The sequence below is a fragment of the Dermacentor andersoni genome, chromosome 4 (genome assembly GCF_023375885.2).
Source record: "Dermacentor andersoni chromosome 4, qqDerAnde1_hic_scaffold, whole genome shotgun sequence".
NCBI classification, from domain to species: domain Eukaryota; kingdom Metazoa; phylum Arthropoda; class Arachnida; order Ixodida; family Ixodidae; genus Dermacentor; species Dermacentor andersoni.
The window spans coordinates 113,955,565-114,243,922 of NC_092817.1; the positions used below are offsets into that span (position 1 = coordinate 113,955,565).

The following is a 288,358-nucleotide window of genomic DNA, read 5'->3' on the forward strand; positions in this document are numbered from 1 at the left end:
ATCCTTGCCCTGCAGGAACCCTCCAACCCACTTACCCTTCCTGGCTATACTCCTATTCTGCCCACATCCCCCCTACCCTCCCGGGTAGCGTTTCTAGTTAGTCGCTCAATCACCACCATCTCCCATACCCTACCGATTCAAGACATTGATCACCTTCTAATTGAGCTTGTGCCGCAACACGCTCGAGCGAACAGTCTCTTCATCCTAAATGTATATAGCCACCCAAAGTGCCTACAAAGCAACTTCGAACGCCTCTTTACACTTGCGAAGCGCATAGCAAACAAGTGCCCCTTACTCGTCGTAGGAGACTTTAATGCCCCGCATACGGCCTGGGGTTACCCACATGACACACCGAAAGGCCGTCGTGTGTGGTTAGCAGCGCAACAAGCCGGTCTCTCTCTACTTACCGACCCTACCTCTCCTACACGCACGGGAACCAGCGTCTGTAGAGACACTACGCCAGACCTTACGTTCGCACATCGCCTCCCTCACGCCACATGGTGCAACACACAAGACAATTTGGGTGTTGACCATTGCATCATCGAAATCCTCTTAAACATTCAACTACCCCGCAGACCTCCCAGAGGCTCCACTTTCACGAAGTGGGACTCTTTCCGATCATATAGAGCAGCCCGCACCTCCGCCCCCATCAAGGACATCACCGAATGGACCAAACAACTACAAAGTGATGTCCGACTCGTAACTCGTCCCCTATGGGAGGACTACCCCAGCGACACAGTTGACTCCCACCTCCTACATTTATGGGAAGCTAAAGCAAGCCTAGAACGACGCTGGCAAAGGCAGCGTTGGAACCGGACACTTAGACGCCGCCTCACCCGTCTCAACAAAGAGATAGAGACACACGCAGCGACTCTTTCACGACAAAACTGGGAGTCACTATGCAACAAGCTAGATGGCAATATGAGTTTACCTCAGACTTGGAACCTCTTTAGACACTTAATAGACTCCACACAGTCTAAGACTACACAAAGACACAACCTCAACAAACTCATACATACTTCCGATACACCTCCAATGGAACTCCTCCAAGAACTTCGAAATCTGTACTTCCCCACACACCCTCCTTTAACACACACCGACTATGCAGGCCCCCCTAACGACTTCCTCGACCAACCCATTACAGAAGCAGAAGTTCAGGCTGAACTCCAGAGACTTAACACGTGCTCAACCCCCGGTCCGGACGGGGTACATAACAAGGCACTCCGGAATCTCGACGCTGAATCCATTGCGGCCCTTACCGAATACTTTAACGGGTGCTGGCAAAAGGGCACCCTCCCATCGCAATGGAAAGAGGCCAAAGTCGTCTTCATACCTAAACCCGGGAAACCTCTGCTCACCTCTAACCTCAGACCCATCTCTCTGACATCTTCGGTGGGCAAACTGATGGAACACGTACTCCAGACCAGGCTCTGCCGTTACCTAGAAAGCAATGATCTGATGCCCACCTGCATGTTTGGATTTCGTCCTGGACTTTCCACACAGGACGTCTTCCTACAGCTAAAACATCACATTCTAGATTCCCAAACCAACGACACCAAAGCTATTCTAGGTGTGGATCTTACTAAGGCATTTGACAACGTTACACACTCTGCTATCCTACAAAACCTTACAACCTTGGGAGTCGGAGCCAGGATGTACAACTACATCCGAGACTTCCTCAGCCACCGCACAGCCACACTTACTTTCGGTGACCACAGCCTCCCAGGTATCACACTCGGGGCACGAGGTACGCCCCAGGGAGCCGTCCTTTCCCCTATATTATTCAATATAGCACTCCTTCACCTACCCCAACAACTAGCTCAAATCCCTGACATCCATTTTAGCCTCTACGCCGACGACATCACTGTCTGGACAAACCGAGGCAGTAACGCCGAAATAGAACAACACCTACAATTGGCACTAACCACCATCGACACATATGTACGAGAGCGTGGCCTGACCTGCTCCCCATCAAAATCGGAGCTCTTTCTATACCGCCACAAGCAACACGATTCAGTCGTTCCTCCCATCACCCTTACGCTCGGTACTCACCCCATCCCACTAGTATCAAAAATCCGAGTGCTAGGGCTAGTTATCCACTCTCATGGCGCGCACGGAGAAGTCATAAAAACTCTCCAAACACACGCTCAACAGACCACCCGACTGATTCGCCGCATAGCGAACCGCCGGGCTGGCTTACGCGAGGAAAACACGCTTCGCCTCACCCAGGCTTACATAATAAGCCGCACCGCATATGCTCTTCCTTACCTACCCCTTCGACAGAAGGAGAGAGATCGAGTAAACGCGCTCCTACGGAGTTGCACGAAAGCAGCTCTACGCCTTCCTCCCAGCACATCCAATGACCGACTCCTCAAACTCGGTGTCCACAACACCTTTGAGGAACTCAGAGAAGCTACCTTTACGGCACAAATATCCCGTCTGTCTAACTCAGAGCCTGGCCGCACTCTGTTATCCCAATTAAGCCTAACCCCAATTACACATCCTGCCGAGAGGGTCCCCCTTTCTCCTATCCTCCGCTCTAACCTGAACATACCCCCTGTCCCCAAGAACATGAACCCTGAGCGAGACGGGAACCGCCGAATAGCAAGGGCTCGGGCCCTCCACAAACAGTATGGCGAGGACCATGAGGTGGTCTACGTGGACGCAGCGGAATATACGTCAGGCTCCCGTATGGCCCTGGCGGTAGCCGACAATCGAGCAAAGCTTCTAACCTCCATTTCAATCATCACCAATTCCACCACAGAGGCAGAAGAGGCAGCCATCGCGCTTGCTCTCATCTCTTCATCTGCCACCAAAGTTGTCACTGACTCCAAATCCGCCATTCTCAACTATGCCAATGGCTACATATCCCGCACCGCTGCGCGCTTACTACGCTTCTGGCAGCCCCGGCGCCGCATAACCCTAATCTGGACGCCAGCACATGCTGGCCTCCCCGGCAACGAGGAGGCTCACTCCTTCGCCCGAGGTCTCACATTCCGGGCAGTGGGAGCCGAGCCCCCTCTACGGGCCGGGGAGTGCCTGCTCTCCTTCCGTGATATTCTCTCGTACTACCGGGACAAACGAAGGGAATACACACCCCCAGCCCCATCCCTCACCATAGAGCAGGCCTCACACTGGCGTCGACTACAAACTCGGACTGCTCCATACCCCATACTACTACATGCCAGATACCCAGACCAATTCCCCTCAACATGCAAACTTTGCGGCAAACCAGGAGACTTCCTGCACACCCTCCTCACATGCCCCACCTTCCCTCATCCCCCATCACCTGCCGTGGCGGTGTCTTACTGGGAGACTCTTCTGACCTGCACTTCCGCTCAAGACCAGTGCCGGATCATCTCCAGTGCAATAAGAAGGATTGCGCTTCAAGGACTCTCCTTCGCTTTTTAAGGGTGCCCCCTCATAGTAAGGGAGCACTCAAGTGCCATGTAGGGGGCTTCGCCCCCACCATTCATATCATTGGCAATAAATGTTTCTACCACCACCTGCTGGGTCAGTCGAATCTCGAGCGATGGAATTGGCCGCCTCGTTACCAGGATGGGCCGCGTGAGCGGGCACCCAGATGATTTGGATGGGGCGAGAGGGAACGGTATCGGAACGCAAGATTCCGATGGCCGGGTGTGCCACCCGTCCAACCGCGTAGTTGTAGACAGCAGGTTTAGAGTCGCTGAAGATGTACTTCGCGGAGGTTTGCGTGATGGCAAGGGCAATAGCTGCCTCCTCGGCCTCGACAGAGGTAGAAGTGTAGACTGAGGCAGTAAGAGTGGGTCGGAGAGAATTGTCAGTGACGGCAAGGGCATGTGCTGGGTAGCGGCGGTACGGGGCAGCATCTACGTAAGCCACGGCGGCCTGCCGTTCGTACTGACGCCAGAGCGCAGAGGCTCGCGCTGCTCTACGGGAGGGGTGGTGTTCGGGATGCATATTTTTAGGGAGGGGATTAACGGTTAGGAGGGGGAAGACATGGGAAGGGATAGGCAGTGATGTGGGAAGAGGAATAAGAGGGGAGAGATTAAGGGTGGAGAGAAGTGCGCGACCCGGGCGGGTGCGGGAGAGACGGAGGAGCTGGGCCGTGCGATGGGTTTTCCGTCAGCTCCGTCAGGGAGTTGTGGACACCCATCGACAGTAACCGAGCCGTCGACGTAGATGTGGGAAGGGACAGGGCTGATTTATATGCGTGGCGAATGAGGCTGTTGACTTTGTCTTCCTCGGTACGAGAAAGGTAGAGATACGGAAGAGAATAAATGAAGCGCCTGAGAACAAAGGCCTGGACCAGGCGGCGGAGGTCGTGTTCGCGCATGCCGTGGTGGCGGTTTGCAATGCGGCGTATGAGGCGGACAGAGTGGTGTACAGTGTTTGTGAGTCGAGTGATGAGGGTGGTGTGCTTGCCATTGGACTGAAGAAAGAGTCCGAGGATGCGGAGGGTAGAGACGAGAGGAATGGGTGTGCCGTCAAGGTAGACGGTGAGTGGAGAAGGCGACAGGGGGGCCATCCGCCCAGGCCGAAGGAGCAAAAGCTCCGATTTGGTCGGGGAGCAGCTCAACCCGATGGCCCGGGCGTGAGCTGCTACCGTGTCCACACCTGCCTGTAGAGCGGTCTCCATGTCGCCAAGATTGCCGGTGGTCACCCAGAGGGTGATGTCATCGGCGTAGAAAGCATGAGACAGAACTGGGATAGCTCGTAAAGCACGTGCCAGCGGGAAGAGGGTGATGTTGAACAGAAGAGGGGACAAGACAGAGCCTTGGGGGGTACCCTTGTTGCCAAGGGAGAAGGAAGGAGAAGAAAGTGGGCCGTGTGAGATTTCGGCTGTGCGGTGGGCGAGGAACGCAGTGACGTAAGCATGGACACGGGGTCCGACATGGAGGGAGGAGAGAGCGTCCAGGATGGCGGTGTGGTGTACATTGTCGAATGCTTTAGACAGACAGACAGAAAAACTTTATTCATAGCCAGTGAGTTTGGACTCCTCTGGGTCCCTGGACCACCGCACGGTCCCGCACTACGTCGAAACGTTCATGCTCCTTTTGTTCATGACGTCGGCAGCCCGAGCCACCGCAGTAACCTGCGATGTCGGGTCCGTCGACGAGAGCAGGACCTCCCAGTCCTCCCAGCTTGAGATGGCGGGCTGTCCCTGCGGGGGAGGATCGGCAGGACAGCCAAAAAGGATGTGGGAGAGTGTGGCGTGAGGGTCTCCGCATAGGGAGCATGTAGGGGAGATGCCACAGTAGTGGGATAGCAGCTGAGGGGATGGGAGAGAGCGGGTCTGGAGGCGTCTCCAGAGGATCTGTTGGGAGTGCGTCAGGGAGGGGTGGGGAGGAGGGTAAGTCCGACGGTCCAAACGGGGTATTTGCGTGAGCTCTGCAAAGCTGTGTACCCGCTCCCTCGAGAAACCCGGATCGAGGCTGTCCTGAGCCCGGCAAATTAAACCTCGGGCCAATTTATCGGCAGCCTCGTTTCCGGGGTTCCCAGAGTGAGCCGGCACCCACCGGAGCTCAACCCTGCGTGGTAAATTCTGGGTGGGGATGTTCAACAAATTCCAGGCAGGGCTGTGAATTCTGCCTCTGGCAAAGTTGGACAAAGCTGTCTTTGAATCGCTAAAGATGTATTCAGCATCCGAAAGGGCAAGGGCTAAGGCGATGGCGGTCTCCTCTGCTTCCTCAGGTGTAGAGCCCGAGGGAAGATGGTGAGTTAGGGGTCGGGGTAAGGTTGGGTTGTAAGCAACTGCTACAGCTTCATGCGTTGTACATGCGGCGTCCACCCAGATGGCTTTCTCGACTTGTCCGTAATACTTGTGGAGGGCATTTGCGCGAGCTACGCGGCGAGAAATGTGATATTGGGGATGGACGTTTCGTGGAAGGAGTTTCACTACAAGGGGTGTATGAATGTGTCGAGGAATGGCTATAAGGGTTGACTGATTAGCGGGTATGTTGATGCGAAGGGAGGCGAGGATATGGCGGCCAGTGGCGCTCGCGGCAAGTCTTAAATACTGCGTCTGAAGGTGCGCCTCAACTAGTTCAGGAAGCGTGTTATGCATGCCTAGTGCAAGGAGTTTGGCTGTGCTAGTGCTGCGAGGCAGGTTGAGGGCTGCCTTAGTTGCAAGGCGGATCATGGCGTTCACGCGCTCGGTTTCCGTGCAGTTCAGCTTGAGATATGGAGTGGCGTACAGAATGCGGCTAAGCGTAAAAGCATGTACAACTTTCATGTTGTCTGCTTCGTCTAAACCCTTGTGCAGGGAAGATACGCGGCGTAGAAGCTGCAACACTGATTGCGTGGAGGCCTTCAGTGTTTTAAGGGTATGGTCATTGCGTCCGGAATCCTGCAGGTAGAGGCCAAGGATGCGCAGGGTGGGAGTGATGGGGATAGGGGATCCTTGTAAAGTGATTTGGATGGGTGAGTTAGCGGCAGATTTTGGTCTAATTAGGAGGAGCGCGGACTTAGAGGGGGAACATTCGAGTCCGATAGATGATACGTGAGCGGAGATCGTGTCGACTGCTAATTGTAGAGTTTCCTCAATTTCCCCGTCTGAGCCATGAGTGGTCCATGCGGTAATATCATCAGCGTACAGAGTATGTTTTAGGTGTGGGATGAAGTTGAGCTTCTGGGCTAAGGGGATGAGAGCAATGTTAAATAAAAGGGGGGAGAGGACCGCGCCTTGCGGGGTTCCAAATTCACCGAGTGTATAAGAGGGTGTGCTGAGCTGATCAATGTGCAAGGAGGCAGTGCGGCCAGAGAGGAAGGCGCGAACGTAGTTGTAGGTCTTAGGGCCTACCTGTAGTTCCTGCAGTTCCCGTAAGATGGCAGCGTGTCGAATTCTGTCAAATGCCTTAATGAGGTCAACCGCCAGGATGGCTTTAGTAAGATGGGGGATGGTATCATCAAGCACATCGTGCGTAATTTGAAGTAGGGCATCCTGCGCAGATAGATGCGCACGAAAGCCGACCATACTGTGGGGGAAAAGGTGATTTTCTTCCATGTACGTTGTCAGTCGGGCAAGGATTATGTGCTCAAAGGTCTTGCCGAGGCAAGATGTAAGAGAAATGGGGCGGATGTTCTCGAGGGTGATGGGCTTGTGAGGTTTTGGGATAAATATAATTTTTCCATGCTTCCAGGAGGCAGGGAGGGTACCTGCCTCCCAGCACTCGTTAAAGTAGGTAACGAGGTTAGATATGGAGGCATCATCAAGATTTCGGATGGCAGCATTCGTAATTTGATCTTCCCCGGGTGTGGTATTGCGCAATTTCAATAGGGCTGCGCGAAATTCAGATTCTGTAATAGGAGCGTCAAGCTGTGGTTGGGGTGAGCCCGTGTACTCGGGATGTTTGCAAGGAGGACCTGGGGTGGTATAGGTGCATTTCACCTGCGCGAGGAAGGCGTCGGTGTCCTGCCGATGATTATGAGTGAGGCGGTGAATGCTAAGACGCGTCTGAGTTTTAGATTGCGTGGGATCGAGCATATGGCGTAACAGGTGCCAAGCACGGGTTGTGGAGAGATTGCCTCGGAGGCCGTCACAAACCTGAGCCCAGTTAGCTTTGCAAAGAGCGGCACTATGTTGTTCTATTTGGGATTGAAGCTGGGTGAGTTTGAGTTTTAGTTTCCTGTTGTGCTTTTGAGTTCTCCACCTTCGCGTTATGTTCTCTTGAGCTTCAAGAAGGTGGGCGAGCTTACTGTCGATAACGGGGGTGTCTGGGGTAGTATCGAGCGTTTGGGTATGTTGGCGAATGTCTTTCTGTAACTGAGTAGTCCAGGTGTCTAGGTCGAAGGGGCCCTGTGCTGGCTGCGCTTGCCTAAATTTACGGAGCTGATCCCAATTAGTGTGCCTAGCGGTAAATTTGCGCTGAGGTCGGCGATAGTTCACCGCTATGCGAATCAGGTGGTGGTCGCTGCCTAGTGTGGCTTGCGTTCTTTCCCACTGTAGGTGAGCCAAGTTTCTACCAAGCGTGAGGTCTGGGCTAGTATCGGCAGTAACACTGTTACCAACCCGCGTAGGTAGGCTAAAATCATTAAAGATGGTCAGGTGAAGTAATAGCGTATTATTGTATAAAACTGTGCCTCTGTGGTTGGTGCGTCGATAGCCCCAGTCCACGTGAGCGCAGTTAAAGTCACCGGCAACCAGTAGGGGGTTTGATCCGGCCATTTGGGTTACGGATTTGAGGAGTGGAGCAAGTAGGTGAATCGGCTGTCGTGGGAGAAGATAGCAGTTAAGCATGAACAGGGGAGATTGTGCAGGGGTGTGGGGTAAAATTTCGATGAAGGTGTGAGCAATAGGGGAGGTAACGTCGTGCTCCGCGTAATGCAAGGTGTTACAGACGTATGTAACCACCCGAGGAAGATCAGTGGAGTCAGAGGGGATAACAGCGTATCCTGGCAGTTGCCTGCAAACATTGGCATCCTGGATAGCGATAATGTCTGGTGGGGACAAAGAATTGGCGATAATCTGCTGCAGAGGGTCGCGCTTTCGCCGAAAGCCCCTACAATTCCATTGAATAATTTGTAAGGAATTACGGTGCCTCGGAGGAGCCATGTTGAAGGGTGGCGGGGCGAAGGAGGAGTGCAGAAGGCGGGACTGCGGGAGGAGAGGCCGCTGACAGTCCAGATATAAGGTTAGCTAAACGTTCCTCAACCTTGGCCATGATGCTAGATATGACCCTATCTATTATACCGGTAATGGTAGCTTCAATCATAGTCTGGCACTGTGCAGTGACCTGCGCAGTAATGCGCTCTGTGAACTTGGATTCTAGGTTTTGGGCGAGGTCCTGAAATTTGGCTTCCAGGTCTATAGGTTGGACTGGGTTCTCATCAGGCCTCCTCTTTTTCTGAGGAGGTTGGTCGGACGGGTTGGATGAGGAAGATGGGGATGGTGGAGTGGGGGGTAGAGCAGGGGTGGAGGTAGAGAGGGCTGCCTTGAGCTGCCTTACCTCATCCCGCAGAGCCTTCACGGCCGAGTCCTGGGAAGTCATGATATTCGTCTTGGCAACCTTGGAAGCCCATGTAGAGGTAGACGGGAGGGTCGTGCTAAGCGGGGGAAAGTCCTTCTTGGTAGGGAACTTTGACTTCTGGGGCGGTGGGCTAAGTCGTTCGGTGGCGGTATTTCTTGCCTTGCACGAGCCGGTGCCCGTGAGGTGCTGCCCCCCACAGAGAATGCAGATCGGGATGCAGGAGGGAACATCTTGCAGCTCATGCTTGTCCCCGCACCGCGGGCAGAGACCACTCTTGGGGTGGGGGCACACGTCGTGTCTGTGGCCCGGTCGACGACAGTTTGTGCACGCGTCTGGACTTTCCTTGTACGCCGTGCATCTATGCACTACACTCATGTAGCGTATGGTGTGAGGGACTGGGCCATGCGCAAATGTAATCAATATGGAAAGGGTCCTACCCATTCTGCGGGCTGCGATGATATCAGCTTCCGGGTTGCGAGTCTGGAGGTCTTGTAGCATCTCTTCCGGTGTTTCCGCCCAGTAGGCTTGCGAGATGACTCCGCGCGCAGCAGCGGGCGGCGGTGCGATGTAGGCGGCGACGGGGTAACTGGTTTCTTGAAGGATCACTTCCTTGATTTGGACGAGGTGAAGGGCCGTTGACTCGTGAGGTGTAGCGACCGTGAAGGTGTTATTCGTCGGGTGAATCCGGAGGTGAAACTCTCCTAGGTCCCGGTCAGCGGCGGTGACTCGCAGAGCTTTCATGAGTGGCTGCGCCATGGCTCCGTTCAAAGCGAGGCCTCCTCTTGGTCGGAAGACTACCCTTATAGTGCCGGGAGGGAGTGAAGCAAGTTGCTTACTTCGCAATGCGATTGCGTGCGTCACGCGCAGCTGTTGTTGTTGAGCACGGTATGTCGGCTTGAAGGTCGCAGGGGCAGTGTCGGCCGGAGCGCCGACAGCGGGCGCGGCAGGCTTATCTCGAACAGGGGCTGCATGAGGAGGCACAACCAGCGTTTCCGGGCTTGGCTTGCCTCCCTTGTACGCGCGGAGTATCGTGGTCCACTCACTGGGTCTGAACGTTGTCGGGTCGAGGTCTTCGCCCTGCGATTGCACCTCCATGGCTGTTGGGGGTGGGTGCGCTACCAGTGATTGGCCTAGCCTCTAGCGAGGCAAGACCCAGTGCGGCGGCTGACCAGGAGCAGACTTTCCGACATCGATACGGTCCAAAAAAGTTCGGATGTAGGTTTAGCGGTCGGCAGCGGCGCAAACGGAGGGGATTCGTGCGTATTCCGTGGTGACTGGCACACACAGCGCACGGCACCTCGGGAGGCCCGGGCGGGGGGCGACGGGCAAAGCTCGCGCCTCGGGAGGCCCGGGCAGGGGGCGACGGCCAAAGCTCACGTCGGATCGGTTCGGAGTGCGCGCCGACGGCACGTACGTTCTCTTCGGGCAGATTTCGGGGTCCGGAGAGCGCCAACGGCACGTCCGCTCACTTCGGGTGGCTGTGGTCGAGTCCTGCTTTAGTAAGGTCCAGCGCCAGGATAGCTCGAGTGCGTTTGTGGTGGGAGGGGTGTAGGACATCCTCGGAAAGTTGGAGCATGACATCCTGGGTGGACAGCTGGGGACGAAAACCGAACATGGAGTCCGGATAAAAGTCATGATCATTCAGATAGGTTTGGAGGCGGGCCAGGATGACATGCTCGAACAGCTTGCCGAGACAGGAGGTGAGAGAGATGGGGCGGAAGTGTTCGAGGGCAATAGGTTTGCCGGGTTTGGGGATGAATGAGACGCGTGCATGGGTCCAGGAGGATGGAAGAGTGCCAGCATGACAATGTGTATTGAGGAGATCAGTAAGGGCTTCGAGGGAGGGGGTGTCTAGGTTGCGGAGTACCTTGTTAGTGATGCGGTCTGCCCCCGGGGCCGAGGTGGTGCGGAGTGTGAGTAGCGCCGCACGAACCTCGCCCACGGAGATGTCCGCCTCAAGGTCAGGGTTTGGGGAGCCGGAGTAGGTGGGAAGCGGAGTAGGTAGGTCGGTGCAGAGGTAGTGGTCCCGGAGGGCCTCCAGGAAGTCAGTATCGGTGAGTGGGGAGGAATGAAGGAGATGGGAGATATCCTTGCGCTGGGAAGCTTTAGTGTGTGTAGGGTCTAGCAGCACCCTGAGAAGCGACCACGTGTCGCGGAGGCCCAGGTTGCCTGCCATGCGGTCGCAGGTCTGGCCCCACTGTTGTCTAACGAGAGAGGCGCAGTGCTCCTCCATGTCCAACGCGAGTCGGGCCAAACGGAGGCGCAGGCGGCGATTGTATTTCTGAGCCTGCCACCGGCGGTGGACAGCGTGATAGGCCTCCCAAAGGTGCAGCAGACGGCTGTCTGCCGTAGTGGAGTGTGGTGCTGTAGGGAGTGTGGATGTGGCAGTGTGGACGTCCGTCAAAAGGGTCTCGGTCCAGGCAGAGAGATCGGTGAGAGGAGCAGAGGAGGAAGTAGAGAGACGAGTGGAGCGAAAGCGGTCCCAGTCGACTATCTGGGTGAGACGAGTAGAGGCGCGAGCAAGGGAGGGGAGTGGGAAAGTTGTACAGAGGACGTAGTGATCGCTACCGAGGAAGACCCCTGTATTAGTCCAGGTCGGATTGGCGACATTTTTGACGAGGGTAAGGTCCGGATTGGTGCCTCGTTGAACACTAGATCCAATCCTGGTGGTGCAAGCGAAGTCATTAAGGACCGAAAGGCACTCGTTGTGGATGAAAGTCCAGAGTGAGTGGCCTTTGCGAGTGTTCTGGAGGTAGCCCCAGCTGGTATGTGGGGCATTGAAGTCGCCAAGAACGACCAGGGCATTGCGGCCAGCGCAGGAGAGCGCTCGGCGGAGGACGAGGAGGAGAGGAGCTGAAGGGGCTTTGGGAGGACTGTACACATTGAGAACAAAGAGGCTTGTCTCAGTGCGACGGCGAGGAAGGATTTCAAGGAGGAGATGGGCACAGTCCGAAACGTCCAACTGGTGCTGCACGGCAGCAAGGTTTCGCTGCACCAGTGTGGCAACGTTTGGGTGGGCTTCAGAAGAAGGATGGAAGGAGGTGTAGTCGCGCAGTTTCACGGGAGTTAGGGGTTCCTGGAGTGCTAGGACGGAGAGGAGAGTGTCGGGAGGGATGTTCTGGAGGTGGAGCTGCAGGGTGTTCCGCTTGCTGCGGAACCCCCGACAGTTCCACTGCCAGAAATTAAGGCGCGTGGGGTGTCTGGCCATGATGGATGGCGGAGTCCCCCGACAGAGTTGGGGTAGGTGCTGGGGTGAGTGGGGCAGGGAGCGACAGGTGTGCGACGGTGGCCTCAGTGGCGCTTTGGCGGGTCTCTAAGGCCGCGACCCTGGTGTCTAGGGCGGTAAGGTGGGATTCGATGGCCGCCACACGGGTGTCGATACTGGCGACGCGCTCCTCAAGTCGCGCAAAGCGGGCCATGACGCGCTTCTCAAACGCCTCCAAGAAGGAGGTTGTTTGGCGAATCACGTCACGCTCGGGCGCGACGGGGTCGGAGGAAGATGATCGGCGTTTGAGCGGGGGACTGCGGTTTGGAGAGGAGGCGCGCGATGATGCAGCCGAGGCCGTATTCATCGGCTCCACAGCTAGCGACGGCGGCTGTGGAGGTGCGGGAGCTGGGGAAGTAGGAGGAGGAGCGGGGGAGGACAGACGCACTAGCGCGGCCTGCAGCTGGCGCGACAGCTCCTGAATTTGGAGCTGCTGGGCAGCGATAGTGGCCTCGAGGGCCGCGGTTTGGGGGTCCGACGTGGGAGGCTGCGGTTTCCAGCTTACCGGTGATGTGGTGGTGGTGGCGGGGGCGGTGGACGCCTCGGACCTAGGCAGAGGCGGGAAGGAGACGGAGCGGTGGCGGCTGGCAGACTGGGCACCACGGGAGACAGAGTGGTGGCGGGGACGGGAAGGCCGGGGGGTCTTGAGGATGGGCACGGTGGGTGGCGCTGGTGGGGGAGGCTGGTGCTTGGAGGTGGCCGGGGGCGATGACGGGCCGTTCCGCTCGAACCGGAGCCCGCACGAGCGCGAGCCCGTGACGTGGGCTCCCTTGCACAGGATGCAGCAGGGGACGCTGTCCGGGGTCTCGACTGGCTTGTGGGCCTGGCCGCAGCGGTGACAGAGGGCGGACTTGGGCTTTGTGCAGACATCCGCTCGGTGGCCAGGAGCCCAGCAGTTCGTGCAGGCCTCGGCTCTCGGGCGGAACGGGTGGCAGCGGTAGACCCCGCAGTTGAAGACGATGGTGGAGGGAAGAGTAGAAGTGCCGACGAAGGTGATGAGGATGGATTGGGAGCGCCCCATCTGGCGTGCGTCAGCGATGGCGTAGGGGGTGTTCACGTTCATTGACTGGAGGTCTTGGACGATCTCGTCCTGGGTTTGGGAGTCCACTGCATTGTGTATGATACCGCGGAGGGCGTTGTCGGGTGCGGCCATGTAGGCACGCAGGGGGTAAGATATGGCACCCAGGCGGAGTTCCGAGACTCGGAGGTAGAGGCGAGCGCGCGGCTCAGATGGGGTGCTGACAGTAAGGGAGTTGTTGTACGGATTTATCCGTACACGGTCGGCGGTGCGTGCGCTGGCGTAGTCGATGGTCGCACGAGTGCAAAGGGTTTGGAGCAGGGCTCCGTTAGTGGTTGTGCGGAGGTCAAGCCCTCCTCCCGGTCTGTAGACGATCTTGAAGTCCTCCGCTGGGAGGCGAGGTAGGGGAGCGTGACGACGGAGAGTGGTAGTGCAGGCAGTCTTGGATGGTGGCGAGGCAGGCGGTGGCGAGACGACGGGCTGGTGGGCCGCGGCTGCACGGCGTGCTTTCACGGCACGGACCCAGCGTGAGTCAGCTTCAAGCTCGGCAGGGCTGATGGAGGTGTCTGCGACTTGATATTCCATGTCGGCGTGTGAGCTGTATCGACGTAGGCGGCGAAATCGGGCGGCGTCGACAGGAGGCGTTGCGCGGAACGCAGCTCCCGCGTAGGCAGAGTCCGATTCAAAAAGGTGGTCGGTGGGAAACGGCGAGAAGGCCGCTTCCCATATGACTCCCGACGATAGCGGCCCGGGCAAGGGCAGTCGGTGAAGGTCGCGTAGTCTCGGTGGTTACGGAGCGCGCTGACGACACGTCCGTTCACCTCGGCTGACTCGGAAATTCTCAGCCTGCTCCTCGCTTTCCCTTTCGTGTTCACTGTGTATATGTGTTCAAAACAAATAATAATAAAATACAACTGGTCACGTACTTTCCTATATCGTCGCAACGCTATATGAGCAACGGCTATACATTAGGCTGCTTTTCTGTGAGGAAAGTTAGTTGCGAGTGATGGCCATTTCATTCTCGCCTTCATTCCGTGGTTGCACTATAATGTAATTTAAAAAAGATGAAAAAGTAAAGAAACCTTGTCACCACCAGAATACGATACTTCATCCTATTTATAACAAGTCCAAAACTTTACCTTTATGCCACACCGGAATATGGTCATTTGTCAGTAATTTGCCATGTCAATACCCGGGCGCCGTTTCAGTCGGTGCTTAAGTGTTTCGCACCGACATAGGCGATTTCACGCCAAATATCTCAGACATCCCGCTCGACCCTCTCAAATTCTATTTCAAAACATTGTGGTCAATCATTTGGATGCACTATTTGCACTCGTTGACTATTTTTGCAAGTTAAAAAAAAAAATCTGCCTCTTAGAGTGATTAGAATGTGGCCTTGATGGACGAAACCTATAGCTACGAAAATACACTCGTAAAAATAGAATACGATGCGGAGCGATTTAAAAAGTTGCTGGTTGCTAGATTGGCACTTTCTTATTCCCTCCCATTGGCGGCCGCTACGTTGTCTCACAATGTGCTTTGTGGTGAAGCAATGCGTCGATTCCGCGTCAATTTTTTACTATACTTACAAAATTCTGCAACTGTTAAAAGCACAATACAATTGCATCGTGTGGCTGTATATAGTTGGCAATAAATTTGTCGAAAAAGTATTTGTCGAAAAAAATGCGTTGAAAAAAGAAGATGAAGAGGGGTAAACATTGAAAAAAATGTGAAATGCCTCATCTTCAGTCACATGTAGATTAGTGACGCAGCATAAGTGAAAATGCATGCTTGAATTAATTTGGAAGGGCGTGCAAAAGGGATTTATTTCCGATAATATAATCGGGGAAGTTGGTATGTAGATGCCCTTTCATCCCTCAAATAAAGCTTACGCCTCTGTGATAAAAAAAAAAGCAGTTGGTCGTATTGAATAGCATGCCTTCAAACACGCCCAAGCACATTAACTGGGATATCCCTCTTCCTTCTGTCACGTTTTCCTACAACTCTGCCGTTCAATGCTCGACCGGATACAGCCTTTCTTTATCTCGTCCGTATGAGGAATCCTAATTCAGTGTTTGCCATTGCTTTCTTCTCTTCTGCCCCGTTTAGCAGGGCGTCCCATCCAGAAGAGCTTATTTCGCGAGTCGACAACTGCAGTTGTGTAACCCACGACAACGCGGACGCCTTCCAGGCAAATGGAAAACTGCGCTTTGACAAGAAACTACCTGTGGTATTGTTCCGCCCAAGCGACGCAGTTCTTTTATGGACCCCCATTCGAACCCGTGGCTTCTGTGAGAAGTTCCTACATCGCTACATCTGCCCCTTACACACTTCATAGAACAAAGGTCTGCTGTGAATTACCGCATTGCGCCGGTCCATCTGTGGATGACCACCGTCACTGCAAGACTAAGATTGTCCACGGGACCCACCTCAAGCCGTTTACTCATCGTTCACTTCTTCTTTGACCTGCAGCCTGGTTGGGCGATCCAAGAGGCGGGGAAAGATTGTGAGCGCTTTTATCACATCTAATCATTGCCACCTGCTTATAATCATCATCATCCCAGACTTTCTTCAGGCTGGGACTAGCTGCCACTTCGCCTAATAAACGCATTCGGTCTAGTTTTGTCCCTTATATATATATATAACGGCGGTAATCACGAATGGATCACCTGTGCGATGCGAACGATGTGCACATTAGGTCTTCCCACACGCATTCGCTTTTTCCAGCACCAATAGGTTTAACTGGTTTAAATCTGGTTTAACTCAATTTTCACAAAACATGTTCAGGATGTAAAAATTGATAATTTTCGGATTTAACCCAAAAACAAAGAACCAAGTCTATGCATGAGTTGCTATCGTCTGTTAAAAGCAAGCGAATCCTGTATTTTTAACAAGTGTCAGGCAATGAAGAAAGAAAGAAACGACCAACATCAGACTGTTGTGCTGTAAGTCAGGCATTCGACCCCAGCGTCGATCACGCATTTCTTTTCATAGATGAGGTCCGAAACGATGCGAGACATGAACCTAACTATTGTTAGGTTCCGGTCTCGCATCGTATACCTGCCTATTGCAAGGTGATGTCTCGCATTAAATCACACTTTCTCAAATTATTGAAACGGCACTGCCCATACTGAATAAGGGGAAGAACCTCCCGAGCCCATGAGTGTCGTTGTCTATATACGAAATGGATGGAACGGGCGGGATCTTTATTTTTACATTCCTGCGGCTTCCAAATGCGCTGGTAAGTTCTCGCCGCGACGTCCTTTTGCCATTCTGCAATTTAGTCCACGAGCTGCAAGCCAGGGTAGCCACGTGTGATCCAGCCAACCGCATGGCTTCAGCTGTTATGCAGCACGGTATTAGCGCGGCCTGTTAGCTGTGACCCCCTCATCTCCATTATGCCCCTCTACCGTCGCTTATGACAGAAAACCGCCGCGGAATAAAGGGCAGACAAAAGAGAAATCACCCCACATTTGCTTATACTTATCATCACGTGCACTCTCCGCCATCAGTGCACATGCATTTGCGTGCGGAGGCGAAAGCGGGAGGGCTGCGACGGGGAAAAGAGCGGGGGGAGGGGGGAGTGGCTGAGCAGCTTAGTTGAAACCAGATAGCATACGCGTAATGTTATTCGCTCAATGTGCATACGTTTCCCGTGCCCATCGCTAAGCTTGCTCGCGAGTCGGGCCGGGGAACCGTCACTTTTGGCGGCAGGAACCTACAGGAACCCACGCTGCCCTGCCTTGGCCAGCAGGAATGCGTTTGAGTCCGCGTGATACCTTGCGCGTTCTCTGTTGCTCGGCTTTCTGTTTCCCGTCTTCGCAAAGCATGCCTGCGTGACCATCCGAGTTCTTCAAGCGTCCCTGTGCGGAAACTCCGCTTCAAACTTACTGCATTCTTAGCTGCCATTATGGTATGTGGTGGCGGGGTAAGGGGGCGATTTAATGTTTCATGTCGCCAGGGAGCTCTTCACCACTCATCTTCTGCTAAATGGTGCTTGGAATAGTTAGCCTAAAAAACTTCAAAGGGAAGGTTTGGTGGGAAATTAGGTGTTAACATAAGAAAGGTGCGGAATAAGAAATACCGTTCATGGTATGTTACTTACAGTGCGTGCCAAAATGCTGATGTGTTGCTGTGCTCAAAAGTGACTGTTCTATAGTTAAAACACGGGGAAGGCTGGAGATGAAAATTCAAAGCGATGAGCTAAACGAGAACAAGGTGAAAGCGGGAGTGGACTTGTCTTTTTCAAGGTGTTTTTATAGTTAGTTTTTTGTCCACAAATGACTCGACGATGAACACAAGTGCGAAGAAAAAGTTCAACTTGATTTCTTTACAACTCTTAGTCGCTGTCGTCGCTGTCGTCGCTGTCGGAGTCCAGCTCGAGTAACCAGCCGTGTAGCTCGGTCTGTGCACCTGGACCCGTTGACACGTTTTGTGCGATCGAGCAGCAGTACTGGTGGCATTTATTCGAAGAACTTACTTACCGCTAAAGAATACAGAGCAGAAAAATACTCGTTTTTACTTTCACACTAAGTCATATTGTTCCATAGTCAACAGTTTGTAACTATAATGAACTGTATATAATGTAATGTTCCGAGTATCACAGATATGTCATAATTCATGTCGGCTTGCTCAAGTTTAACCTGGTGGAGAAGACGAAATCAAGGGCCTTCGTTTCACATTCTCTGTCAGGTGCCAGTCGCAGTTCTTACGTATGCACTATAGACTCACTGGGTCCTTCAATGCAAAATGGCACCGTTCGAGCGTTTAACCTTGGATGTGTGCGTGTAGCGTGGGTAGTGTGCGGATGTGTGTATAGGTGAGCGGCCACACAAGGGTAACAGATAGTGGCCTTCCAGTGATGCCTGACACTATAACACAAGATTCGAAAAAAGCTGCATAGCATGCTACGTATGACTGTACGTTTCTTAGAGAGGCGGAGAAACGATACCTTCCCTCTTTCCTCGCGGACATGGAACATATTTAATGTGTTGCACAGCTTTCATCATCCATCGATCGATCTCCCGATCTATAGATGAGTCAATCAATAAATTAATCAAACGAACCCAGGAACAACCCTAACGTATGAGGGTTCACCCCCTCACCCCGCATGCATACATTAAAAACCAAATCCGAATATCCGAATAAAGGTGACAATTACGTAAATAACAACTATGAAAAGACGAGTGTACGCAAAACAATGCGCAAGGTAAGCACGAAAGAAAAAGAAGGAGAACGACAGCTGAACAATGTATGAAACTATAAATTAAGGGAAAACTTTTTTTAATTTGGGCAAAATAAACACAAGGTTTGCCCGCAAGGCAAGACAAAAGGAGGGCGTAAGCCTCCTGACTACGGCCTTACCCCGCTGTCGCAGCAGAAGCAGCAGTTTAAAAGTATCAGTACTCATAAAATTAAGTACAACAACAATAGAAGAGAAAACATCAAAACTATTCACAGCAGAATTTTTAAACACACAGAAAAGTACCAGCTGTTTGCAAAATAGGCAGTAAATAAATCAATATAACACTTCAAAAAGAAGAAGAAAAACATTCTGTTACAGGCATTAGAAGTATGAAACAACAACGCGAAGCTCGGAAAAGAACAACAGCAGTGGATTATGAAAAATATTGAGATCATGAAAACAAGCGTTATAAAGAGTCAGTATTATGTGGACAGTTCAGTGTTGGTGAGAACAGGCAGCAATAAGGAAAAGTCTGTTTTCTGGTTATCCAGCGCGGAATACTAAATATGATACAAGCTCGGAGCTAAGGGCAGGTGAGGGTACTGTGAAGGAGTTTGAATAGAAACTGAAGGTCAGCGCAATTACGTCGACAGCGAAGTAAGGGCAATGACAATAATCCAACAGTGCTAGAACAAGCTCCAGTCTCCGTGTTAGCAAAGCGCTGATAATGCCATTCCATATGACCAACACGTATTCGAGTTGTGGAAGACAGATTGTTGTGTGCAACTTGCGGAAAGGTGCAGTATAGAATTAAATTCCCTCGATTATCTGCAAACAGAGCCCACAGAGCACATACCTCACATTGCGACACGTTTAGCGTGAGTAGAAAAGTGCAAGGTTGTATGAAACGTGCACCGAGATCATTGATGTCACAGACTTTGCACAATGGCACATATTATATCTAGACAATACGGAAAAGAAATGCTAGCTGTTCAGCGAGTGAAAGTTATGACTGCGGTCCGATCGGCATTCAAGTTGAAGTTCTTATCTATGCACCATTTGGAAAAAAGAGAGCAGGTCAGACAGTCTGGTGTGACAGTGATCAACAGTATCAATTTCCTTTAAAATCTTGATGCCCTTGGCATATAGATAGAAAGAATGATTCTGAATAGGCAGAAAAAGCGTAATTAATAATAAATAGAAAAGCAGTGGCCCGAATATGCATTCTTGAGGAACGACGCTAGATACCATGTAGCAAGACGTATGGACATTAAACGTGAAGGTAACATTATCTATCCATAAGATGACTGTGCAAGAGGGTAACAACTTACGAGTCAACACCGAGGTGCTTAAACTTGACCAGAAGCAGTGAATGGCTGACTACATCAAAAACATTGCTAAGGTAAGAAACAGTAAGTGGTGTCAACGTGTTTTCCCTGACGTACCGGCGACGATATGGATGGATGGATGGATTACAAAACTTTATTAAGAGTCCTGAGATACGTGATTATCGCGAAGCGGGCCACTCCCGCGTTGGGACGGGCAGGCCGAGTCTGGCCGCCACATCGCATAAAGATGTGCATTATGCATAAACTTTCTTTTCGGAGAAGTTGGTGCGATTTCGAAAACATGATTTTAGGGTGCTAAAGAGACGCAAGCAAGGAAGAAACATATGTCGCTCTGTGTGTTTCTCCCTTGCGTGCGTCTCGCTGGCGCTCTAAAATCATGCGTAATAAATCTGACGAAATTTGTGATAGTGGAGCTACCAGAGAGAAATTCATTGCTGATTCGGGACCAGTGAGTTATTCACTGTAAATGACAATATGCTGTAAAGAGCCAGCTCAAATATCTTAGACGTGGCACTGAGAAGAGAAATCGGATGATAATTCGATACATCGGTTTTACAGCTACACTTGAATGCAGGAAATAACACGAGCAGTTTTCCACATGTCAGGGAAAGTGGAAGTAGTCGAAGAGTTATTAAACAAAAATGTCAATATTGAGGCAAATATACTGCCATAGGAGGAAAAGAGATAAGAAGGCAGGGAGGTTAACCAGAATCATGTCCGGTTGGCTACCCTACACCGGGGGAAAGGGAAAGGGGGAAAACAAAGATAACAGGGAGAGAGAGGAGGGAAGGAAAGAAGGAAATTGCGGCGAGTTCGCTGACGCGTGTGGTCTTACAGAAAATGCATTAAGTCACAGATGGTCGCACAAACCCGTCGTCCTTAAGAAACACAAAAGCGCCTTCACCGCTTTATGGGCCGACGGGCGATGGAGGCGGTGTTCCAGCAGCACTTGCACAGAAAGCGGCCGATTGTCCAGTTTTTGAAAAGCTTTCGCAAGTTCTTGTCTCTCAGGGGTGTATCGTGGACAATGGCACAGCAGGTGGTCGATGTTTTCTTCCGTGCCACAGACCTCGCATGCTCCACTGTCAGTCACTCCAGTTAATGTAGAGTAGGTCTTTGTGAAGGCAACTCCTAACCAAAGGCGACAGAGAAGCGTAGCTTCACGTCGAGGAAGTCCGAGTGGAGGTCGGAGTTGCAGGGAGGGGTTTAGTCGATGCAGTCGCGTAAGTCGTAAGTTTGGCGAGTTCCAATCGGTCAGTGTGAGACTGCGTGCCAGGTGTCTAAGCTGCCTTGCAGCGTCAGTCCTCGAAAGCGGAATTGGAACGCTGTGTTCTTCTTGATGTGCTGTGCGAGCAGCGTTATCGGCAGAATCATTGCCACTGATTCCACAATGGCCAGGTACCCATTGAAAAACGACCTCGTGACCTTTTTGTTCGACATGATGGTTAAGTTTCGCGATTTCGTATGTCAGTTGGTCATGGCATCCGTGTCGGAGAACTGACTGCGTGCACTGTAATGCCGGTTTTGAATCACAGAACACAGCCCATTTTCTAGCTCTTTCAGATTCAATGAATTCCAGCGCTCGACGCAGGGCCGTTAGTTCTGCCGCCGTTGAGGTCGTGACATGCGATGTCTTGAAGCGCAGTGTCATTCCTCGCGTTGGTATCACCACGGCACCACCGGAACTGCACGACGTAGTTCATCCATCGGTATAGATGTGCACGTGGTTGCTGTACTTTTCATGCAAAAGAAGTAAGGTCAACTGTTTTAGAGCAGAGGCCGGTAGATCTGTCTTCTTCTGTAGTCCTGGAATCATTAGATGTACTTGTGGACGGCTCAAACACCACGGAGGAAACGCTGGCTTGGCCGCAGGTGCGTATACTGAAGTAAACGACGCACGATGTGCACTGACAATGCCGCTAAATGTCGAGCAGGGCCTTGCAGCAGTGAGGCTCGCCAAGTGGTGGGAAGGGGTCCTAGCATAATGCCTGAGGTGCATGCGCATTGTCTCAACGGTAATGTGCGTCGTGATTGGGTAATCCTGCGCAAGGGCAATGGTTTCAGCCGTTGATGCACTGCGTGGTAAGCCAAGACATATCTTAAGGGCTTGGGCTTGAATACTCTGTATCGTACGCAGGTTAGACTTGCAGGTGTTGGATATTGCAGGCAGGCTGTATCGCAGGAATCCAACGAACAACGCCATGTACAACTGTAACATAGCGTGTACAGATACTCCCCAACTTTTTCCTGCAAGGAACCTGAACAGGTGACAGATAGCAGTCAGCCGCTTTTTCACGTAATTGACGTGCGGAGTCCAAGACAGGTCTCTGTCAATTACGACTCCCAAGAATCTGTGACTTCTGCTGTATGGTATAAGTTGTCCGTTAATAGATACGCCGTAACCAGACATTGGCTTCCTCGTGAATGCCACCATTGCGCACTTTCCGCACGAAATTTCAAGTCCTTGTTCACGAAGGTAGCAAGATGTCATTGTGGCAGCCTTCTGAAGCCGAGCGCGAAGCTGAAGTCGTGTCACACTTGATGTCCAAATGCAGATGTCGTCCGCACAGATAGAAAGTCGTACGGTGCTTGGCAGGTTGTCAACTAATCCACAGAGGGTGAGATTGAAAAGAGTCGGGCTAAGCACTCCGCCTTGAGGGACTCCTCGGCTACCGTAATGCTCGGATGTCGGGCCATTTTCTGTGTCTACTTAGAATGGTCTCCTCTGTAAGTAGCTGCACACCCACATATACATCTTACCACCAAGTCAGACGGCTTCTAACGTGCTAAGGATGGCTTCATGGGTGACATTATCATAAGCCCCTTTAACGTCTAGAAACAGAGCAGCAGATAGTCGCTTACAGGCCTTTTGGTGTTGCACAAATGTTATCAAGTCAACAACGTTGTCTGTTGACGAACGACCGCGTCTGAATCCGGCCATAGCATCTGGGTAGATTTCATAGTACTCTAAGTACCATTCTAGACGTGTTAAAATCATTCTTTCCATTGTTTTTCCGACACAGCTGGCAAGTGCTATCGGACGGTATGAGGAAATGTCCAAAGGCGACTTGCCAGCTTTCAGAAGTGGAATGAGGCGAGTTGACTTCCATTCTTGCGGAACCGTACCCGTCTGCCAGGAGTCGTTGTACAGGAGCAAGAGTGCCTTCCGAGCTTGGTCTCCTAGCTTACACAGGGCACGGTATGTAATGCCGTCAGGTCCTGGCGCTGAAGAACGCCTGCACAAAGCCAGCGCAGCTTCTAGTTCTTCCATAGAAAAAGGGCATTCCATGCGGGGATCGCGTGAGAACTGTGGGTGGTCGAGCGTTCCCGTACCCGTGCCATCGGAATTTGCTTCGCCAGCAATCTTTCTGCAGAAAGATTCAGCGACATCAATATCTCTACATTGTAGATGGAGTGCCAGAGATTTAAACGGGTGGCGCTGACCAAAGGTTGTGTGAAGGCCACGAACAGTCCTCCATATAAGCGACAAAGGTTTTCGCGGATCCAGGGACTCGCAAAAGGATACCCATTGTCGCAAAGCCAGCTTGTTCATGTGACGCTGTATTTTCTTTTGTGTTCGTCTAGCCAATCTCAAATCATAATTGGACTTCGTGCGCCTATATCTTCGGTCCGCACGACGGCGAATTGCTCGAAGTTTCGCTAGCTCGATGTCGAAATCGGTGCGAGAAGAACTCTTCGAAAGCAAATGCGTGGTTGTATGTATGGCATCCTTTACCGCGCCCTGTAGGTTATAGGAGGTGCCGTCACGACAACAGTCTTCCATTATTATTTTGTATTTAGGCCAATCGGTGCACTGTACGGTTCTGGAGGACTTGAAGCTAGTCAAACCTTCGATCTTCAAGTAGGTTGGGATGTGGTCGCTACCCCGCATTTCTAAATCCGAAAACCAGTGCACTCTTCTCGAAAGCGAACGTGAAACGAACGTAAGGTCCAAGCAGCTACTATACGCTGATCCACGCAGAAAAGTAGGGCTTCCATCGTTTGACAGGCAAAATTCGAGTTCATAGGCAAAGGACACCAACGTTCTGCCTCTAGAGTTCACTTTGGAGCTTCCCCATAGGTAATGGTGGGCGTTAAAGTCACCAGTGAGCACCCACGGCTGTGGAGTCGATGTCAAAATTCCCCGTAAGCGCTCACAATCCAGACGGCTTGTTGGAGATAAATAGGCTCCAAGAATTGTGAACGTGAGCTTTTTCTTCTTCACCGTTAAGCAAACGTATTGATTTGCTTCGTCAGGAGGCACTGTGTGATGTACATAAGTCAAGTCACGGCGTATAAACACAACAACCTTGCTGCACTCTCCGTGGGCAGAGGACATAAGGCACTCATACCCGGACAGTCTGATGGGAGCTGATAGGTTGGGTTCGCAAATCACGATAATGGGGAATTGTTGCGTAAATACAAACTGTCTGAAGTCGGACATGCGTGACTTAAGCCCTCTGGCGTTCCACTGAAAGACAGATGCATTCTTGGCCTCCTCTTGAAACGACGGCAATTTTCGGGCCGTGGTTTTACCCTACAGCCGCAAGCACCGGACTCAAGGTGTCCAGCACCTGCAATGCGCTCTGTGCAGACGGGGTTTTCATGGTGCTCAGTAGAATACGCATGGCGTCCATAAGTGATTTTAGCATCAATATGACTTGGCGATCCTCAGTCGTCGTCGCATCCTCGGTTCGTGAGGTCATTGAGGGCGGCGCAATTTGATGTGACTCCGATGCAGGTTGTGCTCGTGGAAGTGTTGGCCACTCTTCAGGAGGTGCGAGTCTTGCCCCTTTCTTCGTTTTCGCAGTGTCTGTCTTTGTGGAAGTCGGCGTTGATACGGTAGCCGCTTTGCCGGAAGATGATGGTGTATATCTTTCAGTAGATGTTACTCTTCGTGATGCTCTTCGATGGCGATGTCGTCGTCACCTGAGAGTAGCGGCAGCCTCTCTGTGTGTTGAATGGTCCCGTACCATACGTTTGAGCACTGCTCGCTCGTTCCTCACCCGCGGGCAATCATTGGATGAGGCCTCATGAGTACCATGGCAGTTAGGACACTTCAACACAGTTGCGCGGCAGGCATCTGCTGAATGAGATTCAGCGCACCGTGGGCACACGAGTTTATTCCTACAGACACCTTTTACGTGTCCCATCTTGCAGCATTTGTAGCACTGCAGGGGCTTCGGTACGTATGGGCGGACTGGATGGTGGACGTGGCCAACTTTGACGTGTGAGGGAAGGCTGTCGCCCTCAAACCACAGCTTCAGGCAACGTGTGTTGCCAAGTCTTGTGATGTGCGCGATAAGAGTGCCTTCTGTAGTTGGCTTTATTAATATAGGTAAGTCGTCGGTTGGTATAGAAATATCGACATCATAAATGACGCCGACAGTGCCATTGCAGCCTGTAGGTATGATGGATCGCACTTGTATTTTGTCGATCTCCGTTACGTGCCGTAGGCTTTGCAGTGCACTACGGTGTAGAACATCTACTGCTAGGACATTCTTCCGTGAGTTTATTCTCACGTCCTTTATCTCGTTTGGCGCGATTCCTTCATGAAACGCAGAAAGGACTTGCCTGTTTAGGAGTCGCAGATTGGACACTGGGTCCACAGGCATGAAGAGCATGGTGTACGGCCAGCGCTGTGGTGTTGTCTTCACGGTGGAGACACTTGGCGACGATGACCTCCGTAGCAGCCTTCTTTTTGTGGTTCGGCTCATGACAAGTGTGAAATCGTCGTCCGACGAGTCGACGCTGTCCGAGTACAACTCGGTTGCCTCGCTGTCCGTGTCACTTGACGCATTTCCACGTTTCCTGGACGCGACACCACGTGATGGCTTGACTCCAGGAAGGTCTTCGAGGGCTTCTTCATCCATTGCCGCAACAAGGGAGCGGCAGCTCCAAGAGTTTGGAAATAAACAAAGCGAGACAAAGGTACAAGCGTTCTATGATAGAAACACTTCGTCGTCGTCCCGCCAGCCAGCATATACTGCCATAAACTTTTATAATTGCGAAGGGGATGCCACTAAGGCTGCAGGATGCCGAAAACTTCAAGAGCTTAAGGCATTCGCTGATGAGCTTTTCATAAAACACAACACTAGATACAGGAATCGTCGTCTGCTGCTTACTGACACCAGTGATGAAACCTGAAGTTTTAGATAAAGATGGGAAGTAACCAGCAAATAGTCTGCTTGGACTTCTACTCCGTTCGAGCCGAGCAGGCGACAACACACTGCAAATTTACTAGAACGCTTGAGGATATACTTCCAAAATTCCGCCGGGTAGTCGAAGGCGCTCTTTTCCAAGAATGCAGTATTTGAGTCGTGATCCTGCTTATAGAGGCATTTGCAGAGAGCCTCGAAAGAGCGGAATATTTGTCTCCACTCATTAGGTGCAGAGCTTCTAGATTTTCGGTGCGCGTGACCTTTATGCTTTAGGACAACTATAAATTCAGATGAGAAGCAATGGGAATAGTTATAGCGTTCATGTCTGTACTGGGGAATGTATTTGCGCTTACTGCGCAAAGCAAGCTCCGTAAACTGATGTACTTGGCAATCAACATTGATTTGATCTGTGACCCGTTACCAATCGGTGGCGGATAAGAAATTATATAAACTAACAAAATAATAACCCATCAATCAGTTTTTTTAACGTACCCAAGAACAACCTGGTGGCCTTCGTGCTTGCGCACGTGGCGAATGGTGTACCATACATACACAGATATACATATATAGACAAACAAACAGGAATAAAATTATGTTGTATCCCACGCACTGTGGGAATCGATGTAAGCGAAGCTTTCTCTGCTCGTTGAGTCGATTGACGATATTTGGCAGTGATGTTTACGGCAAATGTTTGAGTTGTTGAGCATCTAGGGCAATACGGGAGTGGCGAGTGGAGGTTAAACGTCAACTTGCATGCACCACTTGCGTTTGTCGACGCAGTACACATAACACACTGCGTAACGTGTTTGCTTCAGGCGTTGTTGTGCGCCATTGTTCACAGCCTGCGAGATAAGCACTCACTGCCTGACACAACTCATCGCATTGTGGCCCCCCAGAAGTGTTAAACTTCAAATAAATTATGAGGGGTTACCTGCCAAAGCCACAATCTTATTATGAGGCACGTGGCAGCGGGAGACTCGGCACTAATCTCCACCACCTTTAATACTTTAACGCACAGTTACATTGTAGTACACGAGCATATTTCCATTTCCTCCCTGTCACGGCTTGTCATCCGTTCGCCGTCGGCGCGAAGTCATCGACGGGGTATACAAGCCGGTTGGTCGTTACGTACTCAAGCAAACACAGCGAAGGAGCCGAAGTCGTGAGAAAGGGAGGAAAAAAAATAATCGGATCCCACGCAATGTGGAAATTGATGGAAGCTAAGCTTTTTGTGCTGTTTGCTTTGGTTGACGATAATTAGCCACGATGGTGACGGCGAATGTTTAATTTCTTCAACGTTTTGTCAACACCAGAATGCTGATTTGTCGTTAAACGTTACCTTACGTGCACCACTGCTGTTGGTCTGCGTAGCACACAAAACACAAAGAGAGAGGTGTTTGCTTGATGCTTTGTTGTGTGCCACATTTATTAACCTTTGAAAGGGTTGAGCATTCTCATTGCTTTACATGGCACATCGCATCGTGGCAGAAGCATTAAACTGGAATTGGATTATTGGGCTGTACGTGCCAAAACCACAATAGGATTATGAGGCAGGCCGTTGTGCTGCACTCCGAATTAATTTTGGCAGCGTGGTGTTCTCTAACGTGTCCCTAAATCAATGTGCACGAGACAGACAGACAGACAGACAGACAGACAGACAGACAAGAAACTTTATTTAGTCCTAAGGGACTACGTTGTCGTAGTTGCGGGCCGCACCCGCGCCGGAGGGTGGAAGACCGTGAGCGTTTTTTTCTTTGCCATTGTGCACATTCGACGCGGTGCGGTGCAAACGAGTTCCTCGCGCATATTTTCTTCTCTGACACGCTCCTGCCATGTATGCGCGTAGTGCGCGCCGATGGACGCGCCACTGGTGGCGGCCTTGCGCAGAACACTCGGGAAAGGGGCTAGCCGCGCGCCGTAGTTTTCTACATCGTTGTTCATGCTTCTCTGTCTTATTGGCGTTTTCAGAGCAAAATAAGCAACACCTTTCGCATGTGTGGGGTGGCCAAAGCTTCAAGGAATGTCGAAGAAGAATTGTTGCACGGTAGGGGGCGCAAATACCCGCAAAAACGTGCCGGTGATACGGTTCTAATCATTCCCCGCAAACTTTCATCAGCGCGAGCAACGGTAACAATGGATGGCATGCGGTTCGAAGGCATTTCGCTAAAGTTCTGAATGTCATTTGCCGCTTCTACCATGTGCCGCTTGCGCTAGTTAGGCAGCACGAGTGCACGATCGCATTTTGTTGTATTTTAAAGCTGCTGAATCTTGCAAGAAATGGAATTTTTTTAATTTATTCACATTACCCCTAAGGGCCCTCACATGAGTGTACTACATAGGGGGGGGGGGGGGGCACAAACATGACGTTGGTTGGTTTATCCGGTAAATCATTGCACCCGCTGTCACGCACTTCATGTTTTTGGATCTATTTTATGCGTGGCTTCGCGTATGTTGAACTGTTGCTAGTTGCTTCATGCATAACTGTTGTTGTTGTTGTTTTGTTTTTTTGAGGTGCGAAGTTTTCACTCTGCCTCGTTTGTAAAGGGTCTAAATCACGCTGTCTTATCGGAATCATACCAAGCAAGTGTTTCTGTAGCAGCTTTATTCTTTTCGCCTGAGAGCATGTCAGATATTGCAGTTTTTGGGAAATGTGTTCAGAAAATAGGTAGTTCCGGGCAAGAATTGCTAATAGTTGCTGCACATGGTATTTTTATTCCATTTTTGCTGAAAAGTTCGCGTCACATTTGGAAATCATCACACCTCGATGCTGTCTGAGCAGACTTACCACGCTGGGTGATTTGTTTGTTTCATAACATAGAGGGGTGGGAGGGTCCTTTTTGAATGTTATGCTTACGCCGCAGAGGACTAAACCCGGCGTTGCCGCCAGCGCTCAGCTACTTTCACTAGCGCTGCTCTGCCTTTAAGTATATCATGTGGCATCTCTCTCTAGTAACATTAAAAAAAAACTACTGAACCGTTCGTCAGAGTTTAGCTTTCTACGTTTCCAAGCAGCTCTCTTGGGGAAATTAAAATTGCAGGAACTGAAGTGGGAACGGCAGCACATCGGCGTATGCAGCAGAAATGCATCGGCGGTACAGCGCTAACACGCGCTCTTATTAACCCGTGCGTTTGGTGACTTCGTTGACTAGTGTGCGCGTTTCTATTAATAAACTCGCGATTACTCATCTTGAGACGACTTTGACTGCGCTTATTCGGCGATGCCACATGTATTCATCGGCAGAAAGATCACAACGGTGCGCGCAGCCATGCATCGTACCGTGCGGATTTGTTTGAGATATAAGTCTGCACTAATGATGGGTGCCTATTATTGAGGTATAGAAACAGCATTACGGCATGGGTAGAATAAAAAAATGATCGAGACATCGCATTACTCAACAAAATTTAGCGGCTAGTTAACATGACCTCCACTTCATGTAAATGGGGTTCATGACATTTGTCTGCGGGACGCACTTGACGCGTATGTGGACCGGGTTGTCCCAAACACCGGTAACATCATGTTGATGCCCTCTGCCACGGAGGCCAGCGTCTTCCCTACAGCTGTCACCCCAGAAGAAGCAGTTTGGCACCCGAACAAAGGAGAAATCGCAGCCACGACCTTCAGCCATCCTTCCTGTAAAGGGTTGTCGACTACTACTGCTCCCGAGCGTACTGTTGGAAGAGCCTGCTAGGTGGCTATCAATGTCACTTCTATTGGCGCTCGACGCGGTGTGCCGGACAGAAGCAGCCACAGCACCAGCAGCAGCAGCACCAGCAGCAGCAGCAGTGGGAAAGTCGAAGAAGAAGGCAAAGAAAGCTTCGCTTTAAAAATATTTATCGACTGACAACGATACATAAATTAAAAGAAACACAAGAACACTAACACACATGTACTTAATATAGATCCACGATGAAGACAAAAGAAATACAACAATTAACAGCGGATGTAAGAACTAACACTACTGAAAAATACATTTAACAGAGCTCCACTAAAACAGGATTCAAAAGAAAACAAATGATGGCATACGTATGTCCGGGCAGCAGCAGCAGCAAGTTCATAAACCATTAAGTCGACGGCAGTACTTCCCCGACGAATGCTGGCAAGCCGATCTTATTGCGGTGGATGTGATTGCTCTGCTGAGTTTCCCGGGAGTCTAGGTCTGACGTATTCCCTCGAACAGGTTGAGCTAACTTGAGGAGAACTATCGTGAGCGTCGTTGCAGACGTTTCGTCTCTTACGTCAACTGGTCACTCGGAGTGTCGGGGAACGGCAGATATTGGTGACGATCCAATCAAGTTCACCCAATTGTATCACGGCTCCTGCCAAGGGCTTGGCCGCTCTCCTTTTAATTAGGGGCGAGGGAACGGGTGAATCCTCCCTGCTGTTAGAGGTGGCGCAATTGCATTGCACTACACAGACACGCACGCAGAGCCTTGAGTCCGTGGCGGGCCTGTAGTGTCCGTTCACAAACACAGAAGAAATGACGGCAGCCGGCCATACGGCGCCAAAGCCTCTGACACTGTAAGCAATTCATGGACACGGGATCGCAAAGACACACCAAATATTTCGGTGTATTGGCACCCCTGCCGTATTAGCGAGCTTCTGAATGCAGGCGCGGGGCAGAGAATACACAGGGGTTCCTACAAAAAGCCGTCGGGGCGTCACGGTCGCGCCATCAACAGAAAAAGAATAATCTCTAAACCCGCCTTCAACTTTTTCGGTCGCTTGCCCGGGTGGCCGGCAATGCCCACCTTGCTCGCCGGTTCCTATTGGCACGACCTTTCGGTGCCCGTTGATTGGTGCTTCACCGACTCGAATAATGCCGCACCGGGACAGTCCCGGTCAAAATGCGGCCGCGGCAGTGTGGATTGTAGCTTAGCAACGTCATCGCCAAAAGCTACTGCAGCGGGTACAGAAGTGTTGATTTGATGGGCAGCCGCGCCCGCGTATAGTGTCTTCTAGACGTGCTTTAATGCGGCTTTGCGTCTGCGCAGCCTGTGTCAGTTGTCCGCTTGACAAATTTGCGTGGTGTCTGTTTTTCAGAAATAGCACAATTGTGCCGTATATCATACGTTGAATTTGAATTGAACTGCTAGCGTGTATAGTAGGAGCGTTTTCTTACGTGGTCTTTTCCACCTTCCGCCCTCCCCCCATGTATGTGAGCGGCGAGAGAAGAGTGGCACGGCTGTTCCCTCGTTTCATGACTGCGTCGGTTCCACCCATTCTCTGCCTCCTCTCCCTACCTCCTTTCCACAATTCTATCTACCTACCCCCTGGACTGTAGCGCGTTAGTAAAAAGGTACGCTCTGCACTTTCTGCAATGCATTTGCGGGGGCGGGTGGAGGGGGGCCACGAGTAATTACACCATTCTAGAGGGTATTGTGGCGACGCCCAGGGTGCTCTATAGGGCGTCGTGGCGACTTGATGGAGAGATCCAAACGAGTTTCTCGCGTCGACGTTGCGCTCTACCGCACTCCTGCCATGTGTACACGCGCTTTTAACCACCCCTCGACACAGTGTGCGAGACAACAACAGCAGCAGCAGCTCTAGCAGTGGAAAAGTCGAAGAAAGAGGCAAAGAAAGTTTTGCATTAAAAGTGGGCATTCTATGTAATTTCTGTTTACAATAAATAACATACATAATATAACACAACATAACATATCACACCAAAATATAGCATAACATAACATAGCATAACAGCATAACAAACTATAACATATAACATACAAAAACATTGTTTGAGATTTCGGGAAATCTGAACACAAAGTACTTGGTAACCGTAACATGGAGCGACGACGACAGATACACACCACCAAACAGGAATAAAGAGTAAACATGACATACACCAATGGCCCACAATATAGCATACAAAAAGAACATTGACATTTCCGGAAATAGATCATGAAATAGATTCGAGCGCTGCTCGAAAAATGAACAGTTGTATTTGGGGCATGTCAGTTTTGTGTGAGTGCTCGTTGCAAGCCCACAGAAATCTGGCCTTAGGATTGTTTGAGACGCCAGAAGTAGACAGATGGAAAGATCTAGTCACCCTAGTTAACTTTCGCGGAATCTTTATACCAACGTTATCCAATATTTTTATACTATCAATGAGACAATTTGCAACCTCGAACAAGAATGTTAAGTCAGCTTTCGTGCGACTGCGGTCCAGGTCTTCTAGACCGAGTGAGAACTGACAACGTCCAAGCCGGCCTGCCTGAAGCACCGATATATATCTATAGAGGCAAATATTCACTGAACTCTGTCTATTCGATCTTTGTTAGACCAGCAAGTACTGTTCCAAGCGACAGTGGCATATTCCAACAGCGGTTGGCCGAGACATTTGTACAGCGTGAGAAATACAGCTGCATCTCTGGATTCGACTTGCTGTGCGCCGGGTGTACAGGCCGCGCTTAACGGTGCATTGTATGTGGAGCGAGAAGGGGAGCTTGGAATCAAGGATGATTCCATGGTCAGTAACTTCGCACTCCAGAGGGAGTGCTCCTAAGGAAATAAATAGTCGCTGTGATGCATTATTATGTGCTCCAGAAGCAATGTAGCAAAATGTGGCATCTGCTGTAAATAGTGTAAGTGACGGACCAGCAGTGTTAGATAATCAGGCGCTAAAAACTAAACGTTCTAAAAAAACTAAAAAGACGTGTTAACATTGCATGGCTCAGTGCCAAGTCCCATGTTTACCTGATAACCTTTCATGTACAGTATAAATATTATCCATTTTTGGTATAAAAAGTGACGTTCTAGGAGAGTACGTTGCCAATTGACAACAATCAGGCGGTTTCTGGAACCCAAAAATCGCCTTCTGCTATGTCTGGAACCCATAGCAGAAGGGCGGGCACAGCATAGTGACACTATATGCCCCCATGCCTAGGAAAAATTAACTTCATTATGTGTCTAGCCATAACAGCCACACGTCACGAAGGAATCCGCTGGGCCCCTGCGCGACAGTTGCTTTCGTGTCCGTGTCAGAAACAAGGAATGCAATGAACATCCAACCTTTGACTCAGAGTTCTTCCTTCTGTCTCGGTCAAGGCCCACGGTTCATGCGCGCCGTTCGTAGAGCAACGCAAATAGGTCCTATAGTGTAAAGAAAAGATGTGATAACATCGGTCAATGAAATACTTCGTGTATTGCCTGAAATTAATTCTTCCTTTTGGACTTGTCAGATTTATTTTGATGCCAAAATAATGAATTCTGTAAGATACTATTGAGAGAGAGAGCGAGAGATTTCTTACGAGAGAAAAGCTGAGAGGTCGTCCTGAATCAATGAGCTGACCTGCCACTCGGCATTAGGGGAAGGACAAAGGGTATAGAAAGACATAATAAAGAAGACGTTGATTATTAGGATAAAGATGGTGGTGAAAAAGCTGCACTGTCCAAGGTTCCTCAAAGTCTCTTGCACAGTCCGCTCTCATGCAAAAATTTTCTGAGGCCCTTCAAACTATTAGGCTGATGACGAGGGTCAGGTGAAGGTCCCAACAGAACCTTTTCAGTCAGTGGCACGTGCAACAACGAATTTCGACAAGATGTTTGTTAGCTATTTTCTCTGTACGTCAAATCGCGGGCAGATGCACAAGAGGTCTTCGGTCGTCTCAGAAATACCGCATTCCTCACAATTCGGACTGTCTGCCCTGCCGATGAGACGCAGGTAGCGCCGGGTGAAGGCCACACCTAATCGTAATCTCTGAAGCAAGCTTGCATTGAACCTTTTCATGGTGGGTGGTATCCGTGCTTTCATCTCTGGGTCGAGTTCGTGAAGGTGGCGATGACCTGGTGAAGCCCAATATACTGCGATATTATCGCGCAGAAGTCTGTACACTGGGGCACTGCCCGGTCGTGAAAATGGGATAAACAGCTCGTTTTCACGTAAGCCACAGTGTCACAGAATCCACTGAAGCCTTATGCAATGGCAAGCTCTTAGGGCGACATCGTGTGATTCGATCACCTCTTGAGTAAGGAAATCGTAAGGTCCTATCCTAAGTGCAGGGTCGATCACTTGGAGTTCCGCATTGGAGTCGCAAAATATAGTTCAAATCTGACGTGGCTCCATTGAGATATAACCAATTGCCTCCGGAATGGCAACAATCTCTGCGGCCGTTGGTGCAGTTTGGTACGGGAGATGGAAGTGCCTGCATGTATAATGAAAAGGCATTTGATTCAGTAGACATACGAGCAGTCATAGAGGCATTATGCAATCAAGAAGTACAGGAGGCATACGTGAATATCTTGGAGAAATATCTACAAAGATTCCGCAACTATCTTGATTCTCCACAAGTACAAGCCTATCAAGAAGGGGGACAGACAAGGACACCCAATCTCCCCAATGCTTGGAAGAAGTATTCAGCTATTAAACTTGGAGGGTTTAGGAGTGAGGATCAAGGGCAAATATCTCAGCAACCTTCACTTTGCAGATGGCATTGCCCTGTTCAGCAACACTGGGGACGAATTACAACTGATGATTTAGCGCCTTAACAGAGAAAGTGTAAGAGTGGGGTTTAGGATTAACGTGCAGAAGACAAAGATAATGTTCAATAGCCTGGCAAGGGAACAACACAGCACCACAGTAGCACCGGAGCATAGGTAGCAACCCAGCAGCAGCAGCAGCTATGGTCCGCGAAGTCCGGAATTGATCGCTTATAGGAAACTCCACTCAACTAAAAATAAATAAATAAATAAATCAACGTATCCAAAGTATAAGATCAAAGCTGGGTTTCCCTGAACAACATCCGGATGCCCATAAGGCCACTGTCGCACGGATATGTTTTTAGCGCGTCAACGCCAACTAGCGCTTTTTTAGAATGACGCGTACGTCGTGTCACGTATAGTAAGAAGTTGCTTGCAAAACGGAGAGCGTTAGAGTATCTCCCAATCAACCCTAGTACGTGGCAGCTAGCGCCTTGAGAGACTTCACCGCATTTGGTATCGACCCCATTCCCCAGTCCTCCCCTTGTAGCGACCAGGGGTACGCAGAGGCTGTGCGAGTTATAATATATACAACGTAAGTGGCACCACGCTACACTAAAAATATAGGGGTACCAGGCAGCGCTTCCGCAGAATGCTCAGACAGCTTTGCGCGTTTCACGCGTTTGCTATTTATGGAAGTTCAGAAGAAGGATAGAAACGTGAAATGATGTCTAGTGGTGGAACAAGGAATGTAGCTTTAAGCCAACGTTTCGACAGTGTGACTTATCTTCGTCAGGGCCTGGCTAAGACAAGTCCTCTGGTCGAAATGGGGGCTTAAAGCGACATTCCTTGCTTCCCTGCTCCTCGTCATACGCTATTTATGGAATTTAGCATGGCGCGCTAATACTAGCAAAGATGGTTTAGCGGGGTAAACATGGTGGCACTTTGGAGGCAAGAGCCGCCCGCTACGGATTTATGAAGCCGTCGTCCTATTGTTCGGCCCATTTGTTTTCAATATGCTTCTATTTGCGTTACATTTGCGTCCTGATGATTCGGCAGCAATGTACTAGTGACAAATGGGTGCTGTTTCGGGAATCACTCCTCGATTTTTTCAGCGCTTTAGGTACGCCATGGCTTCCAAAACATTGCAGCAGGAGCGGCAGGCCAAGCGCGTAGCGCGATGTCGGGCCATAGAATACGAATGTTTGCTCGTATTACAGATGGCGCCTCAAACTAAGTTATCGTAATTCACCGAAAAGCAAAGTGTCATCGTAAACGTTGCCCTGCATGATAATACGGGTACAGCCTTGAATTATACATTGACATTTCAGGTGCATTCGGCTTATTTGCGCTTTCTGTTTGTTTCTGTTTATTTGCGCCTTCTTTTGTTTACGTGCTCCTGTGGGAGCACGTAAACAAAACAAGAATAGGAAAAAAAATGGCTGTGGCTTAGCTAAGGTTAAGCCCAGGATGCGAAGCATACTAGCCTTTATTTTAGTTGTTGAACCACTGTTTAGCCTGGTGAACTGCTGTTGTTTGGCTATATTTGGTTCGGCTAGACGAAGAAACAACTCATGCGTTACTCTGCTTCGCCTTCAAGAGTGGAACGCGACAGCGTTCCCGTCGACCCGCCAAGGGGTGTAAGACAATGGGCTACGGCGCAGCGACTGCGCGCCCCGCATTGGACGCGGTGAGCGTCGAGCAACGCAGCGTTCGGCGCGGCAACGAAATGTGCGCCTGAGCAAGCGACGCACGCCTGAGCCTTAGAAACAGCTGGTTTCTAAGGCAACACCGCATTCACTAGAGGCGCTTTTGTACCGCTTTGAAGCATCGTACTCGTGGCTCAGTGGTAGCGTCTCCGTCTCACACTCCGGACACCCTGGTTCGATTCCCACCCAGCCCATCTTGCAAGTGTTGAGCCAAAGCCACCTACAAGCAAGCGCAGCTGCTTATATACCGCCGTGTCGCCGCGAGTTGGAGCCCCGTTTTTCCTCTGTCGTGACGTCACGGTGTCACGTGGTCAGCCTTGAAGGCGACGCCGCGAGCGACGGCGCGAGTTGGAGCCCCGTTTCTCCTCTGTCGTGACGTCACGGTGTCACGTGGTATGGCATGGGGTCATTGAAGGCGACACCGCCGCGCCTGAGGAACTGGGTTGAGCTCTAGTAATATGCTTCGCATGAAAACATATTTCTCATACCTAGCATGCCAGTCCATAGTAAGAACCTACGTGCCAGGAGATTAAATCCACGGGCTTTGTTGAGATAGGAGGAGGATAAAATACTATATTGACTGTAGAGTTACCCCACGAACGCGCGGCGCATGATGCCAATGTGTATCATGCGTGTTGAAGAGAGATACGCTTGGCCGAGGTTCCCCCTTTCCTTGCTCTCCCGAATGCCATGAGATCGCATCCCCACATCTGCAGATGGCTATGCGGCTGCAAGCCTAAGCTAAAAAGATAACAAGAATGCGTGGCGCTGGACAAGTTGGCATTGGATATTGTAGTTTGAAACGGCGCGAAAAACATAGGACTGAGACTCACACACACTAGAGAGCTCTTGCGTTGTGTGTCCCTCGTTTCTCCCGCTCTTTCCACTTCAAGATAAAAATAGTACTGCCTGCGAACGTCAGAACGATTGCGCTAATTGGTTCTGCGTGATTGCTCGTCCGAAGCCATGCTGAGTACCTTTTGAGCTGCTTGCAAGCACTTTAGCTGCCGTAATGAATTGTGCCTTACTTACATAAATTTGTTAGTCAGGTTCCACTACCAGCTCCCGTGAACGTGCCACTCTAGACGGATACGATTGGCGTAGGAAATGTAGGAAACACACCTCACGCAACGTACTGTAACGTCGGACGCATTCAGAAAGAAGCGTATCACCTCGTTGAGACGAGTGTCCGGTAGGAGACGCTTGTTGTCTGGCAACGGCGAGTACGTGTATTTGTTCATGCGCCTCTGTCAATAAATTCGTCCTTCAGCATCACCTCCTTCATTTTATTTCTCTTCATAGGTGAAACAGAACTTTGGATGCGCAAATGCGGACTAAAAAACTGTTTTTCTTTTTATTCATATTTTATTGGAAATGTAACAGTACCGATGGCCCCTCTCTTGTCCATACCTTAGGGTGTGTTTAAAGGACCAAGCTGCAAAGACGGCTCAGCATCTGACTGCGTACATACACACTTGTAGTTCTCTTGCGGGATGGTTCCTGCGCCTCATACAGCACGTCTGTTGAGCTCCTTGTTTATTTCTTTTCTCTGCATTTTTTTTTCGGTCGCGATGTTTATTTCATCAAGCCTTGACCTTGTCTCCGACTGTGCTTTCCCACAAAACCGCAAAAGAGAGGCTGAAACCACAAACTCGCTGCGCACAAGGGCGAGAGAAAGTGCAGCACTTCTCGACCGCTGCCCGAAACCGCGTATGTATGTATGTATGGTCAGGGACGGCACGAAACAGCGCAGATGCACACACAGACGGTGTGACTGGCCGCCGCCGCCGATAGACGGCGAGCAGCGCCGCCTGAAAGACGACGCCGCCGCCCCCGGGCGCCGCAGATGGCGTACGTAAACCCGACCCCGACACGGACCCCCCCCCTACCCCCCCCCTACCAACCCCCCACGCCTGCCAGCCCCCGGCTGACAAAACCAAGAAGTAAATACTACACAGAGCGGGGCAGAGAGAAGGGGGCGAGGTTATAGCGTGTCTACGCGGCAACTCGCCCATCTGCCCCCACCACCACGACGCAAACCCCAGGGCGCCCCGAAAATCTCTCCACCCCTGGGCCCAGAATGGGGCCGCCCCTGCCGCCGCTTTGCTGCTGCTGCCGGGCGCGTTCCCACGGCGCCCCCGACGTTCGCCGAGCAACGGACGGACGGCGGCGAGGCAGCCGAGGGGTCGGACAGCGAGCCCCAAGCTACGTGCAGTGCGCCCCTCCCCCCCTTCTCTTCAATGCTCTTCGCTCTTCCGGGGCTCCCCGGCCCCCAGTGCGTCTCGTTATCTTTCTTTCTTTCTTGCAACCGGGGCCACCCCACCGTGTATTCACTTCTGGGCTGTACGCGCACGCGGCCCATGTTTTGACCCCTGCTCGACCAACCGAACCCCTCCACCACCCACCTACAACCCCGGCGCATTTGAAAGGCCCCGGGTTTGACGCCCTCCGCCATCAGCCGGCTCTATCTCTCTTTCTCCGGGCTCAGCGGCTCCCCTTCAACCCCGGCCACGGGGTTCGGGGCCCCCACCGTACCCCGCCACAGTGTGACTCATATGCGTCTGGCGACGGGTCCGGGCTCAGCCCAGCCCAACCACGAGGTCTGCGTGGAGCACGCACTGTGGAATTTTCACGCGTGATGTGGCTCGCCATAACGTGCGTGCCAAAGCGTATTCGCGGACAGGTTCGTCGTGTTTCTGTTGCATCACGGCGTAGATCGGGGTTCTCACCGCTTCACGGAGACAACTTGCTCGAGCGACCAATCGAAAACAAAACAATGTATAGCGTTGTCCTGGAATATCAGCGCTGTTGGTAGTATTGACAGATTTACCGAGTATGAAGAACTAGCTGCAATATAAAAAAAATACTAAAAACTACGACGGCTGTCACCACTTCAACGACTGATCGGAAACAGATATTTAGGCTCGGTGCAGATACCAAGAGGCTATAGATATAGCCACAAAATTGCCCAAACTATGCGCTGAGTGTGCAAGTCATGCAATTAGCTCCAATATTAGCGAGCTGAGGATCACTTCAAGTCACAGGTAGTTTTATTGTGCGATTAAATGTATTTCATTCGTGACTGGAACCTAGAGGTTGTACGCGCATGTTAATCTATAGGGTGGTAGTCAGAAACACATGATCCATTGCAGAGCAACCCTCTAACTCAAAGAGTAAATGTTCTTTAACTCAAAGAGTAAATGTTCTTCCAAGTTAACATTTTACTAATACTTTATTTAAGACTGATAAGTTTCACTGGTGTTAAAATCAACTAATGTGTAGCAGTGTAATGAAGTCACAAAAATTGGTGTATATCTTAAAGGCTACAAAGTGAGCCGGCTTGAAGCAAGCTGTCTGTGTATCATGGAAAGAACATGGTTAGACAATTCAGCCCGGCCCCTTGATTTAATCACGTAGGCTCCCATGCAATGACACACAGTCACAGAACTTCATGCTTCTAGATATGAAAGGTGGACATAAGTCACGTAACACGTGCCATTCCACATTACTTCGACGTAGTACTTTATCCCAAAATGTAGCATACGGCTGAAATACGGTATAACTTGTCAGCCACAGCAGAACTAAGAGTCGTGAGTCAGCATAACGTACGATCTTTTAGCGTTCAATAACAGAAGACGTAATTTCACTGTGTTGTTCTTGTGGTGCTGAACACTTTCTTCCAATAGGCAAGAAATAGGCGGTGACTCCTCGGTTCGCGATTTTACATTGTCATATGCAAACTATACTGACGTGGATGCACAGTGTTAGACGTATTAGCCGCGATGTCACAAGACATACCGCTACATACCGAGTGACTATAGTTGAAAGGACCTAAAGTGAATCAGGCAATCGGTTAAACATTATTTGTCATTCGGTTAAGAGATCAGCGTTTCGCTTTCGTGAATTTTTGATAAGTTTCGCTTTCGTGATTTCTTAATGAGCTTGAAGGCATACATTTGTTTCAGGGGAAATGTTTAGGCACCGTTTGTTGTTTCACTGCCTAATTCCGTAAAGCACAGATCCGGCACATTTGCACGTGTAATACAGGCTGGGCCATGTAGGACAGCGTTTCACTATATGAGTGCTGTCCTGTGGGTGTGCAAGTCGGCGAGACAGCAGCAGGAGCAGCACCCAGCAGCACCCACGGTAAGCAACAACACGTTTGCTTTAAAAGGCACAGAGATTGTCAGTATGCTGTTGCGCCAAACATGCTGGGGCACTGACTTTGCAGGCTTCTTCTTCGGCCATAGAAGGAAGAATGCCGAAGAAAGTGATTGTCAGTGATTAATGATGATTTTGGTAATCGCCCTGACTGTTGTGGTTGCGAGGTGGATAAGACTGGTGTACATTTTAGTTAATGCAGAATATAAATGGCCTGTAAATCGGAAATTAAGCAGCACGTCATTGAATCTGATCAACTTTACTTTCATTCATTTGGTGCAATAACGTCGATTGCTAAAATAAGCAAAGGGGAGAGATGAGGGCTCGTCCATTGAGCCATCCTGGTCGTTCCGTAAAGCATCCGTTCAGTCGAAGTCGCGCGGAGGGAGTTAGAAGTGGACAACGGAGAAGCCCTTCTTCTGGTGGTTCGCTTTCCTCTTTTTGCAGCGCGCGGAGTTGGTGAGGGCAAGCACAAGCATATATCCAAGAGGGTGGACCAATGATTACAGTTCACAATATACTGGCAGAGTCATTTAATCACTGGTAAGAGAGTTAGGCGAATCAAAGAGCCAGTGAAGTCTGGCGACTTGTGACGTCGCTTTGTGCACACCATGTCTAAACAAGAGCGCGACCCACAAACGAAAGAGTGTAATCTATTCATGTTGGAACTCAGCTGCGTCGTCCGCCATTATTATTTGACCGAATGTGGCACAGAAGTGAGGACCTAACCTTCGGTGAGAAGTGCGGTTCTGTTCTGGATTCCTGCATGTCTGCAGGGCCTGGCTGCTCAGTTCGCCACAGCCAGCTTCGAAAAAGAAGGAAAAGGTTCAGCAGTCAGCCATCCCAACAGGCACACTCACGCAGGGGCACCATATTAAACAAGAAAACACGGCCTCGTGCGGCGATCGGAATTTCATTACGGTATGTACAACAGAGAATGCCAAGCGACGCGAATGTCCACGAAAAACAAAGGCGTCATATTTTTTTGCTGTTACATAGACAGCTTCGTACCGCCATTCTTCGAGCACCGCACGAATACGTGTGAGTCACGTGGTGCATCTCCTTACATGCAAAACATGATGGAAGCCTGCTTACAGCAATAGGCATTCCGTCGATGAATGAAGGACACGGAGGTAGCCGTCTCATTTTTCTTGTCCTTCCTCGATACGATACGTCAGCATTTATATGTAACACGCGAAACGACCAGGCTTGAACAATACCCTCTCCTGTCACGCTAATGCGATTCCCCTTGGCGTATTAGCGCCGTTTACACTAGGATGTCTTGATGCGCGCGCTTTCTGATTTTGGGTGAGGATAACTGCGATAACAGATTCTAAGGAGGAACGCGTCCACTGAATCACGTGGCGAAGAGCGCGCATGTATTGGCACGTATCACCGAGTGAACAAAGCGGCGTGCGTAAGCAAGGTCGGGGAAATCAATGGCCGACTTGTTATTCAGAGACGAGATGGATGGTTCACGATTTACAAGAACGGCAATGCTCATATCATCACCAATGATCAGGGGACCTAATTACCACCGTTTCCCTTTGTACTGCGATTACACGAACTCGGTGCCATTAGTTGCTGCGTTGTGAGCTGTAGAAAGCTCGCGACACGAAAAAGAAACTAAAGCGGAAAGGAACCTCTCCCCCCGACTGCTGCCCTTCACCGCCGGTATCTCCCTCGGCCGCCAGCCCACCGCGCCGCGTGTGTCATTCGCGGGTGCGAGGGCCGCGATCGCTATTAACGCAGGCACCGGGGCCTCCCCCACCTCCACGAACCCCGCAAAAGCTACAAGGCCGACCGAGGGGACAGCCGCACGCGTGCTTCGGCAGCTCTTGGCTGGCATCCCTGCCGCTGGCTGGACTACGTCCGCGGGCCCACAGCTGCCGGCCGTGACGAGGAAGGCTCTTCTCTGTCGTGTACACAACCGTCGCGCGTATCGCTAGATAGGACGAGAAGCAACTGGGCGCCGGGCGCTGATTCTCACCACGCGCGCAATGCGTGTGCGCCTCGCCACTCGGGCTTGATTCACCGTCCTCCCCGATGCCGGGGAGAGAAAGCGGGGGTGCGCGGCGAAGTCGCGGGGGGCAGGGTAGGGGGGGGGGGGTGGAAGGAGGGGGGCCGAAAGAATGGGTGAAAAGAGGAAGGGGAGTATCCCCAGCCCCTGGGCTGCTTCCCCCCACCACTTTACCACGCCACCGTCGCCGCGGGCCCCGCGTGCAGGCAGGAAGAGGGGTGATATCGCCCCCCCCCCTCCTCACCCGCTGTCGTTGGGGTGGTGCTATGGACGGGGGGAGCCCCCATTCTAGTCAGCCTCGTGTGGTGTGCCCGTCCACCAATGAACGCGCGCCCGGACGCGACTCGGCTCTTTCTGAAAACCGGGGCCAGCCGCCGGCCCCAGACAGCAACCGCCGTCGCGCGTAGCAGCCAGCTGCCGGCAGCCGCAGGACCCTTTTTTTTCAGGAGCCTGCCATCGGGCGCGCCACGAACATCGTTGTCTGACCGAACGACCCAGTGGAATATAGTGGGAACTCCGGCATCCAGAGGATATAATTCTGAAGAGATCGCGCGTTCTACGCTTCTGGTGAGTCGCCTTTCTTTACTTGCGACTGTCAAATATGCTTAACGCGTAGCGGACATTTATTTGCTGATTTCTCTATTCGCTTCCAAATGATGTCCGTACGCCGACTGAAACCGCCAGCTGGCAACAAGTTGCCGGCTGACATAGTGCGGGGCGAAAGCGTTATGCTTAGTTGACCACGTGGTCGCAATCGCACGTCGATGATAATGCGTGACCTTTTGCAAATGAAGCAGCGTGGCCTTGACGGATTGCTAAATACGCGGCAAGGAGTGACAGCCACTTTCGCAAACTGTCTCGAATTTCGAGTACCCTGTTATGATTCGCTTACCACATGTTTCTCCGAAAGGGTATAGGTTCCTGGTGGTTTTACTTCGAACTAGCTGGTGATGTGGACATACCAAGCCGAGGTATACGTATAGCTCGTGACCGAGCTCAGCGCGCGCAAGTGACAAGAACAGTTGCGCCACCACGCACTACAGTTCACACCTACACAGGAAAGTGTGCCGTTAACGAAGCGAGTCCTGTGTAGATTGTAGTCTCGCGATGCCGCGTTCATCGAGTTTCTGATTTGAATTCCGCGAATGCAAGCAGTTTAAGCCGTGCGCGTAGCCCATTCAGAGGGTGACAGTAGCGCGCAAGAAATTGGATGTCACGTAAGCGATAGCGCGTTCGTATAAAGCTGAAGCGCACCTACCCGACATCACTTTCGAGAATGACAGCTGTCACTTCTTTGCGCGCAAACGCCCACGCTGGTAACGAAACGAACGCGCGAGTTTCCCGTCATTGTGCAAGTCCTCGCCCGCGTGATTGCTCGTATCTCAAGTCCCACCCTGGCTCCCGCTTTCCCTACTTGCAGCGCAAAAGTGACGAGACACGAAGTCGGAGGCAATTACGCCGCCGCCGGGACTGCTGCCAAGCACCCGCACCTCAACCTCTTCTTGCACGACCGCGGCCATGGACTGTTCCATACGAGCGAGCATCTGGACGCGCCAAGAGACGACGCTGCTCCTGGACCTGTGGGAGCAGGAAACGCGCCGCCAGAACCTGGACGGCACCGCGCGCAACTACAAGGTCCACCAGCGCATCTCGCAGGTGCTCATGGCCAAGGGCTACTGCCGCACGGCCATGCAGGTGCGCGAGCGCCTCAAGCGGCTGCGACGCGAGTTCCGTGAGTCCCGCCACTGCGAGTATTACGACAGGGTCGCGGCCATCATGGCCTTCACCAGAGCGGCGGCGGCCGCCGCCAACCGCGCTGACCTGGCAGGGGTGCACGACGGTGCCATCGACGCGAACTCCAACGCTGCGTCTCCCAGCGACCACCGCCACCTGCTGGGAGGCGCCTGCGACGACGACGACATGGGTGAGCACGAAGCGCAAAACGCACGTTCGTGAGGACCATCCGATGTGACGTACAATGCACTGTGAACACGTAGAAAGCTGCCACTCGGTTTCTAGGTTTATCGAAGGCACTCTCTCTAATCACTATCCAGCGTGGTCTGCTACACTGCTACCGTCACTGTGGACCTCTTTGATTATCGGTTCCTGACAGTCCCGGATTGCCCCAGGCAGTACTTTCAGCCAATGAGCATTGCGTACGCAGCGTCTCGGTCAATCCAAGCAATCAGGGCTGTCAGGTACGGATAATCAAGAGGTCACCTGCTGCACGGCATCTGGAAATCGTCAGCGCACCTTCGTGACTTGCGCCGTCAATAATGTCTGCGGGCGCTGGAAATATGGCTGTTTAGCAAGCATGCGAGTGATAAAGGTAGTATATGGACTTCTACTTCGTCCATGTGGCTTGAAATGGCTTTCTGAATATGTATATTTTTTTTGCCACATTTAACAAAACGTTGCGCTACAAATGCGACAACTCGTAATCAGTATGCGTGGACGCGAAAGCTTATTGCCTGCAGGCGTTTAGAAATAAGTCATTATTTAGAAATTCAGAAACACGAAGCGTAGTAAATAATGCCGCAAGAACCTTTGCAGCCACACGCACAAATATTAGACAAATCCATGTTCTACCAAGCATTCCCGCGGCAGTCGAGCGACTCGAAGCGCCAGAGTTTTCTCTCAGTGTCGTACTTCTTGTACATCGACACACCGTGTCCGTTATGGTGCCTACGGTACGGAATATAGAAATAGCGGCAGGTGCGCAGGCGCTGACTTAAAAGGCAAACATACACGGACGCTTGCCGGCGCGCAAAAGCTCGCGCCCGCGTGCCTACGCATGCGCACGTGGTGTGGGACAGATCGTACACGCCGAAGCGTGGAGCGAGCACAGATATCTTCTCCAAACAAATACCGGTGCTTTGTTGGCCTCGTAAAATTACGAAACGATGTCTATCGAGGCGAAAGTATTGAGCAAAGTGAGCCAAGCTTGCAAGGAATTTTGAAACTAGCGCCAGGTAAGCTGTGTCACACTTCCGCTAAAAATGAACTGTTTTTCTGCTTTCTTTAACAAAACACCTTGTTCTTAGGGGTGTTGGACTACTGAAATTGCTGAATTGAACATGTATCTTCGAGAAAAATGCCCTTCAAACTTCTAATATTTTATCGTTCCTTAACGGACTGAAATATAATGCATGCGCGGCATCTGTTTGGTGAAAAAATAATCGGGGCTCCTTACATTGCATTGTTTGACGCATGCATGTAATGTTATTATCTACAGTACGAAGGGCCAACCGATGAGCTGTTGAATGAGAACCCACCGCTAGCACTTATCTTGTCGCAGCATGACAATGACAGTAATAAAACACGTCACCGCATGCTGTTAGTGTTGTGTTCAATAGAAAGTGTGGCACTACAACCCGCACACCACCTGCGACTAAAAGAACTTCTATGGTGTTAGGCTGCTGAGTACGAGGTCGCGGGATCGAATACCGGCCACGGCGGCCGCATTTAGATGGGGGCGAAATGCGAAAACACCCGTGTACTTAGATTTAGGTGCACGTTAAAGAGCCCCCGGTGGTCGAAATTTCCGGAGTCCCCTACTACGGCGTGCCTCATAATCAGAAAGTGCTTCTGGCACGTAAAACCCCATAATTTTTTTTAAAGAACTTGTCACTAAATAGTGACGCCTTTTTTTGTTGCAGTTGACAGCATGAAGGCTGACGACTATTCGCAAACCACGTCGGAGAACGAAGCAGGTATGTTAACCCCGAATTTGTTGTTTATTAGCCGCAAGCAAATGGGAAAGCAGGGTATACATACCCATTTAAGAGCGGTTACATAGCTACCCATAAGTGCTCAGAAACTTGCAGATGTACCGCATGTTGTACGACATGATGTACCAGCTGTACCACATGTAAACATGTTGTGAACTTACAAAATCGTAAACAAGAAAGAAAAGTTACAACCACGTGAAGCAACCCATATTGAACCCCGTTTAGTAAGAGATGATGTCTCTTGTGAACTAAACATTCTACTCGGCGCGTAACACATCATTCTAGTACTCCCAGCGCCAAACGCTCCATGTACGTAGAGTTCGTAAGAATCAGCCAATTACATGAATTAGCTTGCTGCCTACATGAAAAGCCGTGAGGGCTGTCAAAGCACTTAGGCTCGGCGCGGTATGACCATCGACTAAGTATACTTGCTTTGGAAACATTATGTGGCTTAGCTTATCAGGAAAATGGACTATAGCTGTCGATAGTATTGCGGGCTGTCCATGAAAAGATGAGTACTCCACCGAGCCATTGGATTTGTCACAGCCGGCGCAGTTGGAGGTCGTCTTCTCTCTCACGTGGTGAAAATTGCATGAATGCGTCTTGTGTAAATATTTATGCCATGGCACGAACAGCCACCGTTTTCGTGGTGATTTACTCTAAGCAATATACTCCCTACTTAGCGCATGCAGCAAATTTTCTTGTGCAGCATAGCTCACTTAAAGGTGTCTAGCGACGCCAATATATTTATCACGAGTTCCTACCACTTCACTTGTAAAGATATTATGGTAAATTATGTGTGCATTATGAGAGAAAAACACGGAAAGAATGCTCGAATGAAATATTAGTGTGAGCCACGGTGGCCTATTGCACATGTAAGCATGCAAACGTAATCGCTCTTACCGATAGAAGCTTGCTATTGTAGGAAGCGTAAAAGTAAGCGGTGATTGTCGACGTCAACTTTCAGTGCCAGATTTTTCCGAGGGCTTGCCGTTGCTCCTCAACCTTTGCTCATTGAAAAGAAAGCATGGAACTTAATTTAACAGCGGCAACAAAATACTCAAGCAACTTTCTTCGGCTTTAATGTCGAAGAAAGACCCGAATCAACAACATTACTGAAAATTTGTGACTTCACCTAGCTGTGGTAAGAAGTTATGGTTTGGGCGCGCGAGATATTTCGAAAGCGAGGTTTATGTTTTCAGCAAAGCTTGGCATTCCACCATAATTTCTATACTGAGTGCGAGAACACGACAGGGACAGGACGTGAACAAGCGCCCGGTTGTAGGTCGTACAGACCACGCTGTCTTTTTACTGTTCCAAGTGCAGGGATCGCATATTTCCTTTTGTTTTTAGTTCAAACTTTCGTCAGGTTGCGTCTTTCTCCTTCGCCAAACTATTGCAAAGATGATTCCCAAGCGAGAAGCAGTACATGCGTAGATTCACTTAGTGATTCCCAAAAGAGTTCCTTTAATTCTGCCGTGCGCCGTTCAAAAGTGTAGCCTTGCGTTGGCAAAAGCTTATTTCCCAACCCAAATAAACCTGCAGACTACCAGGACAGCAGGAACGGTAACTTGGTCATCGATGGAAGCGTTGGTACCACCAATGGCACTGCCAACGGCACCTCCAACGGCCCGGCCAACTGCACCGCCAATGGTACTGGTCCCAGTCACGAAGCCGAGTCCCTACTGCTACAGCGCCGGACGGTGCAATTGCTCTCAGCACTGGTCGAGGTACAGCGGCGATCGCAGAAGTCCACTGTCTGCTACCAACGCCAGATGCTGCAGCACATGGGCACCTTGTCCAGTGCCATGCAGACCGTGGCAGGAGCCCTGGCGCGAGCTTGCCTCTACATGCCACCGGGAGAGAGGGCGGATGGCGCCTGCAGCCCCAGCTACGCGGCCGGCCTGCTGGAGCACGACGACCTGGTCGAGTCCCGGGATGCCGACACGCCTTCTCCACGGAACTACATCAAGCACGAGCCAAGCGACTAAGATGGAAATTTATTAGCGTCTCCCAGCTAACGTTAGCGAAGCCTGAAGTTTCAAAAAGGAAAACGAAACTGACAATATGTTTACAGTTATGAGACCCATATGGTGTTTGGTCCTGTCATCTTTCGCCATCGAGCGAGATAATTTTTGTGTACTTGGCTAATTCCTTCAAAATAATTACTAAACAAGCAACAGTTTCGCTAACTGGTAAATGTAGTATAGTGACTTTGTGGCGAACTTCAAGTGACGCAGAACTGGCGTAAAACCTGGGTTTCTTTCGCTTTTTTCAAAGGAAGTTCAAGTGCCTGAACACAGCGGCAAGTTGGTACGAGTGTTATGGCCGGCGGTAGCTGAACGCGAAGAGTGTTCAACAGCTTATTACCAAAGAAGGACGAAGTGCCCACCGTGCCAGTACAAATGTAAAAAGTTTGGAACAGTGAAGTCAATTGCCCTTACACCGAAATCTTTGAATAATAAGAGCCAGTACATGCCGAATGAGCATGCTAGTCGGAGGCTAAGAGCGCACAATGCTAGTCTCAAGTCTTGCAGCTGTGATGTCCATGGGACCAACGTAAGTCAATACACAATGCAGGAAATGCAGTGCGTAGATTTCCTTTGGAGCAAATGCTCACTGGCCGAGAAAGCGTTCTACACATTTCCTTTGACGCGTGCTGAACATTGTGCTCTGCTTTGTATGTATGTGTGTGTGTCTTGTTTTAGATGCTTGATTTTTCCTATTGTTGCCTGGCAGCAGTAATTACATCTCAGCCACAACTTCCTATGTCAAATACTGTAAAGGATTTGGAGTTTACAAGTATTTTTGTATGCCAAAGATATTTTTTCTACACGTTAATGCGCAGGATGCCGTTAAATTTTAACTGCCGTGGTACTAACTCCCAACCATTTCTTGCTGTCTGAATGCCGTTCAAGATGCGGGCCACAAAGACTGCTCATATTCGGCTGTATGCTAACTCGGAAAGCCGGTAAATCACGGCGGTTACTAGACGTGTCTGCGCTAGCCTCTGTTCATCACCCATGCAGAATGTCCATATGAAAAAAAAAAAAAAAACACTTGTATGTACTTCATCGAATGCTTAAGTATTTTTCAATAAAAAATGTTTGAACGAAGTCGGGATTTTGTAACTGCTCCTTAACGAGTCTCTCCCAGGCATCTCGTTCGTGGATACTCCGTTTCTCAGTACAGAAAGTTCTGTTCTGTGTTTCTATTCTTGTGTTTTCTTGCACCTTCTTTATTAACTCTTCATGAGCGACTGTCCCTGCGTTAGCCTTGCGCTGTGTCGCTGATACCGATATGCACGACGCATCTGTAACAAACTCCTCATCTTGAACTCCTTCCTAGCCTTCCGTATTCATTCTCTATGCTAATTCTGTCTCATCACACGTTGCACTGACCCCGTGGGAGGCACCAGGAGCTTCAAATTTCGAGTACTATTCATAGCGTACCCAGGGCCATGAAAGGTAAGCGGGAGGTAATCTTAGCCTTTCACTGAGGCAATAGGGTTCCAAAAAGGTGATCCTGAGTTTTGTATAACCTCCTTATTAGCCCGGAGCGCGACCTACAGGGGCGCTGCGAGCGGTGCTCGCCTGATATCGGAGCCAGTACATCGTGTCTTTCGTCTACTGCAGCCCTGAAATTGTGACGCCTGCCACAGATGAAGCTGTTACAAAATACTACTGGATGAACTTTATTTGCCCGTAAATAACTAACAAGCACGCACCGTCTCGCCGAGCAGCGTAGTTGCCATGACACACGTGTCACGTGCCCTGCTGGAAACTGCGTCACTGCGTCGTAATTTTAAACATTCCTCCTGCGTCTTAACGCGCGCTGTTTGCAGTCAATAAAAATCACAGCCATTCTTTTGCGCATGTGGCTGAGAGCGACGGACAATAGCGTAATCGTAGCTCATTTCTAACACTGCTGAAAGTGCACAAGATTATACGAGAATTCCCGTGACTGACTGGTGCCGAGCCGGCTGAACTGACGAAGAGCATCATGCAAAAATGGCGGCCACTATACATTGACATTCGCTGGCGTTGCTTGTTTTCTAATTAGCGCTTGATAACGTTGTGTTCAGGCCAGCGCCACCATGCTGTACTTTCACAATTTCTGACCACTAATTAGAATATGTAATTTCTGTTGCTGCATAGTTTGTCAATCATAAGACCAGCTAAGATGTACATTTGGGCATCTTGAAGCAGGATATCAAAAGTTTCTTTAACTGCAAAGCCAAAGCTCCCACTAATTTCCCAACCACTTTAGCTGGTGAACACCACTTAAGAGACACTAAAGGTTACTATGAAGTCAAGTTAAAGTGATAAAGCAATGCTCTAGAACGTCTAAGGCGTCAATATAATCGCGAACAGAGCTTTAGCAACCGTGAAATTGAGGTAAATGCATGACACGATTTGAGGCCCCCCAGCGACATTCCGGTACTAGCCCGATGACGAAGGCACTCCTCTTCATAATTTATGTCACTGTTACTCAACTGCTCGTATTAAAAAAATCATTGCGTTAGATTCTAACACGGAAGAAAATGCTACTTGTCTACTTCTATTTGATTCTAAGAAAACATAACATTTCGACGTTACCCTTGAGTAGTATGGATAGTCGAAAGGTTTCGTTTTCGCTCGACTCTGCGCGCTTGACTCTGCGCCGCGCGCGCTTTGGCGTTTCAGTTGTTTCGTTATCGCATCGTGTTGTGCTGGTTCTGCTGGCTCGCGAAACTTGCATTTGGAACAAGCAGCGAGAATGCCACGTCCATGTGATGTCATGGGATGCGCGAACGGTCCGCGGAACTTGGCCAAGGGCAGTTGCAGCGGCGAATCCAATGTCACTTATCCCTGTGTGCCAACGAGTGAACGTCTCCTTTCGAAGTGGTTAAGTGCCGTACCTCTGCCATAGCGCGCTGGTAAAGAGCTGAAAAATCGCATAGCGTGCTCGCTGCACTTTCGTCAAGAGGATTGCGAGTTCAACGCCGACTTACTGAAGTCGTGTGGAGTGCCTTTCAAAGCAAAGCTTTCCCGTAGCGCTGTTCCGTCGGTCTTGCCTGCATTCTCGGAAGCGCAAGAACAACTGCAGGTCGAAGACGGGGCGGTGAGTTCGGCATTTGGTTTTCAGGAAGGAAAAGCTACAAATGTGCGAATATGTGCAGCCATGACATACAGTTGCCGTCGTAGTAGTACGCAACGACGCCGGCAGCGCGAGCCCTCAGCAGCAGGTCACGTTCATCAATGCTTAAATCGCTGAAGTCGAGCCCAGCATCGCGAGCGAATGTGTCGTTGTCAGCGTCGTTCATTGCAACGAGCGTTGAAGTTGGCGTCATAAAATAAAGAACCAGCTTATCGTCGCGCGCTTTCCCTTCCGCTAGCCACCATAGTTCCGCTTTCACGCTGCTGTCGGCTCTGTCTTGGCTCTGTTTCTGACCACGCGCTTGCGTTTTGCGCAGAAAAGCCGTAGCGCCGTCTGCGGGCGCCGATTTACTCACCGACTGCGCAACGCCACAATGAGACCATGTCGTCACCACTCCTCAATCGGGCGGCGGGCCATTTGAACTGCACTAGAGGTACGCGGACGCTTCAGAACGCATTTTCTCTTAAAATAAGTCTCTCCTTCTCATGAAACAAGTGTTTCGAGGTTTCTGGGACGGTATTTCAACAGTCTACGTTGACTTAATATTAACCTTTAGTGTCCCTTTAACGCTGGAAAATGCCATCTCCACGGGTTTCTAGTTGAAGGTGTAATTTCAACTGAAAACTGGCTTAGGTGGATTCTCTTTTTAGCTGGAAACTGCCAATTCCAGCTACTTCCTGGTGGCTGTAAAAACTGTTCAGCTGGAGGTGCTGATATCGCCACGTGTTTGTGCCACGCGCTTGGGCCACTTCTTCCAAGAATAAGGCGAGGACGGGCTGGCTCACGAGCTCGCGCATTGGTTTTTTTGTCAGTGCTGCGCTGCCCCTTCGACGACTCGGACTTTAACGGCTTCTTATAGAAGTCGCCTGTCAATTAAACGTGACATTTTCCTGGTGGAAGTGCTGGGTATTGTCGACCCATGGAACAGACCACTCCCAGCGGCAGGAACGCTAGACTGGTACCGGAGCTTACGCCAGTACACCACGCCATGGAGCCAGAGATTCCAGGGATTGGCCCCGAGTTTGAGCACCTGCAAGGACAACGACAAAATCGGGAGGTATGGATGCTACATCCGATACTACCATGACTAACCCTGCAATGGCTGCTCTGGTGCCTTCTCATTACGCGCTGGAAAAGCCGCACGTGCCAAGTCCCTTCCATGACGACCTTCTTGAAGACGTGGTAGGCTGGCTGGCGGACTTGAAGCACGTAGCAGAGTTCAGTGGATGGGACGACGAATTGAAGTTCGAAATCTCTACTTCAGCATTTTGGATGGCGCTCACACGTGGTTCCAGAACAGCGAAGACGTCCTGACATCATGGCGTGAGTTCTGTCGCAGCTTCTTGGACAGCTACGCCAGCTCCGATCGCCGGTAATGAGCAGAATGGACCTTCAAGTCTCGCATTCATAAACCTAATGAGAAGGGGGCTATGTACTTTGAAGACATGGTGCGTCTCTTCAGGCGAGCTGACCCTACCATGTCTGAAGACAAGAAGCTGCGTCACTTGATACGAGATGTGAAAGAGCAGCTTTATGGTGGACTGGTTCGTAGTCCGCCAAAGACGGATGCGGAGTTTCTCACTGAAGCCGTCGCCATCAAGAATGCCCTGCACCAGCGCTCGCACCAGTACGATCGCCAAGTGAATCTCTCCTCTGCTACCAGTGGCTGAGGAGCTCACACGACTGACGTCGAGTCACTTCGCGAGATTATTAGATCGGTAGTCCGCGACGAGCTGCGACAACTGCATCAGGTGTAGCAGCGTCAGCCAACTTCATGGCGTCGTGCGTCACGAAGTGCACCATGCTCTCGGCGCACCACGTTACGAAGCAGTACTTCCGGCTGCTCCACTACTTCAGGTGACCACAATTTCAAGTGAACCTCGACGGACAACTTACGCTGACGTTTTAAGAGGCACTTTCTCGTAGCCGGCGACACGTCGTACTGTGAGTGAATACCAGCGTGCGACTTATGCCGATACATTCGGGCACCCTATCCCTGCAACAGCGCCGCTACCTGCCATCACCCCGTACGTCATGCTTCAGCCAACATAGGCGGTTCCTTATTTTCGAGAGGCTCGACCAGCCGTGCGTAAATCGGACATTCTGCGCATGCCCGACCGACGAGCAGCAACAATAGGTTTGGGAGAGATCCAATCGCAAGTATTCCCCGCACCAAACAAGGGGACACCCCATGGTTCAGTAATTTCCCCGATACTCTTTAACATCGCAACGATTGGCCTAGGGCATAAACTAAGCAAAATCGAAGGCATACAACACGCCATGTATGCAGATGACATCACCATCTGGGCCACTAAAGGATCGCTGTGCCAAAAAGAAAGCTGTCTGCAAGAAGCAGCCACTTGCGTGGAAGAATACGTCGGGGAAAGAGGCCTTGAGTGCTCAACGGAGAAATCCGAGCTCCTGAGAATTACACGGGGCAAGAAAAGCAAAGAAAGCCTTAACCTGCGGCTAAAGGGGCAGCCGATACCGGAAAGGCAACAAATCATGATCCTTGGAATGTGGGTGCACTCCAACCAGCGCTGCACCCACACGCTGAAAATACTCAAGCAGTCAACAACCGAAATAGCACGCATGATCACGTGGGTGTCACAAAAGAGATATGGGATAAAAGAAGGAGATACACTTAAGGTGGTTGGGAAGCTGGTGGTCAGCAGGGTTGCATACTCACTCCTGTACTTCAAATGCACCAAACAGGAAATACAAGAAGCAGACACCATTTTACGCAAAGCGTATAAAACAGCACTTCACCTGCCGAACAATACATCGACAGAGAAACTAATCGCACTTAGTTTAAGCAACACCTTCGAAGAACAAAAGAAGCCCAAAGTATCGCACAGCTCATGAGACTCCAGCAGACCAAAACGGGAAGGGAACTGCTAATAAGGCTAGTTTTGGCATAATCAATCAAAGAAACCCGAAGAACGGAGGGGATTCCTGATGAATATCGGAAAACATACATTGTTAGCCCCCTACCCAAAAACATGGACCCAGACCTCCACACGGCGCGAAGGGACGCAAGGGTGAAATACGTCGAAAAGTACCTGGCCACAAAAAACACAACAGTATACACAGATGATGCAGTATACGCCAAGCATAGAGGAGCAAACATAGTAAAGACAGCTGCGATAGTAATAAGCCCGGACTGCAAAGAAATCAGCAGTGCGTCAATGAAGGACTGCTCGGTAACGGAAGCTGAGGAAATAGCCGTAGCTATAGCGGCAGTGGAGGGCTACCGATCCGAAAGGTCCTTAACAATACTCTCCGACTCGCAAGCTACGTGTCGGGATTACATGAACGGCAGAATAGGACGCAAAGCGCTTCACATCCTCCGCTCCTGCAGGGCTAACAACAAAGTCAGGCATACAATTTTCTGGGTACCGGGACACGCTGGAATAGAAGGGAACCTAAGGGCGGACAAGGTAGCTCGAGAGTACACAAACCAAGCGGTCACAAGCACCGACCCTGAGGAACCCATACCAGTCAACCCAAGCTACTCTGACATTCTGAATTACTATAAGGGGGTCCGAATCAAATACCCTTCACCCCACAATAGTCTAAATCAGCATGAAGCAACCTCTTGGAGGAGGCTGCAAACAGGAACATACCGAAATCTAAACACACTAAGCAAGGTGTTTCCCACCCAGTATAGAGACATTTGCCCCTGGTGCGGCGCCAAGCCCACCTTATATCACATTAAATGGGGATGTGTTCACAATCAACAATTCCTTCAAATAAAAGACCCGAGTGCGGAGCAGTGGGAGAGAGTACTCTCCAGCAGCGACCCGAAAGTCCAGCATGGACTAGTCAGGCACGCTTACCGAGTAGCCACCCTCAGTGGTGCCCTGGAATAGGGGCGTCGACCCTGCGCAGATGAGGAAGAAGACCGTGAAGACGGCCGACCACATCTGCCACCGCAAATTTCTAACCAATTAGAGTCAATAAAGCTTTTCCGCCTCCTCCTCTGTTATCAATGTGGTGGGGCGGGTCATGTTTACCGAGAGAGCCAGTACCAGGGGTTTCCTATTAATACATCCCGACCCCATTTCAGACAAAGGCCACCTGAGATGGAAGATTTTATCGCCCGACAGCGTGCGCCACCGTCATCACGGCGCCAGTCTTGGTCGCCATCACCACGACGATCCTATTCGGAACGTACTAGTCGAATCTCGCAAGGACGATCTCCGAGCCCTAGCCTGGAAGACACGCCAGTGACGCCAGTGACCTTTCGAGGCGACGCCGCTGATTCTCGACGTGCGGAAGACCTCCAATCCACGCGACCTCAAACCGACGGGGACTTGACGACACCGGCGTCTCAGGCTGGAGACAACTTTTCAGTGAACTTACCTGCGCTGATCGGCTGTTGAAAGGTTACTGCTTTAATAGACACTGGCGCTGGCTACTCGATTACCAGCGGAAAGCTGGCAAGCAGTTTAAAGAACGTTATTACGCCTTGGACAGGGACGCACGTATGGACAATTGGCAGACTTGTCGTCAAAGCGCTTGGTGTGTGCACTTTCCTGGCGCAAATTCAAAATTCTTCGTTTCCGATCAGTTCCGTTGTTCTCCGAGAATGCACCCGTGAATTGATAGTTGGAAATGATTTTATTCGAGAGTATGACGCCATCATCGACCTCCGCTGACGCTGTATTTCTTTCTCTACGAAGAAAGACACGACACGAGACGCCTGCCGCCACGGAGCCACTCTTCGAATTTCTGATGACAGCGTGACGATACCACCTCGTGCTAGTATAATTATTTCGTTAACGTCCGAGGGCGCATGCGAAGGCGAAGTACTTGCAGAGTACAACGTCTCCCTTCTACTTACCCTCGGAATTAGTGAGGCTCAAGGTATCATTGACGTTAGGGATGGCCAAGCTGACGTTTTGATCACTAATTTCACAAATGAGCACCGACACCTCTTCCTTAACACTGCCGTCGCTTACGCAGAAGCCTTGGATGACCTCATTGAGTGTTTCGCTTGTGGAGAAAGCGGCAGCGATGAAGAATGCGTCACAGATATCGACATTAACGACGAGTTGCCGGAGGACAATAAGGAGGCACTGCGAGGACTGTTTTATGAATTCAAGGACTGTTTCGCTCGATCGCCTAAAGTCATGCGCAGCACATGTTAACTTACGACGATGAACGCCCTATTCACCAGCAATCGTATCGTGTTTCGCAGAAGGAAAGCGAAGCAATTCAATAAGAAGTCAAGGAGATGGTTGACGTTGGCGTTATCCAACCTTAAAACACTCCACGGTCGTTACTAGTTGTCCTGGTAAAGAAGGACAGCGCTCTCCGCTTCTTTGTTGATTATAGAACACTGAACAACGTCCCAAGGAAAGACGTCTATACGTTGCCGCGCATAGACGACTCCCTGGACCGGCTACGGTGAGCCAAGTATTTTTCCTCTCTTGACTTGAAAAGTGGTTACTGGCAGATTACGGAAGACGACCCTGATCGAGAGAAAACCGTTTTTGTCACTACGGATGGACTTTATAAGTTTCGAGTACTTCCATTTGGGCTGTGCTCTGCTCCGGCAACATTCCAACGGATGATGGACACTGTGCTAGCCGACCTACAATGGCAAATCTGTATCGTCTACCTGGAGGATGTGGTCCTACCTTCAGGCAGCTTCTTCGGAAATCTTAAGTGACTGCGGCAAGTGCTCGAGGCGATCCGATCGGCCAACCTCGCGTTATAGCCTCAGAAATGGCACTTTGGTTATGAAGAACTGAAGTTCGTTAGACATGTAGTGAGCGCTGAAGGCATCCGACCCGATCCCGAGAGAACTCCGGCTGTAGCTTCCTTCCCGACTCCTAGCGACAACAAAAGCGTTCCACGCTTCCTGGGACTGTGCGCATACTACCAGCACTTCATACGCAATTTTTCTAAAATTTCCGAACCAATTACTCACTAGAGACGACACGCGGCTCATCTGGAGCACTGAACAAGCAGCGGCTTTGACTCAGCTTCGACACCGCCTGGCATCGCCCCCTGTTCTTGGGCATTTCGACGAGGAAGTCGAAACGCATAAGGTCGAAATTAGAATACGCTTCCGCAATTTGGGATTCCGAAACTAAACAAGATATATATAAACTTGAGAAGTTGCAAAGAAAAGCAATCCGATTCATTTTTGGTAAATATAATAGGTGTGACTCCCCTACTAAACTTATGCAAGAACACGGGATTACAACATTACAGGTACGTCGAAAATATGCTCGGATAGTGTTCTTGCATAACATGTTGAAAGGTAAATTTGACATGTCCATACCTTCATATTTAAAACCCTTAGACACCAGAAAGACTCGACAAAATCATGACCATGCACTGAAACCAATATTTGCTAAAACCAATGCATTTAAACACAGTTTCTTTCCCCAGGCAATTTCTGACTGGAACGGTCTTCCTAAAACCATTTTTGACGAGGCTAGTTTTCAAGCTACGCTGGAAAAATTGTTGTTGTAGTTCTTTTTGTTACCAAGTACATATTATATGTGTAGTGATGTAACACTGTTTCATAGTTAATGGCGTTATTCATTTGTAATTCCGATTTGTACAAATCATGTTTTGATTTCCCACTCCTGCTTGGGCCTGTCAAGGCCTGCAGTATTATTAAATAAATAAAATAAATAAAACTTCCTTTTGGTATCTTAGCGAAGACTGTTAAATAGAGAGTAATCTGAAGTGAGGTTTAGTCGCGGCCGTAATTCCTGACGTCACAATAAAGTGCATGGCCGTTATAAAGTTTCCTTTAGTAGCGACAGAAATTTGTGTGGCATTTTGAGGCCCTATGTGTGAAAAATACCACTGACTGGTGTAAGAGCAAACCATTGTAGTGTTTATAGGGGGACGTAACAAGCCAAACTGGGACCACGAACGCTCGTAACGAAATGGCTTTTATTCAATGTGAAGCTAAAGACAAGTGTACTTTTTTTTTCCGTTCAAGCAAACACACGTCCCCAAGGTTGCTGAAAACAACAACAAGCCAGTGAAAACAGTTGTGATAGAGATCCACTATTTACAGTGAAATTGTTCGGCGAAGACATGGTGTGCTTTAGTGAGTTAAAATAGTCGCGTTGAGAAGGCTTGCGCACAAACTAACAACGGGTGACTTGTAATGTTAATGCTGTCGTGTGAAACTAGTATGGCACAAAGAGAGGGACATTCGCACAGACAGAAAACTTTGAGACGAGATTCTACGAGAGGCGCACATTGGCAGCAAGAAACAAATTTTAAATGCCCGTGAATGACTAGAAAGCACTACGAACATGAGTACAGGACGACGCTAAACAGTTGTGACGATTGCACTTGTCCGATACTTCATACCCGTTCATCTCAATTCAGTGTCCTCTGAATTAATCGCTAATTCTAAGGTAAAAGGAACACACAACGTTTCGTTTTCTTTTCAGGCAATGCGTCTTTCATCGCGCTAACTCGTAAATCTTTTTTTCCTTTTTCTCAATAACTAAAGCTTCCTAAAGAATATAGTGTCAATGACAATAAAACTATATCCTCGGAAACCCGTAATTTAAACCTTCACACGCTCTCGTTGTGCTTTTCTTCTTTATCTGTCTGTGTCCCATTACCTCTTTCCAAATTTGGGGCAGCAAACTGGATATTTATCTTCCGGTCAACCTCCCCGACATTCGCATCACATTTACCCTCTCCCGCACTCTTCGTACATATATCCTGAATTCAGACATATCTATTCAATCCTACTCATTTATCTGACAGCAGCTTCTCCTCTGGTCCCTTTCTGAACTACTGTACGTGCTTGCTTGACTCCGAAGAAAGCTCAAGCTGTCTTTCTACGTCGCACACTGTCTTTAAAGTCATGCCTCTGTGTGTTGGCACATCTGCGAGCTTGCCTAATTACCATCTGTCTCAGCATCGTTCTCGGCTTCGTTTCAGAGGTTACACAACTAGCGGTTTGCCATCCTCGGAGCAAAAATACTCCCAAATGAAGTACTAGAATCAAGGCACCTACAAAGAATTTTGTCTTTTTGGTCATTTTTCTGAAATTTATCGTCTGGAACACCCTCAGGTAGGTCTCGCAATATTTCTTTGACACCCTCTTTTCCATCATCTGTCTCCTTAATTTCAACGAATACAGGGCTATAGTTGGCTATTGGAGCGATGATCATCAATACTAGGTTAACTTTCACTGTTCCTTTTATCGTCATAGCAGCAACGGGTAAAGCTCTGATTACTTGTTTCATTGCTTTCATTTTGGTGTGAAGAAGCCACAGAAAGTAAATGAAGACTGATTCATAAAGAAAACGACAAATGAATCAGTTATCAATAAGTTGCATGGCATGAAAAAGAGTTCCTGTTTTCTATTAGATAATATCTCTTCAAGTCATCTCGTGTTTATACACATTCTGTGTTTTATGATGACAGCTTTCTTTGAGAGTCGGTGCTTGGGTCCTGCATGTCTTTATCCGTCTTCGTTCCCTCTCTGTGACGCCTTTACACTAGAATGAGCCAGAATGAGTGTGCAGAACTAGGGTCACCACTTCCACACTAGAATAGTAGTTTCTTTCAACATGACTCGCTCCAATGAATTTGAACCCTATTTAAAAGAAAGGTTGAACAGCTACAACATTTTCTTCCCTTCGTTTTGATTCTGGAGACTGTTCAACCGTAGTTTTATGTTAGCCTGCTCTCCTTTGGAATCTTAAGGTGCAGAATAATTTCCACCCTACTTTGAGGAAAAGCTTTCATATTAAATGGACGGCCAACAGAAGAAATGGTTTCCAGAGCCATAATAACTGGGTTAGATGACACGTCAAACTCTCCCAGCGACACATCGAAGTGTTCTGGACAAATCGCCGAAGCGATGATGGCGCCCCTGTATAGAGGTTCGCCTGCCTCCGTTTCACTTCTATGGCCAAGATACATGCGATTTCTGATTTAGGAGAACGCTTTACCACGGCACTTTCTATGTGAATACAATGTAACGAAGGAATCGTTTTGCTTGGCACTTCCAGCACGAAATACGGTAAAGTTCTATTAAATTGAAATGAAAACGTGAACACTACCGATTACAGCCGGTGAACGTTTTATTTAGGGCATCTATCTTTTTTTAAATATTGCTGAAATACAGGAAAACTTTATAAAAGCTCGGAGTTCGTGGCTCCGAGACTCAAGAGAATCAACTGCCGCAATTTCGATACCTAGAACGGGGAAAACGGATATGTAATCCATTGCTCTATGATACACCAGTACTTTTTGAATACCGGTACTGCATAATCCTATTAAACGATGTAACCAGTCCAAATAGGCTGCGAAATATGGCGTCCAATTGGTACACTTTGAACGCGCATCAGACATAGTTTACAGAATTGGAATATCTGTTTTCCGCGCCGAGTTGCGCAGCTGTAAACGTCGAGCTTCAATGCTTCTTTTTTTTTTTTTGTCTTAAGACTACTGATTTTTAGCGGTTTATGAAAACTGTGCTTTCTTCAATCGGTAGCTTTCACTGAGACGCTGTATATTTACTTCAAATCGGCTCACCAACTTCTTAATTTCTCCGTTTGATGTGTACGCAAATGAAAAAAGTAGGAGTGAACTCTTAGCCAAAGCTTCCTTTTGTGGAACAGTTGCATTTAATTCCTGTGAAACATAGCGTCCGCGCTTGGAGCCCTGAAATAGACGCGCCATCGTGGCACTGGAGACAATCCCCAATTTTTCTCCATGTTAGGGTACGTGCTCATGTTTTCAACAGTTCCGTCGAGTCGTCACACGCCGTGCCTCAATGCCATTCGCCTTCGGCCCTCATTCGTACAGCACTGCTTAAAGCGGCCTTTCTCTGGAACGGAAACCTGTCATTCGGTGCCCTAAGTGCAATGCGCAGTACGTGACTGGCTGTTGAGTGCTATAAAATAGGTCAGCTCGGCGGAATGACAAGCTCCCATGAGTTTTTCACTTCAACATACATTTAACGAGTCCTGCTTAACACTCAAACCTTGCCCGTAGTTTTGCTCGCCCCTTTTAATTCGCCACGTTGTGTATAGTGCTAGATCCTTACAAAATCCGCCTAGCAATTGTCCCATTTCACAGTACAGCAGCATTGCTTAAATATCAAGCATCCTGTGTCCTCCCTGCAGGACTTGGTACTTGTTCTTATGATCCATTGCCTCATCTCCTCCCAATTTCAAAGCACGGATTTTTTCGGCAACTGTTGAGTGTCCCACTACCCTCCAGGATTACCTGCGTCAACCATTCACAAAAATAGATACGAGGACCTTCGAGCTCATTACGTCACCATCCTAAAGGGACTCGATACAGTCTGTGCAATACATTGGCTATTATATTTTAGGAATGAACTCGTCAGAAATATATACTTTTGAAAGCATCTACACAGTTCTGATAAATCAAGAGGGGAAAGCTGAAGTACACAAGAATGTCATGTACTTCTTGTTTCTCTGTTGATATCTCATTTTATGTCATAATATTGCACGTACGTACTTTTCTTCCAGCTTTGTTGCGCTTTTCATTACAATTCGTAGCTCCAAGTACAATTCAACCCGTGACAGCGGGCGTGCGCCTTCGATGGTACTCAAGGACTACAACACTAAGCTGGAGACTTTGTCCTAACATGGATGGCTACTTTAGATAAAACAAATATGTCGCTCTTTCTATTAGAGCGTTCTCCACGTATATATCACTTTCACATCGCCGATGCACAGCCTTATAAAACTCTAGCGGTGAGACACGATGAATAAAGATTTGAACTGACGCTGACTCGGACATAAATATCATTGCGAAATAACAAAATAAACTGTAACGACGTGTTTGTACTCCGGAAATCACGTGCATGAATCCTCGACTTCTTATTTCTTTCTTTCCGGGTTGGTACTCCATTGTTGGCTACTCATTTCTCGACTTGTTTGATAAAAAAAGAATTTTCCATAGCCGCAAAAGCAGAAGTTCTCGGCTTATTGCTGAGGAACGTTGCATCGAACAGAATTATCGCTTATCAAGTCGTCGGTTGTTTCGCATGACAGAGACTTTGTACACAGCATGGTCAAGCACTAAGCAGTGCTCCCAGTTAGTACTCCGCTATCGATTGCAGCTAAGATATGGCACGAAAACCTACATGGCTTGTTTCGTATGCGTATGTGTTTGAATGAGGCGCCTTATTAGTTACTTTATTTTCTGTAAAACTTAGGAAATGTTTCCGTTGATCTTGTTATCAGTGCGGCGTGGCAAGGGATTTATATGCGTTTCATAATGACGGATGTGTTTTCGTAAGCTTCATCACAGTGCAACTATGCTTCGCGATAAGATTTTTGCACATGAGAGAATAAAAATAATATCATACAACGAAGACCTGAGGAGAGCACCTGAGATTAGAAAAAGCAAGCGTTGCAGGATCTAGGGCACCCAAGAGACAGCAGGTGGATCAAAGTTGGAATCCAGACCCATCCTAGTTGGGATTGTTGACCCTGTTGTCCCCTTGTTGTCCTGGAGGCGCCGCCAAATTATGCTAAATAAGGACATGTAGTTCACTCTTAGTACTTGCACAAATTCTCACATCCCTTCACCGCATCACAATTGTGTACTGCGGCGAAGACATTATGCAACGCATATCAGACTTGCTTGCGGCGTTCTCTGCATGAGTGGACCGCCCTGCATTATTCATGGCAGAAGTAAGGCAGCCCATTGCTCCTTGTCTTTCTTCTGTATAAATGTCTGCAGCTCGCAGTAGGTCTGCCTGATTTCTTGAGTACCTACAGCCTGTTCTGTTCCTAAAATTTAACGGCGATTCCCTAGAAAGCAGCATCTCTTCATGCCTTCTTTAGTCGTTCCTTGACAGCAACGTTTTCTCGTGAACGCATGTTTATCATTTGCCCTGCTCTACATTTTACCACAGCATATACCAAGCCTTTACAAGAGATAACACTCCAGAGATTGCGAGTGCAACGTTACTGGAGTAGACGCGTTACACGTGGTGCCTGGCATCCTTGCCAGGGTGGCTTTGAACATCTTGGCTGTCGGTTTGTCACCATTGTTAGCGTGACAACATATCTTACAACAACGCACAGCTCGCGCTGTTGACAGGCTTCAGCGCCTTCGCATGGCTCAAGGCGCACAGTCAAGTCATCACAGAATGCATGCGTGTTCACACCAGTACTCTTGAGCACTATCCGGACGACGTGCAGCTATGACCGGCTTTACGGCTGTCGAGGTAGCAAACTTGGCCGTATACACTTGGGCACACTCCGCGAGATCATAGGTGTCACATCTTTGTCACTGAACATCAGCTAAGCTGAGCACAACTTAGATTAGCCTGATGTAAAGCTGTCAACAGCCCCCAAAAATGCGTGAAGAGTCAAGTTGGCGCAGTTCCAAACGAGCGGCGAGCATTTAGCTAATCCACCATCATCGCCCCAGTCAATAGGACCAGCCTTGCGGGTCGATATTTATGTTTTCCGCAGTCTCAGTCTATTTTCCCGTGAGTTTTCTGCTTTGATGGATCCCGGCTACAAGGCAGGCCGGAGCAGCCGCCCGCGCACTTCACAATTTCGTTTTTCAAGAGCAGGGCCGCAGCAACTATAGAGCCGCAAGGTAGTTTTCCAGAAAGATGACTCGCACCTATCGTCCCAGAGTGTCTTCGCCTACGGCCTGCGCAAAACACGAAGTGTAAAGCAGAAGCGAGATCACTCCTTCGCCACATTTCCACAGCGTGCCGGCCCTGTCGACAGTAGTTCATAATCCGCGTAGACCATGATCGCACCAAAGGTGTCGGGGTACTGCTTGTCGTGGTACCAGAATTCCAGGGTGTCGTCGAGCTGCGACTTCGTCCGTTCAATTTCAACCGGCACTCCTGATGGCCCGCGGCCCTCTTTTGGTCAGCAGTACAGGTCCATCTGCTCAATGTTCGCCGAGGCTGTGCGTTCATACGGCAACAGCCTCGACATCGGCCTCAAGCTACCGCTTGACGATGACGTTTAGAGAGATGCCCCCGTCGCTGACGGCCACTTCGGTGGTGTCAAGGTAAGGGTCGTTGTTGTTGTTCCCTCCGCCGCTGCTGGTGCCGTAGAGAGCATCGCCACTGGCCGAGGGCGACGCAGCGTCGTCCTTGGACCAGTCCTGCTCGGTCGCCGACGAGAACACCACAAAGATCAGCGCGGCCAGGAACTGCAGGCCGCCGCTGATGACGCTCACCGCGTAAAGTGGCGTCATATGGTCATGCCGGATCTTCTGCGCAAAGCAAGATGAAAATAACATTGTATAAATATTGGATGCATATATAGGTAGACAATAGCACTTTATACCTTTCCCTTTTCGTTTCTCTCTCTCCCTCTCCCTCGTGTCATATTTTGTGTTTATGAATGTGCCTCTAAGAGTATATAGTAGCTGCGATATTTAAAATGCGTCATTTTGCAATTTCTTTCTTCTCGCCTTTTTAATATTGTGTGATAGATGTATATGTTACTCGTCTGAAAAGGCGTAGCCAGCACCATTTCCTGGTGCCAAAATCTCAATATTTATTCATGTCCATAAAAGAGGACTTCAAGAGTTAGACTCGCTCACTGACAGTACTTTGAAGGAAACAATAAATTAATTCAAAATGTTCGGGCTTCCGCTGACACCGATTGCGATAGATTGCAGATACAAGATATCCGCCGTATTAAGTGAACGATATTGCAACTCGGCACCGCATTTCCACAGCAGGGGTCAGGCGAGCCGTACTAACTTGCGTGGTATATATTCGACAAGAACTGCTACATCATAATTCAACTAGTAGAATACAAGCTGCTGGCTATGTCATAATGCGACTGCACCTGAAGTGCTCGGTGGCATGCTGACTGTGTACAAAGTAACATATAGCGCGTAATAAGCAACAAAGCATGATATTGGAAAAAGGACTCGTACGATTACTGCTGTAGTCAGCTACATCGACATGAAAAGCAGCCTAAAAAGCACGTGATAAATGCTCCTGGCTAACATGTCGCATTCTGCGAACGCAACCATAACAACCACAATTTCTTTTTTTTTTTTTTTTGAAGACTGCCTACGAAGTTTTATGTCTGTGTTGAGAGATTTGTAAAGCTGGTCAGTTCTTCAATTATCGGAGAGATTCTTGGAAACAGGTTTATTTCAAACTCGATCCTGGAGTTATCTTTAGAACGTTGGAAAAATTAGTGGAAATTTAAACGTTTAATTTGTGTGTGGTTTCGTGAAGCAGGTCCATAGTTTGTTACAAAAAAAATCATAAAATTTTATTAGCAACATTGCATATATCAATGACGTACGCGTGTGCGTGCGCACGTAGGGACTTGCTTATGGAGCTCCAGCCCTTCCCTCCGCCCCACCGAAATCTTTTTGTGCTGTCATGCACCGCTGACCAAAACAACCCCCAGCGCCGGACATTATTCTGGATTTTGTCTCGAACGCCTTTTTCGCGCTCGAAAAGGCACTTCGGAGTGAAAATTGCGAACTCGGGCTGGATTTGGTGGCAACGCCCATGCACCTACAGTCGCATAACGCAAGGAGCCTCATCCGAGCACAATGTCTCAACGGCGTTTTGATGGCGAGCGGGCTCGTCGCGGCATCTCGCGGAGGCCGCGGAATCTACGCAGCGTATGGATTTGAATTCTGAAACTTTATGGGCATAAAGCTCGCATAAACTTTTGATACGAAAAGTGCATTGACATTTCCAAAGTCGTGCTTTAGATTTTGAATTCCGCAACTTTGTGGGTTTAATGTTCTGATAAAGATTTGACGCCAAAGGTGCATTGTCTTTTCTAAAGTCGCACATGGGACCATATTACGAGACAAGCCAAATCAACTGACACACTATCAGGCAAGTTGACAAAGCGTGGTTCATTTGTGCTTTCATGTCACAGAAAAGAACATCAACATTTTTTTCACCTGCGCCAAAGCATCCATGTCAAGATACAAAAGTCAGCAAAGGTAACTACGTTCTTATTAACTTTTTCTGCTTGGACTTTTATTCGCGAGGACACATTGAGCCTCTTCAATTTTTTTTACATCTCGCTACCCGCGGGCTCCCAGAGCCAGCGAGAGCGCATATTTTTTCCTCATGGTGCCTCGACCACCACGCGGCACACTTCGGTGCGCGTTCGTTTTTCTCTCTCCGAGTGGATTTTGGCCTGGCACAGTTTTGGAGTTTTTCTGGCCAGCAGACGAGAAAAAGAAACAACGGTCACTCGCCGCATCATTGTGGGGACTCGACGGATTGCAACGCATTCGCTTGAGGGCATCACCTTCAATTCGGTGTTATTGCAACCTCTCCAGAAAGTGCTTTGTCTCGCCGGTGTAGGATACCATGGAGTATGCGTATGTTTCTCTGTGGACCAAGCTCCTCACGTTTTCTTCTATTCGGTAGCCACATTAGATGTCCAAAGTAGGCATTCGATTATGACGAACATGCTTTCCTCTACATATTTTTTTCATTTCGGTGTCCCTACATGCCCCACAAAAGAAAGAAAGACATTGTTGCGGCGCAGCGAATTGTCGTATGTGGAAAGTTCGATTTCGCTACTTCTTCTTTTGCGGAAACTAATGGTCCACGAGACTCTTCAGTTGCCGGATATACTCTTATTGCGATAGCAATTACATGGACACTCCAGGCGCATTCCTACAGTCCCCGTCATGTTCTGTATAAAGTCCAAGGGCGATAACACCGTCACCGCGCGCCGCATGCTGTATGTGCGAGTGAAAGCGTTGAGGGGGCGAGGGGGGGAGCCGTCGATGGTGGCGCAGTTTTGTGTGCGCAAGAGAGAAAAGCGAGGAGGAAGCACGCCGGCTTCCGTCGCTCGCGATGCATCGGGGGGAAGGTCGCACATAAATTTCATCCCGGCAAAATCATCCATTGGCGGATGATTTTGCCGGAGAGGAATCTATGTGCGACAGCAGCTTTATTTTTCCAGTTCTACGACGGTATATATGTGATAACCATGTGCAATAAAAATTCAGTTGTTTGTAGTGCTGTTTCTTCGATGCCTTCTTTTTTCCTCGTGTTTCTTTTTTTTTTGCGCTTTGCCTCAAGTTATGTTCATTAAAATAGTTGTCATCTACTTGTTCTTTTCATGGACTTCACGTTTTTCATATCAGCGGCATGCACTGCTTTGCTGGTTTCGAACTGACATAGTTCTAAAGTTCGTATGATACATTCTTTACTTAATAAAAAGAATAAAATACATGGAAGCATTGATATCAATTATTTCTGGCCCAATTTCCGGGACATACGAATGTATTCTTTTGTGAAAAAGTACGTATTTTACTTGTCTTTGCAGTGCGTAGCGTTCAAGAATTCGTTTGCAGCAACTTTGGCAATGCAAGTGCACTTATTATTAATCTATTTGATCCCTAGGCAAATTGTCTCGAACGAAATTTATGGCTACGCCACTGGTGTGTGTGTGTGTGTGTGTGCGTGTGCGTGCGTGTGTGTGTGTGTGTGTGTGTGTGTGTGTGTGTGTGTGTGTGTGTGTGTGTGTGTGTGTGTGTGTGTGTGTGTGTGTGTTATGTACCCCGAGTTAGTACTGGCGGTTACTCATCCTGGCTTATTCAATCTAACACACGACTAACACACGTATGCTCAAAAGAGAAAGTAGAATGCAGTTATAAGTTTGAGCGCCATTGCACATACTTCAGATACATATTAAGTCAACTGTATACCCCAACAAATACGCAGCGCAGCAATGACACGAGATTTTTTTCTGCGCATGCGTGGTCTGCTTTGAATATCCGTATGCAGTAAATTTGGAGCACATGTGAAAAAATCTTTGTCTCCCCTTCCTACGTTTAATACACCAATCGCTTGATAACGATGAAATCGAAAAGGTAATTTTCTTTAGAGAGACAGCAAGGTGACGATACCAATGCATATGGACCACGTTTATCTACAGGAGTTTATATCAAGGGCACTGATTTACGGAGCGAAATTTGTCGGAACGCTGTAACATGCTCTTAGCATTCGTCATGCTGCCGCTAGTACCCTTACCCATGTGTTGAAGATGTGGTTCATCATGGGGTAAAACGTGAGGTTTCCCAGAGAGGTCATTGCTCCCGAGAGACCCGCGATGATTCCAGCATATTGTGGAGAAATGTCCAGTGGGTTTACCATATAACCTGCGCAAAAACAAAACACAGATCCAAAATTGAGGTCAGTTAAAATTGGAATAGAATGGGAGAACGCGGGAATTGCGGCTGATCAGCTGTCTTGCCGACACGTCTAGCTGTAACAATGACATTAAGGTCATCATCATTGTCGTCATCATCATCTAGCGCTACAGCTAGTTAAATGACAACCGGGAATGTGGGTACTGTCACTGCACGCTTTTTGTTTGAGCCTGTGACCAGGTCATCATGGGCACTAAGGTATTTGCCATACGTATTTTTCTTGGACATATTTGGCACTGGTTACAACGCGTCACAACGATAACGTAAGCTCGGGCACGTGCGTACAATTGGCCTAAATTGAAACGCAAACAGGGAATAAGCGATAAGAACGCAGGTTACGCCTAATTACGTGGAATTGCGACATATAATCGTTCTGAAGCGGGTTTCTAAATATGTAGTATGTTCTCAAGTGCACTTTTTTGGGTTCGAATTGCGCCGTTATTCCAAATGCATGCGAACGTGGACACCGAAGAACGAATTGGCGCAGTTTTGCAATCGTTAGAGTTTGAAGTTACACCGATGGTGTACATATATTCGACAAGATCTCTACAGGAAACCTAGCCGTGTGATGTGTCTACGTTAAAACGCGAATACGGTAAAGTATACAAAACAGAGGTCGTGCCTTCCTGGTTTTATATGCTGACCTTATTGCCTCTTCAGCCCCTTCCAGACCGCTCGCGCTAATTCCGTGTGATTTCGTATTATAATAAATTTTGATAAAACGAAAGTGTTGCTCGCTGAAGTGCAAAATTAGGTTGAACTGTCATGTTCAATTACGTTTCCGCAATAGCAACACGGCCACTCGTCACAGTCCTTGGAATTATCTTTCGCTTCGGCACTGATATCCCGGTAGCTTTGTATTACATCAAAAATTCTGGTAAGAAATCTATTGTATTAAGAAATTTATTTTCCCACCTACGTGCAGAATAGTCTTTTCTTTCTTTCATTTTTCTTTTTTTGAAGGAGCGCGGAGAGTGTGCTAGAAACTGTCGCACATCCTAATCATTTCCGCGAGCGACGGAATAAAAAAAAATTTAATTATGCGGTTTTACGTACCGGAACCTCTTTCTGACTATGAGGCTAGCCGTAGTAGAGGACTCCCGGAATTTTGACCAGCTGTGGTTCTTTAACGCTCACCTCAATCTAAGTACACGGGCGTCTTCGCATTTCGCCCCCATCGAAATGCGGCCGCTGTGGCCGGGATTCGATCCCGCGACCTCGTGCTTAGCAGCCCAACACCACAACCACTAACTAACCACGGCGGGTAGCGACCGAATTGATCGGCTCATTGTGAAAAATATTTGCCACACCCAACAGGATGCTTAAAGCGGAGTAATTGCTGGCCAAGTCTACCAGCGCTTGTTACCACCATCATCGTCGTCATCTCGCTTTTTTTCTTTCTGTCGAGAACACCATCCTGATCTGCTAATTACAAGTTAAAAACATGCTGGCAGGCGAAGTCTAATTCATCTGCGCGAAGCTCGCCACGCCACTTACCAGCGACTGCGAGCTCTCGGATGGACATGGCGAAAAAGTAGAGTACCATAGCGAAGTCCGTCGGTCCGACGTACACCATCGACAGAAAGAGAACGGCCTCCGTCAGCAATCCTGCAATAACAAGCAACCCGTTGTGGTCAATGAGCGGGCTTGCATTGCCATCGGTGCGACAGACCGATGGCGAAACGGTGAACGGCCATGGGCACCATTTAGTCTTGGAACTCATCCTTTCACAGAAACTGCACACAGAAACAATGCGCGCGCATACAACGTTATAATGTAAACCCAGACCCTATAAGAAGAAGCACGGATGGGACTTAGTCAGTCATAGCTAAGATTTACAGCCATTCAGTGGCGTTCGCTGCTGAGCATAGGGTCGGGGGTTCGACTCGAGGGCGCGGTGGCCGTGTTCCGACTAGAACGGAATGCAAAAACGCTCATTTATGCACAATTACGCGCACGTTAAACAACCCCGAGTGGTCGAAATTATTACGAAGCCCCTCACTGCGGTGTCCGTCATAAGCCATCGTGCATGTTTCGTGACGTTAAACGTTACCATTTGGTGTTTACTGGAGCAAAGAAAGAAAAACAAAGGTGAACCCCCACTCTTCGAAAAGTTAAAAAATGCTCACGGTTAACTATACTTTAAAAGTAGCTGGCATTCGTTTTTCTGCACGTGGAAATTCACTGACTTCTCATTTAAGTAATTCATAAGTGGCCAGTGAATCATTTAACTTGTGAAATTGACATCTTTCTCTTTGTCTCCACTGTCGTGTTGTCGAAAGTTCGACATATTCGGCAGCACAATATATTGTACTCAAATAATTTATGTAGCTGCCGCTCTATACCATCTCCAAGTCTCGAGGTCTGTAGTCAGGTCTGAAGAAATTTAAATGGAAGGCCTCCCCTGTACCATTTCAGAAATTCCGGTATGCGAACATGCTGATCGTTTTGCTTGCCTGATCATTTACTTGGAACGTAAACGGCGTGCCTGCGGAAAAGGTTGTTTTTTTATATATTCTGCCAGCAACACAGCGGATCTGTTTATTTTGTCCATCGAACTAAGGATCCAGCGCGAGCCAAACAAGGTTCGGCTGAGTAGCATGGATTGCAGGGTGGGGATTTTCAACATTATAATTATGACTTATGAAGTAAAAAAGGATTTATATGATCGCACCAAGCCTCTGAAATTACAAAAACCCGAAACTTAGAAAATTTCAAGGAAAGCCATCATAGCATTAGGGTTCCTTTGCCACCGCTGGCAGTGAAGCCTGTACTCATGTTACCGTTCTCTTCCAATACGACGAAATGCGCACTATAAGCTCAAGTTCAAGGTGATCGATCGCCTGTTTGAAAAACTCTAGCTTTTCAAATTGTGCGCTGGAATTGCAGTTTTTGCCTCGATACTTCCGGCGAGATACGCCGCCGCCGGCACCCAACTATGCCAAACGAAGATCCAATGAAACCTATTCGCCTTACAAACCTGACTTGGCGGCAATGCCCTCCGTTCATCCCACCATGCTATTCCATAGGGAGAACTAGAGGTGGTGCGAGCGCCTGAACAGGACACTTGCGCACGACTGATCTGAAGGTAGGTCCTGTATCATGACGCTATTACCTTCGACATGCTGCATAGATCGATACAAGTGAGGCGGTTAAACCGCTTTCGTAATAATTAAAGCATGTTTGCTCACACTTAAGGACCACAAGTCAGCGCAACAGCGGCGGAAACGTAGCCCTCTGCGCAGGTTTGCCCACTAGTGCATGACTTCGCTGCTTTGAAAAGACAAGTGTACCGATTCACAGCAATCGATTCACCAAGGAGCCTCACGACCACACATACGGCTTTAAATTCTACTGCGTATGTTCCAAAAAGTTATCGTTATACAGGATGTCCCAGCTAACTTTAGCCAGAGACGGCAAACAACATTACCTTGGTTCTTTCCAGCTATGTGGCATTCGCATGTTTTTAAACTCTGGCTTAAGTTAGCTGGGACACCCTGTATAATCAGCAGTCACAGAGCAAGTGTTCCAATGTATACTGATGTATTTGAGCCCAGATCGGTCATGTTATCGAGGGTACAACGCCCCAGTACGCTTGTTGGTAGCGCTTGCCATCCACAAGATCAATCGGAGTTGGAAACCTAGTCTGGTAAAGGAAAATTATTTGAGCTTGCGCTGCAGTCATGTCAATTGTTGCGGAGGCTAGCTGGATCTCACCGAGCTGACCGACTGCGACCACATTGTGTACACGCGAACCAGGCATTCATCTTTACTTTCCAAAGGGACATCGTCGTCAGTCGTTCACGTGATTTAGGGCACGTAAGTACAAAAACAAGACTGAAGCGTGACTGTAGGACTACGCTGAACGACAGTGCTTCTGCATTCTGGCTGTAATTTACAAAAAAAAATGCAGTAATATCAATAAAATCTTGCGGTAGTGCCACGCTAGACCTGTTTGAAATATTCCCCCCTCTGTCCTTGTAGTTTTCGCTGCCCGTAATCACGAACCAGGACGAACCAGGACGAACCAGGACGAACCTGGTTAATTTTGCGTTCTTTGGATAAAGAATGGGTGGAAGGAGCTTGCTTGTATTCTTAGGTTGTCGACGGTAATAGGGCGCCTGCATTCAAATCTTGCATGTAGGATCCCACTTGATAAGAGTCTTCTGGAATGCCAAGCGGGCATGTTGGTAATTCATTTACTGTGTTGTCCAAGATTGTTATAAGTGATCATATATACTCCACATGCGTTCGTAATTCGCAGCCTTCGCACCGCTACGCTAGCTGGTCGCAGCCGAGTATTGTGAGCACCTCGGAAGCATGTGCTTTCGCACTTCCCCAGCGAGGAGTCACCTGTTATATTGATAGTTGAGTGCACTATTGGAAATGTTGGCAGCGCATATGTCACCGTTGTCTCCACAAACGAGGTAGAGGATAACAGGTCCCACCCACAGGTAGTATACATAAGCCCCAGGCATCATTACAAACGAACGCACACACACACGCAAACACGCGCATACACATACAAATCGGCACACACAAATACGCACGCACAAAATCTCAACCTTTCGTGTGATGTACAAAGAAATCCATACATTGCAAAAATTAAATAAGCTGTAACGTAAACACATAGCGAGAAAAAAAAAACGACACGTTGGCGAAGTGACTGTGGTGTTATGCTGCTGAGCCCAATGTCATGAGTTCGATACCCGGCGGCGCCATCTGCCTTTCGGTAGAGGAAAAATGCAAGAACGCTCATGTACTTAGATTTATGCACCATTTAAAGCATCCCAGAAGGTCAAAATTAACCCAGTGATATCCACCACGGCATCGTAGTCCTACTGTTGCTTTGAGACGTTAAACTTCGCTAATTAATCAACATAGCTAAGAAAGCAAAATCTAAACTAAAACCTCCCTGAATATTAATACCTAGCACTATATCCTCGTTTCTTAGAAATGCTGCTGAGACATTCAGATCCGTTAGTTCCTCTGATCTGTTATTTCGCGGCAGAAGAAGCTTAACAGAACACGTTACGGGGCTAGATGGTGACTTACTTTTCTTCCTTAAGAAAGTAATCCACGGCTACATTTTTTTCTTCTCTTTGCCGAGGACACAGAAAGTACATGCAGTGCACGTCCGGTCATGTACCTTCTGCGTCCACGTGAAAAAGAAAAAAGAAAGAAAAAAGAAAGAAGTAGCGCTGGATTACCTTCTTAAGAAAGAAGACGTTTCTTTATGTTAAGCGGGTGGTCATGAAGCCGGTTAATGACTGTTCTCAAAGCGCTTCTCTCTGAAGCATAACAAGCACTACTTATCAAAAGGTGTTCCACACAAGTTTTCCCCGTGATTGGCTGCACTCCCAAGGCAATGACGCGCGGTGTATAAGGTAAAGAAAACAGGCCGTGCAAGCAACCTCTAGCATCAAGTGATCGAGCAGAGTCCATGTCATACTCTTCGGCTCATCTATACGTAACAACAAATGCAAATGCCGGAGTCTTTCTACACAAACCACTGTTCACAGAAGTGTCGTAGATTCATGACACTCGCGGAATTGCCTTACCCTCGTGTTTCTATTCGTCTTCGTAAAGTGTGTAAAATAAATGACGGCGTTCTCATGGTGCGTCAGAAGTAAGTTTCTCTGCGCCACTGTTTCGAAGGATACCAACATGTCAAGGTATGCGCTGCATTGTGGTCGAATGTCCTGGCGGTTCTGCTTGTGCTACTCTCTGTGACCTTTTATGCCTATGTCGGCACGAAAGCTCAAAGGTATAATAGAGAGAGAGAGGGGACAGAGAGAAACGCAGGCATCGCTTCGTATCGGGACGGTGACGGACTTTCTAGCCCAATAAACATGACGAAACGGATATGAGGGTTAGAGGGTGGCAGAAGCTACATCTGACTGCCGATGGCTTCATGTATACGAGGCACATTCAAATAGATCTTGTTTCAAGAGTTTTGCGCAGGTGGTGCACTTTAATACCAGAAGAAGTTTGTGCCTTTAATGAACGGTGTTATTCAGCATTTTCAAAAGATGCATTAAAAACGCACGTCAAGTTAAGCCGTAGCCGTAAATTGAATTTTTGGGACACCGAAGATGTTAGTCGTACCGCGAGCAAAGTTCTCCGCCTGGCAGAGAAAGCACACAAATGAAAGACGTGCTTGAAGCTTCCGTGCTAGCTTACCAAGAATGTCATAATATATGGGCAGCCTACTCGTGACTAGTTAATAGTTGCCAACAAAAATTGTTAAAGCGCACAAAATTAATATTTACTTCACGATGTCGCGTTGTAGTCACGGTGAAGAAAGGCGCAATGGGAAAACTGAGTTAGAAATTTAACTCTTTAATGGGCAAAGCTGTGCCTAACGAAATAAGTAACACTCAGCACAATGATATCGGCGAGCACACTAATCGATCGTCGAAAAAAAGCTGATCTGCCGATCAGACGCGTCAGCTAATTATGCATGGCTCATTGGCCGTTCCAACGAAATCGCTGGTGCTCATGAAAGTTCTAAGACGTACACCCCCACTGGCGTCGCGCACGCAGTCTGGTTACACAAGGCTCGGCCAAAAGCACAGCCAACAGAAATAAACTGGGATAACATTCGAGAAACTTCCCACACAGGACAGGCGCGTCTTGCGCTCAGCGATAACTTTTAGCATTTATTAACCAGTGACATGCGGTCGCCGGAAAAAGGCAAACGAGTACGCTAGTCAGTATAAACTTGAGAAAAAATTCCTTCACCATGCGTGGCCAACTCAGTGTTTCAAACGCGGCTAACTTAGTCTTCTGGGCAAAATGCTGTAGTTAGAGACACCCTTCTTTGTAGAAACTGCGCATTCAGCTTACAGCAATGGACGGTGTTCGAACATGGTGCGAGTGGCTCTCACCTGTACCCCCGAATATCTTCCTCACAGTCGACGTCGTCATCAGGTTTTTCTCCTGAAGGCCGTCGGCGACGTAACCGCTGACCACGACGGAGACCATCATCAGGAAGTAGGGGATCTCCTTTGCATACCGAATCTGCTCAGAAAAAAATAAAAGCGGCGATGCCTTACCGGAATCTGGAATACGGAGAGAACAACTATCTCCAAGCTGTGAAGCTTCAGAAACGTGTGTGCTATATGCTTCTGTTAATTCCCGGAAGAAACGCTGAAGCGCCGCTAGGTTACCAACAACGGAGTCATGTTGTGTATGCCCAACTAAAGCCCGCTTGATATGCCATATTTTTGCGCAGCTGACCCGTGCAATATATATATATATATATATATGTATATATATATATATATATATATATATATATATATAGTCAGTAACGTCGGAATGCCGGGATGCGAATTATATGTAAATGTCGCCTTGAGGTGTGACTTCACGACAGCGCAATTGCTGCTTTAGGGTGTGGCTTCACGGCAGAAGACTTTATAATGCCGTGAAGCCAAACCTCAAAAAAGAAGGTGCATCTTCGTAGGTTGATTTATCCTTCAAGATTAACGCCTGGGACTTTCGTAGCAAACAGGCCTAGCTAAATAGTACAATGGTTGATTCAATCTATGAATCGTACGACAGAATCGACGGTGACATATTGCGATAGTAACTAGTGCCAGCAGCTTCGCCGCTACCACTAGTGAACATCGCAATAAACTGTTGGGTGGTCCACCTCGTTTGTCCCGCTCGCAGGAAACTGAACCACTGTAGGAGGAGGAGGAGGAGGAAAGAACTTTATTGGGTCCTGAGGAACCCCTTCCCACCCACTCTTCGTTTAGTGGTCGGCAGGGGTCGCGGGCCGCACCCACGTTGGGACGGGAAGCCCGTGAGCCTCCGCCCTTTCGTGAGCCCTCTGGACGGCCCGAAGCTGGGTCTGGTGGTCGTCGCTTCGCAGGGCGTCCATCCAGTCTTCTTCTGTGCTGTACACGGTGCCGCTTAACGCGGAGCATTGCCAAAGCATGTGCGATAGCGAGCAGTACGATTCGCCGCAATCCGGACATTGCGGCTCTACGTCCGGTGAATAAAGGCTCATTCTGCCTCTCGAGGGGAACGACCTTGTTTGCAGCATTCTGAATATAGATGACTGTGGTCTAGTAAGTTTAGCGTGGGGGAGCGGGAAGGTCCTCCTCGACAGCTGATAATGTGTTGTTAGTTCGTTGAAGGTGAGCAGCGGGTCTCCGTGCTCCCCTCCCTCCCCGCCACTTCGCTCGCCACGATCGCCGCGGTGCGTGAGTCCTCGCGCGCGTCCGTGTGCCAGCTCGTTGGCGTTGGGAAAGTCGGGGTGCACGTCGGCCCCCATGTGGGCTGGAAACCATTTGAGGATGTGATGACCCGCGGCTCCCTCACTGCCGAGGACGGCCGCTGCTTTCCGCGATATCGAGCCCGAGGCGAATGCTCTGGCCACTGTAAGAATTGTTTTTTTTTTTCAGTCTTCAAAATGAAATGCTTCCTACAGAAGATGCACTGAGTAACCGGAAATAAATGTAAATTAAGAAGGCAGTAGGCGCGTGGAAAAAAATGACGAGCATGGTTTACTCCTGACAGACTATTCGTTGAGTGACATCTAAGACAATGGAGGTCGGCGGCTGTTTGCTCTGAAAGAAAAGAACGCAGTTAAGCAAGTATTGCATTTGCGATATTCAACGCCAGAGGTGCGCCCGATCTGCGTGTTCTAAACGTGTCTTTTCTTCCTCGTTACTGTTTGGTTGTGGTAGCCGGTTGGCTATCGGTGGATCTATCGCGAGAGCGCTCATCACGGGGCCACTGGCGGTCCGCGTACGAACAAGGCCAAAGTAATCGCTGCACATGATTCCATGAGTCCGTTGATCGTAGCAAGATACCTTGAACTATGCGCATAAATCATTACGGCCCATACGAATTTCTATTGCGCGCGGCTGGAAGTAAGACTCCGCGTCTTACTCCGCGACGTTTTCAGGGGAAGTCGTGCTCTCGCTGTAAATTACGCACTGAGTGCTTAGGCATCTCCGTACTCGAGTTGTATTCCGTTTCCCGATCACTGCAGCCTGTCGATTAATGCCGCACTCAAGGCAATGGCTGATTATCAGCCGCATTTGACAAGGTATTCAAGTAAGTTCTGTCGCTGAGCAGCTTGCCAACTATATTTAAAGATGATGACTTTTGGTGCACGGTAAAAGAACGTCAGGCAATCAAAGCATGTAATAAGCCATCCACTACGCTATAACTATGGCCCCTGTGGAACTTTGTGGCGTTCAAAGATACTTAGTAGTTACACACTCGTTTGAATTGTATTTTACACATTTAGGCGTTATGGGTGGAAGGTAGAGGGGAGGGGGGGGGAGGGGAGAGACCTCTGGAACACACATGTTAGCATGTGCTTGTTTTCCAGTTAGATACTAGAGATGCCCGCATGGAAGCTTTATATGACATTGACCAAAGCACGTTTTGCGGTTATTGAAGTATGTATTATCACTCAGAATTATAACTTGCCAAGCAAAAGAAAAAAAACAACTGCTTTTAGTTTCTGGCATAATCAACGCCTTATATCTCGTTTGTACAGCTTCAATTCAAAATAAAGTTAGAGACTTGATAGGCCTTCACACATGGGCCACTTTTAATAGCATATTTGTCACAGGTTCGGTGTATTTAGAAGCAATTCTTATTATCGCCAGTTTGTTACTTACGCTGGTAAGAATCGCTAGTACTACAGTGGTTCTCTAGACCGCGCCACTGCCATTGCCGCGTAGCCATATCAAGGCCGTAAGATTAGATGATAACTTTTATTGCTATCCTATTTCTTCACTGGCGGTAAAGGAGCAAGTTAATGCTAAGTGTTTGATAAAAACTATGCGTACGAAGAAAAATTTAATAACGAAAACAGTTGAACTGGTTATCAGCATGAAGCAGCACTCATACTTCCAGATGGCAGCGAATTACGAGTATCCCGTTACGTATTCTACTGTTCAAGTTGAATGACAAAATATAATTGCTGGTAATTGTACTGCGCCAGCAAATTATTCTCACGTGAAAAAGGCATTAGGGCCGACAACAACATAATACTGCTTGCTTCTACTGCCAGACGAACACCTTCCTAAGAGGAGAAGTGGTTCTTTATGAAGAAGGGAAAGGTTAGCACTGAGAGGTCTCCTATGACCACAGTGACCCCGTCCCCCACTCGAGACCTGTAATTTTCGATTTCCTCCACTATATTCATATCAGCTGTTCTTTTATTCTTTTGGCGCCAGTTGTCTTGATATAATAGACCCCTGGGTATCCGTTCTATATTGCATGACCTGCTCAAGTCCACTGCTGCCTAATTTCAGCTGGAATATTATCTCTAATTTACGCTCTTATTTCCATCTTTTATCACAATTCCACAGTTACACCCCCCCCCCCCCCCTCCTAAACACATTAATTGGGAGAAGGTGTCCATGCCTTGACTCACAAACATACGAAAGGAACTCGGCTAAGCCGCCAGCGACGATGCCTTCCTCTGGTCTCCCCGACCTCGTGCCTTCGGCAATATTGGTTCTAACGTCGAGATGAAAGCATCTCACGTTCTGCGAGAGTAGCTGAGTCGTCGAAACGTGAATGGCGTGTCCGCGCATCACTTCCCTCCCTTTCCAAATCAGATTTATCCCTGTTTTCTCCCACTCTCTCGGGAAACGCGGAACTCAAGGAACGCGCAAAGCAGCTCTTGGTGCAAGACGGCGATGGGCAAGGCACTGCCGCCATATTTAAATAAAAGCAAATCCAGCGTCGGTGGTGAGTATTATTACGCAACACGCATGCGCGCGCTTACGCCGCACTACCTTTACGCTCGCTATACAACGGTTGAGATATCCGAGCTTTCCGACAGGTTCCTTCGCTGCTACAGATTCAGTGGTTCACCAGCCTTTTTGAACGAGCGCCTCTGTGACGCGGTGGTGGCCAGCTAGAATGCTGCTGCCTGCCAGTCCGGCGACATTCGCTGCGCATAGCAATTCACCCAAAGGCACGCTCACCTCGTCGTTGTAGTACCACTGCATTATGTGGAGCAGCGTGTTGTAGGTCCACGTCCGGCCGAACGACGCGAGCAGAATGGCCCACACGGGACCCGAAGACAGGATGGAGCGCATTGGGATGCCCGTCGGTTGCTGCTAGGGATCCGGGGCGAGTGGAGACAAGGAGAAATAAATGCATTACGAGAACCGCACGAGGTTTGTATACTCCGTGCACGATGACTTTAACTACAGCACCACTTTAATTACATCCACGACTCATCGTGTGCAGTTGTACCTTCCTCGTCGCTAACGGAACTGCTTTATCCGTTTCCTCGTCTTACAATTTTGGGGTTGGCTTCACAAAGCGTTTCGTTCGTAAGTGTTGCACTCAATTGGAAGCCACGCAGCCTGGAACTGGTACCTCAAATTGCAGTGGTGATATTCACACCCCTTTAAGAACTTCTCGCGCAGGATTTCACGGAGAAACTCGTGACGATGCAGGTGTTATACGGCGTAAACATTTGTACCATAAGTATGTCCAGGTGAACACGGCTGTAAATGAATGTAGATAACTGAGAAATTGTTTATAACAATGTTTTGCGCGTTATTGTGGCCATTTTAAACAGGTGCACAGCCCAGCTCGACAGTGATGAACTAAACAGTGCGAGATGGCATCACACATAATGGGGCAAACACGTACAGTTCAATGTATGTTTGTCTACTCTGTGTGCCACGTCATCCTCTGCTGTTTCGTTCATATCGTACATGAAACAACAGCAAACCAGTCTGCTGCGAATTTCAGGAATGTCTCATCCTATAAGTATGCCCCATTCAAAGCTTCATTAAGTAATTGTTCTTTTTTCACATGCCAACCGCACACCGCCTCATTCGCGTCGCTGTCCCATTTTACTTTCCTACCTATTGCAAACATATAAACAAACAAAAACAAAGAAGGGGGAGACTCACCGAGAAAGGAATGTGCTCCTGCGTCTGAAGTGAGTCGATGATGTAGATCTTCTCTCTTGTCGACACCCCCGGGTGCTTGGATGGTGTCTCGGAAATGAGAAGGAACCATGGCAACACCCAGAGGATGCCTAGCATGCCTGGATCGGTAAGATGACAGAGCAACAAGTGACCACTTTGATGAAGTACCAAAATGACTGCGCCCGATGTCCATAAAATAAACTAGACAGAAAAAAAAAAAATTAAATTGTGGGGTTTTACGTGCCAAAACCACATTCTGATTATGAGGCACGCCGTAGTGGGGGACTCCGGAAATTTCGACCACCAGGGGTTCTTTAACGTGCACCTAAATCTAAGTACACGGGTGTTTTCGCATTTCGCCCCCATCGAAATGCGGCCGCCGTGGCCGGGATTCGATCCCGCGACCTCGTGCTCAGCAGCCTAACACCATAGCCACTGAGCAACCACGGCGGGTGAAAACTAGACAGAGCTTTAGCGTGTCCATTATTCGGGTTAACGCAAGCGGACTGGGCGTTGTACCAGATGAGTGGAGGCGCAAACGTGAACACCCTGCACGGTGCAGCCGCCTGGTGACGCAGAGCTCAATCAGACAACCGTACAGCTAATATTGCAATAAGGAAGTGTATTCTGCTTCACTGCTGATGCAAATTACCGGCAATAGCGTAATCGTGTTGCGGCCGAAAATTAAGTAACGCCAGCAGTAAAGTGAAATACACTTGGTTACTGCAATAGTATCTGTGTTTGTGTGTTTGAGCTCTGCGTCGCCAGGTGGCTGCACCGTGCAGGTCGCTCACATTTACGCTTCCGCCCCTCCGGTAAAACGCCCAGTCCGCCTGCGTTTACCAAATACCGCCCAAGCTAAAACTCTCCTTTGCCTTCGCTGTATCATGCCGTATTGAAAACAGTAGGGAGATGTTGCCGCACGAGTACCGAGGTGCGATCAGTTGATGTAAGCACCGCAGTGCTGGTGACAACAGCACCAGCAGTCACGAGGCTCGCGGCGCTCGTGTGTGTTTTGCGCTCGTACAGCCACAGAGTGCTGAATTCTTTATTTTGTTTGTGGTTGATGCACTTATCTGCTAGCCTGAATGTTTTGGTAGAGCTGTAATTTCTTTAGGCCACTTCTGACGCGTTTTTGTAGAGAAAAGTATCCAGTGGGGGAATGTTTCCAACACATCTTGGTTGAACAGACCGCGACAAGTCATCACCAAGCAAGCAGTGCTGCTTGTTGTAAACCAGCTCACAGCAACCCACGTGGCAAAGAAAACCCTATTAGCCAAAATTATATTTACCTCAGAGGCGATAACATTTAGGCAAATTGGTTTTTCGATTCAGATCAAGCATTCCAACATAGGAATCAGTTGGAAATAGTTATGCAGATCACACGCTCAGGCTGAATCAATGTTATACGCGAAACACTTTAAAGGTTGCTTCTACAGTCGGATACAACTCAAGTCTGCAGTGAAGACCGCCCACGCCCTAATAAGCGCCAGCCACTGTTCCTCCACGAGGCCGCAAATAGTTCGTACTTCAAACCTTCCCTGTTGCCTAAATAAGAACCACAAAAGTATAATTACAAGCGCGAAATTTTGTGCATTTTCACTCGTCCATTATAGCGGCACGGTGAAAGCCTAATCCTTTATTGAACTGACGTAAAATGTTTGCTTCGCTGCAACTATTCATTGCCAAGTTTCACTTCAGTTGGCACTGAAGTCTTATGAGCAAAACAGGGTCAGCAGTAAAATTAACTACCGCAGACTTTTGAAGAGTGAAATGCTCCGACTCCATACACTTTATCCATGTCTGTCGCACACCTCATCGCTTCCGCTGATGAAAAGACTCTTCAAGAACAGCAGACGCTCGGGAGCACGGTGGTGCTCTGGAGGTATCAAGTACGACGCCAGTTTGAAAAGGTCGTATGACGACGATGTTGTTTGCTCCTGTGATTGGCAGGTGGAGTAACCCAACCCCGCGCGGTCCGTGCGCCTTGGTTACCAACTGCTGTTTTTTTTAACTTGTATCCTACTATAGCTAGCCTCGTTTGAGGTTTCGCAGAGTCTTAACAAATGGCGCAGCGTGCCCATATAAGGGGAGAAATAGCGTGTGCCACGAGCGTATGCGGGGCGACAGGACAACGGCAGCAACCACAATAACATTACGAGAATGGCAATGTTGGGATGATGACACTGGAGTGACGATGGCAATGACGATGACAACGGTATGGTAATAACCACAGCGGCATCACTACGATGACAGCGACCATTCTACGGCACGATGACGCTGGCACAACGGCAGCCAGTCATGAAGATGGTGCCGTGAGAATCAACCAAGGTGGAGCACAGCCACCCGCAAATGGCCTAGTTGAGGAAAGCAATGCCTCGCTTTGTACACTACGGCGAGTAGGAACTGTATCAATCTCTGTTCACACTGAAGGCGGTGGGCGGGATAAACCAATCCGATTGACCCCGAAGGCAATTCAACGTCAGACAAATTGGCCTACATGTCTGAGAGTGCAGGAGTACATGTCAGAGAGTGCAGGAGTGCGAGGCTATTTACCAGGGATGCCACCAGCCCCGTTACAGGCCTTTCTACTTTCCCACCAAGCACAGCGAGAATGTCTGTTCGTGTTTTCCCTCCTGTTCGGTCTTGCTTCCACGCGCGTTGATTCTTGTGGTAAACAGGGCAAAACATAATGAAGTTCAGGCCGGCTTCTACACGCAACAGAGGCCCTAACCGACTGGACGATAGCGCGGAAGCCAGGCGCGCGACAGGAACTAGAACTTCTATGAAGCACTTTGTCAGGCTGCACCGAGCTGACAGAGAGCAGCGTGAGTGTCGAGCTCGAGCCTGCACCATGGGCCATTCAGAAGCTAGTTTCTCGAAGATGGATCCACGCGGAGTGCCTACACACGCGGCGAAGTGGTCAAAGTCGGCATTGTGTTCCAGGCAAGAATGTCGGTATCTATGCAGATGTAGTGGTTGACTCGACGATGGACATAGCGTCTGCTAACCCCGGTGTTATGAACACGTTTCAATCGCAGTAGTCAAGCGATTGCACAAGACCGCGCCTTCGAACGTATTGGCCGCTACGCTGAGTTCTTTACTTTAGCAGGATGGAGTCATGCGTGAAGTGGACGACACAAAATCCCGTGCTATACGCCTATGAATCACATCTTCGCACTTAATCACATGCGTGCATTACCTGCGGTATACATATATATATATATATATATATATATATATATATATATATATATATATATATATATATATATATATATATATATATATATATATATATATATATATATATATATATATATATATATATATATATATAGGAGCAATCCTCTGCATGAGCTTCTCTTACGACATCACGTAACAAGTGTCAATCAAAAGCATATCACTCACCATAGAAGTACAGCCCCGCTGTCGAACTGAAGAGACTTTCGAAGACGGAGAAGATTTGAAAGCTAAGTAGGCTACCAAAGTGTAGACCTGCGAACAATAAAGAAACGCCACTGATACCTCAGCCGCAATGTTTCAGTATGATCTGTAGTCATTCTGACACAGCATCCGCCACATCACAGTGTACACTGCGCAATCCGTTTGTAGTCTAGAGTACCCAGCGAGCACTCGCCGATACACAACGGAACACTTCGTATGGCGATCAGACGAGATGGTGCAATCGAGATAAAATATTTAGGGACCAGAGGTGCCGCTAAATTTTGTTTTCTTCGCAGCCTAGGCATAAAGGCTGAAGTCGAGTGGCACTGTCTACGTGCGCCTGTTTGACGAGCGTCATGCATTAAGACAATTTCACGTTGCGCGGCTTTAGAAGAAATTGAATTTCTTTTTTTGCTGATTCCATGGTCTTTACACTTTTGCTCTCGACTGTACATATCGAGTAATATGGATTTAAATCAATCGAAGGGGTGATTTGTGTTTGCTGAACCACACAGCATCAGTGACCATTCGGAGCATTCTTGTATTCCGCAACGTTGCGAAAGGCTCTGAAGTCATGTAAAAAGAAAGCATTTCCGCTATAACCTCACACTCTCCCATTATAAACATCGTTATATGCAGTTTGAAAATATGCCTTAAATCTTAAGTCTGCTGCCAACGTAATTAAACCTGGAAAAAGAGACAATTTAAGAAAATTAATGCTAACTTAGCCAAGATAATTACAGAGCGCGCAATCGAAGAAGCGGGAGGGTTATGTAGGCAATAACCTCAGAGTAGAGACTTATTCTTTTAAAAAAGAAGAAAAGAAAGAAGGTTTTATACATGAATGAATTGAACTATACGTTTAGCGGTGAGGTGAGTGTTCGCGATGGAATATTTCATTTAGCGTGTATATGATTGTGATAAGAATATATACACAGGAAAGGGGAAATCATTCAAGGGCAATGGAAGATCAAGCGGCTAAATTAGTTAAACTAGTCAATTGCGATTCTTAGGTATCCTTCGTCGACAGGGGATAAGTATATTAGGACGTCTCTAGGAGACGGGGACATTTATCACACAACGCAACAGATTTATTATTTGGGACCAAAATTTACGGTGAAAACAAATAATATCCATAGAAGGCCGTGCACATCGCGATTCCTCTCCTCCTAGACGACACCATTGGTATTTGTATTTAAAGCGCGTAGTTCTGTTTGTAAGTTCCGCCCGTTCTTGGGGTGGTCAGATTTTCATCGCCGATACAGAGGTGCCGATGGCAATGGTGCGTGTTCTCGTGAAACCGAGCTGCGAGGAGCGTTCACGACCGAACGCCCACTATTATAGCTCTTTGGGATATACGTGCTGCCGGGCGAGAGAATTGGCGTGTCTGAAGGTTTAGATGCTGTGGACGCCTGATTGGGAAGGTAAGCCAAGGGTTTAGGAGAGCGCTTCTCTTCTCCCGCCGCCCTCCCCTCTTGTGTCGACTGCAGAAGAAGGCACCAACGATGAGAGAATAGCATGGCAGTCGCCTTCCGTGCCAGCGCTTGCGCAGCTTTACGCAATGGGCGTATAGCGTATCGGCGTACATTTGTAGCAGCTATATTTTTTTATTTAGTTATGAATACTGTGATCCCAGGGAGATCAAAGCAGGCGTGATACATAACAATCTGTTCCAAAGAACAAGGCACAACGCACAAAACGCATGAAAAAGATACTGTTACTGTTTCTCAAATGGCCACAATGCATATTGAGTTACATCATTACAAAGGTTGCTCCATTCAACAATGGTTCTAGGTATAGATGAGTGCTTAAAACAGTTATTTTGTGGAATGAAAGGTTTTGTTGCAGAATTATGCCGTTGTCTTGTAGCATATATCCTTCAGAGTAAGTGAGGGTAACGCCAACTTATTTCAGAGTAAGTAAGGTGACGTATCAATATTATAATACCCTTCTACTATCTGGTAGAACAACTTTAGCCGACAAATTTGATTTCTGTTGGTAATTGAGGGTGGTCCACTTCGCTGAATGACATCCGTAACTCACGTGCGCTCGTACAAATTATATATACACCGTGCTAGGCACTTTATTCTGTATTGTTTCCAGTTTCTTGACATTAGCCCTGGTGTACGGATCCCAAAGGAGTACTGCTTACTCGAGCATAGAACATATAATAGACTGGCACGCAAGCTATATTATTTTAAAGAACGTCTTGAAAAGAACAATTTGCCGCGAGCTTTGTTTGTAACGTCAGCGTGTTTTGTCCAAGACAGATTATTTGTGATCCATAAGCCCAAATATTGACATTTACTTACCTCTGAGAGAAAGATACCGGTTGCGTGACAACGAAAGAGAAGTGGCTGCTTTTTTATGCGTTATTTGCATAAATACAGTTCTTTTTTTTAATTAATAGTCATCTGTCACTTCTCACACTATGATCGACTTCGTGTCAGAAGATCCTAATATAAAACGAGATAATACTAGCAGAAGGTGCTATAATATGCTGTATGTGCTATACATGTATAGCACCTATGGACTCCGGTCAGGCATGCTTAGAACAGAAACAGGCCCGCACGTGGGTTTTCGGCACCAAATATAAGTTCTTAGATGGCACCGCGTAAGAAAAACTCAGATGAATGCCATGGCGTAGCGCCTTAGGCGATAATAAATCCGTTCGATTTGTCTTGGCTTCGTGAACTAGTTCACAACAGTTCAATCGAATTCCGCACTCGTTATGAATCGGAGCCGGCGCGGCACCTTCTGCGCAAGCCCTGCACTCTTGCTAGCGTTGGTGCAGGGAATACTGTGAACTCGGTCTGCACGAAGCTTTCACTACGTGACACGAATGGTGACATGCAGAAGACGCCATGTTCCTCTCGCGAGACAAATTGCGAGGCGCAACCTTTCGTCAACTAGTTCAAAAAGTGCAGGCGAATTGAGTGGATCTCAAGGATCGACATCTACTCTCGATCTACGTTCGGAACACGTGGCCTATGTTCTCGGTCTGCCATCGGAACAGGCTCTCCCCAAATATATATAACATAAAAATTCGCTCCCGCAGTGCATGTTGTCTTCCCTCGGAATTCAGCGTTAGACATTGACTGGTCGCGCCACTGCGTTCAAACTCCCTGCCACGGAATAGTTAGGACACCCACATTGAACAAGTAAGTTAAGTTGTCCGGGGCAGCAACTCAGGCAAGGACTCTTGGTCCCAAAAAAACATCTCTTCACGCCAGTGGAATGACGAAAAACTAATGTGCGCCTATTGATATTTCAGTGCAACACACTTTTGCGGAAATACTTTCGCCTGTGACATTAAGGAAGAATTATAATTTTTCCTATTATACTTCTTAATCCGGCGGGTTTATTTTGATGTAATATGTATTCACGTGTTTGTGCCGCTATGAACCCCTCTAATGGGGCTCGTCAAGCTGCCAGATGACCACTTTTATCCCCGCTCCTCTGTATGTTTATCGAACTAAACTGCTTTAAAATAAGCGATTGACTGATTGCTCTGAATTCCGATGCTACAGCTAAATTTCTTCAACTTCGACGCTATTAGTTTGGCCAGGACGACCTTGTTTGGCGCTCAAATCAGAACAAATGCCAGCAGAGGACACATTTGACACTACGTCATATCCTGTGCTCAATGCTACTTTGTTTATATGCAACAGGGCCAGCTTCATTATTTGCCGCAAATATGATTAACTCGGGGAGCAGCGCCAAAGTACGCCGACACGAAGGAGTTAGTTCTTCGCTTGTATTGAGTCGACGGCTGCTAAAGCCTTTACATGCAGCCGCACTATACCGCCTGTGCCAACAGAGGAACAACAATAATAATTTGATTTACCGTAGTTCTCTATGGTAAATATAGTGTACAGCATAATGAACTAGATCAGTTCCTTAGAACTAAACAAAAAGGCAATGAAATATTTAAAAATGAGGCTTAGAAATTTGGCTCGTGTACGCGTGCGGACGACAAATAAAAAAAAATAACGAAGGGAAGCGTACCGGAAGCCCATCGCAACTTCAATTTTTGCCGACGTCAGACAGAAGCCCCGCTTCGTGCGATAATAAACTGCTCCGAGATCGGTAATATGCTTCCGACGTTGCGCGGCACCACGTCTGTTCGTTCGGAACATGTGGCCTATGTTCTTTATCTGCCTTTATCAATCTTCAAGGAGATTGAGATGTCCTGTCAAGTGCTCGCGGCGGCGATGCGGGCGATATGAGATATTCGCGAAGGAGCACTCCACTGTGGCGAGAAAATTGATCTTCAAAAATATCGCGCTGCGCGTGAAATGAAGAAATTAGAAAAGAGAGATGTCGTAAGACGGCCTTCCTCAATTTGTAAGGAGCCCCGGAGGGCCTTAACCAAAACAAAGGGAATGCTGCCTTCGCGTTTTTTTTTTCTTCTCATTTTTTTTATGCGATCTCTATTTCCGCGTCCTCAGCAAGGTTTGGCAAAGAATGGGGAAAAAAAGATGGGAGAACGTGAGATCTTATTAAACCGTGACCTTCTAAGCTTTCAATCTTGGTATTGCTGTAGAAGTTGCGTGCTTGCGTTGTTGGTATTGTTTTCCTGGGGCTGCAATAAGGACATATCTTTGAAAGTTTTTCCTATCTGATATTCTGGTCCCAGAAAATAGCGACCAATAGCACCAGATATTGCGCCATTTGTGCTTATTTCGAGAACATCAGAAAAGAAATGCCTTCAAACATATGCCAAGAAATGCGCGAGCAGGCAATCTCGCTGAACATGCTTTCATTTCTTTCCATTATTTACTTTGCTTTTTTTCTTCTTTTTATTCGTGTAAATGGAAAGGCCTTCTCGATATCGTTTTCGTCACATCGATCGCTGAGCTGTTTCTACCCTCAGCCGGTTTTCAGATTCAGCGTGGCGCCTAAATAATTGACAGAATTATTTTTATGAACAGTATAATAAGACCTCTGTCCTCGTCGGCGTGTTTCATGCACAAAGTTGCCGGGGCGCTATAACGTAAAACTATTCCAAAGTTTTCTATTCCAATTCTGCTATCAGCCCTCCACGATTGGTGAAAAACTTTTTTTCGACCACGCCTACTTCACCTCTCTGTCACGCGACGTCCCGAAAACCGCGATACCTCCCCATCTGATATGATGTGTATACACTGATTATGCATGACTTGAGAGAAAAAAGAAAAACAGTTATTTCTGATTCGACCCCTTTTCGCCATCAGCCCTCGGCTATTGGTAAAATGTTTTCGGGCTGCACCCACTTCACCTGCCTGTAACGCGACGTCACAAAACCGCCCAAACTCATCGCGTCAAAGTGACGTGTACGCGATAAAGATGCATTAATATGCCGAACAAAACTGATGTTTCTTCGGAATAGCCGCAGGCTGCCCCGTTCCGAATGGAATAAAAGATAGCTGCCGCCGATCGCTGAGACGCTGGCTACTCGCACCTGCCGGAGAGCATGGGTGTATTTGCGTATAATAAAACTTTTTGCGTGGCCGTGTAACGTTTCTGAGCCCTTTTGGTACGTTTACCACCTCATTCTGCCAACTCTTCTTTGCTGAGGGTCAGTTTTTGCGTCATTCTTAAGCTTCCGTTGCATGCCGCCGTGATTTTCGACCAGCCACCACAAGCTAAGTAAGGGAAAGCCGACCAATCGCAGACGCCGGCACCACCCTCTTCATCGGTTATCGATTTTCAGTGCACTGGCTCTGCCCCAGTGAATCCCTCTCCACTTGAGCATTCTCCTCGCCTCTTGTCAGCCAATTAGATACGACAAGCCGCTCAGTGTAGGCAATGTTATTCGTTTTTCAAGCAAACAAAAGTGACATCCTATGAACGAGGAAAGCGTTTGATTGGCCTGTTCAGACAACCCTGCGGGTGACCGCCCGGTGCTTGCGACGATGGTTACGCAAATTTGACGTCAGAAGATTGGAATAGAAACATATTGGAATAGTTTTACGTTATAGGTCCCAAGGTGTGTGTTTTTTCCCGCACCACACAAGTCATTACTTATACCATAAGAAGCCAACAAACACTGACACCAAGGACAACTTAGGGCAAATTACTTGTGCTTAATAAATGAGATAAAGAAACGATAAATTATAGGAAATGAAAGTGGATGAAAAAAACAACTTGCCGCAGGTGCGGAACGATCGCACAACCGTCGCATCGTTCCCCACCTGCGGCAAGTTGTTTCTTCATCCACTTTCATTTCCATCAATTTATCGTTTTTTTATCTCATTTATTAAGCACAAGTAATTTCCCCTAAGTTGTCCTTGGTGTCAGTGTTTGTTGGCTTCTTATGATATGACTAATAAAAAATCGGGCCCCTCGGTTAACCCCCTTTCTTCTCATTTATTACAAGTCATTACTTGACACACAGACCATCTCCGAAGGTCACAGCGCTCTCGCACTGCGACTCAAACTCTTCGAGCCGCGGGACAACATCAATCCGCCGAGAGGCACCGCTATATACGGTGCTTTTCGTGCGACCAAAACGTTTCTAGTACAAAGCTCTGCCGACAATTTCATCGCGTGTGCGCGCGTTCGTTGGCGCACCGCACTATGCGTGTTTGTACGATCGTAGCTCGTATCCCATTGATGAACCAACAACTGCAGTATAGCAGCGTGCCACGCACTAAACGAGGCGAGCACCTTTAACTTAACACTACAAGGTCAGCACCTGTCTTACTTACCAGCGTAACCAGCGGTGAACATCCGCGTCCTCTCCAAAGGCGGCGCCCAGTACCGCAGTAGGCTGAAGAAAGCCGGGAACGTCAGCCCCTGAAATTGCAAATCACGAGCTTCATACGCACAGCCCGCTGACCAAGACACGTTTTTATTTTCGGATCAAAGCGCCAACTGCTACGAGCCGGTTTTTATCATATTTTCGACGTCCTTAGCCTGCTGGCGCTTAGGTTCGAAGATGAATGTTATAGCAACTTGAGCAGGTAACGGTACTGCTTACAAGTCGTTTCAAGAGGTGCTGTCCGTGCGGCATTGGACCTCCAGATACGTGAGAACCCTATAGCTAGCCGAAAGACCGCTTTCAGAGGAGTAGTATTTGTGGTCCGACTTTTTCCATTCGTCAGGTAAGAACGTGTTTTCGAAGGTTAGTTCAAATAACCTCCTTTGGGACGTGCTCAGACGTGCGCGTTTCCATTTCTTGGTTACAGCAACCCTAACACCATGAATAGAAATGGCTGTCGCATCTCCAGCTTTGTGGAAACGGTGGGGTCTTTCGAACAGCGAAATTTTCGAATTGGATCCAGTATGAAAACTGGAAGACGACGTTCTAATATTGAACCGAATATCGAGTACCGCCTCAGTTCTAAACAAAGTGATATAAAATATATGTGGATCGGGTCCCCTTAATAAATAAAAAAAATCTAAACAAGAAAATAGAACGTACTTATTTACATCATTTGATACATCTAGTGCAGTTAACAACTCTAGGGCCGCTCAAGTGAAGAAAATGTAAATGAGAAAAACTGAAAGATGCATTGCATTGCATGCATGCATGCATGCATTATGGGGTTTTACGTGCCAAAACCACTTTCTGATTATGAGGCACGCCGTAGTGGAGGACTCCGGAAATTTCGACCACCTGGGGTTCTTTAACGTGCACCTAAATCTAAGTACACGGGTGTTTTCGCATTTCGCCCCCATCGAAATGCGGCCGCCGTGGCCGGGATTCGATCCCGCGACCTCGTGCTCAGCAGCCTAACACCATAGCCACTGAGCAACCACGGCGGGTAAAAACTGAAAGATTGCGTCTGGCGCGCCATCGCAATTACAATGAGGGTAGCTCTATGGGCTTCTTGGTAGGTCATCTTCTAATTTGCTGTAGCGCAGGAACAATGACACGCCTCCTATGTCCTTCTACGTGCCTTCTATTTCGATGTCGTTGTGACTGTGCTACTACAAATTAGAAGGTCACAAATAAACTAATTAAAAAATGTAATAGTGTCGTCCAAAAGGGGAAGCATTCATAGCGGTAGCAAAGCAACTTAGGTTAGGTGCGTTGTTTTATTGGACGTATAAATGGCTGTGAACCTTCGCCTACTAAATAATTTAATAATGGTGTCACACGGACATGGTCAAACCGGATCTAGTTGGGACGAGGGGGGATATTCTGCAAGTGCACACCTAGTGGACATGCTAGAGTTCTGATTGGCTGGGCTGTGACACGCGTTAGAAGGAGACAGGCGCCCCGAGCCAGTCAGCACTCCAGCAGCAGACGAAATGGGCGTGTCCACCAGGAGGACACTTACTGAATAGCACCCCAGTTCTGACTCGATGAACACGAGCCCTCAATGTCACAACACAGAGGAGATAAAGAGTGGCGGTGGCGGGAAGCGAAAGCTTCGTGCTACCGCTCGCATTTACGCATAGTCGAAAGTTCGGGCGGGCGGGAAGAGAGCACGCATTAAGCCATCAGCCATCTCGGCTCCCCTCTGTTCTTTGCACCCGCCACAGATTACCTCTAAGCTACGGCGCGAGAATCGCCTGTGCACTGATCCGTGCGGACAGCCATGTGCAGCCATGGTCGGGCTAGAGAAGAAGCGCATGCCTTCCTTCACTAGCACGCGCTTCATGGCGTGACCTCCAACATTTGACATAGTGAATGACGGCGTGCATCAAGCCTCCCTCCGTCTCGGCTCTCCCTGTCATGCTTCGCCTAGCACACGCAGCATACGGCGTGTGGGTTGCTATCATACCGTACTATAGCACTCTACAGAACACCACGGCGTCCGCGACAAACACGAATATTCGCATGGAATGTCCACGTAATTGCTGTTGCAATCAGATAGGAACAGTTCTTCAGTCCTGTGTTAGCTGAAGGAGCAAAGCGTAATCGTCTTACGACACACAGTTTTAAAGAGGCACATACATGGTGAGACTATCGAAATAATAAATTTTATTGCCTAAACAAAAAACGCATATTTTTAACCTGCCTAAAGCCGAGGCATGCTTATTGAATAACGGGAAATTGTTGCGCAGCAATAAACTGCTTCCTGAATTTCTTCAGCGACTGGCGCCTCGGCGCAGCAATCACGGCACTCCTGCAGGAGAATCGTTCGGAACGGTCACCACTTGCACCTGCATTTCTGTCTGTAGACCACAAAAAGCGTTGTTACCTTTCACATTCGGAAAGATTGCATTATGAAATCTTGAGTGAAACACAAATCTAACAATAATGACTATTCGATTCGTATTCGAAAGCCCAATCATTCGCAAACCCCTATCAGCGAAGACAGGCTTGTAAATGAGGGAATGCGCCAAGAAATCGTGCTCGTAACCGAGGCTATTTCCTGCGTTGGTGCAAAATGGCTGTCATTTCTTGAATAAATTTGGCCAAACTGCTGACTAATTTATTTTAATTATTTGTACTCGAGTATTCGGTCACTCTTCGTCCTCTGTAGCTGCGCACTGACAACAGAGGTTCAATGTTGCCAGCATCGTGCCCTCTCTGTCGTATTCGTTACCTTCGGAATTGTAGCAAACGCTGTGGTAACATTGCAGGTCGAAGCACGGCATTTAAGTTTCAAGCAATAGTTGCAAGGGGCGCCCCAATTCAATTATAGTATGTGAATGACTACAGAAGGGCCCTTGAGTGGCGTGTGACGACGACATAGTGCCACTAGCGGACAATGCGCGAGATTTCCGGAGACGCGAATACGTGTGGCAACGCAGCGACAAATCTAGGCTTTAAGTTTAGCACAGACAAATCGGGAACTATGATCTTTATTGAAGAGACCAGTAATTACGTGGTGTCACTTCAACAGCCAATCATACCCGTAGCAAATAAATATAGACATGTATAAACGAAGGAAAAGATTACTCCGGCCGCCACCAATATAATCTGAAAATAAAGAGGAAGCGGAATGCAGTATTAACGAAATAAAGAGCCCTTTGGGGCTATAATACATATCAGGTCATGCATAGAATCTTGAAAGGAGTAATGGTGCCAACGCTAATGTTCGCAAATATAATTCTATGCTTAAAACCGGTTATGTTGTCGGGGTAGAGGAAGGGAAGGAAAGAGAAAAGCAGAAGGCAGGGGGGTTAACCAGAATAACGTCCGGTTGGCTATTCTACACCGGGGGAATGGGAAAGGGGAAAATAAAGATGACAGGGGGAGAGAGGAGGGAAGGAAAGAAAGAAATTAGCAGTGAGTTCGCTGACGCGTGGGGTCTAATAGAAATTGCACTAATAGTCACAGACGTTCACACAAGCCCATCATCTTCAAGAAGCACAAAAGTGCCTTCAACCACTTTATGGGCCGACAAGCGATGGGGGCGGTGTTCCAGCAGTACCTTCGCAGAAAGCGGCCGGTAGTGCAATTATCGGAGAGCGTTAGGAAGTTCTTGTCTTTCTCGGGTAGGGAGTTAACCAAAAGTCGGTAGGCCGGTTGGCTTTGGGAGCTCAAGGTAAACCTCCAAATGAGACAATGCATAATGACATGTGTTGGACCTCTTTCGAAGTCAGAGAAGTGCAGAGCGAAATTAGTTTTGAAGATTCAGGAACATGAATCAAAATAAATGAGTGGCTAAAATACAGAAGTACCTGTACCTGAAGATCATGGACACAGATTGAAGGAAGAGATCAAACAAGTTGGCAACCAAGCACACAATAATTGAAAGTGCAAATAGACAAGCAGATTACATTCTTAGATTTACAAAAATACGAAGAAATGAATCGGAAGGGACAATCTGTACGATAACGTGAAGGGAAGTGCCTTGCAATTTGAGGCTCCAGCTCGTTGCCCAAGGAGAAAGACACACCGCAGCAAATATTCGCAACAATATGGGACATGTGCATTGTGCAGCAGAATTACTAAAGTCACTTCATCATCATCATCATCATCAGCCTAGTTACGCCCACTGCAGGGCAAAGGCCTCTCCCATACTTCTCCAACTACCCCGGTCATGTACCAATTGTGGCCATGTTGTCCCTGCAAACGTCTTAATGTCATCTGCCCACCTAACTTTCTGCCGCCCCCTGCTACGCTTCCCTTCCCTTGGAATCCAGTCCGTAGCTCTTAGTGACCATCGGTTATCTTCCCTCCTCATTACATGTCCGGCCCATGCCCATTTCTTTTTCTTGATTTCAACTAAGATGTCGTTTACCCGCGTTTGTTGCCTCACCCAATCTGCTCTTTTCTTATCCCTTAGCGTTACACCCATCATTCTTCTTTCCATAGCTCGTTGCGTCGTCCTCAATTTCAACAGAACCCTTTTCGTAAGCCTCCAGGTTTCTGCCCCATATGTGAGTACTGGTAACACACAGCTGTTGTACACTTTCCTTTTGAGGGATAGTGGCAACCTACTGTTCATGATTTGAGAATGCCTGCCAAACGCACCCCAACCCATTCTTATTCTTCTGGTTATTTCAGTCTCATGATCCGGATCCGTGGTCACTACCTGCCCTAAGTAGATGTATTCCCTTACCACTTCCAGTGTTTCGCTACCTATCGTAAACTGCTGTTCTCTTCCGAGACTGTTAAACAGTACTTTAGTTTTCTGCAGATTAATTTTCAGACCCACCCTTCTGCTTTGCCTCTCCAGGTCAGTGAGCATGCATTGCAATTGGTCTCCTGAGTTACTAAGCAAGGCAATATCATCAGCGAATCGCAAGTTGCTAAGGTATTCTCCATCAACTTTTATCCCCAATTCTTCCCACTCTAGGCCTCTGAATACCTCCTGTACACATGCTGTGAATAGCATTGGAGATATCGTATCTCCCTGTCTGACGCCTTTCTTTATAGGGATTTTGTTGCTTTCTTTGTGGAGGACTACGGTGGCTGTGGAGCCGCTATAGATATCTTCCAGTATTTTTACATATGGCTCATCTACACCCTGATTCCGTAATGCCTCCATGACTGCTGAGGTTTCGACTGAATCAAACGCTTTCTCGTAATCAATGAAAGCTATATATAAGGGTTGGTTATATTCTGCACATTTCTCTATCACTTGATTGATAGTGTGAATATGGTCTATTGTTGAGTAGCCTTTACGGAATCCTGCCTGGTCCTTTGGTTGACAGAAGTCTAAGGTGTTCCTGATTCTATTTGCGATTACCTTAGTAAATACTTTGTAGGCAACGGACAGTAAGCTGATCGGTCTATAATTTTTCAAGTCTTTGGCGTCCCCTTTCTTATGGATTAGGATTATGTTAGCGTTCTTCCAAGATTCCGGTACGCTCGAGGTTATGAGGCATTGCGTATACAGGGTGGCCAGTTTCTCTAGAACAATCTGACCACCATCCTTCAACAAATCTGCTGTTACCTGATCCTCCCCAGCTGCCTTCCCCCTTTGCATAGATCCTAAGGCTTTCTTTACTTCTTCTGGCGTTACCTGTGGGATTTCGAATTCCTCTAGGCTATTCTCTCTTCCACTATCGTCGTGGGTGCCACTGGTACTGTATAAATCTCTATAGAACTCCTCAGCCACTTGAACTATCTCATCCATATTAGTAACGATATTGCCGGCTTTGTCTCTTAACGCACACATCTGATTCTTGCCTATTCCTAGTTTCTTCTTTACTGTTTTTAGGCTTCCTCCGTTCCTGAGAGCCTGTTCAATTCTATCCATATTATAGTTCCTGATGTCCGCTGTCTTACGCTTGTTGATTAACTTAGAAAGTTCTGCCAGTTCTATTCTAGCTGTAGGATTAGAGGCTTTCATACATTGGCGTTTCTTGATCAGATCTTTCGTCTCCTGCGATAGCTTACTGGTTTCCTGTCTAACGGCGTTACCACCGACTTCTATTGCGCACTCCTTAATGATGCCCATGAGGTTGTCGTTCATTGCTTCAACACTAAGGTCCTCTTCCTGAGTTAAAGCCGAATACCTGTTCTGTAGTTTGATCCGGAATTCCTCTAGTTTCCCTTTTACCGCTAACTCATTGATTGGCTTCTTGTGTACCAGTTTCTTTCGTTCCCTCCTCAAGTCTAGGCTAATTCGAGTTCTTATCATCCTGTGGTCACTGCAGCGTACCTTGCCGAGCACGTCTACATCTTGAATGATGCCAAGGTTCGCGCAGAGTATGAAGTCGATTTCATTTCTAGTCTCACCATTCGGGCTCCTCCACGTCCACTTTCGGCTAACCCGCTTGCGGAAAAAGGTATTCATTATCCGCATATTATCCTGTTCTGCAAACTCTACTAATAATTCTCCTCTGCTATTCCTAGAGCCCCACTGACTTGTCTCCAGCCTGCTTCTTGCCTACCCTGGCATTGAAGTCGCCCATCAGTATAGTGTATTTTGTTTTGACTTTACTCATCGCCGATTCTACGTCTTCATAAAAGCTTTCGACTTCCTGGTCATCATGACTAGATGTAGGAGCGTAGACCTGTACAACCTTCATTTTGTACCTCTTATTAAGTTTCACAACAAGACATGCCACCCTCTCGTTAATGCTATAGAATTCCTGTATGTTACCAGCTATTTCCTTATTAATCAGGAATCCGACTCCTAGTTCTCGTCTCTCCGCTAAGCCCCGGTAACACAGTACATGCCCGCTTTTTAGCACTGTATATGCTTCTTTTGTCCTCCTAACCTCACTGAGCCCTATTATATCCCATTTACTACCCTCTAATTCCTCCAATAACACTGCTAGACTCGCCTCACTAGATAGCGTTCTAACGTTAAACGTTGCCAGGTTCAGATTCCAATGGCGGCCTGTCCGGAGCCAGGTATTCTTAGCACCCTCTGCAGCATCACAGATCTGACCGCCGCCGTGGTCAGTTGCTTCGCGGCTGCTGGGGACTGAGGGCCGGGGTTCGATTGTTGTATTCATATAGGAGGTTGTGGCCAAGTACTGCACCAGGGTGGCCAATCCTGCTCTGGTGAGAGAGTGCGTTACCGGTTCTGGTCACCGGGATCAGGCCGCACTCCAGGCCTGTTTGTGCAATTTTCTCAACACACGGTTTTTTTTTTTTGTATTTTCCGGTGGAGAATAGCGCGGCACCGGGATTTGAATCACGGTCCTCTTGCACTGGAGACGGATACTCTACCGTCCCCGTAGGAGTTAAATTAAAAATTAATTTATGGGGTTGTACGTGACAAAACCACTTTCTGATTATGCACGCCGTAGTGGAGGACTCCGGGAATTTCGACCACCTGGGATTCTTTAACGTGCACCTAATTCTAAGTACACGGGCGTTTTCGCATTTCGCCCCCATCGAAATGCGGCCGCCGTGGTCGGGGTCCGATCCCGCGACCTCGTGCTCAGCAGTCTAACACCATAACCACTGAGCAACCACGGCGGGTCCCGCAGGAGTTGTACGCCTCATTTAACCTACAGTGGTGCCCTATTTGGTCAGTCAAGGTGGACCAATCTGAGCTCGGTTATACCGCATGGATGGCACTCGGCTACAGAACCTGGTATTTATGACCTGCACATGTGAGTGTGAGGCCATACATATTTGAAGATATATATCGTTCCTTTTTTTTTTTTTTTTTTTAGGAGGGTTCCCGTACAGTGATAAAATAAAGGAAAAGATATTAAAAGAAAGAAAAAAAAAGAAAAAGGGGCGAAAAAAAAAGGAACATAACAGGTGATTTGAACTCGGGACCCTTCGATGTTGCCCGGAAAGATAGCTCAGTCGGTTGGTTCGTCAGGCCCCAGGCTACTTTCAAGCGCCACAGCTCCTGCTCCGAGCCTCACACTTACGTGAAAAGAGACTCATGTTGTCCGCGATAGTCGGTAGTTGGAAGGCATACTTTCTAGGAAAAATGGCCGCTCGAGGAGAAGAGCGAACTCGAGCGGCTTTAGAGGCTAGGAAAACTGCCTTAAAATATTTAGACTTGAGGGAAAGCTTCGTTAACAAACTATAACACGGCAATCAGCACTCGTATACGACGAGAGAAATTACTGAGACGTGGAAAATTCCCTTGAAAAAAATCTGGTTTGCGAGACAAATGCTTGTATGTATTGAACCTCTTAAAAGATGAGGGGGGGGGGGGGGAATATGCGCTCACCGAGAAGGCATCGTCAGCACGAGACATCCACAAGGCCCCTTACAGAGATGTGGAGAGCTTCGCGGCCGGAACGAAGCCTCCCTTCTCCGCCGGCCAAGAGGGGGAAACGCGCTTTCCGATCGCTCAAGGTTGCGCGGACAAAGCATAACTCTAGCGTCTAGGAAAAGCTTAACCAGGTGCGATGGCGGCACGCATAGCGTGGGAAGCTAGCCGCCAGAATAACTATACCAAGGACTGCTGCTGATGAGGGCGAAATACCTTCGTGTAATTATAATAACCCTAATAGGACTACTTTCGAAAAAACAGGAAACGGCCCAGAGGGCTATACTACGAGAGCTATGACTGATAGTTTTCTATATATATATATATATATATTCATCTCATCTATGGGATCGCATGCGAGCGCTGTTGCTTTGTCTCTGCGTGTAGTATAGTTAAGAGAGCCAGTTTAAGGGCGGAGAAGAAGAAAGAAAAGAAAAGCAAAAACTGCAGCGCCGTGGTTTTAAAGCGCACCCGTGGTAGAGAAACGGAATGCGATATAAGCGTGCGTAGCCATGATACGCACACGACAAACTGCCTTAAAATATTTAGACTTGAGGGAAAGCTTCGGTAACAAACGATAGCATAGCAATCAGCACTCGAATATAATTATAACCCTAATACTAATTGTAAATATTCATCTCATCTATGGGATCTAATGCGCGCGCTGTTGCTTTGTCTCTGCGTGTAGTAGTTGAGAGAGCCAGTTTAAGGGCGGAGAAGTGGGAAGGAAAGGATAGTCTCTGAAGCAAACTTGCAGCGTCGTGGTTTTAAAGCGCAACCGTGGTAGAGAAACGGAAGGCGATATAAGCGTGCGTGGCCATGATACGCACACGACAAACTGCCTTAAAATATTTAGACTTGAGGGAAAGCTTCGTTAACAAACTATAACACGGCAATCAGCACTCGAATACGACGAGAGAAATTACTGAGACGTGGAAAATTCCCTTGAAAAAAATCTGGTTTGCGAGACAAATGCTTGTATGTATTGAATGCTTGTATGTACTTAGCACATGCTAAATGAATATTAACCCAGTAGATAACGTACAACTTCCAGAAGCGCTTGGATTTAAAGTAGGCGGAAGCATAAACCGGTCCGCTGTCAAGATAAGAAAGAGACGTACAGAGTATTGGTGGAAAAAAGCTGAGAAAGGTTGATACGACCGGATCCATTACGGACATAAGCAGCGGTAAAAAATAGAAAGAGAAGTTTTGAGGAAGGCAAAAGAAGATTAAGGAGATGTATACAAAAAATGTTGAAATGAAAAGCATGCAGTGCATAGGTAATTAACTCAACCAGGCTAGGTATCTATTTGTCACAGCACCGTTTCAAAAGAAATGCCAATAAATTATTATCATCATCACCACCATCAAGTGTAGGTAAATGGTCCAGGAATAGCAGGAGGAAAGTAAGTATGTACGCAACAGAGATTAGTAAGAGACGATTGCCGGTTTGGTAGCAGAAAAGTAGGGAGACCACAAAGAACGGAGGTATACAACAACAAAGTTCCGAATATATGGCTCAAAAAGTTTGATGCTGGTAATATTTGTCTGTAAAGAAATGAAAAAAAAATAACATAGGTAAGACAGTCAAAACAATAAAAAGTGATTCGTGGTGGAACCCATAGCGTCGTCTCAAAGGGGACGCTCATACTATCCATCGATCCATTCGGTATAAATGAAGAGAGGAACAAGAAAATATAACGAAATCTTTACTTCACTTGGCAGACGTCGTCTAAAAATGCAGCTAGCCTAGGAAGTACTGGCTATAGGTGCGTATGCCACTGTTTTAAATTTTCAAATCACACAGTTGGTAGTTCTACGATGCTGTGAAAAAAGGTACAGCGCCTTCAAATATTGAAGATCTTGGCCTAATAAATAAGCAAAGTAAGCACATTTCGTACTGTTTGTGGGGTTCATGAGCACACTGTGCAGCGCGATAGCGCGAGTACACACAAGACTTTTGACACACAACTTTGATGGGAACAGGTATAAAGAGAGGAATGTCAAATTGAGCATAGACCTATTCTCAAGAAGCCAGTTCGCATCAGTGCGACATTCGGACACCACTGACTCTTGCCGCTTACACTGCAAACATCGCCATAGTCACCCGTTGTAAAGACGTCGCTGACTCGAAATTTCCCTTCAAGGGAACTGCGAAGAAAAAGGAGCAGCTCACGAAGCCACAGGCTCTAAACGTAAAGGCGCTGCTTGAAACACACATGCCATCAATGAAGTCGTGGACATTGGAATCGATAGCTAACAAGTTTGAAAATTTTACCTTTCTCTAAAAGACGTTCCTTCTGCAGTCGAACGCCTTTTCACCGATGTGTTCGGGGAGTTCAAAATGATTCATTATATAGTTCTATTCGTTGTAAAGGTCGCGTACTACAAAACTCACAATAGAACATGGGTAAAATTATGCATTCGTTATACAGGTCATTTCGTTGTAGAGGCGTCCGTTGTAAAGGCGCTTGACTGTCTTCTGGTATTTGTGTTCTTCTCTGGAAAATAGGATGGCTGAGAAATCAAGGCTGTAATAGTGCACCATCGAAGTGCTCGTGCCCTCGATGACCTCAATAGACTGCTCGTTCAAGGTTTGCAAGCATAATGCTTCTATCTCCAACTTCAAGCTGGTCCTCGCCGCAGTGCCACGAGTAGCTATTGTTATTGAATACATGAAAACAGATACAACAAAAAACTGCTTGAATTCACGCATAATACAGGCTTTACAGAACACCCATATCATACGTTCCAAACACTCTACCTTAAAGCAAGTGCTTGTCGTAATACCGAAAAAAGAATTGCTGTTACTATAAGTGGGAAGCCCTTATGATGTGATTGCTTAGGAACGTCTATCTCATCATCTGCCGTCTGTGTCTGTAAACAACCATTGTAAGTGCTCATGGCTAGAGGTATGTTGCCTCCTGACGAGAAAACCTTTGTTGTAGTCTAAAACTGGTACAGCGCAACGTACAAAAGAAGAAACAAGCCAAGCCGGCCAGATGAAAGAACAGAGCGCTGAATGCAATACCAACTCGCCCAATCCTGAGCCCTAGTGAACTTTGTTGCAGTCTTGGCAGACGGAACCTATTCTTGCGCACAACAGCGAAAAAAAGAAAAGAAAAAACTCAAGTTACGAAGTAGGGTAGGCCCAAATGGGGGATTGGTGATTGCGACTTAAGTGGGACGGCGTCAAACCCGCACACACCTTGAGAGCACCGGCGAAACCCGCCACTGCCACCGGTGTGGATCATGTCTCAAGCCCTGACAGGCGCCTTTCGCACGTTTAGCACTGCGTTTCACAGAGGCGCTCGAAGTCAGTGCATTACCACGTTGGGAAAGTTACCGCAGCCTTATGAGGTTATGGCCGTTTTGCCAAGCGGCAGTGAACTCCCTTCCCGCTCTATTGCCCCGCTGCACCGACGAGCGATGCTCGCCGACTAGGGCCACCGTCCCACCGGTGGCCGGCACCGACCCTGATGAAGGTTGCTGGGCACACCCCCGACGGGGTCGGAACCCACCGCCTACCCGCCTTGCGGGCCGACTCGTAACTACACTCCTCGGCCACGAGACGGGTGCTTGTCAGAGGTAAATGGGAGCATATATTCCAACAGAACATACACGTCAAAGGTGTGCAAAATAAACTTTTCTAATGCGTTCGCATTAGGAGTGGCAAAGTGGAAAAAGGTGTGCGTGTGTGTGCGTGCGTGCGTGCGTGCGTGTGTGTGTGTGTGTGTGTGTGTGTGTGTGTGTGTGTGTGTGTGTGTGTGTGTGTGTGTGTGTGTGTGTGTGTGTGTGTGTGTGTGTGTGTGTGTGTGTGTGTGTGTGTGTGTGTGTGTGTAAATATACGTGGTGAATATACTGATGGTGGTCCGGAGCAGGCCATCGTCACTTGTGCTTCTTTAAATCATGGATCCGGGACCTCAAAAAGGTGCGACGTGACGCTAGCGCATCTGTCTCGCATTTGCTGTTAAGACATCACTGAACTGATGTTTTTAATGCGTTATCATTCTTTGGGTACTTCGTGCCCTTTTCTGGGGCTATTTATCTGTCCACCTGTGTACAGGGTCTGTCCTGAAAGTAATGTCTGTGAATTTATTGTGACGCAGCTCTACGTTGAACCTGGTAGTGGGGGAACCCAGCTAAGCAACGCTCCGTCGCCCAGTGTGCTCCGAGCATCGGATACTGTAGGACGGGCCTGTCCGTGAGAGTTGTTTTTTATTTATGGGCTAGCGAAAATCCAGCGCTCGTTGGAACAGAGATTTGCGATCGTTTTGCGTGAAACTTGGCAAGAGCGCTGCGGAAACTGTTACTATGCTCAAGACTGCTTACAAATAGCATGCCCTGTTAGATAGGCAAGTGCGGTAGCATAAGGCGTTTTTAGAAGGCCGGAAAGAGGTTGACGACGAGGACCGCGCCGGACGGTCATCTACGACCACCATGGCTGACAATGCGACACGAGTGAGGGAACTGTTGAACTCAGACCAACGATTAAGTGTTAGTTTAATGGCCGACACGTTAAACATTCCGAAAACGCAAGCTCATGAAATTGTTACAAAGGATATCGGCATGCGCAAGGTGTGGGCAAAGATGGTTCCAAAAGTGCTCACTGACGACCAAAAGTCACGCCGCGTTAAAACGTGCCAAGAAAACCTCGACATGTGCAAACGCGGTCGAAATTTTTTGGACAATGTCATTACAGGTGAGGAGATTTGGGTATTTGAATATGACCCAGAGACCAAAAGGCAATCATCGGAGTGGCACACAAACTCGTCCCCTCGCCAGAAAAAAGCCAGGATGAGCAAATCAATGATCAAGATCATGCTCATCGTTCTTTTTTTTGACATCCATGGACTGGTTCATCACGAGTTTCTTGAACAGGGAACCACTGTGACCTCCAAATTTTCTGTGGAAGTCCTCAAAAGTCTAAAACGCAGGGTTCAATGCATCTGGCCGGATATCGCAGACAACTGGAAGTTGCACCACGATAATGCGCCGGACCACAGTGCCTTCATCGTCACCGACTACCTGGTTAAAGCAGGGGTGCCAACAATCCCCCAGCCCCCGTACAGCCCGGCCTTGGTTCTCCCCGACTTTTTTTCTGTTTCCACGCCTCAAAACACCCCTGAAAGGCCCGCATTTTGGGACAGTGGACGCGATCAAAGCAGCTTGCACCGCAGCAATAAAGCCCATTCCGGAGGAGGACTACCGCAGCGCATTCGAGAGCTGGAAGTCTCGCTGGAGCCGATGCTTCGACGCAAAAGGAGAGACTTATCAAGATTTTGAAACACTTGTAATGATAAATTAAATGAATGATTTTTAATGGTCTTACTGACATTACTTTTAGGACAGACCCTGTATGTACGTTTGTGCCTACCTATGCTCACATTTAACCGTATTGCCGAATACCTGAGTCACTGAGTAGTCAGTGGTAGAATGGGTAGCACATCGGGCTGCTGTGCTGACGTATCAGGGATAGAAACCAACCATTGGAACAACTGGGGTCACTGAGTATGTGACAATGTCAACACGCGTGCCGTTCTTCAACGAACTTCTTTCAGCCCGACAGGGGTCACTGTAGACGCGGGACTGGGTAGATACTGCTGTTTAATGAACCTCTTCTATGCCACTATGGGTCCCTGCGTATGTGCCAGTGGGGGTGCATGTGTCACTCTTCAATAAACGTCTTTGACGCCAACTTGGGTAACTAGGCATATGCTACTGGGAATGTGCCGTTCTACAATGACGATAGAGATGCCTTAACTTTCTGCGCTGATGAGCGGAATCGAAGCCACGTCAGAGGGGTTCTTCCAAGGACAACAACCCTACGTTATAGCGAGCTGTGACAACAACGCACTGAGTAAGTGCCGCTCTTCCAAGAAACCTTTCTTCAACTTGGGTCACTGAGTATGTGCCAGTGAGTGTGCTGCTAAGCGAGGGCACAATGGCCAGCGTTCACAGGCACCGGCGCTCCACGCTTCTGGTCTCGGAGGCCACGCGCCGACTTCTCGGCAGTGCCACAAGGATGGCGCAGCATGTCCAGAAAGAAGCGCGAGAGAAGAGCCCGCGTTTCTCGGCGCTCGCGCGCACCGGTGCGACCTGCATCTTGGAGGCCATTAGTAGACTTCACGGCGGAGGCTGTAGAAGACACCGAGTGTTCTTAGGAAAGCCCGAAAGAGGAGTCCCGTGGCAGTACACACCTCACACGCAGCTTATTTCGACGGTGGCAATAAGTTGTGTAGCTTCATCAATTAATGCCGTCACATTACTGTCGACAGTCATGGTGAAATGGGTTCAGCCGTAATTTTTTTTTTCACGGATACGTATAGGGCGCTCGGGCGAAGCACATGATAGACAGGGTGCGCGAGGCACTTGCCGGCGCCAGGGCGTGAGCTTACGTGCTCTCGTAAGGACTGGTAATTCTACGATACCTATGATGTTGATAAATGGGGAAATAAATAGACATTCTTCTAGTTCTACGAGCTATACACACTACGAGCGCAACCGGCGCTTGAGGTGTATATATTATGTGACTTCACGTCCCCCTTCATTTGGCGCCCTTCCCCGAGGTACCCGTATGTACCGACAACTCGAAGCCTCAGTATTATGTTAAGACGCAGACACGGAAAGCGTGAACGATTCTCACTCCTCCGGCGCTCTTTTGTTCACTGGAACTCACTTCTTGAGACAATGGAAGCAGTTATGGCGTTCAAAAACGCACGAATAAATACCTCACAAGGTTGCTGAAAATTACGCGGATTCCACGCACTCTGGAAATCGAAGTTACGTGAAGCATTTTGGCGTTACATGGCTATCAAGCACCGTTTGGGGTTCCTGAAATTGTTACCAAATAAACCAATGCGCTTGTTTAAAGCAAGAAATTCTGTGTACGACGACTGAAGACAAAAGTGATGAAGAAAATATAACAGGGAATGATATGACAGCAGTTTTGTTTTTACTGCGGCGAAGCAACATCAACACGTTTCTTTACGACCTGATTCAATGCGAACGACAGCGCAATGTCTCAGAGCGTCCTCGTAGCGTTATGGCCTACGAAGAAAGGGCAACCTCCTTGGGGAAGGACTGGCTACTATTGGCCGATTCCGAAGGTGATGGTCTAACACAGCGTCTCAAGGCACTATAGCTGCATTCAGGAAAGAATGAAAGGAACTGGCACGCTCCCGCTCAGGACCCACGGTAAATGCAACGGTAAGTGGGTGACTGAATGAAAATGGGTGCGAAAGAACACGTGGCGTGACACTTGCACCAGTCGCCTCACAGAGCTAGCTGGCTTCATCACGAGAGAAACATGCGTGCGATTGTGGCCGTATGGTCACAGCAGTGGGCCGCTGTGCTGGTAGTCAGAGGGTTGATCCCCAGATCGGGCATCAGAGTGATATAGATGAAGCGAGGAGAAGAAAGACATTTATTTTTATTGAAGAGAGGAACTGACACACCACACCTACGCCAAGGTACCTCGAATGAGCCAAAGAATGCTTCGCATTAGAAAGAGCCTGTGCGTCAACGTTTCACTGAAAGCCTTCTTGATTTTTTTACAGAACAAATTTACTCGTGGCCATGTCGAATGCTTCTTGTTCACTTGACCTGACATACAACCGACCGCATTCGTTAGACGACTATCGCCGATATCACTTGCACTGCGCGTTCATTAAATGAGGCGGTGGACAGAAAGTACGTTGCTTCGCATAGGTGTCGTGTTGGGCCTTACGTCACACGACATAACATTGTTTGTTTTCCTAACGGTATCTTCGACTGGTCGTCACCGTCCCCCGAAGCAGAGTCGGGCAGATCTGGCGTTCACCGAACTCAGAGGTACAGGGCAAGCGCGCAAGCCGATCGTGTGACTCGCTCTCGGGGGAGGTAATGGCGGATGCGTAACTACGTGACTACAGCCAACGTCCAATGTTTCGCCTCTCCAAGGCCCCCGGCGCTGCCGGGAAAACCGGCGGCTGCGCCGGTGGGACGAGCGTTCGTTGAGACGCCAGCATGCAGTGGCCTAGGTTGCCCAAGTTACGGTGGACCATCGCCAACAGCGGCGACGGTGTGTTGTGATCACTTTGCTGGATACGCTCTCAATCTCGACGACTGCTCCGACGACTGGACTTCGGGCGCCTCAGAGCGCTCGAAGATAGAGGAGAGCGATCGTAAAGAACCAGCCGAACGCATGGCGCGCACCCTCTTTCAACAAGCCGAAGACAACACAGTAAAAACTATACGAAGGGCAGAATTAGCGGCATGGCCCTCAGGATAATCAGTGGGGCAGCAGCCTCTGCTGAGCAGACACCCATACAACACATAATCTGGGTCCCAGGCCACGCAGGAGTAGCGGGGAACGAAAGAGCAGACAGCCTAGCTCGAGGGCTTACATACCGAGCAGGCATGTCAGATGTTCTGGAGCTTCAGCTACTAGCATGCGAGGGGGGATACACAGAGACATTACAACTATACAGGGGGACTAGATTCAAGTACCCACCACCACACAAAGCCCTCACTAGGGAGGAAGCAGTCGGGTGGCGTAGGCTACAAACAAACTCCTTCCCCAACTTGTACATCTATAACAAGATGTCACCAACACAATACAGAGCAAACTGCCCCTGGTGCGGCAACACACCCACACTATACCACATCACTTGGGAGTGCGAACGAAATAAAGCATTCCACCAACACGAATTCCCGAGTGCGGAGCAATGGGAGAGCCGGCTCACCAGCAGCGAGCTCGCGGCCCAAAGGGCCTTAGTGCGGCACGCTGCTGATGCAGCGCGACTCAGTGGAGCCCTGGACTAGGGGCCCAACCTTGCTGAAGAGAAGCCTCAAGTCGCCGGCGCCAAGAAGACGACGGAGGCTTCGAATCCGCGAATCTCTTAAACGATCTCATTAAAAGTTTTCTACTACTACTACTACCGTTCGCGAGAGCGGTCTAGAGTGCTCCGGTACGGCCAGCCGAAGACGCCATAAAAATGGTCGACTGTTAATTTACTGCAAACGCTGCAAACGCTGCAAATGCGAGCTCTGTTCCTTACAGTGCGTTGCTCCATAACCCCCGTAGTTGCACTGTAGAAACAAATATTTTATCTGAGAGCTGGCTTAACGTTTAGGCAAATTGTGCATACCTGCCGAGGTTATAAAAACATCCGTAAGTCTTTTATACAAATACCGGCAGCGGTAGCTCAGTGACTATGGCGTTGCGCTGTGGAGTACAAGGTTGTGGATTGGATCGTAACCACGGTGGCCTCATTTATACATGGGCGAAATGCAAAAAGGTTAGTGACGTTTCACTTGGCGAACGCGGGCTACACGCAAGCCTACATAAACGCCGCGAACATGCACAGCGACCACCGCGGCTTCGAAGCACAAACGGAAAGGGCACGAACGCGGTCGCGGACATCTCATTGGTGCAACGACTGGTGTGCCACAGGGAAAGCGCACATTGCTACACATGCAAAGCAGAGGCGACGCGAACGTGCAGAGCGAGCCCCGCAGCGTCGAAGCATAAGTGGAAAGGGAGCGAGTGTGCGGCGATTCTCTTTTCCACCTCCACGCACCTTGTGGCGTCGGCGCTCGCTTCCCTTCCAGCGACAAACATAACCTCGCCGATGTCACAGACGGGCCACCTACGCTTACGCGTAAAAAGATTCAAGACGCTGAAGCTTCACATTTAAAAGTGGAAGGCGATGCCACTGAAAGATAGATCCCTTACTGCATCTCCCGCTTCCCGGCAAATGCAGCTTATGTAATCGTAATGTTCACGGGGAAACGCTGGCGGCGAACGCTGTGCACGAAGGCGAGCTTTCTAGTTCTTCATTTTTTAGACTGATAGCTCTACTATCCTCCAGGTACAAACCCAGAAAACGCCTGGTTCCGTAACTTTGACCTTCAAGCTCAGCCAAGGTTAAACTGAGACTTAGCCTGCCACTACCGGCGGCTGTTGCGTATCTTGAAAGTGATCTGCGCTGTTGACAAAGTGCGTGGTCGCGCGGCCCTCATATTGAAAGCTATCTGCGACGTGTACAAAGTGCGCCGAGTGCTTAGTACGCGTTAAAGCGAGACTCAGCATGAAGGTAAATTCGCTCGCTGCTGCTTCCGCGCCGAGCAGCGTCTAGGTCCTCTCCTAAAGCAACCAAGCCGTGCTATCGCTCGATAAACTTGGTTTAACCGCGTTCAACCGAGGGAAATTTTTTTATGCGGAGCATATTACTAGAACTCAACCCAGCTCCTCAGGCGCGGCGGTGTCGCCTTCAATGACCTTTAGTGACCCCATGCCATACCACGTGACAGCGTGACGTCACGACAGAGGAGAAACGGGGCTCCAACTCGCGCCGTCGCTCGCGGCGTCGCCTTCAAGGCTGACCACGTGACACCGTGACGTCACGACAGAGGAGAAACGGGGCTCCAACTCGCGCCGTCGCTCGCGGCGTCGCGGCGGTATATAAGCAGCTGCGCTTGTTTCTAGGTGGCTTTGGCTCAACTCCTGCAAGATGGGCTGGGTGGGAATCGAACCAGGGTCTCCGGAGTGTGAGACGGAGACGCTACCACTGAGCCACGAGTACGATGCTTCAAAGCGGTACAAAAGCGCCTCTAGTTAATGCGGTGTTGCCTTAGAAACGAGCTGTTTCTAAGGCTCAGGCGTGCGTCGCTTGCTCAGGCGCACATTTCGTTGCCGCGCCGAACGCTGCGTTGCTCGACGCTCACCGCGTCCAATGCGGGGCGCGTAGTCGCTGCGCCGTAGCCCATTGTCTTACACCCCTTGGCGGGTCGACGGGAACGCTGTCGCGTTCCAGTCTTGAAGGCGAAGCAGAGTAACGCATGAGTTGTTTCTTCGTCTAGCCGAACCAAATATAGCCAAGCAACAGCAGTTCACCAGGCTAAACAGTGGTTCAACAACTAAAATAAAGGCTAGTATGCTTCGCACCCTGGGCTTAACCTTAGCTAAGTCACAGCCATTTTTGCTGTCCCGCGCACGGCCAGCGCCGCCGCTGCTGCGGTGATGATGATAGTGATTTAATGGCATCCCCTTGTCATGTCATACATTTCTTTTATCTAGCATTTTGTATACATCCCCTTAATGTTTTTTCCCCCTTCAAAATCTACCTTACAGCGCTAGCTATGACTGTAAGATATCCGGTCGTATCAATCGCTTCTCTGCTCTTTTTCCATCAATACTCTAAACGTATCTTGCTGATCTCAGGTGTTGACCGGTTGACGCTTCCATCCACTTTAAATCCAAGCATTTCTGGGAGGTGTATTTTATTTTACCTACGGTTCACACTGGGTGAATTCCTTCGCATTCCATTAGATGGGCTGAGTGGTCTCCGCATTTTCGCTGCATCATACACATGCCTCATCTATTTCCGAATATTTGCTCCGGTATGTTTTTGTCTTTAGGCAACGGGCTCGAACCTCAAATGGCAAGGCACTTTGTGTTATCGTACACATTTTTTCTTCTAATATTTTTCTTTTAATTCTTGTAAATCTCCATGGTCATTTTTGTTTCCACTCCTTGCATTCAATTCGCTGTCTATGTTTCTCTCACTTTCTTTCTGATGACTCTTCGTTCTCTATTTACAGTTAAAATTATCTTGTACTTGGTTGCCAACTTCCTTGACCTCTTCATCCATTTTGTGTCCACGCTTTTCAAGTAGATACTTGTGCACTTCAGCTGCCCATTCATTTCCGTTCATATCCCTTAGTCTTTCTTCAAAACTAATTTTGCTCTGTGCTTCTCTGACTTCAAAAGAGGCCCAACCCATGTCACTCTGCACTGCCCCGCTTGTGGTTTTATCCTAGGCTACCAAAGCCAACTGGCCTACCGATCTTTGGTTAACTCTCAACCCCTACATGATATCCGATTTTAGGCATAAAAATGGCGTTTACGAATGTTAGCGCTCGCACCATTATTCCTTTGCAGATTCCACACACCACCTCACACTTATTGAGGCCCTGCAGAACTCTGTGTTTCATTATTTCAGCATTCCGCTTCCCCGTTATCTTCAGGTTGTCTTGGTGGGTGCCTGAGTAAGTCTTTCCTTCGTTTATGTAAGCGCCGAGGTAGTTATATTGCTTGACTTGACTTGCTGTTGAATTGACACCACGTAATTACTCGTCTCTTCATTAAAGATCATAATTCCCGCTTTCTCTGTGCTACACTTGAGGCTAATATTTGTCGCGGTGTCGCCACAAATATTTGCAAGCGTCTGTAAATCTCTTTCATCGTCCGTAAATAGCACTACGTCGTCTGCATACATCAGTCTAGAGAGCTTGTGCTGCACCATTTGTCCATTACGCATGAAGGATAAATAAAACCCAAATTCGTTGTTTTCCAGGCGTATTTGCATGCCCTTAACATAAAGAAATAGAGACAGAGAGGACATCCTTGCTTCGGTATCAGGTGAATTCCCACCACTTCGTTACCTTTTCCACCTTCCCATACAAGTTGTACTCGGTTGTCTCTCTCTCTCTCTCTCTCTCTATATATATATATATATATATATATATATATATATATATATATATATATATATATATATATATATATATATCAGCAGCTCCACGAAATCGTACTCTGTGCCAGGACGATATCTATCTATCTATCTATCTATCTATCTATCTATCTATCTATCTATCTATCTATCTATCTATCTATCTATCTATCTATCTATCTATAACAATTTTCCCGCCAACTTGAGTCACTGTGTGTGTATTTATATATAATCCATGGTCTTGTGGTTAAAGCGTAGGGCTGCTGTGCTGAGAGAACAGGATCCGAAACAAATCGACGAGCCAACTTGGGTGTCTAAGTATGTCGTACGAGGTACGTTCTGCTCCCCAATGAACATCCTTGACGTCAACTTGTTTTACTTGGTATGTGTCCCTGAGTAAGCGGCCTTTTCACTCAATCTTTTTGACGTCAACTTCGGTCCCTGTGCATACATATATATGGCAGTGTGTGCCACTCTTCAGCGCAGCCCTTTGACACGCACTCGGGCCACTCGGTATGTACCACTGGGTATGTGCACTTTTCAATGAACCCCTTTGATGCCAACATGAGTCGGCCAGCATGAGCTTCTGGGCATGTGCCGGTCTTGAATTATTAAAAAAAAAAGCAATCCTTAAAAATTTATCCTGTGCAGGGGGAACTGAACGCGTGACATAAGTATGGAGACATTCTTATGGAGACATACTTGCACAGGCGTCACTTCCACATTCTGTGGTGCCACTAGATGGCGCAGCATGTTCACTGGGAAACGCGAGAGAGATGAACGCGGCTGTAAATACACCTCGCACAGCAATACGTTTCTGTGGTGGCATCATGGCTTGTCGCCACATCGCTTCAAGTATAAACCCCATGCAAGCGGTCTTGCGCGCGACAGCGACAAGCGATGCGATGGAGATGGCTGTCGCGCTCGCTCGTCGCCTACATACAAGTCGTACCCCGCGACGATTTCGAGCGACGTCTCCCCAGTGTTGCCGATATGAGGGTAGCAAATATGAGTCGAAACTAGCGTGACGAGTGCATGATTAATTTAAGTTGATGTATTTTACTGTAAAAGGCAGCATAAAATATTTCTGACGGTCTTGCAGTAGGCTCTTATTCTTGCACGTATAAAAATTCAGTCGTTTGCTCGTTCCTTGCCACAATAGGTAGTGTCTGAGTGACGTACATCCACTTCCGGCTTCGCGCTACTGGCTAGCTGCTCATAGCGCTTGCGGGCGGCGAGCGACGAATTCTAGATTTCCAGAACCAAGCGATCTGTTCAAGCGACGGCCCGTTTCGTCGCTCGACACCGTCGCTCGTCGCCGTCGCGCACAAAATTGCTCTCATGGGGTTTAGCCTTCAATGTTAATCACGCTAACGTCGACATTCACCGTCAGGTGGGTTCGACCAGATTCTTACTCGTTTATTATTGTTGAAACTTTTCGGCATAAAAACACCTTAAGATTACAGTCGACGTTAATGCGGTTAGCCTCGAAGCAATGTAGCGACACACCGTATCGCTATACCGCGTAGACGCGTCGTGTATGAGGCGTGTACTGCAACCCGGCTCCTCTCTCGCACTGCTCTGCTTGGCCTCGGTGCCAAGCCGCGGCACTGCTATCGAGGCACCCTATTCTCTGTTAAGTGTCTCTGAATGTGCTCCCACAGGGAGCAGCGTTGTGCACACTCCCGCCATTTTGTTACAACGCCATGCGATTAGCATTGGCGGTAGAGCAGCTCATGGGGTCTGCGGGAGCCGAACTTTGAACAGTGTCGAAGCGTTGAAGCGTGCAACGAGACGGTGGCGCGCCCGCGCGGGGCTGCGCGAAGGCAGGTCTCATGTAAGTTGTTGCAGTCAACGCACGCCGAAAGAGTGCGCGCGCTTAAAGGGACACTAAAATGAAAAAATTATTTTTTTCTCCATCAGTAAATTACCGTTGCACAACACCTAAAACATCGCTCTTACAACGCTAAGACGTTTGGAAAGCCAGAAAAAGCGCAAGAACGAAATACGGGTGGCGACGCCTACTTAAGTTCCCGCACCTGGGGGCTGTGACGTTTTCGATTTTGATGGCATCTTCTGGGGCCTTGGGAACCAAATAGGAACCAAAGGAACCAAATATTACACATGGCAAATTTCGGGAGCCTTTATTCAGCCAACGCGGCACAAATGCGAAAACATACTTTGGAATCCCTGACGTCACGCTGACGTACCGGGGCTGGGCTTTCGGCGCGAAATTGAAATACTGATACTTGGACCTTCATTTTTTCATGTAATAATCAAACTATTTTTTTTTAAATGACTGCCTACAGGGTTCTCAAGCAATGCTTCATTAGTCTAAACTGATTTATTGTTTCCCTTTAGTGTCCCTTTAAGCCGCAGCTTCGGAATGTCTCGCGCGCTGTTCGATGCTGGAACAATCACTTGAACTGTCCACCGGGAGTTTTATTTTTTAATGCGCAAGCATTCTAGGGCTACCTCCCTGGGAAATCTGTCCGTACGTCTGTCTGTGCACGACACGATGCGCTCCATATAGGTTATGGAGTCCATGGGGTCCTATGGGGTACATGTGAGAATGCCTTACTACTACGCATGACCAATGAGATCTGGAACAACATTATTCGAATGAAATAGCACTATTCTAGAGAAACGGACTTCAAACATCGAATCAAATACCAAATATTTTCTCATTTCTGAACATGGTGGCATAAAGCTTGCATTGGGTTCGCCTGATAAAAAAAAATAGTTTCTTTAATGATATGACACGTGCACGGTAATACCGTTCACAACTGCACGTCTGGTGAATTGTTAATCACAAACAACTGCTTTCATTTATTCGACGCAAGACTGCGTTGTGGTAATGGGACAAGGAAATAGTACCTCACCTGATGCAAGTAGAGCATTGTGTTCGTTCAAGGCTACTGGTGCGATACCAAAGCTCAGCGCCGTGTTATAAAGTGATGCAAACTTGGTGAGACCGGAATAAAAATCTCTTGCTTTGCCTAAATCAAGATAACAAATTCGGAAGCTGCCTAAGAGCGATAAATACTTAAGAAGGACTACAGTGTGTGACAATAAGGAATGAAAGTCTAAATTTGTGCGCTGTCCAGCTCCAACGCAATTTGCAGAGACGCACCAGCCAATTAAGTTCGCTTAGTTGCGTAACGTCAAGCGGTTTCGCGTGTTTGAAGCAGCAATTTTCTCCATGCAGATCTGTATTTGTGTCACTTGTTTTCGGATGAAACCTGATATTCCGAGCAGATCTTATGGCCGACTCTTATATCAGTGCCCAGACAAAGGTAATCTCATAGCTTGAAGCACCAAGCTTGCATTTTCCAATTAACCTATAATATATATTAGCAGAACAAAGTTATTAAGCTATAAGCGCATTTCAGCTCGATCGCCTCTCTTTCGGAGGTAAAGGGAAGGTGTACTGCATTTTGCGGTCGGAGCTTGTTTTTAGTTCTTGGGTTGTCACCGACTATAGAAATTACTCAGCAGAAATGCATTCACTCGGAAACTGCTGTTTCCGCGCAAAATATTCGGCTCTCCTCTTGCAGAACCACTCGAGAGGGCTCAACCTGCATCAGTCTCCTTTCCCCATAGTTTAACCGTATTTAACCGTATGTAACCGTATTAACCCGTATTTAAATGCGGGTTAATATCTATATTCCAATAAACCACAATATTCGACAGTTCATAATAATTAATTCTCCTAGTGAACCCGAATAAGCGCGCTTCCAATTCGCGCACTCCTCCTAGTAACATAATGACAGAGACGCTAACATCCAAATGCTAGAACAAGGAGAAAATGATTGCTCCTAAGTTTTTGGTGTGGCAATATACTTGGGCAGTCGAAACAATGTAAAAGCAACGGAACGCGAAATGTGCCTCACGCAATGGAAATATGGTGCAATCAGCGTAAACAAACAAAAAACAAAACGAAAAGAGACTGATGGATCTGTAGCTCCGCTTAACGGCTCGCTCAACATTGTCCCTCGCGCGCATATTGTTCTTGCTTCATGGGCCCGTGTCCAAAAAAAAAAAAAAGCTTTTACGATACAATTGTTCATTTCAACCAAATTCCAACCAATCCTGATGAGGAACCTATTATCAGTGAAGGCTGCTGACCAATGCCTAAAGGCACTTAAGCGAAAAACGCTGGGTAAATTCGGTCCATGACTTTTTTTTTCTACTAAGCACAGCCACGTAATGTAATTTAACAAGCCTTGCGGCCTGTGGTTGTACATACGTCTGACACTCCTTGCAGGAAGAGCAGGGACACGAGGAATATCTGGTGGACTTGCATCACTCCAGCGACCACGAGGTGCAGCGACGAGTCCAGCAGTATGGCGGCCGCGAACACACTGCGAAGAACGGAGAGCGCAGAAATTGCCTTTTCGTGCACGTGCGGGGCTGCAAACGTGAAAGGAATGTGAATACATTTATGCCTCGGTTTAACGAAGTCAGTAGAACTCTGGAATTATTTCGCTAAATCGAGAATTTGGTTACCAGGAAATGCGTGAAGCACTCGTGCGAATATTACTATATCTACCGAGGAGCAATAAACACGTATCTGTTGCCTGCCTGCGTATATGCATACTTAGCGTAAACATCGAGCCGGTTGAGCGCGTCCCGTGTCCCTTATGAAAGCGGCAAGCCTTCTTTACCAGCCAATGGCGTACATCCCCTTGACTATAAAGCTTGGCGTACCCATATTTGACCTATGTTGTTCAAAAGAAAGCTTTTTAACTCGGGCGACACGGCGAATTCTCTTCGTTCATTCTTGGTTTCCGACGCATTAGAATCAATTGATATGTGTCGAGAAATCGAAACCACCTTTTAAATAAACATTGCCGTCAAATCGGGTTTAGTTCAATCGGGATTTGACTGTTATGATGACCGAGTCAATTAATTATATTTGTTGACGTGGGGGTTGGGGTCAACGTTCCATATCAGCACAGTGGGCTATAAGGGACACCTTAGTGGACAGTTCGGGAGTAGGGTTGACCCCGTGGGGTTATTTAACGTGCACCCAAAGCACGGCAGACGAGCGTTTCTTGCAGTCCACCTCCCCCTGAATGCCATCCCCCTGCCGGGAATCAGATCTGCGAGCACGTGCTGAGCAGAATGCCATGTGCTGAGCCACCGCGTCACGCAGAGGATAGCCTATCGTACTCACAGCAAGCAGACAGCCTTCTCACTCCTTCTGGTGCGCACGTGACTCGGACCATGGAGTTTCGTACAAAATTTACTAGAGTCAGCTATGGCGCTAGTGACATGCGGGAGCTGTGGACATGACGGTTAAGCAAGAATGAGAATGATGAGTATGGCAACAAGTGCATTTGCCTCAACTTTGTCCTTCTAAAGTTCGTCTAAACCTATAAAAATCGTTGCCTAAACTTCGTCCTTCCGGCGGCTTTGTGACTCTGCAAATTGATCGTTTTCCACGGCCTTATAAATCCAACAGTTCACGGTGATTACGTATGGACGCAGATACGTATTGCGTTGCAGGGTTTAGAAAAGTGTGACTTCTTGGAAATTAAAAACACTGAGGCATTATAGACAACGCTGCAATAACGGTTAATTCAAGCCACAAGCACGAAACATAGACAAGCCAGCATAAAAATCAACACCAGTCCCGTGGCAGCTGAATGATCGCCACACCAGGGTTACTTCCAATAATAATTGCAGGAAATTATGGCTCAAGATGTCGTCCCGCGTTGAGCGGTAAATGTTGAATGACGTATAGGAACTTACGCGCATTTTCTTTGACTTCTCAGCGGGAGAAGTGAGTGAGTGGTTACACCGAGAAGCAGATGCGAACAAGCGAACCAACTTGTTATGCGCACTTCTTATCCTCTACGGATACCTTTTTCTGTGTAAGAACACACAGCCCGAACCCTGTGGCACCAGAGGGAACGCACTGCACCATTGCATGTGCTCTCGCAAGATTGAAAGTCTAGCATTGTATTCATTTCGAACAAGCGCACTGGAGTATCCGTTCCTCGCGCTCGAAAATATCGTGAAGTATTAAACACAGAACGTAGAGTGTGAGGGGATCCTATCTTCATCAATTTCTGTGCGCAAGAAGGTTAACGAAAAACAAAAGGCTAATAGTTATGTACAGTGTTCTGACCGGCGCTATACTCTTTCAGTTTCCAGTGACTTCTACACTTCCATGTAACTGAATATTTGCAAACCGGACTCTGAGCACCTGTGCGTTGTCAAACGACACGCACACGCGAGCGAAACACTTCGCAGAGGCTGCAGTAAAGCCCAAGTTTTCCTGCTAACCTTCTATAGGACAGGACAACTATTGATGGCGTCCCAGAGCACGCATGGCTGAGAGTGAGCGCATGGGAACATAGCGCAGAGCGTTACCTGTTAGCGTGGTACTTGTACGAGAGCGCCGATCCGATCACGTGACCTATAAAGAGACCCCACGTGAAGGACGACTGGAAGGAACGGATGAAGTCCGTGGTCCAGTTGCCACTGGACGTGTCGTTGTTGTACATCTGCAAGGTAATCGGAATGGTCTTCTAAACGGCAGTCGAGGAAGTGAGAGCAACATCAAAGTGAGTGAAAAAGATGACTAAAGAAACACGGCGTGGGATTTTTTTTGTTTGTTTGACCACATGGTTTGCCATAAGGCATATTACGAATAAATCAATGCCGGCAGTCCTTCGTGAAGAAGTAGCGTAAGTGACCGCTGAAATTTGCGGTACGTAAAGGTGGTACGTAAAGCCGATTCTTCGTTGGTTGTAAGAAGGCCAAGATGCCGGCGAAGATAAAACGTGCCGATTGGCCGACATTGGCCAAAGCGTAGAGCGTCCAATTGGCTAAAGGAAGGAAGCAGGTAAACAATGTATAGCAGAACGCAGACATCGAACATTGCTATCACTTCCCAGAAAGGCTGCAAACAGGGGCGCTATAACATAAAACTACTCAAACATGCTTTTATTCCAATCTCTTGATGTCGAATTTGCGTAACCGCCGACGCATGCATTGGGCGGTGACCCGCAGGGATGTCTACGCTGTCCAATTAAACGCTATCCTCGTTGTCTACAATGTGTGCACTGAGCGGCTTGTCATATCTAATTGGCTGATAAGAGGCGAGGGGTACGCTTAAGTGGATAGGGATTCGATGGGACCGAGCCAGTGCATTGAAAATCGATAACTGGATGGAGAGGGTGATGCCGGCCTCTGCGAGTGGTCCGTTTTCCCTTACTTGTCTTGCGGTGGCTGGTCGAAAATCACGGCGGCCTGCAACGGAGGGTTAAGAATGCCGCTAAAAGTGATCCTCAGCAAAGAACTGTCGGTAGAGCGAGGTCGTAAACGTGCCGAAAGTGCTAGAAAACGTTACACGGCCACGCAAAACGTTTTATTGTGCGCAAATAAACCCATGCTCTCCGGCAGGTACGAGTAGGCAGCGCTTGAGCGATCGGTGGCAACCATCTTTTATTCCTTTCGGAACGGGGCAGTCTGCGGCTATTCAGAGAAAATTTTAGTTTTGTTCGGCATATTAGTGCATCTTTAACGCGTACACGTCACTTTCACGCGGTGAGTTTTCGTGGTTTTGTGACTTCGCGTGACAGGCATGTGAAGTGAGTGCAGAGAGAGAGAGAGTGAACTTTAATGTGCACCAGCAGTTCAGTCGGCTGGGCCTAGGCCCAGCCCGAAAATATTTGACCAATAGCCGAGAGCTAATGGCAAAAAGGCGTCGAATCAGAAATCAAATTTTTCTTGTGTTCTGTCCAATTTCGCATAATCAGCGTGTACATGTCACATCAGATGGGTAGCTATCGCGGTTTGCATGACGTCGCGTGACTGACAGATGAAGTGGGGGTGGCCCAAAAACGTTTTTGACCAATCGCGAAGGGCTGACTGCGGAATTGGAATAGAAAAGTCTGGAACAGCTTTACGTTAGAGAGCTTCAGGTCTACATAATCAAGCAAGCAAAGGCACATTCACTCCCTCGTAACCTACACATGATCACTTTAAAAGGTGCCCCTGCAGACCTATACGTCCCCACCACCAAGCTCCACAACTGACTTCTCTGACGGGATTTGCCATCTTTCACACAAACATCCCATCGGAATTATTTATAACCCAGACAAATTGGTGCATGTAAATTCAACACAATTCACCCAGCCCTGCGTGCCATCTTGCTAAAAGATTGTCTCACTTTCCGAACCCCATATCCAGACTCTGTTACCATCCGTACCATTCTGGGCTAACCCCGGTAAGCAACAGCAGTTCAAGAGCAGCAGCTTGCGGCAAGAATCTGCACTGGAATTCGTTCGGCTTCCCATCTTGGTCGCGTTTGCTTAAAGTCGCACAAGTCTGCCATTAAAGGGAAGTTCACCAATACAAGATGTGAGAACGTAAGCGCTACCGGCGTTTATGTACGAAGCTTTTCTCACTTGCGTCGATAGCATTTATAAGATTGACGCAAGTGAGAAAAAGTGCATAAGCGCCTGTAACGCTCACGTTCTCACATATTGTATTGGTGGAATCAAGTTCCCTTTAACGGCAACCAATGCAATGGTGCAATATGTGCAATTTAAGACATCTCGCGTTTCTGTTAATGTGTCACGCAGGGCTTTGCCACATAAAGAAAAGACAGAAAAATGAGCAAAGAAGAATCGTTAGCTCAGAGATGGAAAATTTGCTCTACCCTTCCTAAATATTAAAACCCCGCATGCCACTGGCGTAGGAAGGCATTTTCACCACCTGTGTAAAGCTGTTCAACTATCTACTCGTCTGCTATCGGCCGGATCTTCCGTGCTGCTCGGAAAGCGGCTCCTTGTTCACGCAGCAATGATACATTATTAGAGGCCGTGAAACGCTTCCCTAAACTATACAATCCAAAGCTCTGTTGCAAAGTCTGTATTTGTTCCCTGGCTCCGTGCTTATTTGCACCTAATTAGTTCTACAATTAGTGCGTCAACTTCTCAAAAACATTTTCACTCTTACGGTTTCACTCTTACGCTTAGGAACAGTAAAAGCAAAAAATGATCGCTTAAAATAATAAGCAAGGTATTTACGCTGTCATTGTTATTCAGCAACCACCACTTGCATTTAGCGACAAGCCTACGCAAAAGTGTCGCGACTTACTTCAGCGCCCTGAAATTTACGCAACGACTGAATTCATTGTGATTTAAAGAATTTAACTGCTTCAGATGACTGTTGTGAGCAGGCTACACAGATGAAGCTGCGACGTGTTTTGTAAAGAATCCCAGGAAACTCGTAAAACAATCTCAGAACTATACCGATAGCTCCGGGAGTTGGTGAATGACTGTAGTGCCAGGTTTCACTCCACTAAGTATAGTATGAAACTACAGGCATTATCGACGGGTATCTGATTGCACGGGAACCACCGGCTGGAGGCTAAAAGCATCGCCTGACTTAACTTGGCATACCCGCCCCTGGAGACGCATTATTTGATTTACAGCGAAGCTGTTAAGCGGAGTACCACCGAGACGCTCAGGCGGCGGTGGTGGTATAACAGTGTTCATTTTTGTACCATTACTGTAGGCAGGGCGCTTTTATTTTTAAGGACAAAACAAAGAATGAGGCCTGCGGTTGTAAAAGACGACGGCAGTGGCCTGTGGCGTGGTCGTTATCAAATGTCAATCAAAGAACAGCCAGTAGGGCAGCCTGCTTCGAAGCGGCCGTATGACCAGAGCGTCGGTAGGAACGGGCAGCCGGCGTCGGACGATGATCTGTGAGAACAGCCAGCAACGTCGCCCCACCAGGCCGTAGGAACCAAGGAGGTCCAATAAACAATTTGTTTAAGACCTCCTTGGTCGGAATATACAAACACCGGATATAGTGGAGAACATAAAACTACTAAGCTCGGGTACAGCGACGTAATTTAAAAGGCTCGGGTATGGGGAAATAATTGATCCGGATATGCGTTTGCAAAGTATTGGGTAGATTTCGGACAGTGGCAAAGCAAACCCATAGGACTATCGACGGGTGCTTTGGGTCTGGGACATCTAACAGTTCAAAATGTAAGAGCACGACGATTTCATGAAATCGACCGCCTTGCGTAAACGTGCTTTTAGCGGCCCGCGGTGATTTGAGTGAAAAACGCGCCCTGTGTTACTACCACAAAATTCCAAAGAGCCCAAAGTGTTGCGAAAGGTCCACGCATGCAAACATTGGGAGGACACTTAATATTCGCCTTCAAGAGCGGAACGCGATACCATCCAAAGATCCCCGACTGCTTCTCACGCTTCCCGGCAACTGCAGCTTATATAACCGTAATGATTACCGGGAAACGCTGGCAGGGGATGCTATGCACGAAAGCGGACTTTTCAGTAGAGACGGGGGGCCTCTTGCCTGGGCCAAGGATGCACGGAGGCGAGCGCCATCTGGATGATGTCGTAAGGGACCGGGCACGCCCCTCTATGAATGGTAGAAACGCTGGAAAAGGGGTTTGTGTTTGGGTTTCCGCGTAACACGATTATGTTTTCTCGCATATTCAAATTGCAATCCGATGCTGTGAAGTCTGTAGGTTTTGCTGAGGTCGTACTTTATACAATCGTTGTGATGTATTTTGCTTTGAAAATTTCAATTAGTTCAGTAACTTCTCTGCACTACGCGAATGTCCTGCGTTTTTGGGTATCCGTGGTTCAGAATGATCTTTCGGTCACAAAACGGACGACTCTGGACGCGGACGCAGGACGCCGACGCCAGGTTTTCTGCAATATGGGGCCCTTAACGAAAATCTTCGCTGTCTTTGACGTATCAGGTGCTCTGCTCCTCATGCATCCGCAAAGGGTTTTTGTTACTTATCAGTGCATTATTCTTATCAGCAGACACCGTATATCAGCAAGTAACAGCAGTAATTTTCGTTACGCCATCATTACCGCAACGACGCCTTCACGCCACCTGCTCAGCTCCATCCTCCCGATGTGGCGAGGGCAACCAAACGCTGCCCACTACCGCCACTGATGGTCGAAGTTCGTGCCCTTAAGCCAATGTACAGTGGTGAGCCGGACACAATAATCAACGGCGGCTTCAACTGCCAACGGGCAACTACACAACATCGAATCCAGCAAATTTTCCTTCTGATGTACTGAACGGTGGTTCAGGGAAAGTGGCATAGTACGTTATATAGCAAAAAGCTACAGTCACCCGCAGAATGTGAGAATTTGCACATTTATAGAGGCTGTCATGTTTAACCCCGCTCACTATGCAACGTTCCACACCTTCCTAAGCAATAAAAATAATGAAAAGCAATTAAATGCAATAAAACTCGCACTGCTAACAAGTCCAATTATGCATAAAGTATCTCTTATGTAAACAACGTTTACCAGAACACCGCTAACAAGCGCAAATATGAAGGGCGGGACTTAAACTATTATACACCTCGGCAATTAAATATATTCAAGCAGGAAATCAATTTTCATAAACTATTATTTCAGCACTATCTAATAGCATTTACTCTAAATCGCTTTTCCATAAGTAAAGAATGCCTTCCGAGCTGTAATCCCGGTAGAAATAGAAAACTGTCTCTGCGAGTTTCATTTTCGTTTATTGCATGGTGCTCAATTTTCAGTTCGTAACACGTGCGAGCAATTTCACGTGAACAATCTTCGTGTGCAACACACAAACGAAAATTAGGCAGCGAAATGTCCGCAAAATCTATCATTAGTTACCTGTATCAAATGCAAGCACACGTGCCCACCGAACGTCACAACAGGGGCAAGAGCTTCTGTCCGAATCCAGGTTTCTTTTCTCGCCTTACTACCCTATATGCTTTTCTGCACTTTGAAAAACGAACGAACTGAAAGTACAGCACGAATATACCTTCCAGTGGGCTTCCCTCTGCAGGCTGTAGGCGGCCTCCACAAAGGACCTACGAATCCCAGCGGCCAGGGAGAAGCCGACGAACACCATGGACACGAGGATGCAGCGCTTGGGCCACGCCAGCAGCGTAGGCGGACGGCCCAGCCACAGGCGCTCGGCTCCGCGACGAAGCGGCGAGAAGGGACCGCTGCTGTCGTTGCCGCCCATCTCGCAGCAGGGCATCTCGACACCGGCCCACTGCCTTCCTGCGCCAATTAAACAAGTTGTCTAAAGCTTAACTCCATAAGCGATCCAATCCATCCCGTTGGTGGGAATTCATAGCTTTCCGTAGCAGAGCAGGAGGTGTGTGTCTGTGGGGGGGGGGGGGGGGGGGAGGTGGCATGCTCACTAATACAATCATAAGTACCGCGGATACATGGTATCATACAAGCTTGCGCTTCTTGTATGCGCTAGCAGGATAAATGGAAAGGCGAACCAGTCGAAAACAACTGGAATGTGTTGCCATGTTTAAAGGTTTATCTTGGAAATGTTTTGGAGTGAAAGAGCACAGATACAGAAAAGTGAGGAAGCACAGAAATAAACAGGACAGCGCTTCAATTATAACAGAAACTTTTATTAGACGCTCAGATGACATAAACGTTTGCAAAAGAAATTTTTTAGTGCCTGTGGCAGCACATCAATAAGTTCCTGATGCCTCTTTGACAGGAATTGGTCATAACGCCAAGGTGAAACGGGTATATACTAAGAAGCAGTGGTAGCGTCGTCGCACATTCACAAATACAAGTGCATAAATGTGCATATGCAGTCATTTATAAATTACAGTTTTGCTCGAAGGGCGAATCAATGACAGCGATAGCAAGCACGCGAGCCCTGTGCTGTTACGCGGCGTAAACAGCACCCCGGAGGCTAGCAGGCGTCATAGGTGAGTCCGACGCGACGGTGAGTGCTTATGCAGCTATTCTTAGCCCCTTCATTCACGAATTATGATCGACTGTCAATACATGTGTTAAACATACATAATTTTATGCCAGGGTGCTTGAGACTCCAGTTAAAGAAGGTCAAGGTGATAGAATGACTCTTTGTGCATTTTATGATGAGCCATCACACATACACTGTAAGTAAATATTGGAATATTGGAATTGCCGTCATGCTAATGTTCCGTCATTAAAATGATTTAATCGCCCACTTGAATAGCATGCACAAGTTATTTATTAACGCAGCTTTAAGAATCAGAATTTCATTCACCGTCGACATACTGGTGATGTTAGAGGAACCGACTAAAAGCCTTTGGAAATTCTTGACAAAGGTCGGTGCCACGATGCAAGAGGTGTTGCCGTTGCAGTCACTCAAATGTGCCGACAGTGGTATTTAAAGAAGAGTGAAAATAACAAGATCAACATTTTTTGCAGATACAATCGGAAGTGTTCCGCACTAAAACTGACATGTTGGTAAACAGCATATTGCTATACATAATATAATTAGGTACGAAGTAACAAAGGCAGACGAAAGTAACGTAACATTTGACGACAATAATTAGTTCGTGTCATTGGAATATGCGAAACGGGACAAGCACGTACATTGTGAATGCCTTTTCTACGTCCTAAGTTTGACAGTTCTCCTACACGCCATGGGCTCGACATCATACGAACGCAACTGCATTTTTTGAGACGTGTCCAACACTCAATACCACACTGTATGGGAGTGTGGGCGCCACCCAAGAATACGCAACATTACAGCACCGAACGAAGGTCCGTGGGAGGATCAGCTGACGTGCACGGGCTTTGAGGACCAGGGAAGCCTGGTGGACAGGCTTCCCAAACTGGCAGTTCCGGTCTACGGCTTCCTAGACCTCGGTGAGGAACATCCGGCTTAAATTATTGACTAAAGTCGATTTTCTCCATTTCTCTCTCTCTCTCTCTCTCTAAAAGAAGCGACTCATTTTGCATAGTACTGGTTTTATTTATTTATTTATTTATTTATTTATTTCGGATACTTCAAAGGCTCCCGAAGGGGTATTACATGAGGCGCGGGCGTGTACATTTTATATAACATAAGTTAGTTCTTCGATTATGGGTTTAAAATGAAGAGGGTTCTCATGAAGAACAGTGGAAGCGGGAACGTCATTAAAGACTCTTGAAGAGGGTTCTCATGAAGAACAGTTGAAGCCGGAAGGCCATTCCAGTCTATTGAAGATGGTTCCCATGAAGAACGGTTAAAGCGGTAAGGTCATTCCAGACTCCTGAGGTACGAACAAAAAATGTAGATAGATGAATGGTGGTTCCGGCTGGAATAAAATACACGTCATTGTTATGGCTGGTGCGGTTGCAACGGTGGTAAGCTGGCGAAATGTTGTAAGTCCGAGGAAATAGCATGAAAGAACTTGTGGAATGGCGAGAGACGGGCAACCTTTCGGAGAAGTAAAAGGTTAGTCAGGTTAGCCCGTGACTTAAGTTCTGTAGTACTGAAGGTGAGGGAATAATAAGAGAAAATAAACCGCACTGCGCGATTTTCATTTCCTTCTAACACGTTAATCTGGTTGGCTTGATATATAGTTTACATATAGCACACGCGTATTCGACTTTAGGTTTAACGAAGGTACTATATAGGAGGAAAGTACAATTTTACAGAGGCAGGAGCAAGTCGGAAGTTACGGCGCAAGTAGCCAAGCATGCGGTTAGGTTCTATATATATAAACTGCTGCTTTCGACCCCTACCCCTGAGCCTTGCATTGAGATCATGTCACGATAAGTGTTTGTGCAAAATTGCCACGAAACCTTTCCCAGCCGGTACAGTTTTGAATCGGCGAAGCGCGCACCTTCAGAGATAGTGATGAACTGTCAAGAAACCTGTTTTGCGGTATGAAAAGTATTGCGTTGGTTTTCTCCATATTAATGACTAGCGGGTTCAATTTTCCCTATTCATGAAAGCCGGCATGGACATTGTGCAGCCTGTTTCTGCAAAATGAAACAAACTTGCGTCGCAAACGTAGATAAAGAAAGTAGCCTCTTCAGAAATAGCAACAGTATCATTAAAATAAATAGGAAGAGGCAGTGACCCTGAAAATGCAATGGTGTGGTGCACCAGCACATAATCTTCTGCGTTCCATAACTCGTTGTTTATTTATGCTTCTTTGCAATGAAAACGTGAGTACTATTTTCGGTTCTATTTCGAGAATGAGCAGGTCAAATAACTTGAATTAGGCTTTATTATCGCGATGTGAGCCTATGAATGTTTGCAGTGAAGCTTTGCAGTTTTGTTACAGGACTTCCGAAGCGCTGCAGGACCGCTCTGTAACGAAATCAAATCAATGCACGAAATAATGCACATAACTGCCACAATCTCAATCCCATCGGTGTCGCATTTAATTTTATGCATTAAATATTGCACTCACAAAATACCTTTCGTGAAAGAAAACATCATGGTGTCAATAGCATTTTGCTGCACAGACACGACTAAAACATAGTGCCAGTAAAAACGCTGCAGCAGAATGTAAATCGGCAGACACGAAAAGCAACGTGTAGAAAAAGATTGTAAAGTTGCTTGAAAATTCTTGGCGTGTAAGTTGTCGCAAATTGCTTATCAGGGCGATTCCCGTAAATGCGCAATAAACCAGAAATTTAATAAATTAGTAAAGTGAAAATTTCTCCTGAAGTGCTTATTCGTGTGTCTTTCGTTTAAGGTAGGAGAAGAAATTCACAGTCGCATCTCCGACAATGCCTGGTATGTTGTCTTCACTGTATATTACGCCGTGATGCTGCGAAGACGACATAGGAAGCGATGCTTAAATCAGAGAAAGTAGCCGACATAAAACTCATTTTTCTCGCTTAAAACCAAAATTATAGCAATAATAAATAAGAACCATAAATTTATACAAATACACACTCTTCCAGGTTTAACGCCAGTCACCTCTGTAGGAGATTTGCTTATGAACAACTCAGAGAAATTTCCACTTGATTGTTTTTTATTGAGCGTGTGTTTTACCCACACAGTAGTCTAAGAAAGCTTATTAAAATTTTGCCGCGATATCATATTCGCTGTGTTGTGTATGTTTTAAACAGGTTATCATAGCACCCAAACCGTGAGAAAATACGCGTTTTTCATTTGTTAACATTAGGGAAAAAAATTAAAATTAAAATATACGCATCCGAAAGTACTTCTTTTCTTAATTTCAGACTTACCATATTTATTAGAATATGTGTCGACCTTTCGTTCTCTTTTTTCCTTTTATAAAATGTTACCCAAAGTAAGCTATCGACTTATATTCGAAGAACTCGACCTATATTCGTGAGCAAAACTAGCAAGAGTACCGAGCTAACGCAGTTTCTTTGTCGCGCACGCCGTTAAGTCAGTCTCGAGATTATCCAGAATAGCTTTAAGAAGAGATGCACATTCAACGCACTGGACGTCACCGAGAATGACGTTGTTTGGTGTACCGAGGAAGCTTGCGAGGCGTCCGACGAAGATGACTTTTCTGGCAGTTCCGACCAGCATGCAGCTTGTACGGGGAATCGACTACTGAGATTTAGTTCTCGAGCTTAATTACGTTAAATAAAGTCGGTCATCCTCAAAGTCTTTCCCTTTAGTAAAAATATGTGCGTCGACTCATTATTGCAATATTGATTTTTTTTATAAACTCTGCGAGTTCGGTATACAGGGGCCGACCTACGCTCGTGTTCGACCTCCTGTCGAGTAAATAGGGCATTTTTCTCGGACATTTCAAATCTTACACAAACCCCGCATAGTTTCGTGCTGCGCGATAATTATTATGGCAACCAGAAACAGTCACTAGAAACCTTGTAGTGCTAGCATTTTTAACTGTCAGATTTGGCCAAATATATTATTTTCGTTCAGCTAAAAGTGAAGAGAAATAAATTAACTGGAAGCCTACTATGGAGAATAAATATCAAAGTTTGTTACGTATCCACATTAAGTAGCAAACAGCTGCTACATTGCAGTGTGTATGCGCAGCTTTTGATTTGTGCGCGACAGGGCTTGAGTGCGCGCTCGCATTCATTTGCTCCAGTCTGGCCGTGCCAGGTGGTGCAGACCGGTTTTGTCCTGCACCATTGTGCATTTTGAAGCGTTGTAAACAGTTCAATACGAAGCGAGGTCTGCCAAGGCGTCCAACCAGGAGCGGTCATGAGTGAGCACGCGCTGGCAAGCGTACGTGTGTGGTCTGACCTTAAGTTCCGCGTGGTTCGAGGCTAGTTGAGTGTCAAAACCTACTCGAAATTAGCGGGACCCGACAGCTACGACCCCGACAAGCAGGGTGTCCAAACACTTATTCCTGCGTGGGCCTAAACAGACGACAGTCGGCTTCTTCCGGAAGTGCGTAATTCTTATCGAAGTTGGAAAACAGATTTTCGCTTACTTCAGCCTGTTTATTACATGGCGTCAATAAATATACACAGTAACAGTAGGAAGAAGCGCACCGATGTAAACACCCTTCTATATTGACGACAGCTATTGGCCAATAGCAGAGAGAGCGAGAGAGAGAGAGAGAGAGAGAGAGAGAGTGATTGTGAAGAGAAAGGGATGCTATCTTCTGCAACCCCCTAGGGAGCACAATTCAGCGCCTGGCCAACAGCAGCCGCTTATGGGAATCCGATATATTACGAAATAAAGCGTACCGAAAACAGTCAGAAGCAGGCTTCCGTTTAAAAGAGAGGCGTTCGAGAAAAAGGTGACATCACACTCCGCTTGCGAGCTACACGAGCCGTGCACGACTGCATGATTTGGCTGAGTTGTTCATAGCAGCGTGTGCTATCCGCGGACTGTGTTTTTTCACCAACTCCGAGTGGTGGTCTCGGGCCGCTTTAAGCATCACTGCATGCACAAAGCCACAAAAGCCCTACTGCACTTAATGAAGGCGACTGGATTGTGCGAACGCCCGTGACTGTCCGTGACCAACCCTGCGTGAGTTCGTTTACACTTCGTCCTTATCTTGCTTACGCTTCCTTTTCCTCACATATGTTTTCCCTACTCGAAGTGTACATTTGGTTAACCTACCTGAGTTTCCCTCTTATCTATCTTTCTCTCTCTCACTTTCTGATTAACTTTTATAAGACCAAAAATAATTCAACTTATTTTGCGCTTGAGCCAACTGAAGTTTATTTAGCAAACACGCATTAAGTCAGAACGGCAAGGTTGGGTTTGGCTATGCGGCTCTCATGAAACCTAAATATGTCCTGCCGATGACCATCGAATCATATAAGCCGATCTCAAAGCGACATCAGTAAATAGGCGTCAAAATAAATGTGATTTTGATTTCTTTTATTTGATTTGATCACACGTTCTATGAAGAGCGGTGGTGGCTCGAACAAGTTACAACACACAGCCAGCTGGCCTTTCAGGCAAAATCCCCACAGCGAGCGTTTTGGCGCAAGCATTCAAATCGAACCATTAGTTGGCGACCAAGCATAGTCTGAGAAGGAAAACAGAAGCGCGAAAGAAACAAAGACGAGACGAGTATACAGGACTGGCGCTTACTTCCTACTGAGGTTTAACGTGATATTTATGAGTACAGCACGAGACCAGCATAGGATATTACATTCGTGATAAAACAACCAAAATCAAACGCAGCAGGACCTCCCCCTCCCCCCTCCCAAGAAAAGAAAGAACGAGAGATGACAATCACATCATAGCCATGCACAATGACAGAACGGTGCAGCCCAGTGTACCTGAGGTGATTTGAGACAATTGAGATCATCGCACCGCTCAAGGAGAACCTCTAAAAATACGCAAAGGTAGGTTAAAGCACATTCATGACCCACCAACTAATAAAAATCTAGAAAACAATCAAGAGTTAAATAAGGAGATGCAGCGACTGTTACCACGACCCGAAAGTAGTAAATAACCGAACAAAAAACAACGAAACAAACCAAGAGGTGATAGCTACCAGACTAAAATTATATCAAACATGAACACTATAAAAAACAATAGCTATGCTTAAAGACAAAGCAATGCATCAGTAAACAGGGACATTAACAACCAGAAAAACAGAAAAGCACTCACGCACAGCAGTGAAAAAAAAAATAACGACGACAACTGACGAACAGGTGACATGATAACATCGCTGACATTAACGACCCACTAACCTTCATACAAAAAATCACTGCATATTTGGCTAGTAATTAGCTAAAAACAAGTATCTGTTTAGTTTTGTTACTTTTAACTTCATTGTTAGTTATTTATGTAAGCATTTGTTTTAAGGTTGTTTGCTTTACTGTATACTGAAAAGTTAACTACTGTTCGGTTACCTTCCTTTCTTTTTATCTTTGTTCATATCGAGTTCTTTGTTTATTATTTGATTCTCGTTCTGTTCATATTTATGTAACAAAATGTTTTTGCTCCACAAGAGTTATCTGTACCGCCCCCCTCACGCAATACTCCTTCTGGAGCCTGTGAGGTATATGAAATAAATTAAAAAAAGCAAATAAACCCGAACAGGGGATTGGTGAGAGATCGCGACATAAATGGGACGGCGTCAAACCCGAACACACCTTGAGAGCACCGGCGAAACCCGCCACTGCCACCGGTGTGGTTCATGTCTCAAGCCCCGACAGGCGCCTTTCGCAAGTTTAGCACTGCGTTTCACAGAGGCGCTCGAAGTCAGTGCATTACCACGTCGGGAAAGTTACCGCAGCCTTATGAGGTTATGGCCGTTTTGCCAAGCGGCAGTGAACTCCCTTCCCGCTCTATTGCCCCGCTGCACCGACGAGCGATGCTCGCCGACTAGGGCCACCGTCACACCGGTGGCCGGCACCGACCCTGATGAAGGTTGCTGGGCACACCCCCAGACGGAGTCGGAACCCACCGCCTTCCCGCCTCGCGGGCCGGCTCATGACTACACTCCTCGGCCACGAGGCGGGTGCTTGTCAATGGTAAATGGAAGCATATATTCCAGCAGAACATACGTGAAAGGTGTGCAAAATAAGCTTTTCTAATGCGTTCGCATTAGGAGTGTCAAGAGAGAGGAAAGAATACAGAGAAAGGCAGGGAGGCTAACCAGAGGTAGTTCCGGTTGGCTAACCTGCAGGGGGGAAGAGATAAGGGGGATAAAGAGAGAAAGAGAGTGGAAGGGGGCGATAGAGTGTCAAGAGGAGCGTCAAAGTGTAACAAAATGCATGTGCGTGAATGTATATATTGTGAGCATTATATTGTGAGCACAACGCCCTTCACCTTCTTTATCCGTATGTATTCATCGTCATGGCCAGCGTAATTCACTTCAGCGGGTAGCCTTGCTGAATAAAGTGTCGAGGTGTAACAGCTGCCTCGCAATTAAGTGGTCGAGGTTGCTCTCAATTCCTTGGTCCTGTGCGGCTTCGAGTTTCCCTGCAGAGCTTCGTTCAGGTTGCCGCTTGCTCCGCCTTTCCACCCCGATGTCCTAAGAAAAGCCACCAGGAGCCACCGAAGTCTCTGCCCAACGAGCCGCTCCTTCATGGACCGTCAGCACTCGGAAGTGCGACTTAACCATGTTCGCTAGCCTCCGTGGCGACGGTGCTGCAGACAGGCCGGACAATTGTGACTGATTGAGTGAATTTACCCGTGGGATGTCTTTCACAAGCTTTGAAATGTCGCCTCAGTCTACTAACGTTGCGAAGACTTGGTTTCTTAACCATGAAAGCATCTTGCTTAATTAGGCGGCGTTCAATCGCCAATTTCGATAGATTTTCGGCACCCCGGGCCTCCTCGTCCTCTCCGAAGGCGGTGTCGAGTATAGCCGTAAGCTTAAGAAAGCTGGGAACGTAAGCAAGCGAAAGTGCAAATCACGAGGCTCGTACGCATAGTATGAAACTCGTGATTATGTGAAGCTCGAGCATACTACGAAGCTTGTGAAGAGGAAGCGACCAGGTTAGCCGCTTCCGCGCGCTAAGGAAATGGTGTGAGCATAATATTCATCGTTCATCTTCTTGAGGCAGAACGTGTGTCGAGTGAGCTCCAGAATAACACTTTGCAATGTGGCGAACGCACTTTAAATCATGGATTCGGGACCTCAAAAAGGCACGACTTAGTGGTAATGCATTTATTTCGCATTTACCATCATATTATCAATGATCTTTTTTTTAATCCGTTAGCATTCCTTGGTACTTCACGCATTTTCCGGAGGCTCTTTATCTAGCTACCTTTGTATGCTTGTATATAACTGTTTTCCCGCCTACCGGGGTCACTTCGTAGTCAGTGTCGGAATAAGTAGCGCACCAAGCTGCTTTGTAACAGAGCTTGAAGCCAACCATCACGCCAACTTGGCTAACTGAGTATGTGGCAATGTGAACATACGCGTTGCTCTTCAACGCTTCAACAAGCCTCTGTTGGCCTGACATAAATGACTATACTCGCGGACAACTTTCTGTGGCAATGAAGGGAAAGCTACGGGCGCGTGGCTGCTGCACATGTGTTACGGCGCCAAGTAGTCCCCCAGCGTTTGACAGTCCTTTTGGTTGCTTGGAACAGACGCTGAATCGGCCCGGCTTCACGTGCGACGCTATCGCGTTTGGCCAGACGCGGAAGGGAAAAGCTGCAAACTATGTAAACGTTTACATTCAGTTGCGTGCTATATCTTATTTAACTGTTGCTAATAACGTGTCTATGTTTTCTCTTCCCCAGCTTAAACTAACGTGGATCAAAACACGGGACTCTTTTTAGAAGCGCTCTCACTTGTACGCGCTTTGCCTCTGTAGCTTTCCCTTCATTGACACAGAAAGTTGCCCGCGAGTAAAGACGCGGGACTGGGTAGAGACTGCTGTTTAACAAGACTCTTTGACCCCAAATTGGGGTACTGGGTATGTGCAACTCTGTTTGTGCCGGTCTCCAATGAACCTCTTTCATGCGAACTTGGGTCACTGGCTATGTGCCAGTCGGTGTGGGCCACTCTTCAATAAGCGTCTTTAACGCCAATTTGGGTAAATATAGGTATGTACCACTGGGAGAATGTTCCGCTGTACAATGACGATAAAGATTACTTACATTCGATTCCGTTCAGGTGATGAGCGGAATAGAACCCACGTCACAAGGGTTCCTCAAGGAAACCAACCCGACGCAATAGCAAGCTTAGCTTTACTAGGTCCCTGTCGCCGATCTCACTTTCACGGCGCACCGATCGGCCCGGTGTTTTACCTTCGGGATTGGCTCACATTTCTGCCCACGGACACGATAGATGCATTGGGGGATAGAGATATACAGCTTCGCTGTAAAATGCGAGTGTACAGCGCGTTAGCCGCACCTTAACGAACCCCAGGTCGTCCAAATCAATCCGCGGTCTCCTAATACAGCGTGCATTTGAATGAGATCATTCTTTTCGCTCGTAAAACGCCGGAGTTTTGTTGTTATGCTCACATTGCCACTTGAGGCGAGTTTGCAAACGATGAACAGAAACAAATAGCAAGTGCAAGCCAAGGATAACAATCACGCGCATAAATTTCAGGTCTCGCTCTCCTTAAAGTAACCACTAAGGTGCACCGGTAACCATGCATAGTAGCAGTTCTGTCCCCATGAATAGCCGTGTTTACGGGAATACGGTAGAAGCTAATGCTATTAATTTACCGTGTCACATTTCACTGATACGCTAGCATTTACACCAACTGACAATGCCCTCAAGCAATTGAGCGCCAGTCAGTGCCACATGTGAAAGTTATCGCCCTCTCTTCCGGCAAACTTGCTGCCTCCAACGCGTTGTAAAATGCACTGAAAGCACCTTCAGCGCGTCAGATATGTCAATGCGGCTTTGTGCCTCCACGTCCTGCTTACTTTGTCCGCGCTAATAAAGCTGCGCGTCCATCGCTTATTTTTTACAGAAACCGCCGAAATCTTCCGCATTGTCCCTGAACTTCAAAGTGTTCCCCCAACTGCATTCATGTACAGTGGTATAGACGAGCGCGGCCGTTCTTTCTTATGAACCTGGGCTTCGTTGCACAGACGTCACGACTGAACTAACTTTAATTGTCGGTGTTTTCATGCGATCAGCATTCTTTGGGAGCTCTACGCACTTTTAGACGGCTATCTATCTATCTATCTATCTATCTATCTATCTATCTATCTATCTATCTATCTATCTATCTATCTATCTATCTATCTATCTATCTATCTATCTATCTATCTATCTATCTATCTATCTTTGATAGATGTAGGAACTTGATTTTTCATTCAAATGCTCCAGTTCGAGCAGAGCATGTTTACGCGAAATAAGGATCCCTATAACGTAAAACTATTCTAATCTGTTTGTATTCCAATCTCCTGACGTCAAAGTTACGTCACTGCCGATGCAACCCGTAGCGTTGTCTGAACAGCCCAATCAAACGCTCTCTTCGTTCATAGGAGGCCACTTTCGTTTGCTTTCAAAACGGATAACATTGCCTATATCGAGCGCTGTTTGTTATCTAATTGGCTGACAAGAGGCGAGGAGCACGGTCGAGTGGAGAGGGTTTCGATGGGGCCGACCCATCGCTGTGAAAATCGATAACCGGATGAAGAGGGTGGTGCTGGCGTCTACGATTGGTCCGCTTCCCCATACTAGATTGCGGTGGCTGTTCCTCAGCAATGAAGAGTTGGCAGAGCAATGCTGTATATGTTCCGAGAGTGCTCGATAGTGTTACACGGCCACGGAAAAAGTTTTATTACACGCAAATAAATCTATGTACACCGGCAGGTGCGAGTAGCCACTGCCTGAGCAATCGGAGGGCAGCCATCTTCTGTTCCTTTCAAAACGGAGCAGTCTCCGGCTATTCAGAGAAAAATTCTGTTTTGTTCGCCATGTTAATGCATCTTTAACGCCTACACGTCATTTTGACGCGGTGAGTATTCGCGGTCTTGTGACGTTGCGTGACAGAGAGGTAAACTGGGCACGGTCCGAAAACTTTTGACCAATAAGCACAGGTCTAATGGCAAAAGGTGTCGGATCAGAAATATTTATTTTTCTTTTGTTCGGTTCATTCGTGCATAATCAGTGTGTATATGTCATATGAGATGGATAGCTATCGTGGTTTTCATGGCGTTGCGTGACAGACAGGCGAAGTGGAGGTGGCTCAAAATTTTTTTGACCAATCTTGGAGGGCTCATTGCAGAATTTGAACAGAAGGTTTTGGAATATATTTGCGTTATAGCGGGCCAGTTCTCACCATTCAACTCTATATTCGCAAATTGAAGTAATTTAAGTCCTCATGGACATTCGAAAGAACTTCCTGGCATTTCTCAACATTGAGTATTTAATGAGATATTCAACAACAAAATATTCACCGACAATTACAATACTCCCTAATGCGAAATTTGAGTGCAGCTGTATACGTGTTTCCATTTTGCCATATACTGGATGGCACGGACATAATGTCTAGTGCTTCACGTTGCAAACGGAACGAGATGTGGTGCGACTGCCTCGCTATTCGGGAGATCGTGAGAGGGGTCACGTCGGTGACGCGTGGGCGCGATTCACAGCCAGCAACCGCTGTAGACACACCTCCGCTGATGCAGCACTTCGTTTCCATACAGACGAGGCGCGCTACTCTGACGCCATCTCGTAGCCATCGTGGCCGCAAAGCCCGTCTTGCGCGGCACTACCCTCTTCTACTCATGCTTTCGCCATATATCACCTGCCTCTACGTTCTACCTCATAATTCCGCTGCACCCTTCTCCTCCGCTTTCCTCCTCGCGCTCCCTTCTCTATCGCCGTCTTTCATCTTCCTATGTGCTCCGCGTTCGCTTCCATCCTTCGCTGTGTTCGTTCGTTCGGTTACGAGGGACAACGCTGACGCTCGCCGCTGGAACTGGCACCTAAGAGCTGCGCTCTAAAACTCTATCGATGCTTGGCGTATTCAATGAATGATAATTGAGTTAATTATTCCACTTAACTTAGAATTCAAGAAGTATGTATGTCTATTCATTTTGGCACTCATTACTGGGTCAGCTGGTCAGAGAGTTCATTTGCAGCTGAGATGAGTTAAAGATTTAGTCGAATGCAGCAAACTGGAATCACAAAAGAAAATAACAATTAATAGTTTTGATTTTCGCTGTTTATATATGCGCGCGCCAGAATTCAGATCTTATGGTTGTTTATTATTATTATTATTATTACTATTATTATTATTATTATTATTATTATTATTATTATTATTATTTGGTTTGACATCATATATACACTTGACAGGAAAGGGAAAGTGAGGAGCAGGCTGGCAACTGCCACTAAGAGAGGCACAACGATTTCCTATACTCTTCAGAAAGGGGGAGAGGACCGAATCATAGACATGGAAGAGAGAAAGGAAAAAAGGAAATAAAGAGCAAGATGACAAATCTCAAAGAATAAAGCAGAAAACACACACAGTACAGGTCACGAACAGTAGGGCCGGTCACTGCAGGGCACAATACTAACGAATCTTAAAAACAGAAGAAATAATGTCTGAGGTCGCGTCATTCGAAAACAAAACAGAATAAGCTACAAACGTCAACCTAAGTGAGTTACTTCTATAAAATTAAGGATAGCGTGATGAGCTTGGTCGCGTCGAGACGCACAACCTCTGCGGTACAAACATTTGTCCACTGGCGTACGCTGCAGGCCAAGGCCATGACAGTCCCTCACCAGGGACGTGCGCTGCCCAATGAAAACGGGACACTCTAATATCAGGTGCTGCAGTGTATCGCAGCAGCAGCAATACATGCATAACGGCCAGTCCACAAGTCCTTGTCGGTATGAACGATCGCACGCGTTGACACAGCCAACCCTCAGCTTGATTGGCGGTGCTCTAGCGCGACGCGACAAGCATCCAGACACGTAACAGAAACATTTAATTTGCGACACGCTGGTTTTGGTACTCCTTCGGAGGGTAGCAACGAATTAGCAGAGGAGCATTATCAAGATTGCACAAAATTTCTGGGCACTCAGAGTCATCATGAGTGCAAGTTTGAAGCCCGCAGATCAGCCTCTTCATTTCCAACAATCCCAACGTGCGAAGGTATAAATTGGGCAACAAGGGATACCCTACGTGGCATAATTTTCTTCAGAGAGTCAGTACTGCTGCGCGCAACTGTAAAATCAATGTGACTTCGTTGTAGCCTGCTAAGGGCAGTGTGGGAGTACGTAGAAATGATAATCTTCCATGTGGTTGAATCCTCTTGCACGCATTTGAGTGCTACATCAATCGCTGCTAACGACGCAGTTGTTCATGAGGCTGGATATGGTATATGAAATATACGTCGCCTTTGAGTTCAAGGGCAGAAAAAAGCTGCAGAGGTGCCTTGATCGTCGCTGGGTATAGATGCATCCGTCAATACTTGAAGACAAACGAGCTCAGTCCTGGTTACCCTTCCTGCCTTTCATTTATCATTTTCCCCTCTTTGGAAAAAAAAATATAAATTTTTCAAACATCTGTCACTGAGCCAATTCCAGTACTGCTGAAACAGGTATATCATACCTTTTGTGTACGTCAGTGGTTGTGAGATAAATGGGGAATACATGTTGATATCTGTCGGAGATGGAGACGTAGATGAAGCAGCATGTTCAGAAGTGCCAGTCATGGTCATAAATAACGCCGCAATTTTCCTCATGCAAGAAAACTGTTGGTAAATCAGCCGATAAAGAAGCGATTGACCATTCGATGCACGATGCAGACGTTCGATATGATACACAGCTCTCTGGTATATGCTTGCAGCCGGAAGGTTAACTTGTGTGCCTCAGTGTGTCATGCAACAGATTGCGCCTCACGAGGCAACCCTAGCATGAGCCGGAGGGCAACGCGATGGTCTCGTTCCCGTTTGGCCACCAAACGGGGCTGCGTGTTCAGGAGTGGTAACGTTCACATCATGCCTGAAAGTAGAGATGACCGATACACCAGCAGAGCCATCCTTTGGCTGCAGCCGGCATCTATGACCGTCAAGGCGGTCACATGCTTGAGGAGAAGTTGCGATTTGACCAGCACGAATTTAACGGCAGGATGCCAAGATACGCTATCATCGACAATTACGCTCAAGTAATGGTGTTGTCACACATTGTCGGTGTTATCGGCATCTTGCTAAGATACATTCGGCGCAAGGTTCGACGAGCGCGTGATTTAGCATTATATGAGAGAGAGAGAGAGAGAGAGGTTGCAAAGAGAGGAAAAACAGGGAGGTCAACCAGACGAACGTCCGTTTTGCTACCCCCCATTGTAGGAAGGGAAAGGGAGAACAGAAAGAGGAAAGCGGGATAGAGTGAACACTGTGTGCGCACGCCGACTTAGCGGGTGATACCTGCAGGTCAACTTCGAACAGGCACTCCGAAACTGCATTCAGAACTCTCTGCAAGCTTGCACGAAGCCGCGGACTAAGGTACGAAGGGCCGCGCTTCCATAAAGCAATATCTTTCGCATAGATAGTAATGCCTACAACAGAGTCCCTGTCCATAGGCAAACGACTTGCAAACGCCGCGAGTACGTTGTTAAACAGATGCTCCGATAAAACGTTGCCTTGCGGGACCCCGCGTTTCACAAAGCGCGATTAACTTGTTATTCCTCCGGACCACGAACTTTCATCGGGCACTGCTACAGAAAATTACACATCAAGCGGATCAGGCGGCCCGAAATTTTCACGGTCGCAAGAGCGAAAATAATCGCCTGACGCGGAATATAGTGAAAAGTGTGCTGCATTTTCAGGGGAAAAAAGCACGTGCACGTATTATTTGTGTTCAGATTATTCGTAATATCGTCAATATTACCAGCCTCTGTACACCCCGCGTTTCGAATTTCTGCAGTTACGTATGCATTTGTTTTTTTTTTCGTAAAATAAATTGTTTGTCAGCGCTCGTCTAGATTAATAATTACCTCTTTCGTTCGCGCACGCTCGGAATCTCCCAGCATAAAATATGTTTGTTTGCTTCTTCGGTGCGTGTGGGAATGGAGAAGGCAATGGTGGAAAATGGTGTTTGAAAGTTCTATTTTTTTTTTCGTTACCTTGAATTGCGCCCGTTCGCAATAAACCTTATGGAAGTCAGCTCCCGTGTCGCCCCATACTGCTGTCTTATAGTCCCGTTCTCTCGCTGTTTAACGTGCTTTCTTGCCATAGTACACCAGCAATCCTGTCTCAAAGCCACATTCCATTTGCTCTTCGTCTGTAATCCGTCGAGCCGTTTAATACCAATGAAGATTCCTCCGAGCAGTCCTACACGCCGCAGAAAGATCGGCTGGCGTCTCCACTTGTGCGGACGAACAGGCTTATAGCCCGACTATCGGAGCCAGGCACGCGTGAATGGACGTCCGTTATCGGAGTCTCCACATTCGCATGCGCGCGCGACCTGCGCTTATGCGCTCACAACGACGCTCGCCTCAATCCTGGCCGCCGTCGATAAGTCGCTCCTCCTTGCATCCGCAATGAGCGGGACTCCTTGAATGCGCGTCACGCTTCCTCGCCCAATCGCCAGGTTCAGCCGAGCGTGTGCTCGACGATGTCGCATTCGGAGAGCGGTGGTAGAACGCTTTGTTTTTTTTTGTGTGTGTGTACGTTTGTAGCGCCCGCCGCGGTTACTCAGTGGCTGTGCCACCGGGGTCCCGTTGGTAGGGCGCACGGATTGACTGCTGAAGGTGCACGGTTCCGGGTACAAGCACGCACCCCCCTTCCCCGGCTATGAAGGCCCGGCTTTTCAAGGGTGGTTTGCTTGGGAGAGGGTTGCACAGAGACTCTACACTTGCTGTGCAAGAAGTAATACAAAACAAGGCATCACACAACTCTGAACGCTCTCCCTCACACACATAAACAACTCTCAACGCACAGGAAAAAGCTTTCGCACGATGGTACTGAGATTTAACGGCAATGAATACAGAGAACACCGAGCGGTAAATAATAACCTGCAGCCAACCACTACGGTTTTATCAATATTACCCGACGTAAAACTGCGTAACTGAGTGCATGCATAGGGATAAATCGGGAAATTTTGGCCAAGGTGATCATGAAGGCGCTGAATCAACGGAAAGTTCCTGCTAAGTACTGCAAAAAAATAAATGTTAGAAAGATGACAGGTTCCGTTGCTGATACGTGGATGACCACACTGACACACTGGCAGATAAAAATACATATACCTACTAGTTATTGTTTAAAAGTACTAACGAAAGAGAACCTAACTCGACGGTGTTTCGAAAGACGGCAAAAACCATCAGCAGGTGCCATGCTGTTGTATTAGCAACTGCATTCGATGCATTTTCGAACAAGGTTGAATGAGCGGGGAATTGATCTATGAAATACGTGAAATGATGGCTCCTGTCAAGGCAAGCTTTCTGTCCTGTCTTTCGAGTGAAGATCAAAGAACGGAACGTAACAAAAACGATATTTCGGCAAATAACCTTTCGTACGTGCTTTTTTTTTTTTTTGTCAGCTAATGTATACAACTGTGGCGGAGCAGCCCGTATAAAAGTCCATGCTCCACTAAAAGATCGAAAGAAACATACTTACTTTCGAGTTTTGTCGATAGCTATGGTCTGTAGTCTTTTCATATCCAGAATGAGAAGTGTGTAGGAAGGGAAAGAAGTCTTCAAGAGGTCTATACCTGTGAGGTTTAACGTCCGGAAAGAGCACAGGGTGCCATAGTGCAGCACTCCGGATTAAATTTGACGAACCACGGTTCCTTACCGTGCACTCATAGCAGGGTACACGAGTTCCCTTTTTTTTTTTTTTTGCATTGAGGGTACTCCTCCCTCGGAGAGCGGCAGCCGTGACCGGGATCCAATAAGCTGCTAACATGCTGGCTAACTCCAACATTCTGGCTGAAAGAAGTAGTATATATACTTCTTTATAGCCAGAATAACAAGTCTGTAGGAAAGGACCGAAGCCTACAAGAAGTTTAAAAAACGATCATTTGTGGGCTTCACAACCATTATTAGTCATGATTATACTCATGAACGAATAATTATGCTAAGGAAAGCCTAGGGTACATTATTTATAGTCTTAGTTGAAGTGTGGAAACGATAAGCTTAAGGGATGTGAAAGTGGATGAAAAATCGACTTGCCGCGGGCGGGAGCCGAATCCACAGCCTCCGCAGCAATACGCGCGCGTTGCACTAACAATTGTGCTTCCACGTCACCATTCTTTGCTCACACACTATATAAATTATATTTCTCGTACACACACCAGCATAGCTTCGTAGTTTTGGCGTTGTGCGATGAGTGCGAGGTTGCTTGTTGGATCCCGGCCACGTGGTTGCCGCTTTCCGAAGGGGGCTGAATACAAGAAAAATAAGAACGAAACTCGCGTACCATGCTTTGAGTGCACGATACGGAACGATACTTTGATATATATATATATATATATATATATATATGTGTGTAGTTGAACCCCGCTGTTACGTTCCCGGCTGCTAAGTCGTTGTTGGTTGGTCCCGAGCATCGCCCCCATAGGAGCCCATGCATTAGAAACCCCGCTGTTACATCGTAATCGCATGAACGTTCCCGCTTGCTACTGGCGCCCCGATCCGGCCCGAGCGATGAGCGGCGACGGCCATGTTGGCTTTTCGCGCCGATTGGCCTGACTTGACTGCAAAATCAGCCGCACGAAGTTGTGGCGCCTTGCTGCGGCAGGAACAAAACTGCAGGGGGCGTCTGCGCAAGCTGAACTAGCATCATTGTTTATATCAGTGGTTGCGTCAGTTGCGTCGTTGCGCTTGCGCCGCTTATGCTTGCTGTCCTTTGCTGCCTTTTCACCGCCTTGGCTCCTTTGCGCTGCGGACGAAAGTAAAGCACTTTTATCGGAACTGCATTGTCAAGCGGTCGCTGGTAATTGTGGAGCTGGCGAAGCAGCCCACAGGCATCACAATCTTAGATGCCATGCATTACTTTGCCCCGGCCTGGAGCGCCGTCACTGCAGCTTTACAGTGGCAAACTTCTTCGCGAAATGTTTCGGCGGCGCCACTTGCATTGATGAAACAGTAGGGGACGATGTCTTTGAAGACTTCCACCAGCTCGACACGGACATGGAAGCTGTCGGTGCCAACGGGATCGCTTACAGCGATTACGCTTCTGTAGACAACGCCATTGTCACCTCTGAGGTTCTCACCATCGACCAGATCGTGGCTTAGTGTGCCGAGTCTTCCACAATTAACGGCGAAGTTGACGAGCAGGAGGAGAAAGAAGAAGAGCAGCTAGTGGAGCCAACCTTTACGTCGGCAGTATGGGCGTTGGACTTAATGAGAAGGTACGTGCGTTCAAGTGACGATCTAGAAATCCACACGGCTCTGCAAATGCTAGCAAAACGTCTCTTGCTCGTAGGTCGGGACAAGATGCGGCAGACAACGCTCCACGATTTCTTTCGTGCGCTAAGCGAGCAATAAAGTTGTGTGCAGTTCACCATTGGAGACATCGTATTTTTATTTTTTCCTTTCCCTGGCTCTTGCGTTTCCTGGATATTACGTTTTTTTTTTTTTACGGTCCCTTGAAGAACGCAATAGCAGGATTCTAAATATATATATATATATATATATATATATATATATATATATACACAGCTCTGCTAGAATGGTAGTGAGAGCGCCATCTGTGTCCATTAGCTTCTCTCGGTCTCAGTGCTACAAAAAAATAAATAATAAAAGAGCGCGTTAGCCGTGAATACAGAAATAACAGGTCCGTTGCTATACGGACAGCGTTGGCTGTGCTTTGCTCTTATTCTAGAATCTCCCCGAGGTCAAGAGCGGCCGAGGGAGTCGAGAGGTTCGAGCGTTCGCCTTGCAGCACAGCCGCCGATCGAAACCAGCTCGCTTTACGTAAGGCCTCCTCGCAACGAATGCAGTACATATACACGCAAAGCACTCTTCCAGACTCTCTCGGTCGCAGAGTTAGCGCGCGCGCGGCTGAATTTCGTCCCATCGTTACGAAATTACGGCTCCGCCAAGAAAGCCGCTGCGGTTACCATTAGGTTTTCTGCGGGCTGGCAACGCCACCCACTCGGCACAGCTGATGCGCCCGCCTCCTGAGTGCGTGCTCGTGCGAGGAGGAATGGAAACTGGACTCGTGCATTTAGTGCGACGAAAGAAATACAGAAGCGCCGATTCGCCCGTCGAGGCGGCCTAACTGATGTCTCCTCGATTCTGATCTCTCCGAGCGATACGTAGGTGGCGTTTAAATTTAGCGCACGGCCATTAGCAACCGCCTCGCGGAAGGGCGTCCTGTGCCCTTTAGGAACGCCTGCAACGTCGCATATGCTCTCAAGCGCGGCACCGTGGCCTATTGCTTCCTTTTCCAGCTCGTGCTAATCGAAGCACTCCCTTTGAAGTCTTCGGTGACGAATGCTCGCAATCGAAAGACAAACTTCGATGAGCTCGCGTTTCACGCGAAGCCCGCGGTTTCGCGCGATGTTGACACGACTAACGACGGGAAGAAGGGAATCATTCCTTCTCGCACGCCGGTGACTACTTTGTATGTTCTCCGCAAGGCGGCGAACACCTTTGACAGTAAAGAGTAATTTCAAACTGTCAAGAGCATCTTTGGTTATCAGGTAGAATGAGCGGAAAATAAAAAAACTTGACTGGCCGTAGCGTATTTGTGGACCGGAAATAATTGCACATAGAAGAATCAAGTGTTAGTGGAATGCCTAAGTGCTTATACAAAGGGTTTCGAGAATGATGCCGAAATTATCATATTAGGTGAACTGAATGCCCACATACAGGATCTAGATGGCTATACCGACAAGAACGGGAAGTCAATGCTAGATGTTTGTGAGCAGCATAACCTCATTATCGTGAATACAGAGCCTAATTGTGAAGGGCAGATCACGTGAGAAGTGGGAAAGTGGCAATCGATCATTTATTACTGTCTTATGGCAGAAGGAATTCACGATAAGTTGAGAGAAATGGTCATTGACGAGAAGGGGTATAGCAGCATAGGGAGTGACCATAAACGCATCATTTTGAATATGGAATGTGAAGTTGGGAAAGAGAGCAAGGAGTGCAAAAGGGCCATTCCAAATTTGAATGCTGAACAAATAACAAATATAGTCACAAGAGTCGAGGAAGAACTTGGCAAATCGCCAAGCAGTAGTGGGAATATAGTGAGCTAAAAAAAAAGTGTAATAACGACAGAAATACGGAAAGAGAAACAACATGTTCGTTGGAAAGGAAAAAATAAACCGAAAAACTGGCGGAACAGGGAGATACGAGAAGCGATCGCCGAACGACAGAAAGCATGCCGAGAACACAAGCAGGCAAAGAAGGCGAAGTTGTCGTAGGATGAAGTACCCAGTAAATGGGAACTATACCGCGAGAAAAAGTATATGGTTGAAGTACTTGTGCAAGCAAAGATAAAGGTGCAAGTCAGCGTTGGTTGTCAGAAATGCGTGAGAAAAAGAAGGCCGCACCTAGAATATTTTGGAACCACATAACATTATTAGGAAAGAAGTCAACAGCAATACAACATATCCCAGACGAAGATGGAAACAAACTTGAAAGGGAAGCGGCATTAAATTACATAAAAAAATAACAGCCGAATTTTTCCAAGGCGATGACGAGGTTTTATTTGAAGAAAGAAAGAGCATGAAAGAGAACCAGATAGAAAAGGAGCTGGTGCTGACAAATTTCAACTGAAAGAAAGCCGAAGAGAAAATTCTTAGGCGCACAGCCACAGTGCTAGACGAGGTTCCCGTTCGGCTGATTAATGAACTAGGACCAAAAAGTAAGGGAGATCTAGTAAAAACAGTAAAAAAATTTTAAAAGATAGACGAATACTAGACAGTTGGCGACAATGTAGAATGAATTTAATTTATAAAGGTATAGGGGAGAAAGATAGAATTCACTCGTATAGACCGTTGACCATTACATCGGTAATATACAGGTTAGCAATCCAGGCAATCAAATTAAAGCTGCAAGCATGGGCAGAGTATAATGGCATTTTGGCAGAACCTCAGAACGGCTTCAGAATAGGTGGGCGTTTGGAATACAACTTATTTGTTCTTACTCCGTGTATTGAAATATCAAGAGTAGAAAGCAGACCGTTATATATGGCCTTTTTAGACATTACAGGAGCGTATGACAACGTAGACCGCAACATTTTGTGGGATGTTCTGGAAGGGGAAGGCTTAAGTGACGAGTGTCTACAGCTTTTGAGAGAAATTTACCCAGAAAATACCGTTTGCGTTGAATGGGAAGGGATGAGGAGCGAGCACAATGTTTATATCAACAAGAGGCTGAGGCAGGGGTGCCATTTATCGCCATTGCTGTTTATCATGTACATGGTGAGCGTGGAGAGGGCGCTAGAAGGAAGTAATATAAGGTTTAGTCTCTCATACAAACAGGCAGGTACATTTGTAGAGCAGCAGCTTCTAGGCTTATTTTATGTGGACGACATTGCATTGCTAGCTAAGAAGCAAGATGATTTGCAACGTCTGGCTAATATCTTTTGACAGGAAGGCAGGAAATTAGGTTTGAAATTTAGCGTTAGAAAATTAGGTGTTGTGGTATTCAATGAAAACAGTGAACAGACATAGGCAATACAGGGCCAGGAAATACCTCGGGTAAAAGAATATAAATAAATACCTTGGCATATGGATAAACGAAGGCAATAGATATATGGAAACACAGGAAAAAACAATAGCAGCAAAGGGGAAGAGAAGTGCGGCCACAATGATGCAGAGTTATATGTGGATACAATAGGTACGAGGTGCTCCGGGTATGTGGAAAGGTGTTAATGGTTCCAGGACTTACTTTTGGAAATGTTGTTTGCTTGAAATCAGGGTTACAATCAGGACTCGACGGGAACCAAAGGTCAGTGGGTCGCCTCGCATTGGGCGCTCACGGGATGACTACAAATGAAGCTGTGCAGGGTGATATGGGCTGGACTAGTTTTTAAGTGAGGCAAGCTCGCAGTAAAAATGAGTATGAAGAACGACTGAGGAATATGGAAGAAAGTAAATGGGCTGGGAGAGTATTAAGGTATTTGTGCAGGAAAAACATTGATTCACAGTGGATGAAAAGAACTAGGAAGCTTACTTCAAGTATGCGGCCTGAAGGGTGAGCAACACATCAACAAAGAACGTCAAGCGGAAAGTCAGAGAGGCTGAAATAATCTCATGGGTGGCGGCAATGGAAAAGAAACCTGCCATGAATAACTACTTAAGTGGAAAAAACGAAATCAGGCAAGAAACAATTTATGATAACTCAAAGAGAAGCTCATTACTTTTCGAGGCGAGATCGGTATGCCTTAGAACGCGCACCTATAAAGCGTGATATAAGAAGAAAGAAGGAGTACGTGCTTGCTGCGGTAAAGCTAGAGAATCGATGGAGCATGTTTTATAGGAATGTGGAGATATCTGCCCAGCGGTCGATTTAGGCACCACTGGCCTGCTTGAAGCACTTGGGTTCAGCGAGAGCAAGGGGAAAGTAAACATGTTCGCAATAGATACTAGTAAGAGGCGATTGGAGGATTTGTGGAGAAAAATGTAGGGAAACGACAAAAAACAGAGATGTACAAAAACAAAGTTCCCAATAGGGGATCAGAAAATTTGGTTATGAGAATTCATCGTGTTTTTTTTTCAACCTAGGTACGGTATTAGGCAGTATAGTAGCAAGAGCTTGGTGGCGCAACCCACCACCCCGTTCCAAAGGGGACGCTCATAACATACATACATACATACATACATACATACATACATACATACATACATACATACATACATACATACATACATACATACTTACATACATACATACATACATACATACATACATACATACATACATACATACATACATACATACATACATACATACATACATACGTCCGTCCGTCCGTCCGTCCGTCCATCCATCCATCCATCCATCCATCCATCCATCCATCCATCCATCCATCCATCTACTATCCATCCATCCATCCATCCATCCATCCATCCATCCATCCATCCATCCATCCATCCAACTATGGAGCCTGCATGCAAATCTCGTTCTTGCCAGAAGGCTTCATAGCCGCAGTGTTCCTGTAATGGATATGTAGTGCGACTGCACCCCAGAAAGCGAGTGAGCTGACAGCTATCTTCGGGAACAACTTAAGAGTGCAGCGGCAAGTACGCAGTCGTTCAGCTAAAGTATAGAATTTGCATAGACGCGCCAGCCAGTTGCGCTCGCTCAATTCTGTGACCTCATGGTAGACGTGATCTTGCTGTCGATTTCTCCGTCTCTCGGGAGCTATACCACGAGTTCCGCGAAACTTGTGCCAAAATGAAAGGGAAAAAATATGCAAGTGTCACGTAACTAGACGGAACCAAAGCAATGTTGGTTCCCATCGTTTGGAGCAAGTCAGATAATGTATTTTTTCTGTTTACCTAATGATATAAATACTCATTACTAATTATTCAACTTCATGAAATATCTTACACAGGGCAAAAGTGTCATTGAGAATATTGAAGACCTCACTGAAAAATTCCCGGTGCGGCTTTCTGTTGCTTAATAGAAAATGGCGCGGCACTTCTCTTTTTCACATTTGGAAAAAAGCCTGTGAGTCGCACGTGTTCAGCAACAGAAAGCTGAATATGGATATTTTTGGGAATGTCTACAATTTTCTCAATGGCACTTTTGCTCTGCATATCATACTTAAGGTAGTTTAATAATAATAATATACAATTATATAATTAGGCGAAATACAAAAAAAGGTTGTCTGACTTGTTCCAAGCGACGGAACACGACATTACCTGCTTAATTTTTTTTCTCACACTTGCAAAGTACTGCTCTTCGCAGTCTCTCTCTCTCTCTCTCTCTCTCTCTCTCCTTTTTTTTTTTGCCATGACAGTTTGGAATACAACATTTAGCCCTGTAATCGTGCTCGTCCGATCTGTTCAAACAATCACGGCTAAAACAAGACAGTGTCGTTAAGAACTAGCCCACCCTTGACTACCCGCGATGCACCCATTGTGGAAGTAGCACGCTACAACGGCGCGAGGAAGAGAGGAGGCGAACGAGAAAAGACAGCATTGTGGGAAAGTGTAGGCGTGACGCTAATATCTGACGCTCCTGTATGCCTATTTTAATCACAGGATTAACCCGCCTTAGTGGATCAGTGGCTATGTCGTTCTGCTGCTCAGCTCGAAGCAATCGCATTTAGGCAACACGTTCTACACATTTTCTTGCGCTGTAAGCCGTTACTAGCTAGGTATCGTCCGTATCCCTGTAACATCACGGCTTCTTGTAACGTCCCGCTTGAAGCGGCGGGAACGAAATCTATGTAGTAATAATAATGAAATAAATATGCAGATCCAACGCAGATGTCGGAATCCACCTAAAACGAAGCTTTGATCGAGCGTCCCATTAAATGTTATTCGCTTAACGGCGATGGGTACAATTGCCTGTATTATCATCCCATACGCGGAAAGTGCAATCTCATCCAATGTTTATGTTTATCCACCAGAAAGGCAACAACAACTTTGAGCTCACGTGATATTTATGTTCACGCGCTTCACCGTTACCAGGCTGCGCCGAGATGCGAAACACCAAATTGGGAGTATATCTTACGACACAGTGTGGGACGTCGAAGCAGCGATGTAACGAGGACAGAGGCGATGCATGACGCTTGTCGAGGGGGGAACGGCGATGACAGGTGCATACACGGAGAAGTGCGACGCATGTCCAGCTACATTTAAGACTCAGCTGCACTACTTGTGTCCATGCGGAACATACCCATTCTGGAGAAATGGCAAACAATAGGGACACACTGAGTGGCACATGCGGAATGGCTAAACCAAGGATGATCAATTTAAACGAAATAATCCGCCTAATAGAACGAGCTATTTCATTAAGAGGACGGTGTGTTTCAGATATACCCATGAACTATGTTCAGGGCTTATGCAGGAATTTCTATTCTTATGTCACAGAACAGAGGTGTGCATATTGTCACTGTTTCGTGGGCCAGCTTACATGGTTACTACAAGGTCAGTTTGCCCTGGGTACCAACCCACCCAGCCGCAGACAGCCGCCAGAAGAGGAATCTAACCTCGAAGGGTAATGCAGAGAAAGCTCCCCTTTAGAAAGTTCCCGAAATGGCGTGGGTTGGAACCAAAAACCCGACAGCTCTGAAGCGGGCGCTCTACCACCGCTCCACAGCCATATTGCATTAGTTAATAAATGTTGCGTTACGTGAGCGTTCGCAAAACGGTGTTAACGGTGGCATTAACGACAGCTTCTGAAAATAATGAGTTCCTTCTTCTTCGTCGTCGCCGTCGCCACATAGTCGTTGTCATTGCGTCGTCATAATTTTATCGTCATCGTGCTACCGAAATCATGCTATTGTCGTTCCATCATGATCACGCCGCCGTCGCCAAGCGACTTCGATGTTGTGTTTCGCCAAGCTATCTCTTTTGTTGGCATTAAATTGCCTAAATGGGAACTCCACTTAAGACGCACGACGTGCAGCAGCTGTCTCGATTTAGCTATCGCTTCACGATGCCTTTCGTCTTCTGCTGCCTGGTGCACAGATGCTGAAACGTATGGCAGTGATCACCTACCTACTTATGTACAACTGAGGTGGTTTACAAGACTTCCAAGTTCTCATACGCGACGCACTGACTGGGATGCGTTTCAGAACAAGCTAGAAGAATCTTGCAACTGTGTAATTTCACCGAAAGAGATTGAAGAGCGCATTAGAGCAGCAATGCACGCAACAACACGCATCATCGAAACTTCAAATTCAAGAACATCCGTTGACGTTATATATGAAGAGCTGCGGGCAGTCCGACGTCGCGCCGAGAGGAAATACAGGCGAACTAAATTGATATCAGACTTGAGGACGTCACGCCGTGTGCAAAAGAAAATTCAAAGATACTTAGACAAGCTCGACAGACAACGTTGGAGGTCATTTTGCACCAGCCTGGACCCAAAAAAACCGTTGTCCACAATATGGCATGTTGTACGAGCACTACCATCTCCTCCACAACAGCTACGTCCCTTCCGAGCTTTGGCTATCATCCAGACGCGCAGTGAGAAGGAAATCGCGGAAGATTTCTGTATACACCTCTCTGGATCTACAACATCGGTAGCTTCAGTGCTCAGGTGTGCTCCTCCAACAATGGACGATCGCCTCGACCTCCCATTCACGCTGCAAGAGCTACGTGCAGCGATTTCCTCCTCAAGACACTCAAGTGCGCCTGGTCCTGATGGCATTACCTATTCTACCTTGCGCCATCTAGGCCCTCGAGCGACTGAAGAGCTCCTGGCTTTATACAATCTCTCGTGGTCCTCGGGAACTGTGCCTGCACATTGGAAGACAAGCAAAATTGTGGCATTATTGAAACCAGGGAAGACACCCCATGCTATGCTTTCCTACAGACCTGTGGCGCTGGCCAGTTGCATAGGTAAAACCATGGAACGCATGGTTTTGACGCGCCTGGAGTGGTTTTTGGAGAAGCGTAATATATATCCAGACGCAATGACAGGTTTCCGAAAGGGTAGGTCGTCAATCGACAGCGTCATTGACCTAGTAACAACTGTTGAACATCAGAAACGTCGCCGTCGATTAACGGCTGCTGTCTTTCTAGATATCAAGGGTGCTTTTGACAACGTTCTCCATGATGCAATTTTAAATGCCCTAGAAGAATGTGGCGTCGGGGGACGTATGCATCAATGGATAGCCAGCTATCTTCAAGAGAGAACGATATTCATGACAACTCCAGACGGGGAAACAAAGAACCACCCCGTCTATCGTGGAGTGCCTCAAGGAGGTGTATTGAGCCCAACCTTATTTAATATCGTTCTCATCGGACTGGTCAAAGAACACGCAGGCGCAGTCTCGGTCTCTGTGTATGCAGACGACATCTGTATATGGACCACGAGCTTAACGCGCTTACAAGTGCAAACGAAGCTGCAGCGCGTGGTGTCAATAACGTCGACATACCTAAACAGTCGCGGACTGCAGCTCTCACCGGAAAAAAGTGCAACCATGGCATTTACACGAAAGTCAATGGCCTGCTACCCCGTTATGATTGATGGGAAGATTATACCTTCAGTAACCCACTACAAGTTTCTCGGAGTCATCATCGACCGTGACTTATCTTGGTCGAAGCACCTCTCAGGATTAAGAAAAAAGCTAGACAGCTTTACTCAGATCATTCGACATATGTCTGGAAAATCATGGGGGCCATCCAAGTCATCTCTTCTGCAGCTCTACCAGGCACTTTTTGTTGGCTACTTCCGCTACAGTGCGCCTGTACTTTCTCGGGTTAGTACAACTGCTGTACGCACACTTGAAAGTGCTCAGGCTCGCGCACTGAGAATTTGCCTAGGACTACCACGATGTGCGTCTACTTGGTGCACTATTGCAGAGGCACGTGCGTGGCCAGCTCGAGTTTATCTGCAACATGAGCCATTGCGAGTGCATCTAAGGGTACTGACTAGACACAGGAACCATCCACTCACGAACGTCACAAGCGTACGGCCTGTGTCCGCCTACTCAGAAGCCGTGTTGTCGCAGCAAGACTTATTGCCGTCGGACTTCGAACCGTATGACATACCCGAAGTTCCACTCTGGACAATGGCAAAGCCAACGGTAAGGCTCTCAATCCCTGGAATAACGAAGAAGTCGAAGATGCCGCTTGCTGGCCTCAAGCATTTCGCTCTATCATATATTGCTTACATGTATGGATATTACGAACATATTTTTACAGATGGTTCTGTGACACAGACCTCTTCCGCGGCGGCCTACATTGTGCCAGGAATGGGGATCGCACAACGGTTCAAGATAGGACACAGGACGTCGTCTACAGCAGCTGAGTTGACCGGAGTTCGAGAAGCAGTTCGCTGCATACTGCAACAAAGTCTCGAGAACTGGACAGTGTTCTGCGACTCAAAACCAGCACTGCAACTCATCAGCAATTATATGAGTGACAGAACCGCATATAGTCCCCTGGTTTATGACATCATGTATCTGCTTGCTGAGGCGTCTCATTCCGGACATACCATCGTGCTGCAGTGGATTCCTGGCCATTGTGGAATAGCTGGAAACGAACAGGCTGACGCAGAAGCAAAACAGGCGCACACTGACGGAACTATTATACAAATTCATTTTTCCCGGTATGACATTAACGCCTTGCTCCATACCTCCCTTAAAACTTCTACGGCGCAACATTGGGACAACCCCGAACATCGACAAGAGCGCCTCCATAGACTTGACGCTGGATTACAATTCCGGCATCCACTTCGGTTGCGGAGAAGCCAGGAAACGCTCATTCATCGATTACGGCTGGGTGTGGCATACACCAATCGATACCTTCACAAGATTGGACAAACACGGGACCCTGAATGTAGCGTCTGTCACACTCTCGAGACAATAGCTCACGTACTTTGCGTGTGCCCTCAATATGCGGCCGAACGAGGAAAACTCAAATCTACAGCTGACAGCTTGGACTCCCGCCCCTTTTCAGAAGAAAAGCTTTTGGGCGCGTGGAGGAGTGTTGACTGTGCCCAACGTGCCATAAAAGCACTTTTGAACTTTTTAAGTGAGACTGGTTTAGACGATCGCCTCTAGAAGCTGTGAGACGTGTAGTCAGTGCGAAATGTGTTTGCGCAAAAACTTTTTGTGGCAAGATTACTTTTTGTATGGACGAGATTACTCTTAGTGTATTGCGTCTCCAGTGCGCATCCGCATATTGGACAATGTGTATATAGTATCTCATTGTACCATATCATAATCATTCGCCACCTACCTTTCCCTGTATTTCCCACTTCCCCATTCCCCAGTGAGGAGTAGCAGGCTAGAGACACGCTCTCCAGGCCGACCTCTCCTCCTTTCTCTCCATTAAAATCTACTCCTCCTCCCACTTAAGACGGCTGCTGTCTGCTTAGCTGTCTATTGAGTCGTAGAGAGAAGTATTAAAACTCAGCACGCGATCACAAACACGTGATCAGTCAATTGCCCCCACAACATGACCGCAGATACTTCCGACTGAGTCTATCCGGCTGGCGTTAACAGATTTTGTCCTGTAAATGCTCTTTGTGCTTTCCCTCTCCGCACTACAACTGTGTGGGAGAGCCCCGTTTAAGTCTACTTGGCGAGACATCTGCGCTGAACTCGGAGGAAGATACAAAATAGCTAGGTGGACAGGCTACACTTAAGCGACGATAACGCGATGACTTAATGGTACCGTGATTATCGCAGTTATCGAGATCGCACTGCGTACGGGATTGGCTCGCGTTACAAAGCCCATTATTAAGCCCCTTGCGAGAATGCATGTTGGGAACTGGTGTGAAGATCGGCCGATCATGTCACCAACCTTGATTACACGGTCTCCGAGACCGGCCTAGTTTTGATTACATCATCTCCGGGATGGGCCTAGTTTACTACTGTACTTCAAGTGGGATCGGTCCAGTTCCGATCACACCATCGTTGGAATCAACACAGTTTACTTCCAAACTGTTTTGCGGGATCGGCACGTTTCGATATGCCCATCTCTGAGATCGGTTCCTTTTGCTAACGTAATGTCTCCAGAGTCGGCTCTCTTTACTCGCCAAGCAACTCACAAGCGAGCAGACAGAAAAACAGTGGTGGGGAAAATTAATTTAGCGTATCACGATCACAATTTTGATATACACGAAGATGATATACAATAGTAACTACTGCACGCTATACACACGGCCGGTATATGCAACTCCATTGTGAGTCCATGCGTTTAAAGAAAAAAAATATTTTGACAAATGACAATACGACCGTTGTGAGCTACGATGGTGACGCAACACCACTAGGACGATAGGATACTTTTAGAAACTGGGCACTAAGCACATGGCTCTTGTTCAGAGAAATTTTCGAGTCTCCATGTTGCAGACTAGGATATGTTGCTGCTGAAAGCAAGTGAGAACACACACAGCTATACATAAACAAATTGTCGCACAAACACACATGATGCTGAAAGCATATAAGTACATGAAAAATAGGTACAACTGATGATGTACCAGAGGCAATATACACAATAATAGAGTAATGTAATGAAATCGTATATCTACAAAAATTAACTTTTGCTAACGTGAGATGACGTTAGTCATAAGCTGAGTTCCCACAAATAACAATTGTTGCATAAGCCATTGAAAATGATTGTCAAAGTAAAACAATTGCTTACGGGGACCGCAGTAAACAAATGCACCCACAAGCAATATTTCTGAAGTATACCACTGAAGTTGTTAGCGGTGTTTGATGATGTCGGCCCAAATTATTGCAGGCATGTTTTGTTAGACTGCTTGACAGCGTGACGAGGACGGGGGAGCGAAGACGATGATGTGACGATGCTCGAATGGGAACGAGGGAGTAGTTGAACGATATGACGAAAGCGGCAGGATAAAGCCGGTATGACGACAACGGAGCCAAAGACAATGTGACAACGACGGCGCAGCGATGGCGGAACGACGGCAGTGGTATGACGACAGCGTGACGGCGACGGCACGACAACGCCCGACTTCGGAGCTCCGCTTCCTTTTCCGCTACTTCACTCCACGGAGGCTAGATACTCCTCAGACCATTCGTTCCGAGACCACGCAGACCGCGCGCAGTATGGGAGTTGATCTATGGGCGAAGCTGTGATTTAGCCGGCAGGACGAAACGGCGCGCCCATAGGCAAAAGACGCGCAGCTGGCTTTGGCGACGAACAGTCCCTGCAAGCGTGAGTGCAGGAGGCGCAGAAACGTGACACAGCCACTACCGCCGACCACAACACCTAGGCCTCCAGGCGCCACAAACCTTTTCCAAGACACCACGCGCGGCTTAAAAGCTAGTTCGCATTCGACATCGAACGGGTAGAGCAATTCGGTTTCGCAAGTCGCCCAAGTTTCGATAACACCCCGAAAGAGGAAGCAAATCTTTTAGGATAGTACAGCCATGTTGAGATACTGATTTATCATTAGCGCCACTCCAAGGGTCATGTGCCTTCGAGAGAGGCTGAAGAAAGGCGTTGTAATTATTGAATAAACGTTTACTTACCTAAGGGAGAAATGTCGCGTTCTTCTAGTGCGCAAGCGTTTCTATAGGAAGAACTTCACATCGAGTCATATTGTGTACATTTTTACTCTGCGGCATTTATTCACCCTTTTGGAGAACAGGGAGTGGCGTGTCACCGAGGGCGCTGGCGTCAATGCGACCCCATGAGGGGCTTAAAGAACGACGCCGCTGCGACCTGTTTGCGAGGGACTTTGCCGATGCGAACAATGCGTATATGCCGGCCGCGCGCCAAATGAGGGACCCGGATTATCTACGCCTGGCAGAAAAAAAGAAAAAGAAAAGTTAACGAGGATGGGCTATAAATAAACGAGGTCGTTCACGGCGCCGAAAACATATCGCGAGGTCGACGAGTGTCAACACATGCACGCGCCCCTATACCGAGCGTGTGCGCGATGCTACCGCCGTCGAGCGTTGTTGAAGATAGGGTGAAAAATGCGCAACTCGCTGAACTCGGTAGCTGGCTCGCGTGGGAAGGTGTTTACAGCAAACCCGGCGCCCATGAAGCGCGGATACATGCTTCCTAAAAGTAAATTGAGAAATTAACTTACAAAAGCTTTTCCTGCTTCGTGAACGACCGCACCCCGAGCGACACCAATAATTAGGAACCCGATCAAGTAGCATCACATGATGATCCAGCGCAAACGAAGGCCGGTATGTTGATGGGGATGAATTTACAGAGCCGTCCAGGCGCAACATAAGCACGACGTTAGTATCCAAGCGTTCGAGGAACGTTTAGTTTCGCATAAAAGCAGGCAGTATAATGTTTCATCAACACAAATCTGCGTTAAGCGCAATGGCTGATTAAGTGCATAAAAGATGTTGTTATATCGGCTTGAATACTACATTAAGCAGTTCCTTCTGTATACAAATGGACTACTTTAAACACTGCTTCTAGTAGAATATAAGAAGTATTGCACAATTCTACCGAGGGATTTCGAAGATTCTCTTCCCCAAATCTCAGCATCTATTGTGAAAGAAAGCGCGTCAAATCTTCATTGTGCACCAAAGCAATACGCACATACTGAGTCAGTTCAAGTACAATCGCTAGGGTGTACATGACACTTCCCGCTAAACCGCTGGCTCATTCGCGCTCAAATCTCGCACTGGGTAGCATTTTAGAATTAGTTCTGATTTACACCATTTTCGCGAGCATTACTTGCCCGCTTTGTTTGCGGGACACTTAAGCGTCTGCGTCGACGCCACTCAAATCTAATGTCGATTTTGCTTAAACGAAACTGTGGCGCCATCTGCCACCGATACAGTGGAACGTGCGTTTCCCTTGTGTACAAAAAGCCGTCTTCACTTTCCGGCAAAGTTCAGGGAAAGGACGCCACCTTTTCTTTTGCTTGTAGACGCATATGCTACCATGTCGGTTATCGGACGACAAGCTCTGCCGGCTGTGTCATGTTTCACAGAAAATTTATTAAACCCCCGAAATACGTGCAGACGGAGCAGAACGGTAGCGTGGAAGCTAATAGCAGAGTGTACACATAGTGAACACGTGCTGGACTGGACGCTAAACCTTTCACCTGGTCCTGCCGGACAAGCTCAGCAGTTAGCAGCAACGAGCCAGTAGCAATGAGCATATAGACCGCTTCGCGGGCCTGCTGGACGGCCCATTGCTGTTTGGCGAGTAGGGAGCTTCTGGGGGACGTCTCCCACTTGTCCGAGGTATACAGTCGGGATGAGCGTTTCTACACTCCCAGAGCATCATCACTCCCAGAGCAATATTTAACTGTAGTACGTTGGCCCGTGTCGTTCGCTGCAAGCGAGCTCACGTGCCGACTAAGTCGCGCAAACATTACAGCACGCACGGTACGTAAGTGGCGGTTGCGCAAGAGCTCCTGCGGGAGTTATCTGACGCCCAGTGAATGGGGGCGCATTTCGTTCTCCACCGGAGAGCTGTTGCTCTTGCGTAAGTGGTAATACTTCGATAAAAAAAAAAAAAACACGCAATGTGCCGTCGTGTGTCGCGTGAAACGTTGGGCATTTTGGTGAAGCGCGTGGGTGCAGTTGACGCGGAGTTGAAGGCACACGTATTGAGTGCAGTACACACCACGTGTGGCTATCTTGTTTTTTCTCTCCGGCCCCTGATGCGCGTGCACGTGTTCAGTACAAGAAACTATGGTGCATGCAGTTGCTTGCGAAATGTTAGGTGGCGACATGACGACGAATGAAATATCAGTGTCGACACCGTTAGGCGGTGCGCTGCTTTTGCGCCTCGCTTGGGGGTAGGGGGGAGGGTAAGGGGGGGGGGGGGGGTCCAGCATTCATGAGAAGTGGTCTCCGCACGTGTCCAATGTTCGCAGTCGTTCACCCGCTGCTACAGCCTCTTTGGCGGAGCAATCCACCCGTCCCGATTTAGCTTTTAGCTACTACTCTAGTCATATCGACCCGAGTGATATCGTCCTCCTCAAGCGCTAGCAGGCCTTCGCACATTAGGTGATTTAAGTGTAACTCCTGCTTATAACTAACATACCGGCCCCCTCTCTCTCTCACCCTCTCTTGCGTCCTCTCCGCGCTGCTTTCTTGCCTTTTTGTTTGAAATAATCGGAAGGTTTAAAGGGACGTTACAGAGAAACGCAATTTGACGTGTATGAGTAAATTACAGTTCTACAGTGCCAAAAAATACATCCTTTCCGTGAGGACAGGCTTGGCAAGCCAGAGAAGGCTCGATAATGAAGTCGTGTGGCAACGCCGCCTTTAAGGTCTCGTACAACGTCATGTATTTTCACGGCGTCTATTCTAAGGCACAGTGAATGTTTTGTATCGGTAAAGATGGACTACATTAATACTAGCAGAGACATTACAGGCTGAAATAGGCTAGATTCACGGACATTTACTGAGCCAAAGCAGCTGAAATGCGAAAAATATACATATATCTGAAATTCGTGACGTCTTACTGATGTACCGCCGGGGTTTTGCCGTGACATTTCCGGGATAGAACATTTTCATTTTGCTGTTTTAATAACCAACCTTTCATTGCGAAATTAACGAAAATAGAGTTTTCATAGAAAGAAAGCGAGAAGGCTATTATAAGAAAACAGATTTTTGCCGGCACATATACACCGCTGACATGCTACATATGTATAAGCAGGATTAACGGGTTAAACATTTTTTTTAAATAATACATAACATTGTAATAATCTTTACGTACATGTAACCTGAAGTGTACTATTTATGTGAGTCGCTCTTTTTATTCATGGTATCATTGTTGTAAAATTGCGCATTGAACCTGTTGGATGTATTTTCATTTACATGTTTGGACATTTTTACAGTTCGGTGTAAAAAAACATGCATTGTATGTGTAATCATATGCCAAGCTGCTATGGTCTCCATATGAGATTGGCAGCATTGTAAATACAATAAATTTAAAAACTAACGAGGCTAAACTGATTTGGTGTTTTTCTCTGGTGTACCTTTAAGAGATGCCTGTGCAGCGCCACTACTAAACAAGCAACTGCAATCCTGCGCGCCCACCCTGCCATCACCCCCCCCCCCCCCCTCCCTTCCTCAACTTTCACCTCTCACCCTTCGAGCAATCACGACTGGTCTCTTCGTTTCAATATTCCCGCCTTTCTTGTCCTGCCTGCAATTTACTCCTTCCTTCTCGATTACGCTTCCCGTCTTTAGTACCAGGGAGCGTTACAAGCCTTACGTAGGAAAACAGCTGTTGCGCCCGAAAAAACAAGTCCCGTTGTCAAAAATTTGGTTCCACTTGTTCCCCTTGTAGGCCCAATTTAAAAAAAAAACACTCAATTCTACATCTTTCCGCGACCCCACTTGTATGCAAAACGATGAAAGCAATTTCACTACAAGCCACGCAACGACTTTAAGAATTCTACTACAGCCTCGTTTCCGCACTGCCCGGAAAAAAAAAAAAGAAGAGAGTCCCTGTGAAAATACGCGCCCCTTTTCAATTCTACAACGTACTTCCAGGGACGCGGCCGCGAAAAAAAATCATTTCCTGCAGCGCCGAGTCATTTACTGCGAGCGCCAGTGTCTCTCGATTACGGTGCATTCCCGCACCACCCAACTGGCCAGCGCCGAGTTCCACTGCCACCGCGGCATATCGAGCAGGGTTTCTTTCCTCGAGCGCCGCAGCCGCCGCGCGCGCGGTCGTTCATTGCACCAATTTCCTCGCGCGTCGCACCGCGGCGGACAGTGCCAGCGCGTATCCGCTGCCCGTCGCGTTCCCACGAAACCGTATCGTGCCACCGAGTCGTTCGACGACGACGGAGGAGCCACTGAGCGCAAACTGCCTCCCCGTGGACCGATGCCTCTTCCTTCATCCAAGAGAGAGAGAGAGGGAGGGGGTGCGTGCATAAATGATACGAGTGCGAATTCTCGCGCGTACACGCACACGGGCGCATGACACGACGTTCCACTCGGAAAGCGATGACGTGCGAAATCGTTCTTCGCTCTGATTCGCATTCCGAGTGGGGCCCGAGTGTTATTCTGGCGAGCAACCTCCCTGCATAGCGACATTGTTTCGAAAACATTCCTCCCGAAAAACGATTCCTGTCAAATGAGAGTTTGTTGCTCCGTCTCACGCTCTGTATTTTTGCCGTCTTTCTTTCCCTTAGAATGAGGATCGTTTTACAGGGCTCGATGAAGGGCTTTTTCGGCAACGCTCGCCGTTACGAACGGCGTAAACATTTGTCCCACTAACGCTTGCAGCGTTGAGTACGTAGACGAGCAGCTCGTTTACGCCTTGTTGTAAATGGGGAGGGGGGGGAGAAGGGCCTCAAAACGTTTTTGTGTGATTTCATCTCCCATTTTTATTAACCTTAACGGGACATGCACGTCACTCTTAAGTCGCCTATTTTTTAAGTGCAATGAAAACGTTAATGTCCGCAGAAGCAATTCCCCAACGTTATCGTGGTAAAACGTTGGGGATTCGCGTCTAGGTGGTCCGATGCAAAAAAAAAGAAACAAAGATAAACTGATTAGTGAAGGCGATAACGATTGCACGTCGGCATAATATAGAAGCCAAGCGTGTCCCCGACGTTTAAGCTACTCTCTAATTTCTCACGTCGACCGTCATGGGGATCGTGTGCTCACAAGTGTTTGTTTACTTCTACACGCTTTTGTTAAGGTCTTTTCGATATATCCAAGCCCTATCTTCGAAAAAGAAACGACGCTTTTATGTGTTACTATGCATGTCTTCTAGCAGTGTTGACAAATTTTCGAAGCGAAACGAATTGACATTTTTGTAGTACACAGATAGCGCAGGATACCATGGTGATGTGTTAACGCGCACACATACAAAAGTACTTATGCCTGCAGCAGCGAATACAGCACCAATTTCGTGCGTTATTCTTCTCTCCATAGTGGTGAAAGTTGAAAAAAGCGCGAACGAAAAGAAAATACAAATGAAACACCTTTGGTAAGCATCAAGTAGGGTGCAGGTAAAGAAGCTACTTAGTGCACACCGATGGGTGGTCACGTGAGTATTACAATGTTGCTATCCAATTATGACTGCAGAGTGTCACGTTTAATTTCACTTGATTGTGGTCAATTTGAACAATAATCCCTCGATCCACCGCTAATATAGTTCATATTGCATTCTATACGTATAAAACATAATATTTTAAATCCACGATACCATCATGACACGTGTTCAAGAGTTCTCTTTAGATAGTCATCGTCGTCATTATCGCACTTCATTTCTTGCCTGTCCGACACGACCTTCACAAGGGTTCTTATATTTTTCGGTGTTTATATACAACATTCTTTCCCACGTTCCCGACAGTCGTTACCAACATTCTAATGTGCTTTGCTTGAATACCCGTAACGTCTCGGATGCTTGACTGATGGTATCTTGCAGCAGCGGCCGCATGCCATGGGCAGACATTTGCGCTAACGTCTAGTAAATTATTCGTGGGAATAACCCCCCGAAATTCAGAAATTGCATCTTAACTTGAAGCCCACGCTGGACTTGATATAAACGGCGCCCGTCGAGAACGCGCCGATGGAAACGCAAATGAGCGTCTTGGGCACGTTTACGGCAAGCGTCATTTAGATCGAGTCAAGCGTGGGCTTCAAATTAGGCTGTATTTCTGAATACGAAGGTAACTCAGTTGGAGTCAACAGAGAGTTTAATAGAATGCCAAAGAATGCTTGCGATGCACTGCGACTGCCGTTGGGCTCCCTCTGAATCAGCATCGAGCACTACTCAACGCGAGTCACGGTGCATTTAGCTCGATAACGACCACTATAGGCAGGCCTGACTTCTCTATACTAAGTTCGCTGATCCTTCATGTACCTGTGGCTCTCATGGTTTAAAACTTGTTTTGCGTTCCAAGCTAGAAATTCGAACGGGCATCCCCAGTTTCTGCAGCTCTCGTGTTTTTTTTTTTTCTTAACTAGAAATTAGTTGCCATGAGATGTTCGTTCATACCCACTGATCAATAGTTCTTTTTTCGTAAGCACAAATACGTGGCGTTTTCACCACACACGAGTGATAGCCACAGCTAGGCTGCAGTACTAAACAAACAAACAAATAAATAAATAAAGAATTAAATAAATAAATAAATAAATATATATATATATATATATATATATATATATATATATATATATATATATATAGTTCAATGAGAAGTTCTGTAGGTCCGGTGCATAGGTAGTTTTAGAAACGAAGGTGCACACTTACGAAAATTGCATCTTTAATGGTTTTAACGTTTCGGCCGTCGTCAGAATAAACACAGATACAAGCGCGCAGCCGCTTTTATGGGCATGCGCACGTGGGCATAATCAGTAGTACATGCACGTGTACACTTGCAAATAATAGGGGAAAAAAAAGAAAGTACAGCAGTAAATATAACTTAAGCACGATAAATGATATGCATGAAATATCATTAACGTGTCACGATGATTTTACAAACATAGGTCCCAATTATGCTAACATTTTAATGGGCATACTAGAAAAGAATTTTCTCGATACTCGTGACCTCAAACCATTCTATTACAAACGCTTCATCGATGACATTTCCTTAATTTGGCACCATGGTGACGATGCATTACTTTCCTTCATTACCGACTTTAACAATGCCACACCGTCAATTTCCTTTTCCCATTCCTATGCATCACTCAGCATAAACTTTCTTGACGTCTCGGTATCTCTGTGCAATTGTAACTTAACGACAAATCTTTACAGAAAGCCCACTGACCGGCAGCGATATCTCCATAATAAAAGCAGCCATGTCAAGCATTGCAAAACGAGCATTCCCTACAGCCAAGCTATCCGGTTCAAAAGAATTTGTTCGGACAATAGTGAATTCACTCGCAACTGTAACCGGCTTCGTGACGCACTAACCGCACAGAAATACCCTTCACAAATATTTGACGATGCCCGTAAACGGGCCGACTGTCTCCACCGGAAGGAACTCATCTGCACGGACAAGCGATCGGCGCCGATTTCACGAACGAACCTTATCCTAACACACTCTGCATCTATTCCTAACGTGTCCCACCATTCTCAGGAAGCATTATAACTTACTAACACAAAGCGACCGTCTTAAACACATTTTCACGGAATCGCCAAGAGTTGTCTGCCGTCGCTCTAGGAATCTACGTGACCTAGTAACCTCTTCCAAGACTAAAGCGATTGCTCCTGCTGGTTGTCATCCCTGCAATAAGCCCCGTTGTAAAGTTTGTATACACATGACCACATCAAAGACTGCTAGAAGCACAGAATCCCATTTTTCTGTTAAGATCAACGGCGACTTCACTTGCGACAGCACTAACGTCATCTATCTGCTTGAATGTTCAGTGTGTCATATGCAGTATATCGGTCAGACCGAAACAGTTTTTCCTATCAGATTCAATAACCACAAATCACACGTTAACAGCTTGCCACACCTTCCATTATCTAAACATGTTCGACTGCCAGGTCATACGTTTGACAATATCAGTGTAACCATAATACAATCGGGTTTCAAATCGCACTATGATCGAGAAGTACGAGAATCCTTTCTCATCCATAAATTTAACACTTTGTCATCCGGTACCGACGAGAGCGTAGGGAAAGTGTGCCTTTCGGCCATAACTTGATGTGTATGTTCTTGCACAGAATTGACAAAGCATGCCAAACCAGTTTTGCCATGTCGCAATCGATATTATTTTGTACTTCATGTAATATCATCGTGACATGCTAATGATATTTCATGCATATCATTTATCGTGCTTAAGTTATATTTGCTGCCGTACTTTCTTTTTTTTCCCTATTATTGGCAAGCGTACACGTGCATGTACTACTGATTATGCCCACGTGCGCATGCCCATAACAGCGGCTGCGCGCTTCTATCTGTGTTTATTCTGACGACGGCCGAAACGTTAAAACCATTAAAGATGCAATTTTCGTAAGTGTGCACCTTCATTACTAAACCTATATATATATATATATATATATATATATATATATATATATATATATATATATATATATATATATATATATGTACCCAGCCATTGCGTATTGGCAGCGAGTTTAGGCGGCTGTTTTAATTTTGCAGGCATACCGAAGTTTATTGATTGATTGATTGATTGATTGATTGATTGATTGATTGATTGATTGATTGATTGATTGATTTATTTATTTATTTATTTATTTATTTATTTATTTATTGATTTATTGATTTTTAACGTTCCAAAGCAACACTCGGGTTTTGAGAGACACCGCAGTGCAAGGGCTCGGGATTAATTTTGGTCCACTAGGGTTCTTTAACGTGCACCTAAATCTAAGTAAATGCACGCTTTTGCATTTCTCTCTCACTAAAATGCGGTCACCACGGCCAGGAACCAAACCCACGACCTCGGGCTCAGCAGCAGAAGGCCATAGCCGCCACGACGGGTTTTTAATGCGATTAGCATTCTTTGCCGACTTGAGCCGTTTTCACTATCCGTCCGTCCATCCATCCATCCATCCATCCATCCATCCATCCATCCATTCCTCCATCAACCCTTATGCCGATCCAGTGGCCCAACTTGTATATATAGCTTGGGCCACTAGGCATGTATGTGCTCGTGGTCGTGATGCCGTCGTGGTTGCTGCATCGTCGTCACCTCAGCTTTCTCATCCGAGTGTCGTGATGTCATCGTCGTCACGTTGTCGTCGTCGTCATACAGTCGCCATGCATTCTTTGCCACACTGTCATCACGATGCCATCGCGGTAGCTCCATTGTCGTCATCTTAACTTTCTCATAAGACTGGTGGTGCCATCAGACAGTCGTTGTCATGCCATTGTCGACGTGCCTTCGTCGTTCCATCGACACCAATCTGTTTTCGTCATTCCATCGTATAATTAAGCTGCAGCCATTCAATTCTTATTACGCCACCGTTGTCATGCCATCTCCGTCATTGCGTCATCGTCAGACAGTCGCCATGTTTCACCCCCTGTCATACCGTCGTTGTCATGCCGTTGTGCTCCTGCCATCGTCATAACTCCCGCTTTGTCATCTGACTCTCCGCATACCGTCGTCGTCGCGCCAGCGTTGTCATACAGGCTTCATGACACAGTCGTCGTCAGGTAGGCAGTGACACTGATGGAATTGGTGGGCTTAGTATGATTCTAAATAAGTTACAGTGATGCGACTGAAATGAATACACTTACAGGGTCCGCTGAAAGCACGAAACTTGTACAAGCAATATTGAACAGACCATCAAGACCATGCTTTTGAAAAGCATACGAAAACACTATTCGATATAATTTTCATTGTGTGGTTTTTTTTCGTGGTTGTCGATGTTGTTTGTCTTTGAAAAATGGTAATTTATGGAGAAAATAGTGTTTCCCTTGCTTTTTTTTACACTTCCACAGGCGAACTACAAGCTTTTAAGAAGCTTCTCAAACATTACGTGACTTTTAAAAATTACGTAACTCTTGCTGACACCATGTCTTTGAGCCATGGTACCAGCAATAATCTGGCCATCATTGTCACCGAAAATGTCTCCCGAAAAAAAAAACCTGAGCAATGTCTCTGAGAGATCTCAATGCCAACAGGTGTAGGTCTATCTTTTCTTTCGGTTCCCCGTGCAATAATTAATTAGTGATGCCCTCACCATTTCCGAAAGCCATTGCAAACACCTGCCTTTGTACCAAACTCAATGAGAAACTTATTAATGAAATCTTTATTTATTTATTTATTTATTTATTTATTTATTTATTTATTTATTTATTTGTGTTTTTCAAAATACTGCAGCCCCGAAGGGCTATCGCAGGAGTGGGGAAATACAATACATGTAAAAGCATAAAAAAGGCACTGAACCTCAATGATTAGCCGCATTCTCTATCAGCTCCCTCTGATATCACCGTCATCGAGTCAATTAGAGCGCTTGGAGGCAGTGCACAGAAAGGGACTTCGCTTGGCGATGGGAGTTCCAACGGCGGCTTCAAACAAGAAAGTCACTAATGACGCAGAGTCTCTTCCACTCCGCCTCTTGGCATCTCAGGCCTTGCTGACACAGCTTATAAGGCTGGGCGAGTCACGCGCAGGCACGGCGCTTCTCCGGCGGCTAAGATCAAGAACTCGCTCATATTTCCATGCGGCGCTGAACACCTTCCGATCTTTAGGATTGGAATGGCCTAAACGAAGTCGCCTTGACCCGCCATGGTCTTTTCCGGACGTTACCTGCAGCCTCAATGTACCCCACCTACCGACGAAACGCACCATTTCAACTGCCGAAGCCAAGTTTATTGTGCTGGACCACTTGAGCACTGTGTTTCAAAGCCATCTACAAGTGTACACAGACGGTTCGGTGTGCGCACAAACAGATAGCTGTGCAGCGGCATTCTGCATACCATCCCTTGATGTGTCATGGTCTGGCCGATTGGATCGCGTAGTTTCCTCTACAACAGTAGAAAGCGCCGCAATCACCGCGGCTTTGCGGAAACTACGTGCCTTTTCTGCACGAGATGTCGTGGTGCTGACGGATTCCAAGTCAGCATTACAAAGATTACATCGGGGCCTACCTCTAGAGAAATTTACAAGGCAGTCTCTGGCACTGATTGACGACCTAACGAGCAAAGGATTTAACATAAGGTTTCAGTGGATTCCATCACACGTAGGAATTGATGGAAACGAGGAAGCTGACGCCCTTGCACGCCTAGCGCTGACATGTGTCCCAAAAGTGAAAGCTCCAAAAGCTTTTCAAAACGCTAAGGATGCAATCCGCCTTCACTTTAGACAGATGCACAAGAATCCACACGAATCCTGTGTGACTCATGGATTTACACGCGAACAAGCGACGCTTTTATACCGCATCAGGACCGACTCCGCATACACCCCAGCTTGGTTATTCAAGACTGGGCTTCGCGCTTCCCCACTCTGTGTTTTCTGTGGTGACATTGGTGACATCGAACATTTCATTTGGCTATTCCCACAGTTTGACACAGAAAGAAAAGCGTTGGTCGACAACCTGCAAAAAAGCGGTCTCACGCACAGGACCTTTGAAGACGTTGTTTTCCCCGGAGGGCCCGCGGCATTCAGGAAGAGAGCGCAACGACTGCTGATAGCCTTCCTGCGAGACACGGGGCTCATCGACACCTGGTGACACACCCCTGATCTCAACTCGAAGGAGGATCAGGCGGAACAATTGCCGGCTATGTATGCCAGGCTAACCCCGCCTGCTTCAACATCACCACCACCACCACCACCACCTAGTATTATACAAGAGAAATTCATCGAGTGGTAAAGATGTTACGTAACCAGGCAGAGCATTCCACAATCATATAGAATGGACAAAAAAAAACTGTATTTAAAGGCATGAGTATGATGGGGAAAAGTGGACACATTCAACTCATGGTGATGCCTGGCGCTTAGGGGTCTAGCGGGTGCGATGTATTTGCTAAGTAGGGAAAATTGTGGTGAGTTAAGTAGAGTATAAAGAAGCTTCGAAGATTCAGTGTGACGACGAGAAGAGAGACTGGTAAGTTGAACACGAAAAAGATGGGAAGTGGGTGAAAAATACCTGTCAAAGCGGCGATAAATGAAGCGTATAGCTTTCTTCTGGACAGATTCAATTTTGTTGATGTCAGATATTTTGTGTGGCTTCTATACGACAGAGCCATACTCGAGGATTGGACGAACCAGTGTTCTATAAGTGAGGAGACGTGTGCGACGCGGGGCTGAACGTAATGTACGTTGCAAGTAGCCTCACCTTCTAAGCTCGCGGTTGCACATGAGTTCGATATAATACGACCAAGATAAATTCTGAGTGAATAGAAGACCTAGATATTTACACTGTGAAACATATTCCAGAGGGCTGCCATTATACGAATAGGACAAGGGAAAGAACGTTTGGTAAATGACATAGATGCAGTTTTCCGGAAGCTATATATATATATATATATATATAATTTGCATCTGCCAAGTCTTACACCATGATTGAAATGGTGCAAATGAATCATTAAAGAAAATGTGATCACGATGAGTTTTGATCATACGGTACAAAACACAGTCATCCGCGTACATGCTGATTTTAACAGGAATATTACTCGGTAGATAATTTATGACAATCAAAAGCAGAAGCGAACCTAATATTGAACCATGAGGCACGCCAGACGTTACACTGCAAGTGGAGAATTCAGAAGACCTAAAGAGTACGCACTGAGACTGATTGGATAAAGAAAGATCAAATCGAGTTAACTAATGCTTGATTGTTAAGAAAGACAGTGCGCTTTTTCAACTATTTGGAGTGTGACACAGTGTCAAAAGCTTTTGAAAAATCAATAAATATTGCGTCAATTCGATCTCCTGCATCGAGGGCCCGGATGATATCATGAGTGAATTCACCGAGCTGGGTTGTGGTGCTAAATCCGCGTGGAAAACTGTGTTGAGCATCCGATAAAACATTATGACACTCTAGAAATTCAATGATATGTTTGTAAATTATGTGTTCAAGTATTTTACAAGAACGACATGTGAAAAGAGATGGATCTCTAGTTTAGTAAAGACTGCTTATTCCCACTTTTGAATAGTGGAAGAATTTGTGAAAGCAATAGTGGAAGAAATAGCTTGGAAGGACAATAGGGCCGACTAATTGAACAAAGAGAAGCAGCAGTCGCAGCCGGTGTTGACGAGAAATGTTTTCGAACGTGGGGCACTTGCGGTGCAGCTGTATTCGAGCCTTCGTACGAGTGTGACAAGCGCTCCGAAGGCGCGAGACGTTTTGCTTACGATGACGTCACGTTCGCGCATGACAGCTGTACCCACGACGGTCCCCTTGCTCGAGGCGTCGATCTACGCCTTGAAGTGAAGCTTCATGACGCATTGGCCGTGGTCTGCGTGATTTCTGCCGCATGCGCAGGATTTTTCGCGATTCCCACCGATAAAAAAATGTATGAGGATTGAACGCAAACCCTGGAATACACGTGAAGCGAAGTTCCAGTCAAGCGATGGGTGACGATGATGAATATTACGCGACTAAACGGCAATGCGTACATCTGCGCTTACCTTCATCCTGTGCAGCCTGCAACCTCGTGCAACGCTTATTTTTATCTATCACAAATGTCACTACTTTGATCACAGGCAATTTTTTTATGTTACGCTGACAAGCTTCCAAAATGAAAACACCAAATTAGACGCATGCGCAATGTCGCATGTCTACCCAGTGATGTCACGGAGACGAAGACAACGCATGACGGTTGTCGAGCGAAGAATAGTGACGTCAGGTGTACGCACATAGAAGTACGACGTATATAGCGCCACATTTAACGGTTTTGTGCCACTTGGGCTGCAGTGGCATACACCCATTCTCATAGCCCATTTGCCCATAGCGGATGGTTAAATCAATTAATTTGTTGAATATATTGCGATATTACTGTAAAAGCTAGGTCAGTGTTCTTTAAAGATACCTATGAGCCGACATATTATGCGCAGATTTAATGTAGGCATTTACTTTATGGCGATAGCAAATATATGGACACTCGAGGCGAATTTTCTCCGTAGTCGTCGGCGACACAGCTTCGCACATATTTATGTATACGCATACTATATGTCCATGCATACCGTATATGCCATGTATATTGTTATGCCATTCAATCGCCGAAGTTGTTGAAACCAGGTCTTCCGTTCTCGAGTAAGTTATTCCTCATAATTTTGAGAGTGGCAGCACCCAAACAAATGTAACGAAAAATAGCATTCACAGCGCGTGGCTTTTATCTTAAAATATTCTCAAGCTATTAAATATTAAAAGTGCAAAGCAATATCACAACACACACGCGCGCACGCACGCACGCACGCACGCGCACACACACACACACACACACACACACACACACACACAAACACACACACACACACACGGTGTTCAAACCTGTAAGTGATGTAATTTTCCCTGGGCGGTTTTTTACGGGTGGCGTAGCGGCGGCTCTGCGATGCCATTACAGGCCTTACACGGTGTGTTAAAGCTCCTAAATTTGCCAGTAATCTTGGCGCACCGGCGTATGTCGCGTCCGCATCAGTCAGAACCGCGCATGGTTGGAACACCGCCCGAGGAGTCCAGGCGCCGCAGTCAGGGCTTCGCTCTTCGTGAGAATCAGTCATATTTTATTGCGTTGAAAAGAGGAGCGCATACTCACACAACTTTGTAAATTTGCATACGAGGGCTATATGAGTCTGTTTGCTGGGGCTAGCATTACAAAAAATAACTCTCTTACAGCAGCCGTTAAGTAAGACACGCATCTGAGGCGTTCGTTCGGCGCGCAGTTTTTGTAGAGCGCTCTTCGAATGAAATGTAAGCGTGCATTGTGTTTTGACGGGAAACTGGCCCAAGGCACAATAGTTAACAACAGCTCGAAAGAGCTAAAATGGTGGAAGGCAGGTGTATTCCGTGACAGGGTAGGTATCAGGACACGCCAAACAGCCCACGAACGACAGGACACCAAACAAGTTACACAAGCAACCCCTTGTTGATGCCGTGTACTTGTTCTCTGTTTACCTCAAGTTTCTTTAATGATTGTTCTGCCCTATTTTTCAATACATTATTACCACAATATAATGCATGAAATGGACCCCGAGACGAACTGTCACAAAGTTGAGTTCTGAAGACTTAAAGCTAGTATAAAGGACAACACCATTTTTCGCTTGGTCCCGTGGGACAGGAGTAAAACACAGCCTCTTTCGTACACGATATTTCCACCACCATATTGTTTTCTCTTGTCAGAGCTAATCACGTTTTAGGTGCGCAGCGCTTTGTCAAAGAATACCAGTAGCCTTTCAGCTACAATTTTTTGTTTCAGCGTTTGCAAGCGCAAATACCGAATAAACTAAAGTGGGCGCACATAAGATGCCTCAGCCTGGAGCCCTGACGGAGACAGGTACCCACGTCGAATCGCTGGCTCCAGGCTGATGCTTCCATTGCTTGATCTGTGTTGATCAACATAAGCCTCTATCCTCCTGAGACCACTTTGTCTTGTTTGGCGAGTCCAGATTATAAGCTGTAAACATGCTAACACCAGCCGCTTCTTCATCCTTCGTTTCAGAAGGGAGTGTTTTTTGTTCTTTATTCGTTCACTGCAACACAGCGTGAAGTGGATTTACACGTGGGAGCAAGTGAGTGAGTGAGTGAGTGAGTGAGTGAGTGAGTGAGTGAGTGAGTGAGTGAGTGAGTGAGTGAGTGAGTGAGTGAGTGAGTGAGTGAGTGAGTGAGTGAGTGAGTGAGTGAGTGAGTGAGTGAGTGAGTGAGTGAGTGAGTGAGTGAGTGAGTGAGTGAGTGAGCGAGCGTGCGTGCGTGCGTGGGAGTGTACAGGTGCTTCGCGCCTTTCCAAATAGGCTTTGAGACCTGTCAGGCTAGATATGCAGTAGCGCTAAAGATTATGAATACTAAAAAGCCAAACGACGAAAAGCAGCACACACAGCTCCACGGAAAACATAAAGAGACTGTTCGCCTGTACACTGCTAGTATAGGGATCTCTAACCTCAACAGACTGAAGTCTTTGAGAAAAATCAGTACTCCGATTACTGCATTTTCAGCCCGGGACTGATTCAATACCATCTGCTTCTAATGGGTGGAACCAACTTTTTCCACTTTCATTTCGACAGAGCAATAATAGTAATCACGTGTTTCTGCAGCAACGCATTTATTAGAGGTGGTTGGTATAAGCAACCATGTGATAATTCTTGATTAGCTTCATACTTGCCCAAGGTAAGGTGAATGGCTCTTCTGAAGCTTATTTTAGGGTGTATGTTCTATTTGCACAATTGAAGCCGGTAAGTTTTTAAAGTATGTACAATTAGTAGGAATTCAGCACTGGCAGCAACAATTTCGACATATATCTTGCCAAACTTGTGAATAAATGCTCTGACGTTTAAGTTGTCATTTTCATAAGATATTTTTTTTTTTTTTTTTTTGCGCAATGCGGGACAAACCTAAGGTGAACGCCTAGCGCATGTTGTGATGGACTTCGAGGACGAACATACAAAAACTGGCACTATTCTTACGATTCCTACTAAGTGGATATGATTCGAGCACTGACCGGCACCATTTCTATCATTACAAGAAGCACTGTGAGTTAATCAACTAAAAGTCAGTTAGCAAGTGTTGGGTTAAAAAGTATTTAACCAGTTTTTATCACACATCTGCTGATGTGTACTGCCAGTAGTAGTTCGTTGCCGCGAAAGATATAGCTTGTTATCTTCATTACACTAAACTAAAAAATCTTTACCACTCCCATTTTACGTAGGTTGCATAACATTCAGCAACAAGGGCTGGTGGGATGACACCTCACACACGTGTCATACTAATCACCCGTATGAATACTTTCTTATTTCACGCATCAGATATATCAAAATAGTCCAACGGTAGGGGGCCGAAAGTAAAAGTTCAATACTCATTGTATTTCCTGAAGCTTTGCCGACGAAAATCCCAGAGCTTGACGTCACGGTTAGCGTCACGGTTACCTTATGAAATATCGATCATTTAATCTAGGCCAACACGTCCCTTTTAATTTTTTAAGTAAATGTGTGCCTTGTTGCACTTCTAGGTTCTTAAGCGGATAACATTGACTTTCAGCGGACCCTTCGGGAGCATACGAGGTTAATTGAGTGCGTTGACGCCCGTGGAATGCATGGTCTGCAGCTGATCATGGCAACAACAACAACAAAAGAAAACAACCGAAAGTTACACAACAAAAGGCAGCACATATGTACGTGCAACGCGTACAGCAAATGCACGACTATAAATTGTGGCCTATTCATGCAACGTTGATAGATTTCGAAGGGACGAGTGAACGAGGCGTGTGTGGTTTCGTGTATCAGGCATCCCTGGGGTCGCTGCTCGGAGCGAAGCCTCGGAGTGCGCCCCCCTCTGCGCGCTCGGAGACCAGCAGAGTCACGACAGAGCTATGTAAACACCCAAATGTTCGCAGTCGAAACACCCGTACAAAGCAAGAGTTTGTTGCCAAGGTGCACTACTCATGCAGTTTCGTTTTATTCGCACGGGGCCACATCGGCTATGAAAAGCAGCAGCCTGGCGTCGCTTCATCATCGGCATGGTTTAGGGTGCGTTACAAGGGCAAAACGTCCGTCTATCTCTACATCGTCCGTAGAGATCTCAAAAGACGGTGTCCGGCTTCCAGCACACGCGTACAGAAAAAGCATATTCCTCGAGAGAGTGTATCGGCGGTTCCAATTACATATCAAGTCAGCTGTACCTACGGAAACCAACTGCAGACGAATGGTTGCAGCATCTATCGCACGGACAGCATGCGCGCAACGATTCACGTTTTGAGGGCTGCCGCCTGCAGCACGCAAAATGCCACCGCTGCCGTCGACCGCGGAGAGAACGGCCGTCTTACACAGCTCGTGCAAGAACGTAGCCGCAACGACGACGACGACGGAATCCTCGTAGACCCCTCGCGAGCGTGAAGCGAAAGCACCGTCGACCCTCCGAGACGCGCTAGCAAGAGGTGTTTCTTTCCGTTCTACTCACCCGACAGGGAGCTTGCAAGCAGCTGAGACAAGCGGGGATCCGGACGCCAGCAACGTCAGCGACAGCCACGACGGTCGGCGGTGAACGCGTGCCGGCGCGTAGCGCGCGGACGAGGTGGCGGGGGCGGGCGGGATCTCGGGAGGAGAGCCAGCCTCGCTTCGGAGAGATGGCGACCGAATCCCAGCATCCTCCGGGATGCGCAAGCGCCGCGGCAGAGAGGAGAGGGAGAAGTGAGTGAGAAGGCTGCTGTACTCGCTGCCGCCACTGCTGCCGGTTGCGTGCGCGTTACGGCGTCCGCCGGCTGCGCCGCTGCAGAGCACCGCCGCCGCGGGAGCCTGCAGGTTCTTCGATCGAACAGCTGCGCGGACGGACCTGCCACACACTCTCTCTCTCTCCCTCCTCCTCCGCGCGCGCCGTGCCCCGGCACCTCTCGTCGGCCGCCGTCTCTCTGGGGAACGTACTCCCGCCTCGGCCGCACCTTCTCCATCTCAGTTCCCCCTTTCCTCATCCCTATTTACCCTCTCCGATTTCCCTTTTCGTCTCTCGCTTTCCGTTTATTTTTGCGTTCTCCCAACCTCTCTATCTCGTTTTGGTGACGACGGAGGACGGCTTGTTCACAGCAGTGCCGAATAGCGATACTCTGCCTCGAGGCATCCCCGCGGTCTGCCTATACTGGCCGAGATACGCCCTTTACCTCGGCATCCTGCCCACCCTCACTCCCTCAGAGGTCACCTGGAAGGATCCCTCGCCTCGCGCGCTGTCCCTTACCTCTTGTTTTTCATTCGAGTGAGACGATAGCGCAGGCCGGGGAAGGTTGCGCCACACTCGCTCTTGATCTGTTTTTGCCGAGCTATCCTGCCCACCTACATTTCCGTCTTTCTTTTTTTTTTCCCTGCGGCTCACGTTGTACCGGCTGCTATATACCTGCGCGTGGCGGTGCTATAAATGGGTTAAAGCTGATACGGATGGAATGGGAACGAAATAAAGAAAGGCGCTCGTATCATGAGATTGCGGGCTAGAATGACGGGGCGTTCCTGACTTAGAAACAATAGTTCTGTGCTCTTCTTTTGCCCGTGTATTTTTTGGCGCTGTAATAATACGGCGGATGAAGCAAAAAGGAGAGAGATAGAGAGAATACATGCTGGCATTTGCATTCGCCCGATCGCTCGTTGTTCCGTGTGCGCCCGTGCGGGAATGCCCCTGTCGTTTCTTCAAGGACCGCTGTTCCGGCGTTGCGCAGTCATTCGTAAACGCGATAGAGATTGGGATGTCGAAGAGCAAGAGTGAAAACCCCTACTACAGAATGAAGTTTCGCTGCTGAGGTCTTTCTTTATTCTTCTTTACTTGCTCCGGATCTACGACTCTTTCCTTTCTTCTTGATCCTTTTCTCCGTGGTTCCTATACTTATTTCTTCTCTGCTTTAGTGAAGCGAAGTACGGAAAACGAAGTTTCCTTGCGGCAACAGGCACACTTACGCGCCGCGCGGACTGCAATCAGAAGACACCAATGACAGGGTGCTAGGTAAAATCGAAGGGTCATACGCGACATTGTTTGGCGACCCTCAACCTTTCCGAAGAATTACTCGTACGCGAAACTCAAGGGTAACATGCGCCTCGCATTCCACCGAACGCTCGAGTGCCGTGTTTCGTGTAGAAGTAAGCTTTCCTGGGACCTTTACTATCCTACATCTAGATCAATCTAATTTCCTGTTGTCGCAACTGCATTTCTATCAGCCAGAATCGCACATGTGGCTTTGCCGAAAGAGCTGTCCGGACCTGCGATTAGGATGTAGCGAAGCCCCCTGTTAAACTTCGTAACTAACATCTCGGGCACAAGAATGAGAAATCAGGCACCTTTTCCGATTTCTTGCGCAAGATATATATGCTAATTCGACGCTTTTGTGTAGGTATTGCAAAGGCCGCACGCTTTCGGATTGCGCGAAGGAGGCGCAGAGCATTCTATAACCTAAACGCATCATGGCAATTTACGTTATGGAATATAATTACACTCTACAGGGTTCAAACATTAGGAAAGTGCGCAAAGAACGTTCGAAAACAGAATGACTTTTTTTCCCATCCCCAGATCAGCATATTTGCGCAGAAAACGGCATTGCTGTGATTGATGACCAAGTTTACTATTTTCCTATTCTGCCTGTGCTCTTGTACCGTGAATTTTCTTCTTCTTTCCTTTCTCTTCTATCTCTTTTTTTTTTTTGCATGTGTGTGCTTAGCTCCTGAGTCATCCTTACAGAACCGTGTGCTGCCCGATTCCCCTAAAATCGCCACGCGCCAATGACCAGCCTGTCTACGACCTCAACTGCTCGCACACCGAAGCCTGTGGTACGCCGCCCAAGGTTGCCCCGCAGCGTCTGCCCTCCCACTGCTCAGTAGCGGGCAACGTAGGTGTAGAGTGCGCTGCTGGTTCGGCACACAATTCTATAGAGCTGCCCCCGATACATTTCTCTAGGAAGTATAGATCTGCTTTTGCGTCTGAATTGTTTTGCGTGATGCGCGTGGTGTGTCGCAGGAAATGATTCAGAATCAGAACAGCAGTATCGACCTATTTGCACTTACGATCCTAAGGGCCAGTTTCGCATGTCATCGGGCCTTAACAAGCGCCATCGGGCATACCTGCACCTGCATTGGGCTAAATGACTAAAATAACGTTTCCTTCACAAAACCAAGCGGATAAGGCCGTCACTGTGCTCATACACGTGCAATGTACAGTCAACCTCAACAGTTTACAGACTACGGGATCTCGGGAAAACGTTCAACTTCCGAGCAGGCTGTAACAGTGGTCAGTAAAACCGAACATCACAATGTTTGTTGTTCACGTGTACTGGTATAGAGGCTGTAAATTCGAATACTAGGCCGCGCTGTGAGGCTGTGCAGATATTCGGATTTTTCTCAGATCTCGTGTTCCGTGAAATTTTGTGGTTGACTGTACGGGACGACATAGCCGATCTAATCTGGGCTTCCAGGTTACTTACTTTACAAAGAAGAGCCTCGATGTCCCGATTGAATGTTCCTCGAAGACTGTAACCTCTTGAGCTAGATACTTGCTTCGCCCAGGGAGTTACGCTGCCTCTGCATCTTGCACATCGAAGGCACTTCTAAACTTCTTCAGAGACACGTGTTTCAATGGGAGACTTCAGCCGAGTGTTAAGTGTTGTGTTTTGTGCATGTTGTGTATCCTTGTTGTCAATGCACATCATTTCATTTTTCATCCTACCCATGTGGAGTAACATGTAGAGCATGTCGCCAGGCACATACCTTCAGAAATAATTAAATGGCATTTCTCTATCTCTCTAATGTTACAATAAACAACTGTCAAGTTCAGCGCACTCCGAGAAGTATTTCGATAAAACCATGATTTCGCATAAAACTATGTATGTAATTATATCTAGTCAAGACTTCCTTTTAAGACCTTGTTTCAGTGATGCGACGCACCTTGTGCATTATAAGAGGCATTTGACATCAGCCTTCTTTTGCACACGCCCAACATTGTCTTGTTGTTTTTTTAGCTGTTGTTTTTAACTGTGGCGTAATGGCAGCTCCATGAGGTGTCCACAAACCCTCCGATGAGGTCAACTGCACTTAGGCTACACCTGCAAATTTATTTATTTATTTATTTATTTATTTATTTATTTAAACAAACCTTACAGGCCCCCAGAGGCATTGGGTAAGAGTGTTATGCACAGGAAATGTCAAGGCCACTATTAACTAAAAATGAATAAAATAAAGGCATATTAGCAATAATTCGATAGATAAAAAATACGCAACATGCAAGCAATGCACAATATACATTAGCGGTTAACAAAATTATGCCACCATAAACGAAGAAACAACCGTCTAAAAGAAAAGAAACTACATTTATCAAACAATAAAACACAACAGGGCACTATTTGATATCATCACTGTAATCTTTCTTCAGAAAGGTTCCGAAGTGTTTTTGTTGACTTCCTATCAATTATCTTAGTATTTTGGACCAAACTTATTGCTGGCGAGATGCCATCGTTCCTCCGTGCTTTAAAAAAAAATTATGGGGTTTTACGTGGCAAAACGACTTCTGATTATGAGGCACGCCGTAGTGGACGACTCCGGAAATTTCGACCACCTGGGGTTGTTTAACGTGCACCTAGATCTAAGCACACGGGTGTTTTCGCATTTGGCCCCCATCGAAATGCGGCCGCCGTGGCCGGGATTCGATCCCGCGACCTCGTGCTCAGCAGCCCAACACCATAGCCACTGAGCAACCACGGCGGGTTCCTCCGCGATTTACCGTTCTTAAGTAAACGTGCGCTCAAGAGCCTATTCTGCAACTAAAGATGAGAATGCTAGCACACAGTTGTAATCATCTTATACACAAAGTGTTTCTGGAAACACTTTCCAAAATTCCTAAACGTTTCCTGTGGCAGATAGCACAATTCTATTTCATGAGGTGGTCTCCTCGAAGCGGCGACACTACTTGCACAAAAAATTGAAATACATAATTGACTAACTAACAAAATTCGCTTATCAACTTTTTAACTAATGAACTTGTGGCCCATATTGCAATCTACAAATTCCAGCCGTGGAGTTCGGAAGGCGGATCCGCTTGGAACGAATCCTCAGGATGACACAAGCTTCGACGTATTAATTCCCTAACTTTGCGGAGAAATGCGTTGGCGTTCTAGTTACTTTTGTGATTGAATGCATAAATGACGTTTTGTTAAAACAGTAACTGAAACGCCAACACACTTCTCCGCAAAGTTCGGGAATTCATGTCTCGAAACTGGCGGCATCCTCAGATCCGCTTTGCGAACTCCACGGCTAGAATTTCTAGATCGCAATATGGACCACAAGGTCATTATTAAAACGTCAGTTAGCGAAATTTTGTTAATTACTCGATTATGCAGTTCAGTTCTTGTGTGCAAGTAATGTCCGCCTCTTCGAGTAGACCAGCTCATGAATGATAATTTTGCTATCTGCTACAGGTGACCTTTAAAAAAAGTTTGAAAGTGTTCGGGGAAACACCCGGTATGCCATGTATGAAATCTTCTAAAATTACAATAGTCAGAAAAATAAGTTAGAGCTGATATCGAATTTGTCGTAATAATTTACGCTCATGATATTTCCAGTCAATGTGCGCCTCTTGTAATGTTGAGAAATATTAGCGCTGACATCTCATAAGTGCTACGTGGCATCATGGGTCTAACTTTTCTATGGGAGGCATGCTGACGGCGACGTGAGGATGCTCAAGGGGACGTAATTTGAGCGTCTTGTACCAAGAAGGTTTGATCAAAGCAAACCCGTAGGCTTTGCTCCAACGGTTGTGCGCTTCTAGGAAGAACCTGTACGAACCTGTACGCATGGCGGAGAAGTGTCCCTCCGCCAGCCCACCATTTATGTTCTCCCGCACTTCCAATGAATTCAACAAAGTACAGTGTCGTTACCGGCATGCTCATCGAACGTCCCTCTTAGTTTCGACCACTGAAGAACAGCCGACAAATTAACAAGATATAGACCCGACTAATTACGCCTTCTATATATCATAGCTAATACTGTTGATCAAAGCGGCACTGCTGCTATTCTGCTTGTACTCTTTCATTGTCACTGGTGATTTTTCCCTCCTTAACAGGTATTATTTATTAATGCGTTAGCGTTATTAGGGTATTTCACACCAGTTCCGGGGGCTATGTATCTATTTATATGTCGAAATTCTGGGGTTTTACGCCCCAAAACCGCGATTTGATTATGAGGCACGCCGTAGTGGGACTCTCCGGATTAATTTTGACCACCAGGGGATCTTTAACGTCCCCCCTCAATGCACTCGGCGCGGGCGGTTTTATTTTATTATTATTTTTTTTTGCATTTCGCCCTCGTGGAAATGTGGCCGCCGCGGCCGGGATTCGATCCCGCGGCCTCCTGCTTCAACAGGCAATGAACACGTCAACACGCGATCGTCGTTACATAGGTGTCATCGTGCCATCCTAGTCCCGCTGCCGTTTTATTACTATCATCATTTCCGTAACGTCATCCCATTGACGTCATGCCGTCATACCACCTTCGTCGTTGGAACGACGTCAGTCTTTCTTCGTTATTGCGTTTAATCATACTGTCGTCATACAGCCGCCGTTGTCATGCCGTCATCGTCAAACAGTCGCTCTCATGCCTCCATGCCTAGTCTCCATGCCTCATGCCTCGTCTTGATGTCGTCGTGGTGGTGCCATCATTGTCACTCTAGCTTCGTCTCTCGTCACGCCATCGTCGTCGCGCAATCATCGTCACACAAGTTTAGTGATACAGTCATCGACACGCTATTGTCATCATATTCTCCTCGTCATCCCATGTCCTCTTGCCGTTGTCATGCCATCGTCGTAAATGCGTCATCGTCGTACAGTCGTCGTCATGCATTCCTTGTCATACCATAGTCGGGATGCCGTTGTAGTCGTTCCGTTGTCATCCCTGTAACGTCGACATCCGACTCCCTTCATGCCGTCGTCGTCATTACGCTGTCGTCCCGCCATCGGCACCAGGTTGGCCTTTCAATATCGTCATCACTTCCGTATCGTCATCCCATGTTCGTCATGTCGCCGTGCGTACCACCTTCGTCGATCCATCGGCGTCATTCTTTGTTCATCATTCTATCGAAACCGAGCTGACCTCATTAAATCGTGATTATGCAGCCCTTGTCATGCCGCCGTTATCATTTCGTCGTCGTCTCACAGACGCTACCATGCATCCGTTATCCGTTGTCATACCGTCATCGTCATGCCATCTTGGTCGGGCCATCCTCGTCATTCCCTCTTCTTCATCCGGTTGTCGTCATACCTTCGTCATCATGCCATCATCGTCATAAAGTCGTCATCATATCATTGTCCTCATGTCGTTGTCACGTTGTCATCGTTATACCATGGTTACAATTTAAGAAACGACATCTCATTGTCATCATGCCGTCGTCGTTATACGCCTTCGTCATTCCATCAACATAATGCCTTCGTCATTCCACCGTCACGGCGTCGGTGTCGTACAGTCGTCGTCATGCATCAATGCTCACGGGTGACCTTGGCAAGCAAGTGCTATAGCAAAGTGGGTTGATATCGTAGTATGTGGCATATAGCCTAAGCAACGGATGTCTCAGAATTACTACCACACGTGTTAAGTAAACGTGGCTTCGGGAAAAAGGTCAATGTCTCGGTTACTATCCGCATTACCATCGACAGGCGTCGTGAAATGAGTTCGGCCGTATTTTTTAAATAATGGGATACCATGAAGGAGAAAGCTTTTCTTTTTCTGCACTGTATGAGTCAACGGGGTATTAACGTTCCCTATTTAAGAGAACTTCACATCATTTAATAGCAAGTACTTATACGTAAATACATAATGCTACATTCAGGTGATTTGTGTGCACTAAACACGCAGTATTTTTACAGGTTCCGAGAAGTAATACTGGTATCGTACCACAACGTTTTACCCATACTGTCACATATAAGAGGGAAGATAAAATAAAATGGTAGACGAAGAAAGGTTTCAAGAAGACGACGAGGATGGCGTTAAGAATGACGTGGATTAACCGAAGACAAAAGAAGATAAAGAAGAAGTTCTCAGTGAGGTGACAAGAGATGATTGGTGGAGAAGTATCCGGTGAGATGGAAAGCGATGATTGGTGGAGAAGAGAAGAAGACGAAGAGAAGGATTACGTGGACTAAAAAGAAGGAGGCAGTGTCTCCCAACACGCGTTCGATCTCCGGTTCGATCTCCGCCCCGGTGTGCCCAAGCTGGAACTTACTTGGTGGTTTGGCTGAGTTTTGGGTGGATTTGACCTAGTTATCGTACTTATCTTATTTTTGTAGGACGTATCCGTGATTGAAAGATCGCTGATGTCTAAAAACTCTCCTGGGCAAGGGCCCAGCCCTTGGTCAGCCTCCCTTTCCCCTGATGATTTGCCTTTGCAATCTTTCTTCCGCAGCGGTGTTAGCAGCATCCCTGTCGCGCTGGTGCCCTCGAACGGTGGATTCATCCGGCTGAACAACCCACAAGCTGTTCAGGCCGAGCTCGAGGCCATGACGCGTCATTTCCAGATGATAAGCGATGTCCGACAATTTGGAAGAGGTGGGATAGTCTGTAGGTCATCAGATTCGACCTGTGTCGCAGACCTCCTAAAGTGTAAGACTTTCGCATCTGTCCCGGTGAGTGCGTTTATTCCTCCTCATCTAGCATGCACTAAAGGCATTGTCCGGGGCGTAGACTCTCGATTGAGCCCAACTGAGACTCTGGAGAAACTGTCTGATGCTGGCGTCATAGCTGTATACCGGTGTAACCGACTGGTAAATGGAGAAAAAGTTGCCACAGAATCAGTTATTGCTACGTTTGCTGGCATGTCCTGCCCTTCTGAACTGAAAGTGTGGCCACTTATTTTTAGAGTGGAACCTCTCGCTTCCCGTCCACTTCAGTGTCGCAACTGTTGGCGTTTTGGCCATAGTGCAGGAGGCTGCAAATCAAATGGACGCTGTCGCGCCTGTGGTGCCGATCATTCTCCCAATGAGTGCACAGCTGAAGCCGAAACTTGCTGCCTATGTGGAGGAAACCATGCGGCTGACTATGCAAACTGCTCGGCTAGAGCTAACGAAATACAGGTACTCGAAGTAATTGACAGGCGACGATGTTCGCGGCGAGAAGCTATTGCAGTCGTCAAGGAAAGAGCCTTTGGATACGCTGGCGTCACTGCGAGGCAATCTACTTTACAGGAAGACAACTTGTCGAAACTCATTGAATCGGCCGTAGAAAAAGCAATGACAAAGGCTATGCAACATATTGTCACCAATGTTACCGACTGTCTGTCCCAAGTGTTTACTGCGCAGATGACACAGCTATTGCAAACAGCTGCAACACCAATCACCAAATCGATTGCTTGTGCTGCAGAACAGGTAGCCAGTTCAGTCCTAGCGCCGAGTACCACATCGGACCCAACATTTGTAGGATCAGATCCTTGTTCTTCGCGTCAGTCAGACTCGCAGGTCGACATGGAAACAGGTCATGATACCAGGCCACAAAAACGAACTGGGTCTCCAGTAACTGCTGCTTGTCCATATACCAAAAACAAAAAGGGTAATCCAATTTCTCATTCTGGCGTCCAAGAAAGTTCATTGCGACGGTAGTCGCTGAAGAAACTATATCAATTAGATCATCACCATAGCTTCTTTAAAAGTGCTACAGTGGAACTGTCGTTCCCTGTTTTCTGCTTCAACAGACTTACATTGCTTAACAACTCAGCTTAATCCTGACGTCATAATCTTACAAGAAACCTGGCTTACTCCTGAGAAAAATTTTCTATTTAAAGATTTTCGATCTTTTCGATTAGATCGCCTTTCACAAGGAGGTGGCTTAATGATTTTGTTGTCATCTAAATTCTGTCATAAGGCGAAAATAGCTTTCAAGTTAATGTCTCCGGAATGTGAAATTTTGGCAGTGCACCTTAGCATCCCAGGCTACCGTACATTTTCAATTATAAATGCTTATTTCCCTACGGGCGTACACAGTACATACCAATTAGATAGTGCGCTTGCCAGCTGCAAAAATGAAGTCATTCTTACTGGTGACTTCAACTCGCATCACGTGTCTTGGGGTTACAAAACAGATTCAGGCGGGACACGTCTGTGGAACTGGACCATAGATAAAAACCTTACATGCCTTAATACCAGTGGACCTACATTTGTCCGCGGACAATCTCGCTCAGTGTTAGATTTGACGTTTTCTAGCACAAGTGTCACTGTGACATCTTGGACAACGATTGATTTCTGTACAAACAGTGATCATCTTCCGGTATACTTTGAAATTGCATGCCCTTTAACATCAGTTGAACGACAAGGCAGAATATTTGTGAATTGTAAAAAATTTAAAGACTGCTTGCGGTCCACCATTGCGTCACTAAGTAATAGTAATGACGAAGCCATTGGCTTGAATATTTGTTCAGCATTACAGACGTCCCGACAAAAGTCTGAATTTGTAATTCAGACAGCTAAGCGTTTCTCATCTAGTCCCTGGTGGAACAGCGAGTGCACACGAGTTTATAGAAGAAGGAAAGCTGCTTGGAAAAAACTTCTACATAATCAGAGCCCACAAAATTGGAAAGATTATCAATTTATTTCGGCAACCTTCAAACGTACTATTAAACATGCAAAAGATGAGTACGATAAAAACCATTTTGATTATCTATCTAAATCCAAAAACAAACGTGCTTTATTTAATTACCTTCGTTTTAGAAACAAACTCTCAATGAGCATTAATGTAGACTCAATCGTCTATACCTCACAGGAAATGCAGGAGTCCTTAGAACTACTGGCTAAAGGACTGGAGAGTCGGTTCGCAACGCGCCTCCAGACTCCTGCTTTTTCTCCTGCATTCTCGGGCTACAAGGAAATATCCTATTCGGAAGTAGCAAAGGTCATGTTACAGTTGCCAACTACAGCGCCTGGCCCGGACGGCGTAACAAATGCAATGTTAAAGATTTTCTTTCAAGAAGCTCCACGTGAGCTTCTGAAGTTGCTAAACTACTCTGTTGGTAACGCATGGATTCCACAAGATTGCAAGATCGCCAAAATTATTCCGTTACTTAAAAAACAAGGGACAGGCTATACTATCGACAACATCAGACCAATTGCGTTGACATCAAACATAGTGAAACTTATTGAAAGAGTGCTTCTCGGACATATATTAGAGTTTATTGACGACAATCGATTGTTGAGTCCGTGTCAAATTGGATTTCGATCTGGCTATTCAATATGGCACGCGCATGTAGACCTTGAAAGTCGCATTAACATCGCCAGACAGAAAAAACAATATGCGGCTCTAGTTACCTTAGATATATGTAAAGCCTATGACAGCATTGAACATACAATTTTAACGAATCGGTTACAGAGTCATTGCTTTCCAGGCTATATTGTAGCATGGGTGCATGAATTTTTAAAAGACAGGGAGTTCTATTGTTTTCGAAGCGGCTATTCTTCCAGTAAATATAAGCAAACAAGAGGTGTGCCTCAGGGATCGGTACTTTCACCAGTATTATTTAATATTTTACTGAGCAGAATCCCCGTTCACCCAGCTGTCAGTACATACGTTTATGCTGATGACATTGCCTTTTTTGGTATGGCTAGCGACATATACTCTCTTTACGAAATACTGCAGTCGTATCTAAGGGAACTGGAAAGCTGGCTGGATAGCTTACACTTAAACCTGAATGCTAATAAGTGTGCTATCCTTGTGTTTCCCGTTAAAGACCCAGTATACATATCGCTTAACTATCATCTCGAAGATATCCCACAAGTAGAGTCACTAAAATACCTTGGAGTTATTTACAACGGAATTCTTAACTGGCGGCCGCATATGAATATATTGCGACAAAAGGAGCTCGTTCAATGGGCATTTTGCGCAAGTTGAGCAACCGGAGAACAGGTATGCGAAGAAAATCCCTCTTGATGGTATATAAGATGTATGTTCATCCGGTGTTAGAATTTGGATGCGTTTTATTCTCCGGTGATCCAGCATACAAGCTTCGGCCGCTAGTTTTGTTGGAACGAGAGGCGCTACGTCTGTGCTTAGGCCTCCCAAAATACGTTTCGAATGCCGTATTATACCTGGAGGCAAGAATCCCACCCATAATATGCCGATTTCGCCTTCTGACAGTTCAGACTTTCCTAAGGCTATATGAATCCCCATTAAACCGCCTTCAAATTATTTTCCTCTCTGATCCAGAATTATTTTTTCCTATTCATTGGCCCAGGTTTCATAGACCACAGATTATATTTGTGCAAACATTACTTGAACCACTAAATGTGCAAATTCGCGAGGTGCTTCATGATAATACGCATTCAAATTACCCAGAGATCACGTTCGATGACATTTTCCCAAACCACGCGAAACTACTCCCTTACGGCATCTTAAACGCCATGTTGCAAGACCACCTAAGCAGCCTAGAAACAAACGTTATCATTGCAACAGATGCCTCACAGTGCCAGGAAAAAGCTGGCGTTGGAATATTTTGTCCTGCACTCGACTGGTCTTTTTCTTTAAGGTTGCCTGATTTTGTGCCTATTTTTCTGGCCGAGTTGTTAGCAGTAATCCTAGCTTTACGTAAATTAGACCCAATTATTACAACGGCTGCCATTCTGACCGATTCCCTTTCAGTATGTTCTTGCCTTACCGCTATACTGATGAGTCACCCATGCTAAAACTATTCCACTTACTAGTTCCAGCCCATGTGCAATGTGTTCATTTGATTTGGGTGCCAGGGCATAAAGGTTTGTTTTTTAATGAAACCGCTGATTCACTGGCAAATGCATCACTATCCGGCCCTGTTCTTCCTATTCTACCAGTGACAGCACAGATCACGGCGGCAAGATTTCGGATGCGATCAATAAGATTAGCCTTATCAAACCCACATTTGACTGCTTCTCCAGAGTATAAGCACCTGGCATTTCCCTGGCATAGCGAATCCTGTGACACAAGGATGCTTGAGGTCTGCCTCACCAAATTACGCTGCCGCGTACCCTCGCTGAATTTCTATTTACACAGGTCGGGTTTGGTTCCCTCCCCCCTCTGCTCTTTTTGTAATGAGGAAGAGTCGATACACCACTTTCTTCTATCTTGTCGCCGCTTTACTGCGGTTAGAAAAAGATGGTTGGAAATACCTTTTCGAAGAATTGGCCTGGACTTGACAGAACCTTCAATTCTTTCGTTCGGAGCGTCCACTTTGGGATTCAGCCACAGGGATGCATGCTTCGCTGTCCGAACATTTCTTACGGAATCTAAACGAATGCCCTGCTAAATTCCTTTCTTTTTGTTTTTACTTTTAAATTAATTATTACTCATTCAATATAACCTTCCTGATTTTATTTAGCAGGTAATTAAGCGCTATTCAATGCTATTTCAATAGCTATTAGGAAATTTATGCTCCATAATAATTTTGAATAATCCACCCATTTCTTGGCCAATCCCCCAACGTGGGTAGGAGCCACACGCATCGCAGGCTACAACAACAACAACAACAACAAGGCTATAAAAGGGCGAGGAAGGGCGAGACACGGGGGGAAGAAGAAAGCAGCGGAGACTCGGCGGGTCAGGGACGGTTCGACCGGAAGAGAGCGACGCCGGCTACTGCTCCGGTGTGCTCGTGATCTACGGCTTTGCACCGCAGACTTCCTGCCGTTCCTGAGCCCGTCTCGGGGAGTCCACGGGGGACGCTACCACCTGCTACGGCCAGGGGTGTGTCTACCGCTGTTGCCACCCTTCCGGGTGGTGCCCCAACGTCAACATCATCGGCCACACCTCCACGGGCGCTTGGACCGGGAGGGTGTACGACGCAACCAACGACGCCTCCAGCGACGCCAGCCCTAGAACGTCGAACGCCACTCCGACGTCGGCTACGGGACCCGCACCACTCCACATCCGCATCGAACCAGACGTGAGCACGAACGCCAGCCACTATCAGTAGAACGCTAGTGTAGTGTTACTGGGACGTGTGTACTGACAGTCTTTGTATCTTGTGTGTTAGTTTTGTTAGGTTTGTGTGCTGGTGTTCGTGCCGCGTGGGTTGTATTAAATGTGCGTCTGTGTGGGTACACCTGTCGCCCCGTCCATTCTTTCGGCCAGAGTCTTCTCCGGAGGAGATCCGTGACACATACGTATACATAAATAATTTTCTTTAATGTGCGAATTATCGAAGGGGCGAAGGCTTATCCCGATCGTGTTAGAAATAAAAATTGGTCATGAACCATATAAGGATGATTCCCAAACTCAAGCGATAGCCTTGGTCTAGAAAGAGAGAGAGAGAAAGAAAGCAGGGAGAGAAAGGGTGAAGACCTTCTAAGAAATGCCACTGAGAACATTTATTCATTAGCTCTATGGCCTAATGTCATGATGCCTGTGGTATACTGCCACGTTTCCCTGCCTCCAGTATCGGCCCCCTTTACAAACCTCATTCAAATCATTGCGAGCAAAAGCATCGCGCGCAGTTATCAGGATCGGTGCACCTAGTCACCTCCAGTGTAACCAGGATATTCCCAGCTTTGATTAAAACTGTCTTCAGGATCGGCCTAACTTACTCGACCACACAACCATGCGCTCAAAATGGAAGGACGATACAAAGAAAGCTTCGCTTGGATATCTGCTATATGTTCATGTTCTTGTGTATAATTCACCGCAACGCTACATGATTTCTGATCATTGTATAAAAATAAAGGAATTATGCATTTTAACTTTGAGCTTCGCAGCTGGATAACACCCGCTCAATGCCACCTTGGCCTCATTACCGAGACACATATCGTCATGGAACGGCATCGTCTCTCTTTACGGCTTCGACAAACTCATGCTGATGCCTCGCGATTTCAGTGGCTGTTGTGAGCAGCGTGAAGAGCAAAGGCTTCAAAATTTGCACTCACCATAATACTGGGGCACTTCGTATTTGTGAGTGAATTTTAGCATTCATGCAGCATTTGCGAATTATGTTAGCCATTCTTAATGTGAAGGTTTCCTTGCGTGCCCCCTATCTCCATCTTGTGCCAGTGTGACGCAAGCGGTATAAATCTTAAATGTAGGAAGATGTGTCGTACTTTTCTGTGCATAGACCTGCCATCCTCATTCTTCCGTCAACAAGCGTCATATATCACCTTCATCCTGTGGCATCACTGCGTAGATGTACCGCGCTTAGCAAGCACCTGATTTGATGTTTGCATTTTGGCATAGCTTGTAAACGTTGTAGTATATAAATATTGTCACGTGGTAGTGACGGTGAAGAAAACCACCAATACGGTGAAATACAAAACTAGCTCTTATTGGGCGAACCTGTGCCCACAAAAACAGGCTGTAGCCCAACGATAGCGGCGAACACGGTCGGCGATCGTCGGAAATCTGATCAGCGAGCCAAGCGCGTCGGCTTTTATACAGCAGTCGTCGAATGTTCCAGACTAATCGTTCGGGCCCGCGTACCTTCCACAAAGTTCTACACCATTCGTGTCACACGATGAAATCAGATAACACAACGTTGGGCGACAACAGATAGCCAGGTAGAAGTATCGATAACTTTCCAGAAACTTCGGATACATGCAGGCGCGTCCCGCGCTGTGCGATTACATTTGTTAGTTGGCGAAACGTGGTCGCCCGATAAAGATAAGTACACGTGTCAATATAAAAGTACGCGACATTATAGTTGTGAGCGGTACATCGTATAAACATAAACAGTGCATGAGACTACACGCCGCTAACAATCGAAAGTGAACACAACTGCACGCAACGCTGACACTGCTTGGCGCATGCTTCACTTCAGATAGATTCCGCCATTTGCAAGTGTCATGCCATTAACGTTCTTTGGGAACTTATCCCAGTAGCCGTGAATCTATCTGTCTTATGTCTCTATGTATACCTATGTATCAACGTATGTCCATGCCTAAACTCTTTTTCGCCAACTAAGTAGTCAGTCATCAATGGGTAGAGGTACAGGCTGCTGTGCTGGGGGCAACCGGGTTCAAAACCAACCGTTGGGCCGACTTGGTTCTCCAACTGCGTAGGCAGCTGGCTAAAGGGTTTCGAGATTAAGTGGGCTTGCTTTATATACGGGTGCCAGAGTGGGTCAAAAAGAATATCCTAGTCGGTTAGAGCCCAGTGGTGCTGTTTTGGGGGAACCAGGTTCAAAATCCACCATTGGACCAACTTGAGTTACTGGGTATCTAACCCTGGCATGTGGGTTTCTTCAATAAATATTTCTGACGTCAAATAGCATCCCTGCACATGGGTCACTGGGTAGATGCGTTGGCATTTAGCCATAGGGGTTCGAGTTTAAGTACGCTTGCTCTAAATGTGGGTATGAGAGCTAAAAATAAAGTCGCAGTTTCGCCGGAAAGGCGAAGCACCGATTGCGATAGCAAATTAGCAGACAGCCATACCAAGTAAGAATAGCACTTTTACCGGACGTATAAACTTGTAAACATTGGCTTGCTAGCTAAATTAACAAGCATGGTGTCAGCGCGCACAGCAAACATGAACACATCAAACTCGTTGACCGCGGACAGTCGCTGTCGAAACGCTGGCGTGAGCACATGCGGCCAGAGCAGCGAGCGAAGTGACTTTAGTGTTGCGTATCGCTTCAGCGCAAGCTTAGCGCCGAGAATACATAGCACGCACAAATGTACGAGCCGTCGACGCAGCTAGACAGCCCCAAACTCAGATCTCTCTCAAGATACGGCCGCGCGACCACACGCAGCTGTCACATACGCAGTTGCAGCCGGAGTAGAACGCCGCCCCACTCCCTCTCCTCCCCCCGGTGCCTCGTAACGTTGGGTGCCTCGCGCGAGACGGAGCACGGCGCGCTTCCTCACCGCTCTCCTCCCTTTCGCGCGGGCGATATTAGAGAGTTTTAGCCCAGCGGGTTTACGGCCAGCGGAGCGGAGCGGGCGAGCGGAGACGCGACTGCGCATGCGCACCACGCTGAGGCGACCAGCGGTTTGACGGAGCAGCGTTTACGCCCGCTGGAGAAGCACTCCCCAGCGGAGGTATACGCAGTGCGCGAGCGTGCGTAAGCGCGCGCGGGCGTGTATGGGAAATGCAAGATGGCAGCCGCGAACATGAACGCCGGCAGTTCTGCATCGACGACGGCGACTGCGGCGCTGACCCGTACATTAGTACTCAGTGCATTATTAACAAATAATGTACTGAGAACATGTAATTTATCTTTATTCAACATTTCTTGCATAATAAAAGCAAGCGTAATTCAAATTCATTTCTGAGTAACTCCTATTCGGACCACTAGGTGGGGCAGCTGAGCGCCCCGCTCTTAGCCCCGCTCGAGCGGGTGAGCGATCCGCCGGGCTAAAATTCTTTTTTCGCGAGCCGCTCCGATGGCGCAACGATGGAGACCGCGAGCGGAGCGAAACGTAAACCCGCTGAGCTAAAAGTCTCTATTGAGCCGGGATCGTCGGCTGCCGTAGCACCCTTTCACTCGCACACACAGAGTAGGGCGCGCGGCGACGGTGCTATCGCCCTTGGACTTTACATGGAAGATCACGGCGATGGCGACGGCAGAAATGCGCCCGGAGTGTCCATCTCATGGACTAGAATTGTGTTATCTGCCACAGGCAGTTTCTCAAAATGTTTGGAAGTGTTCGCTGAAACACCCTGTAAAGAACTCTCGAGACGACGCCCTATCTGCTGTAACGTTTGAATGTTTGACAAATGTCATTACTTCTAAGTAGAGCTGGAAAGCTGTATAGATGGTTTCGTTCCTGATACCTTAACACATCAAGAACGTTTACCTACATAAAACCATGGGGCAAAAAACAGATTTTTCTTTGGCCAATTTGGCTGTCGAAAATGCATGATCGGATTTTTTCTGGTCTCATGAATACATTGCCGCTACAGCGCGGATAAAAGGGGTATTTGATATGCTTGCCGGATTTTCAAACGTTCTTCTATACTGCATGTCAACCAACCTGACGCTTCTTCGGACTGTTGACCCATGTGCATTATTACAGTGGATATGTTCCCGTGCCGTAAAAAAATCCGGGCAGAAGCCATCCTAACTGTCAACGTTAATGCGATTAGCATTGAAGCAATCTCGGAATTGCTTCGTAAGCAAACACCGCATTGCCACTGCCGAAACGCGTCATGTATGAGGCTTGTCCTTCAGGCGGTGTGCTGCCTCGCGCTTCCCTCTGGACACTGTGCGCCATCCATTCCCGCCGCCGCGAAAGCCAAGCGTCACGCGTGTCCAAATATTTGCTGAGACAACGTTAAATATATGTGACCCGATTCGAGTCCGCCCAGTGCCGAAGAAATTCTAAAGTATTCGTTTTTTCTCATTACAGAGCGACAAAAACCCAGTGGCACACGTACCCAATGATCCAGGTTGGCGCCAAAGAGATTCATAGAAGAGCTGCACATACTATGTGGCGCGTATCGGGTGACCCAAGCTGCCGGGAAAGAGGTTCATTGAAGAGCGGCGAGGAACCGGTGTCACATACCCAGTTCCAGTCACCAAAGTCGGTCCGGCGGGTGGTGTCAAACCAGGTTACCTCAGCATTGAAGCCTGATACTCTGCCCATTATTCCACGGACTAAGTTGGCAGGAAAGAGGTTAGGTACAGACCGACGAACATAGCGCAAGCTGGGTCAAATTCCCAAAGAATGCTAGCCAGCATTAAAAAAGAAAATCGAAGCCGTGTTATGTAAGTTGTAATTTTCGTGTTCTATTCTTACGTTCGTAATTGGCTGGCATGACGTCACAAAATCGTCATCTCCAGTACCGGCAACTTGTTGCGACGGACGATGTAAAGGTGAATAGAATCGAAGTAAAAGAATCCATATATAATAAGACTTCCCGCCCCCGTTCCCCAGTGCGCCCGTTTTCTGGCAGGGATAGAGTACAATTTTTGGTAAGGGGGGGGGGGGGGGGGATTTCGAGAACTCGCCTGTCATCACATCCGAGCACGTTCTTTCGCAATGTCATTAAAAGAACATCCCGAAAAATCGCGGAATTTCGCAGAGCCAGGCAATTTCCAGCTTACCCGCATATACGCCTGAGCGCAATATCGAACAAATCTGTTTCGCAATAAATCTCTGAAGGATTTCGGCGGCAGAATAAATTTGACGATTTTGAGCATACACTAGGGCATGCAGTAGCGCAGCCCGACGTTATAACACAGGGAAGACGAAGAGCAATGCTTCCCTTTTTTCCAACCACACAGACGAGAAACATCGTAATCGTCCCAGTAACGGGACAAAGAAAATAACCAGGAAGCACATCTTTCTCGTTCGAAGAACAAAGGATCAAAGAGATTGCGTGAAGGAAGGAAATTGCTTGAAACCTAATCTCGCAGCGCCGGCTCTAAGCTTCATTCTTGCAGGCTCTATTCAGTTCGTTTTTTTTTTTTAATAACCTCCCTTGACAACAGTTGCTAAATTGAAAAACGTACCAGACGAAAGGGACTGCACTCTTTTCGGCCCTCTTACTGGTTTTCCGTAAGAAGTTACTGGTTTACGCGATGAAGTGCCCCCCATACAACTACAGGCGCGACACGAGGACCACCGGCAGTATAGTACAGGGCAACCGGCGCACTTCCGCCGTGTCTCGCACGCACCTTCTTCCGCTGCACTCATTTCTACGTGCGTCGTCTTTTTCTTTTTATTCCATTTTCGCCATCATACGCTTCGCCGCTCGATCCCGGGGCCTACCTGTGTTTCGCAACTTACTCGAAGGAGCGGTTTTCCGGAGCTGAGCGCTCGACAGAGGGACCTTCATACGAAACTATATAGACAGAGGGCAGCGCGAGACAAAATACGAGAGAAGAGGCTGAAATAAAGTGCGCAAGAAAGAGAGAAACATTGAGAAAGAGAGAGAGAGAGAGAAGTGAAAGTGGGCAGAGATCAATTTGGCGATCGAAGGGGCCGAAAAACCAGGAACCGTGGCGACGCAGCCACGCGCTGTCACTTCAGTGTGCTTCCAACCCGTGTCGTTAAGGTGGTGAGCGAGAATTATTGCGAGGTGCGCTGAACGGTGTCACTGCAACGGACATCTAATTAGCAGGAGGCCTGAAAGCTGGCCGGCGCGAAGTGTCGACAGTGGTCGATTTGTACATATATTGCGATGGGCGCTGTGACGGCAGAATGGCAGCGGTATTCGTCTCTGCCCGCTTGATTTCACTCCCGTTGGATACAAAAATGGCAATCGCCGGAAAAAAACAAGAAAGAAAAAGATAGCAACTACCTGTGAACAACAGCTAACACAAAGCAATGACGCGCTGACGAGCTAGTTCCCGTGTTTACGCGTGTACAAATTGTGCAGCGCTTATGAACAATGAACGAAGTAGAACACGGGACATGTGTTCCTCTCCGTTGTATATACGTGCTGTATTGCATGCGCAAACACTAAACAGTTTGTCAACGAGGGTGAAACGTTCGCGCCCTATGAGAAGGGTGAAATAAGAAAGCACGTGCAATGCATTAAGAGCCTAACATCAAAGTACTCTAAATCTTGTAATGAACTTTTGTTACAGTTACTATCTTTCCGCAAAGTGAAACACGGTTCGGGAGAGTGTTGACCTGAAGAGAAACGTATTTCGCGGCACACATCGAACACGTATTTCTTGAAATCAATGATGGGCAGGAAGTTTCTAGCAAGTTGTCTGTGCTTTAAGTACTGGCAGATTTTAATTTTGCGATTCCAAGACGTTACCTAACGTTACTAATTGAGCAAGTTAACTGACGAATTTTGTAGTTAACATTCATACAGCATTGGCATCTATATAAATCAAATGAAATAGCAGAAAGCGTGTGTATGCCTGCCAACTTTCCCGAATTTTTCGTAAAATTTATTAACTCGAGCTCATTTTACGAATGTTACAATTTAGCGTCAGTTTTTCGAGAACAGCTTCAGTTCGAGAAAATGTTTGAAAGGTGTCGAATAAGGTGACAAATTTAAAGGTGACAAATAAAATGACAGTCGCTTAAGTATAACAATATGTTTGCGTTCCATTCTTCGCTTTCCTTTCTTTGCGTTCTTCAATTACCAGACCTCAACTATTCAGAACTCATCACCAAGTAGCTAAGAGTTCATGTTGCGATCACCTTAATCAACCTTAATTCACCTTCTCTCATTTGTACCAACTTCAATCCACCTGAATCACTTCTAACGTCGCAGTCAGATGGCTACGACGTGACGTGTGCAACGACGCACGCATTAGCCACACCTTTAGTCAGCCAGACGGAAGATGCACGCTCAGGGGAAACTAAATTAAAATGCTTCCTTTTACCTCTTCCCTCCCCCCTCGTCATGTTCATTTACTCTTTACGAATCTTATTATTTCATTATTTACAGGTTGGCAGGTACGGTGGGCGTTTATAACCTCTGCTTTTGATCCCATAGCTAGTGTTTCGTTCGTTCGTTCGTTCGTTCGTTCGTTCGTTCGTTCGTCCGTCCGTCCGTCCGTCCGCCTGTCTGTCTGTCTGTCTGTCTGTCTGTCTGTCTGTCTGTCTGTCTGTCTGTCTGTCTGTCCGTCCGTCCGTCCGTCCGTCCGTCTGTCTGTCTTCCGTCCGTCCGTCCCTCCGTCCGTCCGTCCGTCCGTCCGTCCGTCCGTCTGTCTGTCTGTCTGTCTGTCTGTCTGTCTGTCTGTCTGTCTGTCTGTCTGTCTGTCTGTCTGTCTGTCTGTCTGTCTGTCCGTCCGTCCGTCCGTCCGTCCGTCCGTCTGTCTGCCTGTCTGTCTGTCTGTCATATTCGTATTGGTGAGGAACACGTGGTATACAGGACGAGAGCGGAGCACACGGAAGTTCGAAGCAACTTCTTTTTCGAGCAATTCCCCAGATGAGCTGGCATCCGCTACTCAGAAGAGAGAGCGAGAGGGAGATAGATCTATTATGAGAGGAAAGCTGATGGGTCGCGCTCAACTATTACGTTCTAGCATCCTACTCAGCGTTGCAGAAGGAAAAGAGGGAACGAAAGGAGGAGAAAGTTAATAATAATAATAATAATAATAATAATAATAATAATAATAATAATAATAATAATAATAATAATAATAATAATAATAATAATAATAATAAAGAATAGGCATTAAAAATTAAGAATCAACTGGAAACACTAACTACAATCGTATACCCTGTTTGCGTTCTGAAACAACTGGGACAGAACCAATGCCTGGACGAATGTCGACAGTAATGCGATTATCAGCGACGCAAAGTAACGACACGCGGTATCGTCACCACAGACCCGCATCATGCACGAGGCGTGTATGCACCCGGGCTCTTCTCCCACGCTTCCCACCTCGTTGAAGAATGGACAAAGTGGGAGAAAAGGATTCAAAGCCCATTGTTTCAGTACCAACTAAGGGCCTTCCAGAGGGCCCATGATGTCGCTGAAAGGCTTGGCCTGACAATGCCAACGTGGGAGCGGCCCGCCTTGGCTTAAGAAGTCGAGCCTCCGGACCTCATTACAGCAAATGTTTTCACACACGGGACAAGCTGTGTCATTCAGCGGCGCCGCCGCGAAGTCCGCGCTTGGAGCTAGTGCGAATACGCACCCAGAGAAATTTGTCTGAGTGTCAGTGACGCGGCTCCGATTTGGCCCAAGCACTGGAGAAATCTTAAACGACGTTTTTGCCACTGAAGAGCGGCACATACAAATTGGCTCATGGTTACCCGATTGGTCAAAGAGGTTCTTTCAAGAGCGGCAGATACTCAATGGCACACACCCTTTGAACCAAGTTGGCATTAAAGAGGGTCATTGAATGGCGACGCGTAACCAGTGGCACATACTCAGGGGACTAATTAGGTGACAAAAAGAGGTTCATTGAAGAGCGGCGCGCACCCAGTAGCACTAGCTCGAGTGAAACGGGCCAACTGATGAGTGGCACCTACGCACTGTCGCACACCCATTGACGCAAGATCGTCCGGCGGTAAGTTTCGAACGAGGTCCCCTCGGCACCAGCGCACACCCCTTCCTCTCCCAATGGTCCACACAAGGAAGCGGCGGACTTCCCAGTGTCCCAAGTCGGCGGGGAAGGACATACATACATACATACATACATACATACATACATACATACATACATACATACATACATACATACATACATACATACATACATACATACATACATACATACATACATACATACATACATACATACATACATAGATAGATAGATAGATAGATAGATAGATAGATAGATAGATAGATAGATAGATAGATAGATAGATAGATAGATAGATAGATAGATAGATAGATAGATAGATAGATAGATAGATAGATAGATAGATAGATAGATAGATAGATAGATAGAAATCCTGCGAATACACGCAACGTGCCTCGAGCGGCCTTTCGCGCTGCAATTTTGCGTGCATTTGCGGGCTTCTTTCACGCTCTGGAAAACGCTTTTATGTAGCACGCATTGAGCAACGAAAAACTGTATCGGGAGTTCTTCGTGTTGCTCTACACTTTTCTCATTGATAGTTTTCACCTAATTACAATATTCCAGAAGTTGAATAACTAATTAGTTAGGTTAATTATCTAATTAGGTGGAAGGAAAAAATAATCTGAGTATCTCCAAGCGACGGCAAACAACATTACCTTGGTTCTGTCCAGCTACGTGGTATTCGCATATCTTTAAACTCTGTCAACCGAGAGCTTGAGGATCATATGGTTCCCCGCGCACGTCACCACGGAACGTCACACGCTCCCGAACCTAAAGGAGACGGCGCACCGGACGGCGCGAGACATGACCCGCCGCGCCGAACAGGGCAACGCCTCTCGCACGATAGCGAACACTCCTCGCGCAGAACGGGACAGGCTCACCAGGTACAATGACATAACTAGTGCATATCTAAACGCCAGAAGGATATACCCACCGCCGAGTCCCAAATTGAACAGGAGGCAGGCAGTCGCTTGGAGACAGCTCCAGACGAACACCTCGCCTAATCCATTCTGTCTGAAACGTATCTTCCCAGATAAGCATCAGGACGACACGTGCAAATTGTGTCAGGAAGGACCAGCAACACTCAAACAGATGCTGTGGGAGTGCAGTGTAGTTATAGGAAGGATGGCAGTTACTCCGGAGACCCTGTCGTCGAGGTGTGCCGCCACTCTTCGCAGCTCAGACCTCGGAATCCTGACGTGGGCAGTCCAGCAAGCCCGTGAGGCGGCGTTGAGGCAGTGTCTTGACGTTCCCCCGTGGCAGACCTGAGCCCGGGTCGCGTTAAACCTTGCCGGACGTACAATAAAGTTGTATCCATCCATCCATGACTATAGTTAGCTGGGACGCCGTGTATACTATTCTGAACACACAGGCGCACCTCCCACTACCGTGGGCGATTCTCAGGCGGTCAAGATCACTTGGTAGATCTAAAGAAAGTAAGCTCCGCGTTGCACAAAGCAACAGAAGTCTGGCTTACCCAGGCACTACATTTTCCGTTTATGTAAAACGCTTCTAATAGCTCCCGTGCCGTTTTATCTTTACTGCTGCCCGGTAACTTCGCATCATGAAATAGCGGCTTAAAAGGGCAGGCTTTACAGCCCGCTGAAAGATGCGCAGCGAAGTCCTTCTTCAGGTTATTAGCACGCTCCCTCATTCGGTCATTGTCGTAGCGGCCTGTTTGTCCTATACAGGACTTTCCACAAGACAGGGGGATTTCCTAAACCACGCCGGTGGCGCAACCTACAGAAGGTTGGACGTGTTTTACTTGGCAGCCTAACATTATGCGGGGACACAGTTAGGCAAGCCTGTTTGACCTGTGTCCCCGCATAATGGACAGCCCGTATTTCATGAGGAGAAAATCCTGGGCAGAAGTAGATAAAGCAGCACGCGAGCTATTAGACGTGTTTTACATAAAAGAAAGTGGTGCCTGCGTAAGCCAGACTTGCTTTGTACAACGAGGAGCTTACTTTCTTTAGATCTACCAAGGGATCTTGCCGGCCCTGACAATCGCCCTCGGTAGTGGTAGGTGCGCCTGCTTGTTGGGAACAGTATATATACTCTTTTCGCTGTCTTTCAAATAAGGTTGTTACTGTTGGGACGTTGTTCTGTGCCTATTCTTTGTAATTGTGCCTTCGCGCTTATGTCGAGAACCTCGGAGGGACGCGTGAAAAGTGTCACCGTCGCTACCTTCGTCGCGAGGAGAGAGATGAAGAGACACCAGAAAAACCACAAGTGAGAAGAGGCACAGCGCGATTGGATACAGCAAGCGCTGACGTCACCGCCGAAGCTGGCGTAATGTTCAAAGAACACGCGCAACTTTGGTGAAATAGCACTGGAGTGCACAGGCAAGGAAGGGAAGGAGGGAGGGTGGTAGCGCCGCCAAAAAATCACTCGCTGCTCCTTAGAGAGGAGGTCCTGGCCTAACGTGAAGATTCATTTCGCTCTATTTTATTATTTTGCTATCGCCCACCAGTAACGGCTCGCCGGTCTCGGTGATATCGTGGGCAGAGCGAAGCTATAGGAACTTATCGTCGAAGCGCGAAAAGGGACAGAATTGTGAAATTCCACGGTAAATGGCGATCACTCTCAGTTTCGCCCGAGTCTCCCATGAAAAATACACTCTAAAAACAATTGCACTGTTTGGGGCGTATATTTGCCACACAGCAGTAATCGTCATCTGTCTTGCCTGCATTTCCTTTTCTTAACGCTGCGAGCCCGGTACTCCCAAGTCGCGAACGGCATGCGCATAATCAGCATGACAGAACATTCTCAACAGGAAAGTAACGAGCGCGGCGTTTTAAAGAAAGGAAACGCTAGCAAGACAGATGAACATTATTGTTGTGGGGTAAATATACACCCCAAAGGGTGCAACTGTTCTTAGAGTGTAGACCATATCTTTGGGTCCAATATTCGCAAGACTCCCTTTTGAGACAGTACGTAAATATAGCCTTTGACACTTAACTCATGGAGTCTATACTGCAGCACACTTTTCCCCATCCTCTACCCACCATACCACCCAAAATACATGGTAATCGCTTCAGCCACAAATAGAGAGAAAGAGCGGTTTAACAGTCAACGTTCCTTCTTTAAACAAAATACTGAGACACCTAAGGCAATAGTGGAATAGATTGAGGTACACTTGCAGCAGCGCATTCTTTCGAACTTCTATCGAGACTACGTTATGCATTAGATTGCTCTCTCTCTTTTAACCGCCCATGGCAACAGCTGCGAAGCTAAATTAAGAAAGCGGCAACATGAATAAGAGTATAATCTTCAAGGACTCAAGGCCCTTTTTCAAACAACCATTAACACCAACTACAGCAGCCACACACCAAATGAAAAACAGGCGCAATGCACAGGCACAATACGCGATGACGCACTTCCGACAGACTTTTCTGCGACAGATTTCTGTCCGTTTCGTTTTATTGCAGTCGCTTACGCTTATTGCTTCTGGCTCGGCTTACGAGCGTTGCGTAAAGTTGCGAGGCAGAACGGTCTTGAGCCGCATATATGTACGGGTGTCTGGAAGCAAACAGAAGAAACAAGCAAGATAAAAAATAAAACAAGGAGAATAGAGGAGGGGGGGGGGGGTCGCATGCGTGGGAGAAACAGCGTGCATGCGATAGACATTAAAGAAAGCAATGAAGGGGAATGGACGCATGGATTCCCTTCGCGGTCACGGAGACCGAGAAACAAAAAGTATACTCGCTTGCCTTCGCTCTTCTCATCCGAGTTCGTTTTAACGAAAACCGTTATGCAGCGGCTAGAATATAATTGAGTTGGATGTTATAAGAGAGGAGCAAACATGTATAGATAGTACGAGTTAACCCGGACAGCTTACGAAACGCTTTTGGACTGGTATATCTATTCTGAGTGCGCTGCGACTAGAGAAAGAAACGGGCAGTGCAACTTGACGGGCTGTATAGAGCAGGAGAAGGCCGCTGGTGGTATTGTTGCCGCTCCTGGCCTGTAATTGTTTCGCCTGCGCTTGTCGTACAGCGAGGATGTGTCACCCGACGTTGATCAATTCCTAGTCTCTAAGAAATGCAAGCAACAGTCGTAGGACTCCGTTTCTGATTAGCGAAAAAAAAAAATGACAGCCGGCAATCATTTCAGTAGGTATGGGAGGCACGACACCGATTCGACATACATTACACAATCTGAGAGTGCCGGATGTATTTAACAGTGACCTGGTGCTCGACGGACAAAAGGGGGGGGGGGGGGGTAGGTGTGGAAGGACAGACAAAATCGGACTTATTTTTTACCAGAGCAGTAGCCGATTAATAAAGCTCAAGGATTGAGCAGTGCCGTCTAAGCGTGAACTTCTGGTGCAGATTATGAAATCCGCATCAAATGAGACGCCAACAGCATATATCGCGTGGTCGGAGCATAGCTGAAGGTATTAGTGCGCGCTATCCAGTCATCACCAATCACTGGCGCGCACATCCGGTTTGACCACACTGAGCGATGATGCTCCCCATATCCTGCGATATTTTCGTTTCTGTTCCGGTTATGTTTTATTTGAAAGTGAGTAAAGAAAAATCAAAGAAAACACAAGCTAAAATATCGCAGTACGACGAGCACGCCCGCCGCCTGCAGGCGCACTGGATGAACGAATCTATCTCCAGTGAAAACTGTTAAACGGCGCAAACTGTACCACGCGCACCGCTGTTCGCTTTCATTTGGCGCCAATAGTACTTCTCTTTTTCGGTAGAATATAAAGTTTCTGATTTTGTGTCTTATTTATTCAGGCGAAAACCTTTCTAGCCTCATGGTGCCATAGGCTCATGCTCATGGTTCTAGGCTCATGCCATAGCCGTCATTAGCGCCGTGCTGTTCTGAGTAAAAGCGGAGCGCGAGGAGTATGAGTGACCTGCGCACCGAGAGCGCTGCACGGTGGTTTGATGCGCGTTGTCTTCTCGCGCGCCCAATGCTAGAGGTCACGTGATGGAGCCCATGCTGACCTGAGGAGGAGAGCGCACGTCTCCATCTCTAACCCGCCTTAAGTGTGTGTCACTGCCCGCGCGGCCGAAATAAAGCCCTGGTCGACGAAAACGCGTATGGAGGGTGTTAATAGGCCGAGTTCATACGCGACAGGCATGCCGTACGCTGAAGGTCATCTACTGCGGTCGCCAGGGCGAAGGACGAGTATGCAAGCGCGAGCCCAAAAGGCTGTGGCTTCATGCGCACTATCGCCCTGCGCGCCTAATGTTGTAGGCCACGTGACCCGAGCTTTGGAAACGCGGCACAGTTGAAATGGCGAAGTGAGCGAGGCACAACACGTTCACCTAGGGGCCATGAGCGGCAACAATAAAGTGATCCATGGGGTTGCATTTTCTTTTGTTAATCACAACCGTACGTATCTATAGATACGGTCAATGAAGCCTTCGTGAAAAAATGTCATGTCACAGTTTTTTATGGGAAATACTATATCGCACAGGAACGAAGTTGTTAGCACCACAAAAAAAGAATTTCTGGCATTATTTATCTAAACAACACATTTCTTTCTTTATTATCGCGAAACGTCTAATTATCTGAGCAAACATTATTTCAGATATTTCATTGTTTATATGATGTTACTTGCGTTTAGTTTATTAATATTCAAACGCACCCGCGCACAAATGCCCTGAAACCAATGCCTCATTCGCCGTTCCCCTTAGCGGGTGAGCGCCATAGCCTGAGATGCAAGCAAGCAAGTAGACAAGATGGCGCCCTTTACTCGTAAGACATTGTGCTGTCGCCTAGAGTTCGGAACCGAGATAATCACTGGTATTTTTTCTTAGCATTTTCTGGTTAAGATAATTTTTCCATCATTTTCTGTGTTCATATGCAATGCCTGAGCATTTGGCAGACATGACTTGGCAAGTAAGAAACACTTCACTAAGCCGCCGTAGTTGCTCAGTGGCTATGGTGTTAGGCTGCTGAGCACGAGGTCGGAGGGATCGAATCCCGGCCACGGCGGCCGCATTTCGATGGGGGCGAAATGCGAAAACACCCGTGTACTTAGATGTAGGTGCACGTTAAAGAACCCCAAGTGGTCAAAATTTCCGGAGTCCTCTACTACAGCGTGCCTCATAATCAGAAAGTGGTTTTGGCACGTAAAACCCCATAATTTAATTTAAGAAATTCTTCACTGCCAGCCGAGCGATCGCGGCAGTCTTGGTGCCATAGCACTGAATAATAGCCTCCACTACGCATCACATGCGCCGCTTTTTCTTCATAACGTGCGCGAAATGCTTCAGCTACACTCTACTCAATACTAATAGCGCGTTCCTCTGCGAGTTAGTGGTCCTGCACATGCAGTATTTCGTCCTCGTGCCCACTTATTGCTAAAGGTAGGCACACGGGCGCAGCAGACACTGAAGCCAAGCGAAGCATTTCGAGAACTAACGCATTTTTTGTCCAGCTCAGCATCGCTAATAAATCACTCGTCGTTCAGTACGCCGAATAAAAGGTTCATCTACCTTGCGCCTTTGTTGCGAGATGAAGACTTCATATGCGGCATTGCGCCGCGGCGTTGCTTCGATAGGACATAATCCAATTATTAGAGCGAAACCCTCGCAAAAATTACGAAAATAAATGAAAGCAAGAAAGAACCGAAGAAAGAAAAACCGGAGGATGAGCACTGCAGGAAGCTAGGCTGAGGGCATAAATGACTTGACCTAATACGATTGGGCCACTCAGCTGGAGCAGCATAAACATAAGCAAATTTTTCAAAGAGAGAGAGAGAGAGAGAGATAACGAAAAGATATATGCCACGCAGCTCACGCACGAAGCGCGCACGAGGCAATATCACGCATAAATAATCGGGTTTTGTTACGTTGTTCCGTCGCCGAGCCACTCGGCAAGGCTTTGTTAACTTCCACTTCATTTCTCGGTATTGCCGCTTCAATCGCATTAGCGGCAAAGGCAGCGCCCACTCGAGCTATCGAGAATTCAAGCGGATACTATGCCTGTTAGCGCGAAATAGTTTCTGCGCGTTCGTCGTCTGCAATCCGGCAGTTTGACATTTGCGACCATGTTCCCGGCATGGGTACTGCTATAGCTACAGATAATTCGGCTGGTCACTGAATATTGGATATACGCTCTTAGCATTAATGTCATCTATGCTCACCAAATTTTGATTGATTATCCCCTTCATATCCTTTTTTTTTTCTTTGTTTGACATGCCCGCATCGTCAATCTAATTAGGAAGCTGCCAAATTACGTTAAGCGGGTTATAGCTGCCTAGAGTATAGGGCGTTTGCGTAGGGTAATGCGTCACGCCTGATGCAGCTTCGCGCCCGGCTGACCGCGGTTTTGATCAAAGTGGGTTGAGTGCAAATATCTGCGCGCTCGTCTCTTGTTTTCTTTTTGTTGTTTCTTTCTAATTAAGTGGGGCTACAGAGAAATGTTAGGCAAAGCAAAGGACCGCCGTGACGTCGGATCGTTAAGCGCAAGGCACCCTTCCCACACATTTTGATCAGCATGCATGGTGGAACGTCTATTTCAAACAGCGCGCTTCACACACTGGCATTACAGCGGCAAATGTTTTGAACTCATTAGACTAAGCATGGCGCACTATCCCAACTTACAGAAGGTCATCTAGGCTTGATCTTATTTATTTATTCGTAGCTTATGTGTTATTGTTTTATTTCTCTTTCTGTTTTCTTTTTTTTTTTAATACGAGGGTAAATGCCTCGGGGCATACATGGGTATGGGATGGGGGTGAATAAGGATGATTAAATGAATGAAAAAAAGATTTGCGGATCTAATGAAGTCCAAAAGGTATCGATAATGTGGTGCCTGGGTCCACGCAGTGTAATCGCTAGCATTATGCAGCGAAAGTCCCGCCGCTGCGAGGTGCCGGAGCCTCGTCGGTTTCAATGCAGGGCAAACCCACAGCAGGTGGTGGATGTCGGCTTCAGCATTTCGTGACTTGCAGACTGGACACCCAGGGCGAGGATATAACTAGCGAAAGTGCGGCCACTTCCGAATAACGGCAGGACTGAGGGCAACCGCGACCCGGATCCTCCGAAGCGCAACCTCCTCCGAACGTGTAAGACCGCGGGGTAGGTTTACCGCACACGGAGGTATGAGAGCACGTGTGCGGCGCCGGAGGTACTCCTTTCTTGCTGAAAGGAGGGTGGCATCATCTAGGTGAAAGAGCTGAGGCAGGGGCGTTGGAGAGGTCGCCAAACGGGTCGCAGAATCCGCACGGTTTTGGAAGCTTAGAAGGTCGCGTGGGATCCACTCGATAGATATTGGCTGCGGGATGCGTGCCGCCAGAAGATGAATATGATGACATATTTCAGGGCTGCGACTGACGCGTCGCAGAAGCCGCGTCACCTGGAAGGAATCAGTGCGGATGACGATGCGGGCCGTGGGGACTATGGGAAAGGCGGCCACAGAGCACAACGCTTCTCGAACAGCAAGGAGCTCAGCACAAAATGAAGAAGGAGGCTCTTGGATTTGAAACCGGGACGTCTTATTCAGGGCAGGTGTGCAAGGGCAATAAAGTGCGGTGGTCGTTTCACAGTCCTAAATGCTTGCATCAACGTAAAGCACGATGGAGCCAAGCAGCAGGCGGGCGTTTTGAGCTATAATTCGGTAACGAAATGATGCCTCCGCGTGAGTTGATGTCGGGCGACGTATATCAGTTGGCTTGTCATCGCTAATCTGTACAAAACCCCAGGGAGGAAGAACTGGTGATGGTGGTGGTAGAAGGGAGTAAGAGCAAGCGCAAGCCCTGCGAGCACACGTTGTGTGTGAAAGGCTAGCCTTAAGCCTGCGAGCATCACGTCGCTGCTGCACCAGCTCATCTAATCTGTCCAGCTGTGCATTCTCATGGAAAGCCACGATCGGGGTTATGCGGGGAACGTAAGTGATGACCCTCACTGCCTCGTGATTAACAGCTTCAAGGCGATCCCATTGTGCCCTCGTAGAACGCTGGAATTGGGCTTGATAAACAGGGCGTGCTTGCACTACCGCCTTCACCAACGGTCGCGCAACATGTGAGCGGGCGCCGCCCTCTTTGGGAGCAATGCGCCTAATGAGACACAACGTCTGAATCGCCCGCTTTTTAGTGCTGGGGAGCCAATAAGTTCCGCTTCCCGACTCGTGGACCGTCAGACCCCGAATTTTTATAGTTGAACATTGTTGAAGTAGGGTTCCAGATAGATAAAGACGAATGGGTGTTGCAGAGAGTTCACGCCGGCTTCAGCGGTTGGCGATTGACATGTAAGCAGATTTGCTGACGGAAAGCTTAAGGCCGACCGAAGAAGCGTAAGTCGACGTAATATCTAAAGCTGATTGAAGGGCAGCGGCTTGAGTTTGCAGGTCACGATGAGTGCTTCAAACAGTGATGTCGTCAGCGTACAACAAGAATTTTATGTCGGGTACGTCGTGTAAGCGCCATCCAAGTGGGATGAAAGCAATATTGAATAATGTGGGTGACAATACCGTTCCCTGGGGTACGCCGGCCGCGAAGAGGGAGAAATGAGCCGACGGCGTCATCACTAAGGCGAATTGCAGTGTCGGTCTTCAAGGAAAGATTTGACAAAATTCCACACTCAAGGGGGGAAATGCAGCATGTCAACTGAAGCCAAAATAGCCTCATGACTGATGTTATCGTACGGCCTTTTTGACGTCCATAGCGAGGACAGCACGGACAGTGTGGCTACGAGTTGACGATAAAACTGAGGATGCCAAGACAGCCAGCCCATCTTCAGTACCTATGGATGGATGGAAGCCAATTTGAGGAGTGTGGTAGAAACCGTGGTGCTCTAGCCACCACGACAGTCATGTAGCTAGCATTTTCTCAGCAAGCTTGCACAACGTTGACGTTAGGGAAATGGGTCGGAAGTTGCAAAGCTCGGTCGGCGGCTTGCCTGGTTTCGGAATCGGGATCACAATAGCCCATTTCCAGCCCGGAGGGACAACGCCATCTAGCAATACCTTGTTAATGGTGTCGAGTAGTTGAGGCAACACAGCGCAACTCAGCTTCGTGTAAGACATGGAGGAAAAGCCCGCAGAAAAGAGCGAAGAGGAATTTAACGGGGAAACCACACAAAAGGAACAGAAAAGAAAATTCGAATCTTTTAGGCCGATCCGATGTTTTAAATGCCACAAACTAGGACATATAGCTGTAAACTGCCGGAAGCCTAGCGTAGTTTTTTCCTACGTAGCGGAAAAAGACGAGAATATGGAACTTTTAAGCCCCTATCTTCATGACCTGCAAGTTAATGGCAAACCATGCCGAGTGCTAAGAGACAGTGCCGCCACGATGGACATTTTCCATCCGTCTTACGTGACGGTAGATGACTTCACCGGAGAAGTAGCATGGATCAAACAGGTTGTAGAAGAACACAGCGTGTGTCTGCCCATGGCCAAAGTCAAAATAAGTGGACCATTCGGGGAGCTAGAAACTGAGGCTACAGTTTTCAAATTTTTGTCACTGCAGTACCCTTACATCTTTTCGAATCGTTCAAATCAGTTACTGCGTTAAAAAGGGCTTAAACTGGTAGAGGGCGTAGTACAGGCATTGACGCGAGGCCAAGCTCGTAAAATCGCGTCGCTTTCGGCCGAAAATGCACAAGCTGCTCCAGCGAAGTAGCAAAGGAGATAACTGCAATAATCAAATCCGAGCTAGGCTCGAGTGATGAAAAAACAGTTGAGGAAAGCCTGCCAGCTGACCAGTTCAATGAGAGCGTAGCACTAGAGTGTCAAAGTTCAAGCCTGCAGGAAGAGCAAGCTGACGCACTCACAAGTGAGACAGGGTCGTTATTATCACCGGCTTCAAAGAACTTTGATCAGCTCTTACGTGTGGATAAAGAGTCATTGGCAGCCGAGCAAAAGAAGGATGAGAGCTTAGCTAAATTACATGACACAGCTAAAGAAGGCATTGCTAGGCGCAACGTGACGATACATGAGAGAGGAGGATTGTTGTATCGGCACTACAGAGATCGAAAGGGTAGGATTCTAGATCAGTTAGTCGTACCTACTAAGTATAGGGAGGACCTTTTGAGTCTCTGTCATGGAAATGGGTGGTCCGGCCACCTAGGCATAAACAAATCAATGGAAACATTGCTTATGGAATACTACTGGCCTGGCTGTTTCAAAGACGTAGAAAACTTTGTAAGATCATGCGACGCCTGCCAGCGTTCTGGTAAACCAGGAGAGACATGAAAAGCTCCACTGAAGGTAGTGCCCTTAATAACAGAGCCTTTCAGACGGCTTGTAATAGATACGGTAGGGCCCGTTCCAAAAACAACATCGGGCTACAGGTACTTGTTTACCATGCTGTGTCCGGCTACAAAGTTTCCAGAAGCAATACCCCTGAAAGAGCTCAGCTCCAGCGAAGTAGAAGACGCGCTTTTGACAGTGTTTGCACGAGTTGGGTTTCCAGCCGAAATTCAGGCAGATCAAGGGTCAGTATTCACGAGCGCACTGACTTCCACATTCTTGCAAAAGTGCGGGGTAAAGTTAATACACAGTTCTGTCTATCACCCTCAGTCAAACAGTGTAGAGAGGTGGCATTCGGTGCTTAAGCGAGTTTTGCGTGCGCTCTGTTACGAGCACAAAGAGGACTGACAGAACTGTCTGCCGGCAACTATGTTTGCTTTGCGAACGGTTCCACATGAAGCGACAGGGTTCTCGCCTGCAGAACTAGTGTATGGGACGGCACTCCGTTCTCCACTGAGAATGTTAAGAGAGATGTGGGAGGAAAGAGGAGAGAGTCCAACAGTGGTTGAATACGTGTTAAATTTGCTGGAACGGCTAAGCGCAACCCAAGAACTAGTAGGAAAGAACATGGGAGTAGCTCAAAAGAACGCCAAGTTCTATTACGACAAGAATGCGAGGCTTCGTACGTTTAACGCCGGAGACCAGGTAATGATCCTCAAACCTTCAAGAAAGAACAAGCTTGAAGTTCACTGGGACGGGCCCGTTAAAGCGTTGCACAAACTTTCAGATACTAACTATGCTCTGAAAATGCCCGGTCGCAGGAAGGAAGTGAGGATATATCACTGCAATTTGATGAAGCCGTATGTAAAGCGGAGCGGAGTCGTTAACTATACCATCAAAGAGCAGGATGGCACTAGTACCAAGTTTAAGGAGTATAGGGCGACCTCCAACTCTGAAATCGGCCTAGAAGAAGTAGTAGAACACTCAGTAAGCTCGCACGCTCTAAGACCCGAACAGCTAGATGAGCTAAAAGGGGTGTTAGGGGAATATATCGACAGGTTCAGCGATCGGCCAGGTAGAACCGAACTAATAACGCATGAACTAGAGCTGACATCAACCGAACCAGCAAGATCAAAGCCTTACAGGGTGTCTCCAAGGCAGAGAGAGATTATGGAGGCAGATATACAGCGCATGCTAGAGTTGGGAGTTATTGAGTCCGCTGAGAGTGACTACACGTCACCGCTAATACTGGTAGAAACCCCTAACAAGGACCCTCGTCCGTGTGTTGAGTACAGGAAGTTAAATGCTATCACTAGGGATCAGCTGTACCCGATACCCAACATTGAGGAACGAATCGAAAGAGCTAGCGCTGCTAAATACATTTCAACTATAGATCTCGTGCAGGGGTACTGGCAAGTTCCCCTTTCAGAAAGTGCCAGCCGCTATGCCGCATTCATCTCACCTGTAGGCACTTTTCGCCCTCTCGCACTCAGCTTCGGGCTGAAGAAAGCACCGTTTAGCTTCTCTAAGTTAAGGGATATTGTCCTAAAAGACTTGCAGGAGTTCGCCTTGCCCTATCTTGATGATGTAGCAATTTTTCAAACAGCTGGGAACAACACGTATCGCACCTCAAACAGGTGTTCTCACGGTTGAGGGAAGCCGGCTTAACGATGAAAGCGGAAAAGTGTAGGTTTGGTTGTTCGCAGGTTACTTATCTGGGCCATGTTGTCGGTCAGGGCACGAGACGGCCGGCCGAGCTGAAAATAGCTACGATTGGACAATTTTCTCAGCCGCGCACGAAAACAGACCTTCGTTCATTTTTGGGACTTGTGGGGTACTATCAACGGTACATTCCGAATTACTCGCAAATGGCAAGCCCATTAACGGACGCCCTCCGAAAGGGAGCACCGAGTAGCGTACACTGGGATAAGGACAAAGAGAACGCTTTCCAAAGTTTGAAAACGCTGTTGGTCTCTCGTCCTGTGCTTCGCGCGCCAGACTACACAAATGAATTCATAGTTCAATGCGACGCAAGCGACAGAGGTATGGGCGTGGTACTTAGTCAGGTCGGCGACGATAACGAGGAGCATCCTATCCTCTATGCCAGCCGTAAACTAAATGTAAGATAGGAAGCCTACAGCGCTTCAGAGAAGGAATGCGCTTGTTTAGTTTGGGCCGCCCAGAAGTTGTCGTATTACTTGTACGGAGCGAAGTTCATCTTCGAGACCGACCACTGTTATCTGACGTGGCTCAATCAAATGTCACACAAAAATGGCCGCTTGCTGCGATGGAGCCTCACTCTCCAAGAGTACAACTTCTCCGTTAGATATAAGAAGGGAAAGTTGCATAGCATTGCGGATGGTTTGAGCAGGCTGATTTGAATTCTGCGTTTGAGGGTTCCGCCTAAATTTTAGGGTTACTAGTGTTAATTTTATTAAGCCAAGAAGATCCCCTCTCATTTAGCAGGATTCGCTCCATGATTGCTGAATTGGTCAGCACGAAAGTGCTTCAGAAATTGGCATAGCGAAATGCAGCATTTTTTTGTTTATGCACCTACGTTTTCTTTCTTTTTTTAAGCCTACCGGGTCTAAAGTGAGAGCCAAGGTACGTCATCTCGGCGCAGAGCCGTGTTGTGGGGTTCATTTTGCAGTTGCCTGTCCTTGTTGGATGTTTTGGGGCGGTTACATCATTACACAAGTGGTCGCTGCGAGCCAAGGCATCACCCCCTGGCCACCAGCCGTTCTCTTCCTGCCTAGCGGTTGTCAGCGCTAGACAGTCGAGATTTTGCGGACCATGGAGGCGCTGTTAAGAACGGCCAGCTGCAGTGCAAGTTTTGCCAGCGAGTTGCGACTATGGCGGCAACATTCCGGGAGCGTCGGCGCACACCTCTAGCCACGGCGTAACTAAGTCAACTTTGTGTCGGTAACAATAGGCGCATCCTCCACTCTCCGTCGCTTCAGCTAGGATGCGTTGTGACTGAAGGAGTTCGACGAAGCAGGCTTTGTGCGCAACGCGACAACGCGGACCTGATCTCCTACGGGTGGGGGAGTTGCCGCGGGAACGCCGACGGAGGCTCGTTCCCACGCACCGACCAAGACGCAAGACAACGCGCTACTCGGAACGGCTCCGAGTTCTACGAAATTCGTGTGATGTCGGTTTCGGACCGTGAACACGTGTGTGTGTGAGCATGTGTGTGTGCACGTGGAGAGGCGCCTAGTTTGCGATGACTAAACGAACGTTCGCGTCACATTGTATCGCGGGAGGACCGAGTGTTTAAAAACTGCTGTTGTGCGGATGCTTGACACACTTTTCTTAAGCAGTCATGTTGGACTGAGACACTCTCTCAAGCAGTCGTGTTAGACTGACGTACTTTCTCTCGCAGTCATGCTAGACTGATGAACTGCATGTAAATACTGTAAATAAACCCGTATTCCTCGTTCTCGATGAGAAGCAGTCCTTCCCTTCATCAACGTATTCAGCGTGGATAAGTTGGACGACGGCATGGGCCAGCTACCTTCGAATTCATACCGGACTCCAATCTTGACAATGGATCACGAGCGATGGGATTGAGCCCCCAATCCTGACACGCGGCAAGCAGCTCGGGCACGGTGAAAAAGCTTGCAATTCCCTTGGAGTCTGCTGTAGATGGTAACTTGTCCATATGTGCAGGAATGTCTGCCAGGAAAGCACCATTGGTTGTTTGAGGCAACACGTCGTACTAGGGGAAAAACTTCTGGGCTGCTTCTCTGGCGAAATCATCTGGCGACAAGCCTGCAGCAAAGCAGGCTGTGGTCACCGCGTCTGGACGGCGGCAACCGTGTTCCATGGCACGGTTGCAGCTGATGTCATCTCGAACACCTTATCTGAAGTTGGAATTCATGCATATAGTAGGGCTGACAACCTGAGCTTCCATTAAGCTCTCTCTCCCGTTCTCTAAATACCGACGTCTGGCCTTCCCCCACCATTTACTTGCACCTTTGGAGCATCGGTCGGTACAACGACATTGGATCGGCACATAAGCGTCAAATATTGAGGTAAATACAACGCTGAGACAAATGGTTAACGCTCTGAATCAAGCTGCTTGCTGTACTGTGAAAACACCTTTGCCAAGAGTCATAAAAGAAGTTAAGAACGCCGTATCATTGCAGCTGGCTGCACTACAGTACCTTCCACCAGTTTTTTGAGGTATACAATGCGGAAACCAGAAAGCAGTGTGTACGGAATACCTTCAGAAGCTACTTCATCGCTGGATCATCTTTTGCGATTCCCGCAAAGGCAGCCCTGGGGCGCTATAACGTAAAACTATTCCAAACTTTTCTATTCCAATTCTGTAATCAGCCCTCCACGATTGGTCAGAAACTATTTTGGGCCACCCCCCCCTTCACCTCTCTGTCACGCAATGTCACGAAAACCGCGATAGCTCTCCATCGGATATGGCGTGTACACACTGATTATGTATGATTTGACCATAAAAAAAGAAAAGTAGTTATTTCTGATTGGACTCCTTTTCGCCATTAGCCCCCGGCTATTGGACAAAAGTTTTCGGGCTGCACCCACTTCACCTGCGTGTCATGCGACGCCACAAAACCGCAATAACTCAACGCGTCAAAGTGACGTGCACGCATTAAAGATGCATTAATATGCCGAACAAAACTGAATTTTCTTCTGAATAGCCGCAGGCTGTTCCGTTGCGAAAGGAATAAACGATGGCTGCCGCTGATCGCTCAGGCACTGGCTACTCGCACCTGCCGGCGAGCATGGGTTTACTTGCGTATAATAAAGCTTCTTGCGAGGCCGTGTAGTGTTTTCGAGCACTTTCGGCACGTTTACGACCTCATTCTGCCAACTCTTCTTTGCTGAGGATTCGTTTTAGCGTCATTCTTAGGCTTCTGTTGCATGCCGCCGCAATTTTCGACCAGCCACCGCAGGCTAAGTAAGGGAGAGCGGACCAATCGCAGACGCCGGCACCACCTTCTTCATCCGGTTATCGACTTTCAGTGCAGTGGCTCGGCCCTATCAAATCCCTCTCCACTTGAGCGTGCTCCTCGCCTCTTGTCAGCCAATTAGATAAGAGAGAGAGAGAGAAAAAACATTTATTTGAACCATCGAGGTGGTTGCTATGAGGTCGAGTGGGTGGTGTCCTCATTCCAGGACTCCACTGGCCATGGCTGCTCGACGTACTTGCTGGACGAGAGCTTCTTGTCCCGCCAGGGTATCGCCGGTCAGCTGTACCTCCCACCGCTCAAATGACGTGCTAGGCGTCTTTAAGTGTTGAGGTTTGCCCCCGCACCCCCACGAGATGTGGAAGAGTGTAGGGCGTATGTCGCCGCACCAGGGGCAGATTCCGCGATATGTATGTGGGAACATTTTACTGTATTTGTGTAGGTTAGGAAATGTGTTTGTCTGAATAAGTCGGAGAGCTACGGCATCTTCAGTGCTGAGCTTTCTGTGAGGCGGAGGATAAATCCTGCGGTTGAGTCGCTGGATCTCGAGTCGGTCGCAGTAATTGGACGGCAGGGGCATGAAGGTAAATGGTGGGGATTGATGAGACGATTCGTCTTGCCCCGCTCGGTTGATTAGCGCTCGAGCTAGGGCGTTCGCCCTCTCGTTCCCCTCCAGACCCGCGTGGCCCGGCGTCCACGTGATTTGATGGTATTCTTGCAGCCTCGGGCCTAGAATATGAGCCGCCAGCAGCGGTGTCCGGCCGTTGGTAAAGTTACGGCAGGCCTGTTGCGAGTCGGTAACGACATGGGATTCCCTGCCTACCCTGTCTTCTTGCTTTATTACCAGCGCCGCAGCTATGGTTTCAGCCGCAGCTGGGGTCTCTGCCCTTACGGAGGCCGCGAGAGTCAAGGAGTTGTCTCTCCCGTTCACGGCGGCTACCGCGAAGAGGCCCCCTACAGGGTACGCCGCCACGTCCACGTACGTTACGTACGGGTCACCCTTGAATTGTCGGCGCTGTCTGTCGACGCGAGCCTTGCGTCGTCCTTCATGGAGTTCATGGCTCATGTGCTTCGGTATCGGGTTCGCCTTGATCTTGCCTCTGACCTCAGGCGGGAGTGATCGTTGCCCATCGAGGGCACGGAGCTCCGTTGCCGTTCCGGTCCGGTGGAGGATGGCTCTGCCCGCCGCCGTGTTCTGTAGTCTGGCCTTTTGCGAAGCCATAACCGCGTCCGACAGCTCAGCGAAGGTGTTGTGGATCCCGAGGGCAGCTAACTTCTCGTTTGAGGTGGTGACAGGGAGACCCAGGGCCGTTTTGTACGCGCCTCTGATGATGGCATCGACTTGTTCTTGGTCGCGTTTGTTTAGCGAGTGATAGTGATACGGCATGCTATATGTGATTCTGCTGATCACCAGAGCCTAAACGAGGCGAAGCGTGTCCTCTTCTCGCATGCCCTTGCGGCTTCTTGTAATTCGTTTTATAATCCGCGAGATCTGGTTGGTGGCAGACCTTAGGGTTTGGATGGTGTGGGAGGCTTTCAGGTTGCTCTGGATCCAAAAACCCAGAATCCTAGTCTTATTGCCTTCCGTGATCTTCTGGCCCTCAAGATAGAGGTCGATAGGGCCGGGGGACTTGTAGATTCCTCCTCCGTGCACCCGGATCACCTCGGACTTTTCTGGCGCACAACGCATCCCGCTCGCTGCCGCAAATCTCTCCACGGCCGTCGCGGCCTCTTGAAGGGTCGCCTCTTTTCGCGCTAGGGAGCCCTTGGTGGCCCAGATAATTAGATAAGAAAAGCCGCTCAGTGTAGGCAATGTTATTCGTTTTTCAAGCAAACAAAAGTGACCTCCTATGAACGAGGAAAGCGTTTGATTGGTCTGTTCAGACAACCCGGCGGGTGACCGTCCGGTGGTTGCGTCGGCGGTTACGCAAATTTGACGTTAGGAGATTGCAATAAAAACTTATTGGAATAGTTTTACGTTATAGGGCCCCTGCAAATTATACAAAATTCAGTGCAATACTTATCTCCTAAATAACGTGTCAGAGATAGGATATTTGCACTATTGAGGAGCGTAATATGGACACGATATAGTTAGTAGGTGCCAGGCGGCACACTGTGGTGTCAGTGGAAAAAGATCGCGGGCGACCAATCTGCACATCCTGCGCAAGACAGTGGCAGATATACCCTAACTCCATACGCAAGAACAGATGCATGAACAACACTTCGCTCCATGGCACGCAATAGTACATTGGCCCAATGGTATTCAACGAGTTTCACGAACAGTTGCCTACGTTCCCGGCCTAATGACTTTAAGGTCTCCCGTAGAGCGCTGCACGGGCCGTTTTTTCAGGCCCGGGCCCGGCCCGAGCCCGAAAGTGCTATGCGGCGACCCGCCCGAGCCTGTCTCGCTAGTTTCAAGCCTGACCCATACCCAGCCCGGGCCCCAAAGGATTCGGGCACGGCCCGACCCAGCCCGGTTCGGTTCGGCCCGTTAGCCCTTGAGCGTAAGTGAAGCATGGTCCAATTCTCGGTAGTTGTGAAGATACCATCCGCGGCACAGGACATTTTCTAGAGATAGTTTTGACTGTGTCCACGTGGCTGAGCCCACTCTGTATATTCTGTAGGGAACCAGCAACACTGCATGACATAATATTGGACTGCGAGGACTTCCTCCTAACCTGATGGCCTCTCCCTCACCTGAATCATGGGAGACGGTACCGCGCAGTTATAGCCTGGACGCCCAACTCCGGGCCATGGAACGAGCTAAGAGATCGCCATCAAACATCGATTGACGGACATCTAGCCTGCCTGAAGAAACCACGCCTAATCATCCCACTTAACGCTGACGAAATAATTTTTTTCCTATCTATAGTAGGTAGTTTTTAAAGGTCACCAAAAGCACACCCGGCGTATTACGGGCTTGACGGAGACCCGGGCTTATTATGGTCGAGGCCAGGGCGCGATCCGAGGCCGAAGCCCCTTGACCCAAGCCCCGCCCGCGGGCCGTGCCAGGCCGTGGGCCGAGCTCGGATCGTCAAGGGGCTTCGGGCTCGGTCTGGTAGCAAACCAGACTTTTTCTGGCTAACATCACTGCCTTTGCTTTGTTTATCTCTCTCTATCTCTCTCTGTCTCTCTTTCTCTCTTTCTCTCTCCCTCTCCGCCGTGCAACCAACTGTGCAGCGGCTTCATTACCATCATCATCCTACACTTTGTCATTTGTCTTTCCTATCCTTCCCCTTTCCCGATGCTTGGAGTAGCAGGTGAAGGAACGTCCATCAATAGAGCCTTTGAACGTTGGTATTTTTTTCATGAAAGGTTATTGCTTTTATGGTGAGAAATGGAAGTGACGGGCAAATAGAACAAACGCTTCAAACAGCGGTCGAAACAATCGAACGATATCTAGAGGGGACAGGGCTAATCTGCTCGGCAGAGAAATCGGAGCTGTTGCTGTACAGACCGACTCGCAGAGGTCGCAAACCAGGCAATTACAGGGAAGATCTCATTTATAGAGATGAGATACAGTTAAAGACGGCCGATGGGAAACCCATACCTAAGGTCAACAGGATCAGGGTATTGGGGCTCCTCATCGAAGCCAAGGGCAACAACGGAGAAAACCTCAGAAGACTGGAGGTAACTGTAGCACATGAGGCTAATCAAAGGGATAGCAAATAAACATAGCGGGTTGAGAGAGGAAAACACGATCAGGTTAATACAGGCCTTCGTAATCAGTAGAATAGTATACGTATCTATAGCGCGTACTTGAAATGGCAGGTCGCGAAAAAGATCAAACTAGAATGCCTAATTCGGAAAATATACAAACTAACCATAGGACTACCGATCAGCACCAGCTAGGACAAGTTGCTACAATTAGGCCTACGCAACACGATAGACGAGCTCATTAAAGCGCAATGTACGGCACAATATTAGCGCCTCTCTAAGACTAGAGCAGGCATACACATCCTAGAGAGACTAGACATGCGTTACCACTCACAGCACGGTGTCAAGGTGGGCATCCCGCGAGATACGAAGGAAACAATGGATAGGAAACAACCCCCCTTACCAAAGAACATGCACCCAGAACACAATAAGGACTGACGAGAGAACAGAGCGAAGCAGATACAGAAGAAATTCGGCAGCGACAAGGACGCAGCCTTCGTAGGCGCGGCTCGATACAGTCGCAGACGGGGGTTTACGGCAGCCGTAATCGATAGCAAGAAACAGAGTGTAAGACGTGCGCGACGATACGCACCACAAGTAACGACACAGCGGAAGAAGTAGCCATAGCGCTCGCAGTAGCTCAGACTAACACAACCGTGATAATCAGCGGCTCTCAGACAGCAGTAAGAAACTTTGCCAACGACCGAATCTCCCCGGAGGCACTACGCATTCTTCTTGCAGGAGCTCAAGATTGCAAAACAAAGATATACATCGCATCGACACCCGCTCACACCCTCGCGGAGAACGGCAACAACGAGACGGCGCACGGCGCGGCTCGAGGGCTTACGGACCGAGCCGCAGTCGCAAGTGACGCACCGGCACCGTCCGGACGTGACGGTGCGGTAGATGAGTGGGAGTGGGAGGACAAAATGACCACATATAATGGCATCACAAAACACTATAGGTTACATAAGGGCATATTCCCGCGACCTCACCCAAAATTGACAAAAAAAGCAGTCTGTCGCATGCGGCAGTTCAAACTAGGACGCATCCGAATCCTGCGCTCTCGCACATCATATATCCGGATATATATGAAATAGACAAGTGCAACACATGTGAATCCAGAGCCACTCTGGATCATATGTTATGGTAATGGCGAGGAATATATAACAATAACGAGAACGCGGCCTTTAGCAACAGCCTTCGCGCGCGCTGGGAAGCCCCGCCCTCGTGGATCAACTAAGGGCCATCCAGCGGGCCGAGGATGTCGCCAGGACCCACGAACTCCTGGCTGTCACCTAGGCGGGGCCTTTGGCCCTCCCCACCAATTCGCAGGACACGCAATAAATTTATTTCCTTCTCCTCTCTTTTGGCCGCACCTAGAGCGTAGTGCCAGCCGAAAGGAAACAGGTGGTACGACGTGGCGTCCGAAATGTGCCGGAAATAAGGGCCAGTGCGGTCGTCACAATAAGGCGTGCGACAACATCCAGCAAGTTGGTCGCATGCGCGGTGTGCAATTCGATGCCGCATGCGGCGGATCCTGTTGAGCACCTGTTGAGTGCGGCTGCTGATGCGAACAGTCTTACGACGGATCGCACGCAAAATCGCACCATGGTGTCTCGCGCTTTAAGTCGGAAATAGCATGACGCCATCAACAACGCACTATCTTGCGACTGGTGCGCTTTTCAATCATGAATATCGCTTCTGATCCGGAAATGCCTTTCTGTCGCGTTGTCTCACTACTGCGAGTCAACGACATGTATTCATTTGACACGAGGGAGCGGTAACGAGTTTCAGGCTCGCAAAATCGCGCAAGACGCAGAGGCGCGCTGAATGAGGGTGAAGGCTCGAACACTGACTACAGTCTTCAGGGATTTCATGGTTTGTAGAAAGGCAGGAATTTTATTTGTGACCACAACGCTTCGTGCGGTTGTGTGCTCTCGAACGGTATGAGCAGCGCTGCAGTCTCTCGTGCAACAGCTCTTTTGCAGTTTGCTCTATTTTAAGGCAAGAGCCTTTTCTAGGCTCATGGGGAAGTTTGTGTCAGCAGACTTGACCGCCGGAGTGTCCGCCGAAGCGTCATCACGCCATATGAAGACTGATTAAAAACAGATTAAAGAAAGAAAAATGATTGATAGTGACAGTTAGGGAATGATAACGTTATAATAGAGATTGGTAGAGGGTAATAATGACTAGTAATGACTAATAATGACTACTAATGACTCCAAAATGACCAATGTGTATAACGGCGACTTGTAATGACCACAATTGATTAGAAATGATCAGAAATGTCTAGTAATTAGTAGTAATGACTAAAATGACTACTTATGACTACGAAATGACCAGTATATCTAACGACGGCTTGTAATGATCACAATTGATTACAAATGACTAAAAATGCTTAGTAGTGAGCAGAAGTGACTAAAAGAAAGAAGATAAAGAGAAGAGCCAAAGAGAAAGAGGCGAATGATAAGAGGAGGAAGGGTAGGCTTTCGCCATTTACCTCTTAAGAGAGATATTAAGAGACCCTGTAATTTTTTTATTATGGGTCTATGAAGTTCTTTAAATAGTGTTCGTATCGGCACAATATCTTTCTTTTAATTGACTTACTTTCGCGTTTTTAATCTTTAAGATTTCGGCACAGCAAGCACTTTCAATGACCATGGCCGATGTTATAATGTGACCGTCATCTACTATTCCCGGTTCGCTAATCCCTGTGATAATATTGGCAAAGCACCGCTCGGACCACTGATGAAGCGTGAAAACAATATAGCATTTGATTAAATACGTTGCGTCATCCCAGCCAATACTTCCAATATTTCGGAACCAGTCAAGAAGGAAGAGTGAACGGGCCACCACGATAGCGAGTCGCAACTTGTCTTTGTTAGGTATCCTTGGCATTCCGTCCCGGGGCAACGTGGCAGTAGATGATTCATCGAGTCAGAGACAAGAAGGACTGCACATTGAAACGAAAGAAGCATATTACTAGGTTTAATTATTAAGTTTAACTGCGAAGCGCTGCCAAAGTTCGCACACGCACTTAGCCGCCGAGCAGGCAGCCGGAACAGTAGAACAAGCATCGTGGCTCTTGGCCCATGCATCCTATGCCACACTGCTATAAAAGAAAGAGAACAGCGGTAGCTTAGGAAATTGTGCCGCTAGCGGAATTCCGGCATCTCGACTAATGCGTTGCTATTTTCGCACCGTCTAGACAGCGAGGACGTTCGCTCGGACCGCCATCGTTACTTCTTTCTCACTGGTCTGTTTTGCGCTGACTTTGGCTTCGACACGTGGCACCGTTGACCAGCAACAGAAAATTCACCCGGGGCCTCTTTGATAGCTTCACCTTTCCCCTCTGCTTCGCACTGTCTTTCGCACGGTGTTTAGGATTTTCAACGAGATAATAATCATGATCATTCTGTTCGTGTTTTTGGCATGAACGTTCTGTCGGCGTAACGGTAGCGCGGAGGAATTGCGCTAGGCTAACTGCATGGGAAAATATATGGGGTCATTATTTTAAGTTTTATGGAAACTTTTTAAATATCGCCCGTGGCAGACAGCATAATTGCTGTCCTCGAGCTGGATTATTCGAAGAGGCGGACATTACTAGCACGAGAACACAAAATGCATATTCCACTAATCAATGAATACTCACTAATTAACTTCCTGATTAATGACTTTACAGCACATATTGCAACTTACAAATTGTAGCCGGTGAGTTTGACGTATCGACTTAAGTCGAATTTTGAGGCTGACACCAGTTTTGAGATATTGTCTCCCGAAGTGTGGGACGAAACAATGGGCGTTCCGGTTACTTTTGTGCTTCAATGTATAAAAGAGCTACAAAGGAACCCGTATGGGTTTCCTTTGTAGCAATCGCAACGAATGGGTGGATGTCTGATTTTCCCTTTATTAATTACTTCTCTCCACCTTGCGGGTTTCCGCAGAACTACTACATCAAAAGAGCGTTTTTTTTTAAATGTAAGTGGAATAACAATGCATTTTTGCGGCGAGTTTGATGACACATACCTCTAAATTGGTTTCTTTCTGGAAATTCATTCTACGCAATACGCCTTGCAAGCTTACCGGCTACAATTCGTAAATTGCAATATATGCCATAATGTAATTAATTTAGAACACAATTAATGAATTATTGTTCATTAGTTGAATATGTGTTTCGATTTCTCATCCGCCTGTCCGCATGTATGAATAATCCAGTTGAAGGACTAGGATTATGGTATCCGCAACAGGCGATCTTTAAAAAATCCCGCGGAACTGAAATATGAACACCCTGTACTTGTCTTTTGGAACCAGGTGTCCTTACCACTGCACAACGATAGTCCCACTGAAGTGACGGATTATGCAGCTCATTCCAGGACGGGTCGCAACAAGAAAGAGTTGTCTACGGTGAAGGAATGGGAAACTCTACGTAAGCGCAGAACGTGTTTGTCTAAAGGACGAAGAAGACGAAGAACCTGCTGCTAGCCTGGCTGAGTAGCTCTGCCTACATTTATCGTTATTTTCTGGTAATATTACTGATCAGAACGGTTCAAGACGTCTGTCGACTCGAAAAGGTACCTTCCGTATCGGAGACCGACGGGTGCTGCGCCACCCGCCGCCTCACAAGGTGCTAGAAGGAACCAAGCTGGCAGCGACGAGCACCCCGCCATGACCTCCCAAGGGCTGACACCGGGTCAGAAACGCCAGCTGGTTTGTACAAGCCAGCCTGACTGCAAGCGACAAGACACTGGTGAATCTGAAGACGAGTCAACTATCATCGATGACGACAACGTGGCGAACGCTTCAGACCTAGACATGGACGAGGGTGGTTTCCGAATTGTGCGCCATCGTAAAGACAGGGCGGAGGGCATTCCAGTGTTAATCACTGCAACATCCGAAAGCGATGATTTAAGGCAAGTAAACCCTATTGCCCTGTATTCTCAGCTTGAAACGATTCTCGGTGGAGCACCAGTGAAGAGCCACTTCACAGCACAGGGAGCACTGCTCTTAAATGTAGAGACAGAAGGACAAGCCAACGTCCTTCTAGAGACCAAGAATATCGGTGGCATAGTCATATCTGCCCGTGTCCCACACAGTTATATGAAAAACACGTGCATTGTTAGAGGAGTCCCTAAATGGTACTCGGATGAGGAGCTGCTCACCTACCTGAGACCTCAGGGAGTATTCCATGCAAGAAGAATCATCCGTCGGGTCCAAACCTCGTCATCTAAATGGGAGTCAAGGCGCACTAACTCGGTGGTTCTCACATTTGCTCCAAATTCTGAACGCCCGGAGAAGATCAACCTTGGTTTCACCAGACACGAGCTTGTCGACTACGTGGAGACACCACCACGCTGTTTTAAGTGTCAGCGCTTCGGACATATCGCTAAGTACTGTCGTGGGGAACAGAGGTGCAAGCGCTGTGGGGGACCTCATGACTTTAAGACGTGTGCAAGTAAAGACAACTTTGTGTGTGCAAATTGCGGCGGTGACCATCCTGCTAGCTACGGTCGATGCCCGGCGCGGACAGCTGCTCAGCGAAGAAATAAGATGTTTGTTCTGGGTCCAAAGAGTGCAAGCTCACCATCGAACACGAAGAAGACGTCCAGAGCGCCACAACTAACTGGTTTGGAAACAGAGTACGCATCTCATTTCCCGCGTCTCACACCGATAAACGAAGTTATTGAGTCAACGCAAACGGTCACAGCGGCTGAGAAACCTGTTCGAAAAGAGTCCGAAAAGCGCACCTATGCGGCCGCAGTAAACCGACCTCAAGTACCACTTGGCAACAGTTAGCAGGAAAACTGCCAGCATGTGATACGCGCTTTGTTCACGGCACTACGTTCCCACGTCGCGAAGATGCCTGCTAGTTCAACGAAGGATATGCTGGAAGCAGTGCTGGCTCTTGAGTCAGTAATACTCTGCTCTACTTCCACATACACTCAGTAGCATAATGGCAATGTTTCGCCCACTTGGTCAATTCCGTCGTCCAAAAGTGCCCTTAATAATGCAATGGAACTGCGCCGGTATTCTACAGCGTCTTTCTGAACTCAGCCTTTTCCTTCGAGACATACCTATACCAATTCTAGCCCTCTCGGAGGCCGGTCTCCCAAATGAAAGGACGATCCCAGGGTATATCAGACATGGAAATCCGAGTATACCATCATTTGCAAATGGAAGTGCGATGATATACATCAGGCGAGAAATACCTCACGTCACCTTACCAGTGCAAGACCTTTGTTCTACCTTCTTGGAAGTCACCGCTGTGCAAGTGTGCCTAGGAAAACGAAAACTCAGTGTGGTGTCGGTGTATATAAGTCCGCGCACGAAGGTCTCCATGGAGGCATTCATAAAGGACCTTTGCATTCGTTGCCCCTCTGCTATAATAATCTCTGGGGACTTTAACGCACATCATTCGCTTTGGGGAGATAAGACTGCAGATTCCCGAGGCAAGGAACTAGTCACAGCCGCGGAAGCTGCTGACTTGTGTATCGCGAACGATGGCAAACCGACTTTCTTCAGACCACCAGATTCATGGAGTGCCATAGACCTCGTGATCCATTCTACAGACCTTGTCGTATCGTCAACAACGGCCCCAGACAGGATGGGCAGTGACCACTTTCCGATCTTCACCAACATCACCGGATTTCACACTGCTGGGCGACAATTCTGTGCTGTGACCCGCTGGGACACATACAGAGAAGCGTTGGACGAATCCCCTGGTGAGCTGTTCGCAGATATGCTGCGGAGCAAAAGAGTGGCTACCTCACTGTTGAAACTGCCAGATCATTTCCCTACTCCTGACTTGAAACTAAAGAACCTCTGCGCAGCGCGTAGGAGAGCGGAGCGAAAACTAATGAGAAAAACGGGAAATCCATCTGCGAAAACTGAATACAACAGGATAAACGCTGTCATCCGTCGTCACACAAAAAGATTAAGACGAGTTCAATGGGCTGCTTTCTGTGAGAGTTTATCGGCGTTTACTCCCATGACAAGGATACGGGGAGTAATGAATAGCCTATCCGGAAAGCTTCGCCTACACAAGCCATTCGAAGCACTTGCTTTAAAGCAAGGAAAAGATTTGCAAACCCTTGCAGAAGATTTTGCAGACGTATACACATCTGGCAGATCAGCAGGAGTATCGAACCCTCTGTTATCTGAAGCATTCCATACCATGGATACGCCGTTCACCTTTCGTGAGTTGGATTTGGCACTGTGGGGAGCACCCGCCTCCATTTCCTCCCGCGTGCCCGCGGCGTCCCGTTCGCACATGGCGACGGGACGGGCCGGCGTAGACATGGGAGAGAGGCACTACGCGCCCTCCCTTTCTCCGTCGCTCCGATGACGCGCGTACCCCTCTTCCCCCACGCGGCTCACGGGAAAGGGAAACGTATCCGGCGGGCGAGGAGGACTTCCCCTTGCAAAAAGGTAAAAAAGCATAAAAGCGCGCGACCGGGGGAGACTCCCTCTCTTGGGACGCGACCCCTTGGACTGCCGGACTGGAGTACCTGCTGCTACCCGTGAGTGACCACGTTGCCTGACTATCCCGGGCAACGAGGCCAGACTGTTTATTACTATTACGGAGAGGACGTCCCTCTGCGAGTGTTCGCGATTGCTAATAGCAATAAACGTTGTTACCGTTGACACCGCTGGTTGCCTTATTCGTCCGAACCCGGCGTAGCCGCGATTCCCGCGCTACGGGTTGGGAGTACCACGAAGCGACTGCGTGGGGCTAGATCCGGAGCTCGCCTTCAGCCCTAGCCGCACGCAGAGTGGAACCCCCACAGCACTTAGCAAATTAAGAAGACGCTGTGCTGTGGGTCCCGATTCGATCAGCAATCAGATGCTGACAAATCTGCCATATGAACGAAAACGAGCACTTCTGGACATATTTAATCACGTCTGGAGCACAGGAGAGATCCCAGAAGCGTGGAAGACAGCATGGGTGGTGCCAGTGCTCAAGTCCGGAAAGGAGCCTGCAAACCTCACCTCATATCGGCCAGTATCGCTAACATCATGCGTATCAAAGTTGATGGAAAGACTAATATGTACGAGGTTAACATGGTATCTTGAGCAAGGAAATAGACTGCCATCATGTATGACCGGATTTCGTCCACGGTTGAGTGCCCAGGACAGTGTCTTGGATCTACTAAGCCATGTCGAGCACCATCGCGTAGACGGCCTTTCCACACTCGCCATCTTTATGAACGTTGCCAAGGCATACGACTGTGTGCTTCATACAGGCATCATCAACGGACTCCGAGCCATGGGCGTCTCGGGAAATGCTCTTCGATTCGTCCATGAATTTCTCAGTGATCGATATGTACAAGTTAAGCTGGGAAGTATAATGAGTGTCAAGCGACGCATTTCCCTCGGCGTCCCACAAGGAAGTGTCCTATCCCCCTTGCTTTTTAACGTTGCCATGGCCAGCCTTCCAGATGCCCTGAAAGTAGGTCGGACGGCAGTTAGAATGTCCATCTACGCAGATGACATCTGCATTTGGATCTCGGGGTACCAACACAAACGTTTGGCCCGGATAGCCCAGGCCGCAATCTCCACTATCGATCGCCACTTATCGACGCTTGGCCTATCCTTATCAGCAGAAAAATCAACCTTCATGCTTTTCCCGGGAGTGAGACGCAAGTCAACACGTCTGACGCTGAATATCAGAGGGCATTCAATTCTTCGTGCAACTCATGTTCGATTCCTGGGCGTCACCATCGACAACAAGCTACTATGGCGTGGTGCGGTCGAAAGTGTTGTGGCTGCATCAGTGCAAAGAATCAACGCACTTCGTCGATTGGCAGGTGTTCGTTGGGGAAACAATCCTATATCCATGCTTAAACTGAACGCTGCACTGATAACAAGCCGCATTCTCTATCAGCTCCCTCTGATATCACCGTCATCGAGTCAATTCGAGCGCTTGGAGGCAGTGCACAGAAAGGGACTTCGCTTGGCGATGGGAGTTCCAACGGCGGCTTCAAACAAGAAAGTCACTAATGAGGCAGAGTCTCTTCCACTCCGCCTCTTGGCATCTCAGGCCTTGCTGACGCAGCTATTAAGGCTGGGCGAGTCACGCGCAGGCACGGCGCTTCTCCGGCGGCTAAGATCAAGAACTCGCTCACATTTCCATGCGGCGCTGAACACCTTCCAATATTTAGGATTGGAATGGCCTAAACGAAGTCGCCTTGACCCGCCATGGTCTTTTCCGGATGTTACCTGCAGCCTCAATGTACCCCACCTACCGACGAAACGCACCATTTCAACTGCCGAAGCCAAGTTTATTGGGCTGGACCACTTGAGCTCTGTGTTTCAAAGCCATCTACAAGTGTACACAGACGGTTCGGTGTGCGCACAAACAGATAGCTGTGCAGCGGCATTCTGCATACCATCCCTTGATGTGTCATGGTCTGGCCGACTGGATCGCGTAGTTTCCTCTACAACAGTAGAAAGCGCCGCAATCACCGCGGCTTTGCGGAAACTACGTGCCTTTGCACGAGATGTCGTGGTGCTGACGGATTCCAAGTCAGCATTACAAAGATTACATCGGGGCCTACCTCTAGAGAAATTTACAAGGCAGTCTCTGGCACTGATTGACGACCTAACCAGCAAAGGATTTAACATAACGTTTCAGTGGATTCCATCACACGTAGGAATTGATGGAAACGAGGAAGCTGACGCCCTTGCACGCCTAGCGCTGACATGTGTCCCAAAAGTGAAAGCTCCAAAAGCTTTTCAAAACCCTAAGGATGCAATCCGCCTTCACTTTAGACAGATGCACAAGAATCCACACGAATCCTGTGTGACTCATGGATTTACACGCGAACAAGCGACGCTTTTATACCGCATCAGGACCGACTCCGCATACACCCCAGCTTGGTTATTCAAGACTGGACTTCGCGCTTCCCCACTCTGTGTTTTCTGTGGTGACATTGGTGACATCGAACATTTTATTTGGCTATGCCCACAGTTTGACACAGAAAGAGCGTTGGTCGACAACCTGCAAAAAAGCGGTCTCACGCACAGGACCTTTGAAGACGTTGTTTTCCCCGGAGGGCCCGCGGCATTCAGGAAGAGAGCGCAACGACTGCTGATAGCCTTCCTGCGAGACACGGGGCTCATCGACACCTGGTGACACACCCCCTGATCTCAACTCGAAGGAGGATCAGGCGGAACAATTGCCGGCTATGTATGCCAGGCTAACCCCGCCTGCTTCAACATCACCACCACCACCACCACCACCACCTGTTTGTCTAAACAGCATGGCATTTTTTGTTATCTCTTTCTTATCGCTTCTTGAAAGAGAAGAAACTTTCGGTATTCAGTACAATTTTCGATCGTAGTCTTTTTTTCAGTTTCTTATATATAGCCGATTCCCTTCGAAAGTCCCAGTTTTCGGAGATGCCTAAATATTTGGCAATTCCTGACTAGCCATGTGGTGAAATCAAATTATACAGTCACATGCACAAATTTTTTGATAACTTAATAGCATTGTGCTGCACTCGAGGCTGTTCAGTTCTCGTTGAAGTTTCCCAACACGATCCTATTTTTGACTCGCATATTTAACAACGTATCGGCATTCTTCTCCGTGCTTCGTTTGCGCGGAAAAAATAAAAGAATAAACATCATTGGCGTGTGCGAACTTCGCCGTAAGAGAAAGCAAGTCTCTGGCAGAGACGTGGACGGGGTTATGCCACCTGTCTGGAACTTAAGGTCGAGACAAATCAGGAAAACAAGCGAAGTGTCTGCAAGACGTTGGTCTACTGCACTTATTTAGGGTTACATGCTCGAAAACAGCGCGAAAGACATGACCAAGTCATCTCTGACTCGTTCGTGTATTTGGCGCTGTTTTCAAGTAGACGAAAAGAAATGTCATATATGTATTATTCATCAATGCACGCGCACAAAAACTGCATTGTTTTACCGAATCTCAGCAAAGGCTGATCAGCGGTGAGGGCCAAAGGAGAGAGAGAGAGAGAAAAGAAAAAGGGAAGGCAGGGACGGTAACCTAAAACATGTATCGCTGGCTGCCCTGCTCTGGGGCAATGGAAAAGGGGAGCATTCAGAAGAAGGGGGAGAGAGGAATGCTGTGAAATGGGGCACGTCCTCGGACAGCACGACAAAGCCAAAGTGCTCGCAGACGTCAGTCATTTTCGGAAAGCACAAAAGTGCCTTCGCTGCCATCTGTGCCGGTGAACGGCGAGGACGGTGTTCCAGTAGCGGCTGCTCGTTCAGTGGACGATCATTTCGTCGCCTCAGTGCATTGCACATAGATTGCTTTTGTATTTCAAATTGAGTACATTGACACAATAGGTAACCAACGTTCACTTCGCATCCGTAGACATGACACGCAGGACTGCCCGCCGTTCCCGTTAGTGCTGAATAAGCTTTCGTCAAGGTCCCTGCCACTCGCAACCGACACAGAAGAGACGCTTCGCGTCGGTACATTCCGGGCGGAGGTCCGAGTTGCAGTCAAGCGTTTAGACTGCGCAATCTGGGGCGGCTTATATGTGTAGCATTCCCCTCAGCTAACACGCTGGGTACCTCAGTACGCACGATGTTACAACTCTACAGGACGCTGTTGCTCGGGTATTTGAGGTACAGCTTGCCTGCAGAAGTAACACCCGCCCAATCGAGAGTGCAGAGGCGCAGGCACTGCGGGTTTGTCTTGGACTGCCGCACTGCACATCAACAGCGGATACAACTGTGATAGCTCAACATTTCCCAGTAACAACTCATATGACATTGGGAGTGCCCGGAGCACACATCAGGCACGTTGCCCGCGCCCCTTTTCACCACATCGCCGCGCTGCCGAAAGACCGGCCCGGTGCCTTCTTTTGCCGGGCGATATCAGCCTACCGTGACTGCCTCCCCAGAAATTATACGCCAGCCAAGAGGCTCCTGGCACCTCATCGGTGTTTGGCTCACCCACAAGCTCGACTCTCGGTACCGGGAATTTGAACGAAAGTAGAACTCTCGTCACCAGCTCTCAAGTAGCTATCTCTGCTCATGCTGCATGTGACATAAAAAGACCATCTCCAGATTTACACTGATGGCTCGACAACTGTGGACGGATCTACAGGAGCTGTGATCTTCCCCAAAAAATCCGTGACCATTCAGTATAAGACATCTCACCAGGACAACGTCGACTGCTGCGAGGCTTGCGGCACTTAGCAGCGCACTTCGCATGATCCATGAAGCTCTACCACAAAGATGGAGCAAATTCACCGATTCGAAGGCAGCCCTGCATTGTTTACTATAAGGCAGCTTATCAAATAAGGCAGCTGCATCACCAGCTAGCAGGGAAAGGACATGACATCACTCTTCAGTGGTTCCCAGGCTACTGCAGCATCAGGGACAACAAAAACGCCGATGAAGCTGCTAGGAGGGCGCACAAAGATGCTTTGAAGGAACCCACCCGCTATCAAGATCTGATGCAATAACAACGCTGCCCATACTAGCGCGTGATGCCACACGATCCATGTGGAGCACGCCAGGTTTCCTATATACTCGACTGCACTGCGTGGACCCATCCCTCCGACTACGCATTCCATCTGGACTATCTTCAATCAAGACAACTGTTCTCTGGTGACTGTGGCTGGGGGTGTCTTTGACGAATGCATTTGCTTGTCGCATCGGAATGGCTGGCAGTGCTGCCTGTGATAATTGCTGCAGCGAGGAAACAATCACGTGTATCCTCGATCGTTTTCCTCGCTACAGCTCCCAGGAATAGTCGCTTGTGACGGCGTTGTTTCGCCTCGATGACGGGCGCTTTATGAGCAGACATCTAGGAGGGCCGACTGATCCGACCTTCCCACCAGAACGCGATGAAGGCGCTAGTGAGGTTCTTACGGTGAAGCAACCTGCTTGAACGACATGGACACTCCTGCGTTCCTTTGTGTGCGTGCGTTCTTTTTTTTTTTCGCCTCTCCCACTCTTACCTTGAGTGTGCACTGTTCTTTTTTTTTAATTTTTCTGTCTCCCCTTACCCCTCCTCTAGTGCAGGGTTGCAAACTGAATATTTATCTTCCGGTTAACTTCCCTCCCTTTCTCATCTCTTTTATCTCTCTCTCCGTCTTTCACTCAGCTAACGAGAGTGTGCGAGCCAGAAGGTAAAGCTGTCTCCCGACGCTTGTCCTAGAGAGTGGAATCTGGACACAGCAGGCCTTCTTCATACTGCAAGTAAACTACGCAAAAAATCAAGGACAGACAAAGGCTACTGCACATGCGCTTCATGTGATGTCCTAGCAGCCTTGTCTGCGTCCTCATTTCCCGTGTTACCGCAATGGCCGGGCATCCATTCAAAAGAAATATCGCGGCCTTTATCTCTGAAGTGGTAGTTCAGTTCCACAATTTTCCACGTCACTTGGTCGTGAGCTTCATGTCGACGGAAGGAATGCGTACATAGTATTACCGGTTTTGAATCGCAGAAGACTGCTTATTGTCGAGGACTCAGTGCATTGATCATATTAACTGCACTGCGAAGAGCCACGATCTCTGCAGCTGTAGACGTAATGACAGAGGAAGTCTTGAACCGTTAGGTTATTCCTCTTGTCGGTATTACAGCGCCGTCGGAAGTGGTCGATTTAGTAGCGCAATCAGTGTAGAGTTGTGTGCAGCTCCTGTATTTCTCATATAAGAGGTGTAAACTAAGTTGCTTCAGTGCAAACGACGGTAAGTGTGACTTTTTCAGCAGCCTTGGGATTGTGAGGATAACTTGATGACGGTTAGCACAGAATGGAGGAATCAGAGACCCGGCCTCAGGTGCATACCCTAATGTAAGTCAGGCACGATGTGCGAAGACATCTGCGCTGAATTTCGTGCGGGGTCTTCCTCCTGGGAGCCTGGCAGGGGGGTGGATACGGGTCCGCGCGAGGTGCGTAAGTGGGGCCAATCTTTCTCTGAAAGGTACCACAACTGAAGCGTAGATTATATTGTATGCATACAACATGCGGTGGAACACGTGTACGCTTAGTTGCCGACGTGCAGCAGATGTAAAAGGGGGATTCATATGCGAGTGAGGTCGCTTTGCTCGCAAGCCATGACAATGATTTGGTCTACCGGACGAGCGAAGTAATTAAGGACATAATAATTGCTTCATGAATACCAACGATAATTTAGACAAGATTCAATACAGGTGTTCAAATTTTGTTACATTGCTTCCTTCACCGCTGCTGTTTCCTAAAACAATCGTCAGCCTCAATAATTGACTCAATTTCGCTTTGGTAACAACTGTATACTCAGATCAAATGACGTCTGTTGATGTTGGCCACTGTCGTCTTAATGATATCATTTTGTGACTTTTTAACATTGTGTGACTCTTTCTCTTCCTCGCAGTGGCGCATTCATGCAAAGCAGCACTGGAAGTTGAAACATTAGAAACTCGCTAGCTTGAAAGTGACGTGGTCGTTAGAGTTCACAACCAGCCACTCTTGGGTCTCGCAGGCCCTGTGGAAGAAAATAAATCCATTACATTTATGCGAATGGGGCTTAATGGAGCCGTGCACAGAAATACGAAATGTTAACTGGGCCCCCTGAGACGGCTCGGCCATAGCCATCTTTGGCTTTTCAAGGTTATTTCTCATGGTGACCTCCACTTTTTGAAGAAATTCAACCGCTTGAATGACGGCTGACCACTGGCAGTGCTTATTTCTCCTTGTGACAGATGATAATTGGTCATGAGAACTTATTCCACACTGAAAACAAATGATTTTGCCGCATTGAAAAAACTGCCCGTCTCTATGACACTGCGCCCGCCGTGCAAGGCCACTAGAAAAAAAAGACGTATGACAGGACCAGCTCGTCAATGAAATCAGGCGCCTAATATACTAAAGCTGGCGAACTGCGTCACAGCACTGTGCTGGGGTGCTATGCAGGATGCGCCGAGTTTCTCGTTCACCCGAGTTTTACCCGAGTTTGCTCGACGGCAGTCAGTGAACGGAGATAGCGCGGAACGCGCGGAAGGTGCAGGCAAAAAAATACGTAGACAAAAAGCCGCGTATGACAACATGAACGCACCCTGCGCGTGCCGCGCAGGGTGCTGCTTCTACGTTTCAAGCGCAGAAGGCTGCACAACGAAACGCGCCAGCGCCGCGTATTGTTATCAACGGATTATCGCAACTTAGCGATACCGTGACTGCCCCGCTGTCTGTCTGCACACTTGCCGTGAGCCGCTTGCCACGCCTTTCCCGGGCGCGTCAAGGGCGTGCCTCATCTTTCGGGCACTGTCTTTCTATCCGCCATCGAATGCGAACAGGGTACATGCGGGGCATTCTTGCACCTACACTGTCACTCAAACGAATACGTTAAAATACAACAAATAAAATAACGAACACTTTTATTTCTTTAGGTATCTGTTTTTCGTTTTCAACGCTAGAAATTTGTGATGACAAACGGATATCGAGCAAATTATTAAATTTTGCACTTCTTGCCGCGAGTGGCGACAGGGAGGCGAAAGCTTAGAAGCGGTACATTGAAGCGGGTCGCACGCACGAGGGCGTTCATACGGTGATAAGTCGCCTAGGGGCGCTGCAGTGCTATTCTCAATAAAGTCGGTCATGATCCATGGAGGGTCATGGCCACTCTTTCTTTATTAGGGGAATAGAAACGCAGCGCCGCGGTACGGCTGTTCATCGCAGGCGCTTCACTAGGCACTAGGCAATTAAGGCCCCCGCTTTACCAACTAAAAACGACACAACAGCTGTCGCTGGAAAATGGCGGTATGTTATTTTAGAGTGCGTAGTGACGCAGTTCAGTGAAAATTTACCAGTTTGTCTTTGTGCGCGAAGCCTCTGCGATACATTGCGAAAAGTGCGTGCTTCCCCAGCGACACAATTCATCGCTTGTCATCGCTTGCCCAGTGAAGGCGCCTCTGAGCGCATGTACGCAGTATATGAGTGTGTTGTGCAGTCGAAGGTGCTTGCGGATTACCTCTGCTGGAGCCAGCAGCGATCGCAGATGGATATCGTAACGACGCCGCAGCACTCGCATTTCGGCAGGTGAGGCTCTTGTGTGCAGTTATGAAATCAGATTTCGAACGGAGAGAGGTGTTGGAACTGTTGAGTGCGCTGTGCTTGTGATGAAGAAATGCCATTGCACTGGGTCTAGAAGAGCGAGTGATTCTCGGACGCTGATCGTGTTTACGACGCTGTGGCTCCGTTTCATCACCGATGACAGAGCAGCCATCTCAAACGACTGCTGCAATACGCACTCCTCAGCATCGTCGTCCCCCTCGACCCATCGACGTCTTGCAAGCAGCTACACTGACGTGCCGATAATTATTTACTGTGCGCTACGCGCCACAATGCAGGCAATGGAACCGTGTTGTGCGGCCATCTCAGCCCGAGAAGATGTATGCATAAGCCAGCGACAGTCAACGCTTTGTTTTTGATAGTGGTGCTCAGTACATCACCGATGAGAGTGCGTTGTGCGTGTTTTATGTCGGCGGTCAAGATTGTTGATGCCTCTCAGCTCGACACCGCGTCGCTGTTGCCGGAAGATAAGTTGGGCGTGGCCCAACTGTAGTGGGTGCGCGCGCAATAGTTACATGCCTCGCGCGGGGCGTGACCTCTGGTTTTGATTGACAGGCGAACTCGTGCTAAACTCGTACATCGCGAAACCCCCTCCGAGTTCAACTCGGAAACATGGCGGCGGCAGCAGCAGCCTGTTTCATTGCATCCAGCGGCAGCAAGCGTTAGTATGACCGTCCGGACCCGTTCACCTGCATGACCGACGGGGAGTTTCAGCGTCATTTTCGCCTGTCGAAGACATCAGTGTGACGAGCTAGGTGAAGACTCTCGTCTGCGGAGACAGCGTGGCGGGCTTCATTCGCTCACCGTCGTAGAGCAAGTCATCTGTGCCCTCCGTTTCTACGGGACTGGGAGTTTTCAGGGAAGCGTCGGCGCCGAGCGTTACATTGGACGCCAGCAAACTACTGTTAGCAACTGTTAGCAACTGTGTCAGAGATGTGTCTGACGCGCTTATCGATGCGGCAGTGCGTAAGCGGTGGCTAGCTTTCCAGAATACTGCGGCGGAGCGGGCATATATAAAAGAATGTTTCCTACTTCGTGGGAACATTACGAACGTAGTCGGGTGTGTCGACGGAGCGTACGTAGGAATTAAGGCGCCTTCAATGTCAGCGTTACTGTGATTAACAGACTTTTTCGCTGATTGATCACTTTTTGCCGATTGTTCTACTTGTCTGTCAGGGTGCCTTCCAAATGGCTCACTTTCTTGGGAAAGAGGTTAATTAAGTATAAATAGATAAATGGATATCACAAATTGTGTAAAGTAACCTATGAATCCTAATCTCAGAAAGAACTTGGGGTTCTTCATTGGTGAAGTTACTAAGTATGCACAATGCTGAATTTTGGTCATGCGTAATCTATCGGCCGCACTATGAAACAGCGAGGCATTGCACAATTTGTTGCAGCGCGAGATGTGGATGTTGCACCAAGCCGGTTGTGCCTATGCATTTGTGGCGAAATGAAAATGCATTGAGAATCTTAGTGTGTTGGCTTGCCTGAAGAAAATACTTCAGATTGTTTGCTCTGTTCACTGTCGATGCATGTGCCAGAGGTTCAGTGCATCTTCTTTTTTTTGGGGGGGCAGCGTTATTCTGGATGGATCAATTGAATATTTTCGTCTCATAATGGGGCTCTAATTCTTAAGCAGTAGAACAATGCACATCCGATACTCTGCAGAACTCTCTGTACGTGAAGATGTCATGAACCACCAAGGCAAAATTACATATCGGGAGAAATGTGGTGCAGATGCCAATGAAAAGTGGGTCTTTAACCCACCATGATAAAAATAAAAATTGCAGAGCAAATAGACCATTTGTACAGCTTTAGAGCAATGATTACACAAAACGTGATATGCCCAAACGAGTAAACCCTTGCCGCAATGCCAAAGTAGGCTGAGCGACATGCAGCATATATTGGCATTGAACATGTCTCGTAACCGTTATTTTTATTGTAAGCCCTCGCTGTCACACCTTTCCCTCCAGCACTCCCTTTACTGAAACGTGGCACTGTCTTTCCATTGGTGTCATGATGATAATGGTAACGGCAGCAGCAAGGCTGGTTAATGCTTGCCTCTTTGATTCCTGTGAGTTTAGTGGTAAAGAATATGGCACGTGCATACATACAGCTGTGCTGCAAAATTTAACATTTGTGATTTTTTGGAGAGCTAATTTGTGTTGGGAAATTTTAAAGATGTGCACCATTGTGGCCTAATAACTAGAGCATTGGTGAGGTTGAAGACGGTGTATTGGTATAGAAGCTTGAAGTTTAATTGCACAACAATTCGACGGGACACAAAGAGAAATACACACAGCAGAATGCTTTGCTGTGTGTGTTACACTTCTTTGTGTGCCGTGGAATTGTTGTGCGATCCAACTTCAAATAGAGCATTGGGCTTCTTTGGTGCAGGACCGAGGAAGTGTGAGCTATTCGACAGCATGCCAGTGCCTTGCCACACAATTATGGAAGTCTGAAGGTTTGCGAACAAAGCTTTGCTTTCAAATCCACCTGCTCATGTAATACAAGCGCTGATTGAAAGAACCATCACACAAAAATAATGGTGAAATCAATGGCCTGTGAAAAGTAATTTGTATGTAGACACTGTTGACATAATAGGTGCCATACCGGCCTCAAAATTGTACTGCACAGAGCAGTTTGTTTCCTATGTGAAGCACAACCTCCCATTACATGCTGTGCAAATAACCAAGCTCAGTTTGTTTTGACGTGCTACACAACATTCAGTGTAATCTGTTTTTGATTCTAAAGAAGTGACAAACACCACCTCTTTTTCAAGGACGTCATGGGAATATTTGGCGAGACCTTTTTCAGCCCCTCATAATGGAAGTGTGGCCAGCCAGCTTTGCTTAGATGCCTTTATAGATTTCTGCTCCTGATCATTGTGTGCTATCAAGTTGCAGAAGTCTATGCAACTGGTGCAAGGCATTACGTGTTTCTATAGTCGGATACAACTTTAGGAGGCTGCGGAATCTGCACTTCAAGGCAGGTGAACACAAGCCTGCACCAATGGGCATGCACTCTAGACTGACATCGTGCCGCCGGACAGACTAATACTTGCTCGTTGGAGAGGGACTATTTCTTTAGACGTGTAGGCAATCGGCTGCCGCGCTTTTGTCATCTGGGTGGGGCCTCTCCTGTCTTCTGAAGTTTTATCCGACTGTAAAGGATGCTGCTTTTCATACAACACAAAAGGACAAAGTGTACAATTATTTGGCCTATGAAATGGATACATCAGAAGTGTGCTATGCAAGGGCTTAAGATGTGTGAAATATGGTACATGCAATTATAAGACAATGTTAAAGAATATGTGGTATCGAACATGCATGTAATGGCACATTTGAATCGGGGAGTGTTGCAGTCATATGCACAGTCTATAGGTGATAGCATTATTAAGCTCCTGCTGTTTCCTGTCTTCATTGTGAATTACACACACCGTTCATCTTGTGGCTAATCAACACGCACTGTATTCTTGCACATAGAAAGAACAAACAGCATGATGACGTGTATGCTGCATAGGTGTATTCTTTATTTACATGGTCCAAGAGTGGCACAGGTTTTCTTACGTTTTTGCCTATATTGAAGGGACACCAAGTGCATGTTACAAGTCTCCTAATATGCACAGCACAATGTTTACTGCAATAATTTTATTCATGTTCTTGAATAATAAACAAAATATTAAACTGAAAGCTCCTTTATAAGGTGCCTTCTGTGTTCTCGACAGGAGAGCAGTGAGGGCACCAATACTACTGTTGCAGAGCAGCCCTCTGGACCTCTGCCACACTCTCAAGAGCACGTGCCTGGCGCTCGCCTACTGCCACCAGGCGGTTGAGTGCCTCCAGCAGCAGAATGTTTTGCTGCAAAAAGTGTATCGGAATGAATCAGCCGCATACAAACCATTATTTACAAAGAAAAATGCTCGTTGCACTATTAGTACTAAGTGCCCTTAACTGTGGAAGCCTCTAGTGTAGTATGCATAATAAAACAATGCGTTGGTACAACGTCGCTTTATTTTTCATAACTGGGGTTTTCTTTTTCAGAGCCAATTGTCATGTTGATTAGTGTGCCAGCAGCTGAGGTGGCCCTGCACCTTCACGAGTCTCTACTGTCAGCACCACAAACCTATTTTTGTTCGCTGGAAAACAAATGCCTCACCCTACAATCCCGTCTTATACGAGCTGATTGCATCCTATGCCTACAAACATCATATTTTTGTCCCAATAAGCAATTTTCTACCATCCTCGGCTGTAGTTCTCTCTCCTTGACATCCATTCTGTCATGCTTATGTAATCACCTGATATGAATTGGCAACAAGTGATCGAATACGTGCATGGCCTGCCTGCCGATTCCTTTTTTTTCTTAATCTCAGCTAGCATATTAGTTGCCACGGTTTTCTACGCCACTGTCTTCCTGCCTTAACGCTATCTCCAACAATTTTTGTTACTTCGCTTTCTGCACAGTCCTTGACATCTCAAGTTTCTTTGTTAACCTCCAGGTTTATGTCCCATATCGCATAACAGGTGGAATGCAATGATTCTAGACTTTTTTCAAGGATATCGGTAACGTGGCGATCACGATTCGGCAATGCCTTCCATGTGCTGTTCAACCCATTAAATTTTTGTCTAAGTTTCCTGCTTTATATCAGTACTTGCTATTGATATTTCACTTGGATAAAGATACTCTTCCATAAATTTTGCTGGCTTAATGTGACTCATGAATTTCTGTTATCTCACCAAGTTAGTGAAGGTTACCTTCATCTTTTCCATATTTTCGCGGGCCCACTTGCATGTAAAAGCACGAACACTCATTGGTTCTCACTCCCTTCTTTAAACTGCTGGACATTCAGTTCGTTACTACGAAAGTGACTTAATCCGTGCACTCTTAGTATGCTAAATATGAAACAGTAGAAATATACTTATCTGCAGTTTGTCGTTGTCTCCTTCACTGTGTTGGTAGCGAGATCCATCGTCGGTACCACCTCCTTTTCGCATCGCAGCTATATAGGATGTCTGCCTTTTGCCCACACTATGTAATGTTCGTGACGCTCGCAGTCACGCAGAGTGGAGGAACTCGGCGCACTCGCAGAAGCAGCACCGGACAAGTTGTTTCTTCAGCACTTCGCCGTGAACAGTAGGTGCGCGTTGCGATCTGTAAAATCGCCGAAGCTATTGGCAGTCTTACCGGGTGCACGGAAAAATTGCCCACGGAGGAACAGAACTATCCAAGAAATACTGGCCATCGTCGAGCCTGATCACTACGTCGCGCACTGCAAGCTCGTTGTACGGGTTTGTTTACACTGGGCCTCTCTGATGCTTAGCCGCCATGCTTGCCCAGTGAATGGATGTGATGACGCCACTACAGCGTTCCCTCGTGGTGTAATGCGAAGCGTACTAAATTACAAATTAGTCTAAGACGCATTCAGTGCACATCTCGTAAGTTTCAAAATGCTTCTAAACCACGTTAAAGTAACTAATAATGTTGTACTAAATGCATTTGTTTTACAACTTGCTTCTGCATGTAATGCACTCGGTGGAACGACAAACAAGTGAAAGAAGGCACGACCATGCACCGACGGTATGATCACGTGAGCCCCAGTTTGTCGACCGCCCAGAAGGCAACGCCCAAGGAATGATAGCCAGCCAGAGTGAATCTAGATAAACCAATGAAACTGGAGGCTTGTCGAAAGACAAACTGTGTCTCGGTACCATTCGTGCTTTCATCTTGGGGTGTCGCCAGAGTTCGTGAAGATCCCGAGTTTCGCCAAACTCGGCGCATCCTGCATAGCACCCCTGGAGTGGTTTGCCTGGCCACTCTGGAATACAAGGCAAGGTTATTGCTGGCCGCCTCGCCGGAACCGCGCTTTGCAATTCGACGGACCCAATCGTAATAGCATTTTACAGCAAAAACGTCGCAACTTTGGCGTCTACTGTCACGTGGCTTTCACAGCGTTTCATGTGCTGCGATGCGAACCTTTAACACGGACCCTTCAACAAAAGTGACCCATTTTCTGAGTATAACACGTCGCGATCGATCTCTCATACAAGACCAAGCATGCCATCACTGCTTTAGGCTCAGCGTGGCATCTACATCAACTACGTTAAATGCAAACTCCAGCTATAGACGCGCCGATGTGTTCACTGTGCAGTGTTCCTGAGGAGTTGCGGCATGTTTTCTGTGACTGCAGTTCACATTCATCAGACGGACAATCTCCCAACGTGGCGTTGTATTTGTACCACGACCTTAGCCTAAAACGGCGAGACATTCTTTCTTACAGACTGCAGGCAGTGAAGACGCTTCTAACGCTTTTGTGAACTACGGGCCTCAATCAGATTCTATGATCAGTTTGATTGTGTGCGTCTCCTTAGGTCGTTTGTGTGTTTGTCTGATCATTGTGCACATCATACGTTTTAACCAACACCTTGAGTATTGTGCCACGCAGTCAGCCAGGCAAACAACTTCAGCTTTCACTGAAGACAGCATCTCTCGCTCTCTATAGTTTCGCACAGACACGCGGCTGCAGGCTGATCCGGAACTGGTACATATTGAACGCCTCCCGAACGAAGACATATGTCCCCTTCTTCTTGAATGTCTAGATACGCCAAAGCACCAACCTCAATTGCCACTAACGACATTAGATCGTGAACTACAAAAAGACTATCGGCTCCTTAGCCAACAAGAGCGATGCAAAATGGCCTTTTGATAGCTTTCAAAAGGTTCCCGAGAATGTGACATTATGTGGCGCTAATTAACGATATCCTCGAAATTAACTTCAAATGGATACGTCAAACACGCCAGCTAGAACTTGTAAATTACAGTATGTTCTGTAAAATAATAAACCAAGAAGTTAATTGCTGGATATTTGTTAATTAGTAGAAAATGTGTTTCGATTTCTCGGGATAGTATTGCCCGCCTCTCTAATCCAGCTCAAGAACAAGAATTGCGCCAATCGCCACGGGCTATTTTTAAAAATTCGGTAATACTTCAAAATCATCCCTCCTTATTTTGCCATGAGACACATCTGGCCTGGCTCACATATAACCGGCACTGGGTCTTAAAAGAATACAATTTTTTAATAAAATCTATTTGCCGCTGCACTGTGTCGCAGATGCCAGTTTCGCTAGCTTTGCGGCGCGCTTCTTTTAGTGAATGCACAAAAATATTAGGGACGCTGTTTTCGGTGAGCCGTTTCCCTACAAAATTAATTTTGGAAATCGTGATCAGATCTGTCACTAAAAAAAAAGAAGATAGCTGAAAAGTTACCTCTATAGATAAATAACATACAGGATAAAGAAAGGAGTGATGGGATAACGTGACAACTAGGAGATTGACTGAACTCTAGTTTTACACAGCGCCTCTTATTTTTTTTTTCATTATTTTCACCGCCTTGACAACAGATGCGATGCAAAGAGACAACGAAGGAGAAAAAATCATCATCCGCAACGAAACTACTCTTCTCGGACACTTCCTGCGTGTGGCCTCAACAGGCACAACCACGAACACGTGAGGCAAACGCAGGGAAATGCAAACAGGCGCAACACACAAGGGAGGGATGGTGGGAAGGGGGTGGTTGAAACATGATAGGCGTCGAATAACTTCCGTCCGGTCTGTACGCACACACTTCCGTGTCGCGCAAGTTTTGCAATGGGTTTCTCTTTATTTCGTTGTCACTTTTTCTACGCTTCCTCGCCCGCCCTCGGGCTTTCTGCGGTGTTACGCAACTCGCTCGAAAGGACGACCTTGCGGAGATAAGCACGTGACGGAACGTCTCGGCCAATAAGCTCGCAAAACGACAGGCATGCAGAAAGAAAAGAACAGGAGAGAAAAAAATGCGCGGTTCTGCGCAAAGTGGGACGCAGCAACAGCTCTAACTTGCGCAAGCCCCGAGGCCTATCAAGTGTAAACCTTCCTCTTTCGTTTTTTCGGTGTCATGTCACGACTCAACAGTGTTTCGTCATCATCGTTCTTATCCGATTTGCATCTCGCTAACACATTAATGGAGTGCTTCGGCATCATCCCAGTGGGCCTGTTTTACGTCCGCTGCATGAGAGCAAGGCTCCTCCTGTCAGCGATCTCCAATTACGCCTGTCGTGTGTCAGCCCAAACGCATCCTATATGTCTGTCAATTTTCTGATCATCATACGCGCACACGCGCACTCAAGCACACACACACACAAAAACGCGCGCGCGCGCGCGCGCACATGCAAGCATAATACATGCATACATACATACATACATACATACATACATACATACATACATACATACATACATACATACATACATACATACATACATACATACATACATACATACATACATACATACATACATAAATACATACATAAACACACATACACGAACACACATACGTGCGGGCGCGCACGCACCGGCACACACGCAACTGCACACATACCTGCACACAAATACTCCCACGCACGCACACACGCGTACATAGGAACTCACACAGACGCACACAGGCAACTACCCTCACTCGCTCACACCAACACAAACAAAGGTGTTTCGCAAATAGACGTGACGCCGCTATTCAAAGCAATTCAATAACAAAGGTAATTGAAGACTTGCTTTTAAGTTTCGCCCGCGAAAGCCTGATCGACAGTGAAATGCGGCTAAATCAGTTGTTCTTTCGAGAAGGGAGCGACTTCCTCCTGAACACTTCGTTTTCCCACAAGAACCTGTGATTCTTGCTTCTGGTCTGTCATGTAATGTTCTTGGCATTCAAGTCTTGCAGCAGCTTTATCTTTCTCTCTGCAACATGTGACGTCTTCATTGCAAAGGCGCGTTTTACATGTGTCTGCGACCCACAAGTCCTTCAGCAACTTTTTTTTTTTTCCCACAACTTCTGATCTTTTTACGGGAACCAATTATTTAGCGTTGATGGGAAGTTGGGCGCACAGCAGCCATTGCTTTTTTGAAAGCTTTGCAAACGCAGTGAGAGCTGCAGGATCGCGTGTCTGACTGAACAAACAAAACAAAAAAAACCTGGGCTTGTACGTGTCGAAACCACGATATGATTATGAGGCACGCCGTAGCGGGGAGGACAACGGGCTTGTGCGAACATCTGGGACTATTAATGCAATTTCTATAAAATCACACGCGTCAGTGACCTCATCGCTAATTTCCTTCTTTCCTTCCCTCCTCTCTCTCCCTGTCATCTTTGTTCTCGCCTTTCCCCTTCCCCTGGTGTAGGGTAGCCAACCGGACGTTATTCTGGTTAACCTCCCTGCCTTCTGATTTTCTCTTTCCCCTCGACGGAATAGCGTTGACCACCTCGGGTTCTTTAACGCATGCGCAATGCACAGTACGTGGGTGTTTTTTGCATTTCGCGCCCGTCTATACGCGGCCGCTGCGGCCGGAATTTGATCCATTGACCTCGAGTCGTTTCTGACTTCAGCCATGGCACGAATCCCTTGGTGTGGACCTGTGCAACGAGAAAGGAGTTTTTCTGGAAAGGAGCTTTTCCAACGCAGAGGAACACCGAAAAACAAAACAAAACAAGAAGAAAGGGGGAGGTGGGGCCAAGGTATTGTCGATATACAAACTCGGCTGGTTCTATTATGTTGCCGAAAGGTCTTGGGAGGTTCTAAAAACGCGCCATATCCATATATTCCCTCAAGTGCATTGTTTCCCAGCTTCTATATGAGACTAGTGTGAGTTGCATGCGGGCGATTATGAGCCCGCATGGCAGCGGGCACTTCTTGCGCCGCGGGCGTGCGCTGTGTTATATAGCTGGGGCGCCAACTGCAGTCACAATGCGTTACGAAGGCCCTTGCTGTCGTCGTATACTACAATTCATCAGCTTGGTGCTCTCTCTCTCTCCATCCCATCTTTCATGCCTCCCCCCCATCCCGCTCCCATGTGTAGGGTAGCAAACCGGTTGAGCTAAACTGGTTAACCTCCCTGACTTCCCTTCTCCCCTTTTTCCTTCCTTCCTTCCTTCCTTCCTTCCTTCCTTCCTTCCTTGGTGTCCTCAGTGCCCACCGGTGACGCAAAACGCGCAGGTCGCCATGAGCGCCGATTGTCGCGTTTGCATCGCTGAGCACTGTAATATGCTGCAACCCACGCTGTTGTCGCGTAAGAAAGCTGTGATAACTCAGTGACACGTATACCGATGTTTCATTGGCTGGGGAAGTCTGACAAACCGAAGAAACCATACGGTTATGAGAGTTCGCACATAGTAAATACCTCCGAATTAAGTTTGACCCAGCTGGGTTCATTAAAGCTCACTATAGAGGCACGGTACGCGAATGTTTCCACGTTCATTCCCCATTGCCATGCTGTGTGCTTCACAGCGGCACAGCTAGGACCATGTCAGGCAGTTTTATTTGCCTTTAGCCTTGCAGGTCCTGGGCGTTTCTTTGTCCAAATAAAACCTGAACTCAAATTCATTTTTTTTTAGTTTTCCATCTTTGCCCTCTTTTCCCCCCTCCCTCTTCTTTTTTTTTTTTCGAACGCTCTCCTATGATGAACATGCCATGCCAGCATTGATCATAAGCATAGCGACGGTTAACCATTTGGTCTGGATATGCAGTAACTTCCAAAAGCATCTTAACGCCATGAAACTTACGTTTTCCACACCCCCCCCCCCCCCCCTTTGATAATGAAAACATTCCGCTGGTTTACAAAAAAAAAAAAAAAAGATGTTCCAACAAATGGCGATACGAACGTTGAGAGCCACCATGACGAAGCAATACCCCTGGGACGATGTAGTAACAGTGACCGTTCACTTGATATACCACACGTGTTCACAAAAACGTTAATAGTGCACGCGCTGTATGCTGTCATTACAACGCATCACTTGTTAAGCAGGTGGCCTGAGTCCAAGCCGTGGTGTAAGATACTGTTTGGAAAAAAATGTATTCACGATATGTTCAAAACCACTTAGTAGAGATAGTATTGCACACACCTTAACAGGCAATGACCCTGCGGCCCCCAAGAAACTTCTGATCCAGCTTCATACAAGCAGAGAACACACAAAAACTTCGGTATCTTATATCACAGTAGCGTGTTTTCAAGTTAGCCTGACGAAGGATAGGCCCCTATGTGCGTTTTCTAGTAAAATTCATTCTTTGCGCCTTTTCTTTAATGGGTTTTCTAATCATGTTTCAAGCACAAATAATCTTAATTTGCGTGATATTTTACGGCAGGAGTTATTTGTATATTTTTTACTACCTACAGATGAAAATTGTTAAAAATCTGCGGGGATCTGTTTAGTCGCCGAACTGCGGTTGGCTTATCAGTACAACCTGTTGAACTTAAAGAATTAAATTAAATTATGGGGTTTTACTTGCCAAAACCACTTTCTGATTAAACCACTTTCGTTCACTTTCCCGGACTCCTCCTAATTTTTTTTTCTACAATCATACCTTTTTTCTTCATCGGTTTCCTTTCCCGCTCCTCTTTCCCTGTTCCCATTCTATATCCCTCACACCTTGTCCTTCGCCTTTCGCTTTATAGTGTCCTTAGTTATGCCAACTAAGGTGGAGCTTGTCTCCGGGGACACTATAGACGGAATGGCTGCTTTCTTGATTTGGCCCTTTAGCTTTTCCTCCATTCCCTATCTGTGCCCTAGCTACACCTACTGAACATGCTTGCCATCATTTTCAGCTTTCTTGCAGATCATCAGTCGAGCTGCAGTCCAGTGGAGTGCACTATCCTTCTGACACCTGACGTAAAGACACCCCTACCGGAACCCTCCGGGCACATGTACAGAAAGTCTAGACGAACTTACTACATGCCAATACGTCCCCAGGCCTGTGCAGTCCGGTCTACCGGAAGCTCTGCTCCACTTGTCCGGAATCCTGCTGGACCTGCAGGCCTCCTCTGACCCTGCCCTCTTCTGCCGTCCTAATTCTTCTTTATTTTGCCTAATTTTTCCTCCTACACAGTGACCTAATAAAGAATTGGACGAAACGAGACGTTACACGCCACAAGCCAATGCAGACAAGTATTCCGCCGTTCATTCCTGTCCCCTACTTGTAAACATATACATTTTGTGTTGGTTTACCTCGGTTTTTTTTTTTTAAACAATTGGCTTTACCTCAAATTACATTTTGGGTCTCTACCCCTCTTAATTTAATCTTGACTGGCTTAAACCTGCTATACCTTGGTGGTGCGGGTTTCCCTCATTTTTATTTAGGTTATTTTTGCAATACGAGGGGCTCAAAAATACGCCGTAATGGAGGACTCCGGAAATTTCGACCACCTGGGGTTCTTTAACGTGCACCTACACGGGTGTTTTTGCATTTCGCCCCCATCGAGGCGCAGCCACCATGGCCGGGATTTGATCCCATGACCTCGTGCTCAGGAGCCCAACACCATAGCCACCCTGTTGAATTTCCGCGGTGAAAGCCAAAAGCGTCACAAATTAATCCGAGGATGAAGGGAAATCAGAAGGAAGCTATAATGAAACATAAAGCCCTTTAAGGCTACATCAAAAGCCATTCTGTGTTTAAAATCACAAATGTTGTCAAGGTTGGAATTTAACCAAAGGTCGGTGTGTCGGTTGATGGGCAATAGAGGTACACTATAAAGCCCCAAATGAGGCAGTGCAGCGTGACGTGGGTTGGGCTTCTATTGAAGACGGAGAAGCGCGGAACAACGTTTAATTTTGAAGCAAGGCTCAGAAACTTCAATGAAAAAAAATGTGGGTGGCTAAAGCTCACAAATATCTGTACCACAGCAGCGTAGAAATGGAGTGGAGAAAGAAGTCAAGAATGTTCGCAACCAAGTATCACGTAATTGAAAGTGTAAATACAGAACCCGGGATCATCGAAACGAAGGTGATAGAAACCGAGGCGGTAAATTGGAACCAAATGAAGGGAAAGAAAAATGTCCATGGATATTTACAATTACGGCAAGAAAGAAATCAGGCGAACGTAATCTGTACGATAACACACAGGGCAGTGGCTCGCTATTTGAGGCCCGAGCCTGAGGACAAAAACAAACTGAGGTAAATATTCGCAACGGAATGCGACATGTGGCTGCAAAAAAACTCCAGAGACGCTCAGCACATCGTAATGAAATGCGAAGACCCTGCAAGAACCGTACGCTTTTCAGAAGCGCTGGAATTCGAAGCGTATGGATGAATGTGATCGAGATAAGCAAGAGGCGTTTCGTGTATAGGTAGAAAGAAACTGCGGATCCCACGCGCTGTTGATCCGCACCAGCATGCGGATCACACGCATGCTGGTTAAGGAATGACGTCGATCAAATAACGCCAGAGTATTGAAGCCTACGCAGCGACGCAGCGCTGCTCCCCCTTTCACTGGGTTTCGTAATCATCATACGGTTCCAGGGGATTTGCATGGCGTGGGCTCCATCGGACGTTCTGCTGCGCAGTGCGTTACTTGTTAGGTATGAACCAACTATCCGCAAGAGAGTTCTTCGGCAGCATGTATTTAGTTCTGCGGGCTCTTTCCCATATGGTCAGACGAAACATCAGGCAGCCGTGGCATGCGAGAACCTTGTCGTAAAATCCATTTACAAGTCACTGCGCTATGTCCAATCTTTCCGCATTTTTTTCTTGCATTTTGCACAGTTCGTTACCCGTAATTAGGATAGTTCACCCCAAAGGAAAACTAAGTGTTTTGCCAGGGGATGCCTGTGTCTATTTCCTATTGGCTATATAGTGGTGAGATGTGGTGAGATGTATATAGTAATGAGGCTACTCAACAATAGCCCATATTCACACTATCAATCAGGTGACTGATGTGCGGAATATAACCAACCCTTATATATAGCTTTCATTGATTACGAGAAAGCGTTTGATTCAGTCGAAACCTCCGCAGTCATGGAGGCATTACGGAATCAGGGTGTAGACGAGCCGTATGTAAAAATACTGAAAGATATCTATAGCGGCTCCACACTGCAGCCATCGTAGTCCTCCATAAATAAAGCAACAAAATCCCAATAAAGAAAGGCGTCAGGCAGGGAGATACGATGTCTCCAATGCTATTCACAGCGTGTTTACAGGAGGTATTCGGAGACCTGGATTGGGAAGAATTGGGGATAAGAGTTAATGGAGAATACCTCAGTAACTTGCGATTCGCTGATGATATTGCCTTGCTTAGTAACTCAGGGGACAAATTGCAATGCATGCTCACTGACCTGGAGAGGCAAAGCCGAAGGGTGCGTCTAAAAATTAATCTGCAGAAAGCTAAAGTAATATTTAATAGTTTCAGAAGATAACAGCAGTTTACGATAGGTAGCGAGGCACTGGAAGTGGTAAAGGAATGCTTCTACTTAGGACAGGTAGTGACCGCGGATCCGGATCATGAGACTGAAATAATCAGAAGAATAAGAATGGGTTGGGGTGCGTTTGGCAGGCATTCTCGGATCATGAACAGCAGGTTGCCATCATCCCTCAAGAGAAAAGTGCATAACAGCTGCGTCTTACCAGTACTCACGTACGGGGCAGAAACCTGGAAGCTTACGAAAAGGGTTCTACTTAAATTGAGGACGACGCAACGAGCTATGGAAAAAAGAATGATAGGTGTAACGTTAAGGGATAAGAAAAGAGCAGATTGGGTGAGGGAACAAACGCGAGTTAATGACATCTTAGTTGAAATCAATAAAAAGAAATGGGGCATGTGCAGGACATGTAATGAGGAGGGAAGATAACCGATGGTCATTAAGGGTTACGAACTTGATTCCAAGGGAAGGGAAGCGTAGCAGGGGACGGCAGAAAGTTAGGTGGCCGGATGAGATTAAGAAGTTTGCAAGGACAACATGGCCACAATTAGTACATGACCGGGGTAGTTGGAGAAGTATGGGAGAGGCCTTTGCCCTGCAGTGGGCGTAACCAGGCTGATGATGATGATGATGATGACGATATAGTGCGGTCTCGTCTTAATGTGATTAGCATTGTTTGCCTACTTCATGTGTTTTGAATCTATCTATCTATCTATCTATCTATCTATCTATCTATCTATCTATCTATCTATCTATCTATCTATCTATCTATCTATCTACCTATCTATCTATCTATCTATCTATCTACCTATCTATCCAGCTAGCTAGCTAGCTATTTATGGAGCTATTTATCTGTCTATTTTATCTGTCTGTCTGTCTTATCTATATGTCTATCTTATCGATCTTATCTATCTATCTATCTATCTATCTATCTATCTATCTATCTATCTATCTATCTATCTATCTATCTATCTATCTAGCTAGCTAGCTAGCTAGCTAGCTCCTTACGCACACCCAGTTACGCACACCCAGCTTGGGCCACTAGCTATGTTCCCGTGGTTTTGATGCCTTCATGGTCGTTTCATCAACGTCATTCCAGCTTTGTTATTATACTCACGTCCTGACATTGTCGTCACGCCTTCTACGCCGACCCAATGGGCCAAGCTGTCTGATAGCTCGGACCACTAGGTATGCGTTCGTAGTCATGATGTCATCGTAGTCCTGCATCATAGCCATCCCAGCTTCCTTATGCCATCGTCGTCACCCCGCGCCCTCATACAAGCGCCGATATCAATCAATCAATCAATCAATCAATCAATCAATCAATCAATCAATGGAACTTCATTTTTTCAAAAACACTAAAAATATATTTACAAGGATTATTTGAACCGAAAGCGTAAAGGGGCGAGTGGCCCCTCCAATGCAATATACAACGAAATCTGCAGATGTCAGCTGAGAGGGGAAAAACACGTAAAAGTCTACAAAAAACAATTATTCTATACGCCTATATAAGTACACCTACAATACGTACTTACATATAGTGAACATAATCTCAAACCATGTCTCTTAACATACACACAAGCTCACAGATACAGTCGTCATTACGCCATTGTCAATAAACACTCATCGTCATGCAAATTGTCCATTCTCATGCAATTGCCGTCATTGTGTCGTCGTCATGCATTTGTTTTCATACTGTTGTCATGATGCCGTTGCGGCCGTTCCATTGCCGTCACTGAAACTTCGTCATTCGACTCTCGTCATGCCGCCGTTGTTATGCTATCGTGACACAGTCGTCGTCCCCCATTGTGGCCATACCATCATCATCACGCTGTCGTTTCGTCATCGTCATAACTTCAGTACCGTCATCCAATTGTGGTCATGCCGTCGTCGTCATACCATCTTCGTCGTTCCACTTACGTCAATCCAACTTGGTCATTATATCGTAATTATACTGTCGTTATTCAATGCTGATCCTACCACCACGGTTATGCCATCGTCTTCAGACCGTCGTTTTCATGCAACGCTTGTCATGCTGTCGTAATCATGTCGTTGGGGCCGCCTAATCGTCGCCACTTCAGCTTCCGATTCCGACTCTTGTTATACATCCTTGTCACACAGGCTTCTTGATGCAGTCGTCACCATGCCATTGTCTTCACAGCGTTGTCATGCCATCGTCGTCATTGCGTCGTCGTCATGCCGTCGTGGTCGTTCTATCATCGTCATTCAAACTTCAACGTCTGCCTTTTCTCATGCAGTCATCGTCACGCCATTGTCGTCACAAAGTCGTCACTATACCATTGTCACGTAGTCGTCGTCCTGCTGTCGTTTTATCATTGTCATCACTTCGGTAACGTCATTCCATTGTCGCCCTGCCATCGTCATCATAACGCCTTTGTCGATCTGTCGACGTCATTGATTCTTCGTCATTCAACCTTATTCGAATGTCGGGCTTCAATCGAGATTGGGCCGCCGTTGTCATGCCATCGTCACCAAACAGTTGCTATCACATATCGGTTGTCATGCCGTCGTGATCGCGCAATTGTCGTAACTATAACTTCGCCAACTCACTCTCGTCATGCCGTCCTCGTTTCGCCACCCTTGTCACATAGGTTTTGTGATACAGTCTCCGTCACGCCATTGTCCTCACACCGTTGTCATGTCATCGTCGTCATTGCGTCGTCATCATGCATTCGTTGCCTTGTCATCGTCTTGATGCATCCTGGTCATTTCATTGTGGACATTCTGACCACGACATCCGACTCTCGCCCATCCTGTCATCGTCACGCCATAGTCCTCACGTCATACCATTGTCATGTCGTCTTCGTCAAGCGGTCGTTTTACCATCGTCATCACTTCAGTAACATCAGGCCATTGTGGTCATACCGGCTACATCGATCTATCAATTACATTCTATTTTCGTCATGCTCTCGCAATTATTCTTTCTTCACTACACCGTGATTATGCCGCCGATGTCATACCATCGTCGTCATTAAGTTGTCGTCAGACAGTCACTATTATCCATCTGTTGTCACACTATTGTGTTCATGCCGTCGCGATCGTGTCATCGTCATCGTTACAGCTTCGTCATGGGGGTTGTCATCATACTCTCAACATCCCGCCATCGTCATCATTCACTCATCGTCATCCCATTTTCCTCGTGTCGTCGTGGTCACACTTCATCGTCATACCAGCGTCATCCTCTAAGAATCTTCATCTCAATGTTATCACGTCGTTGTCGTCATACTCCTGTCTCGCTTAATCTACGTCATTCATTTTTCGTCATTACATCGTCGTCATGCCGCCATGCTCACGGATAATCGCGGCAAGCGAGTGCCGTAGCAACCTGAGAGGGTACCGAACTATGTTACATACAGCCGACTCAACGGAATCTCCGAATGACAACTATGGATGTTAAATAAACTTGGCTTGAGAAATATGGGGTGTGGCAACATTGCTCAAATGCTGATCGCATTGCCACCGACAGTCATAGTAAGATAAATTTTGCCGTCTTGTATTTAACTTGTTCGTAAATGATTTAGGTAGTAATATTTCACATTACCAAGCGTTCCAATATGCTGTACACACCCTGTTTATACCTATACATTCTAATTATGAAGATGTATGGCTAGCCTACAATATAATTTGCAACAAGTTGGAAACTGGTTTCACAATAACTTGAATAATGTAAACAAACCGCAGTGAGACAAAGCTGGTATGCTTTCGTATTCCTTTTAAGCGGATCCGCACCAACATTTTATTTATTCTACACATGCCTAGTCGCAGAAATTGTGCCTGTCTGTTTACGTTATCGCCATACAGGCCTCTTTACGCATTGGCGGACATAGCATAATCGCGATTCCGTCTTGATTGCTCCATTGCCGTCATTCCACCTTCGTCATCCCACTGCCGTCATGCTGTCGCAGTCATTCCAGCTTTGTGGTAATCCGCTTGTCGTTATCCCGTCCACGTTACGTCGTCGTCTTCGTTACACCATCGTCATCATTCCAGCATTCTCATTCAAGCGTGGTCATGCCGTCATCGTCACGTCGTCGTCGTCATTCCGTCGTCGTTCTTCCAGCATCGTTAGTTCTTTGCGCCGTTTCGTCGTCGTCCTACCATCATCATCATTCCATTGTTGTCATTCCTTCGTCATTCCTTTGTCGTCATTGAATCGTCATCATGTCGTCATGGTGGTTCAATTTTGTCATTCTGCCGTAGTAATTCAACTGCCGCCATCCCATTGTCATCTTGCCGTCATCGTCACACCACCGTCGTCATACAATCGTCCTCATTGCGCAATTCTCCTTCCATCGTCTGCGTCTTCGACATTGGCTGCCGTAAAATATAAGTTTAGAACTACACTGCCACTGTTTACTCAAATAATAATAATAATAATAAGAAGAAGAAGAAGAACATTCGCAGAGACATCCGAAAGGCGAAGCACCGATCGCGATAGCAAATTAGTAGATAGCTGTACGAATTAATGATAGTAGATTTATCGGCCTTATAAACTGTAAACTGTAACTGTAAATTCGCTTACCAACTAAATTAACAATGATAGAATATCTAAGCGGGACTCAACGAGGACCCAGAAAGAAACACACACAGAGACAGCGCTGTCTTTTTGTGTCTGCTTCCTTCTACGTCCGTATTCAGTCACGCTTACACATTCTATCATGCATTCAAACCAACTAGCCCATCAACGTGTTTTAACTAAGTTAACCAGCACGGTGTCACGCGCGCACAAGTAAACGTGAACGCACATCGCTCGATGACAGCGGGAACTGTCTGTGAAAACGCTGGAGTTAAAAATCGTGGCAGCAGCCACGAGCCTGTTGAGCTCTGTGCATCTGTCGCTTCAACGCCGCGAACGAACCGTCGAAAGCACAGCGCGTACTAAGCTACCGGCACTACTCGCACTCTGAAGACATAGCAGACCCCTTTGAAGATGAGGCCCGCGCGGGCGCGCACTTTGGCCCCGTCGCAGGTCGCTTTCAAGACACACGAGTGCCGGCAACGCGTCCGTACGCCGTCCGCCAAAGGCGCCTACTACGGCGTCAACGCCGTAGTAGACGCCGCGGTTGTCTCCACTCTGTACGGAGCGGCGGGCGAGCAGGGCACCGGGGCACCCTAGCAGCCGCCGGAGCAGAACGCCCCGCCTCCCTAGCCTGACCCCCCCCCCCCTCCCCTGCTTCGCGCGCCACAGGCGAAGGCATGCATCTGGGCGGCGTTCCTCACTCGCGCACGCAAGATTGAACCGCGATCGCCGACTCAACTTCACACGCTTTCACTCATACGGAACACCCGCCGTGGTTGCTCAGTGGCTATGGTGTTCGGCTGCTGAGCACTAGGTCGCGGGATCGAATCCCGGCCACGGCAGCCGCATTTCGATGGGGGCGAAATGCGAAAGCACCCGTGTACTTAGATTTAGGTGCACGTTAAAGAACCCCAGGTGGTCGAAATTTCCGGAGTCTCCCACTACGGCGTGCCTCATAATCAGAAAGTGGTTTTGGCACGTAAAACCCAACAATTTAATTTTTTTCATACGGAACCTCACGGCGACAGCGACGCCGACGACGACGGCAGAAATGCACCTGGAGTGTCCATATAATTGATGTCGGAATAAAAAGTACGTAATTGAATTCTGGGGTTTTACGCGCTAAAGTCATCACCTGATTATGAGGCACGACGTAGGTGGACTCCGGATTAACTTTGACCGCTTAGTGTTCTTAGACTTGCGTCTAAATCTAAGTACACGAGCGTTTTCACTTTGATCCAACTCGCGACCTCGATCTAAGCAGCATAATGTCATAACTACTTGGCTAAGCGCAAAAACACTAATACCTAATCGATAGAAAGTTAGGAACTCTTTAATCGGAACTTTTGCAAAGCGCTCTACAACTTTCTAATTGGAGTTTTTTTCTAACTTCGTTGCTTCGCAAGTTGGTTACTTCACCTTAACTAATTATGAAATTAAGCAGAATACAAAAATAGTGTGATTGACTCCCTACAATAGTCAGCAACATCCATTTGGTCGCGTCTTCTTACAGTAGATCGGCATTTTAAACTCTGGTTAAAATTAGCTGGGACACCCTGTATAACGAAAGCTAAATAATGATTTGTGCAGAATGGAAATAATATTCATGGCTAGCATGGACAAGACTCATCGCGGTAACGGGGGCGCCATTCGCGTAACGCCCTCCGTTCATTTTCAATTCCTGTCGACATTTAGTTGGGACAACCGGTATGTCGGAAGGATCGTTAGTACAAGCATAAACGTCGCAGCAATTATAAAAGAGAAGCGAAATCACTGGCCACCTTCCAAAAAAGCACCTTTCGTCCAACCATCTTCACAAACCGAACGGGCTCCAGCAAACCCAAACTTGGCCACCATATAGCTAGATGGCACTGAATGCGCAATTTTGCGGAACCTTTTATGTACGTACGCCGCTGTCGTTTGCATCGTCCGTGTAAACAACGCCGTGAGAGAGCAACTGTATAAACAGGATGCACAGCTAAAAGAAAAAAAAAGGGAATATAAAAGCCGGGGACCATGGCCCCCGAGAAGAGCATTTCGAACCGGTTGCCCTTTAAGCCTTCGATCCTGCGTGTTGAGGGTGTCCGCGTTGGAAGAGCGCCAGAACTCAAGGGGGCCTTTCGAGCGAGAGAAAGGTCAGACGTCGCTGTCGCCGCTGGTAGGTGCGTTCGGCAAGGAGCGACGGCACGCGACCTCCGAATTCGCCTCCATCGTGAAGCGCATGCCATGGTATGATCGAACCCGGAACTCTTCAAACGCGCCACTTGAGAAATTCCCCATATGTTTGAGAATGGATCTCCGAACACAGCTACTGGAGAAGAGAAGCGCGACGGTTGTGCTGATTGACGAGTCACTTATGTAAACCAGCGAAACTAACTATAAGATACGATTGCACTAGCATGACGTGATTGTTTTCTTTTTTTCTTTTTTTGAGTGTGAGGATTTGCCGTGAGGCATGTGCAGGGAAAAAATCAGCAACAAGGGCATCAAATAAATGCATGCAACCACGCACGATACAGGTGTACTCCAGCAAGGAGTTAGCGCATTTGTTGTCCGACATACAACGGATAAATCCACGTGGAACACTACACTTTTTTGGCCTCCCTGATAATTTAGTCCCTAATGCCCCGAGCATCAGGGCAAAGCCACAGAAGGTGATGAATGCACACCATAGACACGGGAGACGTACGCTTAGGAAATTGTCTCGCTTTGATGTTTACGGCGGGCAAACAAAAAAGTTATTTCCGTGTCCAATAAACTTCAGTGCGCAGTTAGCGCTTCTCCTGTTGTCTTCTCTTCTGCCTTCGTCTGTCTTGCGCTGTTAAGCCAATCAGCCATTCGCACAAACTCGGCCAAAGTTTCAGTTCTTGTAACTATAAAGCATCACTTCCCTAACGCCGCACCAAGAAAAGGAAACGAAGTGCCCTTGGCGACCAGCCTAAAAATTCAATGCAAGCACCGCCCAAAAAATCGCACTGCGCCTGCCCTCTGAGCCCCCGCGCTACAATACCGTATTTCCCGAGAGAGGCCAACATTGAAGGAACTTCACCTCCACCGTGACATCAAGAAAACCAGGAAACGTAATCGGACGCTGCATCTATAAAATTTCTATTTGAGTTGGAAATCGGTGTACTTGAAACTAAGTTCTTAGGTTGTCGCCGACTATATAGATAGTTCTACATGAATAGAAGTCTAACACTTTTCTTGATTCGTACGGTTTTCTCATTTCGAGCACAAGTCGATGCGTTGAGGAATCGTAGTTCGAACAGTGCTGACGTCCAGCGGACTCTACAGTTTACAGAAACTGTCAGTCGCCACTCTACGAGCCTATATACAAGTAACCGAAGACATTGTGTGGAGGCACACCCACTTAGGTATAAAATGAGTCCTAATCAAAGATAAGGTGATTTGAAAGCATACAGTCGAACGCCTATGTAAAGAAGTGCTCGAGGACTCCAACATCACTCGCTATGCAGATAACTTCCTTGTAATGTTCACGCAGCTCACAATAGAACAGGGATATAATTATTCCTTCGTTATGCAGGTCATTTAGTTGTAGATGCGTTCGTTCTATAGAGGCACTCGACTGTATTTGAAAAGGCGCCATTGTCTGTCGTCGTTGTCGTTTATATGAACACTTGGACAGTTATTATGGACGTTAACCTTATTACTGTTGTCAACGTTCGGTCCTTTTCAGTTTCTCTCATGTGTGTTGCTTTGTTTTTTTGTTTTTTGTTTTTTTTTTATCGCCGTCCTGCTTGGCGTGTTTGATGACTAAGTGGGAGGTGGCCGGAAGAGTATAGGATCACAATGAAGGATCATTCCTTTATTTTTTGTTCGTACTTGTCGTTTCTATTTATGGGCGGTATTGTGAGAGTACGAGTAGCATCTTAGTGACGTCTGGTCTTTGGACATCGACATAAACAACCTCACAAGCTATACGCGAGCAGAATACGCTTGTACGGACGTCGCTACAAAGTGATTCTACGCAGTCACCGGTTGTTTACTCCGATCATCCATTTCGTACAACGCTCACCGAGTCTCGTCCATTGGCCGTGGCCTTGGGAAGGCTCACGACTTCTGCAGCGAGTGGGATGGAGGCTGGTCCTGCACAGCTAACGCGGTGGCGGCGGCAGTGACGTGGCGCCGAGAATGAAGACAGGAAACGGGCGTCCTGCCGCCAATTTGGCCACGCGGATCGACCGAACGGGAGCATCGACGATCCCGGTCGAAGAACAGAAAAGATTTGATTCGGAACTCGTTGCTGTCTGCCCGATCGAAAACCGTTCATCGTCGTCAGCCGGCGATGCGGCGCCCGCGCGGAAACCCCCCCTCTCCGCCGAGCCAAATGGTACAGATCGAAGGTGAAGGAGAGGGAAGAGGGGGGAGGAGGAGAGAGAGGGAGGCGGGTGTTTGCTAACGAGAGTAGATGGGAGGCGTGAAGCATCGATGCGTCGGGTGCCGCTGGCCGCATATATTGGGAAAGCTGCGAAACAGGGGCGCCACGAAGACGTGACGTCTGCGCGCCACCACTTTCGTCGTAATATGCGAAGCAAACGGTCCCCCGCGGCGGCGTTTGTTGTGCGCTAATGAGCTTGTGGCAGCAATTAGCCCAATTGCGACGGATTCTGCTGGGGCCACGTCGAAGCGGGAGTTGATCACCTCGGGACAGCTTTTCGAAAGTTTTGTGCCGAAGGTTATCGCTCAGAGTGGCTCGTATGTCGAATGAGAAATTGGGAGATTCAGCGATGCCACTCTTCCGCTCCGATTGCGTAGGCCCTAAAGTGCACCCCGCGTGTACCTTGTTTGATTACATGCGGTTCATTTAAACTTGTTGTTGTTGTTGTTGTTGTTGTTGTTGTTGTTGTCGTCGTTGTCGTCGTCTACGTCGCTTCAGACGTATCGCATTATGCAAGTAAACACATATTGCATTAAATATCACCGTCCTACATGCTTTTGTCTCTCTTTCTTGCTGTATATTTTTTTTCTTTCTTTGAAGAAATGTTGGTCTCTCTGACCGACGCAAACGTGTGCCAAGGCGTGTTCCTCTCGCACCCTTCTCCCTGTTTTCTGATTATTCTGTATGCACGCCACACTGCATTGAATTTACTTCTCATTTGCGGCTCTTCATTTCCGTCTCGTTATTTTTCAATGTCAATATTTTTCGAGAGCTCAGTGGGCAACTGATGCAGTATACGTGTCGGACCGGCTACCACTGTTGCAGAGAACGCTGACAAACGCCAAGCTGCACCGATCCCACGATATAGACAAGTTTGTTGGGCGCCGTAAGTGCGTTCCAGGCCAGTCGGCGATGTACTCACGGTAGACATTGGAGTGCATTGATAGCGGTTTGAGTAGCGGTGCCGGAACTCGTTACGTCTTCAGGAACTCCACATAATTGTTTTCCCGTATAGCTTTACGCCAAAACCCTAATGAGTTAGTACCGCTAAAATATAAGGAAACTTATTCCTTACACTTGTAGGTTATGTCGTGACACTCGCAATCGCAATACTTGGTATATATACCCTGAGAGTTAGAACCACTAACGGCCATCAAAAGTCATCATTCAATTAGCCATTATACTTAAATTGATTTTCTTTATTATTTATTAGTTATCTCACCAAAGTACTTGTAGATCTACTCGCACTTGCCTGTCATATTCGGCTTGTGAATTTCTAGCGGATGCTTTAGCTATAACTAAATTTTATTAATGGTTTACTGAGTGTAGTGTCTCGTCTCTCGATGACTGTAGTCGCATCGTCTCTATGGTATTTTCATGTTGCTCTTTGTTTAATTTTCCTATACTTTGTCGTCGCCATGTTTAATTTCTGCTTTTCATGTATGTAGAATAAAATGCGAAGTTTGTGTCCGGGGCACAGGCACATAGTGAAGCCTTTGGAGAGGCTTTTTTTTTTTTCGCTTGCGTTAGCATCATTTGAAGCGAAATAAATTTTATTTTATTTTATTGGCGGACATGAGCGCTAGCTTTGGCGGCCTTGCACGGGGGTGGTGGGACGGAGCGTAGGGTTGCTTGTTCCCCTGTTGTCTTTCCCACGACGCTGGTAACAGTGTAGCGAGCAAGTCTCTAAATTGAGCGGAATCATATTCACCTTATTTATCGACAAATTTGCCTTTATAAAATTTCAACGACATTTTAGTAACTTTCTAGCGACGTAAACAGCCCGTAAATTACCGTGCTCAAATTTATCAGGTCACTTTGAGCAAGTTAAGTACCTCGCCGCGATTTTGTCTCGTGCAGGGAAAATATATGCCCGTAAATTTGTCAGCAATCCAGAAGACATAGCGAAGAGCTTATAACTGAGCCATCATGGTGGCGTCAGAATCGCTTTTGGGGGCACAAGCGCCATCTCGATATCTGACTCCGCTTCAGAAAATCGGGGGTTATCTTGTTTTCCTTTTCGCATTCCGACCGTTGACTCGCCACCGCAAGAGCTCACTTAAAGGTGCGCTTACAACGAGAAAGACGTCTCGCAAAAAACAAAATTCAACCTAAGAAAGACAAATTTCCGTGGAAACCATCATCCTCACCTCACGCTTAGCGTATCATGCAGCGACCAGGCGACTTCGTTTCGAAAACAAGTTACCAGCACTGCTCCACCGTCAATGCGCACGTCGCCACAAGACAGCAAGGAACCCAGAAGATCCCGTAGGACCACCGAATAGCTTTCCCACTGTTGTTATCAGTGAAATCTGGGTTTAGCAGCAGTAGAGAGGAGTTAAGGTTAGCCTGGCAAAGGCACGGTGCTCCGCGATTCAAACGCAATTGACCCGCGCAGCCACGGACGCTGGATCAAATCCCGGCCGTGGTGCTAGCATTTCGATGGAGGCGAAATTCAAAAACGCCCGCGTAGCGTGCATTGGGTGCAGGTTAAAAACCCCAGGTAGCGAAAAATTATCTAATTATTATAATTACATCAATTCGCTCGCAGCTGCTGCTGCCGCCGCGCTTCGTCCCTCCAGCGCTTTGACAGATGATTCCCGCGGTCATCGAGTGAGAAGTGTTCATGTTTGCTTGTGCGCACGGGACACCATGCTTCTTAATTTAGTTATTATGTCTACGTTTACAAGTTTATACGGCCGATAAAACTATCATATTCTTACTTCGTATAGCTAGCTGTCCACTAATTTGCTATCGCAATCCATGTTCTCCTTCCGGGCGGAACTACAACTTTTTTTTTTATGGACTTGATGTCATTTTAAGCTACGCCCGTAACATTCCATATAGAAGATATTTCTTGCTGAAAGAGGTGACTAGCATTATAGATCTATTACATGGCCTATAGTTCGGTCACGGACGCCGATATAGAGGATTTCAAGAAAAAAGGGGGAGATAACGGGGGTATTAACGAAAAAGCTTCTTATATCGTAGAGCTCAAGTCTCTTATACTTTTCCAACTAATCTTCCATCGTACGCCTACTAAACTGTGCCGAAATCCTCTTTTCGGAGAAAGCGTCTGATCTAAACAAAAGATAAAAGTCGCGAGAGCCGCGCGACGGCACGGTTTCGGCTTTTTGCAAACAATATCCCAGTTTCGGTTCGATCCATTCTCGGTATGGCGTTCGTACACCACTGCAGCTTACGTTCAAGTGGGGCACTCAGTGAAATGGATGGTCGGTCTCGACCGAGGTGTGCCCTCTCAGCACAGTGAGTATGCGGAAATATTAATACATCTGATTCACCTTTTTTCGCCTCCTTTATTTTTTTTTTTTGTGTGTGTGATCGAGAATGATGAAAAAAAGTCGCAGTATCACCCGGAAGGCGAAGCATCGATTGTGATAGCAAATTAGTGGACAGCTAGCCATACGAAGTAAGGGTATTAGTTTTATCGGCCATATATATTTGTAAACTCAGGAACCCTAATTAAATTAATAAGCGTGGTGTCACGCGCGCTCAAGCAAACATGAAGACAACTCACTCGATGATAACGTAAACTCGCTGTCAAAACGCTGCATGAGGAAACGCGGCAGCAGCAGCGAGCGAATTGACCTTCGTGAAGCCTCTCGCATCAGCGCGAACTAATTCGCAAAACACAGCGCAGCGTGGACTCTGTACCCGTTGCAGATTACTTTCAAGATGCAGAGGCCCGGCCGGGAGCACGCGACCGCCCGGGCCGCCTGGAGTAGAACGCGCCCCCCTTCCTTCCTCTCCCCCTGAAGCCTCGCGCGTGACGGAAGGAGGCGCGCTTCCTCCCCGCTTTCGTCCGTCCCGTGCGCGAGATTAAGCCGCGATCGCCGGCTCACCCTCGCACGCTTTCACTCGCACATACAGCACATGGCGCGCGGCGACAATTTTATCGCCCTTGGGCTTTATACGGAACCTCACGGCGACGGCGACGCCCACGGCAGAAATGCGCCTGGAGTGACCGTATAGTTGCTATCACAATAAAATAAAAAGCATGAACAGTTGTGAGCTGGAGTGAGAGTGTAGATACAAGCACTACTCCCATAATAATTCTTTTTTCACTTGTTCCCTTTTCTCCGGAAGTCTTTATCTCTATAGTCTCCGATTCCCTAGCAGGCGAGTATTTCTACGTGGAGAAACCTATATACACTTTTATGTGAACACCTTTCTCCGTCTTATAGACCATTCCATATTCAAAGAGGGCGTGTTGGTGAGTGAGCGCATGCCACTTTCGTAAGTGCTTTTTGTGCTATGCTAAATCGTATGTATCGACACGCATGACGACAGCGTTCGTAGTATTCAAGCCGTCGCACCGCTGATATGTAATAGCTGCGAACGGAGGGCAGACATATTGTTTTTGCTTCTTAGAATGAGTACGTTCGCAATTGCTGTGCTTGCTACAGAATACCCCGGTTACCTGCAAAATCACTCTAAAGAGCGTGAGTCTTTTTCATGCAGCGATATCTGTAATGGGCACTTGTCTTGCTTGGATCATGTCGCGTGCCGTCATCGAAGCAAGTTGCATAAATCTTAATATTAAAAAGAAGTGCAGCGGACCTGCAACAGAATACCATAGCTAGACACGTTGTGGCACAGCGGCCTGTGCGCGTCTAAATTGGATCACGTGGGCGAGGTGGCATGCGCATGAAGGAATGAAAAAAAAGGAAGAATAAGAAAAGAAAATCTAGGAGGCATATGACGTCAGGTGGCTAGCCTCCGCAAGCCAACCTCCACTGACGGCACCCGTCCTCTTGTTCGGGGTCGACCTGCTCGTTGACTCTTGAGAAATGAGGCCTTCTTTCTTGCCGGACCTTTTCAAGGCGCTTATGGTAGTCTTTAGTGAAGCGCTCGTCAACATCGGCCCTCGCCACCTGCCTCCGGTCTAATTTAACCGACTTCTACGCCTGCAATTTTGTTGTAATATCATCATACCACTTTATCTTACGCCGTGATAAAGAAACATTTGTCCAGACTACCACAACCCACAGACAACTCGTATACCAGATCGCATTGGTAGATAATAGGCGCAAGTCCGCGTGCAAAGAGGCCACGATGGCTGCACTACCAGCTGCGGGTGACTCAGTCAGTGCGTGCGACCATGTAACCATGGTTGGCTGCAGAATAGACAGCCACATTCATCCCCTAAAGCACTTGATTCCGATGTTTGGATTCGTTGCCTGTTCCATCGCCCTACGCGGAACCACGGCCTTCGAAGCTTTATTGATGGCGCAAAAAGTGACAGTAATCACTGCTCACATATATCGAATGGGATGCGGAAATAACGCCTAAGCTCGAACGACAAGTCCCAGATCGTACCCTCCGAGATCCAGTAGTGTGCGCCGTCAGATACTGGAGGCGATGCCTGAATAAAAGAATACCGGTCAGCCGTGAACCATGTTGGGATGTGCTAAGTCAGGATGCAAAACGAAAGCGATGCTTCGGGTTGAAGTATTCCGTTGCGCTCCGCTGAATGCATTGGCTCTCGCATCTTTCGAGGGCGGCAGACAGTTGTACCAAACATAAGCGTGCCCACGGTTTCCGTTAGGTGGGCCAAACTATCTTGCAGGGACCTCTGACATCCACTTTGTTTTTCGGTTTCGTGGATACTCAACGGAAAATGAAAAGCTGCCATAGAATATAATATTTCTTATTGATTCAATAACCGCTTATCAAAATTGTACATTGCAATGTGCTATGCTGTTATGCAATGTGTATTTCGCCCATGTCTTCTTTTCAGAGACCATCAACCATGCACCATGATGGAAGCTGGTGCAAAGACACGAGGTTAACTTCTAAAGAAGAAAGAAAGAAAAACAGACAGGCAATATAACCAATAGAATGCGCTCTTGTGGGACATGGAACTAAGGACTGTGCACTCTCCTTGCACCAGTGAGACAGGGGCCCATGCCCCTTCCCCCCCCCCCCCCCCGCCCTGTGGGCCCGACTATAACGGTAATTGAGGAGTTTAAGAAATATACGGCTCTATACGGTGGGTATACAGCCGAAGTAAAAAAGTTCACGTAGCACAGGATCTTAAAACATGTTGAATTTTGAGCTGCTTATGACCGCAGCCAGTAACACTTTTCTGCGCTGTGTTGTTCGCGCATGACACTACAGCCTGAAAACTTTAACACTAAGCCAGGGATCCATGCTGCGGAGATATTCAGTCTTTGATCAGGTACCACAGTCTGCTTACAATTCTTGACGGCGACTGTACGTTCGAAGCGGGACGCTGAGTTAGTATAATCGCTCTGGCGAAGATGATGATCACTCTTCGTAGGAAACTCTTGCAATGGTACTGAAAGTAAGTGGTCCTGTCTGTCTGTCTGTCTGTCTGTCTGTCTGTCTGTCTGTCTGTCTGTCTGTCTGTCTGTCTGTCTGTCTGTCTGTCTGTCTGTCTGTCTGTCTGTCTGTCTGTCTGTCTGTCTGTCTGTATGTCTGTCTGTCTGTCTGTCTGTATGTCTGTCTGTCTGTCTGTCTGTCAATTTTACAGCCTTGATCATATTACATGCTTCTAGGTACGCAACGTCCGCGAGCTGGGCGCTCGTCGCAATCTGTCGCAACCGGCTGAATGCCGGGACACGAAGTTCGGGCGACCCCGGGCCGATACTCGAGTGCGCATCCTGTGATGCGGGCGATTCTGTTACGACACTTGCGCGCACAGTACACAACCGCTTACGACACTTGCCGAGTGAAAAAAACATATCGTCACTGAGCGGCGCTGCGGTGGTCGCAATGACAGAGGCGAAGGCCCTTTTTATGTCCGTCCAAATTGCCCAAGAAATGGTATGCCCGCGCGTCTGAGGATCTCGTTCGATGTAAAAGCCCGCCTACATATAGTGCGCTACGCCTCTCCTTCCTTCCACGACGAAGGCGCTTTCGCGAGCTCCGAGGATTAGGGAAATTAAATTCCCCATGAGCTGCATTGCAGTGGTTCACGTATCGCAGTGTAAGTCGAGTGGAACGTCGCGAATACTGCGCAACGATATTTCCTTGTCCTTTTTATCATTCCTTTTTTTTTTTCGTCGCGTCCCGCCAGCCAAAGGAAGCTTCACAGCAGCCGTAATTTGCAATTCACTGAACTGCAAGAAAAGAAACCGGTCAAGAACCCCTCTGTAAATGGAATGTGAAGCTAGGCAGGGCATACTCTGCAATCAAGAAAACGAACTGATTGTGGACCCGCCGTGGTGGCGTATGCAGTGGCTTTTACGTTGCGCTGCTAAGCTCGAAGGTACGGGATCAAATCCCGGCCGCGGCACCCAGATTTCGATGGAGGCGAAACGCAAATGTGAAAAAGAAAAGATACAGAAAAAACGCAGGCGTGTACTTCGGTGCGTTGGCTGCACGTTAAAGAACCCCAGGTAGCCAAAATTATTGCGGAGTCTCCTAACACTACGGCGTGCCTGATATGATATGGCGGTTTTAGCGTGCACGTAAAGCCCCAGAATTAAATTTTGAAGTTATTTATGCGTACACGCACGCGCGCTAGCATGTTTCTTTTTTAGCAAACTAAAGAACTGCGATGACGAAGCATAAATAGGAAGGAAAAGGACACTTTCCTTCGCCTGAGCAGGCCGGCCAATGTAGGGAGAAAGTACTGAGCACCCACTGAGTGATGAAGTGCAGAACGCATTGTATAGAACCAAGTAACCGCCAGGAGTGTTGACGGTGCAAAGCCACCGATACCCACTGCCTTGCAGCTCGAGGCGACAGAGTCAACAGTCAGGCTTCCTGAGCACGAGGGCATAAGGCCCTATTCCTGCGCAATTTACATTGCTGCACAAACTTCTGTGCGACTATGTGACACTCCACGTGGCCTTCTAAAGCTCTCTAGGAATAAACTCGCTTGACTATTGCGCGTGGTGCGTTGTAGAGAGTGACGCTAAGACTGAACAGACACACCATGCTAAACACACACTGCAACCTGTTGTTGCGTATAAGTAGCCCTTAATATTTTACGAGCATCGGTGCTTTTGAGCGTGCAGTTGTTTTCGGAGGTTGCATTCACTTAGTTTTTGAGGGCAGATTTATTGAAGTGTCTTGAACGAAACTCTGAATCAGTGAAAGTGAAGCCCCGCAGCTTCTTCGGAAATCGCCAGTCTGTTATTTCACACCTCTCACAACTATTACCTACTACATAAATATCTGTATAATAAGAACGGCCTTGATGCAAGAGTGTTTTGTCGTGGTTTGACTTCCATGATACAACGATATACCATACAGTAAGCTCGAAGAAGTAGTATTCGTATATCATGGTGAAACTTTCTCGAATTCACCTTGTGCGGGTTTCCACTCTCTGTCGTTCAAAACGGGCATTATTAATGCATTCATCGTTGCTGCCGTAGTACTGCGACCTTAGACATGTCGGGTCTGTTATACTATCGCACAAAAGTCAGTTCACATATGCCAAGCTCATATACCAATCTCGCATATATCAACACCGGATCTCTTACCTAAGCTACCCAAAAGGATGGCCGAAATCTATGATGAAGTCACGTCCTCAGGGGCAAAATCATTTGATATCATTATAATAACGCCGTCCCATTCAAATACTATACCAAAAGGTTTCGTTCGCCGCAAACCGCTATCCGAAAGTTAACTCTCGAGCGTTCCCTTTATGGGTAATAAATAAAACTCCTACTTAGAACGCAATCAACTGAGAGAAACTCTCCCTACTCTTTACGAACCGCTTTCTCAAGAGCCCGTAAATTTGTCCCTCCGGGTGACAATTGCATAAGCGGGCTCTTCACCCGCATCTCCCCCCCCCCCCCCCCCATCTGCCCGTCACCGTTGCGCCTTAACATCCAAGTGAAAACCATTTACCCCAAACTCCCTTTCGTAAAGAACAGGCCCTCTTCACGACAAACTGCGTGACCTGCACCACAAAATGTGGCGCTTTACGACCGAAAAAAAAAAAAAAAACGATAGTTTGAAAGAACTCAATTGAGGACTTGCAGTATATATAAGGGCGCAGAAGTCGGTTATGAACGCCCACACATCATCGTGTAAATTTCTTACTTACGTTGTTTCGCTGCGCCGTTGTCACCGCTGCCACAACTTGGTAAAAGCGCGCTGCATGGCCTCGCTGCTGATGTCTGAGTATAGTTGTGGGAGACCGGAGCCGTAGATTTTACACGCAGGCCACCAAAGAAAACATTGGAGAAGAAAAATCTAAGCCAGGCAGCACGAAAAACAGTGAGTGTCAGACGGAGGTCACCGGGAATCGTCTGCTGCGGAAGCCAGTCGAAGAAATATCTTGCAGAGCACGTCAGCAGAACCCGTACACAGACACGCACACACACACCTACAAAGCAGCCAGCCCAGTAGCACCACCGCAGCTCAAGACCACGTCCACCAACAACAGTAGCTAAGGGAGTTAAAGAAAAGAAGAGGAATAAGACGATGACAGACGATCACGCGGCTATCGGCCTTCTTTCTCTCTTCCCCGCCCTTATGGCCACTTCTCAAGGCACAAAGACACCAGCGAACACGCGGGCACCATACATCCTCTTCGTCGGTCGCCTCCTTTACCCCCACCACTATACTTCTTCTAATCGCCGACGCGCCTTTGGCCCGGACGGTCCCGACCGAGTTATAAGATCTCCGGAGGGGGGGGGGGGGGGGTAGGGCCCCTCAGTTCCAATCTCCGCGCTATCACCGTTCAGTCGGAGACGCTCCTTACGACTCGCGCGCGTGCGCACACAAACACACACGAAAACATACACCACCGAGCCCCGCGTGGCGCAGCCGAGCAGCACAGACTCGGGCGAGCTCCCGCGTTTAACAGCGCCGGGCTCGGGCACTCTTACGGAGAGCCGAGTGAAAGGGATGAAGGAGCGCTGCGTGTCTCCGTCGGGGACTGCTCCCTCGCGAGCAACTTGCGCTCGTATCGTGTGATCTACGGGATTCGTGACTTTCGCTATATGCCAGTGCTACCTCATTCGTTCTTTCTCGTCCTTACTTTTTTCTTTTTTTCCCTTTTATTTTTCCACCGCGACACGCAATCCCGTCGAGAAATAAAGGCGACGACGGAAGAAAGGAAGAAAGAAAGGAAGAGGGGGAGCCGGAAAAGCGAGTGATGGCCCTATTTTTCACCTCCCAGTCGCGTCTCTCGGTGACAGCGCGTCGCGCCGCCCGGCAAGTCACGTAAGCAACGGCGACGACTCTGGTCTTCAACGCATCGCGCGGTGAAAGCTTTCTTTTCTCCCTCTCTAAGTGTACATAACGCGCGCACACGCTGGCGCGTATGACAGTGACGTCGTATATATTTTACACGCGGAGGCAGATAGCGCGTCGGACGAGGTGTCAAGCCCACTGAAGGAAAAAAAAAAGAGAGGCTTTTCCACAGCGCGTTCAGACTCTGCGGCCCGAAGTTCCCGTATGCGCGGGAAATATGCACCTCGACGCGTCCGCTGCTCGCCGGCATGTGGCGGAGGGATATAATAAGGCGAACTCCGCGCGCCCTATAACGAGCTCCCTACGGCAGCGGCATTAAGCTCTGGCCTTTACGTGTATGCGGGCGCCCTCTATGGCTTGCGACCTTCCTTATTTTTAACTTTCGTCTAATTTGTTTACTGCCGTCCCTCCCTTACGTGCTCCTTATGGACGCGTTGCACGTGCTGCTCTGTAATTTCTTTGCAATTCTTGTTTGTTTGTTTGTTTTCGTTTGTTTTGATATATTCTAGGCTGGCTATACGGACAGTCACGAGTGGTGGGCATCGTTGCGCGACGATAAAGGCGGGGAGGGGGGGGCGGGGAGGGGGGCGGGGGGGGTTGGTCGATGAACGCGTCCTTTGCAACCGGCCAAGGTTCAATGTCGCGTTCAAGCGCATGCGTTCCTGGTTTGTCGTGCGAGGAGCCCATTGCGCTGTCTCAAATGAAGAGCGGCACGCCATGTCGCCGGAGTGCGTCTTTCCCCCTGCGTGCGTGTGATTGTGCCCGAGTGTGGGAGCACTAGCGAGGTGAGTGAGGAGGAAGAAAGTGACCGAGTGAGCATGCTTGAAAGTATGTGTGATTGAGTGAAACGAGTGACAGAGATGGATGAGCGAACGAAAGAAGTGAACGAGTAGGGAAGTCATTGAAGTTTGTGCAGCGTGAGGAATTAACTATCCGCGTGTTAAAGTAAGTGAGAGAGAAGGTACGTGACTAACCATGTGAGGGAGTGAAGTCTTAGAGTGAGCGAGTGGCCAACTTAGTGCGTCACTAACTGAGTGAGTGAGTGAGTGAGTGAGTGAGTGAGTGAGTGAGTGAGTGAGTGAGTGAGTGAGTGAGTGAGTGAGTGAGTGAGTGAGTGAGTGAGTGAGTGAGTGTTGGCAGGCTGTACGCGTACGTACGGCTGTACACCACTCAGTGAGTGAGTTGGTCAGTCAATGAATGAGTCAAAAGAACGGAAACAATCGAAGATGTATTGATCGGGTGAGCGGTTATAGTTTACTCCGTCCCTGCATCACATTTGGCGTTTCGTTTCTCTGCGACACCAGCCTCTACTGCCCGCGAACGAGGGGGGAAAAAAAGAACGCTCTCACTCATTTTGGAGCATGGCCAACCGCGTTTTTCAGGAGACAAGCTCGGTCAGTTGATGCCGAAATAAGAGCTCCGCCGTATCGCGATGTCAAGGCGAAGCGGTTCCCGTGATGAGGCCGTAAGCGTCCCTGATTGTCCGCTCCTAGAAGCGGCTGCAGATATTCTGGGCCTCATATGCAGAAAACACTAGTGGTGGCGGCGGGGTGGAGCGGCGCACCGCAAGCATCGACACGCGTCAATCCAGCGTCCCCTATATACGTCAAACACGTCTGCCACTTTTCCCTATTCCTTCCGTTTTTAATATGACACAGCTACAGCCATAAACATGGCGTGTGTGTTTGAGCATACAGAGAAAGGCCTGTATTCGGCCTTTTCGGATTGGGCAGCGTAGATAGAGAGGCCAGCCAGCCCTTTCAGAGACACGCCAGCTTGTGGAGGAGCGTCTCGTGTTTGGTCCTTACCAGTCTATAATTTTTTTCCCCTTTCTTACGTTTTTGTTTTCTTCGCAGACTCAGCTGAACAAGAGTCAACTAAGCAACGAGAGAGACCGGAAAGGGCTGGACATATTCGAAGCAGCTTTATAGACTGCGCACCGTGCACGTACCCAGCGCTTGGGAGTTTGCTAATGGCCCGGCCGCCAGGCCAAACGGTGTCGCTTTTCAGGATGCGAACGATGCCTGTCAAATATAGAGATAAAAGCCAAGACGAGAAGGGGAGGGAGTGCAGGGAAGGCTATGCTTGCAGGATGGCCGCACTGCGTCCAACATATTACCCCAAATTGCTGCGTCGTGTATCCGTTACAAGCAGCGCCCGGCCGTCAGAAACGGAAGAAGCAGAAAAAAAAAGCAATCGGGCTTTGCCAGGCGACCAAATGCACTTTCACTGCCATGGACGACGCAATCTCTTCAGGTTGGTGTTGTCGGTTTAGCGCGGCGTGGCAGACGAGTTTGCAGAAGAGGGCGGGCCAGACGATGCTAATGAACAAAAAAGAAAAAAGAAACGCGAGAAAAGACCACGCGGAACTATGGAGCAACCATTCGGTCGAATTCGGGCGGCGTACCCTCGTTGCCACTTCTCCGGCAGGCACGCACTGGTTAGAGGGCATACTCTGCACGGAGACGTATACTGACCGCTTCGCCAAGTCACGCGAGTTTCTCATTGGACGGAAAACCGAGGACGCGCACAAGCGTTCTCCCGTGTGAGGCATGGCGAAACTTAGCAGCGATAGAAGACTAGCAATTCGTTATGGGACCGTGCTGGCCGAAAGTTCTTTTCTTTTTCCCCATTCTTTTGTTTAGAAGAAGAATCAGAAGTCGGGTACGAAGAGAATACAAAACTCGTGGAAATCAGTCCCGCGACGGCGTATTCATTACGTGAACGTTAAGATAGTCTGCGGTGGCAACTAAGCAACTAAGCAACAGCAAGTTCCCCGGGCTTCCCGGTCTCTATATGGATTATTGCGAGAAAACTACAACGAAAACAGGGTGCTCGAAAAAGGATCCACCTTTAGCCACTCAAGAACGCAGCGCGCCATCGAGGCGACCTGCATAGCGTGACGTTACATTGATACGGCGGCCGTGCCTGAAGCTTTATAGTGTATGCAAGTAAGAATGGTGGTTCCCGTTATATATGTCCTGCATGCATGATCTTGCGTGCGTGCAGTAAGCAATCCCGACCAACTCTTGGTTCGCGCGAACTCTGTCCAGTGACAAGATTTACGACGACGAGCATGTTGTTCAAGTTTTGAGTCGGAGAAGTAAATAACTAAAAGCGGTGGATTGGCAATAACCAGAGGAGCACCTTTTGTAATCGTCCACAATTCTTTTTTCCTAGATAGAGTGATGAACAGCTGCTTTCTGTCATCTGGCGCACTATGATAATTAGAGTAACGAAGCTATAGGGGGGAAGCGCGTGACCAGATGCACGTATAGAGATACTGTACTCGCTGAAAGAGATAAATGTGAAAAACTGCAGGCACCGAACATTTTATTTAATGTGATGCAAAGATGGTGACGGTGGCCAAGTAATAGGTTGCTTTGTCTGAATAGAGACGACACGTTCGTTATGTTGCCCAAAGGCGAAGTGCTCTTCTTGAATGACTGGAAATTAGAGACTTATAGCTCAGTAGGCTTACGGGTAAGCGGGCCCAGCGGTCGAGCGGAGACGGCAGCCGAGCGCCGCACGAAGAGTTTCAGCTCAGCGACCTTCGCTCGGTCGAGCGGAGCGCGCTTTGCTGTGCCACCTGTTGACCAAGGTTAGTGCTACTGCGGAAAAAATCAGCACTCTCGCTTCAAGTTATAGTGTACCAGAACGCTCTACTTCAGGTTCTCGATCGCAGTAATCCATTTCAAATCGTCGCCAAACGGCCGCGTTGCTGAAACTTCTGGCAAGACACAGAGGTCCTCTTCAGTGGTGAAACACCTCCGAGGCCTTTTCGTCTACAGACGGCCCAGCCCCGCGTTTGAAGACGACGCCGACGGCATGCCGCTGTTCGTGCCGGTGGTCGACATGTTTAACAAAAAACGCTGGTCCCCTATGCGCGCTTCTCTGGGGAGACGAGACGAGCGAGCGAGCCGCAACGCTAGCCGCCCCAGCGTACCGCACATGCGCAGTAGCGTCTGCGTTCATCCGCTGGCGGGTAAACCCGCTTAACTATAGCTCCCTATTATTAAGCAGACGTTATCTGCCCCGTGGGTTCGGTCAGGAACTGATGCCTCTGAGTAGCGATCACGGCTTCGCCTGCAGCAGAATCATTCGGAACAGTCCTCACTTCCATCAGTCTCCCTAGTTCAAGCATTTAATAAGCGTCGTTTGCTTACATTCGAACAGGAAACGAATATCCGACAGTTTCAGGCGCAGAATTGTCGGATTGAATATGCAAATCGAATCGCCAAGCATGCTCGTACTCCATTCGTATTCAACGTTTCGAATATTCGAACACGCCTACATCCCACCTAGCTGCCCACTCTGCACAATTATTTCAGAATCGATCCGGTGCACTCCTGAAGGCAACGCATTGAGTATGTATTTTCAACTGTGATTTTTTTTTTTTTTGACGTGAACGTATATCACTATTTACAGACGGACCAAGCACCATTGGTAGCGACATCTGGAGACTCCTAATTTAACCGCAATAGGTTAACAAATTCCTTGTGATGCACAACCATCCTTCATGCGCTGAACTCTTGCCTTCGAACAAAAAGAAAGGAATAGGACGCCAAAAAAGAAAAAAAAGCTTCGTGATCTTTATGCTGCATGTTTTCGACAATCTTGCACAAGCAAACAAACGGCATCTATTCATTGAGAAACGGTCTCGCAATACAGGCGTAACGTGAGAGCAGTAAGAAATCGCGCGCCTCCTGAAATATTTTCTTTCGTTTTCTTATTTGTTTATTTTTTTTAATACGACTTTGTGTCCTGTGTTTCGTTTCTACTGGGCTGGTTTCGACAATGAAGATCATATTGCCGAAGTGTCCCTGATTTCGATGGACGTTCTGAGGACTTCCGTTGTTCTGTTGGGTTACATTTAGATGAGGGGTTATGCGGAGAGGCGCAGTCACATGATTAGGAGCGTGATATACCGTGTGATCTATCTTAATGGAAGCAATTTTTGTTAAATAGGATTTTTCCGTGCGATAATGCTTTACTCCCTAATCGTTCCTATTCGACTAGTAGATGGTAGAGTATAGACGTCGCAGTTTGTTCTCTAATCAACAAATATTGGTTAATTGCTTTTTAATTACAACTTTTTTTACCGCCAACGTTGCAATGGTGGCATTGGAGGAGAACGCACAGTCATACAAAGTGTCAACGTCCCACTAATACAGTCGACGTCACACAGTCACGACTACAGTCACACAGTCCAGTGTCTCTCAAATAACACAGCAACGCCTATATAGCGGCTCGCGCTGACGTTCGTGTAGGCCAGTTTCCAAAAATTTTACTTCCCGTAAATGGGCGCACGTCCATTTGGTCTATGGCATTGCTAAGGGCGGCTGCTCTTTGCGGGTTGAAACGAGGCAAAGGAGGTACGGAAGTCACACAGTTCGCTATTGGTCATTTCTATCAGAAAGGAGTACGCACTTGAAAATGCCATTCCAAGACATATACGGGCTAGAAAAGGGCAGTCACGTCGCGGAAGACCGAACGGAATACGGAGCTGTAAACTGGGGTCCAGGGTATGGATGGCGTGCGCTCGTAAAGTCGGATGAATTCCCCTGAATTTCAATTCTACTTGCGTTTTTTTTTCTTTTCCTTACTGCAAGTTCTTGCCGCAAGTAACTTTTAACGCAAGTTTGATGGCGCATATCTGGAAAATGGTGCCGTCCACAGAATTATTTTCAAGCGGACATGCATTCAAGTCTCTCCAGTTACAATTTATAAATTGCAATGTGTGCTGTAAGTCAATTAGTTAAAACTTAATTAGTGATTAAATTAGTGATTCTTTGGTAATCAGTCGGACACACTTCGACTTGTCGTGCAAGTAATGTACGCCTCTTCTTTGGAACCATCTCAAGGACTAGAATGGTGCTATCTGCCATAGGTGATTAAATATAGCTTAAATTTTAGCAGAAACACCTGGTATATACACCTGTGTATGTGCGCGCGCGCGTCTGTATGTGTGCGTGTGTGTGTTGGTGTGGTGTGTGTGTGTCTGTGTGTGCGCATGTGCACGTGTGTGTATCTGTGTGTGTTTGTGCGTGTGCGTGCTTGTGTTCGTGTGTGTGCGTGTGTGTGTTCGCAATTTTTAGCTCTAACTGCTCTTCACCGTAAAAACGAGCATGCAAGCTTCTAAATTGGCATAGCAGCTACGGAAATTTCACATTACACGAGAAGTAAAAGCATTGAGTGATGTTTGAAGCACTTGAACAGATAATTTATATGCCACATATTATTACTCATTAAGTTATTACTTTATTTTTTGTTACTTTCTTATATCAGCTACGTCTGTGGTAGCATGTAGGTGCGTGCGAATAATCGAAACTTTCGAATAACGAATCGAATAGTGTCCAATTCTATTCGGACTTCGAATCTAATAGTCGCTATACGTAAATTTGTATATTTGTCGAAAACTTTTCGAATATTTCAGAGTGTAAACTGCGACCAAATAAGCATAAAACTGGAGCAAAAGTACGGTAAATTTTCACCCCCGTGGGCATTGTCTTGGCATAAAACATGAGAACTTGCGTAGTGGAGCGGGCTACGTCTCTTAAGCAGCCATAATTTACAGGCTATACAGCGATCATTTGCACTGTCCTTCGGAAGAGCCTTGTAAATGCGAAGAAACTACATGTTTGTTTCTAATGCTCCATTTGTGTATTTAATAAAGAACACTTCATAACGCACTATGTAAGGACAAATCTTGATAACCTTAAGAATACTAGGATGCGAACATCGTTTTATATTAATTGTGATAACGGTTGTTAATTATTCGACAACTATATTATAATCGATTCGACTATTCAACTATTCGGTTAGTATTCAAGAATCACTATTCGCTCATCCCTAGTAGCATGCCTTGCATGAAGCAAGTATGGAATCTTCAGCTTTCATTAAATTTTCTTTCTTTCACCCTGTCGATTTCTTTGTAAGCGAACGATTAATAATAACAGACAGTACAAGACAGTGCAACATGCAGACAGAACACAGAATGTCTCACATCGTGCAAATGTTGCATGATGCGACACAGTTTGGGTTAACCGCCGCCGCCTTTGTCATGCAGAAGGTCACCGTGGTGTTTGATAGAGGAAGACAAAACACCTGGCGCAGGAATGTAAGAAAATATACCAAATAATAATTTTTTTTGGATATGAACTGGTCATATTTCTTTCAAGAGGATGCGTGTCGCGTTATAAGCTATGCATACGCAACAATTTTTCCTGTGGCAGTCCGTGTCGCGGCGTTGTCATCTATATTGTCGCGAACCCAGGTGTCGTGGCTGAGCGGCACAACAAGAGGACCAGCGTAGCAGGCTTCTAGAACAGCAATGCGCATGCCGTGCTTGCAAATCGAGCACGCGCCGCCCGACTTTATTTTCGTCGTCCTTCGCATAAATGAGAGCCTAAAAATTCAATAAGAACCTCAATAGCAAGCTCTTCATAGCATTCATTGGTGATTGCTCAAACATTCCCGCTAAGAAACCAACGATATACCGAAAAAAAAAACTGGTTGCTTTTCAAACACAAACTGTATGCACTGATACAGAAGCACGTTCCTCTCATTACAATATTTAATGATAACACTAATCCGTGGCTCAACAAGGCCCTACAACGAATACGGAATAAAGAGAAACGCCTGTACAGAAAAGCTAAATCTGCTTCCTCTAATGCCTCTGTTGGATAAGTATAAACAGTGTCTCAAAACATACTGCTCTGCTATTAGCACTGGCAAAAACAAATATTTTACTCGCGATCTTCTGTCGCTATTGCAAACTAATCCAAGGAAGTTTTGGCAAGTTATTTATTATTTATTATAATACTGATGGCTTACCACTAACTGACACTGAATGTCCGACTGCGTTTAACAAATTTTTTGCATCAGTGTTTACAAAGGAAGATCATTCCAGCATGCAGTTGTTCCTGATTGCGACTACGCATTCATGCAGCCCATCAGGATTAGCCCCGAGGGTATTGCATCTCTAACTAACAACCTTAAGTTATCCTCATCTGCCGGAGTGGACAACATAACTTCGAGAATTTTTAAAGACACCATTTCAATTTCCACCCAGATTTTGTGTAATATCTTTGAGCAATCGTTGTCATCCGGAGAGCTGCCTTCCGATTGCGAAATAGCAAAGGTCATTCCTGTCTTCAAAATGGGTAACAAAACCTCGCCTCATAACTATTGTCCCATTTCTTTAACATGCATATGCTGTAAATTACTTGAACATATTACCTCTTCTCACATCTACAACCATCTGGAACGAAATAACTTTTTCTTTTTAAATCAGCTTGGCTTTAGGAAAGGCTACTCCTATGATACCCAGTTATTTGAATTAACTACTGACCTGCATTTTAACATGGACGAAAACCAGCAAACAGATAGTATCTTTTTAGATTTCTCAAAAGCATTTGACAGAGTGGCTCAAGGCCGGCTTTTTACTAAATTATCTACCCTTTGTCTTGATTCTCTCACAATATCTTGGCTTCGTAACTTTCTCTCATTTCGTTAACAATTCACAGTTGTCAACGGGTTTTCTTCTCTACTATCTGATGTAACCTCTGGTGTACCACAGGGAAGCATGCTTGGACCCTTACTTTTTAATTTATAATAACGACCTTCCCAATAACATTTGATCCCGTTTACGCGTTTTCGCAGAGGACTGTGTTGTGTACCATAAGATCACTTCAGATACTGGCCACCTGACCCCTCAAAATGATATTAGTACTATTGTTGATTGGTGTAAAAACTTGGGCATCATTCTAAGCCCTACTAAATGTAAATATATGACTTTTAGCCGCAAGCATGATATTTCTAATTTCCAATACTCTATCAATAACACCTTCCTGTCCTAAGCTACGTCGCACAAATATCTCGGAATGCACTTTACACCAAATCTTTCATCGTCTTGTCACATTTCAACCATCTGCATTAAAGCATCGAAAACATTGGGTTTCGTACACCGACACCTGCCGAACTCTCCTAACTCTTTTCGAAAACTAGATTATCTAAACATTTCTTTGTCCACAGTTGGAAGTCGCCTCATCTATTTGGTCTCCCCATCAGAAATACCTGATTGAAATGCTTGAGTCCATTCAAAACAGAGCTGCCGGGTCATTTCTAACAATTAAGTCCTCTCGCCAGTGTCTCCCAGCTAAAGAGGCTTAATGATATACAGATACTCGAAAATCGTCGTTCTATTTCACTTCTGTGTTTATTTCATAAATATTCTCCCACCCGCACTTCATTTTTGCCTTTGGAATCGTCTCCTCGATCTTCACGGCGCTTGCATAATCATCTCTCCTTTACCGCATATATAGAAAAACTCAATCATTCAATTCACCTGCATTACCAAAAGCAATTAAGCTCTGGAATGATCTTCCTGGCAACTTAATCTTTTCTATCACCCTGGAGAGTTCAAAAAACACCTCTGTCAGCATTTATCGCTTTAGTATTGCCATAATTGCGGTTTTCTGCAGTACTACTTCTTCAGTTCCTTTAAATGTTGTTTTACCTTCGTACTACTATTTCACTCGTACTTGGTTATCTATTCTTGCCATTTTCGCGTTTGCTTTGTTTTTTAATCTCCGTGTTAATATGGTATTTTTACGCCCTTTTTGAATCAACCTTGTGTTTCTTTTGTGTATTTGCCTTCTACGGCATCTCGTGTACCGTTACTCTGGCTTATTATCTTGTACTGTATATCTATTGACATGCCCCGTCACCCAATGCTCTTCGGGGCCTGTGAGGAATAAATAAATTAAAAATAAAATTGCTCAAACACGGAACCACTCATATGACAAATGATATCCCGGGAAGTATACACCTACTGATAACTGGCGTTAGATACCTAAGTAGTGGTTAGCTTCTATCTGCTCGTTACATATATACCCCAGCGCCCGTGAAACAGGTCATCGGTGTCACTTGTTGTCACTGTGAAGAAACTTCAGACTGTTTCAGCGATCAGTTGATTCGAGGTAGCCAAGGAACGCTGAAGTGCCGAGATATAGGCAGCACTGAGGCAAGATGAAAGAATGGCGCCGCGTGCCTTTCCAGTATATGTCTACACTGCTGTCTGTTCTTAAATGGAGCGCATGAGAATAGAGCAGGTGCAAACTTTGCCCTCTGGCAACTATGGGAGGGCCCGACTTTGCGTCAGGCGACTCGCGGCTAGTAACACTAGAACATTTCTGTGCCCCTGTGCAGTACATTGACATAGCTGTAGCCGGCCCTCGCAGGAGCGACGCCGGCACACTGAGAGTCGTCCCTTGGCTTGTTCCCTTTAACTATAAACCGCACCGTACCTGCCTGTAAGAGGAGAAACAGAGATCGTCCTTATTTATTTTCTTTCTCGTTGTCGGCCCCTTTGATTGTCAACTTTTCAACAGATACATTGTACAACTTGCACTAAAGTATTCGTCTCGTAAAAAATTTACGCCAAGTGGATTTTGTCACAGTTCGAACTGAATCGAATGGTCGCGGGATCGAATCCCGGCCATGGCGGCCGCATTTCGATGGAGGCGAAATGCGAAAACGCCCGTGTACTTAGCTTTAGGTGCACGTTAAAGAACGCTATAGGTGGTCGAAATTTCCGGAGTCCTCCACTACGGCGTGCCTCATAATCAGAAAGTGGTTTTGGCACGTAAAACCCCATAATTTCTTAACTGAATCGAATTGTATAGAACGCGCCACAAGGTTATGCGACCACAAAGTCGCGGTAGGTCCAACCGCAACTGGCCTCTCTTGTGTGCACGCACATCGCTATTGCATGGCAACCGGTCATATGCCATGCTCGACACGCCATTTCTCACAGGGTCAATGAAGCCGAGGAATCAACAGCTCGATCAATACTTCACGGGAGATCGCATGAAAAACGCTGCGTTATGATCTATCCTTTCCTTTCGCGGAGTAGTTCATGCGTCCGCCTTAGGCTAGATAGTTACAGTTTACGCTACAAAGAAAGCAAGATGACGATGACTTCAGAAATTGTGGCACACACTCCCAGTAGGGTATCGCCCATATAGTTTCCATCATATAATTACTACAGTGAATTAACACAGGGGAATATGATTATTTTGTCTTCTGGAGCTGCACACCTGGATGTTCAGTCAGCGCGATAAGGATCGGTTCGACTGATTTTTAGTTCAGATACCACGCCATTAAAATTGCACAGAGAGCCCTATATCATGTGATATCGGCCATGTTGCATCAGATACAATATCACTTGAGATGGGCCTCTCTTTGCACTTATATTGGCGTAGTTGCTGCACTAAAAATCAGTTATAAATATGCGCTCGATCCCTTGTGCTAGGTAGTCTTCGTGTTCGACCTGCTTGCGCCGAGTTCCGGGAGTTAATTTTCTTCGAAACAAATGGCTTGTATTAGTCCTGCTGTTGTAGAGCGTCGTTAGCGCAGTAATAGTTAACGTTTTATCTTTCTATTCTTCCTTCGGTGAGAACGCCTATGTAACACAAAATATTTCCCTCGCATGTTGTGGTTGCACAATGCGCCGCAATGTGTCGCTACCAGCGGTGCTATAAAGTTGTGCCACTGCGGTCAACCTTTAGGGCAACTCGGTATTACGTGATGTTTGATGCGTTATGTGAACAAGCTAAAACTCTGTGCCAGCTCCGTTTCATGAAGTGGCCATACAAGACCTTGTGAAATCGATCTCACCGTGAGCGAGGATGCGTCGGCAATGACGAATAGGTTGGTGCCCCCCAGCACGACCTCTAGCGCGGTGCCTGACAGAGCTTTTATCCCGGGCTCGTGATGGGGCGCCAATGTCCACGTGACTCGTCTCGATGCCCGCAAGAATCAACGCAGGCCTCATAAACAGCGTGAATGGAAGAGTAACACATGCTGCTCCTACAGCGTAAACCACTGTGCGGTAGGAGTGGTCGGGAGGACAATCTCCAGAAAGAGAGAGGGACAGAGGCCGTGACTCGAATCCGTAGGTAATACCGTGCGGGTCGAGTGTTCTAGCTACGAGCAACGATGCTGTCGCTTTGAAGCAGCTATGGATAACGATAAATGGACAAAGGTGCGATGCCATATATGAGTGGATGTCATGCACGAGCCTTTTGAATGCTGTAGGCGGGCGGCGAATCCCACCAAGTTCGTTATCCCGTGGTTAGCGTTAGGAAATGATTGAACATGAAATAACTCTACTGCCTCCCCCCCAAAAAAAATTTATTTATTTATTTATTTATTTATTTATTTATTTATTTATTTATTTATTCTTCAAACCAGTAAAAAGGATCAGACAGATGTGAATGTGCGAAACATATTTCATACCAAAACGCAATAATATAAAGCATATGATTGTATTGCGCTTAATGTTACATTGACAGAACTAATCGACGAACATAATAATAATAATAATAATAATAATATTAATAATAATGCACTTATTTGTGTCACATGTAGGGTACACGACACTAGAACAAGGAACAAAATGCGGACGTATACGTGGCGCATTTACGTTCCTTATGGCGTTCCTTATGTTCGTCCATTGGTTCCTGTCAGTATAACACTAAGCGTAATACAATCATGAACGTCCACCAACTGGCCCCGTTCATTGCATTACTAAACTATAAAGTCCACATGTACCACAGGAAGAAAACCACTAAAATGAACAAAAGAGAAATGAAAATGTCTTTGCTTTCCGCTTGTTCCCTCCTTTTACGCCTCCAGTACTCTAGCAGACATTTACTATTCTCCACCACAGATTCAATAACCGTTCCTCTATTATCCTTAAGAGGAAGCTTTAGGTCAGGCTAGACTCCGATGCTGCTTATTCAAATACATGTAAAATGCAGAGATGCTTTCCTGAGATAACCCATTTGAATAAAGCTTGCTGCATTTGAGAGAAAAGGTAGAGAGAGAGAGAGAGAGCAAATGATAAAGGAAAGGTAGGGAGGTTAACCAGGACTGAGCCCGGTTGGCTACCCTACACTGGGGAAAGGGAAAAGGGTACGGAAAGATTAAAAGAAGAAGAGAAAGTCTACTGGGTATATCGTTCGGTCACTCAGTTCGGATCACAGACGCTGACTCAATCCAGTTGCCTTCAAATATCGCAGCAGAGCTTTTGTGGCCTTTTGTAGCTGCGATATGCGAGGCCATGGTCCCAAGATCTTCTTCAAGGTGAACGGTGTTCTATCTAGCTGACTGAGAGCTGTGCAGAGGTCATGTCTTTCGTTTTGAAAAGATGGGCAGTAGCACAGTAGATGTTCTATAGTTTCCTCGGCACCGCAAGCATTACAGTCGGCGCTATCAGTCATTCCAATCAAAAACGTATATGCTTTGGTGAATGCGACGCCCAAGCGTAAGCGGCACAGCATTGTTTCTTCATTTCGCAGAAGCCCTGGTAACAGCCGCAGTTGCATAGAGGGGTCGAGGGAATGCAATCGTTCTTGGGTGAATTCAGGTGTGTGCCACTTCTCTAATGTCATACGGTGTGCTACCTTGCTTAGGTGTTGGGCTGCGTCGGTCCGCGATAAAGGTACAGAAACAAGGGTTGCTCCTTCGTGTGCTTTCCTAGCAGCTTCGTCAGCGAGGTCGTTGCCGGAGATACCGCAATGGCCAGGCAGCCACTGAAACACGACGTCGTGTCCTTTCGCTATCATACGATGGTGCATTTCTCGTATCTCCGACACTAGTTGTTCACACGACCCGCGACGAAGAGATGACAGAAGACATTGTAAGGCCGCCTTCGAATCGCAGAATATTGCCCACCGATTAGCGGGTTGGTTGTTAATGTAATCAACGGCACCTCGGAGGGCAACAAGCTCCGATCCGGTCGATGTTGTCATATGAGAAATCTTGTATCGGACGCTAATTGATCGTGATGGTATAACCACTGCGCCGGTTGAGCTGGTCTGAGTGGAAGAGCCATCCGTATATATGTGGACTCGGTCCAAGTAGAAAGTGTTCAAACAATCCAGAGCTGCTTGCTTCAGGGCCAAGGTAGGCAGGTCGGTCTTCTTCCTTATCCCTGGAACCGTGAGACGCACTTGAGGTTGTTCTAAACACCACAAAGCTGAGGTTGAACGTGCTGAGGGTGTGAAGCCCGATGGTAGACAGGCACGATGGATGCTGACCTCGTTGGAGAAGGACGCCTGTGGTCGTCGTTCTGGCAGGCAGGCAAGAGAGCTTGATTGCATGCGTGAAACATGACGAACATGGGCCCTAAGCGTGTCGATGCTGATGCAAGTCGCGATCGGATGGTGTCGAGCCATTATGATGGTTCCTGCTGTTGAGGCGCTCCGCGGAAGTCCTAGGCAAACACGTAGTGCCTGTGCTTGCACGCTCTGTAGTTCTCGAAGATTTGACTTGCATGTTTTAGCAAGCACGGGAGAACTGTAACGTAGCAATCCGATGAGAAGTGCTCGATATAACTGTAGCATGGAGCCCACTGAGGCTCCCCATGTTTTCCCGGCGATAAACTTGAAGCCATGAACAATAGATGTGAGCTTCTTCTTCAAGTGGGCAACATGAGGGCTCCAAGAGAGGTCCCGGTCCACAATGACACCCAAAAACCGATGATTTCTCTTGTAGAAGATAGGCTGGCCATTAATGCACACTGGATAATGAGACATTGGTTTTCGTGTGAAAGCGACTGACGCACATTTTTCTGTTGAGATGGTAAGGCCCTGTGTGTGAAGATAGTGAGATGCCTGTGTTGCTGCTTTCTGCAGCCTTGCGCGAACCTGCAGACGAGTGACCGCTGATGACCAGATGCAGATCTCGTCGGCGTAGATTGAGACACTCACTGTTTCCGGTAGGGATTCGGCCAGCCCAAGAAGTGCGAGGTTGAAAACAATAGGGCTTAGAACCCCACCTTGGGGAACTCCTCGGCATGTGTAGTGATAGGTAGTCGGACCATCTTCCGTACGTACGAACATGGACCTTTGTGTCAAGTAGTTTCTGATCCATCGATATACTCGCCCTCCTAGTTCAATTGTCAAAAGTGCGTCTAGAATGGGTTGATGGGAAACGTTGTCGTAAGCGCCTTTCACGTCCAGAAAGAGCGCTACTGATAATCGTTTCCAAGATTTTTGCTGTTCTACAGATGACACTAAATCGATGACACTGTCAATCGATGAACGGCCTCGTCGAAATCCCGCCATAGAATCAGGGTAAATCTTGTGGTGTTCTAGGTACCATTCGAGACGCATGAGGATCATGCGTTCCATGAGTTTCCCGACGCAGCTTGCAAGTGCTATAGGCCGATACGATGCCAGTTCGAGCGGCGACATTCCTGCTTTTAGTAGCGGTACCAGGCGGCTGCGTTTCCACTCCTGTGGGACGACACCATCTTGCCATGAACTATTAAAGAGGCTGAGGAGTTCTCTTCGTGTTTCTCGGCCTAGGTGGCGCAAAGCAGTATATGTTATGCCATCGGGCCCTGGTGAAGACGAACACCTACAGAGCGCCATAGCAGCTTCTAGTTCTTCCATAGAGAATGGAGCCTCCATGCTGGTATCTCGTGGACCGGGGATGTCGCTTAAAGCCATGTCAGGGACTAAAACTGTGCCGCCGGCGATTTGCGCGCAAAATGCCTCTGCAACGTCTATCTCGCGGCGGTTTTGATAGAGAGCGAGGGCGTTAAAAGGGTGTCGTTGCTGGGGTCTTGAGCAAAGACCCCGTAGGGTACGCCACACACGGGACAATGGCTTGCGGGGGTCTAGTGACTCGCAAAAGCATTTCTATCTTTGATCCGCTAGCTTATCCATTCGGCGTCTTATCTTCTTTTGCATGCGCCAAGCTTCCCTGAGGTCAAGAATTGACTTTGTGCGCCTGTGCCTCCTTTCAGCACGGCGACGTATTGAACGAAGCCTTTCCAATTCAATGTCATTCTCTGTACGCTTTTTCGAATGTGTGAAGCAACGCGTGCATTCTTGCATTGCGTCTGCAATTATGTCTTCTAATCTGCGTGCGATATGTTTCTTGCAGGTGTCTTCTACTCGATCTTGAAAGACTGACCAATCGATTTGACGAGATACATCCGGTAATGCGGCGTCTAGACCATTGATTCTCACATAGGTCGGAATATTGACACGTATGCTTATCTTTATCGGCCGACCACGTTTCGCCGCATAACAACTGTAATCGCACAGCGAGGGACGCGCCTGCATGTATCCGACGGTTCTGGAAAGTTATCGATGCTTCTACCCGGCTGTCTGTTGTCGCCGAACCTTGTGTTATCTGATTTCATCGCGTGACTCGAATGTTGTAGAACTTTGTGGAAGGCACGCGGGTCCCAACGATTAGTCTGGAACATTCGACGATTCTGTATAAAAGCCGACGCGCTTGACCCGCTGATCAGATTTCCGACGATCGCCGACCGTGTTCGCCGCTATCGTTGTGCTATAAGTGTAGCCTCTTTTGTGGGCACAGGTTCGCCCAATAAAAGTTAGTTTTGTGTTCCACAGTATTGCTACTGTGTTCTTTGACGTCACGACCACGTGACAATATGATCACTTCCATGGGTTTCAATATCAGTGAACCACATCACGCTCGAAGTCAGGCAACATGACACCAAAGTCAAGTCAAGGCAGCTACTGTACGTTGTTCCTCGCAGAAATGTCGGACTTCCGTCATTTAGAAGACACAGGTTGTGGCCTGATGCAAAGGATATTAGTGACCTGCCCCTCGAATTTATCCTGGAACTTCCCCATATAAGGTGGTGAGCGTTGAAGTCCCCTGTTATTATCCAAGGTCAGGGAGTAGTAGCCATAATATCTTCTAGTCTTTTGCTGTCAAACTGACTTGTTGGGGATAGGTAGACGCCAATAATAGTAAAAGACAGCCTCTTCTTTTTCACACTGACACAGACGTATTGGTTAGCGTCGTGTGGCGCTACGGGTTGCGAAAAATACGTTAGGTCCTTGCGAATATAAACCAGAACCTTACTACTACGGGCACACGTTGTTGAAACAAAAGGTTCATATCCTGATAGTCTTATGGAGGCTGATAAGTTCGGTTCACAGATCACCAGTATAGGAAAGTGGTAGTCAAACACGAACTGTCGAAAATCCGAAATACGTGACCTTAGGCCTCTCGCATTCCATTGGAATATGGAGGCACTTCTGACATCATCCCGGAACGATCGCTGTTGCTGTCGATGAGCCATGGTTCTGCTGTAGAAGTTCTCAAGCACTGGACTTCTGAAGGCTCGCTAGAATCGGATTGATGGCATCCAGCACTTGCAACGCACTTCGAGCTGTTGGTGTCTGTATCTTGTCCAGAAGAACACGAATAGCACTCACCAGAGAGCTGATCATGACAACAATTTGTTGATCTTGGTCCGTCAGTTCATCAGGAACAGTCGAAGTGTCCCTTGCTGTAGAAGTCTGATTTCGCTCAGTAGGAGCATGTAGCCTCGGGAGTGCAGGCCACGCGTCAGCAGCAGGGCTGTTCGTTGCATCTTTGTCCTTTGAGCTGACTGCGTTTGGCCTGGGCGGAAGAGTGGGTGGCAGTGTATGTGGTTGGCGCTCTGCAGAGGCTTTGGAGGTTCGTGATCGACGTCGGCGACGCGATCGTCGCCGCCTAATAGATGTTGCTGCCTCTCGGTGAGACGAGTGGTCTGTAACCATTTTCCTCAATATTGCCATTTCCTTGCGAACTAACGGGCATTCCTTCGAGGAGGCATCGTGAGGGCCGCTGCAGTTTGTGCACTTCAGCACACTGGCTTCGCACGTGTTAGTGGTGTGGGGCCCAGTGCAGCGAGAACAGACGGTAGTGTTCTTGCACACACTACTCACATGCCCAAACTTCATGCACTTCCAGCGCTGCAGCGGTTTTGGTAAGAAGGGGCGAACTGCGTGTCGGAAGTGGTCCACTTTTACATGCGATGGTAGGGATTCGCCTTTAAATATGATTTTGACACACCGTGACGTGCCGAGACGAAACGCGTTTGTGATGATGGTGTTTTCTGTAGCTGGCTTGATTAAGATCGACAGATCGGAGTCGACAATGGTCTCATCAACATCTTAAATCACGCCACTACTGATTTGTTTGCCCAGCGGAATATGAGGGCGGACTTTCATCCCGTCAAGTTCCGTGACATTGCGCAAAGAATCCAACGCAGCCGCGTGTTCTACGTCAATCGCTAGGACGTTCTTACGGGTGTTCACTCTGATGTCTTTGATTTCATTCGGAACCAGTGCCTCTAGATGTGAAGACACGGCTTGCCTGTTGAGGCGTCTCAGGTTGTCAGTAGCGAGAACTGGCGTGGACAGGATGGTGAGCTCCTCGGGTATTCCGCGAAGATCTCACGGTGGACTCACTCGAATTCGAGGATGCGCTGAGAAACCTTCGTTTTGCTTTACGACTCCGCACCAGCTCGAAGGCGTCGTCACAAGAATCTTCACCGCTGACATACTACTGCATGGTGTCGTCGCTGTCAGTGTCGCTCTCGGTGCCGTTGCGCTTCCTGGAGGCAGCCGCCGCGGGCACTGCCGACTCCGGCGGACGCGCGTGAGACTCCATCTCCATCGCAGTTAAGGAGGAAATAGCAGTTCACTGTCAAAGTCTAAAAAAATCCACAAAATAAGTAGAGCTGGAAGACTCGGTGTTCTGCCTGAAAGGCACTTCGTCTTCCTCCCAGAGAAATGGTAAATTTCTAGTGCCTGTATGAAACGGAATTGGGAGTTAAGCTTCGAACTTTTTTTTTATTGCAGGTTGCCCAAAACTGGCTGCCTCCAAAAAAAAAATATAGAAGCCAGAAGTTTACTAATCCTTAGCTCTGCCCCAAAAAGAAGTATCACGCTTGTGTAAACTGCAATGGTTAAAGCAACTGAAACTTACAAAAGCTCGTTTAACAATTCACAGCCTACATGGATTTCTCATGAGGTTTACATGAATTTTGCATAATTCCTATTCACAAGTTATCACTATACTTCACAGGGTGTATAATATGTGAATTTCGTCCGCTTTAGATCAATTATTAAATGCCGTTTTCAGAATGTGGAAAACATTTTTTATTGCCCAGCTACAGAGGTGTTATCTTGATAGTTTTGTTTTTCTAAAGTTTGCCATTTTCAGAATTATTATTAAATGTAACGACGGTCTCAATCACTAATCCGCTTCCGACAGTCACTCGGTATTACCTTCTCCTTGTAAATGCAACAAGTGTCATCAAATTTTGTGCACTGGTTGCCGACTAAAATGACTTTCTACATTTCCATCAATTTGAATAGGAAGACCGAACTAATAAATTTTGCTCTAAAAGACAACGGCTTCAGGCGGATGTAGCTACATACCCATTCACTTCTAGATGGATGTTGCGACATGCTAAGAAAATATGCCCTATAGTTGCTGCGCATGCCGACTGCCATGCCACAGCCTCCGAGATTTGGTGGCGCACCTGGTGCGCTGCGACCGATCTCGGAGGCCACTGACACGTCCCCATACAAGTGCGCGACGTTGACGCCAGGGAATGTGCGAAATAAAAACTTGCATGTCAGGACCCTGCAATCGCGCCACCACGTAACGTGTGGACCACTGCTGAAAAGACAAAACATAAATCCCGGCTCATTGTGTCATCGGTCGGTGTACACGAGTTGCAATACGCATAGGTTTGCTCTTATCTTTCGAGTGGGTGTTTTCATTTGCGATTGTTTTCCCAACGCAGATGCAAAAAGTTATCTTACCCACGACAAAAACACCCAAGACTGTCACGGCTACTTCCTCTATCGGATGGTTTGTCATTAACGCCGTCACAGCCGATCAAGAGATAACTCGTCATTGGAATGAGCGTCCTCTGGTGTCGATGGCGAGTTAACTTGTCTGAAAAATTGCCAGAAATTTCCAAATAATTTTAGAACATGTGGCGCGAAATATGCAGGTCCTGAAAAAAATTCTGCACTTCTAATTCAACCGTGCCGCTGCTACTGCGGTCGACCCGTCGTGGCGTTGGGAAACCAAGGACAACATGACCTCTATACAACGAAATTGTGAAGTGGTACAGACTAGAGAGAAGGACTATGCCACCACCTCTTCCGGGCTTGACCCATAAGGAAGCGCTGTTATATAGACAACTTCAATCGGGGTCGTGATTCAGCCCGGTGCTGATGAGGCACGTGTGTCCAAGTATTTATATAAGGGACCTGTGTTGCGTGGGCCGAAAGGAAAGAGCCACTGCAGCTCACTTCATTTGGGACTGTGCCAAGAATCTGCACGAAGCTGCAACGGTAACAGCGATCCTGCCGCGGTTCAAGGCCGCAACGATGTGCTACGATCAAGATGTGGAAGCCCAGGCCATCCAACAGATCTCGGCAGCCCTCGAAAGGCAACGCCGCGCGAAACCGGAGGGAGGCTGCCACCCCAAAAAAGGGGCAGGCGCGGTCGACCAAAGGGAGTAGGCCGGCCACGGCCGGAGTAGAGGCACCACACGCCGGGAAGACGTCATGGCCGAGTCACAGTGACGCCTCCCTTACAGGGGAAGGCTAATCGTTCTGCAGGCATTCATAATAAAGTTGCTTAACTCGCTCACTCACTTCTAATTTAACTTTTTGAACATTATCAAGACACTTAATGAAATAATCTCTGCAGTATCGTCGCTCAAACATAGGTAATGAGTCCTGGAAAGCGAAAATAATGCACAATCAAATAAAACGCACATAAGAATGAAGATTGTAGGTCTTGTTCAGCGCGGCTGAGACTCTCAGTGTAAAGGATTTGAACCTAGGCAATCATGAATATTTCGTTCCCATCTCAACGTGCACTATGTGTGATTCATGAATAGCGGATCGCAAGATTTGCTCTCTTTTCGAGCGTACTAAAACATCTCTTTGCAAAAAGAACCGAATAAAGCCAATTCGACCCGAAGAAAATAAAAGCCTCTGAGAGGACGTGGCTAAAAACTTTCCTACATGCTGCGTGCTGTCAGTTAATGACTACAAGCCATACTAAAAATTATCAAAAACTTGTACGCGAACTGTCCGCCGTCAATTTTTATCACATATGCGCACATTATAATAATTTTTTCTTAAAGTGTTCCTAGTTATTCATCACTATGCGGCGCCCTTAAGTAGAGCTTGTTAGGGTACGAATTCGAAGCGGTGAAGTTTCCACCTTTGTTGCGCTAAAGTAGTCCCTCATTCGGGGAGTTTAATCGTCAAACACCATCTCCATTATGTCGTCCTAGCCAATATCGATTTTAGGCTCTGAAGCAAAGAATCTGGTAAGAAAGCGTCCCGGAGCCACTAGTCCGCCAGAACCGGCTTGTTAAGTACTAATGGCATTAACTTGCTTCTCGCGCGAGGAGTTCGGACCAAATTTCCTCCGAGGAGACTCGGTCGTTGCGTCGTTATCGATTTCGAGTCCTAACGAGGCTCGAGGCTTGTTGTGAATACCCTAGACCAGTCGGCGTATAGCTGGGATCCAATCCATATCGGCGGTATAGTTGATGCCATGTTTTCCAGTGACGATGATGCTTGACGTCTGTAGTTCGTATGAAAGACCTTCGACGTCGAGCTGTAAAGCTAGCTGTTTCCGCGTGACAACCTCTAAAATTTATTTGTCTGCCATTCGACCGATCACGTCATCGTAAGCGTACCGACGAAAGAGATCAACGGACCTATTGAGGTTGCACAGCCGTGGACGAGATTTCAGATAGTTTCCTAATGTATTTCGAAGCGATGTAGCGAACAACGCTCTTATCGTGCTGACGGCCCATCGCCACAATTCTTGTCACTACATTTACTGTTCCTGCAGCCCACACCAACTTAATCTACTGCAATTACCTTGCTTTGTTCAAAAATCGAAGTGCCCTATTTTAAAAGCGATGATTTCTGGACTTCATACCCGTTATTGAACCATCCCCAGTAATGGCTATGGGCAGATGTAACAAAATGATTACAGAAGCCTTAAATGTATTTATGTATGTGTCGTGCTTACCTTTTTTACTTCGAATATTACGTCGTGCCGTGCCTCAACCAAAACGTGATAAACGAAGGATCGTTCTTTTTTCTTTAGCTCACAACCACTGTTCGCCGTTAAAAAAAACGTACAAGCATAACTTTCACATTTGTGTAGCAGTTCAGAAAATTTCACTCTATATTGCTCGAGAAACAACATCATTGAGCGGTGCTTCAAGTATCCACACAGATCATGTCCAATAACGTTATTCGTTAGATTCTGTGTTTGATATCCCGCCTCTGTTATAATTTACTATATAGGCTGGAACCTTCCTAAAGCGAGCCTGTACAGTAACTTTAGTTATAATAAGCCCACCCAAGTTCTCCCAATCGGTTTCAGGTCGTAGCATTGCACTTTTGTTTTTGCCAGATGTCATCGTATCGTTCATTTTGTGTTCGGTTTTGTACGCCGAGCGTTTTTTTTTCGTTACCTTGTGGCAGTAATTTGTTGGAGTGTACTTGCTGAATTTACGGACAACAGGCTATGTTTGCATTAATGCGACAAAAGCGTAATGTATCAATTTCCAAGAATGTCGCTTCCCATGCAAACGTGGTAAGTCGCAAGGAAGGCGCATCGCATCAAATATAGAAAATACGAATTTCAGCTGCGCGCGCAAACAGAAGCTGGTCGTATCCATAAACATGGGAACGCGTTCGCTGAAGGACGCCAAAACAAGCAAGCATTGACGAAGCAGGCCGTCTCTCTTTCATCAGAGAAAAATGTGGGTCCTCGATGCTCTTACGTGCGACGAGACAGCGCCGTTTTGAGAGAAAACAAGTGACATGAACACCGACGAGCTACTTGATTCGTGGAGTCAGCGCAACAACGTCCACGCTCAGGAGAATGAAGCAGAAAATGCCGCGCTCGGCGAACGTAGGACGTCACGACGGTTGAGGGCACGCCGGGAAATTTGTAAGCTGGTGGACAGTACGGTACACTTCTGTGATATTAAGCAACGAGTTAGTTTCTCAGCCTGGGCAAAAGAAGCACGACATGGAAGGGAAGAATCCATTGACTTGACTAACGCGCTGCGAATGGTTTCGGTGCAGTTTAGAACCCGATAGAAGAAGCAGATATGTCGGAAAATGCAGCGGTAACTTTCAACTGCGACACTGGGCGGCGCTCGATTGCTGGGCAGTGTAGGGAGCCTACATGCAAGCGCATTTTTCATGTAGGCTCCCTCGGACGGTGTACACATACGGGGACACTAGGACGTTAAGAGGGACAGAAAAGAATGCACAGAAAGGCAGGAAGGTTAACCAGAGGTAGTTCCTGTTGGCTGCCCTGCACGGGAGGAAGGAGTAGTGGGGATAAAAAGAGAAAAATAGTGGAAGAGGGAGATAGAGATTAGCGTAAATAGTGATGCATCGGTGAAATGCTGCACGGTAACCAATAGGATTCGCTTCGGTCGTGTTCATGTAAACACCGCTCCTAATGGGGGAACATTTACGTCGTGCTGGTGCACCTTACTGGTCATGGTTGATTGGAAGCGCAAACACACACAAAACGAAGAAGGAACGAGACACAACGAGCGGTGGCTCAAGCAGTCTGTGCTCGTTGTGGCTCGTTCCTTCTTCGCTGTTTGTGTTTGCGCTTCCAGTCTACCCTGAATCTATGCCAGCTGGCCCGGTTATTCACTCGTCCTACCGGTCGCTTCGAGGATACCGAGAAATGAAAATTCTGCTGGTGCTTCTTGTCCTTCGCTCGCACGCGACATTCGCTGCATATATTAGTATAAAGAACACATACTGCAAAAGACCTTATATATAGCATTGGCAGCGGGGGACGAATTGCTTAAACGCTGAGCCAGCATTCAGTAAAATACTTCATATTCCTCAGAGTGAAACAATGGAACAATGCATTGTAAGGAATCACTCAATTTAGCCGTACATCTTCCATTAACAGTTTCGTCTGCGCTGTGCGGTAGCGTTCCATCCTGCAACTTGATGAAACGCCAAACACGAAACTTTTTGACGTGAGACATCTTTAAAATTGTTCAGAGGAAGTCATTTCCTAAAT

The 288,358-nt window shown here is 47.5% G+C and overlaps 2 protein-coding genes across 3 annotated transcripts; one reads left to right on the forward strand and one right to left on the reverse strand.

Moving 5' to 3' along the window:
• Positions 1–42,398: 42,398 nt before the first annotated feature.
• Positions 42,399–49,082, forward strand: LOC126537496 (uncharacterized). Its single transcript, XM_050184522.3, has 4 exons — positions 42,399–42,802; positions 43,656–44,159; positions 45,895–45,948; positions 47,512–49,082. Exons 2-4 carry the CDS (start codon positions 43,754–43,756, stop codon positions 47,955–47,957), a joined length of 906 nt encoding a protein of 301 aa, XP_050040479.1. The 5' UTR covers positions 42,399–42,802; positions 43,656–43,753; the 3' UTR covers positions 47,958–49,082.
• Positions 49,083–58,008: 8,926 nt separating this feature from the next.
• Positions 58,009–173,321, reverse strand: LOC126537498 (vesicular glutamate transporter 3-like). 2 transcript variants are annotated; one of them, XM_050184524.3, is made up of 12 exons: positions 172,826–173,321; positions 123,007–123,251; positions 117,568–117,701; positions 115,436–115,550; positions 90,356–90,443; positions 83,628–83,714; positions 80,199–80,335; positions 79,254–79,385; positions 75,177–75,309; positions 69,784–69,894; positions 68,108–68,235; positions 58,009–64,338 (listed from the first exon to the last, which is right to left on the reverse strand). In XM_050184524.3, exons 2-12 carry the CDS (start codon positions 123,226–123,228, stop codon positions 64,066–64,068), a joined length of 1,560 nt encoding a protein of 519 aa, XP_050040481.1. In that variant the 5' UTR covers positions 123,229–123,251; positions 172,826–173,321; the 3' UTR covers positions 58,009–64,065. The 2 variants fall into 2 exon arrangements, with proteins under 2 accessions (XP_050040481.1, XP_050040480.1); XM_050184523.3 differs by having other exon boundaries at positions 79,254–79,388.
• Positions 173,322–288,358: the final 115,037 nt, after the last annotated feature.

Bases quoted from the DNA above. Each gene is read 5' to 3' on its own strand.
- LOC126537496 (XM_050184522.3), top strand. From the start codon at position 43,754: ATGGACTGTTCCATACGAGCGAGCATCTGGACGCGCCAAGAGACGACG. The intron at 44,160-45,894 runs GTGAGCACGAAG...TTTTTGTTGCAG, and splicing joins CTGCGACGACGACGACATGG to TTGACAGCATGAAGGCTGAC. The intron at 45,949-47,511 runs GTATGTTAACCC...ATAAACCTGCAG, and splicing joins CACGTCGGAGAACGAAGCAG to ACTACCAGGACAGCAGGAAC.
- LOC126537498 (XM_050184523.3), bottom strand. From the start codon at position 123,228: ATGCCCTGCTGCGAGATGGGCGGCAACGACAGCAGCGGTCCCTTCTCG. The intron at 117,702-123,006 runs GTATATTCGTGC...ATTACCTTGCAG, and splicing joins AGAGGGAAGCCCACTGGAAG to ATGTACAACAACGACACGTC. The intron at 83,715-90,355 runs GTAAGTAAGACA...TATTGTTCGCAG, and splicing joins GTTCACCGCTGGTTACGCTG to GTCTACACTTTGGTAGCCTA.